The 214984-nt window shown below is 43.4% G+C and overlaps 5 protein-coding genes and 1 long non-coding RNA gene across 40 annotated transcripts; 3 read left to right on the top strand and 3 right to left on the bottom strand.

Annotated features, from left to right (window-relative positions):
- Positions 1-18693: 18693 nt before the first annotated feature.
- PDE9A (phosphodiesterase 9A) lies at positions 18694-69591 on the bottom strand. Of its 7 annotated transcripts, none has more exons than XM_005501634.3 (18): positions 68840-69591; positions 55449-55519; positions 53532-53609; positions 52547-52590; positions 45237-45291; positions 44333-44403; positions 39592-39676; positions 35549-35630; positions 33113-33187; positions 29939-30025; positions 26695-26799; positions 25478-25560; positions 23963-24119; positions 22710-22823; positions 21935-22039; positions 21407-21535; positions 21122-21217; positions 18694-19612 (listed from the first exon to the last, which is right to left on the bottom strand). In XM_005501634.3, exons 1-18 carry the CDS (start codon positions 68906-68908, stop codon positions 19562-19564), a joined length of 1557 nt encoding a protein of 518 aa, XP_005501691.1. In that variant the 5' UTR covers positions 68909-69591; the 3' UTR covers positions 18694-19561. The 7 variants fall into 7 exon arrangements, with proteins under 7 accessions (XP_005501691.1, XP_021142164.1, XP_064924989.1 ...); XM_021286489.2 differs by having other exon boundaries at positions 68754-69590; XM_065068917.1 differs by lacking the exon at positions 68840-69591 and adding an exon at positions 57224-61771.
- On the top strand, positions 67082-165794 carry RSPH1 (radial spoke head component 1). 7 transcript variants are annotated; one of them, XR_010473721.1, is made up of 11 exons: positions 67091-67831; positions 81119-81249; positions 136871-136984; positions 137102-137207; positions 138363-138453; positions 138685-138820; positions 139136-139207; positions 140840-141029; positions 141469-141612; positions 147054-147148; positions 147435-147867. XR_010473721.1 is itself a non-coding variant. In XM_065068951.1 (10 exons), the coding sequence occupies exons 1-10, from the start codon at positions 67804-67806 to the stop codon at positions 151791-151793; spliced, it is 1113 nt and encodes a 370-aa protein (XP_064925023.1). In that variant the 5' UTR covers positions 67082-67803; the 3' UTR covers positions 151794-153227. The 7 variants fall into 7 exon arrangements, 6 of the variants coding, with proteins under 6 accessions (XP_064925023.1, XP_064925039.1, XP_064925031.1 ...); XM_065068951.1 differs by lacking the exons at positions 147054-147148; positions 147435-147867 and adding an exon at positions 151693-153227 and having other exon boundaries at positions 67082-67831; XM_065068967.1 differs by lacking the exons at positions 147054-147148; positions 147435-147867 and adding an exon at positions 164828-165794.
- On the top strand, positions 81256-87411 carry LOC135579872 (uncharacterized). The gene is made up of 2 exons (XR_010473722.1): positions 81256-85704; positions 86172-87411. It is a non-coding gene; the product is annotated as an uncharacterized LOC135579872 (long non-coding RNA).
- Positions 85999-127211, bottom strand: SLC37A1 (solute carrier family 37 member 1). 23 transcript variants are annotated; one of them, XM_065068759.1, is made up of 22 exons: positions 127062-127122; positions 125328-125390; positions 122163-122404; positions 120435-120516; positions 119427-119553; positions 116944-117022; positions 115933-116068; positions 114301-114377; positions 112307-112473; positions 111522-111559; positions 110499-110540; positions 105031-105114; positions 101538-101660; positions 99432-99522; positions 97897-97959; positions 96157-96242; positions 95466-95514; positions 94555-94628; positions 92476-92554; positions 91802-91899; positions 89357-89409; positions 85999-88742 (listed from the first exon to the last, which is right to left on the bottom strand). In XM_065068759.1, exons 3-22 carry the CDS (start codon positions 122216-122218, stop codon positions 88727-88729), a joined length of 1620 nt encoding a protein of 539 aa, XP_064924831.1. In that variant the 5' UTR covers positions 122219-122404; positions 125328-125390; positions 127062-127122; the 3' UTR covers positions 85999-88726. The 23 variants fall into 23 exon arrangements, with proteins under 23 accessions (XP_064924831.1, XP_064924844.1, XP_064924852.1 ...); XM_065068772.1 differs by having other exon boundaries at positions 122163-122388; positions 127062-127078; XM_065068780.1 differs by lacking the exon at positions 127062-127122 and adding an exon at positions 126550-126943 and having other exon boundaries at positions 125311-125390.
- UBASH3A (ubiquitin associated and SH3 domain containing A) lies at positions 153311-174995 on the bottom strand. Its single transcript, XM_021284835.2, has 14 exons — positions 174770-174995; positions 171303-171356; positions 169637-169823; positions 167154-167352; positions 166267-166436; positions 164995-165203; positions 164010-164136; positions 161534-161642; positions 159998-160120; positions 159097-159189; positions 157875-158019; positions 155015-155121; positions 154388-154494; positions 153311-153517 (listed from the first exon to the last, which is right to left on the bottom strand). The coding sequence occupies exons 1-14, from the start codon at positions 174880-174882 to the stop codon at positions 153380-153382; spliced, it is 1881 nt and encodes a 626-aa protein (XP_021140510.2). The 5' UTR covers positions 174883-174995; the 3' UTR covers positions 153311-153379.
- Positions 174996-176532: 1537 nt separating this feature from the next.
- Positions 176533-198303, top strand: TMPRSS3 (transmembrane serine protease 3). Its single transcript, XM_005500379.3, has 13 exons — positions 176533-176979; positions 178416-178560; positions 180449-180559; positions 181453-181569; positions 183412-183535; positions 184572-184697; positions 185434-185477; positions 186278-186443; positions 187965-188134; positions 189765-189860; positions 190814-190956; positions 192422-192574; positions 195658-198303. Exons 1-13 carry the CDS (start codon positions 176962-176964, stop codon positions 195676-195678), a joined length of 1434 nt encoding a protein of 477 aa, XP_005500436.1. The 5' UTR covers positions 176533-176961; the 3' UTR covers positions 195679-198303.
- The last annotated feature ends 16681 nt before the right edge of the window (positions 198304-214984 follow it).

Here is a 214984-nt window from a genome sequence, read left to right as displayed (position 1 = left end):
TTAAGAGTGGTATTGTCTGTCCTGGTTAAAAGCCTGCATTCAAGCAGCAGCTGCCTTGGCATGAATAAATGTGAAGTAGGTTTCTACTACATGTACAGTTACATGACATAAGAGCACAGTGTAACATCCACAAATATGATGGTCTTGTGTAGCAATTCAGCTCCCTCTGTCCAATATCTGTATACCAGGGATCTGAAGCATCTTGTCTGGGTATCGCCAAATCAATTGTGTGCTCCTAGATTATGCTGGGTCTTGGACAAAGGAGAAGGTGGTGGGTGGGCATGCTTGGGTTTGAGGAGGAGTTTTACCCACTATGGTACAATAACTCTTCTATTAGAGAGTTTGCTGAGGTAAACAGACTTGACTTTACATAATCTGAAGCAAAGACTTCAGAGCTGGTGTACTTTTCTGTCTTTCAAGAGAGTGAACCACCAGACAGACTGCCCTGTTGGAGTGGCTCGCTGGCTTTCATGGTGAAGAGCTGGCCTAGCTTGGACACCCAAGGAGGGGGTGACGTCTGAGCACCCTGAGTGCCTGAAGGCTCTTGTGCTGCTTGGAGTCCTTGCCATTTCCTAGGAGTTGGCTTGGGTAGTTTCTTGATTTGTAGTGTTGACTGGTGAGGATCGCGTTCTCATACACATGTTGCACTCCAGGAAGGTGAGGTCTGTCCTTACCTGTGCTGTGTTAGAAGCAATTACTTCTGCAGTGCATCATTGTATATGTGTACATACGTCATGTCATATAAATGCAGCAAATGCTTTCCTATATTTAGGTTGGAAATGCAGTACAAGGCTTAAAGTTGGAGCTCAGATGCAGATGTGAGGCCCAGCTGCTTGGTTTGCTGACAATTCGTAGTTTCCTCTTCTCCAGCAGAACATGTTGAATGTCAGTAACGGGGCTTAACAGCAGGTAGGCAAATTTCCTGGTATTTTGCCTACATCCCACATTGAATAGAAGCTAGGATTCTGAAACCCTGTAATTTCAGTCTTCTGAAGAACAGTTACATGTGTGACATGAAACTGACTGTATCTGGAGCAGTAAATATGTCAGTTCAACACTGGCAATGCACTTTTCTCTTGGTCCTCAAGAAAGGATGAGAAATTGCCATCTGAGGTGCTTGATCTTCTGGCTCTGAAAGGTGACTTGGAGACAGAGATACCTGCTGTATGATGGTGCTGTTAAAACTTTGTAGTTCTTGTATTCATCTAATTTATGGGGGGCTATAGGGAAAGTAGTTGGGAAAGCAATTAAGGAAACCCCAGCTGCAGGGTGCAGCTTTGTCATTGTTCAGGTGAGGAGATTGGTCGTGCACAGATTCAGCGGTATGATCTTACCAAAACGAAGGCAATAGTCACACTGCTTGTAAACTGGACAGGATAGGAGGAAAAAGCTCCAACTGGCCTTTTTGCTGGCTGTTGGTGAAGAAATTATTCTTTACTGCTGATATATGTAGCAAATGTCAAGATTTTCGATTGAATTTGAATCTGTAGAAGGAGTCTGTTTTGGATCATTTTTGCATGTCACACGGTAATAGCTGTTTCTGAAGTGATGGTGTGAGCCAAAGGCAGGTCTTTTTTTCATGTCATCAAATGCTTATTTCCAATTTTGGTCTTTTTTTACGCTTCTAAAGGATAAGAGGCTACCATGTTGGCAATTCCTATCCCTGAGGGATATTTTTCACCAGCTGCTTTCCCAGCGCAGCATAGACCTCAGCAGTGATCTTCACTGGCTGTGGGGTGCTCTTGTGATCCTCGCCCTGCCTGTTGTCCTGGATGAAACCCAAAATTTCTTGCGAAGTTTGACCTCATGATAGATCACAGCGTGTGGGAGTGACAGGAGATGTGATACCTGGCAGGCAATTCAGACCTCTTTGTTCTTTTTCCTGCAAATTTTGCTATTCCGTTTCATGTTTCCTTTTCTGCATGCAATAGTTCCTGAGCTTAAGTTGTGAGGCCATGCATGTCTGTGGACTTCTTTGAAGGGGCCTGTGAAAGGTGATCAGAGGAAGGAAACTTGCTGGAATGTCTATATCCCCTGTAGTGTGCCTACACCTTGAATGGAAAGTGGTTAGACGCACACAAATCATTAAAAAGGAGTGAATGCCACTGCTACGAAGAGACAAAACTCCTCTCCCTGGTATTTGAACTATTTAGTGGTTAAACCTGATGTCACTTGTTTATGTTTATTTTCTGAACTTGAACTGAAGCGTGTGTGTGTGCCTAGCAAAAAGGGGATGGGTCAGCTAGGGTGTAGTTTTAGAACAGAGCTGGGGTATCCTCAAACCATTGCAAGGGGTATCTGTAGGCCACGTAAGTTCACCCACACCGCGCTAGTCTTTTTTATGGGGATTGTGTGACTCCTCTGCTTCTCCCCTGAGCACTGACTATCCAAGGAGTCTTTAGAAATGCAGGTAAGAAAAACACTGAAGCAATAGTGAGTTTCTTTTCACCAGCATTTTAAATCGAAACACGTGCTTCCTATCTATTGCTGGGATTTCACTGAAACCCCTTCAACAATACGTTGTTGAACAGAGTGGGAAGGAATCCTAATCAAACACAGCCCAGTAGCAGGCTTTAGAACAATCCTCACATTTTTAATACAACTTCGAAAGCAAATTTACTCTATAAACAGAAACATCTGTAAACAAAAATGTTCCTTTATTTTTTTAGAAACAAATCCCTGTACAATACAGTTGCTTTACCCTTAGGCTAATAAAGTTGCTGCTAATTTTGATACACTCCAAAGTTTGCTCCAGCTTTCTTTGCTGAAATATTTTGTATCTGAAAAGGAGAAGCCCTGTGGGCTTAACTCTTACTGGTTGTCCCTGCTGCCCTCAGTCCTGGTGATGTGGTGTGAAAGGGGCTGGGATGACTCAGCTGAGTGTGACAGTTCACAAATGAGAACAAACAAGCTGGACATGATTTGTCAATAGCTGTAGATGCAGAGCCTGGAAAGGAAAATGGTTAGAAAACTGAACGGCTTTAGAGGCCAACAGATCTAAATTTCCAATGTGTTTGTACAAGTTATTGTGTACCTCTGGACTCCAGGCTTCTGGAAAGTCCTGTCAGAACTAGAAGTAAAGGCCCTTCCACTCCTGAAGAGTAGGTCATTGCTTGATACTCCTCATCATCACTTTTTACCCAGTGACATGCACATCCCCTTCCCTCAGTCAGGTTAAGTTCAGGGTAGAAATTCTGTGGAAAAAAATAAAAAGCTCTTGGGGACTAACGTGACTCCGGAAGGAGAAGAGCAGGAGTAAAACAAGGGCTGCAGGGAGATGAAATGTCCCTGCAGAATGCAGGGACCTGCACACAAAGGCCAGGCTGAGGGCACAGCTGCACGAACATGTGGGTAGCAAGTTCTCCCAGGCTGGTGCTGACTGAGGGGGTAGGTGGCTGCTCTGAGCAGAGAAGCAGGGTGCAGAGCACAGCCCAGCAGGAGCCCACGATCGCACTGATCTCCACCCCTGACGCTCAAAACAAGAACACGCAGGCTTTTTGCTCTGCACTGTGATTGATTTTTGTCTTTGGTTTTCTCCCCAGCATCACCCTTCACTTCAGGCTGTGTCACCCACCTCAGCAGGGGCTGCGGCAGTGGTGGTTCTTCTCCTGGGCGCCTTTGAGCACAAGCTACATTTTGGTGCTGGGGTCCCCAAGCAGCAGTGTTGCAGCTTGTGGCCAGTGTTGGGGGCACCATGCCCAGCATGGGGACAAACGCACCTCACCACCAGTGGCGATGGTGCAAGTTTCACATGCGGTGTGTGACGCTTGGCAAGCCCATAGTGTAACGCCACTGCATCCTGCAGGGATTAGCAGCTAAAATCTGTCAGACCTCGCCTCCAAATTGAGCTGCCCTGGCTATGGGTGCCTCAGAGGCTGGACCACAGCAGTGAGTAACCTTTACGCAGATGTGTTGTGTGACCTGATGCTTCGTGTTCAAGACCACCACAGCACCAGTAACATATTTCTTTTAATACTATTTTCTCCCCCTTCCTTTTTTTGTTAATGGGGATAATGGATGTGTGTTTGTGCATGCATAAGACAGGTGTTCCTGGGTGCATAACTTGAACATCTGGGAGCAGCTACCCCCCCATTTTCTAATCAGTACTTACAGCCTCGAGTCTCCATGATTTTCAATAAGAGTTTATTAAAATCAGTGGGACTGATGCTCATTGGACATGGAAGTTAGGTACTGTTGGTTGTTCAATTCAACTTTTAACTCAAACAGTTCATGATAGGTGGATGTATTAACTACAGAGAATCAGCATGAAGCAAACATGGGTACAAGCAAATACAACATAAAGGCGGTTGTGGAGCCCCCCTGCTTCTATCAACAGCAAGGCTCTCGATAGAAAAGCCTTGTATGCTGGTTCACTTGTCTGAGATTGATCAAATTTACATCTACAAGCAGGATACAGTATTTCTGCATGTTTTCTGTAGGGATACAAAGAAGAATTTAAAGGTCTCATCTGGAATGGAAATTTTGATTTTGGACTATCAGACCTAGTCGTACATATATGAATGCAACAACAATCCAAACCATTACCAGGAGACCCAAAGTCCTTAACACAAAGCAAGGAGACCATACCTTGTATCTATCTCACTGTCATCCTTTTGACTTAAACTTAACTTGTACGTGGGAAGAGAAGAACACCCATTAAACAGCTTGTGACCTTGACCTCTGTCGGTCATGGCGGGAAGAGAAGGGGACAGCCTAAATCCTGCACAATGGCCAAGGAGCAGTATAGGCTGGCGCTATTGAGTTTTCTATGGCTGGTGTTAAGAAAAGAGTTCAGTGTAAGCAAGTAGCTGTTGCTGTTAATCCTTTCTAAATGTCTACTGAGGAGGGGCAGTTACGAAACACAGTACTCAATGTGAAAAACACTAATTAAAACATACATTTCGGCATTCCACCTGTGCAGATTTTTCAGCGGGTATCTTGATTAACTACCTTTACAGCTGTGTCATGACCCACCAGGGTTTGGTGCTTTTAAATAAGAACTGTGTTAACTATATTTTCTCATCAGTGTGTTGTCAAGATGGCAGCATCCAATATAAATTCTAGTTAGTTTTCTGCAATGCTGGGTGTCTTGGATTTCCCCATGGAGTTTTCCCCTTTGTAATTGAATATTTCACATTGCAGTGCTTATTTGCTCTCTGATATTCCAAAGCTCAAGAAAGGTAAGATGAGACACACCAGCTATTTAAATTAAAAACAGCATTGGTCTGATTTTTTTTTACCTGTTTCCTGGTCTATGCAATAATTAATATTATCTATTTACTGTTTAGATTTACCTGAAATAATAATTTATCATCATATCTAAGGCCAACAGTAGTCAGCACATAAAACAGCCATTAGAAAATGAAGGCTTATTATCTTCAAGGAAATAATAATTGTAATAATTAGTCACTACCTTAAGATTTGCATATACTGCATATCTGGAATACCTCACCAAGAAATTCTGTTTTGTAAACAAGACAGAACTGTTCTGTGCAGGTGACGTCTACAAAGAACAAGAAAAAATGAACCAGTAGTTCTTGGTTTTCCTGAAGTTTCTTTAGGGAGAATAGTTTCTACCTGCTTGTTTTAATATAAAGACATCATAGGAACTTTTGTCATTATGTCATAAGGCTGGCTTTTCAGCCTCTTGCCACTGCCTGGAAACAAAAACCCCTCCCAAACCCAAAAAGTAGATATGAGGGGAAAAAATAATAAAATAAAAAGACAAAAACCAACTGACCACCCACCACCAACCAAACAAACAAAAACCCACACACAAATAAACAAAAAAAATCCCAAACAAAACAAACAAAAAAAACAACCAAAGAGAAAACACCAGTGCCACATTAGGACAAAAGACCTCCGTGGTGCCCCTCTGCTCAATGCAAAATGAAATACATGAGATTTCAAATTGTTTGTCAAAAATATTTACGTTAAATCAGGCTCTGTCCCTTCTCTACCCTCTGTGCTACAGCCAGGAGGGAGTTTCAGCCGTCTCTTTTTTGTTTTGGTTTTGTCACCCAGCACAGGTAGGATCTACAGTAAAAAGAATTAAAAAGAGAAAAATGCTCCTGACTGTTTTGCCTTTGCAGTGATAGAGACTCCTCTGCACAAAAGAGTAATGGCTTGAAACTCAAAGCGCTTGCTGGTCAGATGCAGCAGCTTGAGCATAGCATCTTCATTTGGATGTGTCAGTGTGGAAGAGCTGCTGCTGCATTTTTGCTTCCTTGTTAACAAGCGATGGGTATATTTAGGAAGGCACAGAAAGCGGGTTGGATAAATGAAAAAGCAAGAGGCTTTTGTACCCTATCTGCTTCTCTTTTTTTTAATGCTTTCTGGGAAGCCCAACAGACTGCCATGTTATCTAGATGGCAGAGGGGAAATCCACGCATGAATTAATAGCAACTACTGTAATTCTCAGGAGGCTCCCAGTTCACTGTACTGGCAGTGCTGCTCCCGAGCTGGTCCACCCAGTTTGCAGCAGGGCGCTATCTAAACCAGCACAGCCACTGCCCACCCTCAGCTTACCCTGGGCAGGCTCCCTGTTGGGACAGAGCAAACGCCTGTCCTCCTGCGAGGTGTCACGTAGGCTCAGCCCAGCCTGCTCTGGCTGAGCGAGGTCCCTCGGGGCCTCACAACAAAGGGAGTTTGGTCCTAGCTGAGCACCGACCGCTTGTTTCTAGCCCTGGCAGGAGGAACGGCCGCTCCTTTTGGAAGAGGTGCAGCTGCACCACCCTTTAATGAGCCCTTACTCACCTGGGAGGTGGTAAAGTGTGTGTGTGACCCGGTCATGACATTTCTGCCCTGCTCCCCAGGCAGTAGCAGTCACTGATTTCCAGCTCATGTGCTCGTGGTTATTCAAGTACACCCCCATTTACAGGAAAAGTCTTTCCTGGGAAGGGTAAAGGCAGCCTGGTTTTTGCCCCCGTTTGTTTTGCCGTGTCCCCCTTGTGAGTTTAATGGGCTCTTGGGACTTAACTGAGCTGAGCACAGTGTTCCCAGCTCAGCTCAGCTCATCCACTTACAATAAAATTACGCAATTCAGGAGGAAAGCATATCTAGATTATCCTTATTTAAAATCAACAAATAAGCTGAGCGTGCAGGAGTAAAGTGAGGCCCAGCCAGATCTAGGGGAGGAAGGGAAAGTTTCTCTGAATCTGAGCTTTCAGCCAAGCTCCTCTGAGAAGAAAACAGATCACCCATAGATAACTATATATAGTTATAGACTATATATAGTTAGTTAGCAGGCTTCTGTCCAGGTGCATCAGCCCCTGCATGCTCTGCCATGCCTTGAAGTGCTGCAATCAGCACATCTTTCCTGAACTACAGCAGAGGAAACATGCTGTGGCTGTCACTGCCACAAGCCAAGCAAGAAACTTCAGCTGGGTTTGCACTGGTGGCTTCATTATGGAGAAAAGTAATTAGTGTTTTACTGATTGGGTTCTTCATCTCTATGACTTTCCTGACTTCCCTCTCGGATGTCTTGGTCACCAAAGATGGCACCAGCACTGTGTTCGCACACTGGGCTTAATGAGTAGGACCTCCATGTGGAATGAGGGTGGGAGGAGGAGTCTGTTGTTGCTGCAGAACATTCAGCATCCTCAGAGCTCTGCTGTCATCTGCCCACTCATCCTAGGCAAAAAGCAAAAAGCTTTGCTCCTTTCTCTTACCATCTGAATTCATTCATGTCCAATTTCAGATTTTGCAGTCAACTCCTTGAGGTAGAAACCATGCTTCTCTTAAAATTTACAGACTGTCCAGCAGTTTGGGGCTACCCAGGTATTAAGTCTTCTTCCAGCAGAAAGTAATATGTGGGATTAGAAGTGAAAAGAGAATTACTGAAACCTACTCTAAGTTCTCCTAGGAAGAGGAGACACCCATTTCCATTTAATCCTTATAGATGTTTGTTTCCTGGTGGAACATGGTTGTCCCTGGAGAAAGCTGCATGAATTTTAAACGGAGAGGTTTCTAATGACGTGTTACTGTTTTACCTGCATGGATAACCAATGTAGAAGTGCTAGGTTGAAGAAGTGGTGTTCAGATTTGATAGATAAAGTCTGAGATTTGAGGTCAGGGTTGCAACTGAGCCAAACCCGTCTGGGAGACCCTCTAATCTGTGATTACTGTAAAATTGCCAGATGGTTTATCTCAACTTGATCTAGTGGAAGAAAATACTGGGAAAAATTCATGCTAGTCTCAGTGTTGAGAGGGTAACCATTGGCTGTATCTTCAACTGTTCTGATTCTAGTGGCTCTGCAGCTTGCTTGTCTTTCTGGGGAGCTGCACCGGTGGTGCCATTCAAAGCTGGAGCCTATGGGTGGCTGATGCACATTACTTATGGAATTGTATTCCTGGCAGATGTTTAAAATGAACAGGGCCTTTTACAGACATATGGTGGTTACAAAAGTTGTTTATTGCCAGCACCACATAGTCACTGATAACAGTGGTTATTATGCTCCCCATCCTGCTGACTCCTTAAGAATCAAATATGTAAAAATTTTGCCTAGTTTTCTTCTCTGATCCTCCCTTGGCTGTTCTTTAATGCAGCATTTGTGTAGCTGGGAGTGAGGAGACCGAGGTTGGTGTCATCCAAGAGATTCTAATGTGTTTTGCAAAAGGATAATGAAATGGCCTGCTTGGTGCAGCACACTTCCAAAGATGGAGAGTCCTTCCAAGTGATTAGTCCCCTTCACCTGTGATTAGACAGACATCATTAATATTCTTCTAGCACATTTTAAACTGTAAGTACCAGCATGAAAACAAATGTCAGGCTCCTATATGTTTCCTTGTTATTATGCTGCTTTTCCATATATGAGAATACATTTAGATAGGCTAAAAAGGGATTCTTAATGGAATAGAGTAGATAATAATATAATCCTGAAAAAAATGTAAAACTGGAGAAGATAAAAGCTTTTAGATTCAAACAATGTGGGAAATGGATGGAGCTGATGCAACCTAATGAATCCATACTTGGGCAGAAAGGGTATAATCATGTCTGATGTAAACACTACAGCCATCACGTAGTATAAAATGATACACCTGTTAGGCCTGTGCATCTGCCATTCTCGCATGTACTGAATGCTTAATTGGAGTTTTGTCTGATGAGGCTAGTGTGCAAATGTGTATGGAAATCTAATTGCCAAACCTACTTTATTAAACACTGTATTACAACCTGAAAAACACACCAACAGCATCAGGTCATTTCACTCTTGTTCCTGGGTGACCAGTGCTTCTTATTTTCTCTGTTGGTTACTTGACAGTAGTGTCCAGCACTTTCTTCCTTAGTCAGGGCCCGCACAGTCCCCGGTTTTGTCCTTTACGTGCAAAGCCCAGGTCAGGGGTGCCAGTGTCGTACCTCTCTCTGGCTTTGCAGTGCCAGCTCTTACCTCCGCTGCCATGGGAGGCGTGTGTTGCATGGACCCTGTGCAACAGGAGGTCCTCAGCAAGGACTCCCCTGCCCTTCCCCAGCCTGATGCCCCCTGAGGGTCTCAGCAGCTCTGTCAGAGTAGATGTAGAATCACAGAATCATAGAATAGTTTGGGTTGGAAGGGACCTTCAAAGCCCATCTAGTCCAAGCCCCTGCAGTGAGCAGGGACATCTCCAACTAGATCAGGTTGCTCAGAGCCCCGTCCAGCCTGGCCTGGAATGTCTCCAGGGACGGGGCATCTGCCACCTCTCTGGACAATGTGCAGCCTCAAACCTGGGACACTTTACCCCTCCAGGAATGCCTGAGGCAAAGCTGGGGCCATGGAATGTGGATTTTGGGGGTGCCATATTTGCTCTTCCTTTTGCTATAGCTGCATTCCTGCTGCAGGGCCTAACCCTGCCCTGGCAGCTGCCAGCTTCCCTGTGTGTTAGTGCCTTGGTTATTACTGTGTCTGCTACCCAAAAAGGGGTGAGCTGTGCTACTGTGGTGCTTTAAAGAGGCTGGCCTTGCTGGGAGCGCAGACTGGAGCATGAGCTCCCCTTCTTGCAGACCAAAATGCTTCTGCTGTGTGTTGAGGGAAATGGTAAAAGGGTTTGGCTGCTGATCACCCTCTAATACCTACCGTGACACCTCCTCCTCCCTTGGGCAAGGGAGGAATGGGGGACCTCCATGGCACAGAGCATCCGTGGCTATGCTGCCATGGTGGTAAAAATACAGCAACAGCTGGAATAGTAAAGGGCAGAATGTGCACACTTACCTGGGGTAATCCAGGTGCTTTTATCTGCTTTTCGTTACGTGGCTTGCTTACAGAGAAAAGGACTTCCCAGGCAACTACTTGGAGGCACCTGCCTGCAGCTTCAGGAAGACCACACTGTGTAAACATGCTTTCAGAGGGTGAGTTCTGACATAGCTTCTGTTGGCGAAACTTAACTTTTTACTGAGCTCCAAACAAGGCAAGACTCAAAAAACCCCAAAGCATCGAGGAAACCCCATCTGGGAGACAGGCTTTGATTTTGACCCCACTGTACAAAGAGAAAATCTTCCTATGCAGCACAGAGCAGGATTCACCTATTTTTTTAGATAATGTTCCAGGCATTGTTATTATCTTTTACAGTCTGCAAACACCATTTTTGCTCTGCAGACATTGAGTTCCTCTTGTAAGTCACGCCACCAGTTCCCCCTCCATGTGTCTTTCAAGATGATTATTGTCTCACTAGTTAAATTTTAACAACTGGGATGGGAAAAGACCTTTATCCTAGAGATAAATTCAGAGGTGTTATAACGTTATTACATTGGAAATCTGTTTTTAAAAAAGTAAGCCTACTGATTTAACCTGCATAGTTGATGTTTAAAAGGAAGAGTCTACCATACTAATTGGTACAAACCTTCATATTAATCAGCTTGTAACCTTTTCAATTTAATGTATTTTCATGCAGAAGACACATGTTGAGCCTTGATTCCGTAGAACACTTAAATGAAGCTATATGAATGCCTGTAATTCAGTGCAGTTCAAAACTGTGGGTGCCACGACCTGACTGTTCACAATTTTCTCCTTAGTCAGGGTAGTTAAAGAAATACATAGATAAAATAAGATGTAGGCATAAGAATACATTTTTGCTGCCTTTTGAATGGACTTGCCAGGGGATGAATCTTGGTGACCTCTCAGCCTTGCCTTTTGTGAAGGTTCTTAACACTGTTCAGGGACTGGGCAGCAGCTGATGCTTTCTGCATGGGTGGAAATGACAACATGAAGCACAGGTCAATGAATAAATCACCAGACAGCCTGAATAAATGAAATGACTGATAGCATAAAATGAAACCCTACAAATATATGGGAGATTCCTGTACTTTTTGTCCAGTGAAGTCCTACAAACCGGGATATCCTTGGACTCTGGCTGCATTGCAGACTCCATATGGAGATGAAACTCCCTGTCCTTCTCTGGCAGAGCATGGCCAGCCTCTGTCAGCACTGGGTGACTCCGCTTTGGCTCACCTTCCCTAAAGTGAGTGGCGTGTCCTCTGCAAACAACGGAGCTTGGACGAGTCACCTCAGATGGAGATCTGCCCTTGGCAACACAGAGAGTAGCCAGCATGACGAGAAGGATCAAAGTCTTGAGTGACAGAAAATAAAAATACCGCCTGGAAGAAATGAAATTGTCATTTATGACATGCACATCACCCCAGTGAACTTTCTGAAGTACACAATGTTTTAGAATTGTTACCCTCTAACCTTTGGGAACATATTTCTTCAGCTCTTCTCTAAGATAAGCAGCTGTCTCCCTGCAGGAAACCCTGCTGGTCAGCCCCAGCAGCACCCTGTGAGTCCTGGTGCCCTGGACGGTGCTGGGAAGCATTGGAGGAACAAGTGCCGGTGGGGAAGGAGGCACCAGACTCCTGATGCAAGTGGATTTTGGGGCCACCAGTACCTGCCCCAGGCTTTTTGCTCCCTGAGGTGCACTGGCCTCCACCAGCGTGCAAGGCACTTACCCGCTGCTATCATAGCTCTTTCATCCTGATCTCCATCCTCTGTGCCCATCATCCTTCGCAGTGCCTGGGGGCAGCAGAGGAGGGATCCCAGCATGGTCTTGGCATAGCCAAGAATAAAATTGGGCATGTTGTTTCAAAACAGAGCGAAGAAGCATGGTGGAAAAAATCTAACAGGGGTGCTGAGAGTTTGTTTGTTTCAAGGATGACTTTGCCTAAAATTATTAACATTTTTTTGAAAGGGAAATAATAGCTCAAGAAAAAAGCAACACATAAACATTGCTCTGAATGGTCTTTTCACTTACCTGAGGATTTTTAAGTACAGAAAATGAAGGTGCAAGCTTTCAAGTTAGTGCAGAAGTTTTTGGGGTGGCAGAAGAGGAGGGGTTGGAGGAAGGGAGGAATTCGCTCATAAAACCAGAAAATCTGTTATTCCTGTAACTTTTATTCCTGAAGCTGTGAGGCAGTCAGAGGCTTTTCCCCACTGCTCCCCTCCTTCTCTTCATTAATGAAACCTGGTGTCTCGTCTGCAGGGACAATTGTGGCTGAGGAGGAGGTTGGAACCAGCAGCCCAGAAGCTCCCATGGCAGCCCAGAGGCGCTGTGCTCCCTCTTCCCCCACCACCTCATCCTGTGGGGGCTGCTGGGGTGCGTTGATGCCGGCAGCAGCTCAGGGCCTCTACCAGAGCCCAGGGCTTGCTCCCTGCCATCTCCTGGGGGTTTTGAGCCCACGGTGAGGCTGTGCTGCCATTGCCCCCGTGCTGTGGGGCCTGCTGCTAAGCTCCCCTGTGTGGCATGGGCACCAGCTCTGCCTCACCACACACTTCTCAGAGCCACAGGCCCACTTGTAGGCTATGTTTAGAATTAAAGGACAAGAGGGGATTTCAGCCTCTAGTGCCATTCTACTGGCCTGACAAGGCAGGTTTTGTGTGACAGAAAGCCTGGCCGATCCCCAGGCACTGACTGGGGCAGTAGGCAAACATGGCTGTTAGGTTTCTAGCACATCGATTTGAAAAGCAGACGAAGTGCTGCAGGGCCAGATGAAAAAGTGCTTGACAAAAAGCCCCCATCCAGCCCCAAAAAGAAGCTCCCCTTTAAAAATGAACCTCAACCAGCTTCCCAGATATGAAGCTGCAAGGAGCACAATGGCCTCAGAGCAGAAGTCCCGCTTGTGTGGCCTTCACTTTCTCAGTCATTTACCTTTGTGTGGAAGCCCTTGCAGTCCTGGCTGCTGAGGACTGTCGTTCTTGGGCACAAGAGTCACCGTGGTCAGAGCCGAATGTGTCTGTCACTAGCATTCCTTTGTGGGGGGACATTTTCACCTCTCAGATGTGGGGAGCAGGGGAGGTCAGGCAGCAGATGAACAGCTGGAAACACCATGCCAGGAGCAAGCTGTGCACAGCTAAACACTAAGCCTAGCTGAGAACCCTGAAAAAAACCTGAGGCCGAAAAGTTATAAGGGGATGCTATGTCTTCATACCACAGTGCCCATCTGCCCGACTCAGTGTACTCTTCTGTTTTAGGCTGGGAGAGGGACAGGTCTGGATCCGCCTTTCCACTGAGATGCGTGCTTATCTAATAGTTTATAGCTTAGTTGTCCATATAGAAGCCCAGTAGTTATGGGTGCTTTAGAACATGCCTGTATTCTATGAGGTGGCTGCAGAGCCTGGCAGCTCTCTGGCGACATGAACACTGTGGGATGAGGCATCTGGAGAGGCATCTGGCTTGCAGGGATTAACCAGGGGAGCTATTAACTCAGCATGCTGGAAGGCATGTCTTTGGTACACAGATTTGAGAAAGATTTGTATGTTTTCATGTTGATTTTCTTGTTGTATTTTTCAGTCTGGAGCGTGTCCCAGCTGTCCTGAGCCCAGAACAGCATCAGTGAGCTGAGTGCAAGCTCTTCCAGAAAGAAACAGTTGCTCCAAGTCCCTGTCACCTTGGAGCTTCCTTTAGGGCAGAGAATCTGCTGGGTCTGTCAGTCAGGCAGAAAGTGTGCTTCCAAACAGTTTGGAAAACAGAGATTTTTTCCTCAGAGAAATTATAGCAAACGTTGGCTGTGGTAAGAACAGTTTACACTTTCCAAACCCTCCTGGTTCTAAGTTTGTCTTGCAACAGAGCCAAGAGTGATATTATAAAAATGTCTACAGATAGTCATTTTGTGTGTGTGCATGTACCTAAGTACACCTGTAATTCCTAGCTATATGCCAAAATAGTCAGAAAGCTTTTTTTTTGTGTGTGTGATAGTGAGAAGTCTGGCTTCTCACTAGCTAAGAGCCAGACCTACTTCAACACTATCACAAAGAAAGTGATGTTTGGCTTCTCTGTTACAGCTCCATGATTTATGAGAACATTTAATAAGTTTTTTGGCTAGATGTTTCTGTGAAATAGTATTTTCTGAAAATAGTAACTCTTAGTTCTTGCAGTGAGGAGCATTTTAGATCTGAATACCACAAGGTGCTTTACAGAGGTGAGTCTCTGTTTGAAGAGGAGGGAAGCCCTCACTTGGTGACTCACCCCAGGTGATATTTGAAGCCAGTGGCAGATCTGTGTTTATTATTAAGACTTACTAGATTCTTGCTCTGTCATGGTAGCCCCACATACACCAGGACTCCAGTGCATTGTTTTTTCAGAGCACAAACTTTACCTCTGCCTAGGAACTCCCCTGGAGGGCTGAGAGAAGGGAGAGATCACAGAATCACAGAATGGTTGGGGTTGGAAGGGACCTCTGGAGATCATCTAGTCCAACCCACCTGCTAAAGCAGGTTCACCTAGAGCAGGTTGCACAGGAATGTGTCCAGGAGGGTTTTGAATATCTCCAGAGAAGGAGACTCCACAGCCTCTCTGGGCAGCCTGTTCCAGTGCTCTGGCACCCTCAGAGTAAAGAAGTTTCTCCTCATGTTTAGTTGGAACCTCCTGTGCTTCAGTCTGTGTCCGTTGCCCCTCATCCCATCGTTGGGCACCACTGAAAGGAGTCTGGTCCCACCCTCTCAACATCACCCACTGCACTGCCATGATGTTGCCTAGAAAAGCAGCATCCAAGCAGTTTTAAACGCACTTTAGAAAGTCTTTGCTTCACTTTGCTGGTGCTGAACAGCCTTAATCGCAAGGGAGCTGCATGGCAGGGGTTGTGCATACAGAGAGGTGGCTCAGCAGGGTAGGACCTGCCTGGTGTCCTCTGGACCACAGCCTGAAGCTGAGATGTGCCTGATTCCAGAGCAACCTCTTGGAAAGTTTTTGTTTTGTTGTGTTTTTTTTTGTTTGTTTGTTTGGTTTTTTTTGTTGTTGTTTTTTTTTTGTTTGTTTGTTTGTGTTTTTTCGTTTTTTTTTTTGTTTGTTTGTTTGTTTGTGTTTTTTTGTTTGTTTGTTTTGGTTTGGTTTTGGTTTTGGTTTTTTTTTTTTACATTAAAAGCCAGACCAGCAACTGGCTGGCCCTATGCAAGAGCTGTCCTTTCACACAAAGTTTTTGTGCAGGTTGGGGCTGAGTGCTTCTTGTCACTAACAGGCATGTTGCTCTGGTTTATACACCCTCGCCTTGCCACAGGGAAATCAAGGAGTCGATAGTGTGGGAAAGAGGTAAATAGGGTGAGATTTTACTTTAGTAGGGTAGGTGATTTGCCCCACTGTGCCTGTTCTCTCACAAAAACCTTCACAACAAAACAGAACAGTATGCTAGGAGGATAAAAAGAAGTGCATGTGTACTTTTAATGCCACAAACCAGACAGAAAGGTAAGACTTGCTCTTCAGATGTTTCCGAATAGAAGGGGTAGATTGCAGTAAAAGCCTGTTGTTTAAAGAGGAAAATTGAATGCTGCTTGACAGTGCTTCTCCTGCTGGCATCGTACTCTGCACCAGTACTCTGCTTCGCTCCCATATGGAACAGATGCTGCTGTTATTGCTGCTCAGAGGCAGCACTGAGATTAACAATTTCCGTGTACAGATACTACCTTGGCATTACATAACCTGTGTATTTAACACACACTAAATTTTCATTGCAAATTGGCTGCTGTGGGGGTATTCATATTTTTAAAATCTGTTTCTTTCCCAGGGCATGCAGTTACAGCCTTAGTTTCATCCAATGAAAGCCATACTAAAAACCAAAGAGAGTATAGGGCTGTGGGATCTCACAATTAAAAAAAAAAAAAGAAAAAAGAAGTAAAAAGGAAGTAAAATCCCAGGGCTCACTGTTAGTTTTCCAAGTTAAATGGCATGGAATAGTTATAACCTGTTTCATGTTCATCTTTGATCACAAGTATAGGAGGAACAACGTAAGGCTGGGATGCATGTGGCACTGTTGTGATGCTGAAAAGATGTGTGCAATATATCAGAGAAAGTTCTTTGTAAGGCACCTTGTGCTGTGTTGTAAGCTGAAACAGCAACACATATATAATATTCACTCTTATTCATTGAATTAAGGAGAGAAAAGATTAAATCACATCTGTCTGGCTGCCTCAAAAACCTCCGTTTTCATGCTAAATGTAGTTTTAAAATGTCATCATGAAAATGTGTGACATTTTAATGGGCTGATTGCCAAGATTCTCAAATCTGTTAATTTGCATATGAATCACAGCATCAAATATTATGGAAAAAGCATAAGAAACTAGAATTATGAAAGAATGCCTTGCATTCCCCTTGGTTAAACATAGGTTGGGAGGATTGTGTCTTAGAAATCTAATATTACAACGGCAAACGAATTTTTAAAATGCTGTGGTATTCCCATTTATATGAATAGCTGGTTGTGATTGCCTGTGGTCTTTTTTACAGCTGTCTGTGAATAGCAGCCTGGATGCTGCCTGTTCTTTCAATGAGCTGCACAGCATGTTACAGCATCAGGACAGTCACTAGTGCAGCCCTGAGGATGGGTTGCGTTCCCTTCTCCACCTTTCTGATGCAGATCCAGTAGAGTCAGCAGGATTTCACCAGCGCCTTCTGATCATCACACTACAGTAAACCATTTTCAGGTTACTCTTAAGAATGGTGGAACCAAAACATGGACTGAGCACCATCAATTCTCAGACTCCTGTGCACTTCTGCTAGAGAAAGCTAGGGAGCCTGCGCTGTGCAATTTGCTACTGTACGCCAGGGTCCATGACTAGGCTTGTGGGAGTTAAGCACATAAATAAATACTTGTTGGATTAGGGTTTATGGTTAGAGAAAATCCTTCCAGCTGAAACAGAACTTCCTATCAGGGTCTAATGCTTAAAAAGTTTTAGTGGGAAGAGGGTGCAGTCAAGTTCCTACAGCAGGTTTTCTCATCAAATGTAACTAGCTCAATGCAGGACTTGGCATATCCCAACCAATTGTTTATAGCTCCTACACAGCACATCTGCTTTGGGATCTGATTTGTGACAGAAGTCTGCTTGAATGGAAATGGTAAATTTGATTTACTTGCGAAAAATAAGTTAAGAATTCCATAGCAGAACATTCTTGGTCACAATGTACTTCGAATTATAAGATTTAGAACAGAAGAAAGGCCCAAACCACATAATTCAGATCCAACTTTCAAGCATCAAAACCTTGAGGTTAATCAAAACTAGGATTTAGTTCATCCATTCATAAAGATGCCTGTGTAGCTTGCAGCTGACCTTCTGCCTGGATCTCCCCATCTCCCTTGAGATCCCCCAGGACTGTTCAAATCCAGGGATCAGACCCTTTTCCAGTTTGCAGCAGAAAGCCACAAACCACACACACACAAAGCTTTTTAAAGGAGAAGGCAGCTTGAGCAGAAAGAGGCACCAGCAGAGAGAACTAGCTGTGTGTTTGCTCTGGGTCTCTGGAAACGTGCAAGCAGGAATAGGATGCATGTTTCAAGGTAATAGCGATTTCCCTGAGTGGCTGGAGAGTAGCTAAAGTGAAACAGATTTGTACGAAAGAAAGAGAACAAACATGGGAAATGGTACTGGGGGAGAAAAAAAGAGTTAAGCTTGGAATTAACATGCAGAAACAAACAGGAAAATATGTCTGAATTTCCAGAGCAGGAGGCAAGGTTTGTTGTTCAGCAGTGAGCTTGGCTTCTAGACACCTGCTAGAAAGTCTGAGCTTCCTCAGGTGTTTGCTGGGTCATGGGGGGAAAGATTAGCCACCACCTGCTCATCTCTTTGTGAAAAACAAGATGAGACAACATGCGTGGCTTTGGACTTCACAGCAGTGTAGCACTGATGTTACCCTTACTGCTAACACACACAGCAAAGCTGATGGGGCAGCCTTGGGCACTGAGCCAAGGAGGACCAGAACAACATGTGTGATGCTTCACTGACTGCGTGCCTGTGGCTGCTGGGGGGGATGCCAGCAAGCCAGGGTGCATGCGAGTTGCTGGTCTCAGCAGCCATGCTGTGATAGGAACTGATCCTGTCTGCCGACGCCCTGAGGTAGGACAAGCTTTCCCTGGCAGGAGAAATCAGGAGTGGATGAGCAGCATGGCTGTGAGTCACCTCTTGTGGGCACAAGGAAATGGGATTTCTTCCAGCTTTCCCTTTGGCGAGGTGCTGCACAGGAGCTGATCACAGTATTGCCTGCTGTCTGTTTACATGTCGGCAACTCTGGGCAGAGCTTGGCTCCTAACCTTTACAAAGTCATCAAGGGAAGTGAAGCTCTTTCGTTATTGCGCTTGTGATGCAAGTATACTGCAAAAAGGGTTTTAAAGTTTCCCCTCTTAAGGAGAACCGACCTTCCCCTCTTCTTTATAGCCCCTTGCCTTGTATTCATTATGAAAGCATTTGGCTTTAGGAACAGAGACAGTTCTCATGTGCACGCATAAACAAAAGAAAACAAGTACAACACCCATTTCTGTAGAAGAATATATTATTTAGCAGATCAGTTTAAAAGTTAAAAAAAAAAAATCTGTACATCTTTGAAGGTTTTTCTTGTTGTTGCTTTTTGCATCCATGAGGATAAAAATATGCTTGCACAGTGGTTTCAGCTTTGTGCTCCCTTCTCTGTTCATGCTGAACGCTCCTGTGAACTCTAGCTGGAACAGGCCACAAAGCGAACCTGCAAACTCATTCAGGTTTCTTCTGATTTCTTCTAGCGTAGAAAACAAAAAAAATTGCATCCACTATGCTGGGCTTCTGAATGTACTGTGAACACTATAAAATTCAGAGAATAATACAGAGAAATGTGTCATTAGGGCCTCCTAGGCAAACAAAAATATATGCCAGGACCCCTGTCAGAATATAAGCATCTGTTAAGCTATGCTGTAATTAGCATACTGCTGTACACATACATATATAGTATCTTGAATAAAACAAGTTTTTCTTTTGTTTTTGGATGACAGTGGATCATTTTCCAGAAAAGACTCCTTAGCTAAATTCCACTTTGTCTCTACAGACTGTGGTAAGCGTGGTCACCGAAAAGGCAAATCTGCTGAAGATTTGGGCCGTGCTGCAACCTGTGTAATGTCCGCAGGGGAAGAAGTCCTGCTGGGGGGCTGCAATGGGCATGAGGGGAGCCTTCGGTGTCCCATGGCAGCAACACCTGTGTAAGCAGGCTGCAGGCTGTAGACAAGGTGCCTGGGAAGGCAGGTGTGCAGGCAGGGCTTCCCTTCATGGTCCCAGCTGGATTTTGATGTAGCCACCACATCTGTTTGGCAAATACAGCATTTCCAAAACCAGAATAAACTTAGGGCTTGTGTTTTGCTCAGAGACCTTCAGTCTCACTTTTCGGTACTGCTGGTGGTCAAACTTTCACTTTTCTTTTTCTGCAACTGAAATGAAGAGCAAAGCAGCATTAATACCCCTGACTCACACAGTGCCGCTTTTCACCACTGCTGTGAGTCTAACACTCATCTCCGCACAAGGCACGCACAACATTTCTCGGGAAATAACAGGCAGCAGTTTGGTGTACCACAGGCAACTTTTTATTCAAACAGCTCTGGATGTATGACCTGAGTAAACAGCACTCAGTCTATCATCTGCTGAGCTGGGCTCTTGGATTATTAACCAGCTCCTCTTGTTTCAGGATATTTCTGAATTCAGGCATCTCCTATTTTCCTAAGACTTCTTGTGACATAATTAAAGCTACATCAGTTTGTAAGAAATTTCTGTTTTGACAGCTTCTGTAAACCAGAAGTGAAATCTCAGCTCAGCTTGAAAGATGAATAAGACTCAGAAAGTCTGGCAGTCGTATTTGAGTTCTTCTTCCCTCCTCTGAGAAATGCTCCACTCTAAACTGAAGAATGCCTGAAAGACTTTCTTCTCTTTTGTAACTTAGTGCCCCCAAAGCATGTGCTCTTTGATTATCCAGCCCTAGCATTTCAGCTGCTGAGGGGCTTTTCCTCTAAAGCACTTGAGAGGAGGTGGGACCTACACCAGAAAGCTACTATTCACCTCATCTATCCAGACATGATCAAGTGAATGAACTTTCACTTACCATATTACAAACAATATCAGCACAACTAATGCTCCAGGGCACTTCCTAATATATTTTAATGACAGAGTGACTAGTAGTGACTAGTCTACAGGATCAATTTGTTAACGTGATGCCATTTCACAGAATCACAGAATGGTTGGGGTTGGAATGGACCTCTGGAGGTCATCTAGTCCAACCCACCTGCTAGAGCGGGTTCACCTGAAGCAGGTTGCACAGGAAGGTGTCCAGGTGGGTTTCGAATGTCTCCAGAGAAGGAGACTCCACAACCTCTCTGGGCAGCCTGTTCCAGTGCTCTGGCACCCTCAAGTAAAGAAGTTTCTTCTCATATTCGGATGGAATCTTGTATGTTTTAGTCTGTGCCAATTGTCCATCATCCTATTGTTGGCCACCACTGGAAAGAATCTGGTCCCATTTGAGCAGTGTTTGTCATCTACCTTGGCAGGGAAAAGCAGCACTCAAAGAGGCATGCAAGGAAGGTGTGCAAGGCCCAGTGTCACAGGGGGCTGTTGGGGGAGCTTGACCAGCACCTGGCTGCTGCACTGGGAATGTGGGGTATCTGCTCACAAGGCCTGGCTTTTGTTTCTGTCCTGTCAGGCAGTGCAGATGTGGCCAGAGAGAGAAAACATGGTACATGCATGGTGGATTCTGCAAGAGCACACTCTTGCACACACTTACTGCTTGTGGTGCATGCCTTTCTCCAGCCAGGTGTAATGAATGAGTTTCTCATGATAATGATTGTACCATAAGCATCTCTACTGTTTTGGAATTAAACTGCTAATAAATTATAATGTTTGATTTATTCAATCATAAGGTTTGCTTTATCAATAAGATATTTAGAACTTACCTCTTTCATAGCATCATCTATCTGTTTTAATTCCTCATATCGGTCCCTGGATTCCCAAAGGGGCTGGAGCATCACCTCCTCCACTTCTGGAAATAGCTAGGTGAAAACAAGAGGGAGAATATCAACATTTTCTTTTGTGTTCGTTAACCTATACATGCTAGAAATGGTTTGAAAGGCAGAATGTGAACCCTACATCCCCTTTCCCCTGGCTAACTTAACACCTGTTGGAGCAAACACTGAAGTTCTGCAAATCCTCACTTCTGTTTCTGGCCTTGGGTGACTTACCTTTGTTACTGTTTCAAACATGGGGATGAGAACAAACTTCAAGAAGCCAATCTGTGCTGTTGCCTTGGTCACTTTGTCACGGTCCATGAATGGTGCCACTGGAAGCCCCTCAGATTTTTCTCGGTCGCTCTGGAACACACGATTAAAATTATCTAAGCTAGCTCCAGTGTGATATTTGATATAATTTACTTGGCAACTTTCTCTTGTCACTGCTCTTGCCCTTTTGGCTCAAAAATAATTTATATGTCAAACGAATTTGCAAGGCAACCACTTCACAGGGAAAAGCTTCAGTGTAATAGCATTAGGATTTCTAAGTTGCTATTGTCCTTCACCTGCAAATTACAGTCAACTGCATTCACTTTCTTTCTGAACAGCTTTTCTTGCTGACATCCTCCTCCAACTTTCAGTGAAAGCAGCTTTCCCATGCTAGAGCTAGCCTGGGCTGTCAGACAGCAGAGCAACTGTAGCTGAGGTGGGATCCAGGAAGAGCAGCAATTTGTGCAACTGCATCTTCACCCTCATTCTTACCTGCATAAAATATTCCTCTAGTAAGCAATCTACCCAGGGCTCCGCTATTTCCATCGGACGGACTTCATTGGAGATATCACAGCATTTTATCAGTATCATCTTCAGCTGAAAGAAGATAATACTTTAATATCGCAGTCTTATTGCCAACCCTTTTCCCTCATCCAGAATGTGAGCCTTTACAATACAACAGGAGACAATGCTTTCAAACACAAAGGACAGTTTTAGGATTAAATCAGAGGTCTTAAATGATTTGGATTCTTCCCCACTCTCTCGGTTACCCTGTGTAAATAACTTATTCCCTCTCTGCCTCTGTTTCCCTGTCTGTAGCACTGGGATGTGCCACAGTGGGATGTGCACTTATCTGCTGCATAAAGAGATTCAGCTACAAATGACCATGAAGTTGTTTGTGGAACACTCAGAGGTGGCTGGGAGAGGCTTCCCTGGATGTTGAAGTTGACACGATTAGGAAGTAGAGGACACTAGATTTCTACTCTTGTGGATACCTTTTGTCCCACAGAAATGGACAATAAGAATTTGTATTCTGACAGAGCAAATATATGTTTTCTCTTGATGGGTCTCCAGAATTTCTAAAGCTGGAACAATCTATTTTGTATAGAGCAGTTCCAAATTTTAATTCTTTCGGGTGGGGCAAAGGATGTAGAAAGGATTAATTTTTGATAGTGTATATTGAATCTTGTTTTTTGAAAAAACAGACATTAATCTAAATGCTTTCACACTATGCACAGAGAAATAATAATCTACAAAACTTCCTTACACAGGTTGTGTGTTCTTCATTTGAGTAATCAAAATTTTCCATTTTTTCCTTGAAAGAGTCCAGTATTTCTGCATGTCTCGCCATGTCTGTAGCCAGGATTAAGGTAATTATTCCCTAGCAAAGAAAACATGTTCACATATTAACTCAACGTTCTTTACAAAGTCTATTATTGCAGAGCAAAGTAGGGTGTTTCTTACATACACACCACCTCAGATGAATTACATTGTTAGCAATGAAGGGAGAAATTTCTGACTTAAAACTAGAAGAGATCTCTAAAGAGTTCATGGCATTGGAAGACCATGGTTGGATCAATCTGTAACACTGGTGGGATATTCCAGAGATACTGAGTTTTTTTCCTTTCTGATTGACTAATTGTGGAAAACCAAACTGTACAACAGAATGTTAAAAGCCACATTCTGCCAAGATGCACTTCTGTCTCCTCAGAAAGCACTGCAGGTTTTGCTGCTAACTCTTAGTGGTCCTAGGAAGAGGCAAAGATCAGTAGATATGAATGTCCTCTGTGCTCATCCTCCTTGGATTAAGGGCTTTGAAATACCCAGATGCAGCCAATGTGTTAGGAGCTCTGTATCCTTCTGTTAGGCAGAGTTTATGATGGGAAAACACGTGGTTAATTTAAAGTTGCAGGTTTTTTATACATACTTGGGTCCATGCCTGCTTCTCATGCATTGACATGCACCAGTAACTCTAACCAGACTGGTATCCGAGCTTACATTGGTCTGCTTTTTCATTTGGTGTGTAAGGAAGGTGTAATGTGGAAACTGAGACTGAATTTTGGTCTGTAGTGCACTGATTGGAATTGTAGCATTGTTCACTGTCTCAGAGATAACTGTGATGACTCCCAGTCCACCAGAGCCTCTTCCAACAGTACAAGTGCTCTGCTATTGTAAATATTTTCCCATTCTGAAGCCCCTCTTAAAATTAATAAAATGTTCTCTTAAAGCATAAACTTCTGCTGTGAGAGCTTAATTCTTTCCCAGTCAGAACTAATTGGCTTCTTCAATAATATAAATATCTACCCCCAAAATGTCATAGGCTTTCATAGCCAGGATATACTCATTATTTCTCAGCAAGACATTCCAGGGAGTGCTGCTGCGGAAATTTTCCAAGAATCCCTCTTGGATCCTTCCATTGTGAGGGGCTTTTTCAGTCCTACCCTCTAGGGAAAATGAGTCAGTGTGTGCTAACATCTTCAGGCACAGTTTGTACGACACAGATGGGAGCAGCATTCATACCTGTCTTATCTGCTTGAATTGGTCCTGGTCAACATTGGAGAAAATGTTGTATTCTGGCTGGGAAATGATCTGGAAAGCCACAGCACAGTGGTGGTTCTCCAGTGGGGAGATGTCATTGTAGCGTACTGCGAGCTCAGTTCGTGCATTTATCTGATAACTGATATGAGGAAAAACAGTGAGAACTCCTGCAGACACATACCAGCTGCTCTAAACCATGCTGCTTACTTTTGTTTACATTCTTTTTGATACTTATTCAATTAGCTGCAGTTTATTTTTTGATTGTTAATACCAAATCAGACTTTGGACAAGATAGATATTATTTAACATGGTCTCAGGCACTATTGCCATGTAGGTTTTTAAAAAATTATTATTTACCTAGTCTCTGTAGCTTAAAATGACATAGAACAAACACAGAATCATTCAACCCCCCACTAACGTCAATGGAGAGATTCTCACTGATCCCAGTCAGAATTGGATTCTGCCCTTATTTAATAAATAGCTACAAATGGATTAGATTCTCTCTCTCTTTTTCACACACATACATACACACACACACATAGAACTGTCCAAGGGTCAGCAATTCTAATTTTCTGACATGCTAATAAATAGAATAATAAGCACCACATGATTTGTAATTATGAAATAATGTGTAAGTTAAATCACCCTTTGCATTTTAGTGTAATTATTCCATTTCAGTCAATGGAGCTATAATAATTGATGTCCTCTCTCTCAGTTGTAACACATTTTACCTTGTTTTCTCGGGAGTGTGGGAAAACATTGGAACAGAAATCTGAAAAGGCATTTGCCTTATAGAGCCCAGGACAGCTGGCAACCCCAACCCAGACCTGAGTTTTCTGCGTGAAGCTCTGCCTTGGCCCACGTGTGAGTGAACAGCAGGACCCTGGGGGAAGGTCATGGCCAGCTCAAGCTGTGAGAAGGAAAAGCTGATCTACCAAAAAAGCCAGCTGGTATTGCTTTCCCAAAAAGGAAGGGAGGAAGAAAGAGAGAAAGAGAGAGAGAAGGAAGGAAAGGAAGGAAGGAAAGGAAGGAAGGAAAGGAAGGAAGGAAAGGAAGGAAGGAAAGGAAGGAAGGAAAGGAAGGAAGGAAAGGAAGGAAGGAAAGGAAGGAAGGAAAGGAAGGAAGGAAAGGAAGGAAGGAAAGGAAGGAAGGAAAGGAAGGAAGGAAGGAAAGGAAGGAAGGAAGGAAAGGAAGGAAGGAAGGAAAGGAAGGAAGGAAAGGAAGGAAGGAAAGGAAGGAAGGAAAGGAAGGAAGGAAAGGAAGGAAGGAAAGGAAGGAAGGAAAGGAAGGAAGGAAAGGAAGGAAGGAAAGAAAGGAAGGAAAGAAAGGAAGGAAAGAAAGGAAGGAAGGAAAGGAAGGAAGGAAAGGAAGGAAGGAAAGGAAGGAAGGAAAGAAAGGAAGGAAAGAAAGGAAGGAAGGAAAGGAAGGAAGGAAAGGAAGGAAGGAAAGGAAGGAAGGAAAGGAAGGAAGGAAAGGAAGGAAAAGAAAGAGACTTACGTGTTGTTATAGCCTGGATGGTCCAAGTCATGGCATACTGCTGCAGTCATGAGAATCAAGATGTCAATTTGGGAAAATTTCTCCTGTGATATGCAAAACATTAATGTAGTATTATGATTTGTACTTCCCCTATCCCCATAACTGAAAATAAGTGAAAAAAACACCCACATATACTTTTCAGAGAAATGCAAATCTGAGCAAAATGAAGTATTTTTCCATAGATCAATTTACTTCAGTCAAGAAAGAGAATTCTGCCTTCCATTCCAGTAAAAATGACTCAGATTTGCCTTTGTCTCATTAAATAACAGCAGCTCAGAGGAGGCAAATTGCTTGAAACTTGCTATTACTGCAGAGATCATATAAAAGCACTGAGATATTAGTACAGTCTCTGACAAGTCATTTGAGCATCCTGATTAGTTAAGGAAGGGCTGGAAGACAGTTTAGTTGCCATTGCATTCTGCCTTAAATAAAGTTATGAAGAGTGAGGAAAATTAAGTGTTGTATTCCCACAGCTTTTGCATAGGATGACCTTCCATTGAAGCAAGTTTTTCTTCACACTCTTATTGGCAAGAAAATAGACTTGGGTCGGTAACTGAGATGTTTAACTATAGAGAAGAAAGGGCTTTTTTAACTGAATAAAATCTGGCTTGTGCAGAAACGAATTGAATATATAAACACAGGTTACCCAGTCAATGAAAATAAATGATGCTTATAGTTTTGGTCAGAGTCCAGGTTGACTGTGAATCTTGCATACAGTACTCACAGGGCATTATTTGCAGTAGCTCACCCAGATTCAAGCATGTATTTGGAGAAAACCCCTTCTGGGAACATTTTGTGTCACAGATGAAGACCATGTCCACAGACCAGGAGGCTGTTTGATCTGATTCATAGATATTTCACACTATCAGAGTATCAGAAGATCTTCACTGTACAAATCTGGGATATCCAGGAGGTGAAGGTAGCTGCCCAGCAGCCTCAGAAAGCTGTGTGGGTGTTGGGGTCTAGGATGGGGTGACTGAGTGGGCGGCCAGCAGTGAAAATGCAACCCTTCTCCTCTCCATGGGGACTGAACAAGTGCAGCTGCTGCAAAGCTCATCACTTGCTAGCAAGCTGGTGGCCTGTTTTGCAAGAAAAGTGGCAAAGGTGTCATGGTGCTCAGTGGATGAACATGTGCCCTGGGATGAAAATGGTGTGATGCTATCGAGGTGGGGACATACCTGGAGGCTGCAGAGCGAGATCATGCTGTACATCATCTGAGTCACGCAGAAGCAGTGCCGGAAATTATGAAAGGGGTTGTTTCTGTAATTGTCATGAATACACAGCTGCGGAGAGAGGAATTGAAGCAGTCAGAGACAAGAGAGCTCTTTCTTTATAAAAGTATGACTAGATATGCCTCCCAGCCTCCCTGGAAGCACTGTATATCCCTACAGCAGTCCTATGGAGCCCAGTATTATTTTATGCTAGGATAGAGTGACAACAAAAGGCCCTCTGACACTCTCTGCCTCCCTGGGGGAGGGTGAGAGATTACTGCCTTTCATGAATTTGTCAGCAGGTAAAGCTCATAGCAGCTTCTCACACCAGCTAGCAATGGGTAAACATCCCAGCACAGCTGCAAGTGCATCTCAGTCTTGAGAAAGGACTCTGTGGTCTCATCTTGAATTTGTATTTCAAACCATGTTGTTGTTAAACAGTGACTTTGGAGTGTGTGAAGAAGTCAAAGTACATCCCCATTTCCCTCTCTTGCTGAATGCAAATAGCCACTTTGAAATCTTCAAGGCTGAAATGTAGTTGTTGATTTCATTGGCAAATGCTCAGATGCGGCACTTCGGGATGTGTTGCTTGGCAAAGTGAGGATGTGAAAGCACGTGCACTAACATACCTGTATGAATTTCCTGTGCTAGGCAGCATGGGAGAGATCTAGCCATATATAGGCACATGGGCCTGATTTTGTGGATTTTAACTTTCTACAGATCCTGGCTACATGCCTTCTTTACAAATGCAAGGTAAAGCTTGTCTTTCCATGTGTCCTTGCTGCTGGCAGCTGGGCAAGCTGAGTGCAGCTGGCACAGATGGGTTAACACATGCCACAGACATTCTTCCAATGCACTGGATAGCCCTGGGTCCCCTGCCCTGCACAGAATAGCCATGCATCAGCAGTGCTGCTGGACCCCTTCTCCTGAATCCTCTGTAGCCTGGACCCTAGAGAGTCCTTATGCACATGCTTCAATTACTGAGAATAAACTGATGACATTAATGGAAATTTTGTCCCCTTCTCCAGCTAAATAGTGAATTTACTTCAGGAGTCTTCAAGCCCCACCAGGATCAAACCCTTCAATGTGGGACCTGACTTCTAGTAAGCCTCAAAGCTCTGGATGAGGTCAAGAGAGCTGTGGGCTTTCACTGCTTCTTCAATATTTGGGGGCTTCATTGCAAAAGCTGTTCAGCTTATTATGCAGCAAGGACTTTAGAAATATATTACATTATATTAAAATGAGTAACTAACAGCACATACAGCTGACAGCCAGGCTCACAGGTGGTGGGCAGCATCTCACAGCCTCCACGTGGAGACTGTGGTCGTGCCCAGGCACTGTTCAGTACCTCATGGATAGAAAGTATACATCCAGCAGTGGAGCCCAGAGCATCCCAGGGGACTCCTGACTCGGTACACTGAAAGGCTGGAGTGACTGGGTCGTATTAGTCATTCTATCCCCCTCTTTCTGGAACATTTCTGTAGTCAGTAGATGTGGGATCCAGAAAAGAAGCATGTGCATGAGGTGGATTTTTCTCACCCACTTAAGTTCAAACTGATGCCCATACTCTGCCTGGGGAAGTATCACAGTTTGAAGCAGAGTCCATGGGGCTTTTTTAATCATCTTGCTTTCTGCAAAGCTTGTGTCTAAAAGAGGAAATCTCACCCTGTCTTACCTTTGTAGACAATACATTATAAACTCCCCTCATTGTTCAGAACAAGGCTGTCTTAAATGATGGTGGTAACAAATTACTTGGAGATACAAGCTAAGAGGAAGCTGCCTCCAGTAATGTGTGTGGGTGGCATGTTGATCTGTATTGACATAACACCTTGTTTCCCACATTTTCAGGCTGTGAGACAGGAGGAGGAAATTTTCTGTTTTAACTACTCTGTGCTAGCTTTGATTGTATTTGGTTTCATCCCACCCCTTCTAGTCATCTACTTCCTAAGGTCAACAATACTGAGCTTTTCATCTGCCTTCTTCGGGGAGAGATTTCCTAGGTCTTGGTCGTTTTTTATGTCTCCTTTAATGTAGTCATCCTGTTTTCCTAAAGAGACTTGACCGGTCCTAGGAATAGGATTCCAGGTAAGCCTTGTGCCCTCTATGGAGACATGGTAAAACGGGTCCATTTTATCCCTTTTTCCACTGTCTGCTCAGCCTGATGCCTCGTTAGCTCCAGCAGCAGCAGCACCCCAAGCACTGACGGGCACAGCCCCGCGCACGCTGGTGCCCATGTGCTTTATGCTCTTGCTACACTTTCTGAGATGACGAATCCGGTCTTTTGCTTTGTGTTTTCTAGCCATGTTCTGAATCTGTGGAATTTGTTCAGGCCTTTCTGGGAATTTACATCAGCCCTGTAAAACAATTCACTCTATTCTGTTCATACTCTTTAGTAAATTAGAAGAGATTAGCGAGATATAAGTCTTTGCTACAGGAATCATATTAAACATCTGTATATTGAACTTCACATCATGATGTTTTTCATTACTGTTTCAACCAATTTGTCAGGCAGAGATGTAAGTTTTACTAACTATAATACCTCAGGCTGTCCCCAGGTCCTTTTTAAACAATGGGTAAAATATTTACTGTTCCCCAGTTCTCTAGGAATGTGATGGGTTTTTCTGAGAAAGCCAATATATTCTTCAGCTTTTTAGCAAATTCTTTCTTGTGCTCTCTTTTGGACATGATAACTCACTGATTTTGAAATACACCAGTGTTTCTTCTTTAGATATCTCGGTTTTGTTACAACCTCATCTTTATCATGTCTTGCATCTCTGCAACATACTCAGCATTAAAAACCAAGGCAAAGGAAGTTACTTATCTACTCAGCAATTCCTTTTCATTCCTGCCTTGCTCTTTTACTCCCTGTGACTTAGCACATCTGATGATTACTGCACATCCTAGGGTTTTTTTGGCCATATCTGAAGACACTCATTTCCATTTACATTAGGAACTGAGAGCATTGACTGGAAATGTACTAATTTCAGTAATAGAAAGCTCAGCAAACAAATGTAAAACAGTTAAAAAAATGTCATCTGTTAACACAAGAATGCAAACATTGGCTGAAGTGCTTAAATTTTAAGAATTTGTATAGATTGCCTGCTTTCAGTGGGATTACTCATGTGAGTCAAGTTAATTCCATGACTAAACATTTTGTTTATGGATTTTTGAATTGGAGAAGTTGCAAATATCAGTAATTTGAAATACTTACCAACCACCTCTTTAACGTGATAGGATTGATGTTGAAGTCTTTCACCAACCCAAGATCGTGGTACATATGTTCCAAACAGCTCAGCATCTGCAGCCAGGAACGGATAGGTTATTGGCTTGGTAAATACCACTTTCCTTTATGATACATTGCAGAGTGAATTTCCTCCTTGCAAGCATTGAATAATTGCAGAGCCCTCTTGTTAAGATGAAAGAAAGATGTTCAGAGATTGCATGATTAAAGACAGTGCAAGAGAGGAGACAGAGAGGTTCTGAAAGCTTTTTGAAGGAGACAGATCGCTGTTGACTTCATAGGTTTTCTGCAGGGCTTGCAATCACACCAGCTCTCTTTAGTAACTGTGATTCACACGTATCACAGCAATTCCTTCTCATGAAAAGGTATTGCCATTTTTCTAATTCAGCTGGGATATGTTCTGATGCTCAATTAAATCAGTGGGAGTTTTTCCACTGACTCCAAAGGCCCTACCTGTACAGAAATAGATCAAATCCTAGCTGTATAGAAAATGGCAGCAGAAAATAAGAGGTCCTTAAAGAAATGTTTATTCCAGATATGTATCAATATCTTCTTTCTTTATGGTTTTCCATGAGCTACTAAATCCACCCTCTTAACTCAAATTTCTTGATTAACAAAAGATCTCCTACTATAAAACTGCAAAACTACAGCAGGTTTGTGACCCTTCACTCCCATAAACTGAAACTATGAATCCCAAAAGTGGAAATGCAAAGGCAGGCTGCTCTTCTGAGACAACATCTGCTCGGTGGTAGGAAGAGGGTTGCCGGTAGTTTAGCTCTACCACTCCTGGTCAATATTTTGGGTTTCAAAATATTGCAGAAGAAAGGTATTGTCAATCTTATGTGTCTGGGCACAAACCAGCTGCCACCAGTTGGAAATGAACGGACTTCCAGAATTTCAGGAGTTTATGTATCTACATTCCCATTTCTGAAGGCAAAATCTGCAGGGGATGAAATGTAGCCATTATATTAGCAGATGCAGTTCTTAGGCTGTAGACTGATCCAGGAGTTTTAGCATGAGGAGTGTAATGTCACAAATACAACCTTGGAAACATTTTTAGTTAGGTTTCTGTTATTTAGGCTCTTAAAAACTCTCCAGAAAAGTGATTTCATCTAATGAAACTTTATATTTATCCAGGGAATATACATAGTTCATGCAGTAACAAGTGGCTGGTTTTGAGTCATGCGAACAGGAAGAGAGAGACTTTCCTGCAAGACTTGAGGAACAATGTCACAAGCTGAATTGTGCTCAGATCACAAGGCCAGCATTTTGCTTGCCTTGTTCCTAGTCTCTGAGGTAGAGTGTATGTTTCACAATAGTTTCAAAAAACACTTTCTGAGACAATAAACTTCATCCAGAAGGGCTGAATTACCTTAAGAAATGCCTGTCTCCCTCCAGCTGCTGCCAAGAAAGCTTTGGGTGGGTGTCAGGGTGATTCTGCATCCCAAAGCTCCCAAGCACATGAGAATCTCAGTTTTCATGTTTAGCTTTCTTAGCCAACAGCAAAAGCTCACATAGTGGACTCTTCTAAGGCTTGAAAGTGAGTGGGCATTTGAGAAAGAGAAGGCAATCTTGCTGTGTAGCTCCGTTTATTGTGATGCTGCAGGGCACAACATAATCACTTTGCTTACAGAAGACTATGGTTTACAACCTGCCTGTTGCACATTGAGCACCTGGGCAAATGCTAAGCAAGCATTGACAGAATTGAAATATTCTCTGTAAACATAAAGCAGAGATAATAGAGTGAGATAAACCCATATGGTGCTCGGCTCGCCGGAGTTTGTGCAGTATCTTATTTCTGTGTCCTTGCAGGGCACATCTAATCTCTGCACCCTCTTGTTAGCCTTGTTCATGCCACCTTATAGTGTTTCCTAGTACTCTGAATGACTTACTGTGCTAAAATACTATGGCTCAGAAGACAAGAATCTGTGGATAATGGTTTTTGTTTCTCCATATTCTTTCTTAATAGTCAGAACAACAATGACCCAACGGTGTTATGGTCCACCCGGCAGGTCGTAATTCTCTCTTGCTGTAAAGACCTGACAGGCATTCAAAAGCTGGGGGTGAGCCATTTTTCCTGAGTAGTTGTATGGTCAGCGTACAGAGAAAAGGGGCTGGAGAGAGAGCACTAACTACACAGCAGCAGCCTCAACTCTGCCAGCCTGTGTGAATGGGAGATGGACATAAAGCCATCAGAAATTCCTTTTGTTACTCCACCAGCCAGATGAAATATCCTGAAGAAAGTATGCTGTTACTGTGGGTGGGGTAGGGGGTATTTTTCCTTGTCACATTGATCTTCAGGTGCTAAGCCAGAATGACTTGTATGCACAATATCTGATTCAGAAGGTAATGAAGGTGACTGCTGCTGGGAGTGCTACTAGAACCACCCAATCCATCCACTGGTAGAAATTCAACACTGGAATCCTGATTTGGGCCTGTTGTCAGCTATGTTTTCCCTAAGTGAGGTTTGCTTGTATTTGCTTGATCTAGTTTTAGATTATATTATAATCTGCCATTACAGAAACATCCTTTTCCTTCAAGTTTCTACAGAGATTTACACACGGGTCTTCCAGAACCTGCTGCAACACGCACAGCAAACAATGAATTATACTAATAGCAACGAGAAAAACAGCAATAGTAATAAGAAAAATAAGAAAATTAAACAAGAAGAAAATTCTGATATACTGTGCATGCAGCTTTGCAACCTCTTCAGAATACACCACAGAAAAAACCTTGCCTGTGAATCAATGTGTGCACCTCTGCCTGGCTTCACACAACAGCATCCTGCTTTATTGATTTGAACGGAGTTATTGATGATGTGCTTAAGCATATGCTTTGCTAGGGATCAATTTGTTTAGATAAATGGCATTAGAGAGCTCATGTGGCAGTAATGATAGTGCACTGGTTGTTGCGGGACACTATTAGGAAGAAATTAAAGGGAAAAAAGAGAGGAGTCAGGATATGATAATCAGCATAATCTATCTGGCATCTGTTAGGAAAAAACATTGTATTCTAATGTGATATGAAAATAAAAAAAGTACAGAGAGTAAGGGACAGAAAAGGGGAAAAACCCTGTAGACCATCTCCAAGCGCTCTTGTTGACTCTCAGAAAGGGTGCTAAACCAGCTAACATGGCATCCTCACCTCATTGGGCTCCCACAGCCAGACGTCAAAGGTAGGTTTCCGAAGGGCTTCAATGGTCTCCTGGGACAGCATGTACTGCAGACAGAAAGGCAGACAGCGTAAGTGAAGATCTCCCACACTGGCATGGGACCTGTTATTGGCACATTCTTGGGACTCCTGGGGTTCCATTTATGTGGGGTTTAACTATATTTCCCAAGGAGAGACCAACTGCTCTCTCCCTCTGCCTGCCCACCCTCCCCACCGGCTGCTCATGGTCACACCAGGATGTCCACGGTACCAGCTGGCAGGACACTGATCGGTGGAGATCCTTACAGAGCAGGGAGGTGGAGGACTTGGGAGAAAAGGGAGGGGAGCAGAGGCGTCGTGGATGGGGTTGTGTGTAAATCCAGCACGGGGATATAAAGGGCACAGATCTGTCCCCAGCTGCACTGGTTCTGCTGCCTGCAGAGCATCAGTGAATTTGGATGCAGCCAGTTACGGCTGGATGGTGTGAAGTGTCTGTGCTTACAGTGTTAAATTAGCTGGTGAGTATGATAGATTTACTTTCAGATGATTTATGCTCTCATTCTGAGTGTTTTTTTAAGAACACCCACATTTTCAAATTGGTTGTCAGCCTGCAAGATTCAAGTGATTTTTTTAGCATTATGCTCAGAGGCTTAAAACAAAATCAAGCTCATTGGCCTGTTACAATTTGTATACAAAATGAAAAAAAGGAATATGTACCCATCCATCTTCTCAAGACTCTATTGATTAGAGTCTTTCTGGGACACAAAAGCCTTGTGGCTTCATTTGGCCCATTTACCACGCCTGTCTCTAATTAGTTTGGGTTTGCTGTATTGAGCAGGTGAGTGAAATTTTCAAAGCCATCAAATTGTTGATACTTAATCCAAGGAAGAATAACACTGAAAATTTATTTTCCTTCTTGAAAAACCAATGATGTTTGCATTTGCATATATAATGTGCATTTAATATGATGTTCTGCAAGAAAACTGTGAATTAGCAGTACCGATTTGTTATTTGATAACACTGAAATCTTCTTTCAGTGTACTCATCATTTCCTAGCCTTACTGACATTGGGCTAATCCAGCACATGACAACTGATAAGAAATTTTGCAAATCTGTCAAACAGAACCCAGACTCCTAAAACCAAAACTCCCATGAACTTTGGTCTAAGGATAACACAGAAATACAGACTACCAGTTTACTCTGCAGTCAGCCAGTACAACTCTTTGTAGCACTAGTTGTTAGTTCAAGATTCTAGTTCATCAAAATTTGATCTGACATACATACTTATCAAGGGACAAAACCTGGTTTAGAACTGATATGTTTCATAAAAACACATCAGTGTCAGGAGCCCAAGCCTCTTGGTCCAAAGTTATTTAAAAGAAATCTAAGTCTCATGATGTCTTTTTCAGAGACCTACAGGTTACTTTTGCTAGGCAGAGGAGAATAAAGAGCAAAACTTATAATTCGTTGCTCTGAAAGGCTCTGAGGATAAATATGCAAGAATGCATGTCCATATCATACACCTGCATCACACGGGACCTCATGAACTTCAGAGTGGCTGAGCCAGCTTTGATATGTGCAAGTGGATGTCCACTGTTAAACTGGTATGCACATGTGTGAGCTGGTGTTTTGTCAAGGTCTGAGCTGGGCACTGAGCAGACATAATCTTGTGGCTTTAAATAATTCCTGTGGGCAAAGACTGCTGGTGCTAGGACCAAAAATCCTGCATGCTTCATGGTTTCAGCCTCATTCATCACTGTGAATTTGTACTTGTACTTGCCTGGTAGATATTTTTCTTCAAGTATTACTGTTTTCTCTAGCAAATACACTAATTCATTTTCACATGGACAATGAATCATTCTGGAGAGAATCCAATGTCGCGTTTTCTCTTTGTTTCCCTAGGTGAAGCATCTCCATAAATTACTTTTCAAATTAAAAAATAATCCATTAGGAGAAAACAGGCAGCAGCACTATTTTCAATTAGAGCACAACATTACAGCCTATTTTTGATTGTTTGCTATGAGCATGGAGAATAAACAAATGTAACTAGACAAAAGAGCGTTAAATGTTGACAAATGCAAAATGTTCATTAACATTTCAAACACTAATGAGTTTTCGTTTATTAAAGACTACTAAGGACCCAACTTTAAATCACCAGAGGCAACGACAGCTTTTTCCATTGGCTTCCAGGGATTTCGGATCTGGCCCTGCATTTAGAATAACGAGGAGGTAGATGGCTAGGGAGTCGCGCACTGTGAACCAGCACTTGTTAGGATGGCAAGTGTGTGGTAGGATTCTGGGAATCACAGAATCACAGAATAGTTTGGGTTGGAAGGCACCTTCAAAGCTCATCTAGTCCAACCCCCCCGCAATGAGTAGGGACATCTTCAACTAGAGCAGGTTGCTAGAAGAGCAAGCATTGCACGGTACCTTTGGGTAGGATGGTACATCCCGCCGGGGAGTCGGCCTCTTGTTTTCGTCCAGAAAGCTGTACTTGCAAGGACAGTTAGTCCTGAAATGAAATATTCAGCTCTTAACATCATGGAAGCAGAAACACAGTGCCTCAAAAAAATGCTGGAAGTACTCTGGTCGTTCAGTAGGCATCACTCAGAGAATTACCCCACTCCCCAGCCTCTCTCTTTCCAATGTCATGTTGCTCAAATGCTTTAAAAGTGTGATGCTATTTAGGATTTTCTCCCCTTGTGCAACACCGCCGTTGCCCCTTCTCAATCTATTTGAATTCAAGCAAGGAGTGTCTATCTTCACGCATGTATCCATGGATACCCAAGCACTTCTATTTAAACCAAGTAACTTTCAGTGAACAGCTTGCTGTCCATGGCAGGCATGGTTGTCTAAAGACCGCAGAGCCCTGCCGTGGGCCACACTAGGCACAGACACTGCCACACCTGTCCTTATTTACTGGTGTAGGCACCCTCTGAGCCCATGGCTTATTGCAGCCGAGCTCCAGGCCTCGTTAAAGCTCAGGTAAGACCATCCATTTTGATGGCATGACCACCTTGCCTGCTGCTCTCCAGGCAAGAAAAAAAGCAGTGGGGCACAGGCTCAGCAGGCACAGTCTGCTTCAATCCCTGGTCCTGGAGGAAGTGAGCCACTGCCAGCAATTACAGGTAATTAACACTTGCCTGGTTATTAGCACCATCACCTGCTGCCAGTTACCTACTTTTCCTTCCTCTGCATAGGGAAGAGCTCTGCTGTCCCGCCTGATCAGAGGACCATGATGATGGGAGGTGCACACCAGCCTTGCAGCCTCTGCAGAACATTGAGGTTGCTGCACTGCATTGCACTGTGAGACCAGTTTCTTGCCTTACAGCCATGGGGGGCACAATAAAACAAAGAGCTCTGTGGTGTCACCCATGGGAATCATGGTACTCTAATTCAACATGTGTTTCCCAGGTAGCTGATCATGTGGCTTTAATAACTGTCATGTGTGGTTGATCTGCTTGCTTTTTGTATTTGTCCCTGTAGTCCTACCATTTGGATTATCCTTTCTCATTTTTCAAGCCTCCTGTCAAATGAAGCTAAAAGAAAGATGATCCTCAAAAGAAGACGATTAAAGTATTCCATTAACTTTATTTGTCCCTTTAAAAATTATTTCACATATTCTGCATTGCATCTGGCTTTAGTGCTTATCTGTTGGGAACTGGTCTGAGTCTCTTTTATTTTCTCCTGATGTCTATTGTCATTTCTGATGGTGTTCTGATGGTCTGATTACTGCAAAAGTTACATCATCTTACAATTCGTGGTGGTCAGCTGCCTTCAACCAGTGACCTTTTTCTGTCCTATTTAAGGAGATCCTCAGTTGGTGAAAAGCTGCCTTAATTGTTTCTAAAGCTGTTTCCTCAAAACTCCACTGTGAGGAGTATTAGTAGGATTAAAATAGTGAGATTTGGACATTCCTTGCCCTAATTGGAGCTGGCTGTCAGGGTCAGCTGAGGGTCAGCCAACTATTTAATTTCCAGCTGCAGTAAGATATCAAAGCCTTCATCTTGCCATGCTGGGGAACACACCAGAGCCAGGATGCGTCAGACCTTTATAAATGTAAAACAGTATCTGCAAATGATCGTTATTTTAAATGACACTATAATGTTATTAGCATCTGCCAGTGGCGAGCGCAAAAAGCAGACCAACAAAAAAGGCAGTTTGAAGGGATGCAAGCGGGGCTGCTTTGCTCTTCTAAAGAGGACAGATGCAGAATTCACTGTGAGTGATGACTTTTGTAAATCTCTCTCTGTACAAGAATACAACTGTGTACTCCATGGTGTTATTGAAGGAATATATGCACTCTCACATACTTATATACATTAATTAAATTTAGATGTGAGCCCTAATTGCGATTGTAAGGCATTATCTAGCAAAGGAAATTGCAGAAGGGATGACAAGTATAAATAGGGAGAAAACCATTTCCACTGGGATGTCTCTGTTCCCCCCACAGCATGCATATATCTCACGCTAATGGAAGAGAGCTTGCTCAGCCACTTTGGGGTGAAGCACCCCCAGGCTGGGAGCATGGCTTCTGCGGAGCTGTGGTTGCCTGGGAACAGGGAACCGCAGCTCACCCCTTTTAATGGCCAACCACCAAGGAGCATCCTCTCCCAACTCCTATAGCAAAAAAAGTGACTTGTAGCCAAGCCACATGCAGCTGCTGCTCTGAGATCTGAGCCCTTAAGGTGACAGCTGATCACAGGCAGCGTTTTGTGCAAGGTGGAGGAGCTTTTGTGCAGCTGGGAGGAGGAAGACCCGGCTCAAGGCAACCCAGAAGAGCTGTGACAGGTAGCTGTCACATCAATACGGCACGAAGTGATGCAGAGTAAGTTAAACTCCTGCTGCAGGGAAAGCAGCTACAGAGTGTGAGCTCGGAGCAGGCTGGCTTGGGCAAGTGTGCCCAGCCCTGCCTGCTGCTGGGCACTGCACTGGTTTTTACCACAGCTTTCCAACATCATGCTCTGTGCTGGTCTCTGGCTTTTGGTGGCTGTCATACCTCACTACGAGCCCATAGTGAAGGCTACACCTCAGCTGGAGCTGGCTGCACCGGACAGACATAGCACTCCCCATTCCTGGTTTTCTTGCTAACAGGTTGCTGTTTATACTACAAAATATAGATTGTATGGTGACAAGATCTGGGATGGGAATGAGTCATTGCTGCTGTTGGGACAGCCTCGTACTTCCTGAAGTGTGTGTGGTGGCAACTGGGTGAACGTCCAGTTGCCACAACTTTTTTTTTTTTGTTTTAATTCCCTGTTTGCCTGTGCGTCACTATGCTCATAAATGCAGCTCTCCCAGCTCCCTACAACAGTTGAAGAAAAGTAAAGACCTGCACTTGGGAACACACATTATTCACATCACACCCAGCATGAATCAAAGTACATGTTTTTGCATTTGCTGCCGACCTGAGCTCTGAGTTTTCTAATGAAATTTCCTCACACACCTGAACAAGAAATGCTGCAGTCACAGGGCAAACTGCAATCCATCCTACTGGTATAAATCTGGAGTAGATCCGAGGTTAATAATGTTACTCTGCATTTATGCTAGTGTGACAGCTGAATTTGGCCTTAGACTTAATCAGAATGTATTAACACCATGCTTCCTGACATGTCTGCATAGCAAGATCTAAAAAAGTGAGTAATTGTAAAGCCTAATTCTTTGAGCAAATCTCTCATTGCCCTCAATAGGAAATAGCTTTGATTAAAGGTCAGAGAATTTGACCCCAAGTGAAGAAAAAGAGAGAGGCTGTCAAGATAGCATAGTTACATTTGCTGAGAAAATTCCCCTTCATCCACACTTTGAGCAACACACTATACCCCTCTTCAGCAAGCTTCCCAGAAGTATTCATAATCTTGCAGTGATTATTTGTTTGTCCTAATGGGGTGTTTCAGTGACACAGGGGGCAGACTTTCCAGCTGAGACTGCATACCGTACAAAATACATTTTTTTTCTGCTGTTGTTTTAATTACAGTGAAACAAAGCTTCACAATCACAGCAAGCCCTTGAATCAGAAAGTAAATTCCCAATTTCTTGTTGAGTTTGAAATGGATATTTTATAATAGCATGAGATCATAATTAGAAGAGCTGCTACATATTTATTTGTTATTTTCCCAGAATATATTGGAGCTGATTCGAGTGTTAGCCGGTTCCCAACCAAGCATCGCACTTTGCACAAGTTCTTTTCCCATTCCCTTTCTCTGAGTAAATCTGGATGAAGAATTCCCTTTCTGTATGCTGAAAAATTACTCTCTGTTGCAAGACCTTTTTCTCTTTCTGTGGCCCAAGCTATTTTAACTGATGAATGGCTACAGATCTTCAAACATTCAGTTAAAGCCCGTGTCCTTAATCGTTACTGGTTTCCTTGCTCCTTTACTTCTAAGACAAGAAGGTAACATAATTCTGCAGAAACATTGCATTAGGGTTTGAAACCAGATGCTTATTTCTTTGCTTAGGTCCAAAGTAGAACTTACCTGCTGCTTCTTGCTGCCATTTCCTCCCTCATCTTTTTAATGTCGCTCTTGCATTTCTCAATCTCCACTACTTTCAGGCCTTCCACTGTCAACAAAGGAAAACAACATGGGTGTTACCATGGCGAAAGTCGAGGGATCTCGTTTCACAATTGTGCAAAATTTCAAAGGGCTTGAACAGTGGGGTTATCCAGTGAGCCAGCAAGCTCTTACAGTCTGCCCCGGTTCTCACACAGGCAGTTGCTGCCAAAACGATATATTTTGAAAACCCATAGGACTTCTCTGCTGCCGATTTTAGGTAATAGCTACAGTATTTTAATTCACAGAATGGCTATAACCTCTCAGCTTTTCCACGGCTGTTAGCAGCAGTCAGCTCTTCTAGTGCCTTCACTCCTTTGCTGTAGAACACGAATGAAAGGAAATCCTGAGCAAATAAAAAAACCCTCTCGTGATGGGATGATAAGCACAGCTAGGCAAACACGTCCCGGTAGGATTAGAATTCCCATTAAGATAAAAGATTTTAATTTGAAAGTTCATGCAGAGCATTAAAGAGCTCTGAGAGGCGTTGCTAGATACAGAGAAACTAAAGTGAGAATGCAGGAGAGAGAAATAGTGAAAAGTTTTGCTCTAATGATTTATCTAATTTTTTTTTAGGTATTGACGATCTGTCACTTCTTTTTGCCACTCAATTTGTAATCAAGGGTTATTTCTGCATGCAGCACAAAAAAATCCTATATTCCCCTTCTGTATGTAATTACGAGAGCCACAAGGCAAAAAGTTTGATTGCCTGTTTATGCAGCAGTTGACTTCATTCCACGTAGCCGTGAGACCCTAACACACTGCAAGTATGAGAATATTCTCCCTTTTCTTTCCCTCTCGTTGAACTATCAGTGTGCTCAAGGACACAGTACAGCATCGTTTATTAAGTACATGTCATTCGCATGCAATCATTTCACAGCTCATTTGTTTACTGAACTCATTGTTTGCATGGACAACCTGTGGTTCAGGGAACTCAAGGGCATGTGCAATCAAACAATCAGTATTTGGTCACTTTCTTAGAATATAATGGTCAAAATCACACTTATCTGGAGTGTAGCACGTAAATGACAAAAAACTGCCTTGGAAGGGAACAACTCTGTAGATAAGCAGAGACCTCAGTTCTGTTTTCTTTATGCTGATAACAACAAAGATTGCTATTGAAACTTGAAAGACAGAGAGGTGTATGAACCAAGTCAAAACCACCACATTTTAGGAGAGAAAAGGGAAGGGGTTTTGATTTATGTTTGATAACAGGGACACCTTCCACTGAAAAATCCCATTTCAGTGAACTTTTTTTCGTCTAGCATTACTGCAAGCAATTTATCTGAGTGATCACAATGTGATGATACAGGCAATGTGCTGTCCTGCTTATTCAATGTTTTCATTCTGAGTATGTGGCTGTGCTTTTTGGGTACTTCGTTCAACTGCTGATGACACGCTGCAGTGGACCTGCAGGTCCTGTGCTGCTATGTACCACACTGGAGCATTAATCTAGGAGAAGTTAATGGAATAGCCCATTTTCCAAGCTGTCTAAATACTGGCTGGTGCCTATCTGAAGCAGTAGGAGCAAAGCAGAGTTATCAGAGCAGCAGGGTAGTTGGGCAGGCAACTGCAGAGAGGAGTTATGGTGCAAAATGGCAGCCCTAAGCATTTTTTCTTATTGCGTCTTTTTATTTTTCTTCCAAAACTTCTCCAGGGAGGAGAGAATTTACATAATTATTTTCTTAAGGTAGATGTGAGGTGCTTACAAATCGCAAATAGTTTTTGCCGGCTTCTTTATTCATATGTAGGCTGCTGTGCAAACACTGGAGCAGAATGAGTCAAGCTGTGGAACATTGCCAGTGCTTGCCCATGGACACATTTTCCAATGGGAAGTCACAAGCTTCAGGTGGGATTTAAAAATCAGTTAAAAGATTTGGCTGCTTGAAAACACATCTCTGTGATGCGGTCTCTAGGCAGTAATGGGAAGGAATCTGAGAACATTTTATGTGAGGTGCAGATGTAGTGCTGTCATGAGCACTTATGCCCACACACATGTCCCCTCTGGGGAAGAAATCCCAGAGATCACATGTGAAAGTGGTGGAAAATGGATCTCCAAAGGAGGTAGGAGAAAAGGCAAAACAAAAGCACAATTCTTTTCACATTTGGCTCGCAAATGATAAATGGCCTTGTCATGTGCACTGATTAAGGGCCCATTATATTATTCTGCAGCAAGAAATACTTTCTGAAAAGACCCTGTGCTGTCTAAAGAAATCCTTGGGCAGAATCCAGCTCTTAAAGCAACCCCTGGGAGCCCAGTTTGAGTATAGAGGCTGGACACTCCCCTTCTCTCTCAGTTTTGCTTTTCAGAGATGAAAGCCTGAGATTATTTCAAAATGTTTCAGATTTGGCTCCGTCGCAAATTCTGGAAGTCCAATTTTAAGCAGATGGGTGCACTTGTAGACAGGCAACCCAGGGAGCTCCTTCCCACGGGCTGAGTCTGCCGGAGACAGGATCGCAAGCGCTCAGGCAGAATGGCAGCAGATTTGCTACATCTGCCGCTATTTCCATCAGCGGCGAGACCCACTTATGGAAATAAGCCTCCTCTGGGGACCGGTGAGCTCAGTTCACCTGCACGGCACAGCAGCTCTGGGTATGCTGCCTTCCCTAAGCCAGCAGCAGAGTGCTGAATAGTGCCAATGCACATTTCTACCCCACTGGCAGCAGCACGAAAATCCTCGTTATCCCCCTCCACTGCCAAGGGCTGCCAATGCTGAAAGGCAGCGTGTGCACAAGGTGCAGCCAGGGATCCTAGGTGGTCTACAGGGAGAGCTAGTGGCCAAAAGCAGCCCCTTGCTGGCTGGGAGAGTTGTTTGCCAGGGCTGCCAATGGGATAAGAAGACCCACAGGAATGCTTGCCTCATTTGCTCTAGTCCATGGCACATAGGCCCGAGGCCTGGAGTTGGTCAGAAGTTTCACAGAAAATGCAGAGTGACTGAGCTAATCACTTTTCTTTCTTCTTTTTCTTTTGGACCAAAGAATAAATTAGTGGAGCCTCGGGTAAACAGCAGCCGAGCAGACAGGGAAGAATTGCTACCTGGGTTTGATGCAGAGGTCTATGCAAGGGGTATAGGCATGCTGTGGAGTGTCCCCTCTGAGGACATTGCCAGAGGGCTCCCACTGCACTGGGCGCCTGTGGCTGGGGTGCCCCTGAGAGAGGTTCCCCTGCAGCTGCTCTTTGAGTAAGGACATTTTTCCCTCTCTCTGCTGACAAAGGCAACATTCTCACTGAGCAGCTGCAGGGTCAAGGTAGCTTCTGGTTAGGGGAAATCTCAAGAAAACAACTTCTTCCATGACCCAGAAACTTTTTTTTTTTCCCAGCCAGCTCCAGTGAGAAAGTGCTTTCTGCAGCTGGAGTGTCAGGCAAGACTCCGCGGGATCCTGACTTAACTCACAGAATCACAGACTGGTTGGGTTTTAAGGGACCTCTGGAGATCATCTAGTCCAACCCACCTGCTAAAGCAGGTACATCTAGAGTAGATGCTACATATCAGCGAGGATCCGGTCTTTGATGTCAAAACAGTGCTGGACAACATGGCCTTATTCATATCCCTTCCCTGCCTTTCTAGGATCTGTGTTCTGCATAATACACTGAAAAACAAGAAGCCTCAACAGAAAAGAAGCTCTTTGACCTGAGGAACTTAACCTGATTGTTGCACAGTAACTGAATATGGTTGTGTTACTGCTAACACACTGAACAAGCAAGGAAATAGATGCTGCCTAGTAGTCTGCCAGGCAATATGGCCAGTGAAGGGTGAACCTCCATGTTTTCAGTCCAGAAATCACTGCCTCACAAGATGATGAGATGTCCCCTCTGGCTGTATTGCAGCACGTGCTACACTGCCCATTCATGGACGCTTCGGCATTTGTACTGTGTTTGTGTTGTGTGTGCAGCACGCACGTGTGCTGTGGGGACAGACCTCACCCCTTTTCGGGTCCTTTCCCAGCAGAGGGAGGAGTTTGACATGATACTTGGCGGAAATATAGTCAGGTCTCAGTGCTGGCGCTGGGCTTCGGTCAGCAGTGAGGACTGACCCGACCATTTAACACACAGTAAATGCATTTCTGAATGGAGAAAATCTCTCTCCAAGACAACACATTTGACCTGTGCAAATATCCAACTTAAAGTAGAAGGAAGGCAGCTGCGTTTCCCTCCTTTAGCTAATTACAAAATGCAGAAGCAAGCGCTGGGGCCCGGGTGTGTTGAGGGGGCTTTGTTTTGCAGGGAGTGCCTGTGCATGGGGTGTCACTGCTGGGTGCAGGGGAGGTGATGGGGGACTGGGGTATGGAGGGGTGCAGGAGGGCAGGTGGGAGGCCTGGAGGTGGGGGACAGGGAGGTGGGCAGTGGAAACCCTCTGCTACAGGGACATGGTAGCAGGAGGATGTGACCCCAGGCCCAAAGCTTGGTGGGGGGCTGGATGGCCCCTCAAAGGGGGCCCTCTCCAGCCTCGTCCTACCAGTCAGTGCCACCACCCACTCCCGCCTTCCCCTTGCCTCACCCCAGGCTGGTCTGTGGCCTTGAGGCTCAATGCCGACCAAATTATGAGCCAGTGGAGAAAGCGAAGGGGTTGTGAGGAGCAGGACAGACAGCAGTACAATGGGGAACTGAGGTGAAGGGGTTCTGAGGCACCGGCTCCCACCGCGATAGGACAAAAGGGACACTCACATTCAACCTTTTTCTCCAGCATTGCCAAGTGATTAGCTACTTCGGTTTTCAGCTCATTGATTTTAAAAACCCTGCAAAGAAAACCCTCATGTATTAATGTTATACGTTTAGTCCCATATCTACCCAAGGTGCAAAGGACCATTTGCTAGAAATGTCTACACTTTTCAGAGGGCTGATCAGTCCAACTGCAGTTGCCATAAGGAAAAATAAAATATTCTATGGAAATGCTAAAATTTGGGATGAAAATACACCCAGGTTTAATTTTCAGAAAAATTAACAACAAATGATTTTGTTATGGCCCTGAGTATGTGCCGTGGCTCTGCAACACTTCATTACCCAGCCTCTCAGCAGTCACTTGTTATTTTACCTCCAGGGAAGCAAAGTTAAATTGATAATGCTTCGCCTAACAGCAGCACCTTGGTGTCTGCACACTCTGAAGCCCTCCTCCTTTAGAGTTACTCTGGCGATTTGCTGAGTTGTGGTGGGATTGACTTGTTTTATTGAAAACAGCTGGAATAAAATAAGCAGCTGTACAGATGTTCAGAAATCCTCTTGGTGGAGAGACATGTTTGGTGATGAAGGGAAAAGTGATACAAATCAGTTGATTTGATTGTTCGATGAAGAAGCATTTCTTTTACTTCCTAAGAGGGCAAGAGTACAACAAGAATATTTGTATTTACTAGTTGATCTCATTTTTAGATCAAAAATAATTGCCAAAATTGCTTTTGGTTTAAACTACTGTATTGTTGTCAGCAGGAAATAACATGTGTACCAAGCCTAAATTTGGCAGGAAGAGTGGGATTTGAAAGAGATCTTAAAAGTTCCTCTGCTTCTTGTGAAAATTTCACTTCAGGCTGATACAAAAAATAGCATTTTAAATTAATAATAATGTTCAGCTTCTTACCTGGAGAACTGCTCAGCAATCTGTCCCAATAAATTCTGGAACAATTCTTCTTTCTCTGGAAAAAAAATAAACAAAAAACAAAACCCAAGAGGAATACATAACATACAATGACAGAGGAAAGAAGACACCCTCAACCCATATGCAAAGTGATGTCCCCAGACTTCCAGCTCTGACGATGAGGCATTTAGCCAAAAAGTCATTCTGATCCTTTGAACAGTGGCAGTGTTTGGGAACGACTCCTCATCTCACCTGTTATCCTCTGCCTGCAGATTATGGTCAAAGTTCCTCAGAAGGTTTTTTGGGGGTGCTGGGTCTCTGAGAAGCAGGAGACCCATTTTGCATTTCATGAGTGGGACATGCAGAATTGCTGTCTGCTTTTGAAAGGTCTGGCTCACAAGGACTGCCCCTACATCATCAGCACCCCATGCCTGAACACCCACAAACAACACAGCAGTGCTTATGAACACAAGTAAACCCTGTTTGCCTTTCAGATTTACACCAGGACATTATTCTGGAGACCAATTTTTTGGTGCAATTTCATAAGAATCCTACTGCCATGCATAAACTTCAGGAAATGTGAGATGTCAAAGTGATTATCCTTGCTAGATGAGGTCTGCCCTTCCCCGTGCATGGTGTGGATGCAGCGGTGCACAAGTTTCCCAACCCCTTTTCCCTTGAGAGCACAATTCAGACAGAGCTGCAGCAGCTGTGCTGGGAGCGCTCATGCCAGCAGCTCCCCACCTCCCACTGCCAACTCCAGTGCTTGGGCACTTCAGCCTGCTTGGGAAAATCAGCCTGGGGAAGCCCCAGCCCCTTCCCGAGAATATCAGAGGATTGCAATCAGTAGCACAGGAAAAGCAAGAGAGTCCTTAAAATAAGACCCTAGATTTCGAGGGAAAGTGTGCTTTAGGAGGGAAGAAGTACAATACCAGTGTTTTCTCATCTTTCAGTCTGCCCACACTGTATTCACACAAGCAGGAGAAGCATAAATCACTTTGCTGAGCTGTGAGCTGCTGTTTCTAGGCTGCTCCCACGTCCCCCCACCAGCCAATTTAAACTGCACTGTGCTGCAGTCATTCTTGTGCCTGTAATGTGGATGTTCTCTTGGTTTCTCATGGTCAAGGAGCAGAAACATTGCATGCTCTCATATACCTGCTGCAGAATACAGAACAGCCATCTATACTCCATGTAGAAATACCCCAATGATATTTCTGAAGCTTCTTCTTGCACTTGCCTGAGGGAGCACGATACCTCACAAGTAGAATCACCCAGGCAAAACACACCAGACAAAAGTACAACCCGGCTTTTATAATATACTTCTAAATAATAGTTCTTATATCTGTTGAAAGGATTTGCAATTGCTCAGGCATAAGAGATATCAAAAATACTTGTCAAGAGCATTCACTTTTCTGGCCAAAACAATTTGGCTGCTACCCCCATGTCTCTAAACTGGAGCAAGCACTCTGAGCGCTGCAAATCTTAGATCTAATTCCCTCTTTTTGTTTGTTTGTTTGTTTGTTTGTTTGTTTGTTTTTTCCCAGCCATCCGACTCCCAGTGGAGTGGCTAGCAGAGAAAATGAACAGATTAATTCTTTTCACAGAGACCCATTTTTCAGTTTTCTCACAAAACCCAAGCGCTGAAACAAAGCAAACGCTGCATCCTATTTAAGACAGGAGGAAAGCTTACCGTCTGCAGCACCTGGGATGGTACCCGAATCCAACAGTGAGAAAAAGCAGAGAAACCCGTGTCCTCTCACTTCAGTGCCGCTCAGCTCTCTGACAGTGGCTGTAGCGTGCCAGAGACTGACAAGTTCCCTATAAACACGGTTCCAGTAAAAAAAGCCCCACAATCTTACTTTCACTCCCTCCCCTTGTCAAAACTCACTCGAAGTACTAGGACATTCTCATCCAGGGAACAGTCAGTTGCAATCTGATGTTTATGGATGTAATAAAAGACTTTCAAAACGAAGATGTATGTTTTTATAACCCTAGGGTGCAGTAAAGATATATGACTAAGAGTGGCAGTTCATCTCATCTTAAAGAGACAAAGATCCATTTCTTTGCCCTGTTCCTTTCCAAGGGGAAGACCTTTGCTAACTTCTGCTTCTGAAGAAAATGAGACATCGTGCCAATGTCATTTAGTCTTGCTTGTCCACTCCTTTGTGAAACAGGAAGGCTAGGTGTCCTTTTACTGTCTTCATTACCCTCTGTCTTCTTTTTTTATACCTTTGGGCAGGGCACATACCCAAGGTGCACGCAGCTACCTTTTCCCTCAGTTGCTTCTTTTGCTCTGCTGCAATTACCTCAGGGAAAAGGAAATCCTACCAGATTGCAGTCTGTGCACCTTACTGAGGGTGGCCAGCTCCCATCTGCAGTAACCCAAAAGCCAACAGCAACCCTCTTCTCAGCTCAACCCCGGCCAGCACCGTGAATGTGCAATGTGTGCAAGTGTGGATGTTCAGCAAGTCAGATTTTTGCACAATACACAGGGTATTTTAGAGCTGACAAATGAAAAGTAGAAAAAAAAAACCAACAACAACCCTCCAGAAGGTGCTGCAACAGCGTAATGCCAGGCAGGGGACAGGCCAGCCCAGACCTTCCCGGACTTCCCATGGCTCATTCCCACCCCTGCTGCTGGCACAGGGACTTTGGCTCCTGGCTGAAGCTCAGCAGGGAGCTTGGCTGGGGCATCGCAGAGCAAGGAACCATTTTGCCCTCCCTCCCTCTCTCTCAGCAGCCCTGTCTCCAGCAGGTCTGCATGGAAAGCAGTCAAGGGGGAATGTGGCAGCAGCACTTTTTCCTGCAGCCCTCGCCGTGGCTGGATCGGAGGGCTGGCAGTGAGCACACACCTTCCCTGCCATACGGCGACATGCTAGGGCAGCTCAGGTTATGTACGCACTGACACAGATGGTTTATAACCACCTCACATGCACCCTCTGCTTCACACCAACCTTGCTTGGCAGCAGCTCCTCCTCTCCCATCTTACCCACCAGGATCATGTCTGGGGAGCCACCTCCATCCTCCCATCCTCCCCAGCTCCTGTCGCCACCCTGCCAGCCTCAACGGGGTGTGAATGGGGAGGGCAGAGGGTCGTGGCAGTGGCTTGGTTTCCCTCATCTTTTCTGCTGTAGCAGAGGTGGGAGTCTGCCTTTCCCTGCCAGCATCAGGCTAGTGAATTCCTGCCACACGGTCTCTTTCTCACGTGTGCCTGTGCCTCTGGCTTGCGTTCCTGTCTGTGTTTCCCTTTCTGCAGTTTGTTTGGATCTGTGCAGTCAGAGGAATTTAGAAAAAAACAAACAGCCAGGTGGACGAAAGTCTCGGAAAGGGGTGTGCTTAAAGCCCAAGTCCACGACCGTGAATCACATCATACTGAGCACTGAATTCACTTGACAGCCCAGGTTAATTTGGGCTGCTGCATCTAAGTCCCTGCTTGTGTGAGTAATCCTGAAGCAGCTGAGCAGTTGCCCCCACCCTGCTGCACGCATTCACGTGGGATGTGTGTAGGGAGCAGCAGGCAGGAGGGTTTTTTTCTCTCACACTCTCTGCCTTTTCCCTCTTGCCTGAGCTGCAAGAGTGAATATGCCTCCAAAAGGCAAAGAAATGCCACAATAAGAAGATTTAGGCTCAGTGACAAGCTTCTGTTGCTTTACCAATAGCAATCTGCACAAGATCTTGTGTATTTAATCATTCAGGGGAAAAAAGCAGTTCCCAGAGACCTCTGGTTCAGCTGTACACACCGTTGGGGAGCTCAGTGGTGGGCAAGGCAGGGCTAGCACCAATCCAGATGTGGGCCTCCTAGCAGGCAGCTACACAGGTTTGGTGGAGCTACCTCTCCTTCTGCAAGCCAGTATCCCTGGGGAGAGACCGTGTGTTTTCCTCCTTGCAAGTATGAGATAACTTGTTAGTTGAAAAGGCAAATAACCGAACGGCAACTAAAGTGGGAGCTGAAGATGCTGCCTACAGCCTCAGCCTGACCAAGCAGCTCTGAGGTTGGCAGGGGTCCCCGGCACTGGGGCTGCTGAGCAAGGAATGGCAGGTGGTGAGCTCTCCCTGTATATTGGCCTCCATCCCCATCAGGCACTGCTCTCTTTGAGTTTCCTTGCCCATTTCCCCAAGGATGAGGGGATGCTGCTGTTGAAGGAACGATCAGAACAAAGTGAGGACAGGGGCACAGAGAGAGCTGGGGCTGAACTTGGCACATCTCATGCTCTCTCAGATCACATCCCTGGTGTGATCTCGAAAGGGTCATTCTTTGGGCTTCGCTGCCCTAATTTTGGAGAGGTAGGAGAACCCCTGTGCGTGTTTCCCCCCATTTAGGACCGTGGTGGGTCAGGCTAACTCGAGCTCCACAACAGCTTTTTTGCACTATCAGAAACGTGACAGACTTCAATTTTATTTCTCAAAAGTGCGCTGCCAGTAGGATTTGTTCATTTAATTGGTATTTCCAGCAATATCACAGACTGCCTGAACCCTACTAATTACAGCTGCAACAAAGCTATTGGTTTGTGAGTTTTGAGCCTGTTCCACCATGAGGACGCAGACCAGAGCCTTTCTGCTGTCAGAAGAGAGAAAGATGCCCATTCTATAGGCTTGGGAGTTTAAACCTCCTGGAGAGAAGGAAGGGTTTTGGACCAGGGATTTGATGGTCTTCTGGGACAGCCACATGCCTTCTGGTCTGGGGCCATAGGATGGTGGACGACACGTGATGCAGTGGCCCCACAGGCTCAGAGCCGGCCAGCTGGGCCCCCCTTTACCTTGCAGCCAGCTGACCCCGCTGTGATACGGCAATCGTTGCTGCATCCAATGGACACTCAGTGGAATAATAATTTTTTTAATTCCAACCCTGTCCCAGGACTATGGCCAGGAAATTAAGAACGGTTTCTTAGCAGGACTCCGGTGGATATCTCCTCTGCTGGACAAAAGCCACGGCTTGTATTTTCCTCCCAAAAGATCGTATTTTCCAGTCCCACCTTTTACAGACTTTGCTCCACTGAGGCAAGCATTAGTCTTTTCCAGATGCCTGGGACACTGCTGAAAAGAGGTGTGTTACCTCCCACTGCTGTGAAAATCAGGGTGACCCCTTTTTGGCATATGTCTGGATGAATTGCTTCAGGAAGCAGAATCACACAGGCAGAGTTGTTTAAGAAGTGAAGACTAGAACAGAGCTGTTTTTTTTTTCTTTTAATGAAGAGGAACAACTTCCCACTCTGTTTATTCTTCCTACTCTCAGCAAAATGTCAGGAATGCTGAAGATTAATGACAACCCATGTGAAAGAGAAACAGATACCAAGGAACATTAGTTCCATCACACTCAGTTCAACTTTCCTCCTCTTTCCATAGCAGACTTACGCTTTGGCAACCTACAGCTAGAATTTTTTTTGCCCTTTTCAGCTTAGATTTTTGGAAATTCTTGTTTTATAAAGTGCAGGGAGGGAAGAGAGACCTTGCTGACACAGTGGGCTGTGTTCTGCACAAAATAGAGCCATATGCTGTCAGCTGGGCTGAAAAATGAGGGCCCTGGGAGAGTGCAAAAAGTCATACATGGTCTTATAAAAATATACAGTTAGTTTCATGTTATGGGGAAAAAAAAAAAAAGGTAGATTTTCTAGAAAGTCCTTCGACCAGCTTTCCAGCTGGTATAGCACAGTGGCATTCTCCGGCAGAGCCCTACTGGCCCCGTTCGCAGGTCTTTCTCCGACTTTGGGCGCATGGCTGCTGGTTACCCATGCCACCTGGTACATGGAGACGCATGCTCCTGTTAAGACCCCACTTTTTCTGATCTGATAATGCAAATAGTCTGCTCCTGGATCAGAAGAGTGATGCCGTTCCAGCAGAGTTTGTTACAATAAGGAAATAGTTTAGGAGACTGTTTCCCTTAGCAGTCACATCCCTCAGCTTTGACTACCGCCTTCTGGCAACAATGGCAATCACTGACATGAGACCAGTTTATGGCTTATAACAAATCTTACTGTGATAAAGTTCTTCCTTGTTTCCTTGCTTCTTTGTTCTTTTTGCTCTCTGTTTGCCTTTGTTCTCTGCACACAGAAGCTCCCCGCTGTTGCTTCTTGGTCCACCCCAACAACCTCCTACGCTGCCTTGCTGTGCCCTTCTCCTACAGATGTTTCTGCTGCAGTGGACATCGCTACCTCAAACAATGGCTTTGGTTCCCTGCACCTCCCTATCTAATAAAAGACAGTGCTGTGAGACACTATGTTTTCTTGTGTAACACAGGAGACTAAATAAGAACAAGAGGTGGGACCTGCAATTAGCATTAGCAAGAAGATGAGGTGGAACCAGCAAAACTGCCTTGCCCTTGTCCCAAGAGCCTCACCCACTCCTGCAAACTACTTTTTCTCAGCCCCAGACTTCCTGGCTCCCTCCTGTCTGTGCACTCTATGTTTGCAAGATAATTTTAATGTTTTGGCCCTTTTCTGTCCTATCTTCTCATTTTACTGCTTCAAAAAGTGTCCCCAGCTGACACCTCCCATCATCCTGCAGCCCCTGTCTTAGCAGCCAGCCTCTCCCTGCACTTCCATGATGTACAGGGCTCTTGCTCAAGCTACCTTGGAGTGAGAGGCAGGAGATACTGCAGTTGCACGGAAGAGAGAGACCGTGAGCCAGACGCTCTAGAGGAATTGCCTCAAGCAAGTGCTCTTCTCCAGTGCCTGAAAGCTGTTGGCCTGAGCATGACACTGGCAGGCAAAGAGAAATGGTAGAAGTGCCACTTCAGTCCTGCCTGTGGACTACAACAGTGTGGTGAGCTGGGGAATGTGTTCCAGATGTGTTATTTCATCCAGGCCTTCTTTAATCTTGTCAGGTGTATTTATGTATTTATTATGCTTGGAGCTACCTTGCCCACAACAGAAATTAGGCTCGTTCTTCAGCTGTTTGAAAATAACATGGGGTTCACTTGTTGTGCTCAGCTTTCCACCAGAGCTTTGCTGAGCAGTGAACGAGTTTAACAAAACACTGCAGGACGGGCTTTCAAACATCATCTGCATTGCCTGAAAAAAACCCACTGCTCCATGTGACACTTTAGCCAGGACACCAGTGGTGCTGAGTCGGACCAGAGTTAAGCACTCTGAAGCCCCCTAAACCCCAGCCATTCCACCCCACTCTCAAATACTTTGAAATCTGAAGAGGTTTTTTAAACTTTTCTCCAGAACACTGTGATCAAACACTTCTTATTCTGCCATAGCTACAACCATGACACTGTCATATTTCTTTCCTGCATCATAGCCATGTAATTTCCATGCACAAATGTTTGCAAATTCAGTGTTAGTAAATTCAGTTGAAAAGGGTCATTTTACCTGAGAGCTGCCCCGTGGCAACAGGTATCACTTTGTATGGAGACCTGGAAGAGTCAGGGAGGGTTGATGTTAGCAAGACTCGGAAAGCAGGTTGTACTTCACATCCATACTCCCTGAGAAGTAGGAAGGTAGCACCTGAATGTATTTTAAGCTCTCTTAAAACCTGTCTGTTTGCATATGCAATGGGCACTTTTTATGAACACACGACCCTTCTATTTACTACTGAACTGAATACAAAGATCCTTCTTGTATTGTACAGTCACGCAATGAACATGGTAAAAATCCCTCCTCTTTGGTAAGCCTTGGTAGCCTGTGGACTAAGATGGTGAGGAAATTTTGTAAGTCAGAAGGGAGCTCCTGTGGTGGGGAACATCTTTTTGCTCTGTGTTCATGCACCGTCCTGTGCAGTAGAACTCTCCCAGCTGTTGGGGCTGTGACACACAGTGTCAGTGAGAGTAATGCCAGTGATAAGTAATGATGAAATATGCAATAGTGGAAGGAGTAACTGCGAGCAGTCAGGGTGAAACTAAAAGTGCCAGGCTGAACAAGCAACAAGAAGCCAAGGAGAAGAAGAGAAAGGGACTTGGAGGTGGGAAGGGCCAAAGCCAGCATGGAAGAGGCCTAACCTCATCAAAGACTTTGACTTTGCTTTGCAAGTAATGTCATGATTGTGTCCTAACAGAGTGGGGGAACAAAGGATCTGGGAGACTTAACAGCAAACAGGATGGAATGGGAACAGATGTTCTACACTAAATACTTAAAAATGGTATTTTTCCCTTGGACAATTACTCCTACTATAATGACAACTAAAAAGCTTCAAAACCAGCAGGCATTAGAGTTATAAGCCAGCATGTAATTCTTACTGTCATCTCCCTCCAGGGAGCTGCTCAGTCCCCACTACACACAAAAGGCATCTACAGGCAACTACCCCCACTTCCCTTGGGCTTGATCCCATTTTTGAAGAGCCAGTTGCAGCAAGGCTTACCTCTCTGAGTTTGCAGGCATGGTTGGATCAATGGATACCATGCAATTGTCTGCTGTCAAAAGCGAGATGGTTGTGTTCCTGAAAAGCATGTTTGAAAGAGGTTTATTAGACCTAGAAATGCTGGCTGAAATCAGGCGCTGCTGCATATGGTGCATAGGCAACTTCTCTCCTGCAGTGCACCTGGCCTGGCTTGGCACTGTCTTGGACCCTCTCTACCTTGGTTCAGAAAGGGTAAAAGCACAGGATGGGAGTAGCCTTGATGTTTCACCCGTATCAGTTACCAGACAGGTTTCCAGAAAAATGTTAAGTGTGATCATCCTTACCTCAGAGCAGATTTTTCTCACTGCTAACTCATGTATTCTGATGACTCATCAACTAATAGTTTCTATTAAAAAGCTATGTTTTGTGAAACATTGACTTGGCTATGTATTGACTCACACTATACAAATGGCTACCGGTGCTCTGAATGTCTTGGAATTGTCTAGTCACTCTTTTAGCAAAACAAAAACAAAACAAATATCTTGCTGAATATGGGACCTTTTTTAAAAATATTGTGCTAGGTGTGATCTCATAGACTCAGATGTAAGCCTTGGAGGTTTACTATGGCTCCAGGAGCCAGAAATGAAAGTGGTTGAAATCAACATTCTTTAAAAGTCTTCTGTTGAAAATGAAATTACAAATATGCAGTGAACACTCTGTTCATGAATGACTAAAACTGCTAAACAAAGTTTCCGGGTGATGGAGTGGAAGTATTTGATATCATGGGCAAATGAGAGTTATAAAGCTCTCTAATGGAAAACGGGAGGAAATAGCCAGGATAAACAGTAAACATCATTAATTCTGTCCAGCAGTTCATACAAATTCTGAGTCAATACAGATAATTTTATTTTTCAGCCCCCGGAGCTGGAGTCAAGCAATGACCCACAATTGAATGATTGGCTTGGGTTTTATTTCTGTGCTTTTCCTGTATTGTAAACCTGTATGTACAAAGGTAAGTACTATGGCTTATTGCACTCTGCTGTGCATCTGGCCTGCACTGCTCAAGGTCCCTATGCAGATGGCAGATGTCCCCTTCTAGATGTGACTAAGGGGCTTCCTGCTCTGGGGAGGTGGTACAGAAGCGTATGGGTGCTACACCAAGCCACCCTCCACCATGCACCAGCCTCTCCCACCCCAGCATACACATACACCTGATCCTGGATCTCTCTCAACACAGATATTTAAGTTGGATCTCTCTCAACACAGAGGTTTAAGTTGGATGCTGCTCTCTGGGTTGAAGGTAAGAGAAACAAACACGACAAGCAATTACAGCAGGAGAGATGCCTGGACTTTGCAGGACAACATAAATTAGGAAACACTTGGCCTGGGCAGTGGATTTGGGGATATTTGTGTTCTATGAAATGGTTCTGCTGGAGTACTTTATGTTTGACCATCCCGTACCCAGGATTAAGTTGTACTGTATGTAAACAGAATGTTTATCACCTAGTGGCAATGATTCTCATTGTTCCCATTTTTTTTTTCCTAAAAAACAGGTTCTAAACATATGGTTACATTTCAGTCTGTATGGGCAAAATGTAGTGCTGAGGTACAACTGGTAGGTGCACACAACCTGTGTTCACTCAGGGCTGGGCTTCTACACTTAGTTATATTTTTAGACTATATCTCTTCCATTCTACTCTATTCCACTCTGTTCCTCAGGCACAGCAGGCACTGAAGTGGCTCAATGCCTGTCAGAGCTTTATCCACTTTTCCAGATGGTGCTCTCTGGATTGCCCCAATTCCTTCTTCCAGCAGACTGGAACAAGAGAAAAGCCTGAATGACATATAAAGGAATCACTTGGGACCTGTCTTTAAGTCGTCCCCAGAAGTAGAGGAATGAAAGTGAACAGAATGTCACAAACGAAAAGAGAAACTTACCTTGGTAACCCTGTTGCAATGCAGAAGAGGTCCATGATATCTTTGGAGTTGCAATATTTACTGAAGATCACCTTCCAAATTGAACATCAGCAGGGAAAAAAAAAAAGCAGAAAACAAAAAAGAGAAAGAACAATTAGTTCGCAGTGAGATATGAACACTATTCAGGTGTGAACTGGGCTGATTTTAAGGCTCATCCTGCCACTTCAGTTATCTGATTTGACTTGTGAGCTGGAATATTTCTCTATTCCTATTTAATACCTGTGCTTTTTTTGATAAAGTAAGCAAGCCCTGGAGACCCGGTTGCGCTGTTCAGAAGTAGAGCAATAATGTATGTGAACCGAGAGCAAAAGGTATCTCATAATGTAATATTGCTGCAGCATGATAACAACTGCAAAATTAAGGGTGTAAGAGCCCAGAATTAGGAAGAAAACATTCCAGATTTGCAGAAGCCCTTGGATGGTATAAAAGGGCACTGCATTTTGGACTACACCAGCTTAGGGCAACTTTCAAGAGAAGAGAAGGTTTATTCCCCCCAGGTTGTGCCAAATTTCCTGACAACTATCAGGTTGTGTCATTCCTGCTGTTAGGTCAGAGCTTGGACCTTCAATTACAAGATTTGCCACTGTTACCTTCCCACACCCCCAAACAGCTCTTCATCGCCTTGCCCTTCCACACACACCAGGCAGACCCTGTGTGCAGAAGACTGTTGGAGCGGTGGGTCTGGGAACACAGCATCCCCTTGATCCCCTTGTGATACAGCCTTTGATAACACGATCCCATGCCACAATTTTCCCCAAGACTCCTGCATCCATCAGGATACATGGGTGATGGTGCTCCCTGGTTGAGAAGCTCTTCTGCAGCTGGGGCAGGGGGATAGAAAGCCTCTCTTTGTGCCTTTGATTGACTGCAGTGGAGGCTTTGAATCTGCTGTGGAAATAAAATGCCTCATTGCAGTCAGGTTTGGCTTGTCTTCTCAAACATGCACAACAGCGAATGGCAGGGCTGATTTGTCCTGGGTTGCTGGTGTTAACTGCGTGGTTGCAGGCTGTGAGGGCCAGTGGTGGTGTGGAGCAGGGCAGCTTCCCTGGCCAGGGCTGGAAATCAGGTTTCTCACACCCCTGAAGCAGTAGCAGCAACTGGGCTTGGGATGCAGCAACTCAGAGGAACTTGTGGAGACCTAATGGCAAAACTCAGGAGGAGTGAGAAAGTGATCCTTTGCAGATGAGGTCTGAGGCACAGGGAGATCAAGGTCAAAAGTCTCCTCTCCTTGCAGGTGCCTCACCAGAAATGTTATTTTCCGACCCCCGTGGCCACGCGTAACATCCCATATTCTCAGGCGCAGTTCCCATTGCCATCCACCACAGGGGATGTGCATGCCCACAGATTATCTTGGAGGCTGGTGACCCAGAAAACGAGGAACATGTCACCTGGGATGGCCTTTCAATGGTTTGTTTTTGCTGCCTTGCCTCATGCTGCCGGGAGGATGCAGAGGCTGAGGGCAATAGGGGCTGCTACCACCCTCCCTGGGTCTGATCAGTTAAACAGGTCCCATATGTCCTGCAAGGTGAGGACCACAATGGAAAAAATAGCATGTCATCATCTAATTAAACTTTTCTGAAAGGCGTAAGTGCCAGGAGTTAATTAAGCCTGCAGCCTCACTCCAGCAGTCTTGGCCTCTGAGTGCTTTAATTCCTAAATCGTAATAGTGTTGCAGTAACATGGTTCCCATGTGCCTTTTCTAAGGTGCCTTTCAGACACCAAGGGAAATCTCTTACCTGGAGATGTCGGTGCTGTCGACCCAAATCTCTGCTGCTAGCAATGGCAAGGCCATGGGAGGGCCTGCAGGATGCTCTGCCAGCAAGGAGCTGCTGATGCCTGCTAACAGCTTGGGACATCACCAGCCTGGTGTATTGGGAGAGTCAGGGCAACGCTGCAAGATCTGGCCAGCCTGGTTAAGTCCTGTTGTGCCTGGGATGCAACGCACTAACACTCAAGCTGATGCTGAAGGAAGGTGAAGGGTTTGGAGGGGAAGCTCTATGAGGAGTGGCTAAAGTCACTGGGTTTGTTCAGCCTGGAGAAAAGGAGACTGAGGGGAGACCTCATGGGGCTACAGCTTCCTCACAAGGGGAGGAGGAGGCGCAGGCACTGATCTCTTCTGTCTGGTGACCAGTGACAGAACCTGAGGGGATGTCAGGAATATGTGCCAGGGGAGGTTCAGGTTGGACATTAGGAAAAGGTTCTTCCCCCAGAGGGTGGTGGAGCACTGGAACAGGCTCCCCAGGGAGGTGTCACAGCCCCAAGCCTGACAGTGTTCAAGAAGAGACTGGACAAGCCCTCAGACACATGGTGTGAACTGTGGGGTTGTCCTGTGCAGGGACAGGAGTTGGACTCGATGATTCTGTGGGTCCCTTCCAACTCAGGACATTCTGTGATTCTATGATTCTAAGGCATCAGACCTCAGTTTTCACTGTTGGTGGTGAGCCTTCTTACTCTTGAGTGGAGTGTCAGGGATTTTGTGGTAGAGAACGATATTGGTCACCTCAAAGAGGTGACTGTGACTGATACGTGCGTGCACACCCGCCTTCCCTGTTTGCTAACCCAGATGAGATTATATTAGGCAATATTTTTATTTATAGAACATCAAAGCACTTAATTACTGAAGTAGTTAGTAATTGCCTACCAGGCAAATGGGTGGGATTAATGCCTGTTTGTGTTTTAAAGACCTATTTTGCCCAGTGATTGACCCTTGGTTATTAAAATACAGCAGCAATCAAAGCAATAAAACATAGCCAGTCAAGTTCAGTTAGGACTGAAACCCTGCTACTAGCAAAAACACAGCGTCCTACTGGTGTGATTGCTGTGAAAATCAGCTGATAGAGTATTCGAGGGTGCAGCAACCAGTACATGCAGTAACTGAGCAGCTCGTGTTAATTGCAGCTGAACAGACACTAAAGGCTTGTGATATGGCAGGAGTGCTATTTCAGGTACTCAGGTTTCTTATTCTGGAAATAAATTTTTATTGACTAGGACAGATAAGAGAGGAAAAGATGGAAAAATAAATAAATAAATTTTAAAACATAAAAGGTAAGAAAGTTGTCCTGACTCATAGAAAGCAGCAGAAGCTTTCAGTGCATTGAAGATAAATGTTAATGCTTCCTTTTTTTACCTCCACATAATAGTGAAAGTGTGGGAAGCAAAACAAAGACTGTAGATACTAGATCATGAGCTGTCTCCATGCATGCTTTTTAGCTTTCCATACTTGGCATTTTTACCTAAGTTTGCTAAAAGTGGATTTGTGAATCACCCACCGCACTTTGATACTCATCTCAGGATGGTTGTCCTCAGCTGTTTGCATTTTTTTTCTTTTAAATCAAAGAGCGTATGCTACTAAAGCTTTCTTCTATTGCAGCCTACTGAGCTTTTCTGACCAAATTCCTTCTGTTCTAGAACAAAGCGGGCAGCCTCAGACATTTCCCAACAATATGCAATTGTTCCTGTTATTGCCTGCAGGTTTATGTTCCCAATTAGGTCGATGTCAGCTGTACTGATGGAATATGATTGGAATGTATTTTGTAGAGATGGGAGAACAGTACTGTGTACTATTGATGGGTCCAGCACAGTATGGGCATCTTATTTGCCTGAAGTCCACTATCACTGCAGGGACATTAGCAACATGAGGGCAAATATAGTGACGCTGGTCTTGCAGCTGCACTTCAGCCACTGGGGACACAGGGTTTCTCCCATGACCAGGAAGACCGTTGACCTACGGCTTTGTTGACAGGTAGCCCTGTTGACACTAGCTGCAGAAGTGAGCATCTTACCCAGTTCTGTGAATATGTCCTTGCTTGGACAGACGGCCTGAAACCATTGCTGTTTAGCCTGGGTCTCCATGATGATACTTTTCTGGCAATGCTTGTGGATCTGATCCAGACTCACAGTCAGCACGGAGGGACTTCACCTCCCTTCAGACCTGTCTCATCTGTCTCTGACCCACAGTCATCCTCTTGCTTACGTCTCTCTTTCTACACCTAGGTGGCCAGCCACTGCTACGGCATGTCTCACAGCACCTTACTCCCTGCATTAATGCCTGGTGCTAGAAGAATCACTGCTTAGGACAGGACTGTGACCAAGCTATGGAGCCTAACAGAGGCCAAGGAGAGGAGACCACAGTTTCTACAGCCTACCAGTGTCATTTCTGAAAGCAAAGGCAGAGCCAAAATCATGTGTAAGCAGAGTCAAAGTAATGATAACACTGCATGGGAAAGGGAAACAGAGGCCTCTCCCTCAGCCTGCAGATTGGTGACTAAATGCGATGAAGAAAATCAGCTACATATAAACCCTGTTAATTGCATTTCCCTTGGATTTGTGCCAGGAGGAAAAGAATGTATTCCTCAAAACTGATCTGCAAACAATTCCTTTCCCCTGTTAGAGTGTTAACATTATTTCATAGAACTGTCCTTGTTACTGTTAGTAAAACTTCTACCATGTGTAGAAAAAAGTGACAGGAAAACTAATCTTCTCTGAACACTCAGTTTGATTGTTTTGGTGGGTCTCCATCAAGACCAAGAAGCAGTCTTTTGGTTTAAGTGGGGAATGGTCTCTGTCTGCCTTGAAAAGTAACAAGAAGCAAAGATGGGAAAAGCAGAATGAGTTATAACTGAGGCTTCTTCAAATGGAAATTAAATTTTGATGTAGCATACAGTGAGTGCAAAGTAGGACAGTGGGACTCCATGGGGATGCCTGGTTCCTGGTTCCAGAGCTCATTTCTGTGGGACTGGTTTCTTTCCTGGATACAGTTCTGCATTTTTTGAAACATCTTCCTCTGAAATAAGGGGCCATTGTCTCTTAATCCATAGTATCCACCTCTGGTTGAGGACAAGGATTTAAAAACACCTCTCAGAAAGAGCAGAGATTAAGAGCCCTGTCACTCTGGCTGGCTCTCCTACTCGGTGGAGCAGTTCAATATTAAGGACTGTGATGGAGATATTACTAGGGGTCCATTGTGCACATACTCTGTAACCTACCTATTTACAACTAATCACATTATATTTTGCTTTCAGATAGGATGGGTAAAAACACAGTTTACAAATCCAATTTCTGTTCTATATTTGATCCTCAGAACAGCTAATCCTCTCTGTAAACTGCAAACCCTGTCCCAGATGTTATCCTGTTCTGATCTGCTGTTGGTAATTGGGTTTTCTTCCCAGAATTTGAATTGTCTCTTTGTTTTTTTTTTTTTTCTCTTCCTCTACTAAAATTCCTAAATAAATAATGCAGAAATATTTTCAAAGCCAGTGTACCCTTAGTTTCCAGTCCTACTTCCTTTTGCTCAGCTCAACCTGCTGTGTTCCAGATTTTTAGCATGTGGTGATGTTTCTCATTCAGCTCAGTGAGCAATGTTTGGAGTCAGGGCTGAAAGTGTCAAGTTGAAACAATCTAAAATGATAATCATTCGCTAATGAGATCAGAAGAGGGTGTGTTAGAAAACAGTCTGGTAAAACTCAGTTATGTATCTTGCGTGGACGGTGAAAAGTGTTGCTGCTTCTGTAACAGCAGCTTTTACAGAGGATTTCTGAATTGCTAAGGCAGAACGCTGATATGAAATTTTTCATTGTGATTTCCCCTGTCCCTCCAGTGGTCTTTGTTATCTATATCCAAAGTAAACAGGATCCAGAACTTTTAGATACCACTCTGTAGAAATCACTGAAAGAAATTAATATTTCTAAACATGTAAGCAAATAGGTCTTCCTCAAAAAATAACAATAAATTACACATCAGTCATAGTTTCCAATATCCAACAGAAGCCTTACCTGAAGTCCCATATCTAAACATCTTCCAAGTTTCTTGTTCTTTGAATTCAGACACAAGCATAGCTTGAGCTCAACTATATCCAAACTACCTGTCTGTTTTTCATTTCTTGCACTAATTAACAGTCGATATTTGGAAAACCACTCAGTTTATCTGAGCTTCAAATGTTAGGTAGTATTAAAAATAATATGCCATCTGTTTGATGCAGTAGGAGGTCCTCTAAGAGAAGAACAGAAAATAAGTGTATGTGTGCTTGTGTGGGGAAGAAAACATGAGAGACCTCAGCTGAGAGTCTGAGCAAAAATGGAAGCACCTCCGAGACCTTCAAATGCCGTTCCTGTCAGAGGGTGAGGAGCGTGGTAGATGTTTTACTTTCACCAGCCGGAGCTCCGCAGCCCTGCTGATTCACACACACCTTTGGGCAGTGATGCAGCTTGGCAACGTTCATGTCAACATGACACTTCAGTGAAATCTACGGGTGGAATTTGTCTGATGTAACTTTAGCCATCTACAGGTTTGGCATCTCATGGATGTTGCTCTGCTAGACTCTCTCTCTTGCCAGCAGAGAAAGAGGACAACTTCCAAAGGGCAAATCAGCCCACATGTCTCCAAAACACAGTTTAACATGGGATGAATCATCCTCTGGAGATACCATCCGCCTCCCCAGCAAATACGGGGGAGCCTGTATGACTAGCTTGGAGCAGTCATCACTAACTTTTAGGTGGCTATGGTTAACAGTTAAGTGGGGTAAATCCTGTTAACTTCCTAATTATATACTTTACCTTAAAATGAGATACAGGAGCAACCAGACAGAGCTGATGTATCAGGATCCTGAGGCACGCAGCAATATGGTAAGTTGCAATTCTCATCCTTATAACATCCCTGAACAGAGCGCTATAGGAAAAGAGAATTTTTTCTCTTTTCAGAAAAGAGAAACTGTCTATGGTACACTGATACGTGTGACCCTCGGGGCAACCTTGGATGTCCATTGAGAGGGACAGCATGACAGGGGTTGGCTCGGTCACTATGAGCAAGGAAGGATCTCATTACTTTTTAAAGTCACTGGGGCTTGTAGGGGAAGCCAGGTTACATTGAAGAGAGCCTTGTGCAACCTCCTGACTACACTAAGGGACATATTGCTACTACTCGGTCTTTCAGCGTTAGTGATTAATGGCAGAATGTAATCAGGAACCAACACGGCCGCTTCTGAGAGGCTGAGCTAAAAGTTTCTTATTTTCTGCAGCACACATAAAAGTATTTCAGCTTTTGACAAATAACAGAAATGTCTATGCCCTGGCTTTACTTACTTAAAACAGAAACGGCACACAGTTGCTGCTAGTGTAGTGCTAAGTACAATTAGCCCTGTAGCACATTAATGCGTTAAGCTTAAAATGTTTCATAAATGAGATAATAAGGATGCTTTAGCACTAAATGTCCTCACCACATGTGAGTGAAGCCAGGCTGCTTCTTTCAAAACTACTCACAAAATTAATGTTTGACATTACAACACAGTTGATAGTATATTAATAGGACTGTCAGAAGGGTGATGTTAATTAACGGAGTAAAGAAAAACAGGTATGGTGGGAGGCAAATGAAAGGCCAATTTGCAGCTGTAGAAGTAAATTCACTAGAAATGTGACAGAAACAAAATAGTTTTGCCTTGTTTGTATTAAAGCCAGAGGAGTCTGTATGTGAGTAGCATAAGTCACCGCAGTTGACTTGTCTGAATCCATGAGTAAAGCCAGTAGCAGAGTGTTAGACCTACGCTTTGTCTTGGCTAACGTGAGCATAAACTGTTAATAACTATGACAGACTGCATATGACTTCAGGAACACAAACAGCAGTAAACAAGCTGTTTTGAGTGGTGGGTACAGAATAATTATGGAGCTATGCTGGAATTACCGAGCTGTGCTAGAATTATGGTTTGGCTTCCTAAATGCTCTGAGGAGCCCTCCCTGGGGAGGAAAAAGAAGGTGGAGTAATAATGAGAAAGGCCTCAATGGTGACATTTTCTCTCACTTTTTTAAAAGCCTGTTTTTTAAGACATTTTTACTCTATAAAATGTTTATGTGCTGTAATGTGGTGGAGTGTTAGGAACCTGCTCTTCATTTCTTGCTGCTTTACAACAAGACCATCCAGCAGCCACCAAAAATCACTGGGGCCAGCTAAAATCAGAAAGCCAAGGTGAGCCAAGACCCCTGGCCAGACTCAGACTGTGCTACCCTGCACCTTCCCTCACACACAGAGCTTTGCCAGCACTAAGAAAATGGCCTTGATCCCACAAAAACAAACTCATGCCTCACCATGCTAAAGAGGGTTTGGCATCACTTTGTCTGTGTGCGGAAGGAACCTACAAACACCAGCCAGGCAGAGCAGCTCCTGGAGGTGTCCATGTCCTGACTGCCTGTGAACCCCCTGCCTGTGCACCCCTCTGATGGCTGGCAGACGAAAGGGTATTGCCCCAAACACCTGGGAACTGGGTCCATGGGCACCGCAGAGCGTGCTCGTCTGGCTGTGCCGAGAGACTCACTGGGATGCAAAAATATTTAATCGCCTTGAACTCATCATCACGCCGTTACTTTTCTGCTGTGTTTTGGTTTTAATCTGAATCTAGTTTGGCATGTTAAAAATAGCACTGCAAGCTTTGGAAAAATCTGTTGGGTTTGTTGGAGTCTAGGCATCTATACTGCAGTTGCTCTTGCTTTAATTAAAAATAAAAGCTTGCATGACGGAAGCGATTCCTATGTGCTGATGTTTCAGTGCAATAACCACAGCACCAAAATGCGGTCTTAGTTTTGTCCTGTTCATTGTGGACCTCAGGCCAAAGGAACGATGGGCGTGGATGGACCCATGTCCTACTCCACAGGCCAGTACAGTAGACACCCAGAAAGGTTGAACTCAATGCATTTGTTTGAGAAAAAAAAAAAAAGAAAAAAAGAAAAAAAAGAAAAAAAAAAGATAATTTCTCTGTTTGGCATCCAGAATGACTCACTCAACCAGAAAAATGGCTCCAAAATTCTTTACTTGCTTTTTGAAGATGAAGAAAATACCACCCTAAGAGATTTCCTTGAATCCTTGACAAAGGCGGCAGTCTTTTCTTTTTTTCCAGTTAGCTCAGGCTCTGTACCCCTCTAATTTTCCATCCTTGTTACAAATGTGATGCTGATTAAGACACTGGAAACAGAAACCCTCTTGAATTAAACATTTTTGTCAAAGGAACTTCTTACAACTCAGTAAGCAAAGACCTGTGACATTTGAAAACAAGAGCCATGAAGCATCCATCTGGGAATATGGTCACTGGCTGGTTTGGCTCTGCTACCATTTGAATCTTGAAGGTCAGAAGAAAATGTTCCCCCGTAGTTTCTCCATGGAAAAAATTTGGGCATGGGCTAGGGAATATTTTCTTCTGGTGGATTTTTAATTTGAAACAGACTCAGTAGGAATTTTTCCTAAAAACACACCCAAAGGGTTAATAAAATTATGAAGGAAAATAAGACTACAGATCTGGCTTAGTTTTCGTAGAGTAAACTTCGGTGCTCTGCTGGCAGGTTGGGGGTTTAGGTGCTTGATCCCATCCATTGGCATCCAGCAACAAGAAATACCCATCCATAGTGGTGCTTCAAGATCACCTTATCCTGTATGAAACACGACCATGGCTTCGCCACATCCTGCTGTCTTCTCCTTTGCCTGGCAGCAGGCCAGGCTGTGTCAGAGGTGGGATAGGGAGGTTTTTCACGGGTGTGCTAAGCCCTGGGCATGCGTGCGAAGTGCAGAGGGAGTTTGTGTTCAGGCAAGTGAGTAATGAACTGCCGGGTGTTTCTGGGTGAGAGAATCCTTTAAACATAAATAAACCAAGCAGAACATGTTTCCCCTGGGCATGTATCCCCTTTACATAGGCACTGGATAGGAAGTGCATTATGCTGTAAATTCATTTTTGAACCAGCTCCGAGAACAAGTGACCTCTTTGAATCTGGTTTGCACAGAGTCCCTGGTTTGGCACAGGGTTGTAATGCTGCAAAGCCTTTGATCTTACCTCTCCAGCAGCCCTGGTATGGCTGTCCCCTTTGCCTCCTGCTTCACGTTCAGCTCTACCTCCACCAGCTTGACAGGTGGTCACCCTATGGGAGACCACCATCCCCTGCCCCATGGCTGGGACACAGATAACACCAGCTTGAAGCCTTACCCTGGTGGGCACAAAAGCCGCCCCTTTGGGGATTCTGAACTCAAGTGCCTGTGGGGAGTTCCACGGCTGGTGTCTGCTGGGACAGGGTGGGTCATCTTGTGTCCATCCAAACGCAGAGCTTTTGCTTCCCCAGCGTGGGGAGATAGTCAGCTCTGCCCATGGGAAGAGAACCTGCCCCTGCAGTCAGTTTTGGTGAAGAACACTTGGTGCCTTCCCATGCCTCTGAAAGGTCAGTTTATCAGACTGCGACAAGTGACCGGGAGCCTCTGTGGGCACAGGCAGGATGGGGCCAAGGGGAAAGGGCAGGAGCCGAGGCAGTTACTGAGGTGAGGGCCAGGCTTCCCCAGTGTGATACAGGAGTAATGCACAGTAGCACTGGGCTGGGCTCCCCTCTGCTGTCAGCCTCCCACTGCCCTCCCACAGGAGGCAACTGGACTCCTGGGTGCCCATGGTGCTGGCAGTTGTGGGTCTCAGCCCTTCCCCTGGGACATGCCTCAGCCTCAGCCCTGCTGATGATCACGTGCATCAAGAATGGTGTGGCCAGCAGGACTAGGGAAGTGATCATCCCCTTGTACTCGGCACTGGTGAGGCTGCACCTCAGATCCTGTGTTCAATTTTGGGTCCCTCACTACAAGACAGATACTGAGGTGCTGGAGAGAGTTCAGAAAAGGGCAATGAAACTGGTGATGGGTCTGGAGCACAAGTCTGATGAGGAGCCGCTGAGGGAACTGGGGCTGTTTAGCCTGGAGAAAAGGAGGCTGAGGGGAGACCTTATCACTCTCTACAACTACCTGAAAGGAGGTTGTAGCATGGAGGGTGTTGGTCACTTCTCCCAAGTAACAGGTGAGAGGAAATGGCCTCAAGTTGCACCAAGAAAAGTTTAGATTGGATATTAGAAAAAATTTCTTCATTGAAAGGGTTGTGAAGCAGTGGAACAGGCTGCCCAGGCAAGTGGTGGAGTCACCACCCCTGGAGGTGTTTAAAAGATGTGTACATTAGGTTCTTAGGAACATGGTTTAGTGATAGACTTAGGTTATAGTTGAACTCTATGATCCTGAGGGCCTCTTCCAACCAAAATGATTCTATGATTCTATGATGCTGTCTTTATTTCAGCAGCCACTGAGGATGGTTTCAAAGCCAGCAAACCCTCCTCCAGCAACCACCGTGTCCCTTTGCCTTCCCCACTGTGTCCCTCTGGACCTGCTGACACGCAAACCTACTTAGCTTAATTCAGCGGTCCTGTTGCAGAGCATTTCCAAGTGCTCCTCTGCAATGCGCAGGTTCCCAGGGGAGGTGGTGTGCAGGTCTCTGAGCCTGGTGTGTCCCTTCATCCACCTCAGCGCTGTGGCAAAACAACTTCTCTCAAAGTCAGTAGAATGCCCTGTGGCTGCAGTGGCAGAAAATCAGGATGGAAACACAGAATTACCTGTGAATATTTGCCAGCACAGCTAGCACTATTGTAGGATGCCTGGTTGCAATGTCTAGCAAGCCAGTTGCAAGCTGGAACTGAGCCCTTTCAAACTTAACAAGCGCAGTTATAATGGAGCTCGTACCTCATTACGGGGTTGATGAGCAGCTTAGCATTGATTTAATGAGTTCCCTTTAGAAGCCTCCAATACTGCATTCCTTGGAAGATTAAGGGTAGCTTTTTTTTACTTTCTAATGATGTTGTTACTGAGGAGGCATGAGAATCTGAGATATGCCCTGCTTACCCCTGGGTGAACCCCATTTACATGGCATTTTTACTGCAGGAATCCTTCCAAACATTGCACAGATGGAATTTTACATCTGACAGAAGAAACAGATAATGTTTATCAGGCAAAAAACCCCTTAATACTGCCTGAGTTTGCATTTGCTTGCTCATGCGATTGTGCCTCTTCTGTGTTTTTAGTGTCAAAAGTACTCTCCAGAGACTGGTTCTGAGAAATGCTATTTCTTTTCTCCATTTTTTTTTTTTTTTTAACCAGCATAAATGACAGACAATGTGCTTTACCAGCATCTATGGAAACACTTGCCACCCTTTCAAAATACTGAAACATTTTCATATTGAACTGTAAAGGTGCCAGGGAGCTCGGCAGAAGCGTTGCTTCTGGGGCTGCCAGGCGACCAACTCATTAAGCTCCAGCAAAAGAGAAGAGGCACCTTCAGCTCAGCAGAGCCGGCACGCTCCCACCCACCCATACAGAGGAGACCACAGTGGCAGAGGGACCACCATCACGTCTAAGACCCCAAGACGGATGAAGAGAAGCAGCCTGCTCTGGGGAACATGGTGCAGATTTGGATTCTCTGAGGTCTTGTTCCTGAGGACAAGACTCTGGCAGCCGTGGTGGGTCTCCAGGAAAGTGGCAGAGAGGACCACAGGCAATGGAGATGTGTGCGGCGGGACGGGACTGTGAGTATCAGCTCTCCCTTTACCTAGTTTCTGCAATCACTCATACAGCAAAGAGGAGGGAAGGGAAAGGGTATCTTTGCTGTTCCTTTTTAAAGGAGAAACAAAAGGCAAGGCTGGGTGAAAAGATTTAGAGCAGGAAGACAAGAGAGAGATATATTTGAATTTTGCAAGATAGAGTTTACTTGCTCTTGAGCCTCATGGCCCCTCTCACTCTATCACAAAAAAGGCACTTGGTTTATGGCCAAAGAACTGCTGACAAAAAGAAGAAAAAGCTGACTTACAAAGACACGGCGGCATTGTTTCTGTTTAAAAGCAGTGGGCTGTCAGCTTGACAGCGTGCGAGCTCTCCCTTTCAGCCAGAATACGTTTCTCCTGCAGTTTCCCCTGTGCTGTGAACTGTGGTTAAGCAAACAAGGCAGGCTAATGGAAATGAAAGTTTTCATTAATGTCTGTCGCCATTGATGAACAACTTGGCAAAGGTGGGGGGGACCCCTCAGCCCCCCGGCGATGCAGAAGCAGCACACCCCATCGCACAACAGCCGGGCACCTGCCTGCCCTTCAGCGTGGTGGGAGGAAGATGCCCATCGCTAACCCCACCGTCAGGCAATCTCTAAATAACTCATCACGCCGTGCTTTCCAGCTCCCGCTGCTTGGGTGAAAAACCTTTCCGCAGGCAAAACTTTGTAAACACGTCGCGATGCTGCTCCGAGAGGGGAAGCCTGCATGGCTGTGAAGCCAAGGATCCCCGCACTGGCAGCGAGAACTGGCAGCGCCCAGCCCTCCCTTGCTGCCAGCCTCCCCTTCCCCTTTAAATAAACATCCGTGCGCAAAGCAGAAGCCACTCAAGATCTCCCCCTCTCCCCTTAAAAAAAAGGATTTGAAGCCCACAACGGCGCTGAATGCAAACATGCGTCTAACTCACATTACAAAAATAGGTCGTGCAGCAAACACAGCCCGCAGCCGCTGCTGCCTCCGGAGACGCTACTTGGTGAAAAACAGCAAAAGTACCTTTTGAATTCTTCCATCAATATCCAAATAAATACACTTGGGCCGGTAAGTTGAGGAGGCAGATCCCATCTTGATACAGCTGCGTTTTCACTGGACTTTTTTTCCAGTGTCAAACAAAGCAGAAAATAAGGTTTATCCTACTAAGCCAAGCCACCGCTGCCTGACAGTTTGGTGTCCCCGCTCTTCTGTATCCCACTGTACTCTCATTCTGGGAAGGTCCCTCCTCTAACATGCATGCATTTTGCTGTGCCTCTGTCTCTCTCTGCCACCTCCTTTTAGTTTTGCCTCTTTCCAAATCCAGCTGCCTTGGACAGGGAAAGGCACGGGCTCCAGATGCTGTCTGCAAGTGCCCTCTCCATTCCCATAGCAACAACCCCTCTTAGCTTTAGGGCTGAGAGCTGCTGGGCATTCACATTGTAGCTCTGACCCTGGGGCTGACTAGCCCCTGATACACACAAGACCAAGTGGCACTTATCCCCTGGGGAGCTGGGGAGGGGAAAAATTCTCCATCATCAGGGTGGTGAGAGATGCCATTCATTTTTATGCTGAAATAGGACCGTAATTACTAATTAGTACCAACCCTTCCGGTGAGCTGCCTGCACCCTGCAAGCGGTGTGACAGGCTCCCAGCTGTCCCTTGTGCTGGGAGTCTCCTTTCAGACACTTGACACAGCCAGGGCTTGCACCATCTCAGCCCAAACTCAGCAGCTTAATTTCCACATCCCTCCTGTTATCATTACAAGGATGGAAAGAAAAAGCAGCAGGCAAAGAAAGCGTAAAACCCATGCTCTCGCCCAACGCCCTGTGCATACCACCCCCGGAGTGAAGGAATTTGTTACTTAAGGGAACGTGAAGTATCCTGGCACAGGCATCTCCCATGGGAAGGCGCAGCCGAAAACCTGGAGGGAGCAAAGCACCCGACAGCCGATTCCCTGAGCAGATGCCAAATGCCATCTGCTGTGTGTCTGTGCTGTGCTGCAGTGCCGGCGCCCATGGGAGGCTGAAGCAGCGGTGGTGGGTGATGCTCAGTCACAGAGGGGAGAGAGCTTTGGAGACAGCAGCTCCTCCATCCTTGCTGGGAGAGGCTGTCTGATGGGCTGCAAGCACGCACAGAGGCTGGAAACAGCCTGTCCTGTGAGCGTTAGTTCTCTGTGTTTTCTAAGGCTTCTGATGGAGCAGCTGCAAAAGCATTTCCTGGCCTCTTTGGCGCTGCAGTCTGGGAGAATTGGGCTTGTGGCAATGGGGTCGGTGCTGCCTTCCCTGCCCACCCCCAGGCCTTTGCTGCAACACGAGCAAGGCACAACTTAACTGCAGAGCCAGGCTGGCCTTTGGGACTGAAGCCAGTGACACTCCTAATGCTCTCAGAGCCAGAAGCAAGATGACTCTTTTGGGAGGTACAAGCCTTTGCTTCACAGAATCCCAGAATGGTTGGGGTTGGTAGGGGTGTCTGGAGATCATCTAATCCAATCCACCTGTTAAAGTAGGTTCACTCAGAGTAGATTTCACAGGAATGTGTCCAGGAGGATTTTGAATGTCTCCAGAGAAGGAGACTCCACAACCTCTCTGGGCAGCCTGTTCCAGTGCTCTGGCACCCTCAGAGTAAAGAAGTTTCTCCTCATATTCAGATGGAACCTCCTGTGCTTCAGTCTGTGTCTGTTGCTCCTCATCCTATTGCTGGGCACCACTAAAAAGAGTTTGGTCCCACCCTTGGGATATTTATAAATGTAAATAAGATCCCCTCTCAGTCTCCTCGTCTCCAGGCTGAACAGATCCAGCTCTCTCAGTCTTTCCTCATAAGAAAAACACTTCCACATCCTTCCTCTGCCAGCTTGGAGCAGGCACTTGAAGTCTCCCAGGAGAGAGCCCTTGCCACTGCAGGGCTATCTCATGGGCCACCCTGTAAGCTATCCTTTAGGCTGTGTTACACTCTATCCCCTAAGCTGTCCTGGAGGCTACCTGCTAGGCTATTTTCCAGACTATCCCATAGGCTATCCTGTAAGCTATCCTGAAGACTAATCCCCTAGCCTGTGTTGTAGGCTGTGCCCATGGCTATTCTGAGGTGGGCCTCTCCCACTGCAACAGCTTTTCCACATCAACCTCACTGCTTCTGTGCATCAGTCAGGACTTCTGTGACTGGTCATTTCATACCCTGCTCTGCTACGCATTGTCTTAACCTCATTTTACCATGATTCACTCCTAGGCGATTTGATTGACCTTGACAAGCAGTGTATACCTGAGAGAGGCAGCCATGATGACAAAAATGCAGCCATTTAGAAAGAGGCAGCAAGAGCACTCACACTAGGAAATGTACGTCGGGTGTTTGATCTTGTAGAGAAGGTGCCTGAGACCTGTTTCCATGATGACCTATTCCAAGAGTGGTCAGACAAGGTCACCGGTGCACTGCAGGATTTGATTGCACATTGTTGAGACATCTAAAGACCAGAATGTCACACCAGTGAGCATCCACCTTTTGATTTCCACTTAAAAAAGCAACCAGCTTCTTCAGCCAGCAAAAAGACAGGCTCCGAAATCCATGTGATGATCCTGTTTCTGCCTGTCCACCCTCCTTGCCATATCTGTTGTCCCTGTGCATTTAAATTGTGTTTCTTAAGCTCCAGCACACATCCCACCTGCGCTTAGTTACACTGATACTTGTTGGAAAAATTGCTTTGCTGTAAAATTGCTGATACTGCATTTTTCAAGTACTTTTCATGTAGAAGTGAACCTACAAATGCTGAGTTCTCAGAAATTATGGTAGCTCAGGCCCATATCTGAAAGGTGGCAAAAGACAGTGTTCATCAAAGAGGATGTGCAGCTCTGTGAGGTAATTGCCTCCCTTTAGCTGGTTTAACCCTCCCAAATCCCCTTATCTCGTTACATGCTGTGCAATGCAGGTCAAAAATTACTTGGAAGAATTATTATATCTTATCAAACCCTTCAACAGTCCATCAGCTGGGCCAAATCCTGGCAATACAGCACCAGAAAATGTTTCTCTGTCATTTGCCCTGAAGGAGCGTTTTGACCAGCTATGTGCAGCATGAAGCTATTGTGCCCCAGATCACAGGCGGCACCTCAAGTGTGGCAGAGCTCTGCTTTGTTTTCTCTGCTAAGCTGGTTGCTGAGGCCAACACACAGCGCTTGGTACACCTATCGCTTAGAAGTAGGTGATGCTTCCAGAGGGCTCTGGGACTTGAGCCTGTGGCTTGACAATTTGGCAATGGCCTAGCCAGATGTCACTTACCCTGGTGGGTGCTACCAAGGAGTAAAAAAGGTGCCTCTGTCTCCCAGTCCCAGCATCTGTTCCACATCTGTGGTTCAGAGGCAGCTTTTTAGGGTTTCCAAGGTGTAACTGTAGGATATTCAGATCACACATGGTTTGCACTTGGACTCTCTTCTGTCAAGGCACAAAACAGCCATGCTGTCTTTACATAGGTCAAGATCTACCCCATGCTGCAAACCCTACTTAAAGGGTGAGTGTAAAGCTTTAGGGATGAAGAGAGCTGTCTGGCCACTCTCCAGGCAGGGATGGCATGAGATGGCATGGCACCATCCCCATCCATGCTGTCACCCCTGCCCATGGCTGCAACAACATGGAAGCGACCGAGGCGGGGAATTGTCAAGGACAAGGCAGAGGCGGCATGTCCACTGCCTCTGCTCACATTCCCCATGGACCACCGGCCTGGGTGGCCCCTCTGGGGAGCTGCCCCTGTCAGATACCTCTTGAGGTGGCAACGTCCTTTGCAATTGTCTCCCCAAATCTGTCCTTTCTCTGAAGCATCCCCATCAATCCCAGTCACCTATTTACAGCCATGGGACGGGGCTTCCGGAGTTCACTTCACCAGTCCTGAAGTCGCTGTGCTCACGTGCTGGCACCCACTGCAGACTATGATCCCCAGCATCTCTAAACCCTAGTTTTCCTGCAGCACTCAAGAAACTGAGTGACCCTTGCAACCTGCTGCAAGCAGCTGCACATCCAAGTTGCGGGAGTGCAGAGTGGTAATCTTCAAAGAGATTTAGACAGATTAAAGAAAAAGCCATATAAGTTAAACCTTTCAGTGAAAGGTCTCCTGTTCGGTTCTTCTCAGAGGAACACCTTTACATGAGTCACTGCTGAACCCTCTTTTCTCACTCCCTGATGCCCTTTGAGTCTCCTTGCTCTCCATGGTGGAGTGAGACCTCCCAGTGCCCTGCCTGTGGTGCTTGCCCTTGCCTGCACCCTGCCAGAGAGGCTGTGTGGGGCTGCACCCAACACCAAATAGGCTGCCCCACCTGAAGGGCAGGAAGAGATGCCTGTGGTCAAGAATGGAGAAGGAAAACCTTGAGGTTTTGTGCAAAGCATGGGGAGTATCTGGATGCCCTCAGAAGGGGCTGATGAGGGTCTAAGGTTGTATTTGGAAATGCCTCGTGGGTCATTGGGACTGGGAAGGTGTAGCTTGGCCTTGAGAAGATGATGGGCAGCTGGACCATGACTCGAGCCAAGTATTTTAAGGACAGTGATATATTTTGAACAAAGTTTGCCCAGAAGAAACAAATAATGATTTTCAAAAATATTTTTTTTCCTCACCTAGTCTGTGTCTAAGCCTCTCAGCTGCTTCCTCTGCCCACTAATCCCTTCCCTTGCAGGTCCCCTCCCTCAGCTGTAGGTCTCTTGCATGTGTCTGTCTCCACTTTCCACAGGACCTCACTTCCCTGCTTTACCTCTCTGCATTATTTCCCTCAAACCTACCAAAACGTCTGCTTGCCCCTCGAGCTGGAAAGGTTTCCCATTCACTCTTCCAGCTCCTTCTCCCCTCCCTATTTCGCTGAAACTTCTCTCACTCCTTTCACTACCTTGGGTGTTTTGCCACTCCTGCTTCAAAATTTTTCTCCCCCACAAACCCGTGAGTCAGGGTTGAGTCTGTACAGGAATTAACTTTCCATGGCGGTTATGCTGTTAGCAGCTACACTGATGGCTCCTCCACCACGCTTGTTGCAGAGCATGACGGACTTTTTTGGTCCATCCCTCGCTCCTTTCCATAAGCCTATGAGAAGCATATGGCTTGCTGTACACAGAAATTTTAGCTTGCTTCTTTGAACATTTCTTTTATACACTGCCAGCTTTCCACAGGACCAGTCCTGGAAATTATCGTATTTTAAGCTAATTACAGAGTGACTGATTATTAATGTTGGGACATTTTTATGATTTGCCTGTATGGGCTCTGAAAGCCTGAGTTTGGCCCTTCACCACGCAGCCATGCAGCTCTCCACCTCACTCTTGGTTCTAGCCCCATTTCTGGGTCTGTTGCTCACTCCAGCCCCAGCCCCAACCCACATGGTGCAAGCATAATCACCTGCATCCTGGTTTCCATGGCAAACCCCCAGTAATGTGGGCTGGAAGGGAGCTGCTGCATCTCCTGATGTGGCTGGTCTGGGGCACCAGGGTGCAGATATAGAGCCCTGTGGGCTGGAGACATGGTTATTGCTCACTCAGGAACCAGCCTTGTTCTTTAATCTGACAATGCTGGCCACCTTGGTGATGATACTGACTTTATTCTGTCCATAATTGTTAAAATTCTGGTACTAGTAGTTCTCACCTGTGTCTCAAGACTCACATGTACCAGTTAATAGGCTCAAATCTTTGGAAGGTGAAAACAGGAAATGTTGTTAACTAAAAAACACTTGTGTGGGTGTCCAATAGTGGCTTGAAGAAGAAAAGTAGTCTCAAGCCATGGGCAATCCTTCCATTTTATGAAAGCAGGTGTCCATTACAGCATCTGGCATTTCTTTACTTTCCTCTTTTATCCACTGAGGAAAAAACCTTATCTCCCCAGTTCTACGTTAGCAATTTTTTTTAGTAATCTGTTTCTAAAAGCACTTGCAATACCTGTCAGGTGCCCAGGTTGATTTCCTCAAGGTGTCCCAGGAGTGCAAACCCATGGCCTTTCCCTACTTCCAGCTGGGTGTGGTGGAAGCTCAGCCTTCACAAGCATTTCTTTTCATTGCAGTGCTACCATCATGTCCTTGGCACAGGCCCTGCAACGCTGCAGTGTGAACAGCTCTACGTCTTGGTTTTGCTAAAAGCGCTTTGCACCACCTCCTCAAGTGACCCCTTCTCCCTGCCAGTGGTGAGCAGGACCTCAGGCACCACCATGCCCCATGCCTAGTACAGTGTGCTGTGAGCTCCCTAGGGGGAGCCTTGGCTGCACTCTCTTCCATTGCATCCTTGCTGCTTGATTTTCAGGCTCACTTCCCTCTCTATGCTTTTCCATTTTCCACTTCTTCCCTTCATTTCTCACTCCTCTCCCATATCTGCAATCCAGCTACCTGTTCCTAGCCATGGGCCTGTTGGAGAGGGGCCAGAGAAGGCCACAAAAATGATCAGATGGCTGGAATAGCTCTCCTGTGAGATCAGGCTGAGAGAGTTGGGGTTGTTCAGCTTGGAGAAGAGAAGGGTCCAGGGAGGCCTTATTGCAGCCTTTCAGTACTTAAAAGGGGCCTATGAGAAAGATGGGGACAGACTTTTTAGCAGGGCCTGTTACAAGAGGACAAGAGGACAAGAGGACAAGAGGAAATGGCGTTAAACTAGAAGAGAGGAGATTCAGGCTAGACACAAGGAAGAAATTTTTTACAATGAGGGTGGTGAAATGCTGGCCCAGGTTGCCCAGAGAGGTGGCAGATGCCCCATCCCTGGAGACATTCCAGGCCAGGCTGGACGGGGCTCTGAGCAACCTGATCTAGTTGAAGATGTCCCTGCTCATGGCAGGGGGGTTGGACTAGGTGACCTTTGAAGGTCCCTTCTAACCCAAACTATTCTGTGATTCTATGATTTAGAGTATCAGCATGGAGCCAAGAGTATGCGAGTGACTTGCAAACTTTCCCTAGGCACTGCTGTATACAGTATGAAGTACGCAATACATACTTAGGTACACACATGGACTCTAACTAGCTGCTGATGACAGAGGCAATCAGCGTGACTGGATCCCTGGTATAGAGCATCTGGGAAAGCCCAGCTATAAAAGCTGTCTTTTCATAAGGTTATGGAAGAAATTAGCAGACACAATTGGAACTTTCACGAGCTGATGAGAAAAAAATAAATGAAATTAACTGTGTCTGGAGTCACCCGCTAGATCATTCAGAGGGATGATAGCCAAGAAGCAGAAAAGTCAATTCCCTCTGTTGGACAAGGTTGGCTCACGCTCTTGGCAGGAAAGCCTGAGCAGGGCCTGCAGCCTGTGCTCCCAAACGGGAGGGAAGCAGTATATGGCTCAACCTGGGGAAAACTGCCTGGCATTTTACATGGTGCAGGAAAGTGAAGTTACTTCAGATGTCTGTTTTGGGAGACTGCCATCTGAGCAGCTCAGTGACTTATCATAAATCAGCTATTTCCATCTTTCTGACAAGCAGGCCCCAGACACTCCAAAGTCTTGGCAACCCAAAGACTAACGAAGGGTTGCTAATACTGGTGTCAGCCTGGCTTATTCACACTTTCACAAGGTGTGAGGCCTGGGGGATGAGGGTGTCCCTGCACTTTTGTGTCTGGGCTGAAGACCTGACATGGGCAGAGCAGGAGGCAATCCCTGCTGCATCTGTGACTCAGCCCTGGGTGCCTCCTCGTCTGCACACTGACAGTCACCCCTTCCTCACACCACCAAGACAGCGTCACATCAGCAGGAATGGCTGCAAAATACTTGTTTCCCTACTTGGGATTGCCTTCCAGCAAGCAAGGTGCATTGGCAAAGTTCGGACCCTGGGTGGGAGATTGTACCTCAAATGCATCATAACTGCATCCCATAAAAATCAGAGCTAGCTGTGTGAATTCCTGGGGGGTCAGCATAAAGGGACTTTGCCAATTTCTTTGCAGTACATAAAATATTAGACCTTCTATTTTAATGTGATTTTAAAAATACTGATCTTCATAAACAGCTAGATAATATCTCAAATATATAACATTTTTCTATAATGTACATATTTTCTCATATTTGCTGTTTGCACAGATCATTCAGTGTTGTTTCCACTAATGGGCAGAAGCACATTTGCTCAATAAAAGACATTAAAGATTTTCAGCTTTTAGGGTGTGAGGCCAGAAGAGAGTCACAGACACTGTGTGGAAACGATGACAGGAGCCTCATGTAGCACTGAGAAAGTGCCTGATCTGCTCCACCAGAATATTGAAGGCTGCGTGAAATGGGAAAGTTTTTAACTATTCTTGCAGTTTTCAAAACTACATTGAGTTGAGTGATGCATTTCCCCAGGAGCATTACCTAGACAATCACCCATCATGCATCTCTCTATTAAGTTGTCACTGTATCTCAAAATCATAGGTCACGACCAAAGAAACTCAAAAGATTGGGTAAGAAATAATTAGCATCTGCTTTCAAATAGCACATTTGTGGCTCTTTTTACTTGTCTCCTATTTTCTGAAACTCACTGTTCATCCAGGTCACGTACGTGAGCTTTCCTCTACAACTTTGAAAGCCAGAAGCTTTCACTAAGGAACAAAATTGAACTGAGATTTTCATGCAATAAGATGATACCATTCCCTGAAAAAAACGGTAAATATAATAAATTAAAGGTATGGTCAGGAGAAAGGGCAGCACCGAAGTATTACAGAAAATGAAATGGAAGTAGCATATGGGGGAAGGGAGTGTCTCACACAATTTTATTTTTTTTTGGTAAATATATTTCACTACCCTTTCTCCATCCTCCACTGGATTTTGCCCTGCAAGGCTCAGGTTTTCACCACGGTGCTGGGTCTCAGCCCATACGTCCCCTGCACCCCTCCCTTTCTTAGCAGTGGCCCCAAGTGAACCCTGAGACCAGTAACATTGTTTTTGAGGTGTGAACATTCAAGTCTAAGATATTGCAAGAGTTAAAGAAAACAAGCTCAAGCCAGGGCTTTCCTTCCTGGCTCCTGCACAGGGAAGGACCCAACGTCACCATGTTGAGGCTATCTCTACAGCGTGTGTTTAGCCTAAAAATTGAGAAGAGCCGCTCAGGGACCATCACCAGGGACAAGACTTCTGGCCGTCCTTGAGGCCTCCTGGTGTGACAGCTGCTGGCTTTTGGCTTCTTCCAGAATGGCTTTCCTCTCCCATCACTCTCCCATCACACTCCAATACAGAGAAAGCCATGTCTCCTTCCCAGTCTTTTATCCTACTCTTCCTCCTTTCTTCCTTCTTTGAACGGATTTCACTGGATTCACCCAGGTTTTGTTTTTTCTTTTTTTTTAAATCCTTATCCTCTCACTTTCAGCTGCTTCCACATAAACTGGACACTGGATGTGAAGTTTTTCCCTCCTTGGACCTCTCCCTCTGCCCAAGTGTTTGATGAAAATGCACTGTTGAATCTTAGCCACTGTCTAAAACCTTCCCAGAGGCAGCAAAGAAGGTTTTGGACAAGAAACGAAAAAGGTCAAGAACATACAGAAATAAAGTAAACATGCAGAAATCAAGTAAAAACCCAACAGCCTTCCTCTAAAAAGGGTACAACCTTGTGTCCATCTCTTCTCTACAAGTCCACACTTTTCCCCTGCACTTTTGGTCTTTTATTTTTGTTTCTCTTGCTGCTTTTCCATCATCATCATCTCCTCTGATCAGCCCTCTGCTCCCCACTACCTGCCCCAGTGTCTGCCATGGCTGGGGATGCCCCACACTCTTACCCCTGCCCCGTTTCATCTGAGGGGCACAGTTTCCCTGCTGTTTGCCATCTGTCTCTCCTGCCAGCAGTGCAATCAGCTCTCTGCCTTCCCTCTGCCCAAGGAATGGTGCCCGCCACAGAGCCAGAATCACAACAAAACAGGATTCCTGCAGAGACACCGAGTCCTGCTTGCTTTGGAGCATACGAGTGTTCGACTTACTAGAGAGAAGGCCAAAGGCAACACATCGCTTTGTTGCCTTTAATAATATGGTACTTTTGGTCTATTTGTCTTCTACACACCCCTCTTCCCTCCTCCAAACCAGTCACACTGTGTTCCCAGAGTGAGTGACAGAGACCTGAGTTTTATTTGAAGAATGGTGCCTGTTGCTGAAGAGCTGCTGTTCAGAGGTGTGTGCTTGGGTTGGATGCACGTGCCTGTGTGAGTCTCTATAGTTCTTTAAGGTATGGCACATGTTATGAACATGCTACCCCTACCTCCAAACACACACCACCCCACCCCGAGACATGGTGGCTACCATGAATAAAAAGTTAGCCTGCTACAGCATCATATTGCAACATGCAAAAATCACCATTACTAGCCATTTCTGCATCTCTAAGTATTATTTGTAGGAAATTCTACAGAGATCTTCATGGGTATATCCAAACCTTTTACAAGATTAAGACATCCCATCACTACCTGAGAGAAGCCACATGCTCTTTCTCACACCTTTGGAGTCCAACATCTTCCCAGTGCTACTGCTGCTCTCTGGATGCATCTGCCCCATGTTTCTTCTGACGTGATCACTTGAGAGCCTGCCAGGTTCAGCAAGTGGCTCTGCTTTATATTCTGAAGGTGAGGAGGTTTAAGATTGGCCGAGTTCTCCCAAGACACAAAATCCATCACTGGGATCACTTTGTGACATTCAGGACTCGCCTGGACACATTCCTGTGCGAACTACTCTAAGTGAACTTGCTTTAGCAGGTGGGTTGGACCAGATGATGTCCAGAGGTCCCTTCCATCCCCAACCAGTCTGTGATTCTGCAAAAGCACCTGGGCCTTGGCACCCTGGCCCAGCCTCCGCCAGCCAGCGCATCCCCCAGGGAGCACCAGCTGCTGCAAACAGCCCAGACACCTGTACAGGCAGAGCCCAGCAAAGGCTGCACACCCTGAAATGACCCAGAATTTGGTTCTGTGTGAATCGAACTGTAATTCACAAAGTAATTACTCGGACAAACTTGCTTGAAAATAGACTTGTGCCACAGAATACTAAACTTGCTGGGAAGTCACGCAGAACCTGAGTGGTTACTAGATGATTTTTTTGTCCTGAAAGAATAAGACTGGCAAGACAGTTTATCACAGGGTTGTTCATGGTTGTTGTTGTTCTCAACAGAATCCATTTACATGGGTAATTTCAACCGTGCTTGAAAAACAGAGACAGCAAAAACAACAGAGAAGGCAATTCCTGGTGTTCACAGGGATGCATAAGATAAACTTACTGGAGCTGCTAATCATCCATTTTGGCTGCTTTTATGGGTCTGGGAAGGCTAAAAAAACCTGTGTATAGGAACCAGTTTGTGCTTAGGAATAACATTTCCTTTGTGATGACACACAGAAATGACATTTAGATGCTGCTTCTACAGATGCATTGTTGTATTAGAGGATTTCAAGCAGGCAAATACACGGAGCTTTGTTTTCCCTGTTACTGCATAACTTAAATAATCTGTAACCTTTCTACCAGGATGTCTCATTTCAAATGACAGTAAAAATTGCTCTGAGAACTAGATGTGTTAGTTCTGCTTCAGATGCTCAGGGGATTTCATCCTCTCACCACTTCCAGGTGCTTTGCTGGAGAGGGATTTCATCCTCCTCAAAAAATTATTTGCTGAAATCTGGGGTAAGTTTAGAGTCTTGTGATTTGCCTGACAGCAAAGCGTATGGGAAGTTAGCCTGTCTAATGCATCTCTGATACAGATATCAGTCCTAAAACTTACATTGTCAGGCCTTTCTGGGCTGGTGACCCCTATTTTGAGAACTGCTGCTGTATAAATCAGAGCAGAGAAACCAGGAGGTTTCTCTTTATTTCCCTCCACTTTCATCAACTGCACTGTTTTGCAAGCTGACACGCAGACCAGCTGTAGTAGTGGATTTCCCTCAGTGCCAAGCAAGTGAGCGAACTTTCTTACTTCCAAACCCCTAAGGAGGCCAACAGGAAAGTGAAGAGCTGGCACCAAGCTGAACACACCTACACCTGGTGGGGGGTGATAGTCACCCCAGCACGGGTGACCCTGCATGCCATTTCAGCTTCTGTTAGGGAGAGAGAATATGCTTTTGATACATTTTTGTGATCTCTTCTGTTCTTTGTTAACATGCTTTCTTCCTTTCATGTAACTGGAAAGCTGCAGCCAGAGGAAAGCCAGGAGGAAGCTTTATAAAGACTTCTAAGAAGGATGGCTAAATCGAATCCTGTTGTTACACCTACTGGTATAAAACCAAACCTGCAGATTCTGCCACAGAATGACGCAACGTTCAGCTGTTTCCTACCAGATGATCAGAGCAATTTAAGAATAGATTCAGAACGTATTGTACTTATTAAGCTGAAGTCTCACGTGGCCTGTGGTGAAATTGGGTGACTCAGACTCAAATATAATACTCTGTCCTCTGCAGCAGAAATAACATCACTGTGTTTGGCGGAAGATTCAGAAGAAACCCCCTCCTTCCAAACGTTTTTCCTGTACGTCACTCAGCTACAATGGGCTGCCTATACCAACCACCCTTTGCATCACAAAAAGGAGAAGGTGAGAACTCAGAAGTTATTTATCATTTTGACACTTGACTTTTGATCTAGACTCCCTGTGCCTATTGGGCAGTGAAATCCAGCCCTTTCAGCTTGTTTCCAATTCATGCTGTGACTCATGTGTGCATATGTATATATCTATATAAACACACACACAGAGGGGCATCTGTATCCCTCTTGACTTGGCATATGAACTCAGGCTGCTGCTTTGAGTTCTGGCCTCAATGTGGGAAGCATTGGTTTCTGAATAACCTAAGATATTCAGGCCACCTGCTAAGGATTTAGATACTGGATTAAACTAAAAAACTTCAGTGCTCAAGATGGCAAAGACTTAAATAGAATTTTTGTGTTCTTCAAACGCTTGATCCTGAGCAAGGCGAGCAAAAGGGGAAGCAGTTCCCGGGTGTAAAGTCTGGAAGGGATGACACCTTTGCTGCATGTGAGTACATTTGCCAAAGTGCTCACAGTTGGGAAAGGCTTAGAAACTTACCTCACCCTGTCCTGCTGCAGTTCATCTATCCAATAACACCTTGCCAAGGTTTTGCACTATGTGATCTTTATGTGAAAAAAATGCAAACCAACATTAAGTCAGTCATAGATGGCAGGACACAAAAAGGCAATTTTCTGACAAATACGAATTCCACATCCAGCAAGACTGTGAGAAACCTTACAAGCGCAGGGCCAGCTTTATCCAAGAAAGTGACCTCTGGGGACGAGTAAAACTGAGAAGTAAGTTTTAGTTCAAATTTTTCTGCTGTATTTTAAAAAACACACTATAAATGTGATTAGAGCATGAGAATCTATTAGCATGATGGTAAATTAAATGCAAATATCAGCGTAATTCTGGTTCCAAGATATTAATTTTTGAAGCACTAGCTCTAGCCCCAAGCCCAGATTCAAGTAACCGCGGTAACCTGAAGATGATGGAAATAATTCAAAGTCAACTCCATATGGACAGCCCTGCACCTTGCCTGAAAAGGACATCCTAAATGTCAGCCCCACTCAGGTTTTCCACTAGCTGCTCATCCAGGCCTGCGTCCAGCCTGCCACCACACAAGCAAAGGAACACACAGATGCCAAAAAGTGAAAAATCAGCTGAATGTTATTGGATGCAAGTCTTGTGACAACTCCACAGGGACCTGTAGAAGCCCTTGTTTGCTGCAGTGCTAAGACAGGACATCACCCCAACTCTCACAGGCATTTGTTACAAGCACAGGAGCCAACTGGTTACTGGACAGTTAAAAAAAAATAAAAAAAAATACAGATGTGAGGACAAAAATGCCAGACTTCAAATGAACCCACTGGCAGTTGAAAAATCAGAAGGTTTTTCAGGCCATAAGATGTAGGTATCTTGTCAGGTACCGGAACAGGCTGCCCGAGGGTGTGGTTGAGTCACCATCCCTGGAGGTGTATAAAAGACGTGTAAGATGTGGTGTTTAGGGACATGGTTTAGTGGTGGACTTGGCAGTGCTAGGCTGACAGCTGGACTCAATGATCTTAAAGGTCTTTTCCAACCTAAACAATCCTGTGATTCTATGATCTTACAGGTTATGTACGCCTGAATAACCCGTGGGAAGGGACCCGGGAGCTGACCAGCTGCACAGTCAGCCATGCCAGCCCTCTCCCATGGGGACACCTCCCTTGGGGCTCCCAAGCCTGGTGCCCACCAGGGGCAGATGGGGAGAGCAGCCCCCTCCTTTCCACCTTCGAACTCTGCTCAGCATGCAGGGCCTTTGGAGTGAGGTGGCTCTATCCTCACCTGTTTTTTTTGGATCCCAGCACCAGCTTGTCACCTCTCTTCATAGCTTTCCATTCTTTTGTGCTTTGCCACCTTTGCATTTTTACCATTACCCCATCCCACATTCACATTTCTATAGCACCCCAGTTATGCCCTGCGTTTTAATTAGGCGACATCGCTTGATGTCCTCCTCTTTCTTTTCATTTCCAAAATTGAACCATCATTTCTGTCTTTGCATTGCCCTTTTTTCATCTGTAGCCAATTTTCCATACACAAAAGCTCTTCTCTTCTCTTCTTTAGATTAAACCTGTCCAAGCTCTTGAATGCTGCCTTCTGCTGAGTTATACTAACAGGTACTTTACTTCCCTTTGCCTTTTTTTTTCTTTTTTAAACCTTACTGACATCCAGATACACCTCTCCAGTGGGGGATGGGAAGAAAAAACCCCAACAGACTAATTTGTATTTATTTACATCTGTATATTTAACAGCCACAAACGAGGATATTCTGTATGTGTGCGCTCATATCCATATTGATTGTCACGGAATTATATGTATCAACTCTCAAACAGAAAGTCCCTTACAATGCGAAGTCATGGCATAAAACATTAATGAAAAGATTGTCTTCCATTTCTGAACGGCTGGAAGAGGCTGGAGCAAAGACTGTAATCAACCCCCAGGAAGGAAATGTTTTTGCAACCCCATCTAAGTGAGACACATCACCTGGTGTGTCAGCCTTTTAACAGCATTCCAATATCTATATGTAGGTGGCAGGACACATGAAATCAGTTTAGTGCCCTCCTCTGCCTGAAACAAACAACAGGGCCACAGGGAGCATTGTGGAAATGTGGCTAAATATTTGTCGGCTACTTTTATAAGAGAAGGAAGGAGAGAAACCCTACCCCAGTATCATCAGGAGGTGAAGAAAACATCCTTAAAATCCTCTTGGTAAGTACAGCATCAAAAGAGACTTTCAACACATTTTTGACAGCTAATTTCCTGATGCGGGAGATGAGTAGGTTCCCTGAAATACGCCTGAAGAAAGTTTGGCTCTTGTCTTCACAGTTTGCAGAGCTGCAAAAGTTTCACTGTAGCAGAAGGGTAACCGGCATACTTCACCAAGAGAGAAACACAGAGGAAAAAATAAACCCCAAGCATCAGCTGATGATGTTCTCTAATTCTCTCCTTATTCCAAACTGGAAGCAAACCAAAAGAAGGGAGACAAAGAAAGGAACAACCAACATTTTGTAGCAATCAAGTTTATTAAACTCTGAGGGAGCGAGGCACATAGCACAACGTTACGGTCACTGGGCACAGGAGGCTGAAGCACACCAGCAGTTAAATCCTCTCCTTCCCCCTCCCTAGCTTTTAAGGATGACAGATTTTTATCTCAGCATGGCAGAAAATGTGGTTCAAGGTTACCAGAGCCCCAGAGCGGGCAGAGACGAACCTCCCGGCAAACTGCCTGCAGCCCCTCCGCGGGCATGGCGGGAGGCAAGGGAAGGCAGGAGGAAGAGTCCGAACCATTGCCCGGCTGGTTGAGCAGAGAGCAAAACAAAAATATAAACAGGCTTGTAAGGTGAAAGTGATGTAAGTCAGCAATCAGAACATCATATCAGATAAGCTCTGAGGTTGGGACAAATAATGCCATAATCTAATCTAACCTTCTATATAATATGCAGGCCATAAAATTTCATTCAGACCAGGGAACACCATAGTTACCAATTCTGGGCCTCATCATTTTATGGGATTGTAAACAATCTTCCTCAAATTAATTCCATATGAAGACCAGTAGCCTCCAACAGCTCTAAACATCCTCTGATTTCATTTATACCATCTGACACCTACCTAATTTTGAGCAGCAGTTCTCATATAAACAACCTCACTGGAGAAACCCCCCAGCAGCAACCAGACAGATTCCCAGTGTAAACACGAGGTCAGCCAAAGTTTGAGGCAGCACGACACTGGCACAAACACATGTGGAGGATTCCCACTGTTATTCCAAGGATTTTATGCCAGCAATACATGCAATAACCCCCCGAAGCAGGTGGCAGAATCTCTCTGGAATTTCTTAACTGGAAAAAACCATGTAGGAATAGGTGTATTTTAGTGCATGGAGCAGGTTAGCAGTTTAACTTAAAGGCAAAAGAAGCCTCACAGTGACCTCTGAATAAGACACCAACTTCCTTACTGCCTATTTTTATTTTTTTCCACCCTATAAGCCCTTTCTACACACAATGGAGACAAACTCTGCTCACTGCAGCATATCCAGCAAGAGCCAGGTGCTCACGAGGGCACAAGTCCTCTGCTGGAGGCTCCTGCTCCAAACCGGGCAGAACAGAAACCTGGATTCCAGCCTCCCTTCTTTTATAAGATGCCCCAGCTCTTATTTACCTATTCCAGGGAGGCATTTTGGGCACATTTTGGTCAGAAGTTCTGTCCAAGACCCTCAGACACCTTTTTCTAACCAGAAATTGTTTTCCTTTCCAAGTAGTTTCTCCCCAGCACATCTGTCATGGACATTGTAGCTCTGGTAGAGGCCACAAGCCCCATCAAAAATCATAACAGAATCGAGACAAGAACTGTTCAAGATAGAGGCAGAGAAAAAAGATTAAGCTTTTCAATTTCAATTTCATATAAACTGACGGGCAAGCAAAGCAGACAACAAAAAATGTCACCTTACAACTGTGCTGCAGGAGCTGGACTCCATCCCTGACTCAGGTGAGCATCCTCCTTCCATTCTGCACCAAAATAAGTTGCTAGATATACCCATCTGATGCAGCTGATTGGAAACACTGGTGTTGTGCAATCCACAAAATGAAATAAATTGCATGTTCAATTTGAGAAGAGCACTGTTTACCAAAACAAAAGGTTCTAGTTTTTCTCCGAATGAACCATTTTAAATTATCCTTACAAGGGACAGGAGTGCTGTCCCATCAGGGAAATCTATCCTTCCAACCAATAAATGGACCGTTTCTTCATGAGATGTAAAAGATGAAGTAATCAACATTTCTCTTTTTAAAGCAGAATCTGTTTTTATTTGACACGGGATGGTAAATGGATACAATTCACAATAACCAGCATTAAAAAACAACAAAGAAACCCTGCAGCCATATTTAAATTTGGCTCTACCTACTGGTCACTCACATTTCTACATAGACAATTTTGTCAGTCTTTTTCTTTTCCAGATTAATGGATACTGACACCCAATACTGACATAACAAACAGTTTATTCACAGCCTGGGGGACTTCTAGGGTTGTCAAGAAAGAAAACCAAATCCTTATCTTTTGCCCTACAAACGCGTAGCTGGGAAGAGCCAAAATGCTGCACAATAACAAGGAAGGAGACATCGGCACACTCAGAGTCCTAACTCACACCTACAATCGATGGAAGGAAGGACTCAGCCTGGCACCTCCAACCCCGTCATCATCCCACACCTGAGGCACTGCAGTGCAAAAGCTATTCAAATAAATAAATAAATAACAGCAGCAGCCCCAACAACTAAAACACGTTTAAATATCTTTACAACCTGTGACTGTTAAATACAGCTGAAAGTGTTTTAATCTAAGACTTCAGCCCACAGGGAACAGCCTCTCAAAATCGGAGTGCATCGGAGTTTAAATTGTTTGATAAATTAGTATATAGCTCTACATACCTTTGTACGGTGAAGGGATTTGCATCTACAGCTGAAGATGTCTGCCATCCCCCCCTCAGCCACTGAAGTTGTGCCAGTACAGCTGTTTTGGGGTTGCAGTGTTATTTTTCCCTGCACCAGAGGCCAGACCCACCCCCTGGTTCGACTGGTGGTCCCCCAGGGCCAGCCTGGCCGAGTGAGGGGCAGGATGACACACCACCAGGATGGAGGTCCTATCAAATAACGTTGCTGCAGAGCTCCGTCACGTTTAACTACAGCCTAGAGCCCAAACGCAGCACAGATTTACAAATGCAGACATTGAGTATCCGTACTAGTATCAACAGGTTTACACAAGATGTAACAAGAGGTTAACCACTCATCTATGTAACTGGAGGTTCAGGGCTTAAGTAGAGCGTCCACTTGCAAGGACTTTGGTACCTTCCTCATGTCTTTGCGGGACTGAGGTCTTCCCTGTTCAGCAAAACAGTTAAAAATGAAAACACTCTTGTACTGTCCAAGTCAAGCATCAAGTACATGCAGAATCAAACCAGTGAAATAACTGATCAAAGACTGAACAATTACAAAATAGCCCTGGAAATAAAGTGTTGTGCCAGCACATGGAACACAACACCAGCAGCCGATGAGACATTTCCCCAGATTTTACAAGACTATTTTGGAGAGTGCTGTTCTGTTAATCAAGTGTTAAGACTACTGCATTGTTTCACAAAACTTGAAGTGTAGTTCAGAACAACACACATGCCTAGAGCTTTAATAAATACGGTTAAGAACAATACACAGTTTAAATTATCTCGTCTTCATGATCTAAGTATAAACACCTCATACAAAAAAAAAAAAATCCTTTTCATTTTATACATATTAAAAAAAACAAACACAGAAACATCTGTTTTGCAAAGGAGATAAGAAGATAGCTGTACAACAAAATGATATGTTTTGAAGACATTAAACTGTCTATTTGCTGGGTAACTAACACCAGTTCGTGAAATGTTTTCTTACAACCTACCACCTAGATAATTTTTATTTTCCGATATGAAGATATTTTGGCCCTGAATCTAAAATTCAGAGCTACTTGAAACCAGCCACTTCAAAGATTCCTGGTTATTAAGGCTCTGATCTGATGATGACTTCCACGTGCACACCCCAGCACTGAAGGCAGGGAGGACCCAGAGATCGCTGTGGCAGTTGGCACTAAAGCAGCTCATCTCTTCAGTCCTGTCATGTTGAAAGTTCTCTCCAACCCCAAAGGAACAACCTCTCGTTTCAGCCCAGGCTAGATGAGCAGCACAACAATTATGTGACGTTTGTACAACCAGTTTATAATGCCCTGAAAATCATTAGAGCCCTCCAATGGAAATTCTGACTCATAGTCTACTTTTTTGTTGCGTAGTACTCCTTTTTGCACAATCCTAATTGAGGACTAACATCCATCCAGAGAGTCTGTGAAAACTGTTAACTGCAGCACACCGCAACAGTAAATCCCATTTCATTACCTACCGAAAGGCTGAATGTTGTCCTTGGGATTAGAAGTAGTACTGTAGTTAAAAACTAATAATATGGTGAGGTTATTATTGTCTGAGCAGCTTCAAAATACAGATAGCAGTGCATCTGAATTACCAGCTGGTATTGTCTTGTATGTGCGCAAGATGACATTAGGGATACATACTTCACTCACCGACACTGGACATTTGACTGCTAGACTCTTAAGATTTCGCCTTCCTTCTCCTCTAGTTTTGACTTGTTTTTGGAAAACACGCAGTTCAGCATTTTAACTAAAAACATCCCATCAAAAGAAATAAAAAGGCACTTGGTATTTCTCTTTGGCTCAGCTGAGGCGCACTGCTAAAACCTTCCCAAAGTTCCTGTCTCTTCATCTGATGAACAGTTGCCATCCTGAGGTACTTATTCATGTGCAAAAATAAGAGCTTCAGGGATTTACCAGTTGCATTTCTCACATTGCTTCCCACAAACGTGCAAAATTCTTTGCCAAACAGAATATCTTAAATACAGAATAATGCATTCCACGAAGGTTCTTCTTCAGGGAAGAACTCTGATCGCTGATGCAGCCCTTATTCCAAATCTGGTCTCTTAGCTCAGTGTTCTTTGAACCTGGGAAAGAATAGCAATCAGGCAGGAAAAGCTGAGGTGTGAGGCTTAACAGCCACTAACTTCAAAATGCAGGATCCCCTCCTTGCCATGCATTTTTCTATTCTCTGTCCCTTTTACTTTTCTACAGCCAAGAGGACCAATTTAGATTTTGCTTAGGCAAGTGTAACCTCATTGATTCAGTAGATTCCACCCCCCAGCACCCTCAATTCAAAACATTGTAAATTCAGAGTCACTGTTTCCTTTAAGGAGAACTTTTGGAAAAAGTTATGTTTGACAGTATTAAAAAACACAGAGCAAGCAATCAAATAGCTTCTTACTCCCCATCTGCAAGCTCCATGATGAAAACCAGGATGATTACATATTTGGGAAAAAAACAAACAATAACTAAGAGACTGTGATAGAGAAAAAAGTTTTCAAAACAAGATGTTCTAAAGAAAAATGTTCATGATATTAAAACACCAAAACAAGGTTACTCTTTTGAAACAAAATTAAAACAGAAATGGACACACAGAAACCTTAAGGCATTCAGCCTACATTGAGGTATTATGGGGCAATGGCTTAGTAACACGGTTTTAAACTGTCATTAAAAAGCAACTGTCACGCACAACACTTACAAGGTATGATCTGTGTTACACCGAAGTTCCTTCTGGATAAGACGGAGTAAGAACTGTAAGAACAGACACAGTATTTGTGTTAATAGCTCATTCGTAGATCTGTATGGGTAAGTTTCAGGATAAGATGTACACTTATTCAAAGAGCTCGTAACTTGAAACACTACCCTGTAATGTCAAACTCAGTTAAAAAAAACCCAAACATTTAGAGATGCTCAGTCAATGTTTGGAAGAGGAGCTTTCACAATGAATAGGCAAGAGGAAAATAATTCCCTTTTTCAACTGAGAGACCAGTTTCTTTGTAAAAACCAGAATGGGTTTCCAAAGTTACTTTACAAGCAGATGTGTAGAGAAACCAGCAGGGGGAACCCAAGACTTCAAGAAAACATGGCAGACAGAAATTCTGGAGCATTAAACTATTTCAGCTGCTATTCTGAAAAACAGCTGTGTGTGTGAAAAGCTCTAATTGCTCAATTAGCCAAGATGAGTGAAGTCAGTCATGTTTAATTGTGTGTGTAGGATCAGGACTTTCAAGTGCACTTTAAAAGGTGTACTAAGATAGTACTCGGGAAAGTGATTTTACGAACAAAATTTCACGGCTCCCCTGTACATTAAAGACAGAATTAGAACTTCCAGGATACCTCGGTGCTACAGGTTTCCTTATCCTCAGAGTCTCGCTGTTATAAATTGAAGTTTCTTCACTATTATAAGTATTGGTGTTTTAAGAAGTTAAACCTAACATTTCAGAGGTACCCGAGTGGCCAAGCATGACAGAACTGAACACCATATAAGAGGCTAAAGCCTCTCCAAATATCTTGGAAGAAATAACAGTTGAACGCAGGCACCTATATGCTGCACTGCAAAGAACAGGAAAAGCAGAACAAGAGTTAACAAAACCCAGGATTACAACAGCGCAGTCAATGCTCTCAAAACCAGAATTTACAAAGGCATTTTTACTGATGCTGCAAAGAAATGTGGGATTTTAGAATTTGGTTTTAATAAACTGCAAAAGAGAAAGAAGCAGAGCTTAAAGTCTACTTGGGAAAACTACAACAACCTCTGAAACCACACTCTGCAGCACGGAATAGGCAACACTGAAAACAGCACAAATCAGGATTTATAGAGCTGCTGACTACCAGCTGGAACGTACTTCAGCTGTTAACTTACCTAATATATTAACTTAATTTCCAGAGATTTCACATCTTAAATGTGGAAAAATTTACTTTAAAAGTTTGAGTTTAACTTGAATTTAGAAAAAAGCCTCAATCGTAACTCAAAGCAAGACTCTCTGCTTTTCTTGTGTCAAGGAAGAGTGACCCGGCACACTCGGCATCAGCTTCTCTGCAGGAGCACAGACCTCGGTGCAAGACGTGCAGGCAGAGGGTTTTGTCTGGGCACAGTCAGTACAGAGGAAGGAGGATTTCTGAAGTGTTTTACGGTCACTCTGCCCTTTCATGAGCACTTCTACCCAGGACTTCAAAAGGAGAGGATAAGAAGGTGACACTGCAGGGCATGCCTGAGGTAGTCACAGCAGCATTCTGCTCTGCTGGAGAACAAAGCTGGTACTGACATCTGCCGGGGAAATCCATGGCAAATGCAAAAACATAATCTATAAGCTAACCTACAGGTGAGGGCAGCAAGATCGACTTCAAAGGTACAGCAAGACTTGCCTTGCCTCATCTTGAGTCTTCTTCAGTCTTTAAAAGCAAAGCAGGGCAAATCAGAACAATAACAACAAAAAAACAAACCCAAAAACCCAACCAAAAAACCCCCCCAACCAACACAAAACCAAACAAACACCAACAAAACCCCACACCAACATTTTAACATTTTCAGATCTTCCTATCCATCATACAGGATCTCAAACAGGAGAAAAAAAAGAAGGAAAATGGATGTGCTTTGTATTAAGCCAGAGTGTGTGTCACACTCCTTTTCCCTAAACATCTGCTCCTGGTTACTGTCAAAAGTTAGGATGCCAGTTTTCCGTCTAACATACTACAGCAGTTTTAGGGCCCATCTGGAGAAGGTGATGTATTAACTTTCAACAGTTTCATTATCGTGGTGATTTTGGTGATATAGTAATGTAGCAAAGCATTTGTTACCGGTTCGCTAAACCAGCTTTAAAGAAAACAGAATTCTTCAGCGAGTGGAATCTGAGGCATCTCTCAGGTCTATGTATGAAGGTTATGCTTGCTGTTAACTGCTCAGCCAGCAACTGACAGATGTATATTTGCTCAGAAACCGAAGTGCATCAGAAATAAGATGCACTTTTGCTTAAAATTTAATGAGTTTCAAAATGAGCGACGTTGCTGTTGAACTGAAATTTTGCTACACAATTGGAAGTTTCTTATAAGACGAAGTATTGAAATTGCGAACGGAAAACTGGCATTTTGAGGTAGTTTAGCACAAAGGGTATACACAGCAACTAAATAATAGTTTTAGACTTACTAGCAAGGCACATGCATCTGCCACCATAAGCATGTAAAACACGTTGTTCCAACCAGATGGGGAAATAAGACCAGCTAAGAGAGGCCCCAAAGCTGCACCTAAAACGTAATAATGATATGGTAAGAATGATGCAATGTAAGATTTAGTATGCTGAAAGATAAGTTATTCTGAATTAGAATATCAGTCTCTCCACCTAGTTAACTCAGTATTACCTTGTGTATTAAAAGGCCCCAGGAAGTGCAGCACAATACTGGTACAGCTGCAAGCCAATAGGAAACATGACACAGGGAAGCTGGCAGGCTAGAAGTTTGAGAAATGCCATCCTTTGGCTCAACAAGATGCCCAACTGCTATTAAGCTAAAACCTACTCAATTTTCCCTTTCATGTGCCACTGCGGAGGGCATGAACAAAACACCCATGATCTCAGAAACAGCCCGATGATACCTATTTTTGCTGCCTGTGCCCAGTGTCAGTCTGCCACCCTCTTCCTCCCTCTGTCCTTCCCTCAGGTGTGGGACCACTAGAGAGGTTTAAGGCTAAGTTTGTTCTGCTCCCCATTTCCAAAGCTCTACCAAGTCCTGGCAAAATGTGAACTGGAGAAGGCCTAGTTTCTCAAAGATCCTTCCTTTTAACCTACCACAGCTAAGGCAGGCTACCTTACAGCTCTGGCTTACCTACAGATCCTGTCCCATCGATGATCGCTGTCACTGTGGACAAAGCTCTTGCATTCCCTTTCAGGCTTTTATGAGTACCCTAAAATGACAAAGACTGCTTAGAACCACTCTCAGCTGGACTCAGAAGAAGTCCTTACAATGGCAATTTAGCTCACATCCTTCCACATCAGATGTACATTGTGAAGGTGCCTTAAATATTCTAGCTCAAACCCTTTTATCACTACTTAAAGAAGCCTTCTACCCCATCAACCTGCCGCCTACAGTGTTCTCCTTTATTAAATTACATTATTTAAACCACAGGAGCCAAGCGGCTTTCTGGTCTGCACACTGTGGATTCAAGCAACAAGGATGGCACTTCAGCTTTGCATTGTGCTGCCAGGCTGTTTCCACAGTCATCTTTCCCTCTGCTAAGACAGCAGAGCTCTGTGGAACAACAGGAAAAAAAGATCACTGCTGTGACAGCAATACTAGAATACCAGAATTACGGATATATACTGAAATGCTAATTCAGAGAATTATTGAGCCAAAAGAAGCTGGTCAGTCCAAGTTTTAGAAGCCAGGTCTTCAGAACAAAACAACTGATAAAGGGAGTGACTTAAAAAGAGAAAAAAACTGAATAGCTCAGAGAACTGCTAACAAGAGACAGTCCTTTATCTCTAGTACACTTAGGAGACTACTGTCAGCTAATTAGCCCTTTACATTGCTCATAGAATCGTAGAACAGTTTGGGTTGGAAGGCACCTTCAAAGGTCATCTGGTCCAACCCCCTGCCATGAGCAGGGACATCTTCAACTAGATCAGGTTGCTCAGAGCCCCGTCCAGCCTGGCCTGGAATGTCTCCAGGGATGGGGCATCTGCCACCTCTCTGGGCAACCTGGGCCAGTGTTTCACAACCCTCATGGCGAAAAATTTCTTCCTCATGTCTGACCTGAGTCTTCTCTCCTTTAGTTTAAAACCATCACCGTCATGTCAATTGTTTAACTGCTGACATCTGAGGAACTAGTTGGCAGTTTCAACACTCTTCCCAAAGGACAGGTATGGATCTTGCAATGTCAGACCCTACTTTCTAGCTAGCAGTCCTTCAGCAAGGCTAAGGATAAAACAAGCAATGCATTTTGGCCTTCTCTGCTTGCCAAGACCTCTAGGACAAGGACGGGGCTCCAGAAGACCTTTGGACTCTCTCCAGCAGTTCCCTGTCCTTCTTGAAATGAGGGGCCCAGAACTGGACACAATATTCCAGATGTGGTCTCACCAGGGCAGAGAGGAACGAGAACCTCTCTTGACCTACTAACCACCCCCTTCTAATACACCCCAGGATGCCATTGGCCTTCCTGGCCACAAGGGCACAGTGTTGGCTCATGGTCATCCTGCTGTCCACCAGGACCCCCAGGTCCCTTTCCCTTACACTGCTCTACAACAGGTCATTCTCCTATATTTAGAATGTCTGTTTTTAGACAAGTTTTGCCTCTTGCTTGGTGCCTTTAGGAGTAAGGACCTTTGAAAGCAACCCTCCAAAACTGAGCTAATGAAAGGTACCAGGGTCAATGTTTTCACACAGCATTTGTGACTGACTGACCTGATCTAGCTGGAAGTGCTGGCAACCAGAGAAACTGTGCATGAAAAGGTAGATGGTAGCATGGGCAAAAATAAAGGTATGTGCCACATACAGGTTTCCACACTGATGGGAATTAAGTCTTCAGCTCATCTCTCACACAAACAGAGCTCTGTCCTCAAACAGACAGAGGCTCTTGCCTCATTTAAAGATGCAAAGTACAGAAGGGGAGAAGGCACCTCTACAGAGACTTGGCCTTGCATACAACCTTCACATTCACTTTGGGCTGTCATCTATAAGATCTGGGTTGTCTTGTTAGTAGGCAAGAATAATTTAGAAGCCTCACAGTCATGACACTCATGCGTAGTAATACATAAACTCTAAAACAATCTCAGTGGCCAAGTTCAATGCTCCCTATCCAGCACCTTATCCCTTTACTTTGGGACAATGTGGCCGCTGCAGAAGTCAAAGGGCTCTCTCTGGAGGCCAAAGCTCTTACACTGAAAGCAGAGGTGAAGTCAAACTCACCAAGTCAGCAGAGACAGCAGTGGTGATCAGTGCATAAGGGCCGTTCACCAGGGCACCACTGATAAGCAGCATCACTGTTGCAAGTTGAACAAAAATGGAAAATGTGAGTTGCCTGGATGACTGTTAGCTATAACAACAGGAGATGATACAGTATGTCATTCTCAAACAGTTTAAGCCTTCCCTGGCTTCCCTCACCCCGTTACAGAATTGGGAAAGGAGGAAATGCAAGATATATTCATATCTCCCTGCAATGCTTACTCCATGATGTACATTCTCAAACATAACATGAGATGGAGTTGAGTCAAAAGGCACTCCCCAGGGCCTTTATTAATCCTGGTAGGTCAGAGAAAGGTGAAAATCTGACCAAACTGTCCCTAAGAGCAGGGGATGCTCACAGGGAGCCACCCGTAAGCCTCTACTCTGCTTGTACAGCACCAAGCACCACAAGGCCCTAAAACTTAACAAGGCCTTTAGGTAGGTGGGACACTACTATCGGCACTTTTTTCAACTTCTGTTTCAAGACAGAAAGCCACAAGTGAATTCAGCCTCTACAAGTGAAGTTAACGTTGCTGTCAAAGGTACTACAAGTAGTCTATAACCACCTCTGACACTTGGCATACCAAATATAGTAAAGCCTGTGCTGACATAAAAAGCTCCAGAAAGAAGACTAATGATATTAACTAAATCACTGTTCTCAGGCTACCCCTTACTTATTTCCTAGCCTCTTTGCTTACTCTGTAAAAAGCCTGAAAGGCAAAGTCTAGATAATTTGATTCCATACTTCCTCCTCTCAGGGAAAATAGAAATAAAAATAGAAAAAAACAAACCAAAACAAAATAGGAAAGAGCATCAAAGGATGATAAATGAAATGTTCACATAAAGCAGGCAGAAAATAATTTAAAAATACTCACCTACAGTTGCCTCAAGGCCCATTTTACTGACTGCAGAGAACATGTACAACTGTAAAGAAGAAAAACCAAACATGTTGAATACCAACTTAAGGACTAAACTTAGGTCCCCCATTTTACAGGTTAACTGTAAAATATTTTGGTTGGTATTACGTGCAAGCTAGTTCTAGGTTTTACTACATCCTTTTAGATCACAGTAGGTTGGTTCTTTGATTGGACAGAGGAGGTAGATGAGGTATATGCTCCTATTCCCCAATATTCCGAAGGGTCGCGTTATGAGACCACACAATTTTAAACTCTCATATTGCCAGTTTCAACACAACACAGAATACTGTTCACAAGAGAATCAAAGGAAAATGCATCTCATATGTCCAACTGCCAGTTTTCCAACCTTTACAGCACAGAAATTTTAGCCTTTGAGCACCTAAAATTCCAGCTGAGAACTGAACATCAAATTTTACAAGAGAGTGACAAACTTTCCATATAATCCTTTAATGAGCAATACATTAGACTGGTTTGCTTGTTCAGTAAAGGCAGTCCCAGTGTCTATACTTGCTCACATGCTCAGCTTTTCAAGCCGGCTTTTAACCCAGCCTGAGTTCTTTGCATCTAAATTATGACGCTATCTGCAGAACTTCCCAAGAAATGCTGTCAAAGTCTCAGCCACAGCTACAAGAGAGGAACAAACTCTTACTGTGGGTGCTGCAAGCAATAACATCATTCCACAGGTTGATGCCCTTTTCTCCAGCCTGTCTGAAATCAAGCCTGCCAAAATTCCACCTAAAAGAAGAGACAGGTCTGTGAGGAAAACACTGTGCATGTTTTACACAGAGACATCAGTTATACTTCATAAAACCCAGCCTAGATTAAAACAATAGGACGACTTTTAATGTACAAAGCAGCACAGAGGAGAAGACTGACAACATAATTTGCACTTCGCGATATCCTTATTAACCCAAGTGATTTTGACTTGGAAGATAATAGAAGACAGCTGTTCTTCCTCATTGTTTATGCCAACCAATTATCCCAGATGACGGGCCAGGGGCAGAACAGAGATGAAAAAAATTTAGAAGTCATTGTTCTGCAGCTTTTCAATGCAAAAAGCCTTTTCACCAGGTGTCACATGACCCCACTGTTGGCACCCTGGCATCCAGCTGTGCCCAGCTGCTCACTGGTCCCAACTCCTCATATGCAATGACAAACTTGGGTCTGAAGTGCCCTGCCTTTGTCACAGCCAAACTAGGGGAAATTACCTATTCTAGATCTTGGGGCAATTGCAATATTTGTTTTTCTCTCCAGGCAGTCACTCCAAGCTCTTTAGTGTCCCCTACTTCTTGTGTTTGCCAACGACTGTACACAGAAGTACCAATCGGATCATGTGGCAGGAGGCGGCTGGAAGGCCTGAGGGAAAGTGCTGCCAAAATGATATAAAGGGAATTTGGTATGGGGAAAAGGAAAGGAGGCTTCCTGGATCCTCTGGATTCCTAAATATCACTGGGCCTGCCTCTCCTTTCACAGCTGCACATCTTCAAAGTTCTCACATCCCACTTGACTTTAAATGCCAATGCCAACGGTACTGTGCAGCATAGGGCACCTTATTAAGATTGCATTCACAGAGCAATAAGATGCGCTTTCAGAGATCTGTGATGAAATGACCAATCAAAAATGGCAGAAGTCACATCCAGAACAAGACTGGAACAGTAACTGCAACACATCTTGACACCTGCATCATGAACCACTGGGGTCTACAAAGCTCTTGATCCAGTGGAACTTCATGAGCATCGTTTTCCAACAGACTGATACACAGCTTATTTCCATAAGGGAAGCGGGTGAAGCAGAGGGAAATGGCAGGTCACCCAAATCAGTTGGGCACCCAGATGATGATGCTTTTTTTTATTGTGAGTTATAATGCCTGCACTGGCATAAAAATTTATTATTTTGTGGTCACCTCACAAATTACAATGGAATAGTCTCATCCTTATTATTACAATCTCCTAATTTTATCGCATACAGTTATATGAGGCAGCAAGGAAAAAAAAAGCTACCTGCAGCTAAGTAAAATTGTGGGCTCTGTGCCCATAAAAATTACACAACTGTACCAGCTGGGATAGTTCTACTATGTTAGAGTGACAAAAGGAAGATATTTTGATAGATGGTATGATCAAGACACATGGGCCAGAACTGATGGAGCTAAAAGATTCCACAATACTTAACTCTTACAATCTGTACTGTACAATATCATTGGTGCTGTAAGTTGTTCAATTTAATGATACTTCACAAAGTTTCCTACAACCAACCCAGCTCCCAGCTTAGTACTTTTACCGCCACTCTTCTTTAGCAGCTATAAGGCACAAGAACTAATAATATATGTAAGCTGTGCACATTTCAGTTTTTCATAAACTGGTCTGATTAAGGATAAAATATTAAAACTTACCAAAGATTCCACCTACGTCAAACAGCGTAGAAAGGTCTCCAGCTCTTTTGGCATCAAGATGCTCTGGTAACCAAAGCAAAACATTCGTATTACTTCCAGACTACAAAACGTAGAAAACTCAACACCATCTGGTCATGGTAGGCTAAAGACATCTTAAGGCAGTATTGCTTGTTCACAGGAATAAGCTACCATATGCTGCCACTGTATATGACAAATAAGAATGTAACACAACTGGGTATTCAAGAATACAGTGTTTTGAATGCAATTACACTCAAGACATGACACCTTACCACTTTAACTGTAGATACAGTCCAAGCAATAGAGCTGTTGATTGTCGAGACTAACAATATTCCCATTTGTGAATAGCCACAGATTCACAACCAGTTAATAAATATTTGTGAGGCTCTTTGCCCTAAAAGCATGATTAGTGTATATTTGCATCAGTAACAGAGCCTCACCCTGGAATCCTCCTTCACATGATCAGCAATATTAATGGGGACTACGAAGAGATAATGATTTCCTCAACTCCACCATCTGCCACGGACAGTGAGGATCACTGTTTGCACACACTTACATTTAGTCTAATGTAGTTACTGATAAGCTACAGGGTAACATTTCCAAAAGCACATCAGGAAGTTCGGCATCCAAGTCCCATTATGCGTGAAGTTTCAAAATGAACTGAATTTTTAACCCCCTTGGCATTTTTTTTAAGCCTCTGAAATACATTTGAAAGCACAGTATGTGCTAAGGCAGTGGTGTCCGGCACTACCATAACCTCACCAACATCTGCCACAGCACAGCTGGCAGTACTGTGGTAAATATCATTAACCTCTCTACTAAAAGTCTGCTGCGTTCAAGGTAGTCAGTCCTGCAGGAGCACAGGTTATTTGGAATCCACACACAATGGCCTTTAGCCACAGGATTCGCAGCTCTGTGTGTTGGACTAGATGATCTCCAGAGGTCACTTCCAACCCTAACCATTCTGTGATTCTGTGTGTTTTCATAGGGTGTTCCAGTTGTCCTTCTTTGCTGGTTGTTACTGCCAGACTTGTCCAGTACAGCTGTTTCCTTAGCTGGGGGTTTAAAGGTCACATCATGACCCACAAAAACATTAATTTCTCTGGCTACGGAGAGTTTCTTTCTCTGCTCTCTACAGCACAAACCAAAACAGCAGTACTGAACAGATGAATAAGCTCAGTTGGATTTTTCGTATAAATTTTAATAAGGCACTTCAATCACATGAAAATTTTATTAGAAAGTAAACCTTTTTGATTGATTTGCAGGAGTCACAGCCACAGCACTGATGCTTGGAGTTGTTGAAGATAAGCCCGATTATTTTGGTTTTGAAAATGCCCACTCATAATACTGAATTAATAGCACTGCAAAATATGGTAGTTGGTGACTTACAACTCTCCTGCTACTGTACCAAAGAATCTACTTCAGCAGCAGTAATGTTTATTTTCTTATGCATTTCAAGCTCATATTTCCAGATGCTATGTAGTCATAATTCTGTATCTCCTCATTGTGATACTTACCTACATTTGTGATATAGAGGGGAAGCCAGAAGAGGAAAGTATAGCTCACCAGCTTTGCAAACAGAAGACAAAGGGAAAACTCTATGACTCCCTGAGAGAACAAAGAAAACAGCAAGTTAGTATCTTGATAGAGGCTGCTATTTGCTTTCAAAGACCATTATGAAAATGGTTTCTAAGAAGCACTTAGGCTTTTATCTTCTCTCAAGAATTCTCAAAAGGCCTTCTTCCCCTGACAGCCAAGCTTACAATCAGAGCAGACTGGTATTTTACTTACCTGTTTTCACTCACTGGTACCCAACTGACTAAAGAAAGAACACTAAAATGAATAGGAAGGACTTGATGCTGTTTGGGACACCTGGCTCACTTATTTTTCTCATGTAAAGAGCTTTTATAAAGCACTATAGCAGGTCTGGAGTGTATTTCAGAGAAATGGGCAAATTTTTCTGTTCTTTAGATCCTTCCTTCAGATTGGTCTGAGATTTCTCACTTATTGTTTAACTCTTTACAAAAAGCCAGTTAACCCGTATGATACATTTCAAATCAGTATGTGGTAAAAGTATGTTACAGACAGGGCACATGGCTGTCTAAACCACTAACTTGTTCCATCCTCTTTCTCGCTGGGAACATGAGAAGTATACTTACTGCAGAGAGCTGCAACTAAACTGCCAAATCAACCTATCTTCATTCCCCCCACCATCTGACACCTTTTTGTTTGAACATGTATTTCCTAAATCGCTGGTATGGAGTACTGCAGTTATGTGCATGGACGACACACATACACAGCTTGCTCTGTTTCACATACAGCTTTGATCCTCTCCAACCACAGGCAGGAAAAATACCACAGAGTTACAGTAATTCCAGGTGGCAGCAGCAGCAACTCTTCTACCCATTTCTACCCATTACTTCCACTTTGTCACAGGAAAAACAGTTGAGACGAAGGACCAGACTGAAGAGGATGAGAAGATGCAGAAACACAACAGCTGGGTGCTCAGGATTTCCTCCTCTACCTTTGCGCTTGGTCCAAATCAATGTGTGTATAATTCTACTCATGCAAGCTACTGAATCTGCTAGGCTTCAAGCTTAGAGAACAATCAAGTATAAGTCTCTAACCTAAAGGAAACTTCCTCTCCTTTTGCCAACAGTCCAAATGTTTGGGCTGTTTGAAACTTCTCAATAAAAACCATACAAGAAATTTTAAAATTGAAGCTTTTAAAAAGAATGTTGAGGACGATGAAAGGGAAGCCATGGAAGGAAGGTCTGATGCAGATAAGTGCTTATAGACTCAGCCTGCTATTCCATCCTAATACCCATGTGTCATTAACTAAGACGAATAAACTTTTACATTATAGGCTGCTCTAACATCAGTTATAACGAGATGGGGGGGAGGGAAGAAAAAAAAAAAAGAAAACAGGAAAAAAGGAAAAACAAAAGAAGAAAAAACAAAGTTTACATGGGTACTAGAACCTAGATTCTTGTAGTCTCTTCAGCCTTGAGAAAAGAAGGCATAGGGGAGAACTTATCACCACGTTCCAGTATTTAAAGGGTGGCAACAAGGATGATGGAGGCTCGTCTTTGTGCAAGAAGTCACATACAAAAGATGAAGGTCAACAGGTACATATTGTTCCCTGGGACAGTCCAATTAGACACAAGAGGGAAATTTTTCACAATGAGAACAATCAGCCATTGGAATAATCTCCCCAGGGAAGTGGTGGATTCCTCAACACTGGATGTTTTTCAGATTCAGCTGGGCAGGGTGCTGGGCCATTTTGTCTAGACTGTGCTTTTGCCAAGAAAGGTTGGACCAGATGATCCTTGTGGTCCTTTCCAACCTGGTGTTCTGTGGTTCTATGATTCTAAGATGCTATCAACGAGCATGAGCCATCCGCTTATTGTGGAAGAAAGTACGCTTTTATCGATTTTCACTCCTGCTCTGGGAGGAGCACATCTTGTCATGTATACCAGAATCTGCTCTACCCTATATACACCAGAACTGCCAATCAAAGCTTGTAATGGAAAGTTAAATGCATCTACCACTCCATTCATGGAAATATGACTTCTGAGGCAAAATTTATTTGAGGAATAGACAAGAATAGCGTATTCACTCACAGGTATTCGCAAGGCCCCGAGGAAGCTGATAGCTGATGTCCCATGTCTGCCTTCCCCAGTGCTCGAGTCCAGTGACACGCTGCAATTTTCACTGTCAATAAGCAAATGCTGCATCTCGGGATCCTGCAATTTCCCCCAGCAACACCACATAAAAGAGGAAGGAACAACGTATCAAAACATGTATCAAGGAATCAAATAATTACAAAATATTTTTTTTAATTGTATATTTTTTAATCACAGAAAGTTACAGCATTTAAAAATATTTTGATTTGGATCTACAGAGGATACACAGAATACAGACAGAATATCAGGTGAAACAAGCCTGGTTGCTTATGTCTGAATACACACACTCTATTATGGAATCAAGTTTCTGTTCTATTGTGGCACAATAGAGTATGGTTGAATGGAACAAAACCATTTCCAGTCTTCCCTTACCTCACTACATAAATGTGGTCTAATTAAAACTGACAATCCACTTAGTACAACACACTTCTGTATTAAAGCATGAATTACCTTCCTTCTGTACAAATATTACTCCAATTTTTCAGACTGTAACATCATCTTATTCACTGATTTAAATACAGGTCATCTTTCCAATTAAATTATGCATACTGAGTGCTTTATGTTAAGCAATTCCTTATTTTTTCACATCTGTTTCATTTAAACATTGCAATTCACAAATTATGAAAGCCTGGAGTTTACCAGTAACACCTAAGTTGTGAATACGGAGTTATTTTGTAGCACTGGGAAGGATTTTATTCTAATAATTGCACCGGCTGCTAAGACTACTTGTGGAGCAAGTTATCAGCTGTCCTCACCTTCACTTGCTTGCTGAGAAGCTTCCCTAGCTGCGTACTTTTCCTAGCTATGGACGTGTTCTAGATACTGTCTTCTTTCTCCCAAGCCTTGTGCATTTGAATAAAGTGTTAGTAAAGAATTAAGCTTCACATATGTAGGCTGGTAAAGATAAAATGGCATATCATTCTATTTCCCATAGTTATTACAAAGATCAAAACTTTCTGATTATTATTTGGCAAGCTGGTGGAGGAAGAAAGAAAAAAGTCAAGTACTGGACAAGTTCAGATTCAATCCTCCTATTTAACACTACATAATTCTAAATAAATTATGTTTTTCAAGAAAAAACACTAGGGAACCATTTGGGCACCTGAGCCCAGGCACTTCTTATAATTTTAGAAGCTACCCAAACATTTGTACAAGTCGGTAGATCGCATGCAGAACTTATGGGAGATGGTGCACCCTGATGAAGCGGGAACTAAAAGACTGGAAAAACATCTAGGGACCTCTGACATGGCACACGAGTCACTCCATCATCATCAGCATCCACCTCCTGAATTACTGAAGCAATTTCAAAGCTGGAACTACTTTTACAGCAGCAACTGAAACCATCCGCTACTAACATTTGGAAAAAAAAAAAGAGAGAAAGGTGTTTATATGGTCAAGCTCCCCACTGGATTCAATGGAAGACACATCTAGATAGTATCTTAGGTGAGTACCTCCTGCACAACTTGCACAGCAAACCTAACCAAGACCGTCTGAGGGTAATGATGCACTTTTCTCAGACAGGTTGCTCCAAGCTTATTTAAGAAGAGAGGGTTAAATATTGAAGTGGAAGTCACCAAAGTCTGAATATCTTACTTAGCAACTCATGCTGGAAACTTTTATCAACAACACAGGATTTTTATACTGCACGTAGTGAAATGAGAAATAAAACCAGCAGTTTGTGCTTGCCAGAGATAACACTGTTTAGCCTTGCCAGCTTGTCGCTGAGTGTGATTATGCATATGGCAGACTCTTGATCTCTGGGGATAGATTCATTATCCCTCGACTTCGTGTAATTTTTAAGAGGCCAACCTGATATAAGCGGTAATGAACACACAGAGGTATTCAAGGTCATGCAGTCAAAAGCACATTCTGCTTTCAATCACTGCATGTCCTGAATATTTACTTGCTTTTTACAGTAATTGAAGAGGTCACTGAAAAATCAGTAAAAACTGCCATTCCACTGCACTTGGAGGAGACCAGCTCATAAATGCAAAACATCTGTTGTTTGTGCAGCACAAAAGCTGACTGTAATAATCAGCTCAGCATAACTGTAACACAACTGCTGTAAAGAGCAAAGATTTAACTCCCCTTTACAGAAAAAAAATATTATCTTTTGTCACTGGCAGAAAATCAGGAGAGTCGCAAACAGTGATAAACAAGGAATTTTAGGTTTTTATTTATTTCTTCTTAAAGCTTGTTATGACTCCATACGACAAACATATAATCCAGCTGGCAGGGTGCAGAGAGTGGTGCAGTTGGAAAAAAGAAATTTAAAAAAAAAAAAAGAATATTGAGAGAATCGCCAGCAAGCGCCCTCATGATTTGCTGTTTCCGTCCTGCCCACAAATCAGTGTGAGAGGGGGCACATTTTCCTTGCCCACTTGCTATGCAGACTCTTTGCACCAGCTGACAGTAGAGGTATGAGCAGAGTCAGAAGATAAACCTTCGTTTACTAATTTGCCGACTGCAGTTCTAGCTCTGTCTTCATGACTTGTCTAAAGACAGATACTGATACTCATTTGTCGTCTCCCCTTATCTTCCAGCTGGCTGTGAAATAACACTGACAAATGGCTTCTGGGCTGAAGACTGTTCTTGGGCAGCTCAGCATAAACATGAATAAACTCAGTACAGAGGGGGTTTAAGATGGACTGATCAAAATAATGAGTAAAGTGTTGCCTTAACAAAAAATTCAAAACCTTTTCATCAACACTGGTTATTACACCCTGTGAATGCTACTTATTATTCTATGCGCAAAGAATGAAAATAACAGGAAGCTTCCATTTTCCTTTAAAAGTCTGAAAGAAGTTAAAAAAAAAGTTATGTTTTCAGGATGTGATGTGCCAAGTGTACTGAATACAAATACAAAATTTCAAATGGAAATTTTCAGTTAATGTCCGTCATAAGATAAACTGTCTTTTCACCCGTGAATGGGCAAATTCAGAGTTCAGTTTCTAGTGATAATTATCAGCATTACAGGTACAAATTTTAAGCAGGATCCCTGTGAATAATATCTCATATTTAGAACTCTGCATCTTCTTGAATAACGCTGTACACACATACATCTATTACACAGAAAAGGAGAGAAGTGAGACTGCAAGGATGGGACAAACACCATGAAGTAGTTTAATGACTTCAAATGGGCTAGCTTGAAAATATTTTGTGGTATATTATTTCTGCTGGAATTGTATGAAGATCACAAATTAAGACCAACTGAGTAAGCACGCTATCGTATTCATCTTATTTTGCAGTATTTATGTCAGATAATGCTTAGTCCTCTTGCCTGAAGTTACACTTGTGTATGAAAAGGGAGGTATATTTCAGCATTATAAAAGGAAGAGCAATCTTTACCAACAGTAAATCTACTGTAAATATTCTGTGTGAGCTTTAGGAAGTCTTTTATACTACTTTACAACAATATGCTGTATTTTACCTGAGTCTTGCTTTTTTCCTTAGAATTTAAGGCTGGCATCTGGACTCTAAATCGAGATTCACCATTCAGGAAAGTTTTAGAACTCTGAAAAAAAAAATCAAAGGAAAAAAACAAAGACAAAACACCCTATACTTTTGTTGCTTGTTTTTAAAGGATTAACTAGTATTAATCATTTCTATGCAACAAAAGTCATTGTGCATTGTAACATAAACATAACCCCCAATGGTGCATCTTTCCTGTAATTACTGTATTTTTGTCCTGGTTTTGTTAAAAATCAAGTTTCTCTTTTAGTGAATTTTGCCTGTCAGCTAAAGCCTTCGTATTGGCTGCATTTTCCTGGAGAGCCAGATACATGTTTTGGTAAACTTAGCAATGGAATGCAAACTTATTGATAAGCATGGATGCACCTCTCGTGAGAGGGGCGACAAGAAACCGGTGACCAAGAAACTGACCAACTGTGTATAACATCCCATTCACGTGAATACTTCATATAAAAGTGGGAGATCACAAGGATCTCGTCCCTTTTCCTTATGGCCGACATTAGGAGAGGACCTTGCTAGTCGTCCCTGCAAACTGAGGCCTAGTGACAGACTGAATCCAGCTCCGATTGGCTGCAGAGTCTAATCCAGGACTTCGGGTGCTGGCTCTGCAGTTGCTGAGACTTTCAAGATTGGTTTTGTATATTTTGTATTATTTTCTCTATTCTTATTAGTAGCATTAGTAAAACATTGTTAATTTTTCCAACTCTCTTCTCTCTGTCCTTCTTTTCCTCCCGATCACCTGTCCTTAGTGGGAAGGGGGGAGAGGGAGGTTAACAATACATCTGCCAGGGTTTTATTGTCACCCCGCAATTAAACCCTCAACAAATTTGGGTTTTTAAAGTTCTTATGCAGGCCTATGGCAATGTGCATAAAACACAATCACAAATTTATTTGAAGGTTAACTTCACACTGTTTTATAAAGAAGGAGTATATTGAATTCAGAGTACAATCATGCCATTCTTAAAATATTTAGCTGCTTTCTCCTCCACTGAGCTTTCATTGATACTGAAAACCTAGTTTTTTTCTCATAAGTAGATGATCTTAGTAGCAATACAGAAGTTTATTTGTTTCAGAAAAACCTTGTTTCTTCATTTCCCTATCATTTTAAGAGAAAATTTTATCCCTTTAGCTTATGGTAGCTGTATTCTTCTAACCCAGAAATGGACTGTGTTCTTATGAGCAGGAAGGTTGGTGAAGCATCTGTGCCCCTCCAGCATGCTCAGTACAGAAGCTGAGGCAACCAGCTACATTCTAGGCCCCAGACGGATCTCGGCTAACACGCTGCTTTTTATACTTACTTATTAACAAGTGTATTAGTTCACACCAAAATTGCATTCCTTGGAAAACATCATTCTGAGATCCTAGGTTTAAAAAGATTTGCCGGGGACATTAAGGTTTGTCCACTGAATTAAAAACACAGCTCTGAAATAGCTTTGCAGCCAGGTAGGAACAACCTGTTGCTAAGAGCACAAGAGACACTGTACATTCCTAAGGGATGCTTAAGTGTCTAACCACACTCTGAATGCCATTATTATTAAAAAAAAACAACCAACCAACATCACACAAAAAAACCCTGCCCCAAATAAAACCCACCACCACAAATGAAAAAGAATTCCCATCCTCACTGAACATTTTAATTCAAAATTTGTCACTAGGTAATTCTTCCCCAACAAAAATACAAGGATATGTATTGCAGTATTCTCCAGACAAACTGCAATTCATCAACCAGATCCTTCTAAGAAGGCAAAAATCTTTTAAGGCTTGAGGATAAAGTATTTTTGCTGCTCAACACAGAGCTGAGGCACAAGCAGTCTTGGGAATGCATTCCCCAAAATAAACAAACAACACTGAAGCTCCTGGGGCCTGATAAAACAGATTTTTAAATTTTATCTTACAGGAAATCAGGTTCTTGTCAAAAAAGTGATTTACAATAACCTATGGGGAAGAAAATCCATTATCTAGAGACAAGTCATCTATACCTTTATTCAGCAGCTCAGAAGAGAAAAAACTAAAGACTTTTACATTTGACTGTCGAAAACATGATTTACTGTGGTAAGGAGGAAATATCTGGGGACAAGGACTCGACTGAGAGGCTACACATCTAATTCTTAGACTTCTTTCTCCTCTTCAGAATATAAAAATTGCAGCCCGGTATCTTATAAATGCACACGTACTTTACCACAGGAGTTGAAGAGAGCTAAGTTTTCTGGAAATGCAAAGTCAGGTTAAAGAAAGTTCCTGGCACATAAAGACAGGTCTGTATGAACATGCTGCAACTAATGTGTTTGCTTATGAAAAAACCAAACAAACAAAAAAACAAACTCCAGGGAGAAAAGATAAGCAATAAAAAAAGTTCTAAATAATCACATTTCACAAAAGCAATTAAACCTACTTTTTAACTTTCATTATGAAAGTGCACCAATGCTTAATAAAGCACACTGGCTTCTCATTTGGATTTGTCATAGGTTTAGCCTTTTGGAAAGTCATAGATTGAGCCTCCAATGCTAGCATTTGTAACCACTTTATTGTTTCAAAAGAAATATTTGAGTACAAATTTCAGATTCATAAAGCAGAGCCAAGGTGAAGACAAGCAAATGAAGCACAGCCCAAGAAATCAGTGAAGAAAGAACCACACATGCAAGGCTCTGTGCCTGGCTCTCTGCCTTCTGGACAACTCAGTGAAATCAGATTACTCACCACTACAAACTCTGTAGAAATATTGGGCTCACGATCACGCTGCAAATAAACAGTAGACCGAATTCATCCAAGACAGCGGTATCACACAGAGATGAATGTGATCTGCACGTCTTAATCTAAATCCACCCTAAATCCTTCCCTCACGTTGAGCATTTATTTTAGTTGTGCTTAAATTTAACTGGCCTCATTCTTTCACAATGAGGTTTGGCTTTTGGCACCAGCTGGCAGAACTGCCTGCACCTAAAGAAGACATAGGTCCAAAGTGACACACTACAGCTTTATAAGCAAAGCAAATGTGTGTGTTTCTTTAATTTCTTAGAAAAAGATATTTCTAACTATTTGCCAAAGCACACAGGTTGTTCAGGTTGTCACTGAAACAACAGAGCAAAAAAGGACAGCTAGCATTTCATGCTTGCCAGCAAATTCTACCCCTTGTACAACACAGCTGAAATTTTTTGTTCCCAGTGATATCACGGTCTATTTTATTACATAAGCCTTCCTTCAGTTAGTAATCTTATTTTTTTCTTTACAATCAGACATGGTCACTACTGCACCTACATGTGTAGATCTTCTTGAACTTCTATTCTTATTAATTTCCTTTACTTCTGAAAGCACCCTCCCTGAAGCAAACAGAAGCTGCAAGCCCTGTTCACTAAGGATTTAAAATCCATTGTACTTTGCAGACCACACAGGTCTGAAGAGAGGTATTTGAGCAATTCAGTGCGATACAGCTTCCCAAGACAATGGCAAATCCTAATGAGAGAAAGGGAGAGCACTTTTATAAACCTACAAGATTTGCAGATGTGAATATATGGAATAGGGAAGGAGGAAGTGATGCGTTTTGCTCTGGAGAGCAAGGTTTCCAGGGAAACAGAAGGTCAAACACATCTCTACACAATGAGACTGTGCCTGGAGCTGTGATCTTGCTGGTGTCCTAGAGAAGATTATGTCAAATGACAGCCCCTTTCTGGGACCTGGGGAAAAGGTGGTGAATGGAAATGTAAAAAACCTCCTAAAATACTAATTTTTTGTTAAAAATATAATGGCAAGTAGATACTAAATGTCGAGTTTTTCCATACCAGCTCCTTGAGACATATGAGCAACATATTGCGCAGAACTCTTTACTTATGCTTTCCAGTATAAGTGTATTTGAAACAAATAACAAACATTTACTTCCATAAAGCTTAACAGCAAATTCTGTAAACATTATGCTCTGGGTATTATAAACAGCAGAGCTGAAATGTTCATAGGACCATTTCTAAACTATATAAAACCTAGGGAAAAGAAAAATGCCTCCTGTTTGGATTCTCTAGCAGTCACTTAAAATATTCTGTCACTTGATGGCTATTACCTTTAGGAAATGAAAAAGAATTATATGAAAAAAACAACAGAGTGCCTTGTGAGCACACCTTATCTCACAGTAACAAACTAAGAATGGGACCACTAAAAGTATTCAGAAGCTTTATCAGGAGAACTCCATATGAGGAAAAAAAAAATCCATTTACTGGTAAAGAAGAGATAACACAGACTAGAAAAGTCACCTCCAGTTCCTATTCAGGAAGAAGAAAACATTTAAAACATATAAAAACATCTGTCTGAAACTACTGGGGGACATGGGTAAAAAACCCAGCAATTATCCCTATACAATCTATCTGCGAGATTTGCAACTAGAAGGTACAGTTCACATACACCTACATGTGCAAACAATTTCCATGTATAATCCTCTAGTATAGAAAAACATATGCGGGGTTCCCTTGGGACCTTCCTTCCAACAATCTCCCCAACAGCCCTGATTTGCACTCACACATGGGAGACCTTAAGACCTTTGTTGCCAATTTCCCCCTATTCCAAAGAACTGCTAAAAATGTGGCAGGTCTGATTGCCCACAGATCCCTGGGAGCCAGAAGAGAAAGAGCCTGGAGCAACACGCTGCTCTAGGTTTTCCTTACAGTAGAGACAAACACGTACCAGAATCTGATGGAACATCAAACAGAGATGAACCTGCAAACACCCTCCTAAATGAAACAAGGCTATAGATGACATTCTGTTATAAGAAGTTATACACAGCTGGTCTTCCTAATGCTCTCTTTTTTTGTTCCCTTTCCTTCCTTGTTATTTTTCTCTTATTCTATTTGGATTGCCTCTCTCCTCTTGGGTCATAGCTACACGAGGCAAGAAAGGAATCATCACCCCACATATTAGCTAAAGCTTTCTAAGGTGCATCTTTTCATCATTGACATGGCTTTCTACATTATTAATGTTGAATACATAAAATATCTTTCGAATTTTTGTTTTAAAAGCATTGGGCAAACATCTTGGTACCAAAGCTTAACCATTTCCAACCTACTTTTAAAATAGTGTTTGAACAACTTTACACTAATACTTAGACTGAAAACTTTCCTTTTAGAAACAATTAAAAGTTCTGAGCTTTGCTGCCACAATGGCACAAGGAAGTATACATGCAATATTCAGCAACCCAGAGAAAGCTTAGACATTTGACACACATACACTTCAATCCTGCTTCAACAATGCCTTAAGCAGTCAATCTCTGATGCTGGATTTTCAGAGTCTTGTGTCCAGAGAGTCGCATCTTCCCTCATGATCCAGGCAGTATGAGTTCCGCAGTTTGTGTGCGCTGACAGTATATTTACAGCTTAGCGAAGTTCACTACCTTGCCAAAATTTAAGCCCTTGAAGTATAAGCTCTCATACAATAGTGCGATTCACTTACTTGATGCCAGTAAAGCATGTGATCATTGCATTCTGAAAACCTCTGTGTATTAAAAAAAAAATTAAAAAAAATCTATGTATAAACAACATCTCCATCCTTGAGGATTTAGAAATTTGACAGGCAAGCCCTGAACAATTTGATCCTATGTCAAATTTTGGCCTAATACAAACACACGGTAGGACCATACAATGTCCAGAGGTCTGGTCCCTTCAAACTAAATTATTCTGCGATACCACAAAAACTAAAGCATTGACTTGTCATGTGAGAAATACCACTAAGCACAGAACATTTCTCTCTCCTTTTCATAGCTCTTCATTAATGTCAGTTTTGTTTAAATAAAGGCCATATTACACCGTGATTAAGCTCACCATCAGACCGACTGACTTCTGCAGCCTCTCCATCTCAGCTTCATATCCCTCCCTTGCTTCCTCTTTTCCCTAGCAATGCGCTCCTACTGTCCTTCCCTCCATCCATGGGAACATCTCACTTTCCATTCCCAAACCCACAGACGCATGGGTCATTGATGGTACATCAGGAAAAGGTCTGTTTGCTCTTTACTTTCTGCAATGTCTAATACAGGGTTCTCAAACAGTGAGACCCTTCACAGGATATGTCTGGCATGCCTAAACAAAGAATGTCATGCCTAAACAAAGAATGCAACAGCAGGAGACAGGTCAAAATGCTCTGGAGATGGCCAGGAGGACTGGAGGAAAGCAAGAAACGCCCCTCCCCCCCCCCCAAAAAAAAATAAGACAAACAGTTTTTACTTGGTTTACTGTAGTAATACAATCTATTGTCAAATCTTAGTTAAAACAAACTCAGATCTTGATTCACATCGCTTTGATAGAAAGTAAACTGCTGCTTTACCAGTGAACCACAGAAGACCTATCGTTCCCTCAAGCATAGGCTCAGTTATAACAGCCTGGTACAAAAGGGCCATGCAGATTATCTGATTTCCAGAACTATCATAATAAACACATGTATTAGGTGGAAAAAATCAAAATAGAAGAAGCATTCACTTACACTGGATGGTGTGCAGGAGCAACTTACATCTTTAGGATCTGAAATAGAATACCACACATATTTAGTAGTGAAAACAAGCACAATGAATCTCTCTTGAAACACCACTAGTGTAATTTGCCAACAATAAATTAACAGTACAGACAACACAGAAGCAGCTCTGGTAGAAATATGTAACTAGCTTTGGGGAGAAAGAAAAGGGTGTTTCATGGTACCCTTCTCATCCTACGACCACATTAAGTGCTATTCTGGCAGTCCAGCTCATTACAGCATTCTAGGTATCTCTGCAGAACTTTCTACTTCCCAAGACAGGACAGTTACAGCAAAATACACATTCATACTAATACCTCTGAGTCTATGTAGGGACAAGACAAGGCATTCCTTTTTAATTTCTAATTTAAAGTGACAAAACTTTCTCTATCAGCTGATTTCTGTATTTCGTAGCACAAAAAAATGGATGGCACGGGTTGAACAGCAGCACAGAATATACACTGCAGCCAGGTGGGGCATTCTGCTAAGATACACTTGAACAATTTATAGAAACTGAGAAGCAATGACAGGCCGGTGGACTGAACTTGGAAGTGTTACTCTCTCAGGTATGCCAGAGTTTGAGTGTATGAACTCTTTAGACGTACACAGGTTCTTCTCTGTCTAGTGTTCCAGGAAAAAGTTATTTAAGTATTGGCACAGCTTGAGGAATATATTTTGCAAGGGTCATTTAGCTTAAACAGCTGGTGTTCCTCCCCCATAATGAGCCCTCCATGGTTCTACACCATTAAAGCACTTACGTTCAATAAGAAACAGGAAACAAACAATCCCCATCACAGCAATGATAACACCAGGCATCACGAAGGAGAGACCCCAGCATGTAGACACCCAATAAGCAGCAATTAAGGATCCCAAGATATTTCCCACTGAAGTGTGTGAATTCCAGATTCCCATGATCAAACCTCTCCTGCATTTAAAAAAAAATCACAAATATTTCTTATTATTCCAACAATAAGCATTACTATCTTGAGAAAAGTGTATAAAAAGTGACAGTTTATCTGTGGTGTTAGTGTAATATTTGCAATCTTATTGTTCTTTAACTGACCACTTTATGCTACAGTCTTCCATCTGGCAATTTTGAGGCACCTAAATATTAATAAAAGTGTTCTAAATACTCCTCTGTGCATGACAGAACTCATCCTGCATTTAATGGCACTTAAAGGCACCACTAGGGCTTGCTCAAGAGAGCAAGAGTTTCTTTGATAAAAACAAGCACGCAGATGTTGCGTAGCATGTGCAAACTAAATCTGATGCTTCTGGGAATGAAAATCTTCCTGCAAACACATTGCACCAGCAATCTGATGCTTTCAAGATATTCTAGACTCATCAGGCAGAAGAAAACAATCTGTGCAGGATGGGGAGAGCAAGTTCAGTATTTTCTGATCACATTCTGGACTTGCCAAGCACTAGTGGAAGACAACGCCTGTGCATGCTTGGCTAACAGGCACATCAAACTGTCTGCCTGGAAATCCCAGATTAGAACTGCTGTAGAATATCTCCAGCTGAGCTAATGGAAACCACAAAAATAATACTGAAGCCATGACAGCTAACAGGCATTTTTTTTCCTTGTAAGTCGTGGGGAAACTGCCTTGCCCTTAGCCGAAGTTTATCCAAAACAACACAATTTGACTAAACTAAACCCAATATTTTACTTTGGTTAGAAACAGGATGTAAGAGGTCTGCTCATGTTTCATGGAATTTGCAGCAAAATCAAGACTCAGACCGCGGACATTCAAATCAGAGCCCTATCCACCAGTCCACTATGCAGCCTCCTAAAAGAAAAGGCTGTTGCTTTTGCACAAAGCAAAATCTGAAAAAATGTATTTATTTTGCACAGACTTGCCCATTTTGTTCAGTATTGTACGATGGTTATCATTCTCTGCATTTTGTAACATTCACCAAAAAGGCTGCAGGGACTACAGAAAACTAGTCTGAGCCTACATCTTCTCAACTATCCCATGATTTTATATATAAAGCATATACTTAATTTTCATGTCTTTCTCTTGAACCAGTTGACAATAATGTTCACTCAATGGTATGTACCCACAACGGATAGCACTTCAGTAGCATTACTATACACTACATGCATCAACCATTACCAGAACCAGTGGATTTAGCATGCAGCTCTTGTAAAATTTATGTAAAAATCCTGTGTGGTATGACATAACAAACATTATGAGTGATCTCTATGCAGGATGAAGGAAAAAGAAAATATTTAAAGAAACTGGCAAAAAGAAACCTTAAATCAGTTACCCTGTGTATTTTCTTATTTTAATTACATTTTCAAGTTTCTGTGCGTTAGGAAAAAAGGCATTAGACAGAAAGATACTTTTAGAGTTATACCCTCACAACTGCTTTGAAACACAAATAAAAACACAAGAAATTCCACATTAAAATGGCATAATAACAGCCTTTATTAACAGTGGGTTTAGACTGTTAACATTTGTAAGAATTACTCCTAATGTAATTCTGAAATACTTCATCTGAAAAATTAAATGTTAGGCTAAACAGCTACCACAGACACAACACTGTTTTGACATGAGAGAGAATATTTCAAACTGATATAGAAACTAATCAGCGTAACAAAGAAAACTCCTCTCAAAGATCTACCTAACTGCTTGTTTCATACCAAAAAACCACTGAAGTAAAAGCAAGATATTTAAAATTACTATAATATTAAAGCCCAGAACATGTTGTTTTGTACTTTCAAAACTCTGGATTACGTGTTATTTACCTTCCTTTTCCAAACCAGTTGCCAATACATGTAACAACACTCGGCCAGCCTGTAGTTTGCACCAACCCATTAGCTATCTGAAAGTATACAAAAATAACAATAAATAAACATACCCTATAATAATTCAGGTTCCTACACAATTCCTGCTGAGTGCTGCATTAGGAAAAGGAAGCCTACACAAATGCTTTGAATTTAGAAGTTTAGTGGGGGGCTTTGAAAGCATTCTTTTCCAAGAATAAACAAGTTAAAGTGTTTTGCAGATATTCCAGAGATTCTTCCCTCTACCTATGTCTCTCCAATTATTTTATGATTTAAACCACAAGAAAATTGTAATTCATTCACATGCTTACAAAAGAAAAATAAAAATCACATTGTATTGAACTGAACGAAGAAACAAATTCCTCACGCTCAAACAGTAACATAATACTCATCTCAGTTTGAACATATAGCAAAGCATGTTTGCAATCGAAGCAAGCAGGAAAAAATAAAGCTTCAGGGGAGCCCAGATAAGTTTGAGCATTAACTTTAAAATGCTTAACAGACATGTGTAGATAAACTGGGAGGGGAAACTTAACTTATATTCAGGCTGAAGTAAGAACTATTTCAGCCTCCACGTTGCACAGATCATAACTCATCTCAGCTCCTAAAAAGCTCCCTGTCTAGAATTACACATTAATACAAAGATCACACACCAATTCACATGTACAGTGAGCATTTGAACATGCAACGAAACAACCTCACTCGACCCAACAAAACCCAATTAGGCTGGTGGTGCGAGACCCCCCTTGGTACTACAGGATTCACAGACCACACAACGCAGCAGCGTGGTGTTGGTAGAAGTATTTAGCTTAACCCCAAAGGAGCCGGATCCTGTTTTGGAAGCCACATAAGCCAACAGCACTGGAGCAGTGACGTGGTTGAAGGGACAACTTGGTGAAATGTTTGTAAAAGCTCACAGTTCCCCGGTGAGCATTGCTGTGTGCACCATTGCACAACACCGTGCAAACATGCCGGCAGTGAAAGTGCTGCTGCAATAACACAAACCCGGCAGCAGTGCAAGGTGCAGATCTGTCCAAAATGACTCAGAGGTGCCAACTGGATCCTGGTCCTGACCTAAATTCCATTTTAGGTCAATGGTAAACATTCTTGTAACGTCTGATTAGATATGCAAGTGCTATGAAAAATCTCACACAATGAAATCTCATTACAGAAGCTGACTGTTCTCAGCCCCACCGATGTGGGAGACTGTTCATCATTAGCAGCATAAATGTAGTTTTCCTGCAGAGAAAGCCAGGGTGTGTCACTCAGGTCTTGGCAGACTGACAAAAGCAAACACATTTGTTTTAAAACTCGCCCACATTTAAGCTTGCAAAGATTTTATCATTGATTTGACACTGATTGAAACACACTGATTTGTTTTCACAGATTTCTTACACAAAAAAAGCCCAAAAACCCCACCAAAAACCTGGGGCTATCCACTCTATCATTTCTGCCTGTCATCAATGACAACATGCGCCAGGATTTACATCTTCCCATCCAACCACTAATCACTGTTGGCAACTGAAAAAAAAGGCAGTACAACATTAAACAGCACCATGGAAACTCAGAGTATCTAAATAACATTGTGCCTACCTGGGCAATTATGTAAAACCACAGATTATGTATATTATAGAAATAGCCCAATCCAAACATTGCAGTGAAGAGTCCACTGGCAAGCATCCCGACTGTCAGATAGTACCGGATAGGTAGCCGTTCTCCTATTATTCCACTTAGAGTGTGGAAAGAAATAAAAAGAAAGGCAACAGTTATAATCACATCATACCCCAAGTCTTGACAAATAAAGAATATATTTGCGTTGTTTAATTCTGATTGAGCATAAACTTTACTGTTAACTGCTGCTTTTCTTGACAGTGGCACATGAGCAATATTTATCACTTGACAGGAAAAATCAACAAATTTTTCGTGTTCGCTAATTTCCACATGCTGACATCTGCACAACCACCTTTTGGAGAGACACCCCCCTGAAGCACATTGCAAGTGATTTACTGTCTTGAACTAGATCAGGTTGCTCAGAGCCCCGTCCAGCCTGGCCTGGAATGTCTCCAGGGATGGGGCATCTACCACCTCTCTGGACAACCCGTTCTAGTTCAAGATCTTCCAGTTCACAATCTAGCCTGAATCTCCCCTCTTCTAGTTTAAAACCATCACCCCTTGTCCTGGCATCTGCTTTTGTCCTTTGACTACAGAGAAAGCCAGGACAATCATCTTAGTCTACATATGCAAGCTGGGAGACTGATAAGTTTTGACAACTTCTATTTCAGCACATACTGCTTCATATTGCATCATATTGCATACGAAGGGAACGCCGGCTAAATTGTCAGCTGGAAGATATTCCTGCACAAGGCAACCAGGACGGGACCAGGTAGGAAGCTCCCTACATACCAACCGGTACAATACCACTGGGGACTCAAGATGATGCATTCCTTTCCACACCAACTAGCACATAGATGGCATAATTACACTCAAGTTCTCCTTCTCTTCATGAGAAACTTTAGAGTGGGAAAGGACAATATCTCAGAACTAGTACAGCCACATATATTAACAGTAAGCAATGAAGGAGGTTTCTAAGACAGTGAGATTTACCTTAAGTACATTCCAACTGCATATGCACACAGAAATGAGTAATCCAGTGCTCCCAGTAACTGTTTGTAGTTGTTCTTATCTAAGAATAATTATCAAAACAAATTATCAGCTTAAATGGACCAATAACTTCCCAACTATTTTTACATATTACAAGAAAAACGTTAGTGGACATGCACTGACATTTAATTTTCAATGGACACTTTTAGACTTAAGTATTCATTTTGCAAAACACGTATTATTAAAAAAACCCAAACAAACCAACCTCCTACAACTGACCCTTTTGCTGTAACGTATTAGGAAAACATCACAGAATGGTTGGGGTTGGAAGGGACCTCTGGAGATCATCTGGTCCAACCCACCCGCTAAAGCAGGTTCACCCAGAGCAGATCACACAGGAATGTGTCCAGGTGGGTTTTGAATGTCTCCAGAGAAGGAGACTCCACAACCTCTGGGCAGCCTGTTCCAGTGCTCTGGCAGCCTCAATGTAAAGAAGTTTCTCCTCATACTCAGACAGAATCTTCTATGCTTCAGTCTGTGCCCACTGCCCCTCACCCTATCGTTGGGCACCACTGAAAGGAGTCTGGTCCCATCCTCTTGACACCCACCCTTGAGATATTTGTAAAGCATTTATGAGATCCCCTCTCAACCTTCTCTTCTCCATGCTGAACAGACCCAGCTCTCTCTGTCTCTCCTCATAAGAAAGATGCTCTAGGCCCCCAATCATCTTCGTAGCCATCACTGGACTCCCTCCAGTAATTCCTTGTCCTTCTTAAACTACATTTGTAGGTCCATTTTTAATTTCACCTTATTCAAAATAGCATTTTGGAAGAGAAGAAACACCAGCTATTAACGAGGTGGCTCCTTAAACAAAAGAAAATCCAAACTTTAACAGACTCTATAGTAAGTGGAAAGATGTGTTGCAAGTGTTTCAAGTCCTAACAGTCAAAATGGCTAAAAAAACTCCATCATGATATAGGCTTTCAAGGAATCAGCTTAATATGGTTTTGTTTGATTTTTTGAAATGGTTATAGCCTTTTGCATTTAATTTTCCAGCTACTCCTAAGGCACAGAGATAGAAGTCTTGTTTAAAAACAACAGGTTTCTGCTCTGTACAGCAAGTGACCATAATCACAACTAAATGGGACTTGCAGGCAGGATGGAGGGAACAGGAATCTACCCAGACAGAAACACCAAATCTAGTTTCCAGAGACCTGAACTCATACCCTGTGTATTTGCAAGGAACCACAATTCCCATTGACTCTGAGAATAAAGTCATAGTCACTAAACCCTTCCTTCTTTCAGTGTTACTCCCAGCTTGCCACTCACGCTGCCTCAAAAACAGAGCGGAAAGAACAAGTCTAGAGTGCCATCCCAAAGGGGCAGCTTTGCAGTAATGTGTATTCATGAAAAACGAGGACACTGGAGCTCAGGAGTCTCCATTAAGAAAACTAACTAGTGTTTTAGATGAGCAAGCTCAGTCTCTCTTTGGTCCAAGATCAACAGCAATCAAATTTAACTTCGTCCCAATGTATTTAGAAACCTAAATAACTAAACAACTTCAGTAAACTGGGACTAAATAACTTCAGTAAACTGATTATGTTGCAGCAGGCAGTTAATACACAGATTTCTGTCCACTGAAAACCCAGGCTCAGATCTTTATCTTTTAACAGAGTGGGACTTCTTTTTTTTTTAATTTCTAATTGAAGAATAATTAGAATGAATGGCCAGATAGACTGGAGCAGACTGGCACATTGGCAGAATGTACTATTCTACTCCACTGACATTCTTGGTAGTGATAAAAGTGCCAATGAATGATTCAAAACCTCCATTAAATCCAAACACAATTCAATTCAAATTTAACTGTTAGTAGGCAAGTATTTTCCTATTTAAGTAAAAGGCCAGGTTCATAACCTATTCAGTAAGTTGTCAACTCTATTCCACAATAAAGTCTCACATTTTTCTCCATTAAAATGGGAAGAAAAAAATATTCTTTCTGGCAGAAACTCTGAGAAGTTTCAATTTAGATAAACACCAAGTAATTTCATTTAAATGATTGCTGGACCTTGAAGGAAAAAAGCAGAAAATTATAATGACTTCTTTTATTCTGCGCCCCCTTTTTTGCCTTAATAGACATTCTAAAGACAAATCCCATTTTCTGACTGAAAACTGATCTACTGAAACCATCTCATAGCTATAACAGGTAAAATAACACAAGTTGTTTAAGTGACTTAAAGTAAGAAAGACACCACAGAGTAAGTCACAACTTAACTTTCTTTGGGAAAGTCAATGAGAACACTGAAAACAAAACACTCCTCCCATATACATCTCCTGAATCCCCCCTCACATGAAGAAGAATCAGCAAGAGGCAAACAATCTAATTATGAGTATCAGCTCATTGTTTTGAAAAAACAACAACAAAAACCAACAAAACAAACAAACCAACCCACAAAAAAACCCACCAAACCAAAAAAACCGACGCTTACCAAATGGCTCCCAACCACACTGAGATACATTAGACAGCTTTTTGACAGGCTGAATCTGGGCAGCATATTCTTTGTAGGAGCTGAGTTGAACTTCATGTGAAGCAGCGCAATGTTTATGAAGCTCTCCCTGATACGGAAAGGAAATTTGAAACTGTAAAATTAACTTGTGACTGTTAAATGCGATACAATAACAAATTTAACAATTCTAGCTCTACATGAACCCACGTCAAACCAAATGAAACCAGTAAAATTGTTAGCCATCATTAACTGCTTGGTAGTTTGCTGGGTGAAGCCACCATTGCAAGACAGAGTAATTATGTGGTTAGAAACAACATGCTATAGTGAACTGGTGTTTTAGCTACTGCACAATTTCAAAATTCTTCACTACCATCAAGCTACTTTGCCCACTGTTACTCATCGGTTATTTAAAATAGCATCCTGGGAGATTTGATTTGTGTTTGGCAAGTTATACAGGCCGAAGATTAGACTAACAAACCCAGAATTAGATAATATTTTGCCAGAAGCTTCATTGGGAACAGGAGAAATTAAAAAAAAATATATATATATATCCCACAGAGTCTCAAGTGTACAGACAACTAGTACTATGATGCTCAACAGTACATGGAACAGTCTTGTAAGTGCCAGTAGATTTTTATCACCTTTGACTCATCAGTCATGAGCAACTTTTCTCAAAGATATGAATGTAAACCTGTAAGCTCTTAAGTATCTATAATGAGACTAATTCACACGAATATCTTTAGCATAGGCACAGCTGTTTCAAGTGTTAAGGCCAAAGATCAGAAGTTTACACAATATTATAGGTGTGGGCTCACTAAAATTTATCAAGTAAATGTCACCGTGTACTAACTTCATCAGTATCCCAGCTTTCAAACCAATCCAAGTTAAAGTTTAACACTGCTGTCACAAAAGGAACTGCTGAAAAAGATGACTACTTCCGTGTTTGATAGGATTAGAAGGATGTTTAAACAAGGACATAACCTTGCTTACCTTAACTATACTAATAGGTTTCCTTGATAAATGGAAGCTGGCGTACAAGAAGAAAGTGAGAGAGAAAATGAAGGCTCTGTACCTACAATATAGAAGCAAAGTATTTGAAGATTATTTAATTCAGATTTATTTTTAGCTTTAAGTTACACAAAAGTATTACACAAGTCATTGACAACCTTGTAACAGTGGAAGACAACTTTTTCCCCATTCTCTAACAGCCAGAGAAACCACCCCAGCAGTTTCTCTGCTTTACAACATCTGCTCTGAGCTGGCTTTGGGGGGCAGCTGGGTACCACACCCCTATAGGCAGGACCACAGGGCAGTGCTCTGGAGCCCACAGCACTGAACTGCCTTCTTTGCAAGCTTCCTTTAGGAGCTGTTCAAAGGCAGTTCAATATTAAACACACCAACAATCAGATTTCACATTTCACTGTCTCATCTGTTTTTCCCATATGATTAGAACATAAACAATGGCTTGGTGAATTGTCAGTTTTGGTACTGTGGGTTATTACTTCTTTCCTTCCTCACTGGTTTTAGGATTTTGTTTTACTTCTCCCTTCCTGTGTAACAATAGAAATCAGCCATTTCTAGAGACAGACTAGGGGACTGACACTGACTGTGCGTACCGTCAGCTGTAGCACACGGACATAATTAACCAGCTTTGAGATTGGGAAGGAATTTTCCCTTGTACCTCCACTGTCATCCTTGGGTCTTTCTGCAGTTCATCTGAATTAAATAGGCATCTCAAACTCCCTGTCACAGCAAGCCTTAAACAAAGATAATCCCATCTGTTCTGTTCTCTACCTGCAGCATGTTTCAGTTTTTCAAGAAGGAGAGTGTTTTGTGGATTTGTGTTTTTAACAATACACAGAGATTGGAGTGTATCTACTGGCTGCTTGTAGCCTTGACCCTAAAATTCACATCTGTAAACAAAAGTACATAAATACATACAAAGATTTGATATCACACAGCCTACTATGGACCCTAATTTTAAATTAACCTCTTTAAATCATTCTCTGCCCTATAAACTTCTATCTACATAACAAGGGTCTGGTTTTACAGTTCTGGCATATTCACAGAGACATTAAATAGAGAGTGAGTTATCCCACAAGTTGAGTTATTTACCACCATAACTGAAAACATCCTCACAACTGGTAAAACTGAAATGACTTTATCCTTGCTGCTTTACTAGAGAAAGCATGTAATATAATTGCTCAAACGGGAAGCACTTGGTCTTTCATTTGTTATTTTTTTGTTATTCACACACAACTGCCTCAGAATTCTATCTCAGAAAGCACAAGAACTGGTGCCATCCAACTTCCAAGATTATTTTTTTTAATATTACAGTAGCAGGACATAAAACCGTATATTATACATCCAATTATGAGGGAGAAAATACAATTCTGGTTAAGAAAACCTCAAGCACCCCTCCCAACTAAGAGTCTGAAAATACAAATCTGAACTGCATCCCTTCAAATACATACCTTGCAAAGAAAAGGAAGAAAGGCTTTATTCTGTAGCAAACTTAAGTAGAAAGGGTCTGTCTTTTTAATCATCACTTTTTAAATTTCAGCAATATTTATTTACTATACAACCGACTATATTTTCTTGCTGTATATATTAAGCAGTGAAAAAAAGCAAAAATAGACCAAGGCAACAGCATCATCGTCCCCAGACACAAACTCACATAACCCAAAATAAAGATCACCACCACACTTCCAGACTTACCACTGATCCCGTGAAAATGAAGTGATGAAGCGAATCCCAAGAGGAAGCTGAGCCATCTACTCTACAGCTGGCATCAAATTTTAGGTGACACAACTCGTGACAACGTTATCTGTCCTTCAGAATGTGTTAAAAAGATCCTCCCAAAGCTGCTGAGCTGATCTCCCTGTAGTGTTGGGTGGTTTTTTTTTTACCTTCAGTCACGACGTGGCAATTGTTAATTGCTGATCTTCAAACAGGAGAAGCTGATAAGTAAATATTCTTATCAAGTTACTGTAATATTTTTTAATAATAACATTTCAATCAGTAATTATCTATTTCAGAAACAAGTAATTACCATTACTAACCCTCCAGACAACAAAAATGCAATGGAGAATTTTAAGCCAATATAAATCACAGCCTTTTCTGAATTTTATAATGTATAATCTACTTTGAGAAGACAGCACAGGGGAGACAAGGAAAAGATGCACTTAGAACATGATTCAAAGCCAGCTGACATCAAAACACTCTGCCTTTGTCTCAGAAAGACTACAAATAGGTAATTCCCCACCGCACGAAGATCTATTTTAACACATCGGAAACATCCATGAAGTTGAAATTTGTTCAAAAACTACTGTAGTGTTGTCAGCCCAGAACAGATTCTTCCAGTTTGAGCGGTGCTGCTGAACAATGCCGCCAGCAAGACATGACCAGCACTTTCTCTTCCAGCCTCATTTCCCTGTCCCAGTATCAGTGCTGCACAAAGTACCACATTGTCAGAAGATTTGGAAAAGCAAAAAAAAAAAGTTATTCCCACCACCTGAGCTCCCTACACAGTCATCCAGCCCCGAGGAGAAGGCAGGCGTACGTGTGTACCTGACATGAAGGGAAAACTGAGACTGTGGCAGCATCAATTCAGTTTGGTTTAAAATCTTGCAGAGCCCCTCCTGTTTCTTCAAATTCAGGCAGAAAAAGATGCACAGTACCCTTTACTGCAGGTACTGCAGCAGGAACTAGCTGCACTGTTATTTCTCAGCAAGCCTGAGCCAACTGTTGAGTAAGATGACAAAAGGCACTGTAGGCAAAAGGTGTGACTGCAACTCAGGCGTGCAAGCCAAGCCTCACTCCCTGTGTGCTAACAGCAGAGCCACCCCAGCAGGATGCCAAATAACACACCATGGTCTACAACATAATCCCTGCCCTCCCAGTAGCCCAGTGGCAGCACCAGCCACAGCCACGATCCTGATGGGAAGCTGGTATAATACAGGACTAGCTCTCCTGGGAAACAACAGGAGGAGAGCTACAGCAAAATCTCCTTTGAGGAAAACACACCTGCCAAGACCAAGGGGTTTGTCTTAACCTGGGAATTTTGGACACTGGCAGAGGGCAGGCAAAGGTGTGATCCTCTCTTCTCTCATCTTTCTACAGAAATCAAAACCACTCCTCCTCCACCAGCTGAATGACAACACCATACAGCATCTGTTGCATCAAAACTGAAAACTTGAAAGCTTCACTATCTACACAGGCTTTTTCCCCAGGAATGGAGGAAAACTACCACCTCTTCACTTAACAGAGTCTTCCATCAAAAGATCAAGGGTCTGCTCCCATATGCTTACACATTTTTGTCATACCTTTAATTTTTCCACAGTATCCTGGTTCAGCTTGACACCTCCCTCCCCTAAAACTGAATTGACTTGCTAATCTTGTTTGGCATGTTCCACCTCCTCCCTCTTGCCCCGAATCAGATAACTGGTTGTGCAATTTACCAGCAAACCAGCAATCATTCCCATCCAACATGAGCTTCCTACCTCCTCCCTGAGACTGCAAAGGTTAGGGAAAGGGCAACCCTTCACCCCTCTCCCAACCCCAGCTGCAGGTCCCTGTCTCCATGTCAGACCTTGTAGTGATAGAGTGATGGTTCAGGTGGCTCATCTATCAGAAAACCCACCCTGAAAAACAACTGATGCAAAAGAGAATATTAACTCACTCTCTGGCCACAAAACTAATATGTAGAATGAATCCAAAGCAGTAGCAGCATGAAGGCAGGGACTAAAGGTGGGACTGCCCCTTACAGCCACAGCCAGCTAGTTAGGTCAGCTGCACTCTAATTTCAAACAAATAACTGCTTGTCAATAATTTCATGTTTGGCTGAAATGAGCTGTGGATAGCTCAAGTGGGAGAAGAAAGGTAAGAAGAGGTAGGCACAAGCAGCCCAGCAGAAGAGTGAACTTTTCTTCCAACAGTAACAGACCTGTTCCAGGGTGATCACAAACACCATCTCCCCTCACTCACAGTTATCCCAAACATCAAAACTATTATTTAACTGGTTGTCACATCTTAAGTGAGGTAACACTCATTTATGGGAAAAAAAAAGTGAAAAACCGAAAAGGAACAAAAATCTGAGGTCATAAACCTCTTTAAACAGTTCCCTTAAAATATAATGGGACAAGGTAATTGTCATCACAGAAAAGTAATTGTTTAGCAGGTTACTATTTAACAGCTGTCATGTAAGCAGAAAAAAGGCTTCACATATCTTACAGAGAGGTTTCAATGCCAAATGGTCACACAAGGTTGCACATCTGTGCACCTGCTGCACAGATCGTACTCACACCACCTCCTAACAGCAACCTGGCCGTAAATCCAGAGTCACAAAGGCGACTGGACTACCAGCAGCATTGAGGGAACTACAGCCTAACTCTGTTTGACAGGAGCTGATTTCATTTTACCTACCGCAGGCACACAGACCTGAGTTTCTCATTTACTCGTCAACAGATTACCTCTGCCCTCATATATCCATAAGTTCCTCTGACATTCATGTGCTTTTAATAGGGAAATGAAACTTCCTCTACAAAACCAAAGAAACTTCTGGCAATAAAACTTGTGATAACAGGTTATAAAGACTACATCCTGCTGCAGATTCAAATGGATTTTAAAACCGAGCTATTCTCCAGAAATTACATTAACAGGCTACAACACATAACTGGTAGTTTACCAACATATCCTTTATATTTCCGTTCTCCTAATGAAGCCCAAGGACAAGCTCCATTTGAATCACCCAAACTGTTTTTCCGTTCTCTCATTTTCAGCAACTATTTTACCTGGCAATGAAAACAAACACTTTCGCTTCCTCCTTGCTGTACTGCAACATATAAAGCAATATCCTGGTACTCACTTTGAATCCGTATTTACCTTCCAAACTTTGCACTGCTTCTTCAGGCTTCCTGCTGCACTGGCTGAAACATAGCTCCCTCCCTGTTTCAGGAAAATATGGTCATTCGTGACTGGCATTTACCACTGCAAATAATCATCCTGCAAACCTTGGCTCAGCTGTGCTGCGTGCCAGGGACACAGAGAGAAGCTCCTGCCCCGCTGCGCATAGTTCCCCTGGAGGGCAGACAATTAATTCTGTGTATGCAGACGGGGGGGGGAGTCCTCATCAGGATGTCCCTTCAGGACTCAAAAGGCCTTTTAGGCACATGCAGATCTAACGCATATTAGGTTTAACGCCCAACTGCTCGGCACCTGAGCCATGAACTGCCAAATCCATCAGCTTTGGACCTGTAACGGCCATATTCCTTCTGTTTAATATAGAAAGCAAAAAACAGCTAATCCCAGCTTAACAACGTGGGATGAGAGAGCTCGTGAACACACAGCAAACCCACACCTGCGTCCCGAGACCCTGCGTGACCACCCGCCCCGCACCGGGGACGGCACCCCCGACGACCCGGTGGCAGCCGGGGCGGCCGCCCAGCCAGGCCGGGGACAGCCCCCCCGCACCCCGCGGGACCAGTCCAGGGGCAGGGTGCCAGCACAAGCCTGTCCCCCAGCGTTACCAGGGGCTGCGGCCTCCGGGAGCTGCCGCTTGCTGCCCCCGAAGAGGTTTCGGGCAGCGGAACGCCAGCTGAGGGCTGGTCTGTGCCTCTGGGTTACCACCGGGCAGCGGGACCCCGCCTGCAGCCGCGCACCCCGACAGGCACAGACTCACAATTGTCCCCTCCGCTACTAACTAAATCAAGGGGTGACCCCAAAACAATCCTCCCCGGGGCCCGGCTGGGGCGAAGGAAGGCGGGGGGGGGGGAGTCATACAACAAGCCCAGCCTCGAAGAGTTAAAATGGGGAAAGCAAGACAAAAGGAAAGAAAACGGAGAGCCGGGGGCGGTGGTGGCCGGGGAGGTGAACGCCTGAGTGCCGGCAGCACTGCAGCCGCCCTCCCAACGCCTCCGGCGGAGAAGAGCCGCCGCGCCAAGACACCCCCCGGCCGCCGCCACCCCCGAGCAGTCCCGCGGGGAACGCGGCCCCACACGCGGGGAACGCGGCCCCACACGCGGGAAGCGGCGGCGGCGACGCCCCCGCTCCGCCCCCGCCGCGGGCACGGCAGGTGCACGGCCGCCCCCCCGCCCGCCGAGCCTACCCGCTACAGCCGCTCTCGCCCTCCTGCCGCTGGTAGCTTCCTGCTTCCTGCCTGGCCTGCGCCGAGCCCGGCGGGGTTGCGCGGCCGGGCGCGGCTGCGGATCACCGCCCGGCCGCGGGAGCTGCGCGGCGGCACCCGCCTGCCCGCGCCCTTCCCCGCCGTATCGTGGCGCAGGAGGGCGCCCCGCGGTGGCGGGGCGGGCTGCGCCACGGCTGGGCTCGGCGGGCAGCGGGACACACCGCTAGGGTGGGACGGGCCGTGGCGGCCGGTAGGAGTCGCGCCGCGGGCCGGTCCGTGCGGGCAGCGCGCCCCGCAGAGGCTACGGGCCGCGTCTGTAACGGCGGGCGCAGCCTGCGGAGGGAACCGCGGCCCGGCCGCCCTCGCTCCCTGGGCCTTGCCGCCGCGGGGCTCAGGCGGCGGCTCCTCGGGGGGGACCCACCCCAGCCCCGTCCCGCTGGGGAGACAAAAGCCACTCCTTGAGCTGGCGCCGCCCGCAGACCTCGCCGACCCACCTAGCACCCCGGCAGCCTCCCCCGTGTTCGAGAACGGCGGCTCGGGGGCGGCCCGGCGCCGTTGCCCGGCATCCCCAGGCCGGTCCTGGCCGCGGCGGGTGTGCACAGGTGCGGTACTGCAGCGCTCTCGGCTGCCCGCGTGAGATGCGTGATACTTCTGCTGCCAAACCGCAAATGTTAGGAGATCACGCACCGGGTCTTCCAAAAAATGACGGAAAAAATCAGTGGCACTCGTAGAAAAAATTATTTCTTTATTTTATTTGCCTTCTGGTGTTCTCATCCTGCAGCGCATTTTCATTTTCAACAAACGTATATGTTTCAAAGCTCAGTTATTTATATAAATGCATACTCGCAGCTGTATTCCTCTATCATGACCATCTCACCAGTGCTGGTAATGCCATGCTTCTACTTCATCCAAAGCTGAATAGCTGCTAACAGTTACCACGTGCAGGTTTTAATTTATCTGTACAACTGTTTGTCCCTTGTAGAGTATCACCTGCCTGGCACAAGCCACCCCCTTAAGGCACTCACTAGAATGTTTTGGTTTGTTTTGTCTCTTCCTTCTCTTCTTGCACTGCCTATGCTGGTAGTTCCAATAAAAGATACTTTGATTCCCTGTATGAAATTACTTAGGCCCCACATTTCAAACACTTAGACACAGGCTCAGCTTTGGTCCATGATCCCAGTGGCATTTTCCTTTACTTTCTCCAGTCATTTGCAGAACCAGGGTGGCAAAGTTTCACCAGGCCATTGCAATGGGTGGGTGTTAGAGCAGCTGTTGTTGATTGCTGCTCAGGCTCACATCCTTCTATCTGAGGTTTGTAAGTAGTGAATCAAAGGTTGGAAAAAAAAGTCTTCACTTTAGTTCCCCAAATGCTACAAAGTTCTCACTCGAAAAGCTAATGCACTGTTCTTGATTAGCGGCAATCTAAGGAGATTATTTTTGGTTCACAGATAAAAGCCAAAGCCACTACTCAGCATCAAAAGGTCTTGCATTAGTTCTGCTTTTACAGAACCATCATTCAGTATAAGACGAGCCACAGTTTCACCCAGTGTTTTGGGGAAAGGACAGTGCATAGTGGCTTTTGGACAGTACAGTCCTGTGTCCCTTGTGAATCCAAACAAAAAATCATGTACCCCAGACCCCCATCAGCTCAGCTGAAATGGCTGATGCTCTGGGCAGTAGGACTGTTTTTAGCTGACTGTTAACACTTGGAGGTGAAGCACAGACAGGCATGTCTCAGAGCTTCTTAAGCTCTTCACGTTTGCTGTCCCACATATGATGGTGCAAGAAGCGGACAAGGAAATACTTCAAGCCTCTTTATTCTTCTAAGCAGGCTTATCGCAGAAATACCACTGTCTTATGGAGGGGGCATTTGTTCTCTAGGGTGGAAAAGCACACATTAAGGTCAGATATAGATGAGGTAACTACAGACAGAGCAAAGCATCTGTGCATATTGATGTTTGTCATTTCTTCTGTATCAGCCATTTATCAAAGACAAAACTAGACAGAGAATGCTCCCCTAGGAAAAGGGATTTGTGTGAATCATGTGGCTACACTTCTGCAGCAGCACAGGAAGGCACCCAGGCACCATCTATTCTGACTTGGCACAGGCACATGCAAAAATGAGGCTTTGTCTCTTTACAGCAGAAAAGGTCAGGCCCATGGCAGTGCATTTGTTTATATACATGATTAGCCATCTCAAATAATCATGACAACTGTCATCATCCTGTAGGATCCTCTTTTCTCAAAAAAAAATAATAATTATTTTGTCTTGGCTCTTTTTAAGTTACTTAAATAATTTAACCTTGCTTGAGTATCTTTGTATTTTCAGTTACAGGCAACTTGCAAAAAGCATGAGCCAAACAGCCACAAACTCCCCTGATATTTTTCCTACTTAAAGCAGAAACTGCATCTCCCATTAAAATAAAGGTCCCTCCTCATCCATTCCTCTGACATCATTGGGACCTGCTGGCTGCCACACTTGGCACAGCTGCTCTCTCTACTGTGCCAGTGCTGGTCACCAGCAGCTCCAGCTGCCAGAAGCCGTCAAGTAAGTGAGAACACAGAAGGAGCAGCGTGAGCTCATGCCTCTGGTTACACAACAGCCTCCTGGTGTACAGTTACCAAAGGAGGACCAGATGTCTGCCAGAGATAAAAGGAAGTCCACAGCCAGGAGTAAATGGTTAAAAAACAGAACACAAATAACATATTTTAAAATAACACGTAATCTAGAGCCTCATAGAGAAGAACAGGAAGGACATGTTGCCAGTTCCTTTCTAGAACGAAATACAAATAAAGGATATGGTCCTGAAAATGGTTGTATTAGGTAGGAAGCATGGCAGTAGCTTGGTTTTCTAAGCCTCTGGCAATGTTCATACTAGAGGAAATAGAAATAGGTGTGTTCTTGTCTGCAAAACCAAACAGAAGTAAGACTTATGAGTTGACAGATGCTTACGTATGCTTCTGCTGGTGCTCCTCTCAAAAAGATAATCTAATTTCCTGGTTGACAATTAAATTTTACTTCCAGTGAAGACGAGTGGTGCTCTTAACTCCTCAAGTCCTGACGTTCAAACTGCTTTGAAGTCAGTGGATGTCAGCATAGTCTTTCCTTTGCTGAATAGGTGATGCTGGGTGACCAGAGGTCTGAATGCAGACTTTTGCATCCTTTAGCTGATTAATGTATTTATTTTCTTTCCAGTAAATTGCACAAGTATATTTTATGATTCATAATTGCACAGATGGAAAAGGCTAATTTGTTTAGCCACTGAGTGATCTCTTTGTATTAGGGGATCAGAAAAGTTCATAACCTCTTTACATATGAATGGATTGTTAAATAGTATTTTACTATATTAAAAATCAATATTTATTTAGACTTTATTCCACACAAGTAGCAGGATTCTCAGGACTGGTATAATCACAGCTTTTACTCGCCTTCATTAGTTTTACATGCTTTGTTTTCCCAACAGAGCAGCTGGGATATTGTATAAGCAATTCACATCAACACTGGGTGCAATCCAAATATAACCTGCCACTGAGCTACGGCAGACAAAAAAAAATTGTTATCCAGAAGGGCCATAAAAGAAGGAGGCTGTGAAGGTTATGTCTGTATGGCTGGGAGCAGACAGGGGTAGCCCTGCTGTGGCCACACTTGGAAAGGGCTGGAGGTGAGCCAGCTGTGCTCGAGGAGCTACAGAGCTGAGTTAGCACAGGATGTCCTGCCGGTTGATGAGAAATTTTAGTGCCGGCACAGCGCCATGCTAATATGACTACATATTTTCCCAACCGGTACTTCTATCACACCTAGCTTGCCAGAAAGCTAGTGAGAGTTGGTAGCTTTAGGAAAACAGGCCAGCAGATGAGGCCACTTTTCCAGCACAACCTTTTCCCCAGCCAGAGCAGGACGGTACCTGACCACTACAGGCTACCTATGAATTAAAAAACCTGTACCATGTGGAACACGGAAGGGGAGGGACAGTAGAACTGCCTCCAGACCGCCTACGTAAAGGCAGATATTGCTATGACTGCAAGAGACATGTAGGAATAATGGCAATTATTTGAACCCTGGGAGCTGCCTATCAGTTGATGGTTCCATTTGGAAAAATGAGATCGAGGTGTTGACAGTATGCTACTCCAGCTCTCCCCAAGGCTTTCCAGAGGGGTGGAGAGTGGAACTGCTAAAACACTTTGTGCTGTCTAAGGAAAGACCTGTAAAAATGCAGTTATAGCAACAGTGGTGTCTATGGGGTAGGATCTACTGGAGGGAGTCCTGGCTGGAGCTGTGGCAGGGTGACCTGTTGGTACAAGGATCAGTGGCCCTGTAGCAAGGTTGGAGGTTCCCCGGTTAGAGACCAAGATCAACTCTTATATCTTCAGCCACCTGGTTGCAGAAAAATAAACAAGAATGTACTGAGAACACAGAGTTTAAGAAAAACGAACAAACAAAACCACAACCAAACTGTATTGTTATAAATGGAACCTGTAAAACAATATATAGACCATCTTCCATTGCAAAAGAAGAACATCTACTTTGAGGAACATATCTTGAAGAATTTATTTCTGCTTCCAGCAGGAAATAGGAGTTTCTCTTGCCTTTATTTCTGCTCTTCTTAAGTTGCCCAGAGAGCTGAGAGGAAGAGCAAGAAGTGGCTACAGAAACAATTGCTAAGGAGTAAACAGAATGAAACGGGCAGGAAGACTACTGACAGACTTAATTTCTCCTTGCTTGCAGACTTGATCACTGGAAAGTAGTTATATGAGAAGGGAGGACTGAGGCATATTTTAGTAGAAACCAAATACCAGAACAGTTACAAATACTATGGTAAAACAGAAAGCAGACCATAATAGAGAGCTGACACTAAAGCAATTGCCTTGCAAGTCATGTACAAGAAGGTGAAGTACAAAGGTATTCGAGCTGACAGGAATAAGGAGGCAGCAGATTAGTCCCATCTACTCTAATGGTTTCCTTCTTCTCAACTGAATTAATTCTGAGCTACCAGGTTAGGACTTGAGATGGTATGGACAAAAGGATTGGACTGATTTAGCTTTATAGCATTACAAACTATGCTTAAATAAAGAAGCTTAGGTTTGGGGGTTTGTTTATTTAATGAAACAAAACCCACTTCCCAAGTAAAGCAGAGAAAAATGTAATATTAACACTGCTTTATTCTTATACTGACCATATGATACTCTTTCATTCCAGGAATGCAAACTTCTTTCTTGGCAGCAGTAGTAACGCTGTCATAAAAGTATAGAGAAAAGACATTAGCAACAATTTCCAAAATGGAATAGAAGTGACCCATATCTGTTCCTATTTCACTTTAGTACAAAGGGAGACCCATATATAAAAGAAAAACTTGAAAATTTTCCCATATGTCTGAAGAATGGAATGTGCTCTGTACTTCAAAATGAGCAGTAAGGTCAGAGAAATGGGAGGGGGGGTATAAACACAGCAGAATGCTTTCCCTTGGATAATTTGCAGGAGGGAACTGAAAGGTTATATTTAACCAAGATGCAAAAAAAAATATTACTGGTATTTCAAGAATGGCTTTCACACAAACTTTTCTTTCCTAATCATCTCGCCTTCAGGATATTCCAACATTAATGGTACTTGGAGAAAGCAGTTGTAAACTGAGCGGCTAGAAAGGTCATTTACTTGTTCTTCTGGCTTGGTTTTGTGCACAAATAGAGGCTATTTTTACTTGGTTTGCAAACATACTAAGCAGCTTTCATTTTGCCTTAAAAAGAATTGTGCAGAGAAAAGTTCCCATTTTACAATGGATTTTGATGTTTCAGAATCTGGCATCATTCGGAATTGGGGGTGTGGAGGACACTGCCGAAAGTCTTCCCCTTCATAGCACAGGGTGAAGTCCAAGGAGAGCCAGGAGTGTAGCGGGTCTCTAAAGTGCCTTTTGGCCATTCCTCCCTACAGGTGCTCTCTGGCGAAATTCAAAGTGAGGACCTGCAAAGCAGGACAAAAGGACAACCAGGGCTGTCCTCTCTCACAGGAGGCACCTAACGGTGTCCTGTGCCTCGCCGCTTTTTGCTTTTCTATGTCATTGTCTTTCCCTGTTTGTAAGAACGTCCAGCAGCAAGAGCTTTGGGTTTCTCTGCAGCTGCATCCCCATATGGGGCTTCTGCTGAAACTGCAAACCAGGAGCTTCCCCAGGGCAGCCCACAGCTGTGGCAGCTTCTGCCGTCTCCTGCCAGGGCGACTGGCAGCCGATGCTGACAGATGCCAGCTGAGCCAGCAGCGAGAGCTGAGCACATCCTCAGAACAGCCGCGGACATTCTCAGGCCTTTTGGCAAATGAAATTTATATATAAAATCAGCAAGACCTTAAGAATATTTATGGTATTATGTCAGTGCTTCAACAGAGGAGGAAAAAGAACAAAATAAGGATGACAGCAGCCCTTCTTTCAATACTAGCATATGTAAAGCTTGACTTTAATCTGACATTGAAACACACCCAAATGCAACTGGAAGACCAGAAGCTACAAAATACATCCTCCTTGTTGTTAATTATATGCATCCATATAGTCTGTAGTTGTCCTCATAAGACAAGTTTCTAGGTGTAGAAAGCTTCAAACGATGCCTTCTGCATTTAGGTCAAACTATGTGATCCTGACACACAGACATTTGTGCAATCTGCCACTTCTAGGTTCAGAGCAGTTTAAATTTTATAAAGCAATAGTTCCTGGCTGTTTCCCAAGAGAAGTGAACTGTTCCTCCTTCAGGACTGAACACTTAGTGATAATTAAGGGGAGAGTATCTGATGGCTTGCCACTGTGTCCTGTTTGCATCACAGCTGTCCCCAGGGCTACGTGAACTTTGAAGTCAAAAGCCATATCTGGTTATTTTTGTCATTAACAGGGAGCACCTCCATCTGCATCCCAAACATATTTTCCCTTACAACTCTGAGCCACAGTGTCTGCTTAGAATTAATATGCCGCTCACAGCCCAAGTAACCAGTTTTATAATTAGAGACATTATCTTATAATAGATAAAATAATTTAGCCATCCTTAGGTGAAAGAAGGAATTGAGGCATCATCAAGAGTGAGAAAGAAGGAAATGAGCAGGCTGTATATCAGATAATATGCACTCATATCCAGTTCTGCAGGAGGTAAGCAATCAGAGCAGTATGTTGCATGCTCTGCAGTTACTTATTATCAGTACGGCCATTATGCAAATTAAGCTTCTCTAGTCAAACGCTGGAATGTACAGGAAAGAGAAATAGCCATCCAATTTTGAGTTAATAAATGTATAGATTCTTAGAGCTCTGGCAGCTAAGAAAATTTAATTTCTGTGTTCTTGTTTCAAACAGAAAGTACTCTCAAATTAGTAACTGGGTGTTAACTCGGAAGGCCAAACGCTTCCTATGAGCTAAGAACATGATGGTATTTAGCAATAGTTCTCTTTTCGTTTTCATCTTTGCCGATCTGTAAGCAAAAAGATACATATCCAAATAAGTGACACATCTTAATAAATAAATAAGTATTATTTATTTATTATTTAAATACTGGCTATTTAGATTCCTGCCTACGAAAACTAATATATCTTCATATAAAGACAACCCTGTTTTTCTTCTGGTTCGCGTGCTAAAACTTTGACCTATGGTATAAGGTGACCTCTCCCATGTTTTCCAACCACTTGCCACTCCTTGTGCTACCTCAGAAGCGTCACCTCCTCTGCCCAGTGCTATTTAGCTAACAGCTTTTTACCACACGTACCCTCACAGGGCGCCTCCTGTGAAACCTTGGCTATTAAACTACTGTGCAAAGTGATAGCGAGGGGATCTGCCTGAGTCCTGCACCACTGGCAGGCCCTGAGTCCCCCCAGGCTCCTGCCTGCACTGTGAAGCTGCTGCTTTGCAGAGAAGTGAAGTGCCACTTGCCTTCACCAAACCAACTCGTCCTCCACATCTACAGGAGGTGGGCATGAGCTGTGATGCAGTCACCAACAGCTCCCTTAGCCAAGGCAGATTTTTAGGGCATTTTCCTCTGCAAAGAATAACAAAGCACTATGTTGCAGAGAGGCAAATAAGATAATTTTGAAGAGTGATTGGCTTTGATTACAGCAGCTAACATAGGAAACATTAAAAAAAAAAAAAGTTACATGAAATGCAAAACAGGTCTTTTCCATATGGGGTGTTATTATTGGTTTATATGGACTGAGGGTGGCTATCATGTATGATCCTCTCTCCTGTTCCTTGTGAGCCACTCCCTTCTTGGCCTTTTGAGGAAGGAAAGCCCTCTCCTTAACTCCCAGCATTGATTTAGCTGCAGTCATGCTAGTATGGGAAGCTCTTGACCAGCTGAGGTGAGTGAACTTGTCATCAGAGATCACTGCTGAGGATGACTGAGTAGAGGGGTTTGGAGAAAAGTCAGAATACAGATAATTTCCTACATATTAAGATAATTGAGAATTATAGTTACTAAAAGGAGTAGAAAAAAAATTAGTAGAAGTAAAAGTAATTGTATATGTGAAAGCAGAAGATATTTAAGTGATGTAAAAACTGGACTGACTCATCATTCTGCTATTTCACCAGTAACTCTCTTAGAACTGCACAGGGCCCCTGTCACCACAGCAGTTCAGTGCAACTTAACAAAAGTCATGCGAGAGGTAACTCGCACTCCCTGCATTCATTTATTCAGAAACACAGGATTTTCCAGCCAAGACAACCCAGTGGTTTGATGACTTCCAGTGCCTAAGCTCCAGAACCGACTTGTGGTAGAGCATTTCCCGCCTCTGTCCTGGCCCCCAGTTCACCCATATGGACCATTCTGCTGCTCTTTTCGTAGCAAGCAAGGGAATCTCTTCAAAGCGCCCCAGAATGCAGAGCCTGACCACTAACAATACTACAGTGCCCCAGGCGTGCTGGTGACAGCCAAAGCAGGTTTCAGTGACACCTCTTGGTGAGTACACGTGTGTCCTCTGCCTGTGACCGTGCCACGGGATGTACACCGTCAAGTTAGCTGTGGGATTCCTGTCAGATTTCAGGCTGGAGCTGAATGCCGCTGGCCTCCTGGCACCCATTGAAGGAGTGTGCTGAACTTCCAGTAGGATTCACCACGGGGAAACATCTGGTCTGTGGAGCAGGTGAATGAGGCTCATCGGACTGAAACTTGTAAAATAGAAAAAGATCCATGGACTGCAATTTATGAACATCATTAAACGTGACGAACGAAAAAATCTAAATGCAGGAATGCTTTTAAAATCTAAAATGTTGCTTACAGGCCAAACCAGCCAAACTCCTGAGAGCTCTTGGAAGACCTAGGAGTCCTGGTCTTATCTCCAATGTTAGTCGCCTATCTCAAGATCCCCAAGGCACAGGTCGGGCAAAGCTCAGCGCCAAGAAGCCAAGAGGGACATCAGCGCCGAGGGAAGGGCGGGTTGCTGCAGCCCTCTCCGGAGTTCCGAGCCCAGAGCCACCAGGCAGCCCGGGAGGCCGCTTAGGGAGGCGGGAGTCTCCAGTTCCGATAACACCGCCGGCCACCGCCGCTTCTCCTCAGCGGCGAGAGGGCGGGGCGGACCCGCTCCCCGCCCCCGTCCCGCCCTCTTCCCATCCCCTTGCCCCGCCCCGCCGTGAGGGGCGGGGCCGGCCGTTGCTCTCAGCACCCGGGACAGCAGCGCGAGCCCCCGTCCCGCCCTCCCCTTCCCCACGCGCCGTGGTTGCCACGGTGACGGTGACGCCGCGGCCATGTCGGACCTGGGCTCTGAGGAGGCCGAGGAGGCCGAGGCCGATTTGGGGGTCCGGCGGGCCGGTCGGGGTGCCGCTGGCGGCTTAGCAGCGCGGGGTAGAGGCGGCCCTGCCCCGTCTCCCGGCCGCCGCCGCGGGCGCTGGGGCGGAGCGGGGCGGAAAGCGGCCCAGGGCCACGGGCGCTCCGGGCAGGGGGTGGGGGAGCGCCGGAGGGGAAGGGAAGAGTGAACGTTACCGGTCTGAAATACCGTGTACTGGCCGTGCCGAGCCTGGGATAGCTGCCGAGGCGCTTCTTCCCTGGGCGCAGGGGTTTCGGACGTGGGGCTGTACCATTTTGCCTGGGACCTGCCTGACTTTCTCCACTGGACAAAAACAAGTCAGCCATATTTTCCAGTAGCGTGTCAGGAAGGGAAGGAAAGCCTCTGAGTGCCAGGGTCTGATGAAAGTGTTTGCATAAGCAGTGCATCTGTTGCCCAGCTGCTCCTGCAGTCTCAGATTCAAGCTGAGCTGGAGGAGCTTTGAGCAAAAGACCTGTTTTCCTCTGCCTAGTTAGCTTAAATTCAGTCAGGTCTAGCCGTCTTATTTAATTTTTTGTCACATTTGATCAGGAATATGACGGTGAACGCAATGCAGAAGGTGAGCGACATGGCCGTGGGAAAGCTCGTCTACCCAATGGTGATACATATGATGGAGAGTATGAACGCGGTTTCAGAAATGGACAGGTGAGACAGTGATAGGAGACAGTGGTTGTGTGTATGTCTCTATAGTTCTGTTTGGGCACTATATTGAAACAAGCGTGAGAACTGACAAGTATTTTGTCTATACCAAATATCTTTCAGGGGACCTACAGATTTAAAAATGGTGCTCGCTACATTGGACAGTATCTTCAAAACAAAAAGCATGGCCAGGGTATTTTTTTTTATCCAGATGGATCAAAATATGAAGGTAAAATACTGAACACAGTTGCAAGGATTTCTGTAACTGACAGGACACCTTCTTCCTCTCCCCTCCCCTGAAATACAAGGAGTTAGGTGAATTGGAGAAAGTATTATTTTAGGAAGACAAATTTGCTACAAAATGTTTTCTTTTAATTAATTTTTTTTCTTCCCCCCCCCCCTTTTTTTTTTTTTTGACTACTATAAGCACTGAGGAGTGTGTTTTATTTTATTTATGGGGATTTATTGATTTTTCTGAGAAGTGTGGTATTTAGTAGTGGTTTATTCTTGCCATCTTGGTAGAAGAGAGTATAATTACTTATTTCTGAGTGATGATTAGAACCACAGACTGTGTTCAGTATAAAGTGTTTTAGAACTTTATTAGGTCCATCCTTAAAACATAATCTACTGATTAGAACACTTAGTCAGGGATTGGGATACCTCTGAAGTTTGAAGAAGCTGAAACTTGCATTGTTTCCCTTGTCCTAGAGAGTAGTACCCAAAGCCTTCTGAATATCAGTTAAGCTTCAAGGAACGATATTTTCCTCCTCCTTTCCAAGCTGGGCAAGAAAGAACATTAACATTGTGAGAGCTAGAAGCAAAGGGCAAAAAGAGCAACTCAGTTCTTGCCTCACAGGACTGTATCCAGCTGTGATTGCTTTTTTTTGTTTGTTTTTGTTTGTTTAAGTTTGAACAGAAGATTAATTAAGACACACAATCTAGCATTTTTTTGAGTACATATGTCCCATGACTGTCAGGACAATTTGAGCAAATGAGTCAAATTGTAGTAGTCCCCCTTTTCATTTGAGTGGAAGTGTCACATTATCTAATGAAGCTGTAATACTTATTACCAAATTTAAAGATAGGTGCAGGATGTTACAGGGCTCCTTCTGTTCATCACAAGATAATGGAGTAGACTGTGATGGACAAAATGTGTTTGGAGTGAAAGGAAGATCAGGCAGCTGCCAAAATATTTGCAGAATGGGACAGAGAGAAGAAAAAAGATCAAGAGCTTAGTTTAATGAATGGTAAGGAATCATAATGATGTCATAGCTTTCTTTTCCTTCTCTAATAATTTGAATATGATAACTTCACAAACTGACCACCGTATCACACTATGAAATATACTACGTCTCACTCTGGTTTTGTTGTGTTCTCATTAAAGGAGACTGGGTGAATGACCAGAGACATGGCTATGGACAGTACACATATCCAAATGGAGACACCTATACTGGAGAATGGCGTGACCACAATAGGTTTGTTTCATTCTCACAATGATGTTTCAAGTCACCCAATGGCATTAAAATGTAAAGGTTATTTTCAAAGTGTGGCTGATTGCAGCCAATCAAGTGCTACTGGATGAATTTGGCATTTTAGTCCAACTTGAATCATTTCATCTACTTGAATAATACAGTTTAAATACCTTAACAACATCCTAAATTCTTAATATTCAGTAATATAAAGCAAAATTATTATTTTCTCCTTAGGCATGGGCAAGGTACATATGTCTATAAAGACACAGGATCTAAGTATGTTGGTGGTTGGGTAAATGGAAACCAGGAAGGAGCGGCTGAACTTATCCACCTAAATCATAGATTTAAGGGCAGGTATTTGAATGGAAATGTAAGTGTTCTGCAAAACTCTCTATTAATCTGAACGGCTAGCACAGAATTGCCTTTATACGATCTTTTTCCACTTAAAATAAGAAGCTAGGCTCCTCACCTTTTCTAGTATTTCTTGTACCATAAGTGTAACATATGACACTGAGTTAATCTGTAGACAGAATGTAGACAGAATGCCAAGTTTCTCTGTAACTTTGCTTTCAACTATATTGTTGTTAACTATTTTATGTATTTTGTAGAAAAGCATATTTTACATTTACATGCTTAGAATGTACTAACTTTATAGTTCTGCTGAACTTTTTGTATCTTTGTGCAGCCTGTAGGTCGTGGCAAATATGTCTTCGATATTGGATGTGAACAGCATGGTAAATACATACAAGCAGACCAGGTAACTGAAATAATGCAGATTATACTTAATATCAGAGAACTCAGTAAATCAAATCCATTGTTCAGTAATCTATAAAATGTCTTACAGATACTGATGTTAAAGTCAATCTAATGAGTCAAAAAATGGTTGTTTAGAAGAATCAGGACCTTCCACAACATTTGAAGTTTCAAACCACAAAAGAATATAGATGTATTTGTCTGTACACCTAGCCTGTATTTCACTTTGTTCTGAACACCAGAAAACAATTCAAAATATTTCTTCTTATATTTTGAATTGCTTGATGCTATGGATACAAATGGTAACTTTCGGCAGATTCATGTTTTGGAAATATGTCCCATTGTTGTCCTTATCCTCATAGGAGCTTATTATCCACAGCTCCTAATAATTGTAGGGAACAGCTGGGACTAGGGCCTATATTTCCTTCTCCTTCATGTAGGAATGTTTTGAAATATTTCTGATTAATATGATGCAAAATATAACTTAACATTGCTGGTTTGATTTCAAGAAAATATGCCACATTTTAAGGTAGAGCTTGCTACCTCTGTTGACAGACAGTATAGTTCCCATTACACACTCTGAAAATTCACCAATGCAGCAATTGTTTCTTAAGACAAAGACAAAATAGTAATAATAATAAAACCTATCATTAGTGCCAGAGATTTGCAAAACATGGAGACTGTTTCGCTTTTTTTGGCTTAACACAAGAGATCCTCAAATTAAGTATTAGATTCATATGAGTATACAAAGTAATGTGTATCTAGTATCCTCGGTTCATTTGGGAATTGTTGGATGTGCTGATTTTGGAATATTAGGCCATTGATGTGGAAGTTTAAACATGAATTTAAGAGCCCAAGGTTAAGCACTTAGCTTCTGAAAATCATTACTCTCAGGAACAAGAATTTATTTTCATGTGAATGTTGTAATAACTGTGTCAATCAAGGGGCAGTGCTGTCACTAAAGTAAGATTGTATTTTGCCTAATTTCTTTAGTTGAAGTAATTGCAGAACAAGGCCCATTTAAAGAAAATTCAAATAAATTAGTTTGCAGTGGAGGTAATGATTCCATTACGAAGACTCCTTCATATTTGGATAAAATAAAACATATTTTTTTAGATAAAAAATGTTTTCTTCAAATTTCAAAAACATAAGGTTTGTGCAGTACCTCACTGCCTCCTAGATCCATTCCATGGTTTTCCCTAAGCAAAAATTGAGGCAGAAAGAGCTGTTTGGCCACTCTGTTCCTGTGTGAGATCGACAGTGTAGCACCTACCCAAGAGAGAGTCAGGTCTTATTTGCTGCTGTTATATTGTAGACAGGCATAGTAGAGGAGACATAGTTGATAGGCCCCTCAAAGCCATTCTGTTTAAGGGGGAGACAAAATTTTACCTCAAAGAAAGCAAGCTGGCAAGCACTGATCATTGGTAATAGCCATCTGACATAATCAAGGTTCAAACTGTAGTTCTCTTCCAAGATTTTGCAGCTGCTCAAGTTCCTTCACCTCTAAAACTTTAAAAGGCCATCTGATTGCTGTTTTGAGCCCAGATAAAGTGGTTTCAGTACACAGAACCATCATCTTAGTTATTCCCTTAATACCTGTAAGATGAGATGCTGGATTTCATGACTTTTCTTCTAGGATAAAGGAGAGGATGAAGAAGAAATAGAACCCTCATTACTTGCTGCACCAAAATGGAAAGCATCGGAAATCACCAAATTAACACTCTGGACTCCACATGGGGAAAACCCACCTTCTCCCAGAGACGTCTCCCCAGTGGCAGCAGCAGAAGCAGTAACTGAAGAGGAGAAAATAATACCAACAATTTCAGGTTGGTTCTGCTGGACAGCTGGAAACTCCATGCTTTGACCATCCCCTGAAACAGTATTTTTCAGGTTTAATATCAAGTGGTGTGAGAGGGGTTTTTTTGTTTTGGTTTTGGTTTCTTTTCCTCCTATAGTTTTTACCACATACTGAATGTTAGGAATCTCCAAGCTTGTTCATAATCTGTACAAAATATATATATGTCTGTTTTATCTTAGATAGCATAGTTAGGTACAACTGTCTTAGGAAGCCTGTGAATCATTTCAGTTTCTATAATGGCCTGTTATACAAACTTGATTTTAAATAGTTACAGAAGATTTTGTGGGATTTTTCACATGAATAGAGGCTGCAGACTTCATTAAGAATTATTAGCTACTGCATGAAAACAATGGCTGAGTGCAAATTTGTAAAAATTACTTTGGTATTTCTAATTTCTCGTATTTCAGTCTCTGATGAGGCTGCTGAGGGTAGGGATGATGAGCTTTCTCTTCATGAAGCATCCAGTGAAGTTTTCAGCCCAGCAGGGGATGCAGAAGAGGAAGATGAGGGAAACAGAGAGGAAGAAGAAAACAAAGATCAGGAGGATCAAGGTGAGGAATGGGGCATGCCTGCTCATTCTCTCATTCTTCAGTTAGCAATCAGGGTCTGAAATGATGTATGTCAACAGCTGAAGTCATGCTGCTGCTGAGAGGTCCATTATCAAGCCAAAGAGACCATGGGAATCTCTACCTTTTATAAGGGGGGCAGTCCTCTGTAGACGTAAACTGGTTTTGAGTAGTCAAGTTCATATATTGTAGCAGTACAAATTAGAAGTGACACCTCTGTGCAGCATTATCTATGCATGTTCAACTGACAGCAGCTGTAGGGCTGAATTTCTAAGTGATTGCATTCACATACTTTTTTTCTGTTCAAAAATGAGAGAGAAAATTTCAGGCCCTGGGAAATGCAAAGGGTTTTGAGCACTGCACTTTTCTGTCATGACTGGAACTGTGTATTCTTATTTTTTCAACTGAAGTTAAAAAGCAGGCAAAACAAATCTGAAGAAGCAAATTTTAGGTATTGTTATGCGTTATGATTTGAACAGTCCCTGGTTGATTTATTTCTCTTACAAAACAAAGAAACCTGGAGTTCAGATGCTCAGGTTTTCTTCCTGACAGTTCAGAAACCTCTTTTGAATACAAAATTACTAAGCAGCAACAAAAGGATGCATCTATGTTTACTCATATTTAGCCTATGGATCTCCACCAAATTGTGGTGTTCATGTTTATTGTGTTAACATTTACAAGATTACATATCTGATGGATGAAAACATGAGATAAATTTATCCATTTGTTATCAGTCCATTTTACAATAAATCAAAACAAAGCACTCTCCATAGGGATCAGAAAGACTCTTCAACACTGTGAGAATGTCTGGAGGTATACACTAAACATTTAGGTGAGCTCTTGGCATTTTCATAGTTAATTAGTTCTCATTTTTTACTCACCACCTCTGAAGGTGCAGTCCTGCTTCAGGGCAGACTAGCCAGTTAGCTGGTGTGTGGAACTGGCATCTCACAGGATCCCTGGGATTGGATCAGATCCAGCAGAAATCTAAGCAGGTTTCCTGCATGGCTCTGCTGTGGATTTGGCAAAGTTTCATCGAACTTGGTTTGCCTCAAAGTCTCTTGGACTCAAATAACTATTTTTAACTGAACTTTGTTCTAACGGATTTCTGTCCTGCCAAAATGAAGCGGTCCTGGTATTCCTTTTAAAAATTATTATTGTTATTATTATAAGAAAAAAAAAAAAAGAGCAAGTGGACCCAAGTACCTGTCAGAGAAAGTATAGATATAAATTCCAATGCATGAAAACATAGGAATGTGATAGATCTTCTCGCAGTTCCTTCCAGCTCTTTATTTCTACTATAAAAGAGTTGGATTTCATACATTTTTCAGTGTAGGTCTACATCCATATTTAATTAGGCAACATATTTTTCCTCTTGTCTTTATGTTTAACAAGATTAAGTTATAGTAAGACAAAATGAAGAAAATGTGCATCATGTGAAAAGCAGATGTAACAAAATTTTGCTTCTTGCAGCCTTGTATTCTGTCAGATTACCATCATTTTTTATGGACAGGAATACCATCCTTCTTGCTCCATGTTTTTTGTGATAGTTGTCTAAATAGGAGACATTCTTTGGCTGTTTCAGAGTTATGCATGGGCCAGCTGGCAGTCAATATATGTGTGTACTGAGTCTGTCTGGCAGCTGACAAACAGTGTGTAACAGTTACATTCAAGTATTGGCAATGAAAGGTAATGGGAAAGATGACTGAAGTAGACAGCATAGTCCTAGAATTATATTACGGGTTACTAGGATTATTTTCCACTATTTTATAATAAAATGTGTCTCTATGTCCTGTTTTTCCTTCACCTCCACAGCAACTACTAGTTTAGAGGACCTAGGAGGATGAATCAAAGGAAGCAGACTAATTGGATACATCTAAAGATAAAGAGCCAAGAAAAGGAAATTTCAGAGTGCATCATTTATTAGAGTAAACCTGCAACATTTTTATTCATAGAAGGCTGAGTTAAGATACTTTGAATAAACACTTCGTCACTGTTGTGCCTGGAATAAATATCTATGAAACTTTTACGATCTCAGAGTGTGCAGTCTCAGGGTAACTCTTTATTCCATGTAGCAGGTAGTCAGTTGTTGAAATCAGTAGGGAATTATCCTGGATTCATGAAGTTGTGTCCTCACAAGTTTGCAGAAGCAAACTCCTGCTACTGATAGTTCTTCTCTTCTTTGAATCCTCTGGGCACACAGACCTGGGGATCTAGCTTGTAAAGGCAAAGGCAGCATTAGGTTTCCCAGCTTCATCAATATCCCCTGTCACTAGACCACCAATTACAGACCTACATTTTCCTTGTTCATTCTTTTTATTCGTGTGGCTTCAGAAACTCTTTGTGTTGCCCTAAATCTCCCCTTGTCAGTTTGAACTCAAACTGAATTTTGCTTTCCTAACGCTGGTGCAGTGTTTTTAAATTTGCCCTTTGTAGTCTGCTTTTGCTTCTATTTTCACAGAATCATAGAATCTTTTAGGTTAGAAAGGACCTTTAAGATCATAGAGTCCAACTATTAACCTAACACTGCCAAGTTCACTGCTAAACCATGTCCCTAAGTGCCACATTTATGTGTCTTTTAAACACCTCCAGGGATGGTGACTCCACCGCTTCCATGAGCAGCCTGTTCCAAAGCCTGACAACCCTTTCCGTGAAGAAGTTTTTCCTAATACCCAACCTAAACCTTCCCTGGTACAACCTAAACCTCCCCCTGGAGAGGCCATTTCCTCTCATCCTATCACTACCTACTTGGGAGAAGAGGCCAACGGGAGAGCGACAAGGTCTCCCCACAGCCTCCTTTTCTCCAAGCCAAACAGCCCCAGTTCCCTCAGCTGCTCCTCATCAGACTTGTCCTCCAGACCCCTCACCAGCTTCATTGACTCCTCTGAACTCTCTCCAGCACCTCAGTGCCTTTTCTGTAGTGAGGGGCCCAACACCGAACACAGTATTTGAGATGCGACCTCACCAATGCCGAGTACAAATGGATGATTACTTCCTTAGTCCTGCTTGCCATACTATTTCTGATACAAAATTCAGAATATTCTGTATATTACTACTTATTCAGTGTATTCTGTATATTACCACTTTAGTAATAATCAGCTTAGTCCCTTTTTTTTGGTTGTTTTGTTTTTGGTTTTGTTTGTTTGTTTTTAACTTGTAGCCTTTCTCAAGCTGTTTAAAGGAGACTGTCTACTGATCAGGGTGAGGAAGTGGGTCTGTGACAATTTCCCAATGCCACACTTTATACCCTTGCTGATCCACCAGCTCTTAAGCAGCATGTTGTCCATAGTACAGAACTCCAAGCAGCATTCAAGCTGCTTCTTCAGGGCAGGCAAACAAACTCTTCCTTTCATTTTCCCTTTCTATCTTTACCAATGAACCCTTCGTTCATTGGAGAGCTCCAGTTGTGTGAACTGTACCGCCATGTTTCAGATTTTCCAAGAATGTCACTCAGTTCTGCATCTACACACAGAGCAGTTTCTAGTTCTTCCTTTTTTTTTTCCTAGGCTGGATCCATTTGTATACATATGGTTAAGGCAGGGCCCCTTTTGACTCCTTTTGTCTTGGCCAAGAGGTACCTTGCTCCCATCACTCTGCCCCATTCACTTACCACCTCTGAACTCCATTCCTTTACTTAGTGTACATAGTTATCACCATCCTTCAAGGTATCAAGTTTAAGTCCCTCATCACCAGATTTACAAACCTGTTGATGAAGACACTCTTACTCCACTTTATTAGATCACTTTGTTCCTCCAAGAGGGACCCATGGTGATGAAAACTAAAGCACTACCTATAGCAACAGCCATGTGACTAGTTATTACCTCTCAGGATTGTGTCCCTTCCTACCTGACCTCTTCCCATGGAGGATCAATGGGACGTTCTCTGGGTTTCCATGTCCTTTGCCACCCAGAATCTTACAGGTACTCTTGTTTTGCTCCAGGTGTCCCTCAGCAGCATCACTGATGGTCACATTGATGAGCAGTAATGGTCAGGGGACTGGATGAGCCTTGGCCATCTCTCTACAACACCCAGTGTCTGGGCATCTACCAAACAGCAAACATCCCATGACAGCACATCTGGTCAGCAGCTAGGTTTCTTTATTCCCTACAGAAGGGAATCTCCAGCTGTTACCATTTGCTGCTGTTGTTCAAGATGGGCACAGCTGGGTCTGAAGCCTCACTTAGCAGCATATGTTTTCCTCCCATTGCTATTAGGGCTCAATACCAATTCTGTATTCAGGTCTGAGCAGGGAGGAGGAACATTTCTCCCGCTGTCAGAAGTCATGAACTTCAGCTACCTGCCTCAGGGGAGTCCCTGTACATTGCTCCGTCCAGCACAGCCCCTAGATATTCCTCCACCTCAGGCTCTCACCTCTGTGGTGACCCTTCTGATATCCCATTTACACTCCTTAATAGTGGGCAGTCTGCACACCTTCCTCTGCAGGCCATTGGTTACACGACACCTGGACCACCAAACATCTCTCACAGGGGAGAATCCCATCACCCACAGCCCCAATGAGACACCTGCCCAAGCCCTGTCTAGGCTATCACCACTGACATGCCAAGGGTACTTTCTTCACTGATGCTGGAGATCAGCTCATCCACACTGGTGTTGCACAGCCCTACACTGTTTGCATGAGGGTTTCTGCTTTTCCCCAGCATGCACAAACTACTGAAAGCTCTGCTTGCTGTATTCCCATCTCCCAGATGAATAAGCATCCCTAAACAGCAAACAACAGTCCAGCACCCCTTATCAGCAGGCAGCTAGCTACTGAATATGCGGCTCCTTTTAAATCGAGAACCTGTCAATCAGGAAGCAGCCAACAGGAGACAGCAGCTGTAGAAGTCCCCTGGAAGCCACCAGAATCAAATGGCATTATATAAATAGTAAGTTAAAAGTAGAGAGGAAGGCAGAGCAAACACTAAATGCCATGGACAGAACTTTTCTCCTCTTATGCAGGTGAATAAAGCTGCTCTGAAATAGTTTTTTTTTCCTGATAATATGTAAACAATACCTTAATTATTAACACATGTATCTGTTTGACTTTCATTGACTCATACAGTGAGAACATTGGTATAAATGCTGATGGGCCTGGAGCCAGAGAATTGCCAGCAAGTAGCAGCATGCTTTTGCAGTAAAATAACTGGTTTTGGCCCAGCTGGGATAAGAGATGTTGTACTGATCTTGCTGAAACAAGACCTGCATTTTTTTATTCTTCACGTCAGAGCAGGGAATCTATACTAAAATTTTTATTTAGGTGAAAAAGTGAAAACATTTTAGCAAGTTCCTTTTCTCAACAACTCACAATTTCAGCAAAGATGTGCCCAGAATTTTAGTGGTAATAGTGGATTAACAGAAAGTAGAGATAAGGAAACAAGTCATATGACAGAATTTATTACTTCTTCCTGCAATTTGTCTCCTACCAGATATGTCACAGTGAGAAAATTCCCATGAGATCTTTGCCCTCCTATCTCACATGTAATTTCGTTTGCAATTTCTTGTCGCACCGATTTTGAGTTCAGTGAGTATCTTTTCCTCTTTTTGCTTTCTTTGGCAAAGAGAAGTGCTGCATTGCCATTATTACTCTCGCTAGATGAAAGGAAACTTGGCTTGCTAATGTTGATGTTTTTGTCTTTTTCTAAAAAACTAAAAATCATTAGTTTGTTTGCTAGTTTTAGTGCATTCTACTGTAAATTTGAGAAATATCCGCACAGCATATTTCCCAACTCGTTTCCATTTTAAAGTAATTTTCAGTTCAAGCTGAGTTAATTCTTGGATGATTTATGAAATTACCTTCTCCCCTGCAGCAGCCAGCACTGTACCGTTTATTAGTACATGAGTGACCTCCAGTGGGTATACTTGCAAAAAGTCCATCCTGGCTGGAATACAACCAAGAGCAGCTAAGAACATGTGGAAGACTCTAATGTGCTAAAAAGTGCTCCCAAAAAGATGGCTTGCTCCTTTTGGAAACCACTGGTGCTTTTGTCAGAGGAGACATTTCATTTCACTGTATTTCTCAGAAATACCAAAAGGATAATTTGGAAACTAGTTAATCATTCATCCCCATCTTGGAGACTGAGGAACCCTTGACAAAACTTGTTGCACGAAGGTATGCTAAGCCTCACTCATCCTTCTGCCTCTTCACTTCTTGGTAATGAAGAAAGACTGTTTTAGATAGTATTATAGCAGCAATTTTTCAGACGTCTTCCTAAATAAAATAAAAAAAAACAATGTGCCAAATGCAAGGATATAATGTTGAACTTAAGACTTTGAAGCCTTCCCTCCACCTCTTCATCCTTAGGTTATCACTCTGGTGTTCAAAGTGTACCCAAAAGTTTGTACAAGTACTGTTTAAAAATATTGGACCATTTTAACTTATGCATCTGATACTGATGCAGGCATCCAGCTTTTTGTCTTTAAATCACAGAATCATAGAATCACAAAATGGTTTGGGTTGGAAGGGACCTTTAAAGATCCTCTAGTCCACCTCCCTTGCCATGACCAGGGTCATCTTTCAGTAGATCAGGTTGCTCACAGCCTCATTCAACCCGACCTTGGTATATTGAAGACATATAAGACATTATGAGTTCAAAATTAAGAGTCAGATAATTCTCTCCTACGTATAAAGCTGTGTATGAAAAATGGTGCTGAGAGTATCTGTTTTCCACATGTCTTAGAAAAACATCGGGAGACCCTGTCATGTTTAACTTCCAGAGCTTCTTTCCCAGAGATGGGACTTTTTTCGCAGCTGACAAGGAAGCTGGTCGTAAGAGTTCATTGCAGCTAAAGGAGACATCTGTGGTTCTTCTCACACCAAGAAGGTCTTGGAGTGCACTTGTTTCCACCTGAAAATGCGAATTATTTAAACACCTCTGGAGAGAGGTTCATTTTACAGTCACAGATGCTAAGGGAACCAAGACCAGTTTGAGCTGTTGCATAAAGCAAGCGTTACCCTCTTTCATCCACTTCATACTAAGGAAATTTATGCCATTTATCCAGAGCATGTGTGTGATAGTAGCATCTCTGTTTGCTTTCCTCTCCAACCTAGCAGTATCTGAATGCCAAAATGCTGCAGATAAGGCCCTGTTTTTCCAAACACTTGATTACACAAATAGTTCCATTAAGGAGGCACTTTCAGGTGGATTGAGTTAACTTCTTTTGACAATATGGTTTTGTTTTTATTCCTTGCACCCATAGAGGTAGGAGGTGTTGCCTCCTGGGGTTTTGCCCAGTTTTTCTCCAAGTTTTTCTTTTAACTAGGTGACAGAACCGAGAGGTCTGAAGTGCTGTCCAGACCCTTTGTGATCTCCACAAAAAAATGGATTGTAAAATTAAATTATTCACTAACTCCTTCCTATTCTCCATAGTACAATCTTTTATTTGTTCAAAGCTTTCGTGCTGTTCGCAGGTTCAAAGGGTCATGAACATTTTAATTTTTAATCACCCACTACAGAAAGCACTAAAAGATAAAGACCAGGCCCATACTTCTTTCTGAACTCACAATAGACAGCTGCATACATTCTTTTTAAAAAATTCCTTTTGTTTCAGAGCATTTCAGTAACAAAGCTCTCAGAAGACAGCCAAAAGTCTACTCAACTGCTTTACCCCCCACCTGATGATTTAAAATTGTGCAAACCGAATAGAAATAACTGCTGTTCTGTGTCAGCAGAATCACACATTTGCCTTGCAGCAGTATCAACACTGGCACAATGAAAAAGATTTGGAAAAATCAGGAACAACACATGCGCAGCATTTTTTTTATCTTGTTTTTCAGAAGAACTGGGCAAAAGTGTCTCTCCAAGCAGTTCTGCCTAGAAGTAGTCCCAGACATTATTATAAATTTCTATGTTATAATGCTTTCAACATGTGTGTAAACAGCATTCTTGTTTGAAACCAAAAAAGTGCTGCTCCTCCTCCTCATCTCTCAGTCACACCAGGTCTTAAGTTGATGTAAATCTGCGGCTGTGTTTTCCCACAAGGTGTCGCCATATATTAACATCACAGTATATCTTTATCAAAAGAATATATATTTTCGGTTTTTGAGATATAAACAAAAAATTCTGATTCTTTAGGTAGTACTAAAAGCATCTATTAAACTACATAAATTTGTAATGAAATAGGTCCAATTAAAGAAAATTGCAATGGAGGAAAGCAACATCTATTTTTTGAAGATGCAATAAAAAATCAAGAAACTGGAAAATAATTTCCTGTTTCTTTTGCTTATTACTGAAGTGTCTTAGCAATCTACCTGTTGAGCATATTTAGTTTGCAAATAGTGTTGTTTGTGCTCTATGGGTCTCATGATTAAATACCAAGATTGGGCATACTGATTGAATCCTTCCCTCATATTCCACTCACCCTTAAGAAAGGTGCTACCAGCCATAGGGGCACTTCCCCCAGCCATGTCCATCTCCCCTCTCAACACCTGCCTCTAGGGCAGCCTGCACGTACTCATTTTAGATAGGAACTTGATGCACAACTACAGGATTAGACTGCTGTAAACTGGCTTTTGGTAGCATTACTTCTGGAGACCAAAAGGAGTGAAAAGCAAAGACTAGTATTTCATTGCTATGTTGCAAATGGTGGAAGCAACATAGGAAAGCTGTTCCAAGGAAGGTGATGATGCTGTTCTTAAAGGTTACTCTTCACAACAGACTCACCCCGACAATACTTCTGATGCCATTGGGTGAAGGCAGAGATGTCATTTTGTGTTTTATTTGGTGTTTTAAAAGGAGGTCCAGGTTCTCAACCTAAACCAGTATGTGCAGCACAATCTAGGATTAATATATAAGAGTGTTACAGAAAAAAAACCTCTTACTCCTAAAAAAATAGGGGAAAGTTTCTTATGAAAGCACTTGAAATTTTATGCCAATCATGCTTTAAAAAGGACCAGTCTTTTAAATGGCTTTGAAGACTCCTGTTCCTGAAGGAAGTTTCCTTTCTCTCTTTCTTGTCAGTTAGTGACAACTCCGTCTCACTTCCCTCTCCTTGTCTGCTCCTGACTCTGTCCCCAGGTGAGCAGTGTGCCATCATCGCTGCTCTCACTGGGTGTCATTTGAGCAGCAGGAGTCATTTGGAGCACCAGCATCACTCCCACCCATCCTTACCCTCATCAGGGCTTTTGTTTCACCCCAACCAGCCTCCATGCTGGGGCCACCGAGCTCAAGACCTCCTCTTATTCAATATAGTTGCATAGACATGTCCCCCACCAGAGAAGAAAGATAGTCTCTGCAACTTGCCTGTGTTTCTTCTCATGTAGAGATGAGAGGTCAATCCCAAGGCTGGAGCAACTCATAAGGCCAAAAGCAGATAGGCTGAAACCTGGGACACAGACTGCAAAAGCTGTTTCAAAGGGCAGCTTTTCAGATGTGAGGGATAACAGTAGCCTGGACTTTAACAAGTGCCGCTGCTATCACGTGTTGAAACAGAGTCAGATCCCTATCCAGAGACTGTATCCCTAGCAAAAGCTTGACCCAGAAACACACACCAACAACTACACAACCCTGGTACTGCACATCTCCAAGCCCTGATTAGAGCTGGGACCATCTCTTACATGGGGGTTTTAGTCTGGGGTGACAGCTTCTCAGACGACACCTGTCCTATGGCTTGAAATCACGTGATGAAATCAGAGCAAATCACACCAAAAAATAACAGCTTTCATAGAGAGGAAAGACCCACAGGAGCACTGTGAGGTGGAAGTTGACTCCTTTGTGGGCATTGAGGTCAAATCTCCTGGGAGTGACTGGAGATGTGCCATGCCTGGGGCTAAGTCCTTGCCACATGCCACCCCCGTTGTCCCGCTGCCCCCATTTCCCTATCCCTTCCCACTTGGACAGGTTCCTTGGTGACAAAGCAGGCCAGAGTGGCTGCTTTTCAGCAACCAAGGGCTGGGCTTGCCCCCATGGCAAGGTTGAGCCCAGCCCAAGGGTGCAGGCAATGTGGTGGGAGACCCTTGCTGTTTGCTGTTAGCATGGCTGAGCACAAGGCAGATATGTTGCTTCCTCCCTCATCATCTTGCTCTTCCCCTACATGCTGATTTTCTTTTGTCGTATTTCCTTTTCTCAGCTGGACTCACAGCCCTTCCTGAAGACCACAGAGGAGCCTTGGCATTGCCTTCAGGGGTCAGGTCAAAACCATCCCTCACCACACCCACCCCTCCCAGCTAACAGCAAGTACGTGACAGGGCAAGATGCAGAGAAGTAACCAAACCATGGTCTTCTCAGTGCTGCGGTGGCATCCTGTTCCCTTGGAGCAACAAGGGGCTGTGATGGCATTTGAGGTTTTTACCTTTCTCCGGGGTTTTGTCTGTAGCCACCCAGCTCAGATGCTCAAGCTGCAACTAGCGATGCAGTCCTGTGCCCTCCCTTGTGTTGCTTGCTAGCTAAAGAGCTCCTCTCTTGACCCTGGGGCTTTTGATTTTCGCTTTAAAATCACAGCACTGTCAAAAAAGCAAGAGCTCAAGCAACTTCACCAGAGCTAGAAAGTCAAAATTAATCATTTCAGGTGCAAGGCTGAGATATGAAATCTTCACACCCACAAATAAGGGTTCTTGTCAGATACCTCTCAGCCCAAAAGCCTGAACGTTGGGTGGGCTTTATGACATGCCCTGATGGCTTATGGCATGCATGCAGACATATTTCAAGAAGGAGCAGGGAGATGAAGTGTGAAAATGAAAACACTTTTAGTCACACTAAAAGAGAAGAAGAAACCTCTATTTCTTCCTTTATTTGAAAGAAATGCTTGTGCTTTCCCAGAGGTAGTTATATGAGAGGATAACTAGAAAGGAAAATTAGAAAGGAAAACACACTGTGGAAAGGCATGTACTTGTTTGTGCACAAAATTTTAGGGCTATGTTCCCTTAATTAAACAAATCACCAAGAGAAGAGCTGCAGACATCTTTTGGGTGACCCACCTAGTAGGTGTGTCACTATTTATACAATTTAGCATGGAACAGCACAAGGCCAAGCTGCTGTTCTGCGAGTGCCGTCTCAGGAAGTGTTCAGCAGTTAGAGTTGCTCATGTCACGGTTTTGTCACCAGTACAGTAAAGCAGGGGATCTTTCTTTGTCCCAGCAACAGTAAAGCAATCAGTTCGGTTTTCTTCAAAAAGGAATCTTTTAGTCCCTTGTGCAATATGGATCACTTGGGAATCACTAAGTGGGGAGCTGTTAGATAGAAAATTGCCCCCCTTTGTAGAAGAGGTAAATAAATAGTCAGTATGGTATTTGCTCTTGCAGAACTGTCAGAGCAAACAGGAAACCCAGTGGCTTTGGGTAGAGCTGGTTTCCTCTTCAGATAGAAAATAAATTCTTTTCAGTCCCAGTTTTTCTGCTTGTCTGAAAATAACCAAGTGCATGATAAAAGCAGTTCTTATGGGATGTATTTTGATCTTGGAAAACACAACATTATCTGATTTAGTGCCTTTAGTTCCTTTAGCAGTGGAATTTATAATCAGGTAGTTCCATATTCGTTAAATGTTGGTACTCTCAGAAAACGTGAAAAGGTACTTTCTTCACCACCAGAAGAATTATTGCTCACTTGCACACCGTTTCATAGGTTATTTCTTCTCAGCCACTGAAATAAAAACAAAATTCAGGCACCAAACTTGGAAGTGTTTTTCTGTTCTTTGACATCTCAGAGAAGGTATTTTACAGCCTCTGTAAGTCTTCTGGATGAATCTCTGGCTCTGAATCAGCTGAACCATAATCTGTCTTTGGCTCCTTTCTGACAACTTTGAAGGCAGAGCCGGCCTTCTAATCTTCCATGATACCATTTCTCCAGTTAAACGCTGCATTTGCTCCATGAGTTAATGTCTTCACTGGTGGGTTGACCATCTGCCATTTGTTCTCTTCTTTGATCTCTTCGCAGAAACACATGCCCAGCGAAGGGATCTAGGAAAGAATTTACCAACAGAGTTACTAGCAGGGTCATTGCTTTGATGTGAAGGAGGCAGAAGAGAGCAGACTGTTCTGGGAAGAGAGACTAGGAAAATTTGCCACTTCTGAAATGAACTAAAACCACACTGGAGGCCTGTGGGGCAACAGCTTAGCTTGTGTCATGACCCCATAGTCATACTTGGATCTGATGATCAAAATGTTTTCAATCCTTATGCACTGACAGTGGTAGTGAAAATATGTTTAAAGACTGAATTCTCTGGTTGGCCATATCAAGGCTGATGGTAAGGAAAACTGGGGTGAAGAATTCTCCCACTGGTGATAATACACAAATAATAAAAAAAAAAAATCCTTGGCAACTGTATCTCAAGTACAGGCCCCACTTGTGAAGCTGACAAGAACACCCTTCTCTACTTCATTCTGTAGCTGAGCACCAAAGTTGTGAACTTACAGTGACTGGAAAACCACACAGCCTTTTAAAGAGTGACAAAATGAATGTAGCTGCAGGTTACACTCCCAGCACCGTGGGGAGGAGAGGGAAAACTCTTAGCACTGTTGCTAAAGGGAGGAGGCCAGCTCCAGGTGGAGAGGTTTCCAACTGTGCCTCTTGCCTTTAGGTGTTGTCTGGCATTGACCTTCCAGGGGAGCTGCATGAAGTTCTCCAAGCACTTAGCTGCTAGTCATATTCACCAGGAGAAAATCCCTTCTCTTGACCTTGCTAAAACTAGATTAGATTCCCTTTGTAATGAAAAACCTAATGCCATTGGTATTGACATGCATTATATGCATGTCTTGCTGTTTAAGCAGGCTCTTAATTAAAAGTACAATAAAGCAAAAAGAAAGCTTCCTGCTGAAAAAACTTCTCACCTTTCGTACCACCTGGGCAAAGTCGCTGCTGTCTCTGGCAGGGAGCCCTATCAGAGGTCGGGTGCAAGATGCCAAGGAAGAGCCATGGCCCACAATGAGGATGACTCCTGGCAGACCACAGAAAGCAAAGAAAAGTAGTTAGGGAACTGCAGTACTTTCAAGTTACCTATCAGCATGAGGCTCTTTTAGGGTTGTTGATCTTGGCAGACTTCTTTGATAATGTGGCAGGGTGTATTGTGCTGACCAGAAAAAGTCTGGTGTGTTGTAGGTATGCCAGCTAGCAATAGAAAGCATTTGCTAGGAGAAGAGGAAAAAAAAAGCTTTCCAGAAACGTATATTGTCTTATGCTGAGCTACTTCCCAACGTAGAAAGATCAAGCAAAGAGTATATTCGTGCAATTTAGTACTCTACTAAATTTTAAATTTATTTTTAATTTTGCTTTTTCATTTCTGTTCCATAAATTGCAAGTATTTTGATTTAGTGTAGGCCAGGACAAGGACTAAGAGACTACCTTAAGCTCTGTATAACACCAACAACTCATGTTAAATGTGCTTCTGTTGGAAAATCTCTGCCTGTTCCTGTTACTGAAAGTGTCTGATGGAACATACAAAGATCTGAAACCTTTACCTTTGCTGGGGCAGGCAGTGATGATCTGTTTTATAACCGCAGAGCTTCTGCTTACATATTCTTCATAACTTTCTGATGGCACCAAAGAAGAGAGTGGGAAGTTACCCCTGACAATAAAATCACAAATGTATGTTAATCTAGATGATTATGGGGGCAGTGTTAGCAGTATTGAATGACTACAACAGAGAAAAGGCACTTGGTTAATAGGATATAGGTTTACCTACTGACTTGGCTGTCAAATTGTTACCTCAGCTTGCATGGAGCATTAGCTTCCCCCACAGTAATTTCTATTAAATCTTATGGTTAAATCTCATAGCTTATAAAGCACCAGATGCAGGGAAACGCATACTTTAATAAAACTTGTTGTTTACAATGGAGATTACTTAAAGTAGGATTCATGACTAAGAAAATATTGTGCTTTGAGCACTTCTGTTGGCAAGGACCACTGCCCAGGTGTGGACTGCAGACTTGCAGAGCAGCCCAGTTCTAGCAATCCTGACTGAGTCCAAATCAAGGTGAGACACTGATGGCGTGAATGCTTTCAAAATCACGCACCTCAGTGTTCGTCTCCTTAATAAACAAAGCAAAACAAAACAAAAATCAACAACTAAATGAGGCATATCTGCATTAGCTGTGCAAATGGGTAATAAAGACTTCCACTCCCAGAGCTAAAAAAAAGTGTTTCCAAGGATATTAATCGTGACGTACCGCTCCTAAGTGTCTGAGCTTTTTTTCTGTTTTTTGTCTATTTTTTTCATGTAATCCTCTTAACCTGTCTTCTCTGGAAGGGAAGGCATTGACTGCTATGGTCGGCAAATATTGTTAGCCATATGTTGGGACACAATGCAGTGTCCTATTTTTTTACCTACAAACAGCTTCCCCCCTCACCCTGATTTGATTGTGTCCTTATTCAATGAATAGGCATGAGAAAGGTTTGATTAATATATTGTAGTAAGGTATGGTGTCACAGTGTACTTTTGCAGGTGAGTCCTCGATACATTGATTCAGCATAAACCACAGTAGAAAAGAGGTGGTAAAACCATGTGAAAAACTCATGATGGTTTGTTAATTGTAGCTAATTTTAATCCTGGCCAGATCGGAGAAGTCCAGATTGAAGTACTCAAAACTGGTCTGCCTTTTGGCAGAGCTGCATTTTTTTATTAAATGTGCTGTCCTGCTGATGCCTCAGTCCCTTCAGTATTAACCCTGTTATTAACCAGTCATTGTGCAGCAGAATTGAGCATCCCCAGCACTGGCCTGAGTGGTTTCCAGACTAAATAGCAACAGGGGTGCTCAGCCCAGGCTAAGGTCTAGGTGGGAGTGCTGTGTCCATCTGTGAGTGCTACAGTGCAAGATGAGGACCAACAGGAGAAAATCCAGAGGGGAGCAGTGAACAGGGATCCAGAAAGCACAGCCTACAAGAGAAGATAGGAACAGTACAGCTTGGAAGAAGAGGCTGAAGAAGGACATAATGATAGTCGGCAAAAGGCTGTCGTGAAGAGGAAAGGAAGGGTCTGTCCTCCATGCAAAGGATGAATAAGAAAGTAGTAAGTGGCTTACACTGTGATTGGCAGTCTTTAACAACGGGAATGGCAAAGGCAGAGTTTATCTTGCTTTGAGACAGGGAGTGTCTACCACCCCTCAGCTCCTGTGACACACCAGAAAGCACAATGACCCAAGAAAATGAAGGATCCCATTACTTCATGCAATTTCAAATGATGACAGTTTCTTGGCTGTAAGAACTGCATTAATACATGAGAAATTTCCTTTCCCCCTCTCTTGTGTATGTGGGAAACCCCAGAGACACTCACTTTTATTAGCTGAGTAATTTCCTGGATCTGGCTGTGCACTGCCAACACAGAGCAGCCTGGCTTGTGAGCAAGATGAGGAGCTAGACTGAACTGGAGGCTTATCATTTCCTGCCTTGCTGTGGTTTTCTAGCACTCAGAAAAGGCATCACTCCCCACCACCATGAAGTTGTAAGGGCCCCCAAAAGTCCTTGCTGAGCATCGTAGTAATCTTTGGGCAACTTAAAACCACTCCCCTCCCTGACTGAATTTGGCACAAACATCCATTATAGTGAAACGCTGCTACCTTGCCTCCACCCCAAACCAAAGGACAGCTGGCTGGTGTTTGCTTCGCCTCTCTCTCCCCAGATCCCGCGTGGCTCTGCCCTGGGCTGCACAGGGTGACCCCCACTTTCCCTTCCTCTTGTAGCTGTTGCTCCAGTGACACAAACCAGTGATGTTTCAGGCGTGGAGCTGTGCTCCCTGCCACCTCCCATCCTGGGCTCATCCTCTGCAGCAGGGCAGACCTCTTGCTGCTGCCTGGCAGACTCTAAACAAAGGGCTTACTCGCCTTCTCTAAAGTCACATTTCTTCATTGCTGAAAAGCAGCATCTTATTTACCCATCAGGTTACTCTTCACATTTCTAAAGTGTGCTTTGCATGAGCCAAAGGTAAAAACGAAACTCCTGGTACCTGACACTGATGCCTATAATGCAGGTATATATATGCAGCTCATGACGAGCCATGGGCCTGAGGTGGTGGGTCTGATGGCAACACCAAAGCAGGGCTGGTTCCATCCACAAGTGTCAGATGTTTGTACATGTGCACCCCTATGTGACATGTGTGCATGTTCCCAAGCTTATGTATGTGTCTCTGTGCCAGAGCAGTGAAGTTGTATTGGCACAAGACAGCTAATAGCATATCATATTTTAGGAACAGATCATGCAGACTTGAATTTGATCAGAATCACCCATTTTTTGCAGTGTTCATAATGGTTTATGACAAATAAAAATATGAAGAAATGCCTCAGGTAAAAAAAATACAAATTTAACAGCTAGATGTGGAGCAATTACCTGTAACTTATGTCTATTTTGTAAGAGGCCTCTGCCAGTTCTGTCACAGTCATGAAGTTTGGAATTACTCTGCTTGCTTCCCACTTAGTCCATTCAAACAATCCTGGTTCCACCCTGATTTTGACTTTTTGATCTAATTTAAGCCCTGCAAGAACAATAAATATTTAAGAAGACAAAGGTACACTTGAAGAGTTACATTCATGCTGTACGTTCTACCTTGTTTGCTGTAATATTTTCGTTAATGAAAAATAATTACTTATTGCCAAACAAAAGAGGAGTGTGCTGATTAAATGAAGCCAACATTATATTCATGTCTAAGTCATGTTAAGGCACTATGAATTCTTATATTAATATTGTTGTTGTTATTAATATTATTTCTGGAGCTCACTTGTGATGATCTGCAAGGTACAGGAGAGAACAGAAGAAAAGACCTCAGTAACGTTGCAATCAGAATAAACTTTAGACAGGAATTTTTTTAACAATTTTTACACAACATTTTGCTCAGTGGTCTTTGGTGAGGTAATAATTGTCACACAGTGTTACAAATTGAATTGTTCCATGAAAACACATTATTTTGTTGATTATTCTTGAGAGGTTGCTTGGTGGCACTTGTTCCCAGAAGAAATGCACTCATATTGTCATTTTGATGTAAACACGGTAATGAGCTATGGATCCCTGACAGACCTGTCGAAGGGGACTGGACAGGGAAAATGAAAAAAGGGAGAGGGAGGGGGAGAAGGATAAGGAAAGAGGTTCTGCAATATGAAGGAACTAAAACAGTTTGGCTTCCAAAGGCAAATGTTTTCAGGGGAAACCTGTCTTCCCTGATTCACATACATATCCTTCAGAGCACCAGAAGCTTTTGGGTTTTGGCTCAGAATATCTTCTGGAAGAAATGGCAGTGTTGAGCTGGTGAGCAGCTACTAATGTTGAATTCAACCTGATGTGAAACACCTCTGTTTCATATAACATTAGATTCCATTTTAACTGGTGAGGACTAGAGTTAACGGGACAGTACTCTCCAGACCATACACATGGCAGCAGGTTTATTACTGCCTATATTACCAACTAGACAAAACCACCTTGTCTTCCTTACTTAATTACAACAATAAATAACCTCAAAATCATACATCTTCTTAATTACTCATCTCAGAGACTTCACAGAAGTTTAAGAAAGACATTTTCACTGTGGCAAAGCACCTGTCTGTTCTTGATACCTTACCCTGCAGTATGTGTTGAGCTGTCTGTATGCAGCGGAGGGCAGGTGACGAGTACACGTAGCTGACGGTCACTTCCTGGTCCAGCAGAGCTTCCCCTGGATGGGAACAGCCAAGTGAGTTTCTCTTTAACAGATCATGACAGACAAGAAAGTACTACAAAATACTTTCTGCAAAAAACAGCTTAGAGATTTTCAGTTTCATTGACATGGTATACATTGACAATCCCTTTCTATTCATTTTTTCCTACTATTGGCTGAATGAGCTCGCTAAAATGCTCATTCTGGTGGCAAAAGCAAGTTTAAAATGGGTGTCAATAAGATAATTATGGAAGATTCACTCCAAATCTGCAAGCAGCAGTTAGGCATTTGTCTGTCTCCATGTATCTGAATCATCACAGACAAGCATTTACATCAGACTTGCATTGTCACAGTCAGGCACACTTGTGCAGGGAGCAGAAACAACTTTGTCTGGTGAGTGAAATGACTCAGACTAACCTGTACCACCCAGCTGTCAGGCACCTGTGATGAGGTGACCACACTTTGCTGAGCACAAAGCTGGTTCCTCTGGCCAGGCTGTTCACTCCTCACTGCCCACTCCATGACAACTGTGCGAGACATTAGTTCCTTGCAGGCAGCAGCAGGGCACAGGCAGTGTTGCAGCTTCTGTCTTTTAGCTTTCTTTGCCAGGAACTGGCAGAATGGGTCTCAAACATGAGCAACCCATCTTGCTCTCTATTTTACCATTTAACAAGACCTTGTAGAGGTTGCCTGTAGAAAAGGGTTACCACAACGAGTGCTGCTAGGTAGTTTTTCTACTGCAAAGCAAATATGAGCAACATTTTGCAGATGATGAAAGCCTGCTTCTCAAGCCCTTACATTTGCAGTAGGATATTATCCAGCTTACCTATAAGCCTTGACTGGAAAATACCGCAGCAAGATAAAGGAGGATCATATTCAAAATGCTTCAGGCTGTCTTTCCGCTTTGGCAAGGTGGAAGGGAAGTTCAGATCTGCTCTGTAGTATTTTCCTGAAATGAGGTGTGACATTTTGTCACAATACAAGGGAGACATCAGCTGTATGCACAGGTGGCATTTTGTTATAATGGCTTCATTTCTTCTGAATGGCTGGATGGCTAGTTCTGAAAACTCAGCTCAGAGTGGTATCTTGATTGGCAAATGAAACAAGTCAAGGCCTGTTCTCTGGCCATGAGGACACACAATGAAGTGGGGCATCTGCCCAAGGAGCTAGTGTCTCTTCCCTCTACCTCAAATACCCATGCCGTCTGTTCACTGGGGATGGACTATGGTCTGTGCCCTCCTCAAACCTCGCCTGGAAACGGTGTGGGTGACAGGGAGCTGCCATCAGACGAGACCACACCAAGGACACAGCTAACAACTGAGCAGTTTGGGGGATCATGGGGCAGTGCCTGACTCTGGTGCCTAGAGGGTTATTGTAGTAGCAGTACAGACATTGTCAGTGTCTCACTGATGAAAAAAACCCCCTGTGACTGCTATTACTTTAAAGAGATCACATTTTAAGGTCATAACACTGGCTTGGGAAATCACCTGTCCTAACAAAATACTTCGTGTTTTGCAAGCTCCGAAGGAGCAAATAGGATGGAACAGAGAGGGGACAGGAAATTGTGAGAATTTGGCTTTGCAACAGTCAAATAAAACAAAAATCCACTCCATATTGATACTCTTTTACCATTGACAAAATGACAAACCCCAACATTTCCACAAAAGAAAAATGAAACCAATTAATTGAGTATGCAGCCAGAAGGTACCACCCTCATTATCTAGTGTGAATTTGGCACACTTAATACAGTAGATCTCCAGTATAGCAAAAGAGATTTTCAGCACAAAGTTCTTCCTTCTGATCTCACACCTGCTTGTCCCTTTCCTTCATCCTGACACATATTTCCCTATGCTGGGTCAGCCTTCTTCACCTCAAAACATACTTCTTTTGAGAGAGAGGGCCAATAAATTAATCTTTTAATTCAAGTTAGTGCTGACATGTCATTTCTGCTGTGGTTTGCTCTTGCTCTTCTTCCCCAGGTTTGACTAATGATGTACTGTGACTCTGATCAACTGACCACAATTCTGACTCAACCACGGAAAGGCGCAGGGGTCTGTCAACCACCACCTTGCGTAATGAGTGGAAGAGGTCTTATGTTTTGTACATCTGTCAGTAAGACACGTATCTGTCAGTATCACAAGGGCTTTGCTTGTTCTGCAGAGGTTATCCAACATAAACATGAATCACTTTTGGACATTATGAAATATGTTCATGTCAAAGCAGTATTGTACCTGACTTGCAATGTTACTCACTCTTTTGTGACAGTGTTTACATTTAGATGTAGGAGACTGAACCTCTTGTACCCATTGCTGGGGTTAGTTGGTTTTGGTTCTGATTTGCTAAGATACTTCAATTATCTTACCATCTGGAGTCAAGCACTGTTGAAGCCAAGATTTGCCAAAGACCTGATCAACTCTTTCCCCGTGGCGCATCACCAGCACTCCTCTTCGCAGGGTGGCATTCTGAGACAGCTGTGTAAAAAGGGGTTTTTGATACAATATTATATATATGGAGAAGAGAAGGATCCAGGGAGACCTTATTGTAGCCTTTCAGTACTTAAATGGGGCCTGTAAGAAAGATGGGGACAGACATTTTAGCAGAGCCTGTTACTACAAGACAAGGAGTAATGGTTTTAAACTAAAGGAGGGCAGATTCAGACCAGACATGAGGAAGAAATTGTTTACAATGAGGGTGGTGAAACACTGGCCCAGGTTGCCCAGAGAGGTGGTAGATGCCCCATCCCTGGAGACATTCCAGGCCAGGCTGGATGGGGCTCTGAGCAACCGGATCTAGTTGAAGATGTCCCTGCTCATGGCAGGGGTTTGGACTAGATGAGCTTTGAAGGTCCCTTCCAACCCAAACTGTTCTATGATTCTATGATGACCTGCATGAAAAGCCTGGATTCCTGGATGCTGCCTGATGAAGGAAGCACAGAGAAGCAGAGAGACAAGCTGCTATAATAGATGCCTATTTTTAAGACTATAGTGAGCCTGACTGGCTCTGCACTGAAGGCAAAGAGATCCCTGACCTTCGTGGGCCACAGATCAAGTTTTAACTATGTTTTTACACTAGTGAAAGGTAGTGCTGATAACAGATCTTTTAATTTCAGTGTGGGAAGAAATTATAATTTAATGTACATCATATGGTTGGTATAAACAAAAGAGTGAAACTAGCTAAGATTCAAGTGGTAATGCTCCTTTCTACACCAGGACTTACACCAAGATTGTTCTTCATTTCCTGATGAAAACACTACTTTTACATTTTGTATAACTCTGTGGCCAAATCAACAGTGAACACAGATCTGTTCTGAGGCCACTTTTTACTCCGACTGCGTGGAATTACAAATGAGTTCTAAGCAGTTTGAGGTTAGCATACAATGCACATTAAATACAGATGAGAAGATAAAGAGGAACAGGTCAAAGGCTTTAACATTTTTTCGACAGTAACTCATCACAGCATTACTGCTGCAGCACTGAGGTTGGCGATGTGTATCTGCAGCAGCAGAGAAGGAAATTCTTAAGAAGTGGCATGAGATTTATAGTCATGTATTCTTCTAAACACTGTTGCATTTCTGCCATGAAACACGAATCAACTACCACAAGATCGGGGTTTAAAACTAAGGTTTTGTGGTCTTGCTTTTCTGCTTTGGAGGAACACAGAGGCTGGGGAAACTCCTAGACTTGAGACGTGCACATCTGCAAAACATGTTCCTTGGGCCACGTGGTGACTCTGCCACAGATCTGAGTTAGATAAGAGAGGCCAAGAGCAACTAAGAGCTGGTGGAAGGACGTGTGACTCATGCAGAAGCTTCTGTCTTACAGTAGAATAAACAGCATCCTTGTAGGGCCCAGGATGGAAGTTCCCTCAAGGTGTCCTCAAGTTTATCTAATGCTAACACAAATGAACCTGGGGTTATCCCCCAGCACAATGAGAAGAAAGGCCATGGGGCCAGCAAACCCAAAGGAATTTCTGCAGCATGTCAGTGTGCCAGAAAGGACCATCTTGGCATCTCTGACAGAGCCAATATGGCAGTGCAAGTGCAAACGTGCTGCAGGTAAAAAACCAGAGTCTTTATTTGTTTTGTTCTTCCTAACAAGAGGCCAGTGGAAAATCTGAGAAAAAAATTATACATGTTGATTTTGAAACTGGGACAAAAATAAATGTAATCCCGCCAGTGCTGCCAACCTTTACAGCTATGTGTTCTCTTGCTGCAGTTCTATGCAGTTATTTGCATTGGCTACGTATCTAAAAATACAAAAGAAGATGAAATATTTAAGTGTCCTAAGATCTGGGACCATGTAAACCACCAAGGTGACATTCATAGAACCTGAACATAAAATAACAATGAATCTAATTCTGCTCATTACTCTGCTATGAACCTATATAAAAGTCAGCGGAAGTTGTTCCTGCATTTCACTTGTCAGACTTCTTGCCATACCTTTGAATGGCTTGCCCAGTAAGGCTGTGCACAGAGAAACCTGAGCAAAGAACTTGTATGTTGTTTTATCATGACAGGAACAAAAAGTTTTATGAAAGAAGGAAAGAGTAATACACATCAAATACATTATGTGATATTTATGAGACATTATACTATATAGTATGAGTATATGAGTATGTGTGTGCATATATATATCTTGAAGGATTGGACTAGATGATCCTTCAAGGTTCCTTCCAATCCTTAACATTCTGTGATTCTGTGATTCTATGTGCATTCCAACATAACATGAAAATGTGAGGGGGAAAGGAAGATACTATTAAATTTAATAAATACTTTTAATTAATAGTACACCTGTAAAAACACATAACAAAGATAAGAAATTGAAAAAAAAAAAAATTACCTGAACAGAAAGTACATTGGTTACATTCCTTGAGGTACTAGGGTTATGGATTTCTCCATTCAGCTTTACATTAGGTTCATTTTCAGTTTGGGTGAAGAATCTCGAAGCTGTTACAAAAACATATTCCCTGTAGAAAAAGCAGAAGCAACATGCATACACACAAACATATGTGTGCACACGCAAATAGAAGGGGGTTTTAAGTCATGTTTTCGTCTGCAGACACATATAAGTCAGGATTCATGTTCCATTCGATATTTTTTGCACACTAACAATACACTTCACTTTGGCTTTGATTTAGAATCTTCCCAGAAAAAATGAGGCTAAAATGTTAATAATACAAACTGATTGCATATACTGGGTGTAGCCCTGCTAAAGTGTGTTCTTCAAACAGGAAATACTACCTGGTTGCCTCCTCTCTGTCTCTGAGGACTCAGCAAGAAGTGCACCTACACCTCCCTGCTTAGAAAAAGCAGCTCTAATCTACAAGTAGCATCAGGCACGCTGGCAGCTGCAGAGCAAAGTGCAGGAAGCCAGGGAGATGCCTGCTGATACAGGGTAAATCAACAAGAAAAGGGTGGGCTCAAGGTGGTGGAGTGACCTTTATGTGGTTTTGAGTTAGCTTCGCCAGCACTTAAGAGAAAAAAAAAAGAAGCAAGCAGTGAGCCAGGTTGAAGGCTCGGCCTGCCTGGCAGAATGTGGTCTTTTAAAATTCATTAGGCTGTTCAGGTTGTTCAAGAGCAAACAGCGGTCATCCCTTCAGCAGATGAACTAATGAACTCTGGGTGTCTATGAATTGTGTACTATGTGTTTTCTTCCAGGAATCTCAGCAGCCAACCCAGACCCTTGAGGCCCCTCTCTCTTCTGTCCACGCCACCTCCAGCTCCCGTCTAACAGCCCACAGCTTATGATGAGGAGGAACACTGACACAGCTCCCCAGCAGGAAAAGCAGATGCCATAAAGCAACACTCATGAAACCCCAGCCTACCTGTGTCTAACCCACGTGTCTGACTCGCTGGCCCTCTCAGTGTAGTTTTCAGGAAGGAAACCCCTGCAGCCGGTCCGATGTGAGGTCCCTATCACCCAGCCTTCGCTCACGTCAGACTGCTGCGTCGGGTCAACGTAGATGAAGTCTCCGGTGTTGATCATGAGTTCGTCGATGTTCTGGGGCTTGTACTGGAAGAGGGCCCTCAGTGTCTGGGGGACACAGGCAGTGGGGTCAGTCTGCTGCCCAGAGCCCACTGCTGCACATACTGCAGTGGTTTATGTGATTTCCCGTCCCTGAATACATTCCAGGCCAGGCTGGACGGGGCTCTGGGCAACCTGATCTAGTTGAAGGTGTCCCTGCTCATGGCAGGGGGCTTGGACTAGCTGGCCTTTGAAGGTCCCTTCCAACCCAAACTATTCTATGATTTGATGATTCGATGATTTTATGATTCTATGCTTGTTCAGCTCTCTACTGGACACTGTGACTGGTACTGTTTTCCACTCTGCATCCTGCTCTTTCATGGCACTTCAGCAGAGAAAAAGGAAGACATTACTGCATTTGCATTATGTATAAAAATAGGCTCTTGCTTTTCATGAAAATACTTTTTCTTCTGTAACTAGTACAGACTTGTTTGAAAGCAAACATGGCAAAAGCATTATCAGCTGTTTTGGTGATTACTTGCGGCTGTCCTGAGTATGACCAAAATCCAACATGAGGCTTGTGGCAAAGTGATTTACTGATCTGAGTAAAAAAATCTGTATCATTCCATAATTTATTTTTGGAAATAAGAACTGGAAAAATGTTGACTGTTTACTAAGAGTCTGTTAAGCAGAAAATCATCAGCGAGAACTGTGCTCTGCTCACTGATATTTTAATCTGTGCATTTTTCCTCATGGCTGGAACAATCAAGAAAACTAATCTTGCTAAATGGAATATTTCTGCAAAGCTGTGATCTGACACATCCTAGTAAATATTCAAGGATCTTAATTTTCTGTCTCTCTTATTTTCTCATATCATGGTAAGATTATTTTTTTCTGCTGGAGTTTGGAATTAGACCTTGCTGACACACAGGTCAAGCAGCCAACCATAAAGGTATCTTGTACTGATTTGAGTACAGTTTTTGAACCCAAAGAGATACTGGAAACAGCCATGCTTTTTGAAATACTGTATTGTGCATGCACTGATTTTCTTCATGAAAAAAGAAAGGCAAGATGACTGTAGCAAAGAGTCTGACAGTGGACTCAGGAAATTAAATATATCTGATGACAGTACCTGGTAATGCACAAAACGCATGTCCCTTGAGTAGAGAGCAGCTACCCACTGGCAGGCCTCCCCTGGGTTAATGCATTTGGCCAGTTGTTCCAAAGTCTTCTGATGGTGAGGATAAAACTTGTGAGCCAAGGTAAGATGGAGCTGTTTTAGGCAGGGTTTCACATGGCAATCTAGGAATGAAACAATCATTCACAATATAAAAACAAAGATAATTTAAAGCTGTTCTTGTCTTATGCTATGCTACATGTGTTGCATGATGCAGGAAATATAGTAATTATTAGTAGAGTAGATCATAGTTTTGCTGAATAATGGTTTCACAGAATGTCACAGTTTTATTCATGCCAAAATAATGCATAAATTTGGACTGGATTTGCTCTCTGGCTTCAGCTGGCAGAAAAAAATGAACAAGGTTTCAATTCCTCTCCCAGTCTGAGATGTATTCATCTAATTTCTCCCAGATGAAGCTATGCTGGGGCTGTGTCCCTTCAGTCTCCACTGGTGATACAGTATCCCTTGGATGCCACTGGAGTGGGGATTAAGACCTCTTTCTCAGGGATGCAGCTGGACCATCAGTCTGGGCCATAGCACCATCGGGATGGAGTTCTGGGAACAGGGAGTATTATATCCCTGCCGATCTTGGATATCCTAATCAATGGCATATGAAGTTACACAGACAACCATTTCAGCTTCTAGACAAAAGCACTGTGTCTTCAAAGTCTAAAACATGCTCCCCTAGCCATGCTATTTTCAAACCTGTAGGAGGAAAGGGTGCTTGCTGACAGTAAAACATCAACTAAGCTTCCCCGGAGACACAGGAGAAGTTTTCAGTATCATGCCTAAACATTTATGCTATGACCCACCCATCTTTCTTCTCGTGTTGGTCCTACCTGCCAGGGCCGAAGCCTCTGATGAGAATGCCAGAGCAAACTCTTTGAGGATATTTGCATGGCTGTCACCAATGAAGAAGCCCAGGTAGCTGCTGGATGAATGTAGTGATAGAGAAATGGATGGAGGAAAGCACTGTGAAAAGCTGTCACCGACTCGCTTTAAGGCATCATACAATATTTCCACTTTCTGGTCTTCACACTGAAAGAAAACAGAGGAGGAGCAGGCTTTACCCACTGGCTCAACAGCTAGTATCGTATCCTGTCTTATACAGGAGTACCAGAAAACACTGTGGACATTAGACTTCTTGAGAAAGAAAACACACCTACGAACCTCCCTGAAACTCCTGGTATTAAAAACAGTAATATTGGGCAGTTTGATCAGCTCAGTATCCTGGTGCTATAACAGGAGATGGAGCCTTCTACCAGGAGGTGTATCTAGCCTGCATAGGAAAGATCCAAAAGATTTTGCCATCTGACAGGTGAGTAGAACCTGTGTGAAATGAGGCAGGGATCATGGTTTCCTTCTTCAATTCAAGCAAGAATTTTGTTATTGTTATCCTACAGTCCTTAGTTGAAATGGCTTCTGCTAAAACTTCAAGATCTCAGATGCTGAGCAACATACCTAGCAAAATTCACAAGGCATCTTTGTCATTATGATCCTTGATGCTCTAGCCACAGCAAATTAAGGGATTGTACAGAGCCATGCTGCCAGGGAAAAAAAAAAAAAAAAAGGCAATTAAGCAATTTAAGAAGCGAAGAGACAAAGACGGAATTTGTGCCATCTAGCCAAAGACAGGAACACAAATGATGCTCCATTTCTGTGCTGCTTTGTTCTCCTCTGCAGGGTTATTTGCTCTGTTTAGCCTTTACACTGGGCCAACCTGCTGAAGGGGAAGAGCAGAAGAGAGAAAAGAGCTCCTCCTGCTTAGACCATCTTTCTCTCTGGAGCATGTCTCAGGCCACAGGGAGGAGAGATGCACCAAAGAGACCCTGGGCAGACTGGGCTGTGGGGGGACAGGGATGTGGGATCCTGCACCACAACTGCCCCGCAGCGGGCTCCTCTGGGCCTGATGAGTTTGAGAGCTGCAAAAGACGTGGGGGGTCAGGAAACGGGAGAGGGCTGGGTGGGGAGGAGGAGGTGGGAGCCAGGTCAGTGTGTCTTGCTTTCTGCCTGTGAGGTAGCCAGGTCAGCCAAGGAGCAGAGAACAGCACTGAAGGATGCATTTATCCCTAGAAATATGCTACCTGAAACGGGGCTGATACGCACAAGGTCAGGGTTGCAATTCAGTTGTCTCTTCCAGGGGCAGGCCTTTAAAATTGACACCTTTCAAAAGCGTATTTGTTATTAGTTAATGATTTTTGTTTTCTATAACTGCAATTAATGGCCACAGGGTGCTATACAATATTTTGCAACAAAATACTCATTTTCACTGTCTATACCTAGTGGCATGATTTAGCACAAAAGCATGATTAACAGCAAAATTTCTGTCCAGCTGCTCTAGCTCATGCCTGTTTCAGTGCCATCTCAGCTGCAGCTGATGTTTACGTGCTGCACCATCAACATGCAAAAACTGGATTTCAGGTGGCAGTAGAGTTTTTCCAGAGCAATGACTCCTTGATGGTCTTTGCTGATACTGGCACATTCACCTATGCAGGAGAAGGAGCTCAGTTGGGAAGTCCTCTAGACGGTTAGTGAGCATTCAGAAGGCTACCTAGGAGGACAGCAGCATCTCTAGAAACAGAAAACAGCCCACCAGGAGTCCAGCTCAGGAGCCTAACTTCCATGTTAAATTACTGACAAAGATAATCAGTTGCATTGCTGTACTCCAGTCTGGCTCCCCTTGCTCCTTCCATCCCTGTGTGTTCTGCTTCTCTCTTATTTACAACATCCAAGTTTCAACAGAAGGGGTGAAGACTGGGACACACCACCATAGCAGTGGCCTGACTGGGGCTCTCTGGAGAAGGCAGGGGTTTCCCTGAGTTTCCTGTAGGCACCATACCATAGTTATCTACGTCCTTTGATAATGTTGTCACCATCAGAGCTGGCTGAAGGCAGCCACTGCTGCCCTGGCCATGAAAGTTCAACATCCTAGATTAGTGCAGCAATGGGCATGGTCTCTGAAGCCTGCCGACGTCTGCATATGGGGAGCAGTGCTTTCTGCTGGCAGGTCCATGTGCAGCCTGGACTGATGTTGCTGTAGAGAGATGCTAAACACGTGTCACTCAGCTGCCCTGAAGTATCCTGCTGGCTCCAGCATCCAATTTTTAGGTATGCCGAGGCCTAAGGAGGGTAGCTAAAGTGGATGTTGGGAAGAAAGCCCCTAGTGCTTACACAGGGGCTGAACACTCAAATATTAAGAAAACACGCCTGGACCTAGGTCATGCCAGTTTGATCACCAAGAAGTTCTGGGATAAGACAATTGCAGGTGGCCCAGTTTCACCAGCAGTTGATATTAGACCCTAGCACATTTTTTGTGCCTTACCGTAAAGAAATCGCAGAGAGTGACATGCGGAAAAACCTCATGGGCTCTGTTTCTCCCGCACTGGCGCTTGCTCTCCTTCCAAAATTCTTCCAGGTAGTTATGCAAACGGCCGGTTGGACATAAGTAAAGAGCATACTCCTGAGGGATTGGGTCTTCCAAAGAGGGATCATTGCAGTGGGAGTGCAACCTGAAATCAAGAGCATATCACAGAGAGTGTGTGCACCACTTACTCTTGTTTCCTGTATTGAAGGCATCCATAGTAGAGACCAGAAAAAGGAAATACAAGGTGGTTATTTTCTTAGAAGTGAAAAGTTAAAATAAAAGCTCCTTAGAAATTTTCTCTCTGAAGTGCTAATGGAGAATGGTTTTATTTTTTCTGCTTATTTTTTGTGTACTTTACATTTATATGCACCTTTCAATGTCTGAAAATGAAAGACAACAAAAAGAATTTTGTTTTTTTTTGGGAGGTGTTATTTTTTCCCCTTTTCCATGACTGGAAAATAGAAGAATGGAAGAGGAAAAAGAAGCAATGGGTAGAAAATGTTGGAGAATGACAAAATTAAAACTAACTGAAGATTTAAAAAAATGCTCAAAAAGAGCTAGCCTTTTTATTCCGCCCTAATAAAAGCAAACAAGACAAATCAGAAAATGTACAAGCAAAGATCAGGAGCTCATATCTCATGTGATTATGTCCTTCACCTTGTTCTTCATGTACTGTATGTTTGGCAGCTGTGCGGTTGGGAGTGATTTCTGGAAACCGTGGTAGCACCCCTGACTATTGGGGAAGAACATGCCATTCTCAAATGGCTTTTCACATACACAGAAAAAAAAGAAAAAAGCAATCAAACCAATTAAAATTAAAAAAAGTCAAGAACAACAAAAACCAGAAGTGCAAGGAAAGACTGGATTTAATTTGAACGTGTATTAAAACAAAAGAATCAATTATCAGCATATTAATAACATATGAATATTCTATAGTCCTCGTACAGCGAAACAAACTTTCTAGGGATAAAGAATGCCCTTCAGCCATTGCCATTTAACCCCATGTTTTTACTGTACGGATTTGTAACTGCAACTGCGGATTTACAAATATTTTCCCTGTTTCCTTCCTCCTTTTCTTTGGGATAAAGAGTCCAAGTTTCCCCCTTGGGCCCTGTGCCCATTGCCCACAGGTGCAAACCATGAGGTGTGAGAACATTTGCCCCATGGGTGTCTCCTAGAGCCTTCCCAGATGTACCCCAGTGCATGCCCACAATGCTGGCTCAGAACCCGGGAGCCCTTTGCACAGGCAGTGAGAAGACCTTGGCAGCCACAGCCACAAATAAGCAGGAGGCTTAAAACTGAGAAGTGTCTGCCCCGAGCAGCCAGTCCCATGAAATGACTAACCTAACTGTGGTAAAAGTAGATGCTTCTGCCCAAGACTCTCCTTTCCTCACCATTTTTTTTTTATTTACTCTGGACCTTCTGCAAATAACCTTGTTTCCAACAATAACTACAAATATGATTATTTATTTCTCTGCATGAACTAAAATAAACAAATAAACAAAAGAATACAGGGGTTTTATTTGGCATCTAACTTCAAATTCAATGACAGAATCAGCACATGAACAAGGATTTTTAGCCAGATTTAATGCCAAAGCATTCCTTGAAAATCACAGGTACTTACCATTTTGCAGCATCTTCTAATGTCTTTTGTCCAGTAGCAGCCAAAGCTTTTTGCCTACAAAAACCAAACCAAACCAAAATGGATTAATCAGAATAACAGAAAGAAAACTCCTAGAAAGTAAAGAATGGACATGCTGTGGTCATCAAGTCTATTTTCCAGCACAGAAAAGACCTTTAACAATGAGGTTATTCCTGGGAAATATTAACATTCTTGAAGTTTTTTCCACTGTAAGTCTTCAATTCCTTGAAGACTGGTAACCTGTCCTCCCCACAGAATATCATCTTTTGTGTTCTGGAGATGCTTCCTTAGCAGACCTATTGACTATATGGATTTCCTTAGGGCTGGGGAAACCATCCACCCACACACTGTAAGAGCAGGGTTTGCTCCATACACAGGATACTGTTCTGGTTCAAGATATCAGGCCCAAGCCCCTACATATAAACAAAACAAAACATACTTATATTGGTGTTTGAAAATCCAGACTGAGGGTCTCCCATAGGCCAGCAGAGAATGAGACCTAAGCCATCACTTCAGTCCAAGATGAGGGACAGTATCTCATATTTTTCTCTCTTAAAGAAACTGTTGTTTTCTGGGATTGGATTTGATTCACATTTCCTCTTTTCACTAGAGCTTTCAAAATTCCAACTATGTACTTCACATGGATAAGTCTTTGTGACTAAATGCTAGGTGATGGGTGAAGGTTTCCAGTGGTTAAGTAGCATTTGCACCCATGCACCCAATTTCCAGCACTGTAACACACCTACAGTCTTCTCAGAGGAGACATGAAGGGGAAATGGAGACATAGAGGAAAACCTGCTGAATTACTTGGCATCTGCTCATCTCTTTCCTTCTCTCATGAGACCATCCTTTCTAGCCACTGGGTCCTGAGGGCATTGATTCATTTAGTCTTATCACATTTTTATCTTCCATTCATCCATCCATCTATCTCTGTGACACCTGTGCATGCACCTGCAGTGCAATGAGTGCATTAAGCAGCAGGCCTCAGGTTCATCCTTGGTGTTTCCTTCTAGACTTTTGTCTTCTCTCTAGTGCAAAAACTCCACGTGGCCTTGTTAAAAACCTTTAAATGTACTTATGTGTATAGGCAACCATGGCTGGCTCTTTAGTGGAGGCTCACATGGATGAGGGTTAACATGAGATTTTGCACTCAAGCTTTATCTTCTAACTTTCTTCTCCATCAACTGCCATGGCCAAATCAATGCAAAGTGATCAGCTAGCTGGTCTAAAACTAGCCTGTGTCCTCTGTGACTGAACGCTGCACAATTTCTTTCCACATCTCTGTTGACTCCCCCTCCTCCATTACATCAAACATGAACAATCTGTGTTCTTGTCATTCTCTCCATGCAGCCCTTCTTGCTATATCCTGTTGAAGTGTCAGTGCCTGTTGCTGCTCTGTCAGTGACACCAGACTTTGTCAACCACTCCTTACAGCTCAAAGTAAGTGTTTCACCACTTTGTGCTGCACTGCTCCTCCCACTCCGAGAGAAGCTCTGTGCAAACAGCCCTGAAGCCAAATGGAGCTTGACTTCAGCTTTTCTTTACCAGAGGGTCTGCAAAATTGTAAATGTAATAAGACAAGCAAGACTTGAGGCAATAGACTGTCATGCTGCTCAGTACTATGTCCTTGCTCCCTTGGGCTCCTCTCTGTGCCTGTTTCCACCTTTTATCTCATCATATGTGTTGGCCATAGGATGCTTTCCAGTGGGGTTTGTAGAGCTGAATCAGGAGAACATTAGGCTGTGATTAGACACCCTATGCTTCCAAGGTGAGCAGTGAAGATTGAAAGATAATGCATAGAATAAATTCAGTGCATACAAATTTCTCTCAGATAAACAGTAGGAATAAACCATTGAAAATGTGCATTAAAAATAGTGTCATACAGTAAGAATAAACTGGCTCTTCCCTAAAGCAGAAGCTGCTAACACAGTTCAGTTCTGTGTAAGCACCAGAGGAGGCTCGTTCTATTGATCTGATGCTAGGCTTGATCTTCACACATTTGTTTTTTGTTCTTTGGGGAAATGCTGCTTTGGCATGCTGGTTCTGCATTGTGAAAGATTTTGTAGATATTTCCACCCAGCATCATTTTTCTTAGGCCAGGACATCTCAAAAGAACAGCTTTTCAATACTTTCATTTATGGTTCAATCCAGGAACTACAGAGACAGCTGAAAGATTTTATAAATACGAAATCAAAATTTTGAAGGTCTTAAAGTCAATAAAAGCAAATAAATTAAAAAATGACATGCTTTGGGGCATTTTGTAATTTTATGCCAGTTTGCATAGTATGTCTGCCACTGCTGCTTGATTTTGGCTTGGGAAGCACAAAGCCATCTCAGCAACTGCAGGAAGTGTTTCAAAGGGAATTTGAAAAATATCACATAGAGGACAAAAAATTTGAAAACTGCTATTACTTTGGGGTGACAAAACTTATAGTATTACTAGAGAAATGATGAGCCAGGTTTTCAGCTGCACAGCTACAATTCCACTGTGCATACAAGGGACCCCCAGTTCCCTTGTAAGCTGTGCCCATAGTGTTTAAAGTTGACCCGCTAAACACAGCTGTTCCTGAAAAAGCACCACAGCATTTATGAATGGAGGCTTTTCAACTTACTTATCTTTCAGTCAAAAGGGAGACATGGTGCTCTCCTTTCTAAAACATTTTTATGAGGGATTCTTTGATATTAGAAATAGTTTTGTTTTGTTTTTTTAATGAAATGTCCATACTCGCTCTTCAGAAGTTGGAAAATCCTCCCCAGAATTTCACTGTCCAACCAGAGGGGTCTCTGGGGGAGGAGTGACCACCACTTTTTTATTAAGTTGCTCAGCTGCCACCAGTTAATTTCCCATCCATTGGGTTCGCCAAGAATAGCTCCTCATTTTTCACAATTACATTTTCCAGGTAGGACATGATTTTGAACAAGGTCATGATTCAAGAAAGGAAGAAAAATTGACAGATTTATGTGTTGCCTTGTTAAGGAAAGCTTACTCTTTTAAAACAGTTTCCAGTGACAAGATCCAGCAGGAGATCTTTGCCAGGCCTGAAAAAACTTTGAGTAGAAGTTACATCCACATTTAACTCCCTTGTAACAGTGATAAGCAGGAAAAATGATAGAGGGTATATCTCAAGAGCAAACTGTGGACATCAACTTCTTAACTCATTGCAAAGATTCTCAACCTGAAGACATGGAAAGGCATGTCTTCAGATACATACAGTATTTACAAAAATAGATACAGAGGAGGTTACTTTTCTATTATGATCAATAGACAATGCTCTACAAGAAATTCAAAGCAGGACAAGTCTGACCCCTGTATAGGGACATTGCCCCCAGGGAGCAGCATGCCCTCTTGATGAAAACAGCAAACTGCCTACTGTCAGGAACTTATGAGAAATACCTCTTTTAACTTAAATACCTCTCACTGTGTGAAGGCAGCCAAACACATTACTCACGCGATATGAGCCGGGAATCCTTTGGCAAGGAGAGACTCGAGGAGTGAGGAGGGGCTTTTGCTCCTGTGCTTGTTGGAGACCTTTGCGTACAGCTGAGTCTCAGCCACCGCCATCTCCTCCGCTCTTCTCCTGACCCTGTGCTGAGTGCTGACAGAAATTTGGAGGTGGGAGGAGAGTGTGAGGGAGGGGGGGAGTGAGAAAATGAGAGACAGAGAGAAAGAGAATGAGGCAGCTAGAGCAAAAAAAACCCCTAACCTCTTGTGATCTTTTCTGACAAAAGCTGACATCCTGTTTTCGTAGCATCTGCATCTCTGAATTTTTGTTTTAGGGTAGTTAAAAAACCAAAAGCTATCAGTGGGCTTTTCTCATCCACCAGGATGAGAACAAGATTACCAGTCCAAAGATAAAAACCACAGTCAAGGTAGACTGGCTGAAGGGTCTAAGATGGGATCTTTTAGTCTCTCATTTTAAATTGTCTTCAGAAAGCTGAGAAATCCACCTGAGCTGCTACTGCAGTGCGGAGGAGGTGAGCGGGGATGTCCTGCAGCATGTAAGAAGTCATCTGTAAGCCAATTATTTACATTCGGGCTCAATTTTTGCATCCTCCCATCCCTATCATGCATCACTCTTGCTTTGGTCTTCTCAGCCAAAGCTGGCCATCTGTGCGAGGTCAAACTCAATGTCCCATCCAGCCCCCTGCAGTTGGGCTTGGAGCAGCTCAGGGTGGCATCAGGGAGAAACCTGTCCTTTCTGGTGGTGCCAGTTCCACCACAGGAGCCTTTGTAGAGCTGCACTGGCTGGTTCCCAGGGTTTCCAGTGTGGGCAGACTAGGTGAAATGGTTGAAGAAAATTTTCTTGGTCCTGGGCTGTCCTCATTGAAGGAACCTGGAGAGGACAGGACATCTCACCCCATGGACTGAAAGGGTCACATGAGCTCCAGGTCCCCTGAAATGAGCTGTCACTTTCCACCCCTCGGCTGAAGTTTCCCTTGGGGCACCTGGCCAGTTTGGGCTGATTCTCCAACCATTTTTCTCTGAAGTGCAATGTGGAGAACATCAGAGCGCTGTGAGAAACTCAAGAAGTACAGCTTTCTTCCTACATCTTTGTCTGCTTGCTTGTTTGTTTGTTTTTAAATTTCCCCCTGTGTTTCCCACTTCCAGGGAAGGCTGCTGAAAGAGTGGGATAAGAGATGACAAAGAACTCTCGATGTCATGGCCTAGATGTGAACAACTAACAGGATCGTGATGTAGCATCCTTTCCTATAGAAGTGCCACTTTCCATTGTGCACAGCAAAGGGACCGAACAGCTTTCCTCATCACAACCATGTTCCAGGGACATGATTTTTTTCATGGAAAACCTTCATTTCTTCCCTGACCTCTCAGGAGCCTTGTTTCACTTGCAATGCCATGGCTTTCTGCATCATTTCCCCTCCTCCTTCTTCTCTCCATGCTCCCCTCTGTTATCAATCTCTCTTCTTAGCAAAAAAATAAGCCACATATTACTACTCTTGAGCATTTTATGAAGCTGAGCATACATTTTCATTTTCTAAATCCCAAAACACGAATTAATTGATTCTTCAGAGACATGAGATACTTCTTGCAAAGCACTTCCAAAACACTGGGCAATATTTAATTATAAAAGTTATCCATAACTAAACCATGTGTCTCTTTCAAAAACCCTCTTTAAGTGTGCTTTTTGTTGCAAGCACACAGCAAAGGCTAAACCAAGTAAAGGAAGAGCAAGGGGAGCCTGTGGGCCTTGCATGCCAAAGGGATGAAGCACCTGGGGCTTCTGCCTTGGGCAACCCACCTGCAGTCTCCTCAGTTGCACAAGTTCTGATAAAAGATGAGCAAGCGCCAGCCTGTGCAGTTTGTGATGCTCTTTTGCCAAGGGATTACAGAAAGGTTTGCAAATACTTCAATATTACCTGACACTCTTAGGCTAATTAAAAAGCGTGCTGAATTTTTATCTTCCCCTCTCCACAGCCATGCCATCCGGGGCTACCCGATACCCCTCACCAGGTTGAATTTCACAGGCTGCTGCCATAATAATGCCGTATGCAACAGATGACTGAACGGGCAGCTGTGGGCAGCTCAGTGAAAAACTCTCCAGAGCAGACTGGCTTAGCAACCTCAGAATTTCCTTTTGGTTTCTTTTGATAATGAAGAAAGAAAACAGTTTTGCTTTCAACTATGACTTCTCAGGAAGAGGTGAGTGAAGCTTTGGGAGCATGCAATATCCTCTAAATAAATGATACATCAGTGTTTAGCTTTCGTGTAATGTTCTTTACCATGCTGTTTTGTTTCCTGATGGACAGCTTATGCAACAATTAGAAGACACTTTTTTAATATTTAAAAGTCATGCACAGCAAAGTGTACTTTTATTTTCCTTAAAGCTAGCAGATTACATATAAAATTTTATATATAAATATATAAAACTTATGTTCATTGACATGTACATGAAATTTTATCAAATGAAAGAGTAGAAACCTTATTGCAGTTGTTTGCTTAAAGGTGAAAAGATTTTCCAGGTGACTTAAAGATACAGTGACACAGACAAAACATGTATTCTTTGTCTTAAATATGTCATTGTAAGCATTTTCTGGGACTGACTCTGCAAACATGCTGCTTTTACAGCTTATCAGCTCCACTGTCTTTAACAAATCTGAATTTGTTTCACACCACTGTGAGTTCAAAAATCTGATTCCTTTTGCTAGTGACAGTGTGCAGAACCAGAGTCAGAAATTAGCATTTCAAATCCATTTACCCTGAATTCTAGTGTTGCCTGATTTAATTGTTTTTACTGTGCAGAAAGCAATCAAAGGTTTTCTGGAGTAAAATTCAGTGAGCCCCTGCATGAGAATCCTGTCGGGTGCTGTGCCGGTGTCATATGCTTTTTAGTCTTTCTCTTGTTTCCTATTGCAATTAAAGAGCAAGGGATGGATTCACACCCCCAGTGTGAGTTATTAAAAGTAGCTGTGGTGCTTAGACAAATTTGAACAAAAATTAACTTCAGTAGTTTGCTGGTAAATTAGTTATAAGAGATCCTCTTGTGAACATCAAGTACCTAACAGATTGCCTCCAGCTCTGGAGCTCTCAGTACAGGAAAGACAAGGACCTGCTGGAAAGGGGCCAGAGGAGGCCACAAAAATGATCAGATGGCTGGAACTGCTCTGCTGTGAGAACAGGCTGAGAGAGTTGGGGTTGTTCAGCCTGGAGAAGAGAAGGATCCAGGGAGACCTTATTGCAGCCTTTCGGTACTTAAAGGGGTTTATATGAAAGATGGAGACAGACTTTTTAGCAGGGCCTGTTGCGACAGGACAAGGGGAGATGGTTTTAAAATAAAGGAGGGGAGGTTCAGGCCAGACATGAGGAAGAATTTTTTTACACTGAGGGCAGTGAAACACTGGCCCAGGTTGCCCAGAGAGGTGGCAGATGCCCCATCCCTGGAGACATTCCAGGTCAGGCTGGACGGGGCTCTGGCAATCTGATCTAGTTGAAGATGTCCCTGCTCATTAAAGGGGTGCTGGACCAAATGACCTTTGAATGTCCCTTCCAACCTAAACTATTCTATGAGTCTACAATAACATTTTGAAAGGTAATACTTTTTTTTTTTTCCTTTCTGTATTTTAAACCTGTTGAGTTAGGTACAAGAGACAAATACCACTTCTGGAAGTCTTGAAATCATCTCTGTGACAGAAGATGAACCACCAGTACCAGAAATTCAGTTTTCCTTCAAAAGATTTTTTTGTATACCACAAGTGAAAGTGGACCCCACTGCAGATGGATCTGGTAGGGATACTGCAGAGCTTTTTGACCCTTGTTATCTAATTGGCAGGTCTTTAGCCTTACAAAACTATGCTTGTCCACTCAGTCAGAGTGTGCAATCACTTAGATGAAGAAGAAATGCAGCCTCACTCCCCCAGCTGTGAAGTTTTGCAGGCATATTAACAAGTGATCACATTTTGTGTCAGCTTGTGTACGCAAGCATTTTTCACAGACAGATCATTCACACACTTCAGCCACACAGCAAATATTTATTTGCCATGGCTTTTCAGATACACTTTTGGATGGCTTATTTGAAATTTTACCAACCTCGAAATTGGTCTGCTAAAAAACTGAATATAAAATACAGCTCAATATATTCCTATAGGTTTCATGGCAAAAATAATCATTAACTTCAACAGAGGTAGGCTGAGCATCGAGGATGAAGATAGAGCAATTTAATTTTCTGGTCCATTAGCTACTACAGCTGTCCAAGAATTTTGGTGTACCAGACACCAACTCCATTGTCAAAACCAGTTATTCAGCTACTGCTGAGAGAGTCTGTGTAGGCTGGGATTTGCTTGTGAGTCTATAAGCACTGGGAAACACTCCTCATCCTTGACTGATTGTGTCTGCCAATCTCAAATTCAAGGCTCTAAGAATGAGGGAGTGAAGAGCTGCATGAATTAAAATTGAAGACAAGGTTCTGCCAGTTCCTGTGTGTACCCATGATCAAGTTGTGTATGCTATTTTCCCACAGTTTGCCCTTTGTGTATCAGAATACGTTTGAAATGAGTGAACCATTCATTATTTTCAGTGGAAGGTGGTGTTGTCTTCCAGGATGATAATACCACTAAGTTGCAGTCAGCCATGGAGGTGGCTAGTGAGCAGGACTGCTCCAGCCCATGAAACGTGTCCTGCAATTACTTCTAATGCATATTTTGACTTTAGATGCATCCTTTTTCCTTGTATTTATAGCAAAACTTTGGACAGATTACCTTTTCCCATATTTTTCAAGACTAGTTTGGAGGTCCTGTTTTTAACAAATTTAGCTTTCTATCATTTTCAGCTAACCTTCCTTCCAAGTCCAAAAGGACCAGTGACATTCCTCCTTCTTGGAGTCCTGTCTTTTTCCAATATCCCTGCTCCTGTTTGAATCTTTGTGCTCCTCTTAATTGTTTTTAGTGCCTCTGTTACCCCAACTCTGGAGAAGTGCAGCATGCACGACACTTAGCTCCCCAGTGCACAAGGAAGAGCTATGTGGCCTCCAGCCTTGTCCCAGTATTTCAATTGTCCCACAGTGCTCAGAGCAGCATCCAGCTGGGGCTACGACTGGACAGAGCACTGGGACCACAGGCTTGGTGCCAGCAAGAGTCAGGAGGCATCACGGATAGGAACGGTTGTAGGGAAAAGACTCAAACTAGTTTGTTCATTGCTGTTTCTATTGCAAGAATTTTTCAGTCCACTTGAGTTTTCTGAAGTCTTCAGAGACTATACTTGTACCCTGCACACAGGTTTGACTACACAAACAAAACATTTTTATTCCACAACTCACATTTTCAGAAGTGCTTATATACTTGTAAAGCTCACAGTGTGATGTAGCCCACAAAAATAGAAATTTAGAGCTCACATTCTCACTTGCATTGAGGACAGGCCAAATGTTCTGTAAGGGCGTGATTCAGGACCTTGTGTGGCAAACGCTAAAGAGGTGTCTGAGAGCACTAGCCAGCCCCAAAGCACTTGGAGCCTTCTCAGTTCCTGAGCCGGGGATCCAAACCCATCCAGGTCAGGTCAGCTCCCAAAGTGCATGCAGGGGTTACCCCTGCCATTTAGTCTAATAATAGATAAATCTGTTTCATTGCAAACTCAAGCTGGTTTAACTTCACAGAATCTGTTCTCTCTGTCTGGTTTCTAGGAGATATCGAACCAACTTCGTTGTGCCATGTTTTTGTCTCCCTAAAATACTTTCCATATATCTGTGGTTTATTCCTTGCAGTAATCCTAGCAGTTGCGATTGGCCTGGGTGGTGAGTACTATTAGTTATTCATTAGGTTCTCACTTAACCATTCAAATGCTTAATTTTTCATGAGCCTTTTACTTAAAATGGAATTAAACTGCTACTGTGGCTTGTTTGCTGAAGTAAAAAAATCTTGTTGATGTGATGGCTTTAAATTTTATTTACATGTAGGGATAAAATAGATCTGGCAGTCATGAGAGGATTGGTGTAATATTTACAACACTGGACAACCCACAGCTCCAGGAAACCTTTCTCTAGTAAAACTTCACTGATTCATCTCAGGTGCTGAACTAAGAGGTTAGAAACTGGGGGAGGCTTCAGGTAGCACACACCATATTTTTCTCCTGTAATTCACTTCTCTAAGTTTGTTTTCGAAGAAATAAAGAACTTTCCCCTATCACAAACAACTTCTACAAAGGAAAAAGAAAGGTAGAATGAGTTGAGCTGTGACTGGGAAGTGTGACCTGCCTAGTTCTAGGTGCCAAATACTTTGATGCTAGAACACTGCCTGCACACCTATAGTAGGGATAAGCTTGTGACAAGTTGAGGCATCCCCTCAGGAAGGGAGTGCACTGGTTGTATTTTGCAAGGGTCTCCTTGCTTTGCTGCTGAGGGGCTGAGGCACCAGATAGAAGCTCGCCCTGGAGTGAAACATAAACTGGGTAGAGGGAGGTGGGAAGACAGCACAGACAGCAAGGCCGATTCTTCCTAGAAGTCATTATTAATGGATGAGTTTAGCAGCACCATGTAGCAACCTCCAGGTTGAATTTCAAAAGTTCCTAGAGTACAGGAGTTGTCTTTTGCTTAGCAAGATAGAAATCTGGCCACATAATGGAAGTCAGAAGTGTTAAATTAATATCCACATGTATTTTCATCACCCTGTTTTCTTTCGTTCTTTTTAGTCCAATACAACTGCATTGGGAAGTTTCGCTGCCGATCATCCTTTAAGTGTATCCAGAAATCAGCCAGGTGCAATGGTGTCTTCAACTGTAAAGAAGGGGAGGATGAGTACGGATGTGGTAATTTAAATTTGATTATAAGTCCCTCCTACCTCCTCCTGTAGCATTTGGCACATCATCAAGAAATGCATGTTGTAAAGAGTTTGGGTGAGACAAGAAAGATAGACACTGATGGATTACCTAAATCATCATTTCAGAGGATCAGTCTCCCTGAGGTACTGATTTACAGTTTATGAGAAATCAAACTGCTCTTAAGAGAAATATGAGGATTGCTGATTATTGTTACTGCCATATCAGGCATCTTTCTCCCTTAGAAGTCGAGGTGCTTCTTGACTGCTGGCATTTTCTCTGCCTCCAAGGTATATCACCACTGCATTATAGTCTGTATATACAGCACCCTCTGTATTCACTGGCACGCAGTTGCACTGTATCAGTTTTGAAGACTGCAAAAGCCTGTTAGTACCTTAAGGGACGCAGGAACTGGAGAGATCAGCACTGCCTTTTGCAAATTGAGTACCGCAGAGTTTTCTGCTTCATGTGTGAAATGCACGCCCCTGTGACTGAGTTTCTCTCTGTAATGGTTTCAGGCATCACAGTGTCATTTTAAATGGTCCATCCCTGTCCTGTACTATGGAAGATGACTTTGGTGTTTGAAGCCACTGGAGAGAAATATTAGTAAACAGAATAACTGATTTTTAGATCAGTACATGTGTAATTCTGACTCCTGTACCCAGCGGTAAGGAGGCAGCACAGCATTCCATCTGTGCAACACGGGGAATGACAGGAACCATGAGCTTTTGACCTCAGCTAACCCCACACAATTCTGTCAACCTTTGGCATGTTTTCCCCAGGGAGACATTGGGTCTCTGCAGAAACTGTGGGTGACATATTTGCTTTTCTTATCTGCCTTTACAATGCTGTAGCCCTGGCCTATGGCCACCTGAGGGAAACACCTGTCCACCAGTGACCATGTGCATGGCCTCCCTTCTCCCTGGGGAGACCATGTAGACATGTTCTTTCCCAGGTCCATGTGCTTCCTGCTCCCTGTGGCTCTGCGCCCTGGCAGTGGCTGTGGTGCAGAGGACATGGTGACATGCATGATGAAGGGACCATAGGTGATGACTCTGTACCTGGGTCTCCTGCAGTGTTTCCACATCAGTCTCTTGGCTGGTGTCACCACTTACTGCAGGGCTGGATACAGCACAGCTTATAGCCATGCTGGCTCCACAGGTTGGCTCAGCCCTGTGCAGGGCTGGTGTGAAGAGCTGCCCACAGCAAAGGCCTGTGCTGAGCAGAGCCACGCTGGTGTGACGAGGGAGTCCTTGGGAGACGAGCTCCCAACCCGCACATCTCCCCAGCCCTTACCTGCGCATCAGCCCAGACATGCCAGCCCCATTTCAACAGAGGGAAGAAGGCAGGAAACTCCATGGCAGCCCAGGGATGGCTGGGTGCAAGTGCATTCACCTTTCTGATTGTGCTGAGCAGCTCAGGTGGTGTCAACCACCTTTCGTCACTTAACTTGATCGTAGGTCTCCTTGGCAACAAGCATCTGCAGCTCCAGCTCACTGCAATCAGCAAGGCTTGCTTGGGCTCACTGGAGGGCAAGGCTGCCTTCTCCATCTGCATTAGAGCTACAATCCCCTATCCATTCCCATGAGCACAGACAATTTTCTCATGGCTGTTATAGCTCAGCATACCTTAGTTCCCTTCCTTGAGGGGAAATAACAAACAAACAAACAAACAGAAAAATTCTGTCAAAGGATCCTAGTGATGGAAAGGACAAGTAGTAAAAACTCAGTGAGCCAAGAAATGCAGATGCCACAGAGGCGCATTGACTCTGTTGTGTACCTGGTGGTTCTTCTTCACAACTCACCTGAGCTTTTCTTCTCCTGAATCTCAAAGTCAGGTTGAGTGGTAAGAAAGCAGTGCTGCAAGTGTTCACTTCTGGATCCTGGCGAACAGTCTGCTCTGATGACTGGAAAGCAGAGTATGGAAATACCACCTGCAAACACCTGGGTTTTTCAAGGTATGAACACAAAATGGAAGAAACTTTATTTGGCATTTTGAACTAACTATGAGGTTTTTAATGTTCCTAATGAAACTTTGTATTAGTCTGTGCTTTAAAAGAAAAAAATGACTTAACAATCCACCTTTGTGAATGCTACTGTTGGAGAGATTTGGGATGATGCAGGAAATAGCCCTGAATACTTGTGCACTGCAAAAACCGCTTATTACTGTTATAAACCCTGGATGACAGCTAAACATAATAGTTTGGTTAAAACTTTGCTATGGGGTGGAGGTGCCTGAACCCTGTTTGTCTCTCTAGTAGTGATACAGCCTGTCAGTGAGGCAGTAAAAATCTTATGATCATTTTCCATTTCTTTTACTTTCTCTGTAGGAAAACTGTATATACAGTTCATGTCATGACATCTGTTAAGAATTAAGGTCCGCCTCAAAAATAGAGAACATCCTGGTGAGGTGATTCTTACTAAGTTGATCACATTCCTGAACAAAGCACCATTTGTTTCACAAACTTTCACACAATTGAGAAAGAGTTTGAAGTTGTGACTAGCAATGATGCTCTGTTATTTCTTACAATGGTGTCATTCTAATTTCTGCACATTATAGTTAGCAGTATAAGGTGTCTTTAAACACATTCTTGTTGGATAAAATACATCTCAATTGTTCAACAAAAAAGACAAGAAAAAAAAATTACAAGTTATTCATCCTCCCTGTTGCAAATCATAACCCTAGAAAAAAGAGACAATGTGCCTGTCAGTTCTTCAGGTAATGTATCAACTTGTTGCAGTAAGAGCTTTATTGCAATATTCGAATTAAAATTTACTTTCACTGCCAGTTAAATGCCTTCCACACATGATTATGGCAAAAATACATGCACACTATAGGAAATGTTTCTTGGGGAGGATAGGATTACTCTATCAAGTGTCAGAATCCGATTATTGTGGTTGCTACACTGTGTTTTCATTAGCAGAACCACTGAATTATTTAAATAGATTACTGAAATGCTGTCTGAGGAAGTTGTGTTTATGGTTTATTTGCAGTTACGTGAGTTCAGGTTACCTGCCTGTGGCTGCAGTTGAAAAACAGTTTCAAAGACATTTCGTATCCCTCAGCCACTGGTTTTCAGCTGATCAAGTGACATCACTTCACAATGCAACAAACCTCAGGTATGCCTCAGCCTGTTCATCCTGACAGAAAGAAAGCAATCAACAGAAGGAGAATTACTAATCATCTGAGATTGTTGCCTGTTTTTTCAGGCATGTAGTACTTCATAAGTGGTTGGTGTTGTTATGCATCATGGAACCAAGGTTCAGTAGCAGTCTTGCTGCAATGCAAATTCAGAGCCTGATCCAAGGCCCATTAAAATCAATGAAGCATTTAAAATTAGCTATTTGAAAAGCCTGTTTATCCCATGATCCCCTTTTCTACAAATGGATAGACACCAGACACTTATATTTTTTCCATTGTGATGCAGTTTGTTTCAGTTTACAGATTTCTAGATGTTTCCCAGAGGGCGTATGAACCCTTTATGGTCCATTTCTTCCTCCTGACACTTGCTTGTTTTTCTTAGTTACCTTTCACTGAGAAGCAAGTTATGGATCCAAGGAGACTACAGATCACATGTTGAAAATTGCTGATTTGCCTCCCCTCACAAAAAAGCAAACCACTCTTCAGCAGGGGAACATATGGTCTGTAGGCTCCTGATGGTGTCTAAGCTCCTAACTTAAGTACTTCAGCCAAATGGCCTACGTAGATTGGGTTAGGACATGGCTTTGTATCTTTTTCAATAGATGAGCTACTTATATTTATGTGCACATAGCTGTATAGGAAGATTAAACAATATAGAAAAAAAACCCGGTATCCGTGGACTGGAACTAATACTGCACTGTCTTTTCATCATAGAGAGGAATGCACTTCTGGCAATGTGATCATCTTAAAATGTTTGGGTAAGAATCAGGAAAAGTGAGAATAAAATAATAAACTGTCCTTCATCCACTGCATGGCAGGAGGTGGGAGGAACGATATACTCAGGGAATACTATACCATCAATTTATCACAACAAAGAAAAATTGTATTTCTTGTATAAAATTTAAAAGAATTTCAGAAAGTGAGAATAGGCTGGGAGGGCAGATTGGGAGCATCAGGTAGCAGGAGCGTTTCAGTGAGAATCACAGTAGGAAGCAGACATGTAGGAGTCTGTGGACTGACATTGTAAGTCCAACTCTTTGACCTTTTGGTAAGAGAAAGGAAATGCTGTCTTAATATTTGTACTTCCATCCCATACCTCTCCATATCAGTTAGTTTTCAGATCAGGTTACAAGAAGTAAAAAACAGAACAAAACCAAAACAAAACCAACCAAACAAACAAAAACAAAACCACACAACAGCAAAATAATCACCAGGGAAGAGGAGATGCTTCAGCTTGTCTGTGTGTGCCCCTGAAGCCCTGTGCATTTAAGGAGGGCAGAACAGTGGGTTTTGCAGCTCAGCTGAGCACTACATCTGCAGGAGAGAAGATGTGAGCCCCACAGCCCCCATGCTGGCTGCTTGTCACGATGCTGCAGGGATGGGAGCGGGGAGGAGAAACCTCTGGGTCAGCCACAGCCTGAGATGTGGGCCATGGGGATGAGGACAGTCCTGCTGCGGACACCTCCCAGACTCAGCAAGACTAGGAGTAGAGGGGCTGAAGGTGTCCAAAACCATGAGTGTGTTTCCTCCACGGACTGTAACGTTTGCTTTCTGGCAGTGTGTGGGACACGGGCCAGCTACGGGCCGCGGATTGTGGGGGGCAACGCGTCCTCCCCCCGGCAGTGGCCCTGGCAGGTCAGCCTGCAGTTCCAGGGACATCACCTCTGCGGAGGGTCTGTCATCACCCCACGCTGGATCATCACAGCCGCCCACTGCGTCTATGAGTAAGTTCCTAAATCATCTTGTTCAGTGTGTCTCACTGACCACGCTTGCAGCAAGTCTGGATGTGGGGCCACTGCAGAAGAAGGCCAATGCACTGTACTTTGTCTTAAAAATAAACTGCAGGAGAGATTGGGTTATCTTTATTTCATAGGATTGCTCTGTAACATTCAAGCCATCTCTTTCTCTTCTTGCACAAGTGCAAGTATTTATTGAAAAAGAGTCTCCCCAAGAAGTGGTCCAGATCAAGGGCTCTAGTTTTCCAATATGCTGGACACTTCCATCTTCCTGGGAAATCAGCTTAAAACAACACTTAAATGCTAGACTTTAGGTGTCCCAATCTGCAACTTCTGTACATTGCGTGTGAGTTAACAGCTCAGGAGGAATTTGTACTTGGCTCTTCTGGTTCTCTGAGGCTCCAGAGTAAATTCCATGATCCTTTTCAAGTTGACAGGATCAATCAGTGGTAGTTAGTGAGTTGTACTGCACTTAGTGCCCATTACAACATATCCAGTGCTCCTTTTTATGCTGTTGAAGTAGTCTTTGAGTTGTAAATAGATGCTAAACAGTTATTTGGACTCCTCTTCTTTGTGTAGTTGTAAAGGTAGCCCTCTCTCTTATTTATGAGTTCTTCGGTTTTGCAGTCTCATTTGTTGCTAACAGTGCAGGAGAGCTCTTTTCCCTCTTACAAACTCCAGCCTACTTTCACCCAAGTCATTTAGACAGCTAAAATGGGATTTGTCTGACCACTTTTATGCACCCACAACACAGATGCCTGCTTCTGAGCAAGTCCTGTAGGATGCTTTTATACCCAATAGAGAGAAGAGATGGGACAGACAAACCCCACTCTCAGATCCTATTTAGAGCCCTGTGTTGCCATGAAAATAATTACTTAGGAATTCAGCATTTTAGGACTTTTGTCCTTAGCTCTGTCCCCTACAACCTGGCTGCTTGTGACATGTTCAAAGGCTGAAGGGGATGGGAGCTGGCAACACAACCCACATCCCTGGAGCCTTTTCCCAGCATGCCTGCTAACCCACTGCTAGCCCAGTAGGGTGAAGCCAGGAGATGAGGAGCTGCTTGTGTGCTGGAGGCTGAAAGATGTGGCTGCTCATCAACTGGGGGCAGAAAATCCTTCCAGAAGGAAAGCCTCGCCCTTGGAAAGACTTTGCCACAAGTGCCGCTGAGCTGATGGCTGAGCGTAGACATGTCAGGCGGTAGCATTGACTGCTGTGGGTCACGTAGGAGGACAGATATGTAGGCCAATGCAAAACTCTCATATGTTTGTAGAAAGCTGCACAGATAATATACTAATGACCCAGTGTGTTACTAAGATTAGTCACCCTTTCTGTATTTTTGGAAACTAGACACAAAACATAGCCAATATTACTAGATAAGTAAGCAAATAGAGCTGACTGTAGATAATTGCCTGTAGAGTTTTACATGGTTTGTAAACCCGGGAGACAATTAGAAAATCTGAAGGTTTTCTTGAAGGTTTTTCACTCTCTCTTACCTCTTCGTTTCAGCCTGTACTTGCCGAGCTCATGGAGTGTGCAGGTTGGTTTTGTGACTCAGCAAGACATCCAGGTTCACCCATATTCAGTGGAAAAAATTATATACCATCGAAATTATAAACCCAAGACAATGGGAAATGATATAGCACTGATGAAACTGTCAGCAACACTTCCTCTCAATGGTAATTCTTTCTGTTAGCTTTCACTTGACTTCCTCACCTTACTAGACAAAAGTGAGAAAGGTCTTTTATAGTACAGACAGGGAAATGTCTGTTGGTGCCCTATGCCTGACCCAGGACAGCTGAGTAGATCCCCACCACCTCTAAGAGCAATGAGAGATGCATAGTGTAGATATAGCCAGTCTGCTGCTGTGAGGGCAAGGCAGAGATCCCGGTTCAGACTACCCCAGCAGAAGTCCCTCGGTCTCAGTATCAGGAACTCCTTTGTACTCGATACCCAGGCACAGAGAGCAACAACGTGGTCACAGGGCTCTGCAAAATGTTCCCAGTCCATTCTAGTATTGGCTTACTGAAGGCATTTAATAATAGGCAAACATTAACTTTATTCTTTTTAAATATTTTTCCTATCTAAAATAAACACCCCACCTCATTGTACTTGGAGGTCACGGAGATTTTTATCATGTCCTTGCTGTGAGTATAGGGAGATCCAGCAGTGTCCAAAGCTGAAAATCAAGCTAAAATTGCAAAGAGAAGAAAAGGCAATTCAAATATAATGATGCTTTTAAATTAAAACTACTTTTATTTTCTCAGCAGGATGCTACCTACAGCTGACGCAGTTAGTGAACTGAAATAATGTACAATAATATTGTATGAATTTAAATGATCACCTGCCAATACATCCTAATCACTGTGAGCTCTCTGCAAAGGGGAGCTGGCTCTCTCTGATGCATCTAGACTGTCGGTTCCAAAATCAATTATCTCAAAATAATTTAAACTGCCACTTTGAATGGAAATTAAGCTTGATTTGTTGTTGTTGTTGTTATAGCTCAGCTAGTGCTGTTTTCTTTTGCTTGGGAATAGGTTTGGGAGGCTGTCAAGAACAGTAATGGCTCTGTACCTGGGACTGATACCCACTATGCCCTGGGGTGAGGACAGCAGCCTGGGGGACTTGGAGGCTCCCCATTGGGGGCTTGAGGCTTTGAGTTAGGATCATTGCACTGGGGGGAACCAAACCATCAGGAGTTGCCCAGTAATACCCTGTATCTTCCCTCCCTGTGCTCAGTGTCAGTTCATCTTGACACATCACAGTGTTTCCCTGCAAGCATCACTGATTATATTGCATGGCATTGAGTTCCCCGGAGCACAGAGGCACTGAAACTCTATGAGCTGATAAGTGGGATGCCAAGAGCACTGTAGACATCTTTTGGCCTTTCAGAAGAGGACAGAGATATGCACATGTGGCTCTTTGTACGTGCTGCTGCACAAAACCTGTTAGGAGGTGCCATGCGGTCATGCTGTGGTCAGCCATGGCCATTTCTCTGGGGTCTGATCTGCCCATAAGCTGCATAAATGGTGCATTTCTTGTTTGCTCATTCTTCAGGTTATTCACCTGCCAACACCTCCTTCTGTTGCTTTATACTAGAAACTAATTAGGCCTGATGTGGGTATTGTTTCAGACCTATGGCATTGGCCAAATGACAAAAGACCTGCACAACTGCCAGACTATTTATGTGGAGAGTGGATGGTGTTCATAACATGTTCACTGCAAGCCAACATTTTTGCTTAATTTAAAAAGCAATTATATTTTCTCTCTCTCTCTCTTTTTTTTTTTTTTTTTTTTTTTTTTTAATAGGTCACATAGAGCCAATTTGTCTGCCTAATTTTGGTGAACAGTTCCCAGCAGGGAAAATGTGCTGGGTGTCAGGATGGGGAGCAACTGTGGAAGGAGGTATTTTAAATGGTCTGGTGTTGTTCGCACTACATGAAAACATCTCATATACACTAAATACAGGATTTGGTTGGACCATTGTTCAGCATTCAGTTTTCTGGAATAGTTGGGGTTGAAAAGAAGACTTATTTCTAAATGCACAGAAAGCACAGCATTAATGCAAGAATCCACCATGCACTTTTCAAGAGAAAGCATGTATGCATTTTCAGGCAGGGTGGATGATGCAGAAATTGGATCTGTGAATAATGGCACAAAGAAAAGGGAATTCTTTCTTTTGTTTACCATGACTCACAGGTCATGTTAATCAATAATACATACTGAATCACTTTTGTGTGAAAATGCTTGAATTCTTAGGTCACTGTTTTTTATAATTCTCCAATTAATCTCATTTAACATGTTCCCATTGTTCAGAGAACAAGAACAGTATGTTACCTGACCTACAGGTAATAGCAATAGGTGGGAAAAAAATGAAAGCAAGGTTTACCACATAAAAATTGACATTAGACAGTGTGCAAATACTCTCATTTGTAGAAATGATCCATTCAAACTCTGAATAAAATAAAATAGATATTTATAAAATAAATCAGATGTTGTCAGATGATTTGCTGACTGACAGAACAGGTGATAAATTCAAAACAAATTGTGAGACTAGAATTTGAGACAGTGTCCAAGTAGCTTTTAAGTTCATTACTGTCATTGACTGTCTAGTTTGAAGTAGAAACATATGATGTGCAGCTTTATATTACATCCTGTGATAATCCACAGCTTTATAGAGTTGCTAGTCACTGGATTCTGTAAGTGACGAGACACCTAGTTTCCTTACTTGATGCTGCCGTTTTAATGATATTTCTTTCAGCCTTTCTTGCCTGTTCTTCATATACTAAAATATTTTCTGTTTATAATTAGAGATTAGTTTCAAGGATAGAGAGTTTTTTTCCTTGTTTTTTTAACAGGTGATACATCCGACACCATGAATTATGCAGGTGTTCCTCTGATTTCTAATGCAATTTGCAATCACAGGGATGTCTATGGTGGGATCATAACTTCTTCAATGCTTTGTGCTGGTTTCCTAAAGGGAGGGGTAGACACCTGCCAGGTATGGAAGTTTCCAAACTGCAATTGTGCTCATTAAGAGCAGAAATGGAAAAACATGAGTGATAAGCTATCAGAAGGCACTCCCAGGCTTTTCTTGGGCAAACATTTAGTTTTGTGCCATTTACTCTATTTACCATGAATATCTATCACTGACTGCATGCATTCATATGCTACAATTCCCTTCTTATGTTTCTTCTGTAGACCGTATCTGCTGCTTCTGAAACCAAATTTACTTAAGACATTGTTTTAATTTCTTGCTTGTGCTACAGCATGGTGCCATCCTTTCTCTGCCCTGGCTGTGGCCTCTGCACTGCACTGTGAGCAGCTCTGGAGACCTGCAAGGTGTAGAAACCCCATAGTGAAAAGCAGCCAAAGCACATACTGATAAAGAAGCAGAAGCGTGTGATTTTGGAAAAAATAGAGTGAGGCAGGGGAAGGAAAAAAGGGAGAAGTGTTTAAGTAACTCGGAGGACTGGTAATGACTCTGAGGGAGATGGGTTCACAGTAGCAATGGATCAGAGAATCCTCTACAACACAGGGTGGTGATGATTCAAAATCACTGTCAGAGTCATGACAGTGCCCACCTAGTGCCAGGTCTCATCTCCATACACACTAACGTGGACTCACCTAGCTAGTCATATATGAAGAGCAAGGGCTGGGGGAGAATTTTGTGTTTCTAGATTTTCTCAGTCCCCAGTAAGCATGGGACAAGACAAAGCAAAGGCATTAAGTGCATAGATCTTAATTTAAGTGCCTGTTTGCACAACTTCCCCAGCAAGGTACCCAGCGCCAGTATGTCACTAAGGCTGGGAGAGCTGCCCAAAGACAGCACACTCAGCACATGGCTCCATGTGACACAATGAGCCCTACTTGCCAAAGGGACAGGCTTATTCCAAATTACTTTTTTTTTTTTTTTTTTTTTTTACTTTTGTTGTACTCTCTGTGTTGCTTATAGGGCTGGAAACTGCCCAAGCAAAGTAAATTATTAGTTTTCAGTATTTAGATGTGAGTCCAGTGAGCTGAATCTGCTTAGCAAAGTGTCTGGGAAGGGCCAGAAAAGCAATGTGTGAGACTGTGTGCAGGAGCAGGCAGGGAAGGAGGTGGGTTATAAGCTTCTTGTTGGCACCTGGGCTTAGCTCAGCTCAATAGCTATGAGCTTTTTGAGAGAAGCAGCTGTGAGAAAACAAGACCACAGCATGGTGACCGCAGACTAACAATGCCGTGCCTTGCAGGACAGACATAGTCCTCAACACCTAAATGTTGTTTAATAGCAGGCTTCAGCATTGTTTCTATTGTACTGTACTGCTAATTGGGGAAATAAAAATATCCTTTTCTGAGGATCCAGAGCAGAGCAGAAACAGGAGACTTTGAATTACTGGGCTATGCTTCTTCCTCTATCTCCCCAAACAGACAGTTCCCCTCATTTTTTGGGGCACTAATGTTTGTTTTCTCTCTTTGTCCTCCAGGGAGATAGTGGAGGCCCTTTAGCATGTGAAGATATGAGTATCTGGAAGTTGGTGGGGACCACCAGCTTTGGAGTGGGCTGCGCAGAAAAGAACAAGCCGGGCGTCTACAGCCGAACCACCTCCTTCCTTGACTGGATACATGAACAGATGGAGGTCAGGTTTTGCCCTGTGTCTCCATCTCCAGTTGTTGCTTTGCAGTGACAAGGAAGTGGGGGGACACCGCAGACACCTTTCCCTGACCCGAGGGTGGGCCACTCTCCAGAGACCAGGTCCTATGCTGTCAGCATCCCTCCAGTGGTGCCAGAGATGCCGGGCTCAGCCAGTGAAGGAGGAAGGGTTGTTGTGCTTCAGGCTGACTCCCAGAAAGGGTTCTGGTGCCTAAGCAGAGGCATCTAGAGCCATTTTAGAGACCCCAGGCTGTCCTGCCTGGCCCACAGGTGTCCCTGCAGAAAGGCAAGGATCTGCACCTAGCCTTAGGTTGTATCCACCATCCCCACAGGGATGTCTCAGATAACCCTGAAATGGCTCAGGTAGATATGACAGAGGATCTGTGGGAGACCTGAGACTTTTCAGATCAACTGCTGGATATCAAGCAAAGTGCACTAAGACACCTCAAGTGTCACTAGATAGTACATGTGTAAGGCAAGTGAACTGTCCTCCACTGCCCTGGTAGGAACCCAGAGACATAGTTCACAGGTGGACACCTATGCACAGGCTCTCAGTTGTCATTTTCTTAGCTTCATGGCAAAGCTATCCTAAGCACCAAAGTCTACATTCCATCCTGCTCTAGCCTGGTCCTCACAGACAGTGGTGCCAGGGCTGCTATTCCAGCATGCAATTTGCAGGAAGGGAGGGAGGGAGGGAAGGAAGGAAGGAAGGAAAGAAGGAAGGAAGGAATAGCAACGATGCTATTCCAGCACCAGCAATACAGCCCCCAACCCTGATAGCTGCCTGTGCCACCATGATGGCACATGAGGAAACCACTCCTGCCCCCATCTCGTTTGTGAAATATGTGAGATTTCCTCCTCAAACCAAAGTGCCAATATCAAGCATTCACAGACAAGGAAATGCCTGAAATAAGGTTATGTGTGTAATTTCAGTTCAGTCTCCCATCTGTATACTATATGACACATTCTGTTTTCACAACCTATATTACACATGAAGATTTATGCTATCACATGCCTATCTGTCACTCAACAAAGCTAAAGAAGAAAGAATAACATTTCCAAATCATAGAACCACAGAATGGTTGGGGTTGGAAGGGATGTCTGGAGATCATCTAGTCCAACCCACCTGCTAAAGAAGGTTCACCCAGAGCAGATCACACAGAAACGTGTCCAGATGGGTTTTGAATGTCTCCAGAGAAGGAGACTCCACAGCCTCGCTGGGCAGCCTGTTCCAGTGCTCTGGTGCCCTCAAAGTAAAGAAGTTTCTCCTCATGTTTGGGTGGAACTTCTGTGCTTCAGTCTGTGCCTGTTGCTCCTCATCCTGTCACTGGGCACCACTGAAAGGAGTCTGGTCTCATCCTCTTGACACCCACCCTTGAAATATTTATAAACATTGATAAGATCCCCTCTCAGCCTTCTCTTCTCCAGGCTGAACAGACCCAGCTCTCTCAGTCTTTCCTGATAAGAAAGATGCTCTAGACCCCTAATCATCTTCGTACGCCACTGTTGGACTCCTTCCAGTAATTCTTGTCCTACTTAAACTGGAGAGCCCAGAACTGGGCGTAGTGCTCCAGATGTGGCATCACCAGAGCAGAGTACAGGGGGATAACCTCCCTTGACCTGCTGGTAACACTTTTCCTAATGCACCCCGGAATTTTGAAGACCTCTAATATTACTTTTTTTTTTTTTCTTCCCCCCAAATATATACATCATTGTGATTCATTTGTAGATTAAGAAGCCCAGACATTTCAGATGAAGAGTTCATATCCAATGACAGCATAGATTTCTATTATAAAGAAGTGATCAAAGGGGAAAAAAAGTACAGCTAAATCTTTGTTTAGCTAAATGCTAAGATGTTATAATTTTTCACAGGGAAACATTAATTAATCAATTTATCCTCTTAGAAAGGATTTTCAACTACAGCACAGTAACATGGACACTCTTTAATGGACTCTGAAACAAATGGAAAGAAAATAGAGCTAGTGTGCCTTCAAAAATGGAACCAAGGTAATGGCTTGCACCTGGCATAATGGTGCTGATCTGCTCTTACCTGCCATTGCTCACCATGGACTGGGGTTTGTTTGGTCTTTCCAGAAGTTTCTTCAAACAAAATTAACTCTCATAGCTAAGGCTTAGCAAATGAGTTAGGAAAAAGATCCATTTTGATCTAAGAGATGCAAAATTGCAACATAAGGAATTTCGCCATCAGCATGCCCTTAGAGGCTTTCTTTCTGGAAATTAGCTTTATAGGAGCTCAGCCATCAGGGCCAATAATCTAATGCAAGCCATGATCAAAGAAGAGGCATTTGTGTTTTCTGATCTTCCATTTCCAGTTTTGAAACATGAATAAAGCACTTCTGTTGCTCAGATTTTTGGGAGGACACAAACATTTTGCTAAAGGCTCTCTCCTGTGAGTGCAAAGCACTTGCTTTCCACTATGGTGGAAATTAGTTGATGTCATTTAGCAAGATGTTTCTCCAACACATTGAACAGAATTTCTGCTGCCTCCATTTTGAACAGCTCTCCCATTAGGGAGAAAGAAAAAAGTTTATAGCACTAAGGGGAGTACCAGTGACCTACTGTCTGAGAAATATTGTGCCTCAACTTTTAAATCTAATAGATATGAAAGGTTCCCATCCCAGAAAAAAAAAAAAAAGGTAATGGAACAACTAAGAGGAAATAAAATAAACCCTTTCAAAGGCTACTTAGCTCGCCGCATGCATGTATCCCATGCATGCAGTATCTAGCATTATTACTAATATATTCCTCCACGCCCTGTAACCATAGTTCTTTATGAGCCTTCTGTTCTTCAGCTTTGCATAAGCTGAGAACCAGTGAACTAAAGTGGTGAGACAAGCTGATGGCATTTGCTCAGGCTCACAGTGCACGCAATGGGAATTGGAGCACGTGTGTTTTTCTGAAGAACTTCAGCTGCGGAACTGGCTCCAGCAGCCCCCTGGTTCCTTTGGTGACCCTAGTACAGCATGGAAAAAATGTCATTCCCTTTCAGAGTTCAATAGGTGGCAACATGAGTATTTGAATAGATGCACATCTGATTTTTCTTCTCAGAGAGAAGAACTGCAGACCTGAGGACAGCAGCAGTGCGCTGGGCTTCTGAAAACCCGCATCATGCTCCAGTCCCACAGAAGGACCCACCACACTCTTCTGGACACCTGCTCTGGGCTTTGTACCTTCATACACTACTTTTAACCATTCCTTTTTGGAACCAGTATTTAATGAAAACTGTTGCATAATCAGGCTATTTTGTGTGGAAGAGGCAGCTGGATGCTGGATGATGGGCATGCGCATCAACTGTCAGCTACAAATTCCACATGTAGAAAAAGTGCTGAGACTGATAACCCAGGATGCTATCATGATAAAGTTTTGCAGGCACAATGAGCAAAAGACTAAAGAAACTTCAGATCAGGTTGCAAGCTATTGCTTTAGCACTTACCTTCCAAGAACCGACTTCAAAATACTTTTTTTCCTGAAAGTACTCATATATAAGGTCCATGCTCTGTTGCAAAGGCAGCAACATCTTTCATTGAAGCCATAAAGCAAGCAGGAAGCAAGCAGCTGGTGATTTTGGCAAGCATTTGGCAAGTATGGTTAACTTCTTATAATAGAAAAAATCTCTGGATCCAAATCTTTTATAATGTGGCTGTGAACAAAGTCCCTAAAAATTGAATTCTTAGGTGTTTCCTTATGGTAAATAGCTCTGAAATGAACAACACACAGGTTTTAACTTTACTGAAAAATTCTGAGATTACAGAACAAGCTTAAAGGAAGAGGAGCTTCTTTACCGCCTTCAATAGACCATAGAGCCAAACCCATTGCTCTACCTGTGATGTATCATGCAGTGCAACAGCCATTGAGTACTCCCCAGCTCACACCATGTAGTACAGTCCACCAATGCTCAGTCACCTTCCCTGTTTTCCCTCCCTTTCTCTGCAGACAGGACAGTGAAGATCCCACACTCTTTGTGCCTATTGGTGACATCAGTGGTGTGGATGAACCGATGCCAGCCAGGCAAGGGACAAAATATCTGAAGTGCTGCTGTGGTTTCCTGCTTTACAAGCCATTTTAATATAACAGCCTCATGTTGCTAAGTTGGAAGGTGTCCAATCATTTTGTACTTGCCCTTTCTTAAATCCTGGGATGAAAGTCATCAATTTTAGAACTGACTGCCAGGGACTAGGTAGGCTGAATACTGGATAGTATCGCCAGAGTTTTTGAATATCAGCCAAAATTGATCTTATCATCTGATCAAGGGCTGCTGATTTTCTTGAAATGTGGTTTTGGATGCAGTCTGTATGCTTCTGAATCAGTATCTGCATCACCACTGTCACCCATTACTGATGCAAGAAAGCATCAGTGGAATTGAAACTCTTTTCTCACTGCAACGTATTAGGTCAAAATTGAGAAAGAACAGGAAACCTGTATGAACTGTCAACCTCCATGTTCTTCTGTGGATACTAACTTTGATCTTAGAGGACATTGAATCACTATCTTTCACCTTGGCTAAAGAAACTGCAGTGCAATGGAAAAAGCACTTCCAGAAATGGCATGTTGTTGGAAAGAAGACAGAAGCATTATTGCAAAGCTGACACAAAAACTGGAATGAAATGGTAAATTTCAACTAGACAGAACCAGAGTTTTAATGTTCACTGTTATAACATTTTCACAGCCTCAACATGGTTCATGTTTTAGTATTATCAGCAGTCTGGAGATAAGGACACTGCTTCCTGAGCTCACAGAGCTGTTATTTCATATTTCTGAAAACACCCCTGAAAATTGATTTTTAACTCCTTCTATTTACATAAAAAAAAAAAAAAAAAAAAAAAAACAACCAACCAAACAAACAAAACCAAAAACAAACCAAACCAAAACCAAACCAAACAAAAAACTGTACAATAAATACCCATCGTGGTCTGCCTCTATATTAGAAAGAAGTCCAATGTAAAATGTAGAGAGCTAGTGAACTCTTACGAACAAGAAGCCACATTGCCCCCACCCCCAGGTCAATGGCAAGCACTTAAGGGTAGACTTAACCAAGGCTCACAGAGCTGCAAATCTTTCTTTCTGATTTCTGTTATGCCCCTTGCTGTGGTGTTTTAGATATAGGCAGAATACAAAAGAGTCTCTCCGTAAAGCTGGATCTTCCTTCCCCAGTGTATGCCACTAACATGCATGCCAGAGGTTTAAAAAAAAATAAATATAATCATAATATTAACATGTTTCTTTGTGTTAACACAAGTGAAGATATACAAGGTTTTAGGACATTTTCTATGGGAAGAGTTTTATACAGACATGAGCATTGTGTATTATTCAAAGAGAGGTGGGATTGATGAAGCATTTTCTAACTTGTGGACTCAGATCACTGGTTGAAAGGGTTGGTTTGACATAGAATTGCATTACAGCCGTAGTACCCCTCAGAAATACAACCCGCTTGTATGCATAGACTGTGGAGCAAACTCACATCAATATGTAATAGACTCTCAGGAAATGAATCCAGCGTATAACTTCACAGGAAATGTCCAGCATATAAAAAAACCCCAAAACCTCCTTTGCCATTCATCAGCTGTTCCTGTCATGATGTTTAAGTCCAGAAACTGAGACAAAGCTGATAAGTTTGGATGAACCAGATGTGACATGTGTTCAAAAGGCACTTTTCCTGAACAGGCTGAAAAATATCACATAGATAAACTCTCCTTTGGCCAATGTGAAGTTCTTTTTTTTCACTTGAGATGTACAAATAAAGAAGGCAATTTCTGTAAAGACACAGACCTAAGCATAAAAACAAATGCCTAAGTTTGGTGTCTGAGAAAGCAGAAGTGTTTTCTGAGAGGTGACATGCTTTTAACAAGCTAACACATCCTTCGCCAGGAAGCAATCACTGCGCAGAGGCGGGGATGCCACACAGCTCTGCTGGTAGAGGCTGCCTCACTGTCAAGACTCGTGTAAGTCTGTAAGTGTGAATACAAGAACTGAACATTAAATTAAAAAGCAAAAAATAGATCTGGCTCATCCAATTTTCTGAGGGCCTTCAACATCCAAGGAAAGCAGGTTGAAATCTTACATTCTAAGTGCTGCACTGTAAATCTTGGTGTTGTGGTGACAAACCTAGTTTGATCACTGAAAGGCACACACTCTCCAATATCTCTGCGAGTGTAGTACTATTTTAGGTTATGCAGATAAAATTTCTTCAACAAATAGCCCTGTGAGAAGCACTATCACTCGTGTGGGCAGCAGGAGCCTGAGATTGCATAAAGCACGGTAAGAAGTGAGCTTACTTCAGCTGTTTAACTTTAGGGAAGGTACAAGGAAGTCTTTCTTATCTGAACTGAAAGAGCGCACTAGATCATTGCCTTTAATCTCTGGTTGTGGTGGGTTTTTTTGTATTTTACTCAAACAGAGGCTTCTGAGTTTGATTTGTTGCTTTTGTCACACATTTTCTTGTTGGTGGAACTCCAGCCTCAGTAGAGGACAGCAGGTTGTGACCCCAACATCTAGGCTGATTAGCTGGGAAGGATTTTGAACAGCTTGCTTCAAAATTCAGCAGGAGAGAGGTAAAAATGTAGCCTTGTGGATGGCACAAAATGCTCAGATCAATTTTTTCCAATCAAAAGAAAACTGACTCTGTACCTTTTTTTCCTTTTTTTTTTCTGAAAAGCGCTTTGGTAGCTGCAAGTCTGAGCAATATGAATGTTCAAAGTGCAATGGGCAAAAGTAAAAAAAAATAATGATCCCATATTTACTAATGCTAGATTGCATTTACACAAGGCAAATGCAGGCACATAACTGGCAGCTGAGTGAGGAGCCTGGCCTCACCTCAGGTACCCACATTAATTCTGCTCTGAGGTTAGCAGCACACATCAGTGTGTCCCCATAGCCAGGGCTGGGTACAGCTGCGTGGTGAAAACAAGCTTGATAACATGCAGCCTTAGAAGGCCAAAGCAACTGCTTCAGTCCTGTAGCAGAGGACTAAATAAATGCAAATAAGCTGAAGCAAGTGGGATGCTACCCTGTGCATCCACTTTTTAAAGACTGTTCCCTGCAGAGCCTGGTGTGGGCAGGCTGGTGGGGCTCTGGTGGCTGGGTGACTGCCTGTGGCTTTCCCAAGAAAGGATTTACGTAATTATTGTTGATTTAAATTACAGTGGCTCCCAAGAGCAGTAGTGGGAATGTGGCCTTCTTTTCTGACATGCGATCTTAAAATAAATATGGTCCCCTCGAAGCTTTCAAATGAGAGAGGGATGGCAGTGAGGGAGTAAAAAATTAGAAGGGGAGAGTAAAACTTAAGACTGTCTTGAAGTACCACAGCATAAAGCGCTTGAGGGAGGAAATGATCTGTACTTAAAAATCGAATTACCAGTAAATTATAACTCTTTTCTAAAGATTTCCCACTTTTTGCATAGACAGTCAAATGGGAGTGTTAGATCCTCTTTTTACAACTGACATGCATCATTTATTTGAGCAACCTTATTCTCAGCAGTATTGCCTCTATTAGAAATTAATTTGAAATGCTTATGATAATATTGAGCCCACAGCAGATGGCAGCATACATCAAAATTTTGCCTACATCCTCCATTAAAAAAAAAACAAAACAAAAAACAAACCACAAAACTAAACTGACTAAACAGCCTCAACTGCCAGAAATGGGCAATGAGAACACCATTATGGTCCCCATTGCACTCTTGGCTATTTGAGGAAAAGTTACTGGGGAGATGCAGCTGTCCCAGCAGAACTGGGGACTCCCAGTCAGCTGGAGAATGGTCAGAGCATACACCAGCCTGCCCAGGTCTCTGGTCAGCGTTGATCGTGGCTCCCCAGACTGTGTGGCTGTGCTGTGTGCTGGCTCCTTACAGTATGGGATGCCCTGGAAATCATGGCCTCAGGCTTTCTCATGCTTTGATGCATTTAAAAGCAATATATTTGATATATTTAATATATTAAAGAATTACAGCGGAATAGCAGTAAGGTATAACTGCAAAGCTGGTTTTGATCCAGAAAGATCTGTGGAGCAGTATGTTATCCACATCTCCAGCTACCTTGCTAGACTATTCATGTCTGAGACTGCAGCTATAATTGAATAATAGCAGTGAAAAAGAAAAGCTTCGCTACAAATGATTTTGGGTCGCTCACTAATGGCAGAAAAAAAAAAGTTTATTTAGAGATTTAGCAAACTTTTTTTTTTCTTTACTAGAACTTTTACTAGGATTAGGATGGCCTCATAACTTACAGAGTTCAGGGGAAAAATATAGTTCTCACATACAAATACTTCTGTAGAGGTACCCAATGTTAGATACTTGCCATGTTCAGATGCCCCTTAGATAGCTTAATTTTAATAAACTCTTAAAGCAGGTAGGAAAATGCAAGTTAAGCTTCTCCAGAAAGAAATTACTTCGTTGAGCTGAGGCTGCAGTGAAAGTGAAGGGAGTGGGGGTGTGAACTGGATGATCTTTTGAGGTCCCTTCCAATCCAACCTATTCTATTATTCTATGATTCTATTTAAGGTTTCCTTCACCTCCTCTTCTTGCTTCTCCCTGTAGGAGGAGTAAGGTAGGGCCATGTCAGCGGGAGCCTGCAGTCCCTGTCCTGCCATGGCACTGCGTCCCCACCTCCACCCACACCACCATAATCCCTGCTTTTTATAGCACCTCCTGTGCAATACCCCTAGATCCTCTCTGCCTCTCAAGACCTCTTTCTTGCCTCACAAGCCCCTTGCTTTCTCCACTCCTCTGTATCCCTAAATACACACATTGCCTCGCCTGGTTGCCCCTGGTGTCCCCTGCCCATGGGATGTGGCTGGGCAGGAGGCAGGACAAGCAGCAGCCAGCCGGTCAGTACAACTACTGATCTGCTGATGCCAAACCAAAGCCTGAAACCTCCCTGTTTTTCCTTCAATGGGGACAGTCATTCAGAGCTCTTTCTTCCTCCCAGCTGCAAATTTGCACAAAACTTGTCAGAAGTAGGTATGGCTGTTTCAATAGTTTATCTTCCAGTTTCTCTCTCAAATTCATTTAAAATGTTCAACAGGTTCAGGAGCCATCAGGGGACCTGGAAACCAGGCAGGAGGAGGGCAAAAAAACAGGTGAAACCCCACAGGTATCCCCAAGGCATGGGATAGCTTCAAGCCTTCATTCCCTCCCAAAGGTAGCAGCTTCTCCTTCTCCTCAACTCCTCACCCCCCCAGGGATGAAGCCTCTCTTGCTGTCCCCACACAGATGCCAAGCCTGGCAGAGCTGGGTCACCCACTCCAGGAAGGGGGAGCCACTCGCAGCCCCGTCTGGTGGCCACAATGTCTGGGTACTCTGCACCCCTCCTTCCCAGGGCAAGCACAGCCCTGCTGGCCACCTTACCCTTTGGCCTTGGGCAATCAAGCCTTAAGGGGTTTGTCTTCTTGGGTGTGGTGGAGAAAAGAATGAAGCCTCAAAAAGACAGACAGGCTTGAAATAAGCCAGCAAGCCACCACCACCACCAAACACCTGGAAAAGTTAAAAAGCTTTATGGTTGTGGTTCATTTCCAGCATCTCTCTGGGACCTTGGCTCTCCCCCCATTTTACAGGCACCGCCAGCCCAGGAGCACCCTGAAAGGGTGTGTTTGGTGAAGATTGGACTCCACGGAGAAAATCAAGCCCAGGTCAGTGGCTGCAGAGGCAGAGCACATCTCATTGCCTCAGGTGGCTGTGAGGACACCCATGGAGGAGCCCCTGCTTCCATCAAAGGGGCTCGGAGCCATTGCACTTGCTGACAGGGTCAGGCAGAGCGAACTGGGAGCACCTCAGTTTACACGTTGCCAAATGCAAGGTCTTTTTTTCCCTCACTGCTGTGTAATGCCAGATACATTGTGTGTGTGCTACACTGGGATCGGCATTTCCCACCTTTCTGAATCCGAGGGCCAGAGAGTCATTTTAAACAAAGCTAGGGAACATCCTGCAATGTGCGGCCAAAATGATTTTTTTTTTAATTTACAAGTAGAGATGACTCTTCACTTATGCTAGTTTCCTTTCTCTAGTCACTCACTTGTACTTGTGGGCACATGTTCCTATTTTTAAAGATTTTTTTTCTTTTCTTTTTTTTTTGGCAGCTGCTGTGCAGATCCCCCTCTGGTCACTAACAGGCTGAGACAGGAGACTCAGAAAGGCTGCTCCAGATGATGAATGAATTCCCTTTCACATTGCCATGGGACAGTAAGCAGATGCTGACCACTGATTTCTCTGGGACCTGAAGCTGCTCACCCCTGCCTGAAACATGGCTGAGCTGGAGAGAAGAGTGGTGACTGCTGTTCCCAGCAGCTCTCTGAGCACTGCCAGCATCCTGTTGTGGGGCAGCAGAAACACCACGGTGAGACCCGTTCTTATGGAGACCTGCCTGTCACCGGGGATTTGTCACTCACTAGAATTTCATAAATCGCACACACACACTGAAGTGTGAAGGCTACAGCAGAGCAGGGCTGTCCCAGGAGAAGGCCAGTGCCCACACCACTGCCCTTCCCTCGGGAAGGCCTCCAGCAGCCCTGGGATGGCTGTTTGGTCCCAAAGGCTGCCTGTCCCTGAGGGCTGCCTGCACCCAGTTTGTGCCTCCCTGGGGTAACCCCTCCACCTACACTGGGCAGCAGGCAGCAGGGTCACCCCTTTTACCATACTGACATCACCAGCTCTGCAATGTTGACTGAGCCTTTGTAAGTCCCTATGGGCAGCATCTGCAACTGGTATGAGCCCAATATTTTAAACCCCTATCCTTAGGCCCTGTAGAAGTTCCTGGGAAGCAACAGAAACCACAGACATATAGGGGAAACTGACTTTTTCCAGATTGCTTTGCTGATGATATTTTTGCAGCACAAAGGGCAGAAGTGCAGCTCCACTTGACCCATTACCCCAGTGTTCCCTGGTGCTACAGGTAACCTGTGTATGCTATCCAGCAAGGACATAAAAAACAGGCCCCCAGCAAGCCCCCCTGTCATATACCTGGAAGAACATATCTACCAGATACTGTTAAAACAAAGGAAGGGTAATAACAAGCCCCTTTGCAAACCCATGTGCATTTGACTCTGTGCCTATGTGCCTCGCTAAAAAAGAAAACCCTGTTCTTGCTTTTTTTCCCAGCACTTGCTGCCCCTGTTCACCTTGTCCCTGAACGGAACGTTATTTGAAGGCTCCCCATCATGTGCATAATTTAAGGAGTAAATAAAAGATACTGCTGTATACACACATAAAAGCATTGACTTGGTGATTCATCATGTTAAAGATAACTATTTAGCAACTGGTAGAACACACACTTACTGATAAATGAGAGCTGGGCTAGCACTGGTGTGAATGACCAACTGGGTGGTCAAACATCTCTGCCACACAGACCTGACACTGAACAGGGTATCTTTGTCAGCCTTTGCCCAAGATTAGCAACCTACCTATTTATGGAACATTAAGTGTGCCAACAACACTTAATGAGTGACTCAAAAAGCATAAAACAGCCAAAAAGCTACTTCTCAAGCAAATGTAAATGGGACTATTTGGACAAATACAATTGATATAAAATAAAAGCCTCAGAAGTGTTTGTTTTGTTTTGTTTTGTTTTGTTTTTCTGTGGACACACATCCTACCTAAAGTCTGCAGGTGGAGGACAGCCGTGCAGAAGATGTTGCTCTGGCTCCTCACCACCTCACTGGCTGGGGGGCTCAGCAGCACCCCAGGAAGTAAGCCCAGGAGTTTCCATATCAGCATCCAGCAGTTGTACTGGGTATAAAATCAAGACATCCAGATTAGCCCGCGCCATTTAGGGGGGCTGATAAATAAAACCTTTCACAGGGGGCTTGCTTCATTATAAAAAAATACTAAATATTAAGTGATTATCCTCATAGTTGTCAGGCTATGTGCAGAGATATAACCTAATTAGGTCTGGGATCATAAAAAATACAGTGGACACAGCAAATTAAGATAGTCCCAGTGTGTTCCTGTCAGAAGGAGGGTGAGGAGAGATCAGGACACCAATGATTTGTGTTTCTCTTAGCTGTGGTAGTGCAGTCAAGTTTGCTTTCCCTGCAGCGACGCTTTTTGAGGAGCTCAAAACTAATATTTTTCTGAAGCTGATCAGGAATTACTGCAGATTTATTTTCTTTCTCAAGTTGATGAAAAGCAGATTTAATTTTGGATTTAAACTGTTCAGCAGCTCAAATGGAGCACCCCCATTCTGCCAGCAGAGACTCAGGGAGTAAAGCTATGTAGCTGCTTTCAGATTGTGTATGGGTGCTTCTCACTCTGTTATGTATGCGACATCAGGAAAAATAAAATGGCACTGGGAACATCCCTAAAGGTTTACATCACAAAGGGTCTAATCAATGTTCATTCTCCAAATTAAATGTACTCCAAAATAAGACAACATTCAGAAGTAAAGGAGATTTTCTAAATGTTTAGTTAATCTAGATTTAATAATATAAGTAAGATTTATTTAAATGTTTTTATGGAATTATCCTGTATAATCTTTCCTGCACAGTGCTCAGAAATACTCTTCATACAGGTGCCTTCATCTCCCCTGGCAGAGGAATGTAAGAGACACAGGGTCAGTCAGAGGGTCTCTCAGGTGGTTGCAGTACAATGTGTATGGGCAGTACCCTACAAAATCCGAAAAAAAGGAGCTAGGGTGTTAGCGCCAAGACAAGGTGCAACCAGCTGCTAGGGTCCAGACCTCCGGATGGCACAGGTGACTCTGGCTCAGCCTCTGGTCCCTGGGGCATCCTCAGTGAGGCAGCTGCAGCAGAGCATTTCCGACAGATGATGGGGAAAAGCCGCTTTGGACAGGGTTGAAGGCAGGCACCCCACTGACCAAACCTGTCTTTGTGGGTGCACATGAGCCCCCTTTGCTTTTCACACAGACTGCTGTCTGTGTCACCCTGACACATCGCCCACAGTTTTGGTGGCATCCCTCTCATGTTACAGCTCAGTCATACCGTGCTTCATGTTTACACCTCACCAGTTTTTAATGCCTGATATTTACAACTTGCCACCCCTGTCAGCAAGGCTGTTTCCACAGGGAAGCAGAGCAGCCCAGTGTCACTTTAGAGGCACATCAGTCTGCACAGCAGTGCTATGGTCATACACACAGAGAGGTGCTAGGGACTAATGTGAAGAGAGAGAAACTGTGAAGATTAGCATATTCTGCTTCTGATAGCAAGCCAAGGCCATAACCTCCTTCTTTAAGTAGCCCTTTGCTTAAAGGATTGACCTGTGCTGGGCCTATTTATAGCGGAAGGCAATACAACCTGAGTTCACAGCTATTTTTGATATTTGCCAAGGCAAGTCAAGTATCAAATGCAACCTTGAAGTGGCTGCATTGATTAGTTAGGAAAAAAAAAATATATATCTCTCTGGATTTATATATTTTTATATAAATGTATGTATGACTTTGTATGCATGTTTCTGTGGCATATATGTATACACACATATATTGTTTACCTTATTATTTCCCTTAGATAGGCTATAACTAATGTGATGTGCACCCAAAAGAAAGGGAAGACTACGGGTTTCTAGGCATCACAGAGTCATCACAGTGCTTACAAACAGATGTGCAGCTTTGACCCCACCATCCCAGACATGTCTTGGTGCTTCAGGCATGCCTCCAGGTGGTGAGTATCTTTCAGAAGCCTTACCAGCTCTCCTCAGTTTTTAATGGCAGACCTTTCTGTCCCTGGCTTTCTCCCAGAGCTGTGCTATGGTGAGGACCCAGCACTGGTGCATCTGCACTTTAAAATCCATGCTGGACCTTGCACAATGGATCCCATGGTCAACTAAACATCAGCTCACCTGCAGCTCTGTCACTCTCTGGTCAATTTCACAACACCGTGGGTTGAACGAAAGCAGTATATGGTATATAGGTATGTGCCTGGCTGCCTGCCAATGTGCACAGCAGCAAGGGCAGGTATGGCCCTGACGTGAATGGGGGGCCAAGGAGAGGCTGTTCCTCCACCCCGTCTCTGCTGACGCCAGAGCCCAGTGACATGCAACCTTTCATGTCCTGCCAAGTAGACAGGCTGTGGTGTGGTGCCACCTTGGTGCTTGATCTACTAGGTCTGCAGCGTGGGAGGAGATACTGGGGAATAGCGGGGAATCAAACGTCACTGCGTGCCTATAGCAGAGATCTCCTGCTCTGAGCAAGCACAGCTGGGGAGCAAGAACAAGTGCTGGGAGGAGCTCAGGGTTATCCACACACAGGACCAAGACAAAGAGAAACAATTCTATCTTGAGGCCGTTGAGTACACGAACTAACTAGAAACAATCAATTTATTTCTCTTGCAGCAAGCTGGAGAGCTGTGGGGTCACGCAGGCACTGGTGTGCTCAGCTGGTGCTGGGGCGAGGGGAGGGGGGAAACAGGAGGGTGACCCTTTGGGACCCCTACTGCCTGGATTACAGGACCTGCTTTAAACAAACAGTGTTGTGTTACCTGTGCGCAGGAAACATGACAGGGAAGAGAGGCTGAGTCTGTTCAGCCTGGAGAAGGCTGAGAGGGGATCTCACTTATGCTTATAAATATCTTAAGGGTGGGCACCAAGAGGATGGGACCAGACTCTTTTCAGTGGTGCCCAATGAAAAGACGAGGAGCAACGCGCACAGACTGAAGCACAGGAGGTTCCACCTAAACATGAGGAGAAACTTCTCTACCTTGAGGGTGCCAGAGCACTGGAACGGGCTACCCAGAGAGGCTGTGGGGTCTCCTTCTCTGGAGACATTCAAAACCTGCCTGGACACATTCCTGTGCAAGTTGTTCTAGGTGAACTTGGTTTAGCAGGTGGGTTGGACTAGATGATCTCCAGACATCCCATCCAACCCAAATCACTCTGTGATTTGGCACTCACATCTGGGTGTTGGGTGACCCTATAGCAAACCCCCCAGGTCCCATGTGATACCGACCAGCATGCAGGAGTGTCACAGACACCACAGGGTAGTGCAGCTGGCACTCCAGGTACAGACAACCAAATCGAGCCCTGATGCAAAGCTCGCGGGGGGCCTGGCATGCCCAAATCCACAAGCAAGCACCATCAAGGTCTTTTCCCCAGCATAGCCCACAGAGTAGGGTTTCTGCTTAAGGAGACCCTCCCACTGGGATCTGCACCTGGACAGCTGGGGCAGGAGGCTCCTGTCATAAGAGAGGCAAGTGGTTTCCTTTGCAGAGAGGAGCTGAAGCCCCTGCAGGTGGGTGAGGGCAGCTGGGGAGAGGTGAGCAGGCAGGGTCCCCATTGCCAGCACCTACAAGCTGCTAGCAGCCCTTCTGCAAGGGACAACCACCACTATCCCTCCTCTTCCTCCTCCTGCACACCTGGTCCGTGTGCCAGAAGAGGGAGTGCAAAGCTCACTCACAAAGCAGGACACAGCTCTTTGGGTGATCCTTGCTTCCTAAGTTCAAATGTGCTCAATTTAGAAAGAAAAAATACAGACCGCTGACTCTGGCAATTAGTCCTTTCATGTTTCCCATCCAAATATGGCTGAAGAAGAAAAAGCAGGAAGGAAATAGGAGGTTTGCAATTATCAGTCCTTCCTACGCAACCCTGTGGGCTGGCAAGGCAGAAGCAGCTCTGGGGAGCTGCAGCAGCTCTCCTGGGCAGGGAAGGGCCTGGGTCCAGGGCTGCGGGCAGCCAGGGACAGGCAGGGACTGGCAGGGACTGGCCAGGACAGGCAGGGAGGGTCCAGCCATGGCTGCTGCATTTTCTGTCCTGTGGCTTGGTTAAATCTGAACTTCTGCTGCTTTACCTGTGGATACTTGTGTTTTCATGGGAAGTGGGGAAAAAAGGCTCAGATAGCACAAGAAGCAAATGATCAGCCTCAGGCATCAGGAGCCTGTGGCCCTGGTTGTGCTCTCTTGCAAGGCGTTGGTGCAGACAAAGGCAGAGCCAGCAGAGCTGTGTTCTACATGCAGGGTTAAATCTTTCAAATGCAAACACTGTGATCTCATCTCTCCCCATCTCCTGCAAGGGTCTTGCCTTTCAGAGGGTGTCTGCTCCCATGACTCCAACTCTGAAAAATGGTTGGACTTGATCTTAAAGGACTTTTCCAACCTAAATGATTCTATGACAATTCACCCTACCTGACAGCTGGTATAAGACCTCAAAAACACTTTTGCTAACTTTAGGCCCAGGAAGCTTGTTATGGGGGACCACGAAGGAAAGACATCTTCTAAGTTTAACTAAGTGGAAAGGGGATGACGCAAAGGATCTGCTGAAATCCACTGTCCTCCTGCACCTCTCTTGACGAGGGAACTTGCTGCCTTTGTCCTCCAAACAAACTGGACTAGGGAAGACCTCGGGCAAGAGGGTGATATATAAATCTCAGGACAGAGGGCTCATCCAGTAGGTGCAACCTTGTCTCTTCAGGAATGAGCATTGACCCAGCGTGAATGGAGAGGCTTGGCATACCCCTGTCACCTTCTGGTTTGTGAAGTCAGGTGAAGAGGTGACTGACCCTCTGAGTCTGCTGTCGCGTTTCTCTGGATACTAGTATAGGATGCATCAGATTAAAAGCCACCAGCCCAAGAAGGAAAAAGGCAGCAATGTTAACATAAGCCTTCTGCTGCGATGTTTTTTTTTCCCCAGTTGTAAGGTGCAGTCACATCAAGCCCTATAAAACCACCACTGAGCTTCAGGTGACATGTACTCTGAAAGGTGACCTGTAGTGCAACCGAGAAAATGAAGCTGTTAAAGCGAGTATCCACTAAAGCATGTATACATTAAAAAAAAAAAAAAAAAAAAAGTCTAAAAAGGTAAAAGAATGCTAAAAGAAAACTATTTCCCTCCTCCTCTTTCCCATTGTGTCATGGGAGAGCAATGAGTTCAAGGCAGGAATGGCCAAATATTGGTGTAACAAAGCACAGGATTTAAAGCATGTCTGCTTTATTGAGGTCTCTATGCCCAGAGCCACTTTGAGTTAACCAAGAAGAAAAAGAGAGAAAATAAAGAGAAAGAAGTAGAGTATTTAAGGGTTTATTTTCTCCCCATCAGTCCTACAGATAGGTGACTCACATTTCTGTATCACAGAGCAAGAAAAAGATGACAGATGGAGCACATAAAGTCATTTGTCCTCATCCTGTCCTCATCCATCCATTTTGCTGTGACCATAGCAGAGAAATTATCTCTTCAAGAACACATGTAAACTTGTTTTCTTTTTTTCTGTTAAATGATGAAATGAGTGATGACAAACCAGTAGCAGAAAGTCATGTTGGCATCAGGATGATCCATTTGATGTGAATGGGAACCAAATGTTTGTGCTAAGCTGAAGCACTGATCCTGGAGCCATCTAAAGTCAGTGAAGCTCACCTTCCCTGCTCCCTTTGTGGCCAGGAAGGCTCTTTCAGAAAAGGAGAAAGCGTCATTGTCAAGCTTTCCCTCTGCAGGATCTCCCAGCTGTCCTGATGGCATCTCCCACTTGAAGTCTGCTGGGAATCTACTATTTTCAGGAACATTTTAGCCAAAGGTATCTCACCAGGGTCACTGCTTCACACCATCTCCAGGTCTGCATTTCCCAAGGACCAACAATAGGGATCATTTGGTTTGAACACAGAAAATCTCTGAGATTAATGTAACAACAAAACCCCCACCAAATTAGCCCTTAAAGTAGCAACCATTTTGTTACATCACACAATTACAGCAGTCAAGTTCAGTTACAGCGCGGGAAGAAAACCTCTCACTGAAAATTTATGACCAGCGTGTTGGCTCCCATAACTGGGGAGGGAATGATCTAATCAAAGTTTGTATAAAGCTACACTTAGGAATGGCAAACAAAGCACTTACTACATAATAGTTGTTCTGAATAGATCCCAACACAAACATCAGGGACTGTACAGGTGGCAACAAATAATTTGAATTAAATTATTAGCCGAACTATTTCTTACTACTAATGTAAGTAAAGTAATGTAAGTTTACCGTTACTGTTTAATGTAAGTTAATGTAAGTTTACTACTAAGTAAAAGTATTTTAGAGGGACAAAGGGACTGAGCCAGGAATTTACCTCCAGTCCAGGCTAGAGTAGAGAATGAGGGGAAAAATGCAAAACCTTTCAGGTGAGGGCACCTGGATGGGGTTCCCAAATTTTGAGGCTTCATTCTGACTGTTCATCCTGACTCACATAGTTCCCCTCTCAGTTTCTCCCCTTACAGGTGGGCCTCCTTACCTCAAACAATTAAATGTGCATTAGGTGAAAGTGGTTGATCCTATTGCCTAATAAGAAGGACATTTGGCAGGAAGGTAAGGCAACCTGGCTTGTTGTTCAGAAATCAGGCCCTTTCTTATAGGGGCCTCATGTTCTCCACATTTCTAAAGATCTCCTTTGTTATCAAGGAGATGAAGTAAGAGGTTTAGAACTTTTCCAAACAAAGTCCAGCCAGCCCAAGACTAAAACCCAGGAACAACTTTTGTAGAACACAGTAACAGTGGGTTCCAGCAACCAGAAACTCATCGCTCAGTTTATACGTAACTAAACCTTGCTGTCAGCAATAGGTTCTGCCATTGCAAAGTGCTGTGTGCCCATGCTGTGCACCAGTAACCAGCTCAGGATGTGACAGAGCAGGTCTCTAAGGGTGTGAGGGGGACATTTGCCACCAAGGAAGTGTTTTCAGTGGGGCAGGACTGGTGAGAGGGCTGGCCTGCTTTCCATTGCCTGCCTGTCATGACCATGACTGTAATGGCTGGGCAAGAGCCTGTTCCTGCTTTGGGAAAACTGGTTTCACTTTGGGAAAAAAGCTGTCTTCAATCTCTGGCTGATGAAATGAGAAATGCCTTGGACCCAGCCTGAAGTCCGCCAGGTTTGCATGAAGTTCATCAATGGCAAAGCCTGCCCTCTGCACACATGTGGTTGTACAGAGGATGTTGCTGAAGAAGGCCATCCAGAAGCCTTGATGGCTCTTACAACAGGTCACTGAATCTCACCAGCACTCCTGGTCTATCCTAGATGTGGTTAATATGCCTTTATCTATGAACAAAGTGCAGCTAAGGGCTATAATGCAGACACCGCAGCTCCTGGGGACCAAAAGGAAAAAATTTGGTGGACAGCCAGGGCTGTACACACAGCCCATCCCAGCAGCCTTGTCCTCCTTCAGCCCAGGGTGAAGGTCACCCCCAGAATCTCCTACAATGTGGGGTAGCCTCAGGGAAGCAGCAGCCCCTGAACTCCCCAAAAGCCTCTGACAGAGCTGGAGCTGAGCCAGGCTGTGGTGTATACTCTCAGGAAACCGCTACCTGCTGGTGACTGCTGGGGTGGCCAAGTGTCACTGCAGGTAACAGAGTGTCCAGGATGGTCTGGTGCTGTGGTTCGGTATTTGCCTTCACCCTTCAGGAGAGATCTGTGATGTTACCTGTTTCAGAATAAGTTAAATCAAACTAACTTTGAAATTGTATTCTATTGTTTTAGCTGTATTCTTTTGTTTGAATAACCTATTCTAGCAAGAGTAGCCAAAATTAGTGTGAGTGGCCAAGCCCCGTGGGATTCCAGGCCACAAGCTGTGAACTTATCTTAACCTGGTTGCTTGGTGATGGTGGTGGGGGAACCATGAAGACTGGTACCAGGAGACAAAGAGACAACACTGTCATCAGAGGCTGCAAACCATCAAGATAAGAACAGTAAAAGGCTGCCTGGAAGATGGAGAAAAGCGAATCCAATAAGAAACAAAGAAGCCTGAGAGCCAGAATTACCATTGGAGCGAAAGGCATGTGGACAGTGCATGAAAGACATGTGAAGAGGAGGTGCATAGATTGAGGCAATTTAAAAGCCCAAGCCTCTTTTTTCTAGCAGTCACTCCCCTTGAGACCTGGCCTGGACTATTTATTTGCTGTAACTTTCAATTAATTTTTTAGTTTTTATTAAATCAATTCTGTAAGCACAGATGTCTGAGACTATGCTACGGGAAACCTAGGGTCAAGAAGATTTCTTTAACGTTACCAGACACTCATGCCTTGTGGAATTGTTTGCTGCCCTTTTGGTCAACCAAAACCACAGATGCAGCCCCTTCCTTGAGAAAAGATAAAAGCCCACAGGACATCTCCGATTCTCTCATCAAAACCCCTCCTGGAGCAGCATTTGTTAGTGCTGACACCAGCACCCCCAGCCCTCTCCCTTCCTCAGCCTCCCCGTATACCAGCACCCAGCTGTCTGAAATGGCCCCCAGCATACTGCCCAATTCCTTTTTCTCTCTCTATTCTTATTTGTAGTCTCTTCAGCATTCGCTCCCACTGGACTATCAATAACATATTTGTCTGACACAGACAGTTTCACCACTATAAATTCTCCACAGCCCATTGAATAAAGACTTTTTAATTAGGTTTCAGAGTTTTTCCATTAGCAGAGAGACACTGAGAACTCAGATCTCACTTCTGAAAAGCAAAATATGATAGAGAGGGAAGCTGCTTGATTTAGTGCAATATTAACATTTCCTCCCTGTATTTATGGGCATGAAGCCATTTCTGGTTTGCTACTGTGGACAGAAATATGTTTGAAAATTTACTTTATTGTGCTACAAATGAGAGATTTAATCCAGTGATCCAACATGAGAGCCCTCTTGGGCTACTGCATTTTCTGTGTGACATATACAGAAAATGTTAGCAACATATTTTATCATAAAATTTTGATTGCTTTCCTATTTGCACACAAAAGGCCATATGTTCCCACTATTAAGGGTTTTTCTGGCTTTAGCTCTCACTTTGCCTCACAGATCTGAGGGAAGGTGTTATATGAAAGGAGAAAAGACTGAGCTGGTGCCACCTCCTCAACAAGTGCGAAAGAGCAAAGCTGTGCTTCCTTTGGTCCTGGACACCGGTCTCCATGGTCACAACAACATGGCAACCATTCACTTCTAGTATACTCCCAGCTGCTGGTTATTCCAGAGGTAGTGAATTCATGAACCAACTGTGATTTTTGTTTTTCTGTTTGTTTGTTTGTTTTTAAAGCCCGATGGATTTTTCCTTCCAGGAACTGTGGCAAATGACTTTATGTTGAGCTGGCAGAGAGCTTTCTCGCTTGCTGTCTGTGCCATCCCCAGACACCTTCAGATTGGGAAAAACTGTCACAGCAGTGTTTTGCCAATGCAATCCTCACAGGCATCTATTTCAACCTACTCATCCTGAAGAAACTTTATGTTGAAAAAAATAACCCAGACAACTCTAATGAGCAATGTTTTCATCCTGCTGGGTACATTTGCTCTAGTTCTTATATCTCATCTATAGCCCAGTCTAGTGCATCATCTTTGTCAGGTTAAACGAGGAAAGATGCAGCAAGGGCAGCCTCAGGTGCTATTTCACCTGCATGGCATCCTTCACCCCAGCTGGACACAGCAACACACTTGTCTAGGCCTGAGCTAAATACCTTTGTGGCTTCTGCAATGCTCTCACCTGCACTAACATATTATGAAAAACACAGAAAAAAAAAAGTTCTTGTTAAGATTTTATAGTTTTGAGAGGAGGAAAATATTTTTTCCTTTTCTGATTCTTACTAGAACTTTACAGTTCACTTCACATAGTCACTCTATTTGAAATCCTTTAAAAGAATGTTTTGAAGGAATTTTATAGCTAACCTCTTTTTTCTTTTGAAATTCCTACTTCTTTCTACATTTTTCTTCAATTATTTAGTTAACTCATTTGAAGAATTTAACTGTATCGATGGTTTTCCCCCGAGGTAGCTCTCCCATTAATCCTCATAGACTTTTGCTAATATTAGAACTTAATATTTCTCCCTCTGTTTTTAACTGAAATTAATTGGTACTGAAGAAACACTTCCTGGCCAGTATTTTCTCCACCCACTGTCATCAATGAAAAGAGCAATAATTGAAACTTGCTAAAAGCAGTTGAGTGGAGTCTTGACTCCACTCTGGCACCACTGTAGGTAATTTTTGCTAGCAGCTGAGCTAAGCCAGTCTAGGTCACTTTCTGCCCTTTAATATTTTTACAGACCCAGCCACAGTGTACCTCCCTCTGAGCCTTCTCCAGTCCTTGCCATTATTTGGAGACAGCAGTTTAGGCAGCATCTTTTTGCTACTTGCTTTTGAAATTATGAGGGCAAAACTTATCTGAAATAACCTGTTCTCTGGTAATTACAAGCAACCCATTGGGGTGGATTTGCTTTGGGTTTTGGTGAGTTTCAGAAGCATCTGTGAAACCCCTCCCCTTCAGCACAGAATTTTCCATTCTCCAAACTGGGACATTTTTGCCAGATTCAGTATTAAAACTAAATTAAATTATCTTGGTTTTGAGCTTGAAACTTTCGCCAGATGATTAAACTCATCATTTCAGGGGAGTTTGAAAAGATGCTCCTAAAAATGATGAAAATCAAAACATGCAATGATAAAATTATAGGATGAGCCAGACTAATCTAAATCCATCCCTAGTCCAGTTCCCCATGATTTGCATGGCCGGTTACAGGTGCTTAC

This window comes from Columba livia, chromosome 1 (assembly GCF_036013475.1).
Source record: "Columba livia isolate bColLiv1 breed racing homer chromosome 1, bColLiv1.pat.W.v2, whole genome shotgun sequence".
In the NCBI taxonomy this organism is placed as follows: Eukaryota; Metazoa; Chordata; class Aves; order Columbiformes; family Columbidae; genus Columba; species Columba livia.
The sequence above is the reverse complement of the archived record's forward strand: the minus strand, read 5'-3'. Positions and strand labels throughout refer to the sequence as shown.

Bases quoted from the DNA above. Each gene is read 5' to 3' on its own strand.
- PDE9A (XM_065068917.1), bottom strand. From the start codon at position 57,343: ATGTCCCAAGCTGTTAGCAGGCATCAGCAGCTCCTTGCTGGCAGAGCA. The intron at 21,536-21,934 runs GTAAGAATGAGG...CGTGTGTTCCAG, and splicing joins TAGAGGAATATTTTATGCAG to AGCGACCGAGAAAAATCTGA. The intron at 21,218-21,406 runs GTAAGTCACCCA...GTTTTCACCTAG, and splicing joins TGTTTGAAACAGTAACAAAG to CTATTTCCAGAAGTGGAGGA.
- TMPRSS3 (XM_005500379.3), top strand. The intron at 183,536-184,571 runs GTATGAACACAA...GTTTATTTGCAG, and splicing joins AAACACCTGGGTTTTTCAAG to TTACGTGAGTTCAGGTTACC. The intron at 190,957-192,421 runs GTATGGAAGTTT...TTTGTCCTCCAG, and splicing joins GAGGGGTAGACACCTGCCAG to GGAGATAGTGGAGGCCCTTT.
- SLC37A1 (XM_065068759.1), bottom strand. From the start codon at position 122,218: ATGGCTCAGCTTCCTCTTGGGATTCGCTTCATCACTTCATTTTCACGG. The intron at 120,517-122,162 runs GTAAGTCTGGAA...TCTATATTGTAG, and splicing joins TCATTTTCACGGGATCAGTG to GTACAGAGCCTTCATTTTCT. The intron at 117,023-119,426 runs GTAAGCGTCGGT...AATTATTCTTAG, and splicing joins GTGTGGTTGGGAGCCATTTG to ATAAGAACAACTACAAACAG.
- UBASH3A (XM_021284835.2), bottom strand. From the start codon at position 174,882: ATGGCGGTGGCTGAGACTCAGCTGTACGCAAAGGTCTCCAACAAGCAC. The intron at 166,437-167,153 runs GTAGGACCAACA...TTTCATTCCTAG, and splicing joins AGAGGCTTCGGCCCTGGCAG to ATTGCCATGTGAAACCCTGC. The intron at 154,495-155,014 runs GTAAAGGTTTCA...GTGGTCTGCCAG, and splicing joins CACTGCCTGCCCCAGCAAAG to GAGTCATCCTCATTGTGGGC.
- RSPH1 (XM_065068951.1), top strand. From the start codon at position 67,804: ATGGAGATGTGTGCGGCGGGACGGGACT. The intron at 81,250-136,870 runs GTGAGAACTCAG...ACATTTGATCAG, and splicing joins TGCATCACAAAAAGGAGAAG to GAATATGACGGTGAACGCAA. The intron at 136,985-137,101 runs GTGAGACAGTGA...AATATCTTTCAG, and splicing joins GCGGTTTCAGAAATGGACAG to GGGACCTACAGATTTAAAAA.